The sequence below is a fragment of the Balaenoptera physalus genome (genome assembly GCF_965194825.1).
Source record: "Balaenoptera physalus genome assembly, chromosome: 20".
NCBI classification, from domain to species: Eukaryota; Metazoa; Chordata; class Mammalia; order Artiodactyla; family Balaenopteridae; genus Balaenoptera; species Balaenoptera physalus.
In genome coordinates, this window is record NC_138901.1 from 50,162,256 (window position 1) to 50,373,604 (window position 211,349).

The 211,349-nt window shown below is 40.7% G+C and overlaps 4 protein-coding genes across 9 annotated transcripts; 2 read left to right on the forward strand and 2 right to left on the reverse strand.

Moving 5' to 3' along the window:
• Window positions 1–28,503: 28,503 nt before the first annotated feature.
• On the forward strand, window positions 28,504–100,245 carry CPD (carboxypeptidase D). 2 transcript variants are annotated; one of them, XM_082443396.1, is made up of 21 exons: window positions 28,505–29,317; window positions 34,911–35,158; window positions 59,620–59,762; window positions 60,441–60,610; window positions 61,765–62,114; window positions 62,616–62,807; window positions 64,871–65,038; window positions 69,884–69,993; window positions 78,420–78,522; window positions 79,012–79,154; window positions 80,278–80,447; window positions 81,799–82,122; window positions 84,094–84,289; window positions 86,560–86,695; window positions 87,608–87,739; window positions 88,555–88,650; window positions 88,755–88,819; window positions 92,479–92,610; window positions 93,153–93,338; window positions 93,640–93,739; window positions 96,113–100,245. In XM_082443396.1, the coding sequence occupies exons 1-21, from the start codon at window positions 28,578–28,580 to the stop codon at window positions 96,337–96,339; spliced, it is 4,131 nt and encodes a 1,376-aa protein (XP_082299522.1). In that variant the 5' UTR covers window positions 28,505–28,577; the 3' UTR covers window positions 96,340–100,245. The 2 variants fall into 2 exon arrangements, with proteins under 2 accessions (XP_082299523.1, XP_082299522.1); XM_082443397.1 differs by lacking the exon at window positions 92,479–92,610 and having other exon boundaries at window positions 28,504–29,317.
• Window positions 100,246–108,051: 7,806 nt separating this feature from the next.
• On the forward strand, window positions 108,052–158,770 carry GOSR1 (golgi SNAP receptor complex member 1). Of its 3 annotated transcripts, none has more exons than XM_082443627.1 (9): window positions 108,052–108,197; window positions 110,535–110,655; window positions 116,342–116,429; window positions 116,800–116,907; window positions 120,591–120,682; window positions 123,895–123,969; window positions 144,322–144,351; window positions 151,753–151,835; window positions 154,699–158,770. In XM_082443627.1, exons 1-9 carry the CDS (start codon window positions 108,167–108,169, stop codon window positions 154,725–154,727), a joined length of 657 nt encoding a protein of 218 aa, XP_082299753.1. In that variant the 5' UTR covers window positions 108,052–108,166; the 3' UTR covers window positions 154,728–158,770. The 3 variants fall into 3 exon arrangements, with proteins under 3 accessions (XP_082299753.1, XP_082299751.1, XP_082299752.1); XM_082443625.1 differs by having other exon boundaries at window positions 154,710–158,770; XM_082443626.1 differs by having other exon boundaries at window positions 110,535–110,649; window positions 154,710–158,770.
• On the reverse strand, window positions 157,355–194,783 carry TRARG1 (trafficking regulator of GLUT4 (SLC2A4) 1). 3 transcript variants are annotated; one of them, XR_014257951.1, is made up of 3 exons: window positions 193,933–194,783; window positions 181,049–185,128; window positions 157,355–177,898 (listed from the first exon to the last, which is right to left on the reverse strand). XR_014257951.1 is itself a non-coding variant. In XM_082443622.1 (3 exons), the coding sequence occupies exons 1-3, from the start codon at window positions 194,317–194,319 to the stop codon at window positions 183,022–183,024; spliced, it is 525 nt and encodes a 174-aa protein (XP_082299748.1). In that variant the 5' UTR covers window positions 194,320–194,783; the 3' UTR covers window positions 180,758–183,021. The 3 variants fall into 3 exon arrangements, 2 of the variants coding, with proteins under 2 accessions (XP_082299748.1, XP_082299747.1); XM_082443622.1 differs by lacking the exon at window positions 157,355–177,898 and having other exon boundaries at window positions 180,758–183,026; window positions 184,996–185,128; XM_082443621.1 differs by lacking the exon at window positions 157,355–177,898 and having other exon boundaries at window positions 180,758–185,128.
• A 1,314-nt stretch (window positions 194,784–196,097) lies between these two features.
• BHLHA9 (basic helix-loop-helix family member a9) lies at window positions 196,098–209,785 on the reverse strand. The gene is made up of 2 exons (XM_082443607.1): window positions 198,584–209,785; window positions 196,098–198,248 (listed from the first exon to the last, which is right to left on the reverse strand). The coding sequence occupies exon 1, from the start codon at window positions 203,243–203,245 to the stop codon at window positions 202,382–202,384; it is 864 nt and encodes a 287-aa protein (XP_082299733.1). The 5' UTR covers window positions 203,246–209,785; the 3' UTR covers window positions 196,098–198,248; window positions 198,584–202,381.
• Window positions 209,786–211,349: the final 1,564 nt, after the last annotated feature.

Below are 211,349 nucleotides of genomic sequence, written 5' to 3' on the forward strand. Positions count from 1 at the left end.
CGCCACTGGAGAAATCCCTCGCACAGAAACAAAGACCCAACACAGCCATAAATAAATAAATAAATAAATCTTAAAAAAAAAAAAAAATTGCTCACACCATCTACTTATATTGCTTATACCAACTATGCTTATATTTCATTGGCCAGAACACAGTCACATGACCATATCTGACTGCAAGAAAACTGACCATTGTTGTCCTTTCTCCTGGCAGCCATGTGCCCAGCTAATAATTGAGATTTTGTTACTAAGGACAAAGAGGAAAATGGAGATTGGAGGATGACCAACAGTCACTCATCCCTGGTAAAGCAGATCAATAAAAGACTCACTGCCCTAATTCAAGCCACTCTTATTTGGGTTGAATGGCCGAAACAAAAAATGCCTAAAGTTTGAAAGCCTACTCCCAATCCATAACGATGGAGAATCCTCTCAGGTCAAACCCACTCTATTGCTGTTTCAGTCAGGTCAGACCAACTCTATCTGAGGAACTCGGATGAATCCATTTCTCAATGTATCCCAGCTGAAATGGCATGCTAACTGAAGACAACCTTTATCCCTGCCATGGGAAGGAAGAACAATAGGTTTAGACCTCTCCCACCAAACAGCCATGCCAGCTGAAGGGGGCGGGGGAATACCCACCAGCTCTATAATACACGTGTACCCACAGACACTGGACTTCTAAATGAGGTTTTGATTTAGACCTGACACCCATCTTCAGCAACTGACATGGCTGGTCAAGTTTTGGCCTCCTGGATCACAGAACACTGAGAATTCAGCCCCTGCCAAATGGAGGAGTAGAGAGCTTCACTGACCAAGACCTGGTGAACTGTGTGACACCTGGTCCAAGTAAAACCACACCCACGAAGTATATGGATACTGTGGCAGGCAGCCTCTGAGAGGGCCCTCATGATCCCTACCTCCTGGTCTCCATACCTGTGTGTAATCTCCTCTCCTTGTGCATGGGCAGGACCTACTGACTCATTTCTAACAAATAGATTAGGGCAGAAGGGATGGATGTCACTTCTGAGATTAGGTTACAAAAAGACTGTGGCTTCCGTCTTGCTGGCCTTCTCTTACTCTCTTACTTACTCTGAGGGAAGCCAGCTGCCATGTTGTGAGATGGCCTCGGGGTGGGTGGAGGGGCACGTGGCAGTGGACGAACTGCCATCTCCAGCCCACAGCCAGGGACGACTGAGTCCTGCCAACAGCCGCCCAAGTGAGCTTGGAAATGGATCCTTCTCCAGTCGAGCCTTGAGACAACTGCAGCTCCAGCCAATAGCTTGACCACTGCCTTGCGAGGAACCCTGAGCCAGAGGCACCCAGCTAACCTGCACCCGGATTCTTGCCCCACAGAAACTGTGAGATCATAAATGTTTGTTGTTTTATACTGCTGAGTCTGGGGATAAGTTGTTATGTAGCAATAAATAATTAATTCAGCTTGTTTATATCTTCTTAAGAAATTCTGCTGGTTTATTTTCAACTTAAAACTTGTTGCTATATCCATCTTGAAGTGACAGGTTCAGGCCATGCAAGACTGTGAACACAGAGCCGAGATAATCCACTTGAAAATAGAGAAATGTCTCTGCAGGCATTATGAGTGTCCCAAAAAAATACCAAAAATCCCTTCCTTTATTTAAAAAAATGTGTGGGAGTGACTTTCTTCAGCAGACAACACGTCTCCACTTAGAAAAGCAGTATCTTGTTTCTTCTCACTAAAAAGACATTCACTCAGTGGTTGTGACCTGAGCATATTTGCGATCTTCACTCTTTCCTTCATCCTTGATTCAAGGTCAGGATGCATGTTGTCTGCTAATCATTCTCTAGGAATGAAGCAGAAGATTGGCATTCAAGTGCAACCTTTCTTTGCTAAACATATGGCCAGGTTTCCATCAGTACCGACTCCAACATATATTTTCTCAGAAAATAATTTTTGTAGATGAAAAATTTCTTCTCCCATAGCATGCATCTGTAGTGATAAATAGAATTAAATGTCATGGAGTATTTTCCCCTCATATATGTAGCACACGTATGTCAAGGGCTGATTTGTACATAGCATATCAGCCGCTTCCTTCCTATGCAATGGGAAATAGCTTCCAGGATGCACACATGATAGTAATTGCTCTTTCACATTGTATGCCATTGAATTTTTGCAATTGCCTAGACTTTATAAAGGACTTTTGTTCACTATCTCTTCAAGCATAAAATGTGTCATTAGCTTCGTAATTGGATTTGTACCTATTTGGCAATAGAATGATTTACAGCCTTATTTTGCTAAAGAAGGGTAGATTTCATTACTATAGCAATGATGTTGCTATAGTTTTGATATTTTCTGTCTGCCTTTAGAAACAAAATTCTTCAATTTGGAAAGTATTGTTTTGTTCTTTTTTTTTTTAAACGAAGATGCTTCACGCTCCTCTTATTTTTTTTTAATTAATTAATTAATTAATTAAGTTTTGGCTGTGTTGGGTCTTCGTTTCTGTACGAGGGCTTTCTCTAGTTGCGGCAAGCGGGGGCCACTCTTCATCGCGGTGCGCGGGCCTCTCACTGTCGCGGCCTCTCTTGTTGCGGAGCACAGGCTCCAGAACACGCAGGCTCAGTAATTGTGGCTCACGGGCTTAGTTGCTCCGCGGCATGGGGGATCTTCCCAGACCAAGGCTCGAACCCGTGTCCCCTGCATTGGCAGGCCAACTCTCAACCACTGCGCCACCAGGGAAGCCCTATTGTTGTGTTCTTATTCTAGAAAAATATTATTTCTTTACTAGGCAGGTCACTTTTGTTTGAAAATTACAATAAAAAATCAAGGGTAGCTTTATGCTCATATATGAACAAGTTCATAATAAATAATACACTGAGGAATAGAGATGAATAACTTGCTAGCCCAGTAATATCCAATTTTCAGATACTCATCATCCCTTTTACTATTTGCACTGTTATCTTTTGCTTACTTGTGCAATTTAATCGTATTTTCAGATGCTTATTCTATAACACACAGAATCATACTCTATATTTTCACTAGAGTCCTGTTCACTATTTGACTTTATAATGCTATTCTGATTTATGGTATCACATTACCATATTAATGATTTGTTAAAAAAAAACTTTAATAATAGGTTTATTGATATATAGTTCACATAAAATTTGCCCTTTTAAAGTGTGCAATTCAGTGGTTTTCAGAATATTCATAGTGTTGTGCAACCACCACTATCTAATTTTAGGATATTTTCATCACTCCAAAAAAAACCCTGTGCCTCTTAGTAGTCACTGCCTATTTCCCCCTTCCCTCCAGTCCCTGAAAACCACTAATCTACATTCTGTCTCTATGGATTTGCTTATTCTGGACATTTCTTATAAATGTAATCACACAATATGTGGTCTTTTATGTCTGACCTCTTTTACTTAGCATGATGGTTTCAAATTTCATCTGTGGTGTAGCATGTATCAGGACTTCATTTCTTTTGATGGTCAAATATTATTCCATTGTATGGATATACCACATTTTGCTTATTCATTCATCAGTTCATGCACAATTAGATTGTTTCCACTTTTTAGCTATTGTGAATAATGCTTCTATGAATATTCACGCACAGGTTTTTGTGTGGACTATGTTTCCATTTCTCTTGGGTATATACCGAGGAGGGGAATTGCTGGGTCATATGGTAACTCTATGTTTAACACTTTGAGGAACTTTCAAAGTGACTGCATCATTTTATGAACCCACCAGCCACGTATGAGTGTTGCAATGTTTTGACATACTTGTCATCGTTTGTTATTGTCTGTCTTTTCTATTTTAGTCATCCTAGTAGGTGTAAAGTGGCATCTCATTGTGGGTTTTCGGTGATGGCTTTATTAAGATATAATTCACCTGCATACAATTCACCCATTTAAAGTGTACAATTCCATGGGTTTTAGTACATTCAGGGTTGTGCAACCATCACTACAATCAGTTTTGGAACATTTTCATCATCTCCAAAAGAAACTCGGTACCTTTTAGCAATTTCATTGTGGTTTTCATTTGCATTGCCCTAATGAGTAATAATACTGAGCATATTTTCATGTTCTTATTGGCCATTTGCACTTGTTCTTTGAAAAAATGTCTGTTCAAGTCTTTTGCCAAATTTTCACTGAGTTATTTTTCTTCTTATTTTTGAGTTGTTAGATTCTTTATATATCTTAAATACAAATCCCTTATCAGATATATGATTTGCAAATACTTTGTGGGTTGTCTTTTCACTTTCTTATTTATTCATTTATTTTTATTTATTTATTTATATTTTTTCTGTTTCTTTTTTCCCCTGTGTCCTGGCTCTTGAGGACAGAACCGGCAGACTAGAAGCCGCCGGTACCGAAGACATGATGCCAAGGGGGCCAGAGCCTTACCTCTTTCCCTCTACTCCCTGCATTACGGGGACCAGGACCGCAAGCCCCATCCCTGCCAAGAAATGAAGGGTGCCTTTTCACTTTCTTGATACCGTCCTTTGAAGCACAAATTTTAAAAATTTTGAATAAGTCTAATTTACCTATTTTTTTCTTGTGTCATAGGAATGCAAGAGATTTCTGTGCATTAATTTTGTATCCTGCTACTTTACCAAATTCATTGATTAGCTCTAGTAGTTTTCTGGTGACATCTTTAGGATTCTCTATGTATAGTATCATGTCATCTGCAAACAGTGACAGTTTTACTTCTTCTTTTCCAATTTGTATTCCTTTTATTTCTTTTTCTTCTCTGACTGCCGTGGCTAGGACTTCCAAAACTATGTTGAATAATAATGGTGAGAGGGGACATCCTTGTCTTTTTCCTGATCTTAGGGGAAATGCTTTCAGTTTTTCACCATTGAGAATGATGTTTGCTATGGGTTTGTCATATATGGCCTTTATTATGTTGAGGTAGGTTCCCTCTATGCCCACTTTCTGGAGAGTTTTTATCATAAATGGGTGTTGAATTTTGTCAAAAGCTTTTTCTGCATCTATTGAGATGATCATATGGTTTTTATTCTTCAGTTTGTTAATATGGTGTGTCACACTGATTGATTTGTGTATATTGAAGAATCCTTGCATCCCTGGGATAAATCCCACTTGATCATGGTGTATGATCCTTTTAATGTGTTGTTGGATTCTGTTTGCTAGTATTTTGTGGAGGATTTTTGCATCTATATTCATCAGTGATATTGGTCTGTAATTTTCTTTTTTTGTAGTATCTTTGTCTGGTTTTGATATCAGGGTGATGGTGGCCTCATAGAATGAGTTTGGGAGTGTTCCTTCCTCTGCAATTGTTTGGAAGAGTTTGAGAAGGATGGGTGTTAGCTCTTCTCTAAATGTTTGATAGAATTCACCTGTGAAGCCAGCTGGTCCTGGACTTTTGTTTGTTGGAAGATTTTTAATCACAGTTTCATTTTCATTACTTGTGATTGGTTTGTTCACATTTTCTATTTCTTCCTGGTTCAGTCTTGGAAGGTTATACCTCTCTAAGAATTTGTCCGTTTCTTCCAGGTTGTCCATTTCATTGGCATAGAGTTGCTTGTAGTAGTCTCTTAGGATGTTTTGTATTTCTGCGGTGTCTGTTGTAACTTCTTTTTCATTTCTAATTTTATTGAATTGAGTCCTCTCCCTCTTTTTCTTGATGAGTCTGGCTAATGGTTTATCAATTTTGTTTATCTTCTCAAAGAACCAGCTTTTAGTTTTATTGATCTTTGCTATTGTTTTCTTTGTTTCTATTTCATTTATTTCTGCTCTGATCTTTATGATTTCTTTCCTTCTGCTAACTTTGGGTTTTGTTTGTTCTTTCTCTAGTTCCTTTAGGTGTAAGGTTAGATTGTTTATTTGAGATTTTTCTTGTTTCTTGAGTTAGGCTTGTATAGCTATAAACTTCCCTCTTAGAACTGCTTTTGCTGCATCCCATAGGTTTTGGATCGTCGTGTTTTCATTGTCATTTGTCTCTAGGTATTTTTTAATTTCCTCTTGGATTTCTTCAGTGATCTCTTGGTTATTTAGTAACGTATTGTTTAGCCTCCATGTGTTTGTGTTTTTTATGTTTTTTCCCCTGTAATTGATTTCTAATCTCATAACGTAGTGGTCAGAAAAGATGCTTGATATGATTTCAATTTTCTTAAATTTACTGAGGCTTGATTTGTGACCCAAGATGTGATCTATCTTGGAGAATTTTCTGTGCGCACTTGAGAAGAAAGTGTAATCTGTGGTTTTTGGATGGAATGTCTTATAAATATCAATTAAATCTATCTGGTCTATTGTGTCATTTAAAGCTTGTGTTTCCTTATTAATATACTGTTTGGATGATCTGTCCATTGGTGTAAGTGAGATATTAAAATCCCCCACTATTATTGTGTTCCTGTCGATTTCCTCTTTTATAGCTGTTAGCAGTTGCCTTATGTATTGAGGTGCTCCTATGTTGGGTGCATATATATTTATAATTGTTATATCTTCTTCTTGGATTGATCCTTTGATCATTATGTAGTGTCCTTCCTTGTCTCTTGTAACATTCTTTATTTTAAAGTCTATTTTTTTCTGATATGAGTATTGCTACTCCAGCTTCCTTTGATTTCCATTTGCATGGAATATCTTTTTCCATCCCCTCACTTTCAGCCTGTATGTGTCCCTAGGTCTGAAGTGGGTCTCTTGTAGACAGCATATATATGGGTCTTGTTTTTGTATCCATTCAGTGAGCCTGTGTCTTTTGGTTGGAGCCTTTAATCCTTCACGTTTAAGGTAATTGTCGATATGTATGTTCCTATGACCATTTTCTTAATTGTTTTGGGTTTGGTTTTGTAGGTCCTTTTCTTCTCTTGTGTCTCCCACTTAGAGAAGTTCCTTTAGCATTTGTTGTAGAGCTGGTTTGGTGGTGCTGAATTCTCTTAGCTTTTGCTTGTCTGTAAAGCTTTTGATTTCTCCATCGAATCTGAATGAGATCCTTGCCAGGTAGAGTAATCTTGGTTGTAGATTCTTCCCTTTCATCACTTTAAGTATATCATGCCACTCCCTCTGGCTTGTAGAGTTTCTGCTGAGAAATCAGCTGTTAACCTTATGGGAGTTCCCTTGTATGTTATCTGTCATTTTCCCCTTGCTGCTTTCAATAATTTTTCTTTGTCTTTAATTTTTGCCAATTTGATTACTATGTGTCTTGGCATGTTTCTCCTTAGGTTTATCCTGTATGGGACTCTCTGTGCTTCCTGGACTTGGGTGGCTATTTCCTTTCCCATGTTAGGGAAGTTTTTTACTATAATCTCTCCAAATATTTTCTCGGGTCCTTTCTCTCCCTCTTCTCCTCCTGGGACCCCTATAATGTGAATGTTGTTACATTTCATGTTGTCCCAGAGGTCTCTTAGGCTGTCTTCATTTCTTTTTATTCTTTTTTCTTTATTCTGTTCCGCAGCAGTGAATTCCCCCATTCTGTCTTCCAGGTCACTAATCTGTTCTTCTGCCTCAGTTATTCTGCTATTGATTCCTTCTAGTGTATTTTTCATTTCAGTTATTGTATTGTTCATCTCTGTTTGTTTGTTCTTTAATTCTTCTAGATCTTTATTGAACATTTCTTGCATCTTCTCGATCTTTGCCTCCATTCTTCTTCTGAGGTCCTGGATCATCTTCACTATCATTATTCTGAATTCTTTTTCTGGAAGGTTGCCTATCTCCACTTCATTTAGTTGTTTTTCTGGGTTTTATCTTGTTCCTTCATCTGGTACATAGCCCTCTGCCTTTTCATCGTGTCTATCTTTCTGTGAATGTGGTTTTTGTTCCACAGGCTGCAGGATTGTAGTTCTTGCTTCTGCTGTCTGCCCTTTGGTGGATGAGACTATCTAAGAAGCTTGTGCAAGTTTCCTGATGGGTGGGACTGGTGGTGGGTAGAGCTGGCTGTTGCTCTGGTGGGCAGAGCTCAGTAAAACTTTAACCTGCTTGTCTGCTGATGGGTGGGGCTGGGTTCCCTCCCTGTTGGTTGTTTGGCCTGAGGTGACCCAACACTGGAGCCTACCCGGGCTCTTTGGTGGGGCTAATGGTGGACTCTGGGAGGGCTCACGCCAAGGAGTACTTCCCAGTTCTTCTGCTGCCAGTGTCCTTTCCTCACCATGAGACAGAGCCACGCCCTGCCTCTGCAGGAGACCCTCCAACATTAGCAGGTAGGTCTGGTTCAGTCTCCTGTGGGGTCACTGCTCCTTCCCCTGGGTCCCGATGTGCACAGTACTTTGTGTGTGCCCTCCAAGAGTGGAGTCTCTGTTTCCCCCAGTCCCTTTGAAGTTCTGCAATCACATCCCGCTAGCCTTCAAAGTCTGATTCTCTAGGAATTCCTCCTCCGGTGGCCGGACCCCCAGGTTGGGAAGCCTGATGTGGGGCTCAGAACTTTCACTCCAGTGGGTGGACTTCTGTGGTATAAGTGTTCTCCAGTTTGTGAGTCACCCACCCAGCAGTTATGGGATGTGATTTTATTGTGATTGTGCCCCTCCTACCATCTCATTGTGGCTTCTCCTTTGTCTTTGGATGTGGGGTATCTTTTTTGGTGAGTTCCAGTGTCTTCCTGTTGATGATTGTTCAGCAGTTAGTTGTGATTCTGGTGTTCTCGCAAGAGGGACTGAGAGCGCGTCCTTCTACTCCGCCATCTTGAACCAATCTACTACTAATCCTTTTTTAAATTTTGGAAATATGGTGCACTGTGATTTGAGGTATTTGAGGTAGCTTTGGGCAAACTAATAGAAATTATGGAGAGACAGTGGTTGGAGCACTCCTCCACACCAAACCATCCTTTAGCATACGTAATTCAGACATACCTAGGTTCAAATCCTGGCTGAGCCACTTAGTTTAGCCATGGGGCTTAGGAAAATGGCTTCATTTTTCTAAGCCTCAGTTTCTTTGTCTAGAAATTGAAGGCATAACAGTACCTTCTTTACAGGGCCACTGTAAGAGTTAAAGGGACAATGAACATAAGGAGAATAAGACAGTGTTTGGGACATAGTAAGCATGAACAACTGGTGGCTATTGTTCGTATTTCTGTCACCCTATTCCTTGGCAACCAGATCCTTTTCCTTGGACTCAACCACAGTCTCTGTTTTTCACTCTATCTTTTGAACCATTCCTGGCTCCCAGTCTTTTTTCATATTTCAACCCCCAACCAGTGCCAGTGTTTCTGAACTTGAGTATCTGATCCACTCAGAAGCAATACCACCTCATATTGAATTTGGGATTGGCCATGTTATTGGCTGAAAGCTGTCTGACTTAGCAATGCCTCTCCACCCCTGTTACAATTAGCCATGACAAGTTGGCATGAGACAGGGCAGAACAATGAAGTGCTATAAGCACAGGCTCTGGAGTTAAACTGCCTAGACTCCAACCCACCCACCTCTACCATTTACTAGTCAGTGACTTTGGGGAAGTTGTATAATCTCTGCATCTCAGTTTTATCTTCTGTAAAATGGGGATAATAATATTATTTTAGAGATTACGAGGATTAAATAAATGTATGTAAAGCACGCAGAACAATACTAGGCAAGGAGTAAGCTCTGTAGTATTTGCTATTATTGTTGTTGTTATTACTTTATCTATTTACCTATCTGTCTATCTATCATCTATTTATTTTAAATCTGGGACTCAAACCCAAGCATTGACGAATAAGGACACAAGGCGAGAAAACCATAACTGGCAACTAAGTTGCTAAGGTCAGACTGTGCCCAGTAGAAAGACTGGCTCAGGCCAAACAGTGCGTTGCTGACGTTGACCTCCTGGCAGGAGAGGGACAGGGTCAGAGCAATGTTTTACTACAGTGGCCTCCAAAGGGGGTACCTGTGCTCTTTCCTGAATGTACAGTAGATGCTGCCTTAGGATACAGAAAAAATATTACAATTTCTATTTATTTTTCTTTAAAAAAATTAAACTTTACTGATATCTAATGTATCGATTCATGCTGGTAGCCACACTTGTCTGTACACAAGTTGTGTCATAATGGTAAGAGAAATCTCCTGTGAGGAATTTGTGTGCTCTAGGGTGTCATTGTTAAGAGCATTTTCATAAAAACAAAAACAAACCCCTGAAATTTTTAAGTGGTAGAACCTTTATAATATTGTAATGAGATGGGGAGCAACAGTAAATATCAATTGTATCAAACAGGTTCACGGGTCACTTGAGGGTAAAGGAGTTAAAAGAATTGTCAATTTAAAGATGAATTACTTATTCTCTTACAAAAAGACTGGTGTTCCAAAATTCCTGACCTTTTCTGTTATGACAAGTGACTTTCAATACTGTGCTACCTAGCAGATATTCAAATAATAAATACATTTATTTAACCAGTACCTTTAAGGAAAAGATGGTGTTAACAATGAATGAAAAAGTAACTGCTTTTGCAAATAAACACTTTTTATTGAGAGAGCATTTTATTTGAAATGCTTGGAAATGTTTCCATTATTATTTTATTCCTGAAATTAATACAACTGTATCATTGCCTATGAAAAATTTATATTTGCATACTTAAAAAAATTTGGAAACAATCTTCTAACCTATTAATATTCCAGATATAGACTTAAAATATCTTTCAATGAGCTTGCAAGAATAACTCTTTGATGGGACTTCCCTGGTGGCACAGTGGTTAAGAATCCGCCTGCCAATGCAGGGGACACCGGTTGGAGTCCTGGTCCGGGAAGACCCCACATGCCGCGGAGCAACAAAGCCCGCGCGCCACAACTACTGAGCCTGCACTCTAGAACCGCGAGCCACAACTACTGAAGCCCACGCACCTAGAGCCCATGCTCCGTAACAAGGGAAGCCACCACGAGAAGCCCATGCACCGCAACAAAGAGTAGCCCCTGCTCGCTGCAACTAGAGAAAGCCCGCACGCAGCAACGAAGACCCAGTGCAGCCATAAATAATTAAATAAAAGATTAATTGTAAAAAAAAAAACTTTGCATAATTGGTGGATGAAAATGAATAATAGGATTCAGTAATGCATTTTTGGTGCATTTGGTACTATGTAACTTTGTGAATATCTTCTTCGGCTATGATGACAAGTAAAACCTATTTTCAAAAGACAGTGAAGTTAGAAACATACTTGTGAATCTCTGCATCACAAATTATTAACCAATAATTTAAAAACACAGTGACATTTATTCAATTATAGGGAGAACAAAAATGATTTTGTACCTTTAAGAAAGCAAATAAAACTTTAAAGTAGTCATTTCCTCTCTATTTCCTTTTACTTTCTATTTTTCTGTACATTTTACAAACTACATGTATGTTTAGTCATATGTGTACATTAGTTAGAAATAAATAAATATAGTAGGAATTCATGCTCAAGCATTTTTATTGGTAGAGTGTGCTTTCAGAAGGTTTTGAAGACCACTGCTTAGAAAGACAGGTCTGAACCTGTGTATGAGATAAAAGTAGAGACAGGGCAGAAGGATGACAGGACAGGAGATTAATCAAGCCCTTGAACAATGCAACATTCCAGGTCAGGGCAGAGGCTAAATTAGAGTGGTGACATTTTGAATGGAAAGGAACAGATTCAAGAAAATGAGGGAATGAGGGGAGTTTCCTGGTGGTCCAGTGGGTTAGACTCTGCGCTCCCAATACAGGGGGCCTGGGTTTGATCCCTGGTTGGGGAATTAGATCCCACGTGCATGCCGCAACTAAAAGGGTTCTCATGCCACAACTAAAGATCCCTCATGCCTCAACTAAATATGCTGCAACAAAGATCCCATGTGCCTCAGCTGAGACCCAGCACAGCCAAAATAAATAAGTAAGTATTTTTAAAAAAGAAAAAGAAAATGAGGGAATGAAAAGACAGGAGCAATAAGTTTTGACGACTAGTGGTACATAGAAAGCAAGGGAGAGTGAGGTGTCAGTGAATAAACTGGGAGGAAGAAAAAGTTCTTGGGGGTAAAACAATGGATTTCCCTTTAAATATGTTGAACTTGAGTGCCTTTTGGAACATTAACTGAAAGGATCTAAGGAACAGTTGAAAAAAGACCGGGTGACAGTGACTAAAAATGACTTTTTAGAGAGGTTTTACAGTCCATATGTTTTACAATTCTGACATATATTGCTGTAAAGATAATATGCATTCGTGGGAACCAACAGATTTGACTTCTTAAAATATGAATACCCTTTAGAGGCACACACATCTCTTTTTTTCCTTCAGGACTTCCCACTATAGCAGAAGATGGGAGAGAGAGAGGATTAATGTGGAAACACTGCTTTGGGAAACTCTGGTTCCAAACCCACTCTACCATTTAACAGTGAGGCAACTCTGGAGATTCATTTAACTCTTCTGAGGCTTGATCTCTTTATTGAATGATGGTCTAATAATATTTGTTCTGTATAGTTATTTTGAGCATTGAATGAGTTAACACGTGTAAAGTGCTTATGTCTTTGCCTTGTACAGTTTTGAAGCATTATCTAATGTTAACTAAAAATTAGTTCTAAGTATTGCTTGGTCACTGTAGTTCTTGGAAAACAAACTGACTACTATGAACCAGGAAGTGAGCCCTCACCAAACACTAAATCTGCTGGTGCTTTGATCTTGGACATCCCAGCCTCCAGAACTGTGAGAAACAATTTTCTGTGGTTTATGAGCTACCCAGTCTATGTTATTTTGTTGTAGAAACCTGAGCTAAGACACCTTACAACTACATAGTATTTTACAGTTATAGAAATGATATACATTGATAAGTGACAAGAGAAATCCACTATATAAATATATTTGGTGTCCCTGAGGTAGAGAGCACAGCAAATGGAGAATAAAAGTATTCAAAGAGAAAAGTATACTTTCCTGAAATGAAGAACAGAATCCACAAATTTAAAGGATACACTGTGTTGTAGGAAAAATTAACACAGAAGCATAGAAATATGACATGGCCACATGAAATGACTAAACTCATGAATTAAATGAATAATCCTATGTATATCTAGGCAAAAAAACACAAGCCACTTGTAATAGGAAGAGGTAAATCTGGGTTCAAACTTGCAGCAATGATCCTCACTAGAAGATGATAGAGCAATGTTTACAAAATTCTAAGGAGAAATGAGGTGACCCAAGAATTTTATACCCAGCCAAATTTCTGTGTATGAAGGAAACCAACAAATAGTCTCAAATATGCCACAGCTTGGGTCAAGTAAGGCACATACAAATACTTTTTGAAAAAGTTGGGGACTTCCCTGGTGGTGCAGTGGTTAAGAATCTGCCTGTCCATGCAGGGGACACAGGTTCGAACCCTGGTCCGGGAAGATCCCACATGCCGCGGAGCAACTAAGCCCTTGCGCCACAACTACTGAGCCTGCGCTCTAGAGCCCGCGAGCCACAACTACTAAGCCCGCGTGCCACAACTACCGAAGCCCACGGGCCTAGAGCCTGTGCTCCGCAACAAGAGAAGCCACCGCAATGAGAAGCCCACGCACCGCAACGAAGAGTAGCCCCTGCTCGCCGCAACTAGAGAAAGTCCGCGTGCAGCAACGAAAACCCAATGCAGCCAAAAACAAATTAAAAAAAAAAAACAAAAACTACCTGATGATAAAATCCAGCCATTAAGACATTTCAGAATTGAAAACTAGGGAATGGGGAAAATAGGATATAACAAGACTTGTTGTGAAGTCGAATCTATGTAAATCTAGAAATAAGGCAAAACAATTACAGATCTTGCAAAATATGACCACATGTTTGAACAAGGAAGCTAAGCTGGCAAGCAAAGTGAGGAGGACATCCATGCAATGGTGCAACCCAGTATGGGGTGTCAGAGCCTGAGTGGAGCAAGGAGAGCATCCCCTCAGGGGGGCAACTCAGCACAGGGTGGGTGTCCGAATCTGAGTAGGGTGCCTGTGGTGGAATGCAAGGAGCTGGAGCCTGTGCAAGGTGAGAATGGTGTCCTCATGGAGCACTGGTAATGGTGGTGACTCAGAGCAGGGTTTAGAGTCTGAGCCAGTTGAGGAAAATGTCCGTGCATAGGGGTGACCTGGTGAGGGTATCAGAGCCCAAGGAGGGTGGAGGAGAGCAGTCCTATGGGTGCACAAACTGGCATAGGATTTGAGAGCTTGAGCAGGATGAAAGGGAATCCCCACTGGAGGGACATAAAAAAGTTTTTGTTCTTATTTATGATTTTTCTGAAAGTATGTTATTTTTTAAAATGTGTCTTAACACATCAGATTTTTTTTCTGATAGTGAAGCTACTTACCTGGGAGGAAACAACATACAAAATATATTTAAAGTCTTATTTGATGTACTATATGTCTACAAATGCTGGGATTATCATATTAAATCACACGACACCAATTCCTTTCAACTGTATCTTGCTTTCATAATACATAAATCATTCTGGATGTATCACTAAGAATTTTGTTGTGCTAATTTAATAGAATATTTTAATGCTACTTAAAGAATGTAAAGTCAGTAGAATGCATATAGACCCTGAAAATTCCTGGACCACCTCACTTTGCAATGTCTGTTCACCTCTTTCCTAAACGGGCACATGACACTTAGTCAGCGTTCAGGCACCCAGAATTTTCTGGGACGCCACTCACTGCAAAGGTTGAACCTTGGAACCAGCTCTGAATTTCCTTGTGGTTTCACACTTACTGCATTTTCTTCTCACCTTGCCACTACCCACGCAGACTCAGCCTTCCTGGCTGTGTCAACTTTGGGTTGCTTCACTTCCTGGCTTCTGTGAAGCTGCAGCTGCAAGAGCTTTTGCACGCTAAGCAGGCGCCCTATATAAGGCACACAAATTAGAACATAGACGCAGGAAAGTCACAAGTGTGCTTTCTCAGGGTGTCAGGGTGAGAAGAACATTGTGTCCCCAGCCCTCACTGTCATCCTCTGGTGAAGAGGTCTCTCTGATCTTCAGTCTTTCAGAAGTTGTCTCTGGGATATTTTTGTGTGATAGTCTCTACACGTGAATGAAAACACGGTTTCAGGACACCAGAAATGTCATATTGGGTCAAATAATGGTTCAGTGGGCTCGGGCTTTTTATCACTGCTTTTGGTGCCATCTGCCCCCACTTTGTAGTAACTAGTGGTAGCAGTTCCAAACTCTGGTCTCCAAACAGCTGCTGATATGGGAATTTTTTTTTTAAAAATTAATCTATAATGAAATAAGAAGAGTAAGAATAACATGGGAGAACATGTCCAAAGTCATTTTGGGGTAAAGAACTGTTCTTTATCGTGAGACTATGTCCTTCTTCCATTTTTTTTACCTTCAAAAATATCCCTCCTTTTGTGAAATGCAGGTAATAGTAGATGGCGGGTTGTTTGTTGTATTTTTTGTGTCTTACCTGGCAAAATAAAAAGGAGACAATCAGAATCCCTGTGCAACTTTTTTCAGTACTCTTTTTTAAAAAAATTGTGCTGACAGGGAGATCAGCTCGGTGCTTTGTGACCACCTAGAGGGGTGGGATAGGGAGGGTGGGAGGGAGATGCAAGAGGGAGGGGATGTGGGGATATATGTATACATATAGCTGATTCACTTTGTTATACAGCAGAAACTAACACCACATTGTAAAGCAATTATACTCCAATAAAGATGTTAAAAAGAATTGTGCTGAGATACACATAACTTAAAATTTACCATAATTTTACTGAATAATTTTTAAGTATACAGTGCAGTGGTATCAAGTACATTCACAATGTTGTGCAACCTTCACCAACATCCATCCCCAGAACTCTTTCCATCTTGCAAAAAGGAAACTCTGTACCCATTAAACAATAACTCCCATTCCCTCCTCCCCTTCCCAGCCCCTGGCTACCATCATTTACTTTCTGCCTCTATGCATCTGACTATTCTAGGTACTATATATAAGTGAAATTATACAGTATTTTCCTTTTTGTGACTGGCTCCTCTCACTTAGCATAATGTCCTCAAGGTTCATCCATGGTGTAGAGTGTGTCAGAATTTCCTTCCTTTTTTTTCTTTTTTTTAATAAATTTATTTATTTATTTTAGGCTGCGTTGGGTCGTCATTGATGCGCACAGGCTTTTTCTACTTGTGGAGAGTGGGGGCTACTCTTCGTTGCGGTGCGCGGGCTTCTCATTGCGGTGTGGCTTCTCTTGTTGCGGAGCATGGGCTCTAGGCACGCAGGCTTCAGTAGTTGTGGCACGCAGGCTCAGTAGTTGTGGCTCGTGGGTTCTAGAGCACAGCCTCAGTAGTTGTGGCGCACGGGCTTAGTTGCTCCGTGGCATGTGGCATCTTCCCAGACCAGGGAAGATGGTGTCCCCTGCATTGGCAGGTGGATTCTTAACCACTGCGCCACCAGGGCAGCCCAGAATTTCCTTCCTTTTGATAGCTGAATAATGTTCCATTGTATGTATATACCACTTTTGTTTATCCATTCTTCTGTCAATGGGCACTTGTATTGCTTCCACCTTTTGGCTATCGTAAATAATGCTGCTATGAACATGGGTGTACAAATATTCTTTTTTACTGAGGTATAATTTACATAAAATGCACAGACTTTAATGAACTGTTTGATGAGCTTTGACAAATATATAGATCAATGTAACTGCCACCCTATAGAACATTTCTACGACCTCAGAAATTTCCCTTGTGCCTATTTCAGTCAATGTCTCCTCCCAAACAAACTCCTCCTCCCACTCTCCTGATTTTTATCACCATAATTGATTAGTTTTGCCTGTTACTAGAACTTAATAAAAATGGAATCATACACTATGTACTCTTGTGTCTGGCATTTTTTGCTCAATATAAGGTTTTTGAGATTCAGCCACATTATTGTAATTCATTACCCTTAATTGCTAAGTGTTATGCCATTTTATAAATATATACAATTTGTTTATCCATTCTCATTTGAGTTGTTTCCAGTTTGGAGCTATCATGAATAAAGCTGCTAAGAACATTCTTGTACATCTTTCTGTGGACATATATTTTCATTTCTCTTGGGTAAAGACCTAGAAGTGGAATCTCTCTCATAGGAAAGGTGTATGTGTAACTTTATTGGAAAATGACAAAAAGTTGTTTTATTTTATGTTTATCATCTTACCCCTTGTCCTCAGCAATGTCTGAGAGTCCCAGCTTTTCCACATTTTCACCATTTGGTATTGTCAATTTAAAAATTTTTAACCATTCTAGTTGATGTATGGTAGTACCTGTGCAACTTTTAATAAATTCCTCAGGCAATTAATTTCCTTCAGGAATATTGCCAGATGGCTTTGCTAGGATAGAATTCTTTGGATAAAAGTTAAAGAAACACAACCTAAACTAGTCTAAGTGGAAACAGAATGAATTGCCTCTTGCCACCAAACCATGGAGGTCAGAGGTGGAACTGCCCTTCAGATCACTCTCCCGTGTGTCCTCTCCTCTCTACCTCTCTTTGCATGTTGGCTTCATTCTCCAAATTCCATTGTCCCCATGAAATTGGAGCTTTGTCTTCAAGCAAGTCTAAGCTTTCATCCACATAGCCTTCCAACTGAACAGAGAAGAAATCACCTTTCCCTCTGTTGCAGTTAGAGAACTCTGATTATCCTGGCTTGGGATTCATGCCATCCCTGAAACCAATCATTCTTCGAATCACTGACAACCACAAGTCAGAGATACAGCCTAGACACTTCTTCATTTTTTTCTTGGCCATGCTGCACGGCTTGTGGGATCTTATTTCTCCCACCAGGGATTGATCTTATTTTCCCAACCCAGGCCCTGGACAGTGTGAGCACAGAGTCCCAACCACAGGACTGCCAGGGAATTCCCCCCAGACACTTCTTTTCAAAAAAAATTTTTTTTATTGAGTATAGGTGATTTACAATGTTGTATTGGTTTCTGGAGTACAGCAAAGTGATTCAGTTATATATATATATATATATATATATATATATACACACACACACACACACACACACACATACACATATATACATACTCTTTTTCATATTCTTTTCCGTTATGGTTTCTTACAGGATATTGAGTATAGTTCCCTGTGCTATACAGTAGGACCTTGTTGTTTATGTATTTTATATACAGTAGTTTGTGTCTGGTAATCCCAAACTCCCAGTTTATCCCTCCCCCACCCCTTTTCCCCTTTGGTAACCATAAATTTGTTTTCTATGTCTGTGAGTCTGTTTCTGTTTTGTAAATAAGTTCATTTGCATCATATTTTAGATTCCACATATAAGTGATGTTATATGATGCTTCTCTTTCTCTTTCTAACTTTCTTCACTTAGTATGATAATCTCTAGGTCCATCATGTTGCTGCAAATGGCATTAGTTCATTCTTTTTTATGGCTGAGTAGTATTCCATTGTATATATGTACCACATCTTCTTTATCCATTTGTCTGTCGATGGACATTTATGTTGCTTCCATGTTTTGGCTGTTGTAAGTAATGCTGCTATGAACAGTGCGGTGCATGTACCTTTTTTTTTTTTTGCATGTATATTTTTTGAATTAGAGTTTTCTCTGGATATATGCACAAGAGTGTAGTCTAGACACTTCTAATCTCACTTAATTTGTTGCACATCTCTCAGCTATGGGCATACTAACCATCCGTGAACCAATTCCATTTAGGTTCTGGCTTGTATGGCCTCTCAGGTGAACTTAGGAACTGGAAGAGAAGTGCCACGTAAGCAACATTCTGTTGGGCCCAGTAGCCAAAATCCCATCTAGGCTTTCTAGCAGGCCTGCCATACCTTGCTAACATGTTGACATTCTCTCTTTCATATTCTCCTTTGATTATTTAATCTTGCCTTTAGAACCCAACTCTACACAGTAAATCATTGGCTTTTAACTCCTCTTCCACTGTCCAGCTTTTTTAAAAAATAAATTTATTTATTTATTTATTTATTTATTTATTTATTTATTTATGGCTGCATTGGGTCTTTGTTGCTGTACACGGGCTTTCTCTAGTTGCGGCGAGCGGGAGCTACTCTTCATTGTGGTGCGTGGGCTTCTCATTGTGGTGGCTTTTGTTGTTGTGGAGCACGGGCTCCAGGCGCGTGGGCTTCAGTAGTTGTGGCACTTGGGTTCAGTAGTTGTGGCTCGCGGGCTCTAGAGCGCAGTCTCAGTAATAGTGGTGCGTGGGCTTAGTTGCTCCGCGGCATGTGGGACCTTTCCGGACCAGGGATTGAACTCGTGTCCCCTGCATTGGCAGGCAGATTCCACTGCACCACCAGGGGAGTCCCCAGCTTATAACTTTGGAAACTTTCTTTCTTTACAGTTCTCAGGTTCCAAGCCTCATTATTTTAGCTATTGGAAGCCATCTCAGGAACTCTCTTTTCCTCCCTGGTCTTGACCCATACCTATACTGCTTTTCTGTGGACCTGCCATTCTTCAAGTCCTGCCTGGTTTAACATTATTCCCAGACTTTAGCCACTGGATTCCAATGGTCCCTGAGGTCGGTTATAAGAAGTGAGCTCTAATTCTAGTGTTCAAGGATATGATGGACAAGGCCACTTTTGCTGAAGACATAGCTTTATGATTTGGGTCATATAACCTCCCAATTTTTATATGTTTAGATAGTGTTAAAAGTATGAAATGATTTAGTTTATCATTAAGATGGAAGTCATTTCATCCCTCTGATATCTTGGTGTTCCTCCTCTCAAAACCTTCGGCACATCTTGAAGCACAACTACTAAAAGTTCATTCAGTGTCCTGATGTGAGAACCCAAATGATTTTGTGGGATTTTTGTCATCAAGAAAGCTGGCCCTTTTTCCAGCATATTAATTCCTCCCCTTGTTGCCATCCTATTCTCCTTCCACTCATTAACAACCATGGTGGTTACCAGAAATTGGGAAAGAGAAGAGCAGCCATCGTAGCCAGAAAGGCAAGCACCATCCTCCCTCTTGAGAGCTTTTTAAGGGCTGGGAAAAGGCCCAGAGCTAGGTTACCCCTTAAGGCACCGGCAAAGCAGGAACATCAAAATGAGAGAAACATTCATCTTTAATGTAATCTGAACTTTCTAATCCTCAAATCTAGAAGGAAGCTATTTTGATTCTAGAATATATATAAGGTTTGTGTCATTTTGAAAAATAAAATTTTAATTTGAGTTTTATTTTGGGAATGGGATACCATAATTCTTCAGTTCTTAAGGCGCTGAGGCTCTTCTTAATCTGCCCTTAATTGTGTTTTCCTTACTTCTATGTCCAGAGCCTTGTACTGGATCTGGCACAGAGACTGTGCTTAGTCAAGTTCTATTGCATGAATTAATAAATGGATGGAAGACTTGTAGAGTAGAATGAAGTGCTGGGTAAGGAGCAAAGATGGGAGTTGGGGGTAGGGTGGCACTGGGAAGCAGCATTAGAGAACCTGACAGGAACATCTGCTCTGGTGTCCCTAGAGATTTGCTGTAATTGCCATCTATGCTGTCTTGTCTTTGGTTGCATCAGTTCCGCCTGTTTTATCTGGTTTCATTGTCATTCTTTCCTTTCTGCATAAAGTGTTTCCCTTCTCTATTGAGCATATGAGCTAGTAATTCCTTCTTATAAGGCTCATTTTGCAAACCCACTGCTTTGTTCTGTGTCCCTGGCACTCAGGGTCTCCTGGGGAGCCTTGGCTTTTCTGTGGGCTTGCAGCATTTCAGTAACTGCTTTCTCCTTGTAACTGCTATCATTCCCTTACACCGTTTTCACCCAGACCTGTAACAGAGAGATGACTGCAGATTGTTCCCGTAAATAGTATCAATCTCTTCACCTTCTGGAACTTCTTCATCTTGTACTGTTGAGATAGAGTCCAGCTGGCTGGGTGTGAATGTGCTTTGTTTGTGCCAATCCAGTCTCGGCAAGTATTTTCATCAAAATTAGAGGCTGCAATTGCTGACTGCCAGAGCATCCCTGGTAACAATATTTTTCTAGTTGGGAGGTGTGAGTTGTGCTCTGGGGCCTTTATGCAAGAGCGCACAGTCCTAGTTTATTGCTGTTTTTATTGGAAGATGTCTTTGGATCGGGGCATACCTGACTATGTCTGGGCAAGAGAGCACTTGGTCCCATTTGAATTTGTTGCTAGACTCTAGGACCAGCCTTGGGCAGACTTATACAATAGGTATAAGTTATAACCCAAGTAAGACTAAGCTCTACTCAGCCCTGTCTCAGCACAAGGAAATCCAAATCCGATTCCTGAAAAGTGTGGTAAGTCTTCACTGAAGTTATCTTAAAGGTGTGTCTCTCCTAACGTCTCACACTTCTCAGGAACTTCCTCCAGTCTTCCTTTTCTCTCTGAAACTCCTCCACCCTCATACATGTTCTTTATTACCTCCCCACTCTCAGGGAATTCAGGGTGCTAGTTTTTGGTTTCTTTTTTTTAATTTTAGCTCACATAACATAAAATTAACCATTTTAAAGTGTACATTTCAATGGCATTTAGTACATTCACAGTATTGTACAACCATCAGCTTTATCTAGTTCCACAATTTTTTCATTGCCCAAAAGGAAACCCTGTATACATAAAGCAGCCACTCCCATTCCCCCCTACACTTGTATTTTCAAAAAGCTCCCAAGGTGATTCTGAGCAGGGTAGAGAACCATCAGTATGAAGCAATCTAGTCTCCCCTGGTGCTTCCCCTACTGACATCTCCACTCTTTACCCCGGTGGGCTAAGTAGAGAAGCCAAAGATCCTCCTTAGAAATGTGAGGGCAAGTTCTGTTTTTAGTCCCAGTCACATGGAAACCCTATTCCTTCTCTTTTAGTGTTTTTCTCCCTCTCCTGCCGCACCCACCTGTATCCCACTCTCATGGGCCCTTACTCTTAAGCAGCTGTTAAACAAGTCCATCCTGGTGTCAGCTGTCAAGACCTCAAGATCCCTGGAGTGTTTGCCTTTTAATTGAGGGAAAAGCCTTTCAGACTCAGAGGAACCTCTCTCTAGTGATACCTCGGGTACTAGACAGATGGGGAGAGAAAGGGACTATTTTGGGAATGAAGGAGTCTTTCTGTTTCTCCTTTACCTGTGAGTGACGCATATGGTGAAAAAAGTATGCGTTTGAAGTTGGAAGATAGTGTGGTCCTAGGTACAAGTTACTTAATCTCTCAGAGCCTGTATTCTCACCTGAAAAATGAGGATGATAATGATAATACTGACCTCAAAGGGTTGTATTTCAATAAATTGCAGCCTCAGAAACTGATTCTGATTAAAAACAGGTTTATTGAAAGGATATTGGTTGGCTCGCAGAATTGCTGGAAGCGTTGGAAAATCAGAGGTTATACACAGATAGAACAATGCTCCAAAACGAGCAGCAGAATTTGCTGCTACTGTCACCAGGTACCAACTGCTGCAGCTTGTCCCCCTACCACCACTGGCACTGGGAGCTGGATGTTCTTTCTGTTTCGTCTGTCACCCCAGAAATTGTACGTTGCTGCCACCCTCACCCACCACAGCCAAAAAGAGTTATCCACAGTCTCTGCTTCTTTGTGTCACTGGCTCCCAGTTCAAAGTCCGTCACAGGTTCGTCTGCTTGACCAAACCGAGGCTATGAGCCCACGTTCCAGGAGGCATTTTCAGCCTGCATAGTAGGAGACCCTGCCCTCCACAGAGAGCCCTAAGATGGAGGGTCCCCCAAATGAGGGGAAGGGGTTCAGATACTGGACAGCCAAAAATAAGGACAAATATTCCTTTTCCAAATTGTGAGGATTAGTGAGACAAACTGCAGATTGTAAACTCTAAAGCCCTGTGCGGGGCTCAGTTATCAGCACTTTGTACATACTGTTACTTATTTCACTGTGTTACAGCACTTCCTCTTCCTTCTCCCTTTTTTCTTCTTTCACATGCCCCCACCCCCATCCCCGGCCAGGGCACACAGATACGCCTCATAAATGTTGAGTGAATAAAACATTCTGCTGCTTTCACTTGGTTGGTGAAGCAGGTTGGTATTGACCGGCTGTCTCCCCAGCTTCCATCCCCCCTTCTGCCTAGCCATAGGCCCTAATTTCCATTTGGGGAACCATGTAATTCTTGGGAATCAGATTCCACCCCTGGCCCCAGCAATGGCGTTCACATCCTAAGCCAAGCCAATCAGCATACTCCATCTCCCTGGCCATAGTGATTGGTTCAGGGTTAGGCATATGACCTAAGCTGATCCAATATGAGTGTAACTCAGCAAAATCGATAGTACAAGGGCATCCTCTGTTTGTTGCTGAGTATGAAAAGAAAGCATGTGGCTTTAGGACCTTCTGGCATGTGGCTTTAGGACCTTCTGGCAGCCCTCTTGGGACCACAAAGGGAGTCAGACTTAGAATAAAGTGAACATTGTAGAAGGCAACGTCAAGGGAAAAGAAGAAAGCAGGTGCCTGGTAACCATTTAGCCACAGGATAAAGCTATGCCTGAATCCAGACTTCTCCTTTGGACTTCTCAGTGATATGAGCCAATACATTCCATTTATTATTCAAACTAGTTTGAGTCAGGTTTTCTGATATGTACAACCGAAAGTAACTGATACCTGCTTCCCTCCTTCTTTGCCTCGTGAGAATAGAACTGCTGTCCATTTGGTGCTGGCAAATAGTGAGTTTTTTCGAAATACTGATCAAAATCATTGTCATGGCCTCAGGTTTGGGCAGAAGCATGTCTATGCCCTAGAATCAGGCCTGACTAAAATTAAAATAGAATGGGCCTACCTAACCATGGGCAATTTTTGAAAGTGATTTCAATAAACATCTTTCATTTCTCTTTGGCCTGGAAAGATAAGGACTCTGAGGAAGTAAGACCAAACTCTGTAAAAACCAAAACAAACCAACAAACCCTTCTGTTCCATGTCCCATTAGCAGGTCCAGATGACATGTTAAAAAACTGCTGGTCCCTATTAAGTGTCAACGGCTGAAAACTATTACTCTCCATTTCTCTCCCCCACTCTTTGAGATAATTATTTCACATCTTTCTCTCTTTCCTCAAACCTCCAATACCACTACAACATCCTTACTCTCAGCTGATGGCTACAACATCCCATTTCATTAAGAAAACAAAAGCAATCAGCAGAGAATAACCACCAGCTCCCAACATGTCACATACCCACTTAATTGTACTTATGCCCATACATTCTGCCTTTCCACTTGTGACTACAGGTGAAGTGTCTGTGCTCCTACTTAAGACCAAGCCTCCAGTGGTGTATTAGATCCTATGCCCTCTCAAAGTCTTGGCTCCAGCAATTCTCCCTCCTCTCTAATGCATCATTAAAGTTTCCCTCTTTACTAGATCATTCCCATCAGTATATAAACAATCTGTAGTTTCTCCCATCTTAAGAAAAAAACCCAAAGCCCCCAAAACTCTCTTGGCCTTCCATCCCCATTCAGGATTGTCCCATTTTTCTACTCTCCTTTATAGACTCCTCAAAAGAATTATTTCACCAACTCCACTTCATTACCTTCTAGTCTCTCTTGAACCCACTCCATTCAGGTTTTCCCTGCACCATTCCACGGTAACTACTCTCATAAAGGTCATCAGTAAAGGGACTTCCCTGGCGGTCCAGTGGTCAAGACTCCGTGCTTCCACTGCAGGGGTGCAGTTTCCATCCAAAAAGTAAAAAAAAAAAAAGTCATCAGTAACCTCTGCATTGCTAAATCCAATGCTCAATTCAATGTAGTCCTCATCTCAAAGAGATTTTTCTCCTGCCTTCCTTGTCTTGGATACTGGCAAGGCCATCTAATCTGGTCATCCTCACTAGTTGTGAAGTCATCTTTTACTTCTTCTTCCCTCTCATCCAAGCAGTTGCTAAATCTTGTCAATCCAATAACCCAAATATCATTCTAATTTATCTTCTCTTTTCTGTCCTCACTAACCTTGCCAGAATCAGCTCTTGTCTGGATGGCAACTGCGTTTTTTTTTTGTTTTTGTTTTTTTTGCCATGCCACGCGGCTGGCAGAATCTTAGTTCCCCGACCAGGGATCGAACCTGCGCCCTGAGCAGTGAAAGTGTGGAGTCCTAACCACTGGACCACTAGGGAATTCCTGGCAACTGCTTTTAAGTCTGCCCCACACAGCTCCTGGAATTCTGTTGCTAAAGCACGGATATGATCCACACCGCTCTCTTCATAAACAGCTCTGTAAGTTTTTCATTTGCTGTGGAATAAAGCAAAACCCCCTTAGCATAATATTTAAGGCTTTTCATCATCTGGCACCATCCTACCTTCACAGCTATGGATCCAGCTGCTCCTCCCAACACATCTTATATTCCAGCCACCATTACTGCATGCTTCTGTCCCTCTATCCTCACTGGTCCCACTGCCTGGAGTGTTCTTTTCTCCATTTTTTTTTTTTTTTCCTGTTTGAGAATTCTTCTTATTAAGCAAATAAAAATAATGATGATTTCTGAAAATCTCTTATATGCCATGTATCAAGTATTACATTAAATATTATACATGTATCATCTCATTTAATTCTCAGAAAAATGAAATAACTTCCCCAAGTTAAAACAGCTAGAAAATGGCTGATCTAGGATTTGAACTCAGTTCATGATCTAACAGTATTGATGAAGTTTTCTCTGACTCCTCATCACAATTAGTTGCTTTTTCCTGTGTTCCCATAGAAGGTTTTTTTTGTTTTGTGGTTTTGTTTCATTTTGTTTTGTTTTAGTTCACTACAAAGAAGCAGTTTTATTATAAACACACAGACTCTGAAGCCAGACTCCCTGAGTTTGAGTCCTGGATCTGTGGCTTGCCAGCTGTGAGATCTGGTGCCTCAGTATATTTATTTATCTTTGAAACGGGAAAGATAATAGTACCTATCTCAGGATTGTTGTGAAGATTAAATGCATCAACCAACGTAAAGGGTTTAGCACAGTGCCTGTTACATAGCACTGGCCTCATGGGAATATTCTGTCCTGTCTATGTTATATCTCCCTCACTAGACTCTGGCCTCCTAGGAGAGGACAATCCTTCATTCATCTTCCAATCCTCCTGCACCCAGCACAGCAGATCTTTCACTAGATTGGTGCTCCATAAACATTTGCCAATTTGTATGTGTCAGTCTGTGGGTGTTTCTGCCAAACAGTGTGACATTTACAGGTTCATGATCTATGGTGTGCTTCAATTACCTACGAGTCTTTTTAGAAAAAGTGGTTGCTGAAGTCAGGCAAGCCATTCAAAACCTCTGCCCTGTTTTCAAAAATCCAGGTCATTACCACTCTGCTTCTGTGAACCGGAAGCCTTTCCCCAAGTTCCCTCACTTGTGAGGCCAAGACTTTCCTTGTGGGAAGGAGAAAAGGGACACCTGTCACAAGGTTAAGATTTCTCAGGGGCAGCTGGAGTTATTTAGTTGGGAGTTTTCCCCTCCAGTGAGCAGTGACGGGGTTGGGAGCTTTGGGTTTCACTTCTAACCACCAGCATGGGGTACCTGCTTAGGATGGAGACTCCAGACCCAAAAGAGGCTACAAGCACAAGGCAGGAGGCCCAGGGATTCCTGGGAGGGCGGTGGCTCAAGTTACATCACATTATTTCACTGCCTTCACACGTTTATTTATCGCCTCACTAGGTGAGGCTGCAGGAGTGAGTTGGCAGGAAGAGGCTTCAAAGGAGAGTGAAGATGGTAGAAAAGGAAATATTTGATTAGAGGTTAACATGTCCCCTGGGGCTTCTTTGATTTGGATTATTCTAAAAGTGCACAGTGTAATGATTAAGTACTCCAGGGTGGGTGGGGGGAAGGGGGGGAGTGGTCTCTGTACAGAGTTGGAGCTTTGTTTCTGATGAGTTGCAGCTGCTGTGTAAAAGGCACACTAAACCAAACAGGCAGGGAGGAGAAGAGGAGCTCACAGGACCAGAGTGACTGTGCTAAAGTCATCATCTTCACCTAAGCCCGTGCTTTCTCCTGTCCTACACCTCAGTGAACACCTGCAAGTTGCTTTGGCTATAACTTGAAGTCAGCCTACAACCCTCTGTCTCTCTCTGTCACCAGATCCTGTCCACTTTCTCTCCTAAAGGTCTTTCAAATCCATTTCCTTCTTTCTACCTCCACTGGCACTGTCCTTGAGGGTTCAGAGCCTCATGTCTTCTCGGATTATATCTTCCTTACAGGGTTCTCGGTCTTGAGTCTAAGGCCTTCCACTCCATTCTCCACGTTACTGTCAGAGGGATTTTTCTAAACTAGCTTAAAATCCATCAGTGGCTCTCCGTGGTCTTACAGATCAAGTGCTCCCCAGAGCCTGGCTTGTGAGGCTCTTTGGGCTCTGGTCCTGCTTCTCTGGCTTGTGTCCTCCATACCTGTGAGCTCCTTCACAATCCTGCTCTGCATGCAGTTCCCAGAACGTGCAGTATTTGCTCTCAAGCCTTCGGTGCTTGCTCTTCCTTCTGTCCAGAATACCTCCATTCCTCCCCTAGCTTCTCTCTTTCTCTCTTACTCCTCCTTGGGTTGAATGAGGTTTCCCTCACCTGGGCCCCCATATCCATATTGTACCACTTATCACAAACTGTATCCAACCTCTAACTAAGCAGAGTGAATTGCTTACCAGCACATAGCTCTAGCACACAATAGTTGCTCAGTAAAAATCTGATAAATGAATGAACTCTTTACTATTCATATTAGGGTTCAATCATAGTTCAAGGAAGGAGACTTGAATCGCCTGGCTCTGAAAGAAGGAACCAGAACAGTTATTGCAATTATGCTCTTTGTTGTGTAGAATTTCACACTTGATAAAAGGATTGTGAGGTTTTGTGTTTCTTCAAGCTAAAGTGATTTAAGCCTACTTTAAAGACCAGTTTAAAGGCCTCTTCTCCAGATGATAAAACAGGGTATTTGTCAGCTTTGAGGCGTTCCGGAATTATACTCGCCAAGCAAGTGTCTCCAGAAATGTCATACCTGCTGCTTTTCAAATGTTATTCTAAGGCCACAGTTAAACAAGTATCTCGCTCAGGAGAGGTGTGAGAGGTGGGCAAGTGAATCATGAAATGAAATCTGCCTACAGGGCTGAGACCAGCACACACAGGAACCAATGGCAGTGAAATAAACTGGGGTAACACCAAGGAAATATATCCATCAACACAAAGGGAGCCTACTACATAGCAGATTTCCACTGTACATAAAGGAGACACCTTCTTTCAACATAGACACTAAAAACTGAAATGAGGTAGTGAGCCCTCTGCCACTCCAAGCGTCCTAGTCTCTTCAACCGCTGCCGGGGCGCTGGGAGACCAACTCCGATGGAAGGGGTGCAAGGTGCAAAGGGCTGAGGCGTCTTTTGGCTCTTCCAAGGTAGATTCTTTAGAACCTTTGGATTTTTTCGAGTCCTTTGATTCCTTCGAACCTTTTGATTCTTTCAATTCTCGGTTCCAAGCGTTAAAGCGACGCTAGGAAAAGCTGCAACAAAGATGGGAAGGAAGCTAGTGAGAGTACTCAGAGAAAAAGGGGTGAGAATTTAAGGGGTAAGCCAGAAAGAAGAGACTGAGGGAGTAGAGGAGAAGCGGAGCAAACGCAGAAGGGAAACAGGGAGGAGGGAAAGGGAGCGACAGGAACCTAGACCGATGAAGAGAGTGACCAAACTCTTCCCCGAGAGGAGGAAGGCACGCCTAGAGGGAATCGGCTGCTTTAAGGACAGCCCCGCCCCTCGGCGTGACGCCACAGAAGGGCCGCCCGCGATTGGCTGCGGCCCGGAGGGCGGGATGGGGTTGCTAGGAGCTGAGGGGATCCGGCTGGCCAAGGCCTCCCGGAGCGCGGAGCCGCGGGAACGGAGTCCGGGTTTGCAGCGCTGCTGGAAGATGGCGAGAGGCTGGGACGCGCGGCCGCCCTGGCGGCCAGGGCGCGTCCCGCTGCTGCTGTGTCTGCTGTTGCTGCTGCTGCTGCGGAGCCCAGCCCGGGCAGCGCACATCAAGAAGGCGGAGGCGACGACGACGACGACGAGCGCGGGCGCCGAGGCGGTCAAGGGCCAGTTCGACCGCTACTACCACGAAGAGGAGCTGGGCTTGGCGCTGAAGGCGGCGGCAGCCGCGGGGCCCCCAGGCCTGGCCCGCCTCTTCAGCATCGGCAGCTCGGTGGAGGGCCGGCCGCTGTGGGTGCTGCGCCTCACGGCCGGCCTGGGGCCGCCGCCTTCTGACGGCGACACGGGGCTCGACGCGGCGGGGCCGCTCCTGCCCGGCCGGCCGCAGGTGAAGCTGGTGGGCAACATGCACGGCGACGAGACCGTCTCGCGCCAGGTGCTCATCTACCTGGCCCGCGAGCTGGCGGCTGGCTACCGCCGCGGGGACCTGCGCCTGGTACGCCTGCTCAACACCACGGACGTGTACGTGCTGCCCAGCCTCAACCCCGACGGCTTCGAACGCGCCCGTGAGGGCGACTGCGGCTTCAGCGACAGCGGCCCTCCCGGGGCCAGCGGCCGCGACAACAGCCGTGGCCGCGACCTCAACCGCAGCTTCCCGGACCAGTTCAGCACCGGTGAGCCCCCGTCCCTGGACGACGTGCCCGAGGTGCGCGCCCTGATCGAGTGGATCCGCAGGAACAAGTGAGTGTCGTCCTCCCTCCACCGCCGCCTCCTCCCCCCCGCCACCCTCCCCATCCAAGTGAGCCTCCAGAGCAGAGGCTGGGTCCGGCACTCAGTAAGCGCTCCAACGGTGCTCTCAGGCCTAAGGGACGGGGATAGTGAGGGCGGAGAGCGACACCCCGTAACGGGGACAGGGCCCAGGCCGCTTAGCCTCCTGTCCCGCTAATTGTCCGAGAAGCGCTGCCTAGAGGCTGTCATTTGTTCAAAGGATGCAGAGAGCGCTGTTTGGCTGGAGGGGAGACTCTTTTCTAGCATTCTGGCCCCGTGTTCTCACAGGATCGTAGAATATGAGCGACGGAACAGACATTAAGGATGACCTAGGTCAGCTCACTTATTTTATACATAAACTGACAAGATTGCGATTATCTTATTACTACAGGCACTGTGCTAAGCCCTTTCCGTGGACTGCATGATCTCAGTTTATGTTGGCCACAACCTGATGAGACAGACAGCATTAACATCCCTGTTCTGTAGCTGGGACTTCAACTCACGCATTTAGTCAGTGCTCTTAAGAGGCATGGAGGGAGACTGTAGCCTAGAAATGGCAGATGACACTCCCGGGGTCTTCTTCTTGGTTATTTAACAGAAACTGGTTCTCTTCCAGTCTTTACTTCTGACTCAGCTATGGAACATATAGATATGGCTGGTTAGAGAACTTGTACAGATCTGGAACCTTCATCTATAAGCAGCTTCATTTTAGACTCTGAAGGGTTTCTGCTGCCACTTGTGCACATTATTAGTGGGCCAGGGCCAAATGACTAATTGTCACACTTAATAGACACCTTAAGTGTTAGTAACCGCTCTGTGAGATGTAAAAACTTAAAAGAAGCACGAGGACCTGAAGAAATTGGTGTATAACAAGAAAATATTATAAGTATATATATGGTGTGTTTATGTACCCAGTTAAACCTTACAGGAATTGCTCCTACTGGCAGAATGTGCGTGGGCTGCGATAACATGGGTCATCTCTGTGGAGAAGGTAGAACTTGAACTGAGTCTTGAGAGATGGGTAGGATTTTCAGCAAAAAAGTGGAGGAGAGGAATAAAGGAAGAAGGAACTTATTCCAGATGGAATAATATCTGAGGTGACCGTGCACCTCTTCCTTTTGTCAAGCATTGGCTTTGCCAGCATATCCCCATTTTTGTGTCTTCAGAAGGCTTGTGAAGCAATTAATCTTTCCATCCTGATTTGAAGAAGATATCTGAGTGACAGATAAGATACAAGCAATAACGAACAAAGAAGTTTCCCTGTAGGACTTGGAATCATCTCTTCTACAAGGTTCAGCATATATAGGAGACCTTGAAAAATTCATGGCCATTATGACAATTCTAGATTCTTTTTATCTCCTACCTTTCACTTTACTCCTTCTGAGATCCCCTGTAGGTATTAATTTCACATACTCTTTCTGGGAAGATTTTTCCTTTAAAGATAGTGGTGTTGGGACTTCCCTGGTGGCGCAGTGGTTAAGAATCTGCCTGCAAATGCAGGGGACGCGGGTTGGAGCCCTGGTCCGGGAAGATTCCACATGTCGCAGAGCAACTAAGCCCGCAAGCCACGACTGCTGAGCCCGCGTGCCACAACTTCTGAAGCACGCGCGCCTAGAGCCCGGGCTCCACAACAAGAGAAGCCACTGCAATGAGAAGCCTGTGCACTGCAACGAAGAGTAGCCCCGGCTCGCCGCAACTAGAGAAAGCCCAAGTGTAACAATGAAGACCCAACGCAGCCAAAAATAAATAAATAAATTTAAATAAAATAAAAAATAAAAAAATAAAGATAATGGTGTCAGGGCCTCTGAACATTTACATAAGAAGTGTGACTTTAACGTACAGCCTATTGTCAGAAGCTGTGCCGGCCAGGGCCTTTCTGAGATGATATATCAAATTCACTGTTTGCATTGCTTAAAGGACACGTTTAAAAAGCCCCATCATGACCTTTGCAGGGATGTAAATTCTGTGAGTAGATTTTTCTATTCAGTATTACTTCTGCTGTGACCAAAAATAAAAATGATCTTTGTCTTGGTGCAAGTCACCTTGAGACTATACTGAAAGCTTTAAACTTTAAATCTAGGACCAAAAATGTGCTCTTTGGATAACTCTTTCATATCACCAGTATTTAATGATTAAAGTTATGGTCTGGGCTGGCTAGTTCAATGATAGGAGCTTGTGAAGATTTTAAAAGCTCATCTGTGTCAGTTGGTATTACAAAGAAAGTGGCTCTATTTTGCGGCTATGGACTACCCTAATCATATCCGCCCTCTTTTCAAATGTAACTCTAATCAGAAGGGAAAGTAGGTGAGTGTATAGGGTGAAAAGTACATCCTTCCATCCTCAATCATAAATAACTCAAGATGCATATTATTTAATGATTAATCAGTAACAAGGGACGTTGATATGTGAATAAAGTAAAAAAAACAAGCACATACATGATTTGAGATTGATTCCTAAATATATAGAGTCAGCTTTATGGATAGGAAATTCTAAAACCACAGACATCCGTCTGTACAGGGAAATTACCTTTTTCAATGTATTTTGTGAAATAAATCATTTGAATAATTTCTTGATATCCTATTCACCCAGCTGTATTAGAAATAGATTTTTGTTGTTGTTTTGGATAGGTAACAATTTAAGACTCATTTCCTCCTGCTTGGGAAAGTGGAGTTTATTTTCTTTGTTTCACTTTACACTTCATCCAATCCCTGATTTTGTACTACTGATAATTGACTCATCTGCTTAAGAAAATATACAAGATTTTAACTCCATCATTAAAATAAAGATTTTATCGTTTACTTCGCCCTCATATTTTTGGCACAGTTCTTTAATTAAATATACCTGCTTAGACTTTAATAGGAGATTAGCATATAAATGATTTTTTGGGTATGTTTGTGATAAGCATTATCATGTTGTTGGGGTAGGTGTATAGCTACAATTTCCTGAAACCTTTAGAATTTAGTTTATCAGACATCAAGTTTTCTTAATTTTTTAAAGTTATTTACAGGGTTCTCTGGGGACCATAATAAAGTTAACTTGGAGATTGACTTTTTAATATCTACAGACTCTTGTTTATAATTTTTATGATATATTTACCAGCTACTTTAAATCTTATGCAAGGAATGATATATGATATTGAAGTCAAGTGTGAGAAACACTTAAGAGAATTGATTTGATTGGAAACCATAAAATACCCTTCAAATAAAATTGGATCGATATACAAAGTTGGTTTGACAAAGACTAAAAGAAAATAATCTTACAACCACTATAATAGATATCACTTTCTTTTGAAATCACCCTTACCGGAGTGGCATTGGTGCTTTTAAAACTATGTGAGTAGAGTAAGGAAAATCTAATAATTTAATTTTATCACTCAAGTAGATTGCAAATATTTCATTGTTCTAAAAGTGTTTGGTTAGGCCATTTTAACAGTATTTCTGAGAAGTGTTAGAAGAAATGTCAAACAAAGTGAAAAACAGTATTTATTAGAGAATCTTGGAATTTAAAATTTTAATTGAACATGTATAAAGTAACATGCTTCACTTATTTAGAATATTCAGTTATCCTTTTTTTTTTCCCCACTAGACTATGAATGCCATGAGGGCATTTTTTTGTATTTGTTTCTTCACTGATACATTCCTTAGTGCCTAGAACATTTGGCTTACAGTTGACACTCAAGAAAATATGTTGCTCAGTTGATTGTCTAAACTGGGCCAGACTTCTTGTAACTTTCCCAAAGTCAGAGTGGGGTGGTGGTGGGGAAGTACTTAAATTATTTTAGGCATAGAAACCAAAAAGTAAATTGTTAATAACTTGCTATGGAGGAGGGATGGGTAAATTGGAGTTAGAATAGATGCTTAGTTTTTGTTTCTGTAACATTGTAGCATTGGAAGTGGTGAGTAGAATGATAGTCTGTAAGGCAGTGATTCCCTAAGCAGGATGCTAGATGTCTCCAAAGGAATGAACATTCGTTGAGCAGGTGCTATAAAGCAGTCATTGTGCTGGAAGATAATTGTACATGTATTATCTTATTTAATTCTTGTAACAATCCTGGGAGGCAGGTAGCATTAATCCCCATTTTACAGATGAGAGAGAAACTGGGGTTCAATGGATTTAGAGGCAGCAACTTCTCCTGATCATGTTACTAGTGAGTGACATGTCTGCGAAACCAAATGTTCTTACCCATATTTGCCTGGTTTTAAAGCCTGTGCTATTGCCACTATACCAAATGGCATTCCCCTCTGGTATCTAGAACTGTGCTAATTTTAATTATATAAAACTAGTCTTCTTTCATAGTCTATTCTGGTGTTTAATCACTGTCTTTATCAGCTAAATTCTGTCTTCTGATGAATAGATTCTGTGTTACAAGTAATTTTCATTGTTTGACCTCCTCTGGGAGGTACTGATCATACTTAACATTTCAAATTAAACATATCATAGACTTAATTTTCTTTCAGACATGTAGAAAGAAATGTTATAAATCAACCCCCTTTAGAATTACTGTAGGTCAGTTTATTTCAGCCACAAAAAGGCAGAAGCAAAAAATCATAATTTTGAGTGCAAAGAGAAAAGTGTTTAATCTCCACTCATAGTAATGGTTTGAACTGTTACCTGAGTGAAAAATGTATAAATAGGACTTCGGCATGTTTTTGCCTTTACCTTTTACCGTAAAAGGCATTCTTCAGTATTTCTATCTCTATAAATTTGACCAAATTGTAAATGGGTTCGCTTAGAAGTATCAATAAAAATGCAAAAAGTTTAAAATGTTTCTTTTATAGAAACAGCCTTGTCTCCATGTCAGTTTATTTTTTAATGGTCCAACCAGGAACCTTGCACCTAGAAAGAGAGCTGCTTTTACAGTGATGCAATGTGCTGTATTGTTTTTATCTGAAAGCAGCTCAGGTCTTTCCCCCCACCCCGAATTTTCTCAACTATGGCTTCTCTCCTGAAAATGTGAATTTAGTGTACTGTGAAAATGGAATGAGGCAAAGCACATCCCGTTTTAAATTAGACTCCCTATCTTAAAAATTCTCTCTGGACAGTAATATAAAAAGCATGAAACTTATTAACCTAACTCGGATATTCAACAAATATTTATTTATGCCAGCCACGCTTTCTATGAAATTAACACAATATGAAGTACAAGAATTAGATTGAACTCTATGAAATTGTCATTTTTGTAGGTCAAAACATGGTTGAATAGTGGCAAGTTCATATTGTTCAACTTAATACATGATTTTACAGTTCCCTGAATAAGACGTCTCCTGAAACATTAATTTACACTGTGTTATTCAGCTATTTTTTTCAGTGATGGGGAAATTATTTAAAGTTATTTGAAGTTAACGTGGACTGTAAAAACTGTTTGAAATTTATTGAGTTAATAATACTTTCTTTCCATTTTCTTTTTTTTTTTTTATTGTTGTTGGTCTGTTTTAACAGCTGATAGAGTTGTCTTCTACGTGTCAAGAGGAATATCTAAGTTCATTTATGAAAGATGTAGAATTTTAAAATACATGTTTTCTGTGCCCTTTAAAAAGTGATATGTGATTTGGTTGTGTTTTCAAAGGTTTGTACTTTCTGGAAATCTGCATGGTGGCTCGGTGGTAGCAAGCTATCCTTTTGATGATTCTCCAGAACATAAGGCTACTGGAATCTATAGCAAAACCTCAGATGATGAAGTATTTAAATACTTGGCAAAAGCCTATGCTTCAAACCACCCCATAATGAAAACTGGTGCCCCTCATTGTCCTGGAGATGAAGATGAGACTTTCAAAGATGGGATCACAAATGGTGCACATTGGTATGATGTGGAAGGTATGTAAAGCCTTGAATTTGCTATATTTTCCCCCATGTTCATTTAGCATTCCTAAGTATACTCTGGTGGAAAGAGGAAATTTCGAGAAATTCTGTTTTTTTTTTTTTTTGGCCGCACTGCACAGCATGTGGGATCTTAGTTCCCTGACCAGGGATCAAACCTGCGCCCCCTGCATTGGAAACGCAGAGTCTTAACCACTGGACCACTGGGGAAGTCTGAATTCTGATTTTTTAATCTTTTTTTTTTTAATTTTGAAAATTTCAAACCCACAGTAAAATTGAAAGAAAACTACACGAACACTACGTGAACACCTGTATATCCTTCATTTAAATTCACCAGCTGTTATCTTACCCCAAATGTTCCCCCTCCTAACCCTTCTCATGTGCATGTGCACGCACACGCACACGCGCACACACACACACACACACACACTCTTTCGCCAAATGATCCAAAAGTAGGTTGCAGATTTCATGACACTTCACCTGTAAATACCTCCCAAGTATGTATTTCCTAAGTACAAGGACATTCTCTTGTATAACCCATGTACCATTATTGTAACTGAGAAATCAACAGTAATTCAGTACTATCATCGCACATGCTGTTCATAACTCAAAATTCCTCTGTTATCCCCCAAATAGCTCTTATAGCTCCTTTTCTTCCAGATCAGATGCAGTCAAGGCTCCAGCATTGCATTTGGCTCTTGTGTTTTTTCAGTTTCCCCCATCTAGAAGAGTCATGTCAACAGTCTCTTTTCTTAATGATGGTGAAACTTCTGAAGTGTCCAGGCCAGTTGTCCTACAGAACATCCCATATTCTAGATTTGCTGCTTTCTTCCTGATAAGATTATCAGGTCAAAATTTCCAGCAAGATCATTATATCAATCACATCAGGAGACACATAAAGTCAGGCTGCAAGTGGCCAAGTTGGACAGCTTGGTTAATGTGATGACCACCACTTCTCTCCATTTTACATAAAGGCACATTTTCCCTTTGTATTTTAATATGTGGGATGATTGTGGAATGCTGTTTTATAAAAATTGTGGTTGAAAAATATATATATATCGTAAAATTTGACATTTTAACCATTTTTAAATGTAGAATTAAGTGGTATTAATTACCATCTACTTACAAAACTTTAAAAAGACCAGACAGAAACTCTGTAACCATTAAGCAAAAACTCCCTATTCCCCACTCGTTTCCCACCCGCCCCCCCAGCCACTGGTAACTTCTAATCTCCTTTTTATCTCTGTGATTTTGCCTATTCTAGATATTTCATATAACTGAAGTTAACATATTTGTCCTTCTACATCTGGCTCATTTCACTTAGCATTAACGTTTTCAGGGTTCGTCCGTTTTGCAGCATGTATCAGAACTTCGTTTCTTTTTATGGCTGAGAAGTATTCCATTGTATGTATATATTACATTTCATTTATCCAGTCATCCATTGTTTCCACCTTTTGGCTACTGTGAATAATGCTGCTATGAATGTTGGTGTACAAGTATCTACTTGAGCCCTTGTTTTCAAATCTTTTCAAATACTCAGGAGTGGAATTGCTGGGTCATATGGTAATTCTGTATTTAGCTTTTTACACAGTGGCTGTGCTACTTTACATATCCACCGGCAATTTCTCATGGAATGCTATATTTATGTTAAAGTAAGCTTGAATTGTTTACCTTTTCTTTTAAATGTTATAAAAACAGCTATTGTTCTTTTTAAACTTTTGGTATCCTTTGAATAATGACTTTTTCATATTTATGAACAGGCTTAGACAATTTAATTAAGAGTAATCAGAAGGAACAAGTCAATCTATGGAAAGGTCATCAGTATAAACTTTTTTCTCTTCTTAGAATCTGCTCACGGTGAATGCCTTAGGTTTCCCCTTACCTTTTTATTGGCAGTTAGTCACATTATAAAGTATGTTACGACGTTTCTCTTGATGTGCCTTCATATAAATATTTGAATAACTCTTTGACTTTTTATGTCAAGCCAAGTGTACCCAAATTGGGTGCTAAGTTTGAGGACTTGATACTTTCTAGAGTCTTCTTATTCCCGTATAGTTTCTACCAATGTTTCTTATATATAACTAGTGATTTGAACTATTTAGAAAGGGCTTTGAAATATTTAGAAGCCAAACTTTCTGCCCAGAACAATTAGAGGTGGTTTGAAAACCATTAAAAAATTTTCAAGATAAGGGACGTACTTTAATGTTTAATCTAATTTCAATCTTTAGCAAATATATTTCTTTTTTCTTCTTTCTTTCTTTTTTTTTTTTTTTTTTTGTGGGATCTTAGTTCCCCGACCAGGGATTGACCTTACACCGTCCGCAGTGAAAGCACAGAGTTTTAGCCACTGGATCACCAGGGAATTCCCTTTAGCAAGTATATTTAATAAAACCTGCTTTCATGAACTAGTGGTTTTGTGATGTAGTCAAGTTGCTTCATTATTTGAGATACTATCTAAAATAATGGACTAAAAAATAATTAAATTTTCATTTTTGGAGAAAGTTGTAAAAGGTTAGAAAGTAGTTTCTAATTGACAGATGATTAAGGAAGGTAAATATATGTTATACTATTTAAAAAGTAAGTGTGCTTCCTTCACAGTAAGATTATTTGGTTACGCCAGGCAACGGGTTTTTCTGAGTCTTCAGACATCTAAAGGAGCTAAATTTTGCTCTTGCCATTATTATTGTTTTTATGAGCATCTACTTCTCTCCTGTTTTAGCTGGATGGTCAGGCACATTTTATTTCTACAATAGGTAGCTTATATCTCTTACTGCCTTAGCAATATTGAGCAGTTTCGGTAGTTTCTTTTGTGTGTGTGTTTTAATAGCTTTATCAAGGTATAATTGACATACAATAAACTGGACACATTTAAAGTGTACAATTTCATAAGTTTCAACATATATGTGCACCCATGAAACATAAGTATTAAGTTTCAGTAGTTTCAACAGGGTAAATTCATCGTTTGTCTTATACTGGACTGCGATAAGATGTTGTGAAACCTTGTGACTAGGCATATATTCAGACCCGGATGTCCTGGAGTAACTTGACCGACACTTATGTGATGCATTTAGAAATTCTAACTCAAAGAAGTATAGACTTTTAGAGCTGAAAATGAATATGTTGATCTAGTCCAACCCTTTTGCTTTATAGGCAATCAAGGCCTTAGAGAAGAAATAACTGGTGCGGAGTCATTTATTAACCTAGCAAATATTTACTGAGCACCTGCCACATCCCATACACTATTAAGTGATGGGGTACAGTGTGAGCAAAACAGAAACAATTCCTGCTCTCGGGGATCAGATAGTGTATTAGTAGTGGGGGCTGTGAGGTAATTTGACCCCCACCACCTTCACCTTCATTGCCAGGGTTGATTCAGCATATCTAGCTGCCTACGTGGGTGGCCTTGCTTCTCTCAACATGTCTCTCAAACCTCAGGATCCATCTAGGGAATGACTGTCCTAACAAGGCCTGCGAACAGTAGAACAGTCGTGCTCCTCTGCTAAAGCCTGTTATTGTGAGAGCCTAAGCTGAACTTATTCACGGGGCAGGCCTTCTTCTATTTTTTTTTTTTTAACCGCAGTGTGCTGATTTGTATGCCTTTTGTTTACCATTCTTTATTATTTTCTTTCTTCATGGTTTTGAAGACATTATAAAAATCATCTGATAGTTTAATACGTTTATTCCAAAGCAAACCTAATGAAACTGGATTATAGTTTCAGTCAACTTTTAAGAATTGCCCTCTTTCAACTTGCAGAAATTTTTAAAAGGGCAAGTAACCACCTAGAAAGAGAAGAGAGCTATGAAATGTGACCAGATAACATATCTGTAACTAATTCAAGTTTTTTTGTGCGACTTTAAACTCCTTTGATCATGTGGGCAGCCATTCTCTGCATAAAGTGGAGGTCAGACTGAGCAGCACTAATGTGCTCTGAATACTGAGGTATGTTTGGCTTTAAGCAGATTGCTGACAGAAAGGAAAGAGCCCGGGGAAAATAATTACCAAACTGTTTTGAACAGCATGAAAGGTTAGATTTGGTCCAAAAAATGGACTGAAAAGCTTATTCTTGTGCAGCATTTTCTGTGTCATTAAATAGGGCATTATGTCCTAATTCTTATGACACCAGGAAATTGGAATCTATATAAAATAAAAAAGAATCAAATGGATGGTACAGAACTGAAGAAATATAATATCTGATAATAAGAAATAGACAAATCCATAAATACAGTAGGAGATTTTAAACATGCCTTTCTCAGTAATTGTTAGATCATGAAGACAAAAATATCAGTAAGGACACAGAGGATTTAAATAACATAAACCAATCTGACCTAATGAACATGTACAAAATACTGTCCTCATATCTAATTTTCCTGCAGAGTCTGTTTACTAATCCAAAGTGTATATGATAAGTGATTTACCATTGGTCACACTTAAGGTAGATGTGTCTAGTTCTATTAGTGCTTGTGTTAATTTTTGTTTTAAAAATTACATTTTAAAAGCAAACTAGCAAACACACTGAAACTTAAAGCGTTCTTATATCTTTGCTTGTTTCACATTTTAATTGGAGCAAGTCTAAACTTTTCACAGTCTGACTCAAGCCTACATTTCTAGTCTTCTCTCCTACTTTTCACTTACCACTAAATGACTTGTCCTTCCTGCAAAATGTGAACCTTCACATACTGGGCTATTCTCTGTCTGGAATGCTTTTCTCCAGTTCAGCTGTAACCTTCTCTGAAACCTCCCCTGTAGTAACTGTCACTCTTACCTTCCTAGAACATTTTGTTTAACATCAGTGTAATGCTTATCTACTTATGTTGTTAGTTTTTTGTGTCTCCTGCTAGAGTGTGAATTCTTTGATAAGGACAGTGTGGTGCTATGCATTATGTAGTTATCTTTTTACAAAATGTATTGGGAGGGAAAGGGTCCTACAGGAAGTGAGACTAGGGAGGTTTTTACGGTTATTTGGAGTAAGGTCTTTTTTTGGAGATATGGGCTTTATCTAGAGGGATGCCATGGGAATGAAAAGGGAGTATGAGATATATAAGAAATTGTGCAAGAAGAGTTGCAGAATTGACCATCAGTTAGATAGTAGAACAGAGTGTCAAGGCAAAGAAAGACTTAAAGATATAACTTGGAGATTTTGAGCCTGGATAAGTAAGAATGATAATGGAAATGGGAAAAAACTAATTGGAAGGGGTGTGTGTGTGTGTGTTTGTGTGCGTGTGTTTTCTCTTTAGATGTGAGAAGAGTGAAAATTGGAGGTGAGGTGGTACTGGATGTACTAGTTATAAATACTTGATGTACAGTTGGGAGATAGGCTCTGGAGCTTGGGAAAGAGGTCAAGATTATAAAGAGATTTAGGCATTATGAGATATGTGGAAAGCATATGGCAGTGTGCCTGATTTTGAAAGTTGAATTGATATTGTTTCCTAGCATCATTTAATTGCTTGGAGCCAGAAATTCAACTAGGGGGAAAAAAAATATATATATATATATATGAACAGATGGGTGCTTTTTCATCTGCACTTTCATCTCCAAAGTGAATGTACTTCTGGCATTTTGTACTGGGATGTTTTCTTTAAGGAATGCCAACAGTTTAGATATTCTCAGCCTGTTCATATTTTAAGAATACTATTGATAATCAAATGTGCATTAATAAAGGGCTTTTGGTTTTATCTGATCTTGCACATTAAGGAGCTAGTTGGATCTTTCTTCCTTTCTCTCTCTCTCTCTTTTACCTGAGTGCCACCTCATTTAAAAGGAAAGCAAAAACTTAAAATGATACTCAAACAGAATTTTTTTCTTCTGCTTGAGTCATAAGTTTGTTTGTTTTAGTAAACTGAAGTATAGCCTCATATAAAAATCTAACCTTTAGGAGCAGTGTGCTTGTGTATTTTGTACTGTAATAGTAGACTTTCATCAAGGTTGAGAACCAAACACTGTTTTAGGATATGGCCCCTAAATCTTCAGATCCAAAGTCTAAAAATTAGATGTGCTTTTTTTTTTTTTTTTTAAATACAGGTGGTAGAAAATAGGAAAGTACTTAAAAACAACAACAACAAAAAAAAAACCAAAGGAAAATACAGTTCAAAGACCTGCGTGAGAGGGAGTGTTGACCAAGTTAGACAAAACTGAAAACAGATGCAGGACTGTGTAATGTAGTTTAACTTTGTAGAATCATATCATTAACAAATATATATTCAGTGGGAGTGGTGAAGGAAATAGATTTTCATAAGATAAGTTGTTCAGAATATGAAGACCAAGTTCAGTTAATATTTGGTGAAAGCAAACTTGAATTTAAAGACCAGGAATATGGGAAAAATTCTTTCAAGGGCAGTCTCTGTTTTTTCCGTTCATTTAATGCAGATCTTCCACTTAAAAATTTTTATGACCATCATGCTCATTAGCTTTTAAAAATATCTCAAGGAGTGCAAAATTATCATTTAATAACCCACTTATCTATAAATAAATTGTTCACAAAAGTCAAAGTTGTGAGAACTTTTCACTATCCCTTGAAGTTTTTTTTTTTTTTTAATTTTATTCCACCACATTCTTTTTTTTTTTAACATCTTTATTGGAATATAATTGCTTTACAGTGGTGTGGTAGTTTCTGCTATAACAAAGTGAATCAGCTATACGTATACATATATCCCCATATCTCCTCCCTCTTGCGTCTCCTTCCCACCCTCCCTATCCCACCCCTCTAGGTGGTCACAGAGCACCGAGCTGATCTCCCTGTGCTATGCAGCTGCTTCCCACTAGCTATCTATTTTACATTTGGTAGTGTATATATGTCCATGCCACTCTCTCACTTCATCCCAGCTTGAAGTAGTTTTATTAAAGAAATAACAGTAAGCTCCAAATTTAAATATAGAATAGAAATTGCCTATCTATATTCCTGCATTCTAAAATGCTTTTCCTAATGAAAATAATACATTGCATTTTTTTTTCTGTAAAAGGTTTATGGGGTTCTTGTGTCATACAGTTTGATACTTTATAGTTGGCATACTGAGGCAAGTTAAAAAAAACAACTTGCTATGTTCAAGTCTTAACATTGCAGCATTGGTTATATTTTTTTTCCACTGGCTTTCTGCATGAGGCATAAGAGTGAGTTGTTAGTGCACCATCTTTGAATGACTGGTTGAATTTATTTAAATACCCTTTACCTCCTTAAAGCTAGATCTCTCTAGTGAAAACAGTAATAGGGATTGATTCCATGATAAAGATGAATTGAGTATCTTCAAGCATATGAAGATTAGTTGTGAGACACATGGATTGAAGGAGTTGAATGGGTATGAATAGATCCTTTGATCAGAAGATTTAGCCACCCATAACAATTAGTATTGATCACAATTTGTTGTAGTGCTGGACAGATTCCTAGTGATTACACTTTTAGTCTTATTCTTTAATATTGGTAAAGGAATGAAAACATCATAGCTTTCACAATACATTGCATTCAATATTTTCTGAGTATAGAAAAATTAGATTGGTAGGTAGGCTTAAAAACAAAATATATACCTTTTGTCTTTCTTTGCCAGTTTCCCTTGGGAGTAGAGGAAATAGTCTAAATCAGTGGTTTTCAAGCTGAGTATGTATGGGGAGGAGGAAGAGACCAGTTAGTTTGGATAACTTTAAGGAAATAAATTTCCAGATCTTCCATGCCTGAATCACACTATGATACGTTAACTCAGAGTTTTACAAAGTGCGCCAAAAACAAAAGGGACAATTTGGTGATTAATGGTATCATAAAAGCATCACTGAAACGTCTCATGAAAAGATATATTTTCAGTAATTATTACCTGTTAGGTTTATTATTTATTGAAATTGATAATAAAACTATGCCTTTATTGATAAATTGTATACCAGTAGTTATTGTAATACTTCAATCTATAAAGATTTTTTTGATGTGAACCATTTTTAAAGTCTGTATTGAATTTGTTACAGTACTGATTCTGTTTTATGTTTTGGTTTTTTGGCCTCGGGGCACGTGAGATCTTAGTTAGCTCCCCGACCAGGTATCAAACCCATACCCCCTGCATTGGAAGGCGAAGTCTTAACCACTGGACTGCCAGGGAAGTCCCAATAATTCAATCTAGAAAACAAAAATTTAATAGGGCATTAATGTCATTAGAAATTAAGAGAAATTTAAATATGCATACATACATATTATTATAGATTGAAGTATTATAGGATGATCAATGAAGGACTTTCAAGCATAAAAGTATATCCCATTTGAAGCAGCAGCATAGCACAGGGAGATGGGCTTGGTGCTTTGCAATGACCTAGAGGGGTGGGATAGGGAGGATGGGAGGGAGGCTCAAGAGGGAGGGGATGTGGGGACACGTGTATTCATATGGCTGATTCGCATTGTTGTGCTACAGAAACTAACACAGTATTGCGAAGCAATTATACTCCAATAAAGATCTATTAAAAAAAAAAGTATGTCCCAGTTGAATAACAATCTGTGGAGCAAGTGGAATGGAAACAAAAGTTCAAGTTTCTTTTACAAAAGAAAGCTATAAAATTCCTCCTGTTGAAGAAGAGTGTTCATGCAAGTTTTAAAAGATGATTCTAGGAATCAAATCTCTGTAGTATTTTTATTTATTTGAATCCACCTAAAATAACAATGTAAAGGCTTTATTTAAAAAATAAAAATTTACATTATGCAATAAATGACATTGTTACTATTTAAATTTAAAATCAAAACTTTTAGGTACCAACTTTAAAATGTGTGAAGTGTTGCATAATTTTTCAAGATTACTTTCCTATGAATAAAAAAGTTTGAAGGTCATTGGTTTAGATAGCCCGGTAAGAGACTAATGGATTTTAGAGGCTTGATTATTTATGATTGTTAATGAGTAGGATAAATAGCAGATCCTTTATACTGTTAATAAAGTGCTTTATTGCTTTGAGGTATGCCTATGGTGAATGTTTCATTCCCAAAATTAAAATTTTCTTTGACTGGATAATGTTCTGAAATCAGACATTTTATCTTTTAGTCTATGTTGAGCCACATAACACATCAGCTTAAAAAGATAAACAAATGTATTAACTGAATCTGGTAGTAGCTGCAGCTGTCAGAAATGTCAGGCCTATCTGCAGATCAGTGTTCTCTGTGACAGTGAACTCTAGCTCTAGCTTTGCATAAGTAGGTTTTCTGTTAAGGAAAAAATCAAGACAACGGATCTGGACCAGCTACTTAGCTAAGATTACTTATTATACAGTCTTTGACATTTAGTATTGGAAAAATAATGTGAAGTTTAACACAGATGGCAAATAATGCCTATTTGTGGCATCTTGAAAAAAATTCTTAAATTATTCATAACTCAGTTAATATCCCCATTTGTTTCCAGTTTTTTAGATGATTTTTAAAAGTAGTTTTTAAACTAAAACTTGAAGTTGGTGAATAAAGACTTTTTGATATTCTGAAGTTAGGATAGCTTTATCATTTTTGTCTTGCAAACTAAAAGTTAGTTTGCTACTCTTTTTTTTTTTTTTTTAAAGAATTGTTTCTTTTTTTTTTTTTTTAATATTATTTATTTATTTATTTTTGGCTGTGTTGGGTTTTCATTTCTGTGTGTGGGCTTTCTCTAGTTGCGGAGAGCGGGGCCACTCTTCATCGCAGTGCGCGGCCTCTCACTGTCACGGCCTCTCTTGTTGCGGAGCACAAGCTCCGGACGCACAGGCTCAGTAGTTGTGGCTCACGGGCCTAGTTGCTCCGAGGCATGTGGGATCTTCCCAGACCAGGGCTCGAACCCGTGTTCCCTGCATTGGCAGGCAGATTCTCAACCACTGTGCCACCAGGGAAGCCCAGTTTGCTACTCTTCTGACATTGATTGACTCCTGTGAGTTTCGAAAGAGGTAGATTAAGGTGTATATCATGGCTCACTAATTGCCTTCTGGGACTGGCTCATTATTATAGACTCAGAGGAAATGTGCTTTATTTTTATGAGATTTCATTGAGAGAAGGATATTTTGTGTGCATCTTTCTGTTATTGATTTCTATGTAATTCCATCATGTCAAAGAACATACTTTGTATAATTTCAGTTCTTTTAAATCTTTTATCTTTGTTTTATGGCCCAGGATATGGTCTGTCTTGGTAAATATTCCACATGTACTTGAAAAGAATGTGTATTCTGCTGTGGTTGGGTAGGATCTACTATAAATGTCATTTAGATCTAGTTAAGTGATGCTGTTTTTCGATTCTTATCTAGCCTTTGCTGACTTTCTGTCTACTTTTTCTGTTGATTACTGAGAGAGGACTACTGAAGTCTGAAACTATAATTGTGGATTTATTCATTTCTTCTTTTAGTACTATCAGTTTTTGTTTCATGTGTTTTGAAATTCTTTTGTTAGGTGCCACATTTAGGATTGTTATATTGTCTTGGTGAATTGACTCTTTTAACATTATGTACTATCCTTCTTTATACCTGGCACTTTTCCTTGCTCTGAATTCTACTTTATATGATATTAATATTTGATTTGTGTTTGCATGGTATATTTTTTCCATTCTTTTAACTTACTATACCATTATATTTAAAGTGAGCATATATTGTGGTTGGGACTTGTTTTTTAATTCAATTTGACAATTTCTTTTAGTTGGTGCATTTGCACCATTTGTATTGAATATAATTGTTGATGTGTTTGGTTTAAGGTCTACCTTTTTATTATTTTTCTGTTTGTCCCTCTGTTTTTTATTCTATTGTTTCCTCTTTCCTGCCTTCTGTTGTATTGTTTGGATGTTTATCATATCATTTTAACTGTAGTATTTTAACTATATCTCTTCGTAAAGTTTGTTTTGGTAGTTGCTCTGGGAATTACAATATACATACTTAACTTTTGACAGTTCTACCTAGAAGTAGTATTTTACCACCTCAAGAAGAACGTACACATCTTACTACCACACCCTTTACCCTCCCCCACTTTATGTGGCAGTTTTATTATATGTTTGTTTTTTATATATGTACCTTAAAACCCCCACCAGTGTTATGATTTTTGCTTTCAACTGATATACATATTTTTGAAATATGTATACTGATATACATATTTTTGAAATATTTTGATATACATACTTTTTTCATTCCTGAAGTTCCAAGTTTTTCTCTGCTATCATTTCTCTTCTACCTGAAGAACTTTCTTTAACATTTCTTTTAAAGCATGTCTGCTTGTGGTGGATCATTTTTGCTTTCCTTCACCGAGAATATCTATTTCTGCCTTTGTTCCTGAAGGATATTTTCCCTGAATATAAAACTCTAGGTTCTGGGTTGACTATTCTTTTTCTTTTTTTTTTTAAATTGTTTTGTGCCATTGCCTTCTGGCCTTCATGGCTTCTGATGAGAAATTCACAGTCATTTAAATTGTTTCCCTATATAAATGTATCATTTTTCTCTGACTACTTTCAAGATTTTTTCCTTTGTCTTTGTATTTCAGTAGTTTGACTATGAAGGATCTAGGCATGAATTTCTTTGAGTTTATCCTATTTGAGATTTGCTGAGCTTTTTGAAATACAAGTTTATGTCTTTTGCCAAATTTGGGAAGTTTTCAGCCATTATTTCTTCAACACTTTTTTTTTTTCAGCATAGCACTCTTTTCCCTCTCCTTTTGAGTCTCCAGTGGCAAGAATATTAGACTTTTTGGTATGTCCCTAAAACTCGGTTCTTTTTTTTTTCCTCTGTATTCAGATTAGGTAATTTCTATTTATCTTCAAGTTAACCCTCTTTATCTTTGTCACTTCCATTCTTCTGTTGAACTCATCCAGTAAACTTAAAATTTTTGGTTATATTTTTTACTTCTGAACTTTCTATTTTGTTCTTTTTTACATCTTCTGTTTGTTTCTTTTATTTCATTTCAAGAATGTTTAATCTTACTTCCTTAAAGCATGGCTATAATAATTACTTTAAGATTAGTCTGATAATCCCAACATCTGGGTAATCTTGGGGTTGGTGTGTATTGATTATTTTTTCCTTGCAAGTTGTTGACATTTGACTAGTTCTTTAAATGTCAAATAATTTCGGATTATATTCTGAACATTTTGAATCTTAGGTTATAAAATCTGAGCCTTGTTTAAACCTTATAAAAATGGTAACTTTATGTTTATTTGTTCTGACAGTGAATGACCCACTGTCAGACTTGTTCAGTTGTGAGTTTTGACTCGCCTTTTGTAGGCTGTGATTCCAATGTCAGTTCAGTTTTCAAAGCCTTTACACTGCCTGTTCGGATCTGTCCTATGTGAGCACCACCCAGGGAGCAGTCTGAGACCTGGTCAGTGGTCTGTTCTGTAGATCAATTCCCAATGCTTTTGGTATGTTGTTTAGGGTCAGACCCTTACATGTGCAGTTCAGAGTTGAGCCCAGGAGTTCATAAAAAACTTCATAGAATCCCTTTTTTGAGCTCTCTCCTGTCTGCAATCTCATAATCTCTGGCTTCCAAGGTCTCCCAAAATAGATCATGAATAAAGATATCATAGGGTGTCAACTGTCATTAGTTGTCAGGGAAATACAGATTGAAACCACAATGAGATACCACTATACACCCACCAGGATGCTTAAAATTAAAAAAGGCTGACCAGTTGCTTGAGCAGCTTGTTAGTTAAGGTTGCAGAGCAATTGGAACATTCATACCTTGATGGGGGGAGCGTGAAATGGTACAGCCACTTTGGAAAACAGTTTGACAGTTTCTTATGAGGTTAAATTTACACTTACCACATGATGCAACCATGTTTCTCCTAGGTATTTACCCAAAAGACATGAAAAAATATGTTGACACTAAGACTTTGGCACAGTTTTATTCATAATCGCCAAAAGCCGAAACCAAGTCAAATACCTGCCACATAGTGAATGGATAAACAAATTGTACTATATCCATACAATGGACTATATAATAATAAAAAGGAGAATTTGTATATATAACAATATGAATGACTATCAAAAGTGTTAGGCTAAGTGCAAGAAGCCTGATACAAAAGACTATACATTGTATGACTTCATTTATATGAAATTCTGGAGAAGGCAAAAATATAGGGAAAGAAATTAAATTAGTGGTTGCCCAGGGCCTGGGAGCAGAGGAGAGGGAACTTTCTGGGGTGATGCAAATGTTCTGTATCTTGATTGTGGAAGTGGTTATATGACTGTACACATTGCACTGTACATTTAAAAGGGATTACAGTGTATAAATTATACCACAATAAACCTAAGTTTTAAAAAAAGCTGTAAAGCAGCATGTAGATCAGAGAGATTGTCAAAGTTGTTTTGGATCGGTTACTTCATACTTGGGTAAAGGGGAACTGAGAAACTCTGTAGGCTTCAAAGAAGAATAAAATTTAAAGTATCCTACAAAAAGATGTATCTTGTATATGCTGTTTTATAACCTTTTTTATTATTACATGGTCAATATCATGACCATAAGTGTGTGTCTGTAACATTTTAAATTATTGCATAGTAGCCCATTTTATATCATATTTACTAAACTGGTCCACCATTTTTGGACCTTCAAGTTGTTCCCTGTTTTATTCTCCTTCAAGTTAAACACTATAGTCCTTATCGCTGTAGCTGTTATCTTAGAATAAATTCCTGGAAAATGAATTTCTGTGTTAAGGTCATGCCTATTTTAAAGATTTTATATACATATTGCTAAATTGTTACCCAGCAATATTCTATATGCCTTTATTTTTATCTGGGGTTTTTTTTCAGTCTTTTTTTTTACCTTTTTAAGGCGGTTTTTGTTTTTGTTTTTGTTTTTTTTAATTTATTTTTGACTGTGTTGGGTCTTCGTTTCTGTGCGAGGTCTTTCTCCAGTTGCGGCGAGTGGGAGCCACTCTTCATTGCGGTGCGTGGGCCTCTTACTGTCGCGGCCTCTCTTGTTGCGCAGCACAGGCTCCAGACGCGCAGGCTCAGTAGTTGTGGCTCACGGGCTTAGTTGCTCCGTGGCATGTGGGATCTTCCCAGACCAGGGCTCGAACCCATGTCCCCTGCATTGGCAGGCAGATTCTTAACCACTGCGCCACCAGGGAAGCCCTAAGGCAGTTTTTTGATCAACAGATAGTTTACAGTTTTTAGGTAGTTAAATCTATCATTTATGGCTTTATACTACTTTGCTGTCATACTTAGAAAGGCTTTCCTCATCCTGAGAGTATAAAAATACTAGTTGGCTTCTGATTTTGTTTATGGCTACATTTTTACATCATGTTCCATGTGGACTTAAGCCTTTATTTGGTGTGATCTGAGATAAATCTCACCTATACTTTTGTCACACAGTTAACCAGTTATCCATGTAACAGTTACTAATTCTTTCCCCGTTGGTTTTTTTTTTTTTTTTAATTTTATTTATTTTTGGCTGCATTGGGTCTTCCTTGCTGCGTGCAGGCCTTCTCTCTTTGGGGCGAGCGCAGGCTACTCTTTGTTGCGGTACACAGGATTCTCATTGCGGTGGCCTCTCTTGTTGCAGAGCACAGGCTCCAGGCGTGCGGGCTTCAGTAGTTGTGGAACATGGGCTTAGTTGCTCCATGGCATGTGGGATCCTCCTGGACCAGGGCTTGAACCCGTGTCCCCTGCATTGACAGGCAGATTCTTAACCACTGCACCACCAGGGAAGCCCTCCCCGTTGGTTTTAAATGTCTTTAATTATATCCCAAATGCTTTTGTTTCTGTTATTGTGCTTTCTATTTTGTTCTGCTGGTTTATTTATTTTGACATCTTAATTGCACTGCTTTAGTAAATATGGTTTTATAATACATTGTAATATTTGGCAATGCAAGTCTCTATTATCATTTTAATTTTTTAATGTTTTCTTGGATATTCTCACCCATTTATTTTTCCAAATTCCAGATCATTTTGTCCAGTTCCAATAAATATCTATTTTTCTGCATGATGCTTGTAAATTAATTTCAGGGAAATTTGATATTGTTATAAGCCTCCTATCTGGAAGCATGAAATTTACATCCCTTAGTAAAATTTTATAACGTTGATTTATATTATGCATTTTATTACATTGAATCCTATACATGTTGTGGGTTTTGTTGCTGGCATCTTTCTTCTGTTACATTTTCTGATTATTGCTGAAGTATAGGAAAGACATTTTGTATTGTTTTTACACAGTCATCCTTTTATTTCCAACATCATTTTACATGACTTTCTGTTGGGTAGTGTCTTATCAAAGGAAAATTTGGGAAACATATGTCAAGATTTCATTAATATTCTATTATATATCTCCACTAGGTTCCACATGGTAAAGTTAATATTAATTCTATGAAGATGTGTTACAGTTAGGTACACTAGTCACTGTAATATTTCCCCAAATCTATAGAATCTACAAAAAGAGATTTGTCATCATGAATCAGACCTTTAGTTTTAGATTGTTCGTAGAGTTATATGTTACAAAATCACTATTTATATAAAATGTGATCTGTAGGACCAGAGGCCACTGAATGTAGTTTCTTCTCTGAGAACTAGGTCTTATTTTTAAAAGATTTCTGTCCTTCCTCCCCACCCTTACCCTGGGCATATGTTTGTACGTGTTATTGATTGGAGCTGGCTAGTTACAGTCCTATTAAAGTTACATCTAAAAAGATGATTAGATAACACTCTAAAATATGACTGTAAGCTTTGTCTTCTTGTTGCTGTTAGCTAGTATTTCTTAAATTACTGCTGAAGTAACACAATCAAGGGGTAGACAAAAGAATGCTAGGACTCAAGCCTGGTGATTATAGTATTATAAGTAGTCTACTTCACTGCATTCTGGCATAATTAAAGCGTGAGTTGACTGTGTTTGCAATTTAATTCAGCTATTAAGTTTTTTTTTCCTTAGACGGGAAGATTTTTTTTCTATTAAGTTTTACATAAGCAGAAAAATAGATTAGTTCACATTTGTATTGCTCTGAAATTATTTGTATGTGTTCTGTGTTTCTTTTCCTCACCAAGACTCTAAACTCTGAATGGAAATATGTCTCCTATTTATAAATCCCTATAATCTTAGTTTAATGACTTACAATGACCATTGTACTGTGACCAATACAGTAGTAAATATTGGAGATTAATAAATAAGATATACAATGAATAACATATGTATGTGTACATGTGAGTCAGAGTTACCAAAGATGATCAGAGGTCAACAATGACTGAAGGTGACTTATGTCACTTAATGACTAAATATGACTGGTAGGGATGTGAAAATCAGCATCTCACCGTTTTTCTTCCAGACCCAAAGTAAGTGCCAAGATGCTGGAAGATAAGAGAAAACCAAAAGATGGATAGCTTGCCTTCTAAGAAAAAAGGTTAAGACAAAGTTACTGGGCTTGTGGTAGTGGTAAACCTGCACATATATTTTACGAAGACAAAGTCTATTTGACATCTCCACATGGATGGTCAATGGGAATCTCAAATTTAATGCATTCAAAACAGAAGTCTTAATTTCCCACTGACCCAGCCTACTTACTTTCATTCCTTCAACAAATATTTACTGAAGGAATACGATGTGCCTGGTACTGTTCTTGTGCTTGGAATATCCATCAATGAGCATAACAAATATTCTGCCCTTGTGTTGCTTATAATCTAGCAAGGAGGAACAGGCACTAAATAAGGAACATAATAGGTAAATTGTTAGGTACTGTAGAAAAAAAAGAAAAAAGTAGAAAAGGGTGAGAGTGCTGGTGAGATGGGCTTGGGGACAGCGATGGGGAGAAGTAAGGAGCAACTTTAAGTGGGGAGATCAAGGTGAGCCTAATTGTCAAGTTGAAATTGGAGCAAATAGCTGAAGGTGAGGGGAGGGAGTTAGTCAAGTAGAGATATCTGGGGGAAGAGCATACCAGGCAAAGGAAACAGCTAGAACAAAGACCCAAAGTCAGGAGGTACCTAGTGTATCCAGTGAACAGCGGGGAAGCCAGTGTGGCTGGTGCACAGCCAGTGATGGGGAGAGTATAAAAGGAGGTTAGAGAGGGAAGGGGAGTGGTGGTGGACAAATCATGCAGAGGCTTAGGCTTTGGCTCTTAGTCTGAGTGAAATAGAGAGTCATTGTATAGGGGAATAACATCCGACTTACATTTTAGCGGAATTCCTCTGGCACCTCTGTTGAGAAAAGAACATAGAACGGCTAGGGCAGGAACAGGGAGACCTATTAAGAGTGATTGCAGAAATCCAGGTGGAGAAACGATTGTGGCTTGTATTAGGGCAGCAGCAGTAGAGGTGAGGAGAAATCTTGGGATTCTGGATATATTTTGAAGTTAGAACTAGCACGATTTCCTGATGCTTTAGATGTGGGATGTGACTCCAGGGCTTTGGGCCTGAGCAACTAAATTCTTCTAGTGCCATTGACCATCATGGGAGAGACTGGTTTAGGGAAGATGAGAATATGTTAGGTTTGTAATATCCAAGTAGAGATATTGAGTAGGCAATTGGATGGACAAGTCTGGATTCTGGGAAAGAGGTGTAGGCTGGACATAGAAATTTGAGAGTTGTCAGCCGGTAGATAATATTTAAACCCCATGGGGCTGCATGAGACACCAAGGGCATAAGTGAAGAAAGAGAAGAGGATCAAAGACAGAGCCTTAGGCATGCCATATCTGTTTCCTTTGTTCTCCTTCATCCTCTCAGTTAATGACACTAATAACACTGTCTCCCTAGTTTCTCAAGCCAAAAATCTAAACACCATCCTTGATTCCTTTTAAACAAGTCCTTTCTACATCCAAATCTCTCTGCTTTATCACCATTACCAGCAACCTAGTCAAATCCATCATTCTCTTCTAATTCATCTTCCTGCTTTCCTTTTTGTTTCCCTATAGTCATTTTTCACTCAGCAGTCAGAATGATCTTTTAAAAAGGCTGTTCAGATTATATCACACCTCTGCTCAAAACCCTCCAATGTTCTGTGCAGCAAGGGAGACAATCAACAGAGTGAAAAGGCAGCCTACTGAAAATATTTGCTTACCATATATCAAACCAAATATTAACCCCATAAGGGGTTAATATTCAGAATATATAAAGAACTCCTACAACTCAACAAAAAACAAGTAATCTGATTAATAAACGGACAAAGGACTTGAATAGACATTTCTTCAAAAAACATATAAACGGCCAACAGACACATGAAAAGATGCTTAATATCATTAATGATCAGGGAAAAGCAAATCAAAACCACAATGAGATATCACCTTATACCTCTTAGGATGACCACTATCAAAAATACCAAAATAGGGCTTCCCTGGTGGCGCAATGGTTGAGAATCTGCCTGCCAATGCAGGGGACACGGGTTTGATCCCTGGTCTGGGAAGATCCCACATGCCGCGGAGCAATTGGGCCCGTGAGCCACAACTACTGAGCCTGCGCGTCTGGAGCCCGTGCTCCGCAACAAGAGAGGCCACGATAGTGAGAGGCCCGCGCAGCGCGATGAAGAGTGGCCCCTGCTCGCCGCAACTAGAGAAAGCCCTCGCACAGAAACGAAGACCCAACACAGCCAAAAATAAAATAAATTAATTAAAAAAAAAAAAAAAAAAAAACCAAAATAGCAGGTGTTGATGGGGATGTGGAGTTTGCACAGTTGGTAGGAATATAAAATAGTGCAGTTGCACAACTTGGCACAGTTGGTAGGAATATAAAATAGTGCAGTTGCTATGGAAAACAGTATGGAGCTTCCTCAAAAAGTTAAAAATAGAATTACCATATGATTCAACAATCCCACTTCTGGGTGTAAGTACAACAGAATTGAAAACAGGATCTTGAAAAGATATTTGTACACCCATGTTCATCGCAGTGTTAATCACAATTGCCAAGAAGCAACCTAAATATTCATTGACAGATGAATGGATAAAGAAAATTTGGTATATACATACAAAGGAATATTATTCAGCCTAAAAAAGAAGGCAATCACATCTGATAAAGGACTGTTATCCAAAATATATAAAAAACTCTTAAGACTCAATACTAAGAAAACAACAACTGCATTAAAAAATGGGCCAAAGACCTTAACAGACATCTCACCAACAAAGATAGACAGATGGCAAATAAACATGAAAATATGCTCCACGTCATATGTCATCAGGGAAATGCAAATTAAAACAAGTTACCACTACACACCTATCAGAAAGGCCAAAATCCAGAACCCTGACAACAGCAAATGCTTGTGAAGATGTAGAACAACAGGAACTCTCATTCATTATTGGTGGGAATGCAAAATGGTACAGCCATTTTGGAAAATAGTCTGGTGGTTTCTTACAAAACTAAACATACTCTAATCATACAACCCAGCAATTTTTCTCCTTGGTATTTAACCAAAGGAGTTGAAAACTTATGTTCTCACAAAAACCTGCACATAGATGTTTATAGTAAACTTTATTCATAATTGTCAAAACTTGGAAGCAGCCAAGATATTCTTCAGTAGGTGAATGGGTAAAATAAACTGTGGTACATCCAGACAAAGGCATATTATTCAGCACTAAAAGGAAATGAGCTATCAAGCCATGAAAAGACATGGAGGAGGGAATTCCCTGGCAGTCCAGTGGTTAGGACTCCACACTTCCACTGCAGGGGGCCCAGTTTCGATCACTGGTCAGGGAGCTAAGATCCTGCAAGCTGCGCAGCCAAAAAAAAAAAAAAGACGCAGAGCAACCTTGAATACCTATTACTAAATGAAAGAAACCAATCTGGAAAGGCTACATACTATATGATTCCAACTATATGACACTCTGAAAGAGGCAAAGCGATATGGAGATAGTAAAAAGATCAGTGGTTGCCAGGGGTTAGGGAGGAGGACGGGATGAATAGGTGGAGCATAGAGGATCTTTAGGGCAGTGAAACCACTGTGTATGATACTATAATGGGGAAACATGTCATTATACATTTGTCAAAACTCATAGCATATACAACACCGAGAATGAACCCTAATGTAAACTATGGACTTTGGGTAGTAATGATGTGTTGATGTAGGTTCATCTGTTGTAAGAAATGAAGATTTTTGCATCTGTGTACATCAGGAATATATTCTTTTTCTGTAGTGTCTTTGTCTGGTTTTGGTACCAGGGTAATGCTGGCCTTGTAGAACAAATTTGGTAGTGATTCTTCCTCTTCAACTTTTTGGAATAGTGTGAGGAGGATAAGTATTAACTCTTTTTTAAATGTTTGGTAGAATTCAGCTGTGAAGCTGTCTGGCCCTGGACTTTTGTTTCTTGGGAGTTTTTTGATTACTGATTCAATTTTATTATTGGTAATCAGTCTGTTCATATTTTCTATTTCTTCCTGATTCAGTCTTGGAAGATTGTATGTTTCTAGGAATTTATCCATTTCTGCTAGGTTGTCCAGTTTGTTGGCATAGAATTTTTCATGGTAATCTCTTATGATCCTTTGTATTTCTGTGGTGTCTGTTGTAACTTCTCTTTCATTTCTGATTTTATTTATTTGGGCCATCTCTTTTTTATTTGTGTCAAGGTATTTATTTATTTCCTCTTTGATTTCTTCATTGACCCATTGGTTGTTTAGTTGCATGTTGTTTAACCTCCACATGGTTGTGTTTTTCCCATTTTTCTTATTGTAACTGATTTCTAATTATTGTGATCAGAAAAGAATGCTTAATATGATTTCAGTTTTCTTAAATTTATTGAGACTTGTTTTGTGGCCTAGCATGTCATCTATTTCGGAGAATGTTCTATGTACACTTGAAAAGAATGTATATTCTGCTGTTTTTGGATGGACTATTCTGTATATATTTATTCAGTCAAACTGGTCTGATGTGTTGTTTAAGGCCAGTATTTCCTTATTGATTTTTCTGTTTGGATGATCAATCTATTTATGAAAATATGTTAAAGTTCCCTACTACTATTGTGTTCTGTCTTTCTCTTTGTATGTCTGTTAATATTTGCTATCTATATGTATTTAAGTTCTCCTGTGTCGGACATACAGATATATACAAGTGTTATGTGCTCTTGTTGGCTTGATCCCTTTATCATTATGACATTCCCTTTTTTGTCTCTTGTTACAGTCTTTGTTGTAAAGTTTATTTTGTCTGATATAAGTATTCCTACCTCAGCTTTCTTTTCATTTCCATTTGAGTGGAATATCTTTTTCCATCTCTTTACTTTCAGTCTGTGTGTGTCTTTAGATTTGAAGTGAGTCTCTTATATGGGTCTTATGTTTTTATCCATTCAGCCGTCCTGTGTCTTTTGATTGGAGCATTTAGTCCATTTACATTTAAAGTAATAATTGATAGGTATATACTTATTGCCATTTTGTTAATTGTTTTTCTGGGTTTTTTTGTAGTTGTTCTTTGTTCCTTCCTTCTCTTGTCTCTCTTCCCTTGTGATTTGATGACTATTTTTAGTGTTATGTTTGGATTCCTTTCTCTTTATTTTTTGTGTATCTCTTAACAGTTTTTGGTTTGTGGTTACCTTGAGGTTCATGTATAATGACCTTTGTATATAGCTGTCTATTTTATGATGATCTCTTAAGTTTGAAGGGATTCTAAAAGCCCTACATTTTTACTCCCCCCACCCCTACACCACATTTTATGTTTTGATGCATATTTTATATCTTTTTATTTTGTGTATCCCTTAACTATTTATTGTAGATATAGATGATTTTACTACTTTTGTCTTTTAACCTTTCTACTAGAGTTATAAGTGGTTGATACACTACCTTTTACTATATGTTTGTCTTTGCCATTGAGATTTTTTCTTTATTCATTTTCTTACTTCTAGTTGTGGCCTTTTCTGCTTGGAGAAGTCCCTTTAACATTTCTTGAAGGGCTGGTTTATTGGTGATGGACTCCTTTAGCTTTTGTTTGTCTGTCAAACTCTTTATCTCTCCTTCAATTCTGAATGATAATCTTGCTGCGTAGAGTATTCTTGGTTGTATTTTTTTTTTCAGCACTTTGAGTATATCATGCCATTCCCTTGTGGCCTGCTAAGCTTCTGCTGAAAAGTTAGCTGATAGTCTTATGGGAGTTTCCTTAAATGTAACTAGTTGTTTTTCTCTTGATACTTTTATGAGTCTCTTTATATTTAATTTTCGACATTTTAAATATGTGTCTTGGTGTGTACCTCTTTGTGTTCATCTTGTTTGGGACTCTCTGTGCTTCCTGGAACTGGATGTCTGTTTCGTTCCACGGGTTAGGGAAGTTTTCAGCTACTAATTCTTCAAATAAGTTCTCTTCTCTTTTTTATCTTTCTTCTCTTTCTGGGACCCTATAACGCAAATGTTAATATGGTTGATGTTGTCCCAGAAGTCACTTAAACTATCCTCATTTTTTTTTTCCTGTTCAGCTTGGGTAACTTTTACTACTCTGTCTTCCAGATCACTGGTACATTATTCTGTATCATCAAATCTACTGTTGATTCCCTCTAGTGTATCTTTCATTTTATTTTTATTTTTTAAAAAAAATTCATGTGTCCCTTTCTATTTACTTATTTATTTATTTATTTTAAATTTTATTTATTTTTGGCTGCATTGGGTCTTCGTTGCTGCACGCGGGCTTCCTCTAGTTGTGGCGAGTGGGGACTACTCTTCGTTGCGGTGCACAGGCTTCTCATTGCGGTGGCTTCTTTTGTTGCAGAGCACAGGCTCTAGGTGCACGGGCTTCAGTAGTTGCAGCACGCAGCTCAGTAGTTGCAGCATGCAAGCTCTAGAGCGCAGGCTCAGTAGTTGTGGAGCACAGGCTTAGTTGCTTCTCGGTATGTGAGATCTTCCCGGACCAGGGATCGAACCCATGTCCCCTGCATTGGCAGGCAGATTCTTAACCACTGCGCCACCAGGGAAGTCCTATTTTTCATTTTAGTTACTGTATTCTTTAGCCCTAATTGGTCTGTTTTATATTTTCCAACTCTTTGTTGAAGTTTTCACTGTGTTCAGCCATTCTTCTCCTGTGTTCAGTGAGCATCTTTATGATCATTACCTTTAACTCTTTATCAGGTAGGTTGCTTATCTCCATTTCATTTAGGTCTTTTTCTGAGGTTTTGTCTTATTGTTTCATTTGGAGCACATTCCTCTGTCTCTTCATTTTGCCTAATTTCCTGTGTTGATTTTCTTTGTATTAAATAGGTCTGTTATGTCTTCCGATCTTGGAGAAGTGACTTTATGTTGGAGATGTCCTATGGGCTGAGCAGCTTGCTCCCCTCTGGGCAGACACTTCAGGGGTGTTCCCTATGAGGGCTGCTTGTGCCTTTCTGTTGTGGCAGGGCCAACTGCTTGGGCACATTGATGGTCGGGGCAGGCCCCAGCATGACTGACTGTGATGCTCAGCATTGTTTGACCACTGTGGGCATGCTAGTGGGTGAGGCAGGCCCCTGGCTCTAATAGGCTCGAAAGAGGATTCCAGAATGATGCCTGTCAGTGCTGGTGTCAGCATGATAGAATGAGATCACAAAAATGGCTGCTGCCAGCATCTCAGTCCCCAGGGGGAGTCCCAGCTGCCTCCTGCCTCTCCTGGAGGCTATCCAATATCAGCAAGTGTGTCTGATTCAGGTGCCTTTCAAACTGTTGCCTCTGTGCTGGGACTTGGAGCGAGTGTATTTTTGCATGCACCCTTATGAGCAGAGTCTTGGTTTCCTACAGCTCTCTGGTACTCCTGAACATAAGCCCCACTGGCTTTTAAGCCAGACATTTTGGAGGCTTGTCTTCCTAATTCAGGACCCTGGGCTAGGGAGCTCAATGTTGGTCTTGGACTCCATACTCCTCAGGGATGACTGTCACAGTTGTGATATTCCTCCTGCTTGTGCGTCGTTGCACCAGGGGTGTGGGCCCTGACTAGACTGCATCTCCACCCACCCACCCCATTTTATTGTGGCTCCTTCCTTATATCTTTAGCTGTGGAAAATCTTTTCTGTTATTCTTCAGGCTGTTTCAGAGGTGGTTGTTCTGTAAGTAGTTGTAATTTTAGTGTGCCTATATGAGGAGTTGAGCTCAGGATCTTTCTACTCTACCACTTTGATCCAGACCCTTCTTGTCACCTTTGTGATACAGGGAGTACAGTTAGAATAGTAAGCCCTTAATAATGCTTTGCTGTGAATACCCTTTATAACTTTAAGATCATGAGTATTCTTCATGTTCATTTTGTCAAAAATCTTCACCTCTCTGTGCCTTACTTCTCACATCTGTAAAATGGGTGAAATAGCAATACCTACCTCAAAAAGTTTTTGTAAAGATTAAATGTTAATACACATAAAGGTCATAGAACAGAGCTGGCATATAGTAAACACTCAAATGTAGAGTGGTTATCATTATTGCCATTGTTATTAACTATCATATTCATGCTCTTTATATCTGTTTATCCTATCAGTCAAATGTATTTCCTTTATGTATATTCCTTTCCAAGGTGTATTCCTTTCGCCTTCCTTGTTAGTGTCCTCTATAATTCAAGAGCCTTCTCCAATTTCAAACAATTTAATGAAAAGAGAATTTATACATGCAGAGATGACTGATTTAATTTCTATGCTCTTTTTGAGAGTAGAATTCTGAGAATAAACTTATTTTTTCCTTCATGTTTCAGGTGGCATGCAAGATTACAATTATCTATGGGCCAACTGTTTTGAAATCACATTAGAACTGTCTTGTTGCAAGTACCCACCAGCCTCGCAGCTTCAGCAAGAATGGGAGAACAATCGTGAGTCTTTGATCACATTGATTGAAAAGGTAAAAGCTGAATGGAAGGTTGGCGTATGGTAATAATTGATTAAATAAGGGAGAAATTTGTGTATATGAACAACAGTTTATTCTAGATACCATTTATTTTTGTTTTTATTATTTAAGATTGTAGATTATATTTAGAAATGATTATATTAGAATCTATTAGAACATATTCTAGCCATGCCTCTGTTATCCTTCCCCCCAGCTCTTTTCCTCTGGAGGGCTTCTTTTGACTGTCTTACAACACTTTTACAACCTGAAATAATTAGCAAAATTTGTAGTACCAGATTCTTACAATGCCATTCGATCATATTTGCTAGAGAACCTTTACCATTATATGAACCATGGACATAAGTTTAATTTAAATATCAGGCAGACTAATATACTATTGGATATATCAGAAATGATTACTTATATCTTGTTGATAAAAGCAGAAGTCTGGCTTTGAGGAGAAGGAATTTCAAAAGCATTTTACCAGTCTAGATTTCAGATGACTTAAGTTTAAGGATTTAATTTTTTTGGTTTGTATTTTATTTTAACTTGGAGGGACTGAAAAATATTTCAGGGAGCTAGAGGAGTAACCTTATTTTTTAAAAATTCTAGCATCAATGCAGAGAGGTTATTTTCTCTTGCCTTCCAAACTGACTGTCTCTGAGCAGTCTACTTTGATTCCTGTTTTTTTAGGTCCACATTGGAGTTAAAGGATTTGTTAAAGATTCAGTAACAGGAGCTGGCTTAGAGAATGCAACCATCTCAGTAGCTGGTATAAATCATAATATCACAACAGGAAGATTTGGTGATTTCCACCGATTACTTGTTCCTGGAACTTATAACATTACAGCAGTTTTAACTGGGTAAGAATTTAAACTAGACTCTTAAAATGTCAAGTTTCCGTTTATATCTAAGAAGAGAAGTATACTCTTGGAGATCTTATTTACTGCATCTGGCTTTTATTTTTCCTTGTTTTCTGATTTTTTTCCCCCTTTATAATGAGAAAATACTATGGTGGATCTTTTGTCACATTAACAATACAACTGGATATGAAGCATCGTTGTAAAATTGGGAGGAAGGACAGTTTTAAAAGCTTGATGGGGCTTCCCTGGTGGCACAGAGGTTGAGAATCTGCCTGCCAATGCAGGGGTCACGGGTTCGAGCCCTGGTCTGGGAAGATCCCACATGCCGCGGAGCAACTAGGCCCATGAGCCACAATTGCTGAGCCTGCGTGTCTGGAGCCTGTGCTCCGCAACAAGAGAGGCCGCGGTAGTGAGAGGCCCGCGCACCGCGATGAAGAGTGGCCCCCACTTGCCGCAACTACAGAAAGCCCTCACACAGAAATGAAGACCCAACACAGCCATAAATAAATAAATAAAATTAAAAAAAAAAAAAAAAAAAAGCTTGATGGTCAGCTGTGTAAAGCATTGCCGCAAGGCTAATTGAATACCAAGGTAGAAGAAACTCAGGGCTCTATGAAAGACATTTTGAAGAGCTGTCTCACCATCAGCTTTCTAATACATGACATGAGTGGTTCCCCACCTCCTCTGGAAACATTTCTGGAAGCTCATTTTGCTAAGGATTTACCTTTAGCAAATAAATTACCTTTAATTTTGAACTTTCCCATTTGGTAAAGTAGTTGGAATGTCAGTCTGATAAGGCACTGCAAAGAATTGGATCATTTATCCCTACTTTGAGTATTGTAGCAATGGTTACAATGGATTAACGACCTTCATTTTTCATCGTATTCTCTCCTTTGAATGTAATTTTTTATAAGCATTGTAATGTGTGGAATGAAAGGATGGTAAGATAAATAATTCTTTAAAGACTTAATCTGGAATTCTTTGTGAGATAATACGCTAAAAGTCTTGAATTTACACATTTATCTTTATTTGATATGACTTTCGATAGCCTAAGCGCAAGAGTATGAAAAGGCTATTGTACTTTTATAATGTTAAAGCATTGTCTGTTTCAATTTAACTCCAAGCCATCTACTTTTTCAAACTTTTCTTTTCAGGTATATGCCACTGACGGTTAATAACATAATAGTGAAAGAAGGACCAGCCACAAAGGTGAATTTTCCCCTTCGGCCAACTGTGGCTTCAGTAGTCCCTGACACAACTGAGGTTGTAGTAACTGCTAGCACAGTTGCTATATCTAATAGTCCTCTTGGAACACAGTCCTCCCACCAGCCAGTTCAGCCACAGGACTTTCACCACCACCACTTCCCTGATATGGAAATCTTCTTGAGAAGGTTTGCCAATGAATATCCTAACATCACCCGGCTTTATTCATTGGGAAAATCGGTAGAGTCAAGAGAACTTTATGTAATGGAGATATCTGATAATCCAGGTGTCCATGAACCAGGTAATTGGTGTAGTTTCACGCATAATTTCAGATTGCTTCTCAGAGCTATGTGCTATATTGCTTTGCTTCATCTAGAAAGGTCACCTATTGTATGTATAACTGGATCAAAGAAAACGTAACCAATTTTTTCCTAGAAAAGAAGAAAATCCATTTGATAATCCATATTATGCACAAAGTTTAACATACTGCATAATTAGATTCTTTCTGCTAATAGTACTTTTATTTTCATATAATATGGCATATATATGTATGTATGTGTATATATATATATATATATATATATATATATACACACACACACATATGTATATATGCTTTGAGCTTGCTCAGACGTATATATTAGTAAGGACTGCTTTATACGATGCTTTTTCCTGTTTCTTTTGCCAAAATATATCTTAAATCTTTGGTTCAGGGTCTTTGTATGTGTTGGGGAAAAAGTAGAGAGAGTCTAGGATTAATGAAGAGGAAAAAACGTCTTCCATGTAATTACTTTATTTTCAGGTGAACCAGAATTTAAGTACATTGGAAATATGCATGGCAATGAAGTGGTTGGAAGAGAACTGTTACTGAACCTCATCGAATACCTTTGTAAGAACTTTGGAACAGATCCCGATGTAACAGATTTGGTTCTTAACACTAGAATTCACCTTATGCCATCCATGAATCCTGATGGGTATGAAAAGGCCCAGGAAGGTAAAGAATAGCTGTCTATTAGTGCTTAACCTTTTTGATTATTATATGGCATAATTATTTGGGGATAGAAAAGAATTTGAACTGGTTGTTTCCCTGAAATTTCTTCCTATTTTTATTCTTATAATTTATCATTGGTTCTAGCTTTTGTATTCTTGTAAGATAGGCTAGTTCATTCAACAATTATGTCATCAAGTTTATATTTAATGAAGTTCTCTACTTTGGTAATGGCTCTTATTTACTAAAATAATGTAAGATTTTTACAAATTGTTCCATTTTAACAGTAATTTTTGTTAAATTATTGTATTGGGAACTTTATCTCATAAGTGAAAACTCAAACCAAATATTTTTTAAGCCAGTGACTCTGTTTTGACTGCCATTTCTACTCCCCATGCATGTATAATCTAAACCTGCTAAGTTATTGACTTCCCATTCCTCTGCCTCCTCTGGGCTAGCCCATCTTTCCTAGGGCATTATAGTAAGGGCAGGGAGAGCAACTTTCTTACATGGGCCACATTATGCAGAACACTAGGAGAGTGAGAATCCATCTTTTCCCAACCTGTGATTCCTTCCAGGCAGTGATACCAGTGAGTAGAAAAGATACCACAATATGAATATGCAGCCACGTGGTTTATTACTCTCACTGACTGAACACTGAGAGAATCGATTAGTGAATGACCAGGTTAATCCTTATATATATTATTTAGATTCTTTCCCTAAGGACCTTATTCTCTGTCAGCCTCACAAATCCCTTCCACATTCCTCCCTTGAGACCTTTCTGAAAGATGGAACTACTTACTACTAGTGAGCCCTCTAGTAGGTTTTCTTCATTCACTTGCATTCATTTTCTCATTATAATGACAATAATAGGGCTCTCATCCCATAGTAAAATGGAATAAGCTTTAGTTGAACCCTTTCTCCTCCTCCCTTCCAACTATATTCTTGACTAACTTTACCTTTTTGTTATCACTTTAATGTAAGCATACTGCAACTTTTTTCTTTTCATCTGGTCTGTTTATTTACATTGTTTTAGTGACCTGTATACCAGTACAATAGAGTCCCCCTCATGCCAGTCATGCCCACTCAACATTGTGATCATGTCACTGTATGTGGGTTATTGACAGATGAGCAATATTTTAATATAATTCATATGGTTGGAGTTTTTCCCCTCAAAGTATGACCAGAGGCAGAAATGAAAGGATAATGGTTTTACCTTTCTATTCAAAAGATCTAGAAGAGATACATTTTTTTTAATGTACAATGTAAAAACGATGTGTGTTTTAATCACGTTACCCAACTGAACTTGGATCCTCTCACCTGCTGCAGAGCAAAGCCAATTTACTGATATGAGGTTGTGGTGAAGGAAAGTACAGGATTTATCTGCAGGCACTAAACAAGGAGAATGGGCAGCTCATGCTCAAAAGACCCGAACTTCTCAATGGCTTTCAGGGAAGGATTTTTAAAGGCAACATTTGGGGTGAGGGTACAGGGTGCATGACTTTCTTCTGATTGATTGGTGGTGTGGAGGTAACAGGGTGATGTTTCGGGAATCTTAATCATCAGGCTTCTGGTTCCAACCAGTCTGGGGTCTACATGCTTGTGCTCAGCACATAGTCACCTTCCCCTACTGGGTCAGGGTCTTACATCCTGCAGAACAACTCAAGGATACATGTTAGATTGTTATGTATATCCCTTGAGTAAGAACTAGGACTCTTGTTTTTAATCCTGAATTGTTGTCATTACTTTTCTTGCTTAACTGCTTTTCATTTACTTCTGAATTTCCTCACTTCCCTAATTAGTAACTGCTTATGCCTGCTCTTTGGAACTCAGGGAAGGCCTAGGAGACTAAAGCCTTTTTTCTACAAACAAGAAATACAGGATACAGAGGGGCTTTTTTAACCTGGGAAGGCCCCACAGGGTCCTACGCGGTTTCAATCATAGTGTGTTTGATCATAGTGAAGCCTGATGTGTGCACATTTACCTTTGAGTTAAGATAGCTGAAGTAGTATGTATTGGATTAAAATATAAATGAAACATGGCTTAAATTTGAATCTTTTATCATACAGGAGATTCAATAAGTGTAGTCGGCAGAAACAACAGCAACAACTTTGACCTGAACCGAAATTTCCCAGATCAGTTCATTCAGATCACAGATCCTACCCAACCAGAAACTATTGCTGTAATGAGCTGGATGAAGGCCTATCCATTTGTGCTGTCAGCAAACCTGCATGGAGGTAATAGCAACTTGATATTCCACTAATTAATTCTTGTTGAGAGCATTTGAAAATCCTGGTGAAAGTTTATCTGTTTATAGTCTTAGGCTATCTTAAGCCTGTTATTGCTTTTATGGCAGACAACAATAAATGTCTTTTCTCATTACTTTTTAAGCCAGTTTCCTGGCTGTTTTCCCCGTTCCTCCCCCACCCCCCCCCCCAGTACTCCTCCATTCTCCCTCCTGCCATCTACCCTGCCTCCCTCTCTTTCTCTGTCTCTCACCCTCCACCTCTCCTTCCCTTTTCCTCCTTCTCCCTCCCTCCATTTCTTTCTCACTTAGTTCTTCAAGTGTTTTATATTTATCCCTCACAAATGTTTTATATTTATCCCTCTCACTGGGAATTTGGTAACATGTTCTTTGTCATTTATAAAAATTAAACACTAACAGATCCAAATGTTTAGTCCTATTTCTCCCTAAAGTTTAATATGCCCTTTTATGTAGGTTTAGATTTTGACATTCTCTTATCTTTTATCTGCTGTGTATTTAACTGTAGCACAATGACCTCATTCTCATGTAGTATCTGAGTTTATACACCTCCATATAATTCAGCAGTAACTTAGTTGAATAGGATGAGAGGTCAAGATTAAAAATGATCACAATGAGGCTTCCCTGGTGGCTCAGTGGTTAAGAATCCACCTGCCAACACAGAGGACACGGGCTCGAGCCCTGGCCCGGGAAGGGCCCGCCTGCCACGGAGCAGCTAAGTGCTCTAGAGCCTGTGAGCCACAACTACTGAGCCCAGATGCCACAACAACTGAAGCCCACGTGCCAAGAGCCCATGCTCTGCAACAAGAGAAGCCACCACAACAAGAAGCCTGGGCACCGCAATGAAGAGTAGGCCCCGCCGCATGCCACATCTAGAGAAAGCCCGTATGCTGCGACAAGGACCCAACGCAGCCAAAAATAAATAAATAAACAACAACAACAACAAAAAATCATCACAGTGTCCAACTAGGGTTGTGGGAATAAGTGTCAGTACCGTAGAGACCTGAAAACACATGTCTACATGTAAACTGGTATGTGGACGTTCATAGTAGCACTATTCATAATAACCAGGAAGAATAAATAACCCAAATGTCCACTGACTAACAATCAGATAAATAAAATGTGGTATACAATTGAATGTTATTTGGCTGTGAAAAGGAATGAAGGACTGATGTATGCTACAGCATAGATGAGTCTTGAAAGCATGGTAGGTGATAGAAGCCAGTCATAAGAAACCATATACTGTATGATTACATTTTTTATGAAATGTGCAGAAATAGGCAAATCCATAGAGATAGAAAATAGATTAGCAGTTGCCTCAAGCTGTAGAGGATAGTGGTGGGAGAGAATGGGGCGTGACTGCTAATGGGTATGGGTTTTTTTTTTTTTCAGTAATGAAATGTTCTGTAATTAGGAAGTAGTGATGGTTGTACAACCCTGTGAATATACTAAGCAACAGTGAATTATATACTTTAAGTGGATGGATTATATGGTATGTGAATTATATCTCAATAAATTAAAAAAAAAAAAGAGTGAAGGTATTAACACCAGGGGCAATAGGTAAGAAATTTAGTGTCCACATTTGTTGGATTATCCAAGGAAGTATCACAGTCAAGATTTGATGGCATATAGATTAACCTGCCATTTTAGAAATGACAGTACACACTTATGGATATTTGTATTTAAGAAGTAAATTGAGATTCTCCAAAAATGACTTTGAAAGCTTGCTAATAGTAGGAGAAAATACTTCTATAATTGGTAATCATGGACGATTCTCAAAGACCCAAACAGGAATTATGAAGTTGCAGCCTCGTTAGCAAAATAATTTTTTTGGCTTTTTTCTTACTTTATTAATCGTATACCATGTTTGACAGAAAATATTTTTTATTTTGAGCTTTTAAAAATATTCTGCAAAAAATACATCACATCATGTTGGCTAAATCTGAAAACTTAATATTAGTTACATTCCAGTGAAAATAATTGACAGATGTTTACATGTGGTATCAAGACCTTGGCATGGTGGGGGATACATCTTCAATCACGTAGATATGTTTCTTTCCATGACGTATTTTGCTTTCTCATCTTAAAATCTTTAAATGAGTTTTGAAATCTTGGCAAAGAAATTTAACAGAGGAATTCTTTGCTGCCAACTTAACAATTTAGAAGGATTTTGAAAGAATATAGAGAAAAGTAATATTTCTTTTTGTAATTTTTGATATTAATATTTTATTTAGGTGAAATTCATACAACACTAACCATGTTAAGGTAAATAATTCAGTGACATTTAGTGCATTCACAATGCTGTGCAACCACCATCTCTATCTTGTTCCAAAACATTTTCACCTCCCCAAAAGGAAACCCCTTACCCATTAAGCAGTTGCTTTCTATTCCCCATGCCCCTCAAGCCCTGGTAACCACCAATCTGTGTTCTGTCTCTATGGATTTGCCTGTTTTGGATATTTCATAGAAATGAAATCATATAATATATGACCTTTTGTGTCTGTCTTCTTTCACTTAGCATAGTGTTTTCAAGGTTCATTCATATTGTAGCATATGTTAGTACTTTATTTCTTTTTATGACTGAATAATTTTCCATTGTATGTATATACCACAATTTGTTTATCTGTTTATCTGTTGATGGACATTTGGGTTATTTTTACTTTTTACTATTATGAATAATACCACTATGAACATTGGCAGACAATATCTGAGTCCCTGTTTTCAATTCTTTTGGGTTATCTTGGCTTTTTGATGGAAATACCATCATATGGTAATTCCATGTTTAGCTTTTTGATGAACTGCCAAACTGTTCCACAGTAGCAGAACCATTTTATATTCCCACCAGCAATGTATGAGGGTTCCAGTTTTTCCACATCCTTACCTTGTTAATTTTTTTTTTTTTGATTATAGCTATTTTAGTGGGTGAAAGGTGATATCCCCCTGAAATTTAGATTTGCATCTCCCTGATGGCTAATGATGCTGAGCATCTTTTTGTGTGCTTGTTGGCCGTTTGTATATCTTATTTGGAGAAATATCTGTTCAAGTCTTTTGCCCATTGTTAATTGGGTTTTTCATCTTTTTGTTGAGTTGCAGGACTTCTTTATATAGTCTGGATTCTAGACCCTTATCAAATTGCTGATTTGCAAATATTTTCTCCCATTCTATAGGTTTATTTTAATTTTCTTAATAATGTCCTTTGATGCACAAAAGTTTTTAATATTGATGAAGTCAGATTTATCTTTTTTAAAATAGCTCATGCTCTTTGTGTTGATACTAATTTTTTTTTAATTTATTATTTATTTATTTATTTATTCATTCTTGGCTGCGTTGGGTCTTCATTGCTGTGCGCGGGCCCTCTCTAGTTGCGGCGAGCGGGGGCCACCCCTTGTTGTGGTGCGTGGGGCTCTCATTGTGGTGGCCTCTCCTGTTGCTGAGCCAGGCTCTAGGAGCATGGGCTCCAGAGCGCAGGCTCAGCAGTTGTGGCGCATGGGCCCAGTTGCTCCGCAGCATGTGGGATCCTCCCAGACCAGGGCTTGAACCCTTGTCCCCTGCATTGGCAGGTGGATTCCCAACCACTGCGCCACCAGGGAAGTCCCGATACTAATTATTTTTTAAATAAACTTTTGTAGGAGTATTGTAAGTCTTTTATGACTTTTTTTTGGCCTTAGAAAATTAGCCATTTGAAAGACAATATTAAGTAGAAGTTGACTTTTTTCTGTTGTAATTTTTAGGCATGAGTCATAGATCCAGGGTGAAATTAAATTTTTTTGGACTGATTTGTCTAAGAACAGGTGTTGAAGTACACTTATCTTGTTAGAACTATTTTGGGGAATAAAATGAGCATAGTTCTTCATACTTGTTTCTTAAAGAAAAATTTTTTAAAATATATGAATGTTTGCTGGTATTTGTTACCACAGGATTACTTCATCTGGATTCAAGCTGAATTTTGTTCCTTCACTTCCATGCCCAGGAAGTGGCATGACAAAAAAGGCAAAGATGAGTGGCCTAATCAAGGCAGAATAAATGGGCACGTGGACAAATGAAAATGATGTGACTGATAGGAAAATAAGGGATTTGATCCTATGGTGGGGGGGTGGGCTCAGGGCTCCTGCCTGAGAAGCACCCTAATTGCTTTATGTCCTATGGGGAGCATGAAGGGAGTTGATATCCTTTATATATGTTATAAAACATCACTCTGTATTTTAGGTCATGAAAAACCATATGATATAACTCCAATTGACTAATTTATAATATGAGCATAAGAGAAATTTTTAGCATTTTTTTCTGGATGAAGGTCAGGACTGGCTCTACTATCCATACATTTGTTGTTTAGCCTCTCCATTTTAGATTCCACATCTGCAAAATGAAGAGGGTGGGTCAATCGGACTTCAAGGGTCCTTTCTTAGTTTAAAATTCCATGACATGACCTTATAAATGTCTGAATTTTAGTGAAAAAGTACCAAATTTTGCTCAATTTTTCTGATCCTAAATATTACAAAAGTAAAATTGTTTAAATTAAGCCTGTATACTTCTGGTTTCAGTTCTAACATGTAAAGTATGCCTGTAAGTTCAGGCAAACTCCCAAGACCTTTCCAGTTAAGGCAACCTTTAAGTGTCATGCATAGCTATTTAATAGTTTATTTATCCACTTTGATTTTCTATTGAGGAAATTAGCAACTTCTTCATTTCTATTGAGGAAATTAACCTTGGAAAATTGTACTGGTTTCCTGTCTCTGGCAGTATTGTGAAAAGCTTACTTTGTGTTAATGCTCCGTCTTGAAAGAAATAACACAATACATTTTGTTCATTTCCCTCATAGGTTCTTTGGTGGTTAACTACCCTTTTGATGATGATGAACAAGGGCTTGCCACATATAGTAAATCACCAGATGATGCTGTATTTCAACAAATAGCACTTTCTTATTCCAAGGTAGGCTTGTGCTTAAACATAAAATGCTATAAAAATTCATTTTTCATTTAAAAAATGCGTTAAAACAAAGTCCTACAAGACTCAGGTCAAGTGCTTTCTTCTCTGTTAAGCCTTCCATGATTCCTTTCAGACAACCTTACCTCTTTTTCTCCTCTGTTTCCCACCTCACTTTTAAACATACTGCATGTGTTTCCCCATTAACCATGAAGTTCAGGTAATGTCTTTTCATCCACAGCTTTTAGCACAGTCCCTGGAACATAATAAATTAAACAAACTGCTAGTTTATTTCATTTGAGAAGTACTAAATATAAACCTCGTAAAGTAGTCTAAGGTGGGGTTGACAAGTTATAACTCTGGGACTAAATCCAGCCTACCACCTGTTCTTGTAAATAAAGTTTTATTGACATACAGCACATCCGTTCTTTAAAATATTGTCCATTGCTGCTTTCTTGTTTAACATTTGAAAATAAGTCAGTGTAATTCACCATATTAACAGACTAAAGAAGAAAAACGCTGCAATCATCTCAATAGATGCGGAGGGCAGGGTTGAGTCATTGCAACAGACACTTTAGAGCCTGTAAAGCCAAAAGTTTTTACTATCTGACCCTTTACAGAAAAAAATTGCCAACCTATAGTCTAAGGAAGCAGTCTCCAACCTTTGTGGCACCAGGGACCAGTTTCGGGGAAGACAGTTTTTCCATGGACAGGGGTGGGGAGTCGGGGGTGGTTTAGGCAGTAACGCGAGTGATGGGGAGCGGCAGATGAAGCTTTGCTCGCTTGGTGGCCGCTCACCTCCTGCTGTGTGGCCCGGTTCCTAACAGGCCAGGGACTGGTACCAGTCCGCAGCCTGGGGGTTGGGGACCCCTGGTCTAAGGTATTTAAGAGCCTAGTAGTAACATATTGCAAAGGAGCAAGTAGAAATTTCTGTATTTTCTAAACTTCCTATAATGAACACACATTACTTTCATAATCAGAAATGTTATATCTGTGTGTGTGTGTATGTGTGAAATTTTAGTTTAAAAGTTGTTCTTAGAAAGCGTGTTAAAAGTTGAGGCTTGAGAACTAGGCTTGTTAGTTTCAGTTTTTGGTCTTACTACTGACTCAGTCTGTGACTTTATTGGTCATAGATAAACGAAGATTATTACTGCAGCTCTGTGCTCTCTAATCACACCTTTCTGTCATTCTATTTTTCCCACTCCCTCATTCTCTACAAGTGGATCTTGTGAGATTGTTCAGAGTTTCTAATAGGGGAGTACATCTATTATTTCACCTTAAAGTGTAGTTGTCTTCTGTTTGGGCATGCCATTTTAGAGGGATGTACATGAAATAATAAAACGAAAATGAGATATCCTCCAATCATCAAAATAAAAACTAAGTGATCAGATTATACACATATCCCCATCACATTCTATCCATTATTACAGTTCCACTTTTCATCCTCTTTGTAACTTCTCATTCCTTAGCCTCTTTTTATATTTCTTTGACCTTTAACCCTTTTGATTTGATTTCCTTTCTACCCAGCCTATACCTATGGACATACCTTTCAGTGATGCACTCACCTACACCTTAGGATCTTTTATACCCTTTTGACATACCTGCCTTGCCAATGTCCAACGCTTACTAATTACAATCATCTCTCTTCTACATCCCAGAAAAGTCACACAGTCATGGCAATTGACTATACTATGTATATGCAGTGCTCTCTAACCTCAGCTGAGCCCTCAGTTCTACCTGGCAATATTTCACATTTTGCTACTTGACTCCCTGGCTCATTTCCCACTATGGTGATTCTGAGCCTTCATCCTCTACCTGAGCCTTCTAATCCCAGCTTTGTTTGTCTTATTCTCAGTGGATCACTTTGCCTTGAACTAAAGTGGAACTGTGAATAATCTGATGTGCGTTCATTCTGATTCTGTCTTCTCAATTATTGTTTATTTGTGTTTTACCCATATTCTGCATTTCTTTTTTTCCTCCTAATTTTTTTAAATTGAAGTATATTTGATGTATAATATTATATAAGTTACAGGTATATAATATGGTGATTCACAATTTTAAGTGAAGTTTAAATTTTAAGTGAAGTTTCTGTTTCCCCCAGTCCTGTGGGACTCTTGAAATTAAGCCTCACTGGCCTTTAGAGCCAGATGCTCTAGAGGCTCATCTTCCCTATGCAGGACCCCGGGCTGGGGAGCGAGATGGGGATTCAGAACTCTCACTCCTGTGGGAAAACCTCTGCAATATAATTATTCTCCAGTCTGTGGGCCGCCCACCCACGGATATGGGACTTGACTATATCACGAGTCCAAGATGGTCCACAACCCATCTCGTTGCGGTTCCTTCTTTACGTCTTTAGTTGTAGAAGATCTTTTCTGATAGGTTTCGGTCTTTTTCACTGATGGTTGTTCTGCAAATAGTTGTGAGTTTGGTGTGCTCGTGAGAGGAGGTGAGCTCAGGGTCTTTCTACTCCACCATCTTGGCTGATCTCTCTTCTTCATTTCTTGATCCCACAGCACCCTGCCTCCTCTTTGTCTTTGTTTCTTCTGTTGTAAATGGGAAGGTGACAATTAAATTCCTCAATCTTTACTCCAGCCTCCTTTCTCTTGACTGTGATCTATCATGATCGATTGTGCACCCAGCCACCTTTCCCCTGCCACAAGGCTTCATGGTAAGGAAAAGCAGACCAAGAAAATCTGTGAAGACAAAAGAGGGGGGTTTAAGGAACGGCAGGCATAAAAGTGATTTGGAAGGACCACCAAACATTGAAAACACGCTACGTCTGAAACCTAAATCTGAAAATACTAAGATAGTAACTGGGCAGATGAAAGCACTGGAATATAGGGAAGGGGTTTCAAAGTACATGCAAATTAAAGGATCTGGTGTACTTAAAGGGATAGGCACAATTTAAAAGGACAGCTGGATTTAAAGGAAAATCTTCCAAACTCATAGCTTCTGGGGGAGAAGAAAAGCAAAAAGAAATGAAGAAGTGCCCTTTGACAATTAGATAGTGAAGGGGAAAGAGAAAAGGGGGGAAATGTAGGGTTGTCCAAGACAGAAGAGAACCATAAAATCAGAGGACTCAGAGCTCCACCCTTATACCAAGGCAAATAAGCAAACAAAAAAAAAACCCACATTAAAATACCTTGACTGCTAGACTGACAGAAAAAGGGCACCATTAACTAGGAATCATGTGAAACAGCTCAGTATAATAAAAATGAACAAGAGGTAAAAAAAAAACATGAAGAACCATTGCAGAAAAAATCAGGAAATGAAATTTCACACATATCACCTGAGGAAACCTTACCACTACCAAAAAACAATCAAGAAGCAGAAGAAAACTATAAGTTTACACTCCAGGCAGATTGACTATACCCAAACACACACTGAGAATATGAAAAACCACATAGGCTCAGATATTTAAAAAATTAAAACAGGAATGAAAAAAGAAACAGGAAGAAATGAAGGAGAGTTGATAGAACTCAGGAAAGTAATGGAAGAAAAAGAAAATTATCTCTAAAAATGAAGAATAAATTGTAAGGGCTAAAGACCTCACATCTCCCAATTTCAAACTTACTACAAGACTGTGGTAATTAAGACACTGTGATACGGGAATAAAGATGGACATATACATGGCACATATATACAATGGAATGTTACTCAACCATAAAAAGAAACGAAATTGAGTTATTTGTAGTGAGGTGGATGGACCTAGAGTCTGTCATACAGAGTGAAGTAAGTCAGAAAGAGAAAAGCAAATACCACATGCTAACACAAATATATGGAATCTTAAAAAAAAAAAATGGTTCTGAAGAACCTAGGGGCAGGACAGGAATAAAGATGCAGACGTAGAGAATGGACTTGAGGACACGGGAAGGGGGAAAGGTAAGCTGGAACGAAGTGAGAGAGTGGCATGGACATATATACACTACCAAATGTAAAATCGATAGCTAGTGGGAAGCAGCTGCATAGCACAGGGAGATCAGCTCGGTGCTTTGTGACCACCTAGAGGGATGGGATAGGGAGGGTGGGAGGGAGGAGATATGGGGATATATGTATATGTATGGTGATTCATTTTGTTATAAAGCAGAAACTAACACACCATTGTAGAGCAATCAATTATACTCCAATAAAAATGTTAAAAAAAAAAGATGGACATATACACATCAAAGAAATAAAATTGATAGTCCAGACATAAACTCTTACATTTATGGTCAATTGATTTTTCAACAAGGGCACCAAGACAATTCAATGGGGATAGAAAAATCTTTTCACTAAATGGTTATGGAAAACTGGATATTCACATGCAAAAGAATAAATTCGGACCTCTTCCTGATATCATACCCCAAAATTATCTCAAAATGGATCATAGACCTAAATGTAAACTGTAAGACTTTTAGGAAAAAATATAGAAGTAAATTTTTGTGACCTTGGGTTAGACAATGTTTTCCTAGATGTGACATCAAAAGCACAAGTGACAGAAAAAAGACATACTGGACATCAACAAACTTTAATACTTTTTTGCTGCAAAGGATACTGTGTTAGTTTCCTAGAACTACTGTAACCATTTTTCGTCTCACAGTTCTAGAGTCTAGAAGTCCAAAATCGAGATGTTGGCAGGGCCATGCTCCCTTGAAACCTGGAAGGGGATCCTTCCTTGCCTATTCCTAGCTTCTGGTGTTTTTCTGGCAGTCTTTGCCATTCACTGGTTTCTAGATGGATTATCCCAGTCCTCTGTCTTCACATGGCATTCTCCCTGTTGTCTGTGTCCAAATTTTCCCTTTTTATAAAGATACCAGTCATATTGGATTAGGGCCCACCGTAATTACCTCATTTTAACTTGATTACCTCTGTAATTAAATACAGTCACATTATGAGGTTTTGGGGGTGAGGACTTCAACATATCTTTTGGAGGAGACATCACTCAAAATATAACAGATAATAATCAAGGAAGTAAAAAGACAACCCACAGCACAGGAGAATACTATATATCTGATAAGGATCCATGTCTAAAATATATAATGAACTCTTACAACTAAATAATAAAAAGACAATCCAATTGAAAATGGGCAAAGAATCTGAATACACATTCCTCCAAAGAAATATACAAATGACCGACAAGCTCACAAAAAGGTGCTCAGTATCATTAGCCATCAGGGAAATGCAAATCAAAACAACAATGAGATACTACTTTTTACCCACTAGGATGGCTATAGTTTAAAAAAAAAAGAAAGAAAATAACAAGGGTTGGTAAGGATGTGGAGAAATTGGAACCCTTGTGCATTGCTGGTGCGAATGTAAAATGGTACAACTGCTTTGGAAAACAATCTTGCGGTTCCTCAAAATGTTAAATATAGAATTATCATAGGGCCTGACAATCCCACTCCTAAGTATATGCCCAAGAGAAATGAAAACATAGTCCACACAAAACTTGTACACAAATGTTCGTAGCAGCATTATCCATAATAGCCAAAATGGACACAACCCACATGTCCATCAAGTGATAAGTGGATAAACAAAGTGTGATATGTCCATGCAATGCAATACTATTCAGTCATAAAAAAAAAAAATAAAGTACTGATACAAACTACAACTTAGATGACCCTTGAAAACATGCTAGGTGAAAGCAGCCAGTCACAAGAGACTACATATTGTGTGATTCCATTTACATGAAATGTCCAGAATAGGCAAATCCAGAGACAGAAAATAGACTGGTAATTGCCTTGGGCTTGGGATGTAGGGAGGGGCAGGGAAGAGGTTGGGAGGAAATGGGGAGTGCTGATGGGTACAGGTTTATTTGGGGGTCATGAAAATGTCCTAAAATTTACTGTGGTGATGGTCACACAACTGAGTGAATATACCAAGGACCGTTGAGTTGTATACTTCAAATGCGTGAGTTGTGTGGTGTGTGAATTATATTTCAATATAGCAGATTTTGAGAACCTAGAGAAGACTCAGGGGTGGGGTATCCATGCTCAATTCATATGTAGGCTAAAAAAACGTCAAAAGTTATATGCCAAAATATTAAATGATTGGTGATCTCTAGGTTTATATTTTTTTCTTTTGGCTTGCCTCAATTTTCTAATCTTTCTACAATAACTTTTATTATATTTTAAGTATAATGAAATTCAATGAATTCAATTAAGTGAAAGTGAAAAAATGGAGCTATACAGTGTGACATAGTAAGTGAAGAGAAAATTTCAAGGAGGCATTAGTGGAAGACTGGTGATATTTGAATAAAATATAGGTTATTTAGTTAATAGTAACATGCCAGTGTTAATTTCCTTGTTTTGATAATTGTGCTATGGTTATATAAGATGCTAACATCAGGGAAAGCTGGATCAAAGGTATATAAAACTCTCTGTACTATTTTTGCAACTTTTCTGCAACTCTAAAATTAGTTCAAAAGAAGTCAAAAGAAAAGAATAAGAAAAATGAATAGTCTCTACTTATCTCCACTTCCTTATTGTTCTCTCATGCCTCAGTTTCTTGTCATCTGTCTTCTGCCTACATTGTTTTACCTGGAAGTGACCCCTCAAAGGTTACCAGAAGTCTATTTTTTTTTAATGTTCTTGACCTCTGAAGTCTAACGCTCTTGTCTTCTCCCCTTGATCTCTGTTACATTATATAGCAGAGAGCTTTGCTTCCTTCTTTCTCTTTCAGTGGCTCAACCTCTCTCTTTTACTTTTTTTCCTCCCCTCCATATTCTGTCCTTAGCCATTTTTACTGTCTTGGCAATTGCACCCAGTTGCTTTAGCTGTCACCACTATGTAAATGCCTCTTCAAAAAGTTGTTTCATATAATGAAAGTTATTATAAAAAGATTAGAGACGATAGCCAAGCAAAAAGAAGAGAATCATTTACTATCTTGGTATATATTTTAGACTCTTTATATATGGACTGAGACTGGACACCTACATCCTCACCCCCTGTCTTCTTTAAGTTGTCAAACTGTTTGCTTTAAAATTTTTAATTAGTTTTTTTAAAAAAAATTATCAAAGTAGAGTAGTGAGAATTAAAGAAGATGGTAAAATACACATGGTAAAACCAATCTGTCACAACTTTTCAGATGCTCATTATCTCTCAGTTGGATTATTTCAGTAGTACTCTGATGAATCTCCCTGGCTTTGGTCCATTTTTTCACATTATTATCAGAATAAACTTCCTAGAGCCATGAATATATCATATATCACCCTTCCATCAGAAATCTTCACAAGTTCCTTATTGCTCTGAGAAAAAAGTCAAAATGTTAACAGCAATTGCCTAGAACTGTGGTGTCTAGAGTGGGATTTATACTAGATGATCTGTTAAGATGTAGGAAGAATATATTAGAAGTTCTGTTTTTAAAATGTTTTTTTTAATGCAGGTTTGTAATATACATACTATATTAATTAGTACAGTAGTACATCTATATAATTTATAATCAAATGGATAGATATTGATGGAAATGGAGATAGGGATATAGAGACATAGAAGATGTGTGCAAGTGTTTAGTGGAAAAACCAGAGAGTAAAAGAGCATGTACACAAATATTCCAGTAACCTAAAACAATAGCTTTCATTTGATAACAGAGTGGTGGGATCATAAGCCTGTAATTGGTATGTTAAGTTTACGAAAGGGGGTTGTTTTGTATATTTTAAAGTTAAATGGTTAATTCTCAGTGATGGGAAAGTGAGAAATTACTTTTCTCTTTACACTTTTCTGTACTTTTTTTCTTTTTCTATTTACAAAAGAGAGAAATGAAGTTTTGACCATCTTTCAAAGCTTAATTTCTTCAGGAAAATTCCCCTGCCACTCTAGTCAGAAATAATCTTTCTCTCCTCTAGCTTCCAATAGTGTTTATTTGTGCTTCTATGGCAGTTTTTCTTACTCTCCATGGAACAAGCAATTGCACATGTGCTATGTAGACACTGCTGGATGCCGAGGACACAAAGACACAAACTGTTTCAAGGAGTAGTGTATTGTCTTTAGGGGGAAAAGAGGTGCAACCAGTTTTGACAGGATAAAATAATTGTACAGAGTGCAGTCAAAGCACAGAGGGGCTACCTTAGTCCCCAAGAAGTCAGAGAAAGATGCTTACTTTCCATTATGTGTGAATTACCTCTTTTGGACTTTAAGCTTCTTGAGATCATGAAATGAAAGTACGAATATGAACAGTGTTGTTTTTGTTTTTGAGAGGGGTTGGGTTGGATTTTTATATTACTTGTAATTACAAGTAATAAATGAAGTCTTCACTTTTTTTTTTTTTTACAGAGCATAAACTGTTTAGTTTTGATATTAAAAAGTAGGTAGTAAGTCACTGCTTCCCATGACTCCATCCACCCCCACATATACCCTATTGGTAACCACTCTTCCTATCTTTCTTTATCCTTCCCATGTTTTTTGATGCAGATACAAACAAATACAAGTAAAGATTCTTTTTTTTCTTTTTTCCAGGAAAATTCCCAGATGTTTCAAGGTAGACCTTGCAAGAATATGTACCCTAATGAATATTTTCCTCATGGAATAACAAATGGAGCCAGTTGGTACAATGTCCCAGGTAAAACATTCTTTTATATTAAGACCGTATAACTTGATGGATTTTCTGTCCCCCTGGATGGTACTGCCTGTTACTGATTTTTTAATTTTGAGAAAGAATCATTCTTTTAAAAATATTGTATAAATAGTTTAAAACATTCAAATTACCGTTTCAACTATTTTTAATATTTGGTGCACTTTGACTTTTGAGTAAAATAATGTACTGAAACTTCATGAAAGTGTTATATTTTACCGCTGGCTATTACAAAGAACTTTAGATGTGCTAAGAAGAAGAGTGTGAACTACACTTGAATTCTTCCTGAACATGAAAGTACAGATGTTTTACCTGTACCACAGGCATCAGAGAGCTCTCAAATGAACGCATTATTGGTTTTCAGCCATGCTGATAAAAGATGAATTTGGCTTTTTACTAGGAATGTTGCTTACAATTTGGGATCTGAGCTAGTTAGAACTTCTTCAGAGTAACTGATTTAAAATTTTTATCCTTCAGGTGGTATGCAGGACTGGAACTATTTACAAACAAACTGCTTTGAAGTGACTATTGAACTTGGTTGTGTGAAATACCCATTTGAGAAAGATCTGCCAAAATTTTGGGAACAGAATCGAAGATCTCTAATCCAGTTTCTGAAACAGGTGACGATTCTGGAGTGACGTATGAAATTTCTCCCAAGAGCAAGAAGATTTTTGTGTGTACATGTGGTTTTCATGCATTGATTTTAGAATACACCTCATTTGAATTCCAGTTTGACCTATTCATGTTTTCGTATATTTATCTAGAAAATTCATGGATGTAAATGAGTTTATTTATATGCGTGGAGAAGAGTTAAAAATGATTAAACAATATAGTGATGATGTTTTGCACTTAATGGTTAGTGGTCACTTTTTACCCTTGTCTTTATAAAAGGCTACTATAGATTGGGTACATGCCTAAGAATTTGTCAAGTGATAAAGATGGGCTATGGGGTAAATTTTTTTTTTTTTTTTTTGCCATTGGTTTACTGTGAAACGATTAATTTCCTTTTGTTTGGATGTGCATTGTGGCTGATAGGTAAAGACTATAAGAAATATGCTGATAGTGGTTAAAATTATTAGGATAATCTGACTAATACTTTGTGCCAGTACTTTGCTGAGTAGAGTGGCATAATGGCTGTGAGTTTGCATACTAATTTTTTAGAACATTTTATTCTGAAAATTTGTAAACATCAGGAAAAATTATAAGACTAACAATAAATACTACTATTCCTTTACCTAGGTTTAACAATTTTTATACTTTGCTGCATTTGTATTTTATATATATATAAACACACACACACTTTTGTTGAACTATTTCAGTATAAATTGCAGGTGTTATGATATTTATCCCAAAGTATTTCGGAATACATCTTCTAAAAATAAGGTTAATTCTCCTACCTGACTTCTCCAATTGCTATTATCTCACCTAAGAAAATTAACAGTAACTCCCTATACTACCTAATACCTAATCCATGTTCAAATTTCCTCCACTTGTCCTCAAAATGTCTTTCTGTAGCTGATAGGAAGATAAAGACAAGTCTAACTTATGAAAAACTAGCCTTTCAGAAACTGAAATATTTTGTTTAATGGGCGGTTACATTTAGCTTTACTCTGAGCCCCTGAATTCCTATTTGTTCTACATGTTTACATTATTTAACAATCTGTTATTTTGGATGTGAACTCCCAAAATAATTAGATGATGATCTTTATCAGTAAAATCTGGGTGTTCTTGTGCTTTATCCAGGTTCATCAGGGTGTCAAAGGATTCGTCCTAGATGCCACAGATGGCAGAGGTATATTAAATGCCACCATTAGTGTTGCTGAAATTAATCACCCAGTAACTACTTACAAAACTGGAGATTACTGGCGTCTGTTGGTTCCAGGAACTTATAAAATCACAGCATCTGCTCGAGGGTGAGTTACTGAATGCTTTGTAATTGAGTGCTTGGAGATGAAACAAGCATAGTTCCATTCTAAAAGATTATTGCCAGAAAGCCCTGTAGAGGCTAAGCAACCTTGAGTTTAACGCTGAGAGGTTTAGAGCTGGTTACACATTTGACTCTTCTCTGGTGGCACAGTGAGTACATGAACCATCAGATGTAAGAAATCTGTGAAATTACTCACTTTGAACAGTACCCTCTTTTACCTTCATCCTCTCAGGTCACCTTCCCCTGTCCAGATGTAAAGCAATAGTGACTGATGTCCTTCACTATGGGTAACAGTTCTGGGAAGTACTTGTTAGTAGGGAAAAAAAGACTTCTGCATACTTCTAGTCATGTTGTCCCCAAAATACCACCACTTTACATTTGTACCCTTTTAAAACTCTTTCACAGACACTTATTTTTTATTATTGTACCTTTGCCTTCTCGCATGAGTGAGATTTTCTTACTTACTGCTAATTCTCTGAGAAAAGCCATTTTCATATTTTTTACAGTTTTTCTCACCACAAAGATATATTTACTTGAAAAGAAAAAATTAACTTATGACCTTTTCCCTTGGAAAAAACTTAACATTCCTTATGTTCCTCCTCCTTTACAAATACCTTAGAACTGGAGCCACCTTACTTTTTAGTCGAAACTTATCATTTTTATCCTCTTGTAGTTTTCTTTTTTATATTTGATACATGTAGGTGTTCCCACAGAATATTTTCCCCTCCCCCTACTAGCTCTCTTATTTCTGAAGAGTTAGTTTGAACACTCATTGAAGTAAGGGTAAATACATGGAAACATTTAAAGTTATTGTTACCTTTTTTTAAAAAATGTTTTTCAAATATCAAGTGGTCTGTAAATGAATGGGTTAGAACTTTAAGGAGTAAAGAAGTCTATTCTGGTTTTTTTCAGTTTTGGCATAGTATTGGAAAAAACAAAGCATCAAGGTATCTGAAAAATGGGGCAAGAATGATGCGTTTGGCAGAGAATGTCCTAAGTTAGTACTTCTCAAACTTTTTCCACCATACTCCCTGATGACAGACAAGTGAACTCAGATTCCAGGAAATATGGGAGTATACACTGCAAGCATGAGCTTTCTTTTGAAGTCATATATTTAATCTTAAAAACTCATTTATGTTTTATAGTCTACCCTTGTATGGTCTTCGTTAATGTTTAAAACAAATCTTAAATTATCACAAAGTTAACAATTTGACCCTTTAGGGAGATGCACCACATTTATCTCAAGGATTCACATATCATCTGCACACCTCTGTTTTCCCAGGGTTTGGGTACTCCAGCTGCAGAAGCGTGGCTCTGATCTGTCTCCTTTATTGCAGGTATAATCCAGTTACCAAGAATGTGACCGTAAACAGTGAAGGTGCTGTTCAGGTCAACTTCACACTTGTTCGATCTTCAACAGATTCAAACAATGAATCAAAGAAAGGCAAGGGGGACAGCACCAACAATGAGGGTGCCAGCGATCCGACTACTAAAGAGTTTGAAACTTTAATTAAAGACCTTTCAGCTGAGAATGGTTTGGAAGCCTTCATGTTACGCTCCTCCTCAAATCTGGCTCTTTATCGATACCATTCATACAAGGACTTATCAGAGTTTCTGAGAGGACTTGTGATGAACTATCCACATATTACAAATCTTACCAAGTAAGTGTCACCTTCTTGCTGCCTTGTTTTCCTCTTTCTTTCTCCCTTTCTCCTTCCCTCGCTCTTTCTTCCTTCCTTCCTTCCTCTCTCCCTCCCTCCCTTCCTTCCTTCCTTCCTTCCTTCCTTCTTTCTTCATTTTAAAGAGGTTACATTTAGCATAAGCCACATTAAATGGTTCTTGTAATCTATTTAGAGATATTTGGGAGCTGAATGTGTAGAGAGTTGGATTTCACTTATTTTGAAACAGATGTTTGCTTGGAGATCTTTCTAACAATGAATCTTGGAAACTTTTATGAGAAACATTGGAGCAGAATTACTTGCTAGTTTAGCAATGTGTGGCCTGTGCCTCCAGAAAATGTAAAATCATTCTTTCTAATGATTACTTTGATTTCAAAACCCTTTCTACTTCTCAGCTGCAGATTCACATTCTGACTAAATATTATTTAGTTTGTTTCATTTTGCTGGGGGCAGGGACAAATTTGGAACTATGAGCTCACTTGTCAGGGATCATGTTTAACCTTTTCTTCAAATTAGAAAATGAAGCCTGGTTGGCTGTCATTTTCTGTGCTTTAGTCTCTACTCAGAGTCATGGTTCCCTGAAGCCTTAGGGACATATGTGATTGAGGGTTCTGGGAAAACATGCAGTACTGGCTTATGTAAAACTGATGGCTGAGACAACTTTTACCTTCACTTCTTAGGCTTCTCTGCTTCACTTTCACTGTCTCAAAACTATTTCCTTGATTTGTTGATTCCTATTATTTGCCTATTTTAGGGCCTTTACTTTACATTTTGCCCTGAACTTACAGTTCTCTACTACAAACCTAATGAACATTAACTAGCCTTTCACTTTTTCACTTTTTTTCCTTCATTGGTTCTTTTAATTTTACCAGTAAATTTACTTTCTCAAATACTGGTTTATAATGTCTGTAATTGCAAAGACTGATATTTACTTTGGCAATACCAATTACCTCTCTTCTGCAACTGACTCTTGAACATTTCTGCCCAGGTCAGGTTTTAATACTGTCCATGTTAGTGCCATATAGACGTTACAGACTTTCTTATTTTAAAACAAAAAATTGGACATTGTTTTGCTATCCATTTACTTAGTTCATTTAAGTTTTTTTTTTTTAACCTTTCAATTAAACATGCACTTCTTAGTTAAATATTTCCCCAGCAAATATGCAACACCTGCCAGTGGTGGGACACAAGGCAGTTTTAGGTGGTCCTCCAACGGTCGCTAAGTATCATTAAATACCATTGTGAGAAAGCGGTACTTTGTCTATTCTATTAATCCTCAATTTAATGCCAATATTTTTTTTCTATCTAACTCTTGTAAATCTCCCTTTATATCAAAGAAAACAGGCCTTTTAAATTAGTTTTGCTGTAATCTTGGTACTTCATTTAAAGTATAAAATGTCTTATTTGTGTAAATTAATTTAGATTTTAAAAGTAAGGTGCTCTGCATTTCTGTATATTTAAATATTTCCATAATAAAAATTTAAGTGAGTTAACTTAAAAGACATATGTTAACTAGGGACTTCCGTGGAGGTCCAGTGGTTAAGACTCCATGCTTCCAGTGCAGGGGCCGCGGGTTCGATCCCTTGTCGGGGAACTAGGATCCCACATGCTAGGCGGCACAGCCAAAAAAAAAAAAGACATGTATTAACTAAAGAGTAGTACAGATTATAGAAGATTGGGTAAATATTATGAAGATGATAGGAGAATGACAATTTGGAGGAATGTTGAACTAAATCATAATCTTTCCTAAATCTGATAGTATCTCCCATCTATTTGACTTTCTTTGATTAAGGGAACCTAATTTTCTTAAAGTATTCTGACATAAAGATTTACTCTTTAAAGACTTTTTAAGACTTTTCAAATTTTGTTCTCATTTGTTTTTTTAAAATCTGTAAGGCAGCATTAACATAATACTTGATTACTTGCTGACTTTTTGTTTCTGGTTTTTGAAAGTTTGGGACAGAGTGCTGAATATCGTCACATTTGGTCCCTTGAAATCTCCAATAAGCCCAATGTATCTGAGCCTGAAGAACCAAAGATTCGTTTTGTTGCTGGTATCCATGGAAATGCTCCAGTTGGAACTGAACTTCTTTTGGCTCTGGCAGAATTTCTCTGCCTAAACTACAAAAAGAACCCAGCTGTTACCCAAGTAAGAAAATAGCCTGTTTTGACATGCTTTAAAAGGAAAAAGCTCAGTGATACACTGATATCAAGGCACCTTTTTTTTTTAAATTTAATTTCCTGTTAGATTTTATACAAAGGTACTTTTAAGGTCATTATAAACTTTACTCTTTAAAAATGGACCTTGGTATATAGTCATTGTTAATAGTGTCTTTCTATTATATTTCTTTGTATATATTAAGAGCCATAGAGGAAAAAAATAATAAAGATTTGCATTCAGTCCTCTATTCCTTTATGTTACCCTTCCAATCTTTACTCAAAGTGATGTATATTCTAATTAGAGGGACTTCCATTGCCAGTTATTTATAACTAGGATACTATATTGAAAAATGAGGTAGAAGAGAAATCGGGTATTTTTTCATGTAATAAAGATGAAATTATTGGACACCTTGGATGCTAAGAGATTTTAGAAAAAGTGATATGGCAGTGCCTACTTTAGTCGCCCATGACTATAGAATAGAATGTTGATCCAGAAGCTGGTTATGTATGATTAAGCAACCTAGTTTCTGTGTTGTCTTAGGGAAAGGAAGGAAAGAGTGCGCATCTGTCTACAACACTCACTAATTGGCACTGTCTATATAGAACTTAGGAAAGGGGAAACGAACTAGTATTTGTTTAATACCTACTATGTGCTAGGTACTTTACATACATCATAATTTAATCCTCAACCCTGCAATTATGTTAGCTTCATTTTATAGATGTGAAAACTGAGGCAGAGATATTTGGTAACTTACAGGTGGTCACACAGCTACTAAGTGGTAAAGCAGGGATTTAAACCCAAGCATGTCTCACTCTAAAGCCTGTGCTGTTCTGTTTTACCCTATTGCCTCCCCTGAAAGAAATTTGGAAAGAATTGATGTCATGATTAGGATCCCATGATGTGGGATTAGGTGAGATGAACTTAAATCAGACTTGATCAAAAATTATTTTACCATTTTCAGCAGAGCAGATCCCATTGACTTCTTCATGTGAGTTGCAGGAGCATTTCAAAGATTTTTGTTGTTGTTCTTTTTTAAAAGGGAGATTACCTAGGACAGTGGTTCTCTACCCTGGCTATACATTGAAAACATCTGGGAAGCTTTTACAAACACCAATGCCTGGGCTCCATCCCCAGAAGCATCAATATTTCTTTAAAAGCTCCTTAGGTTATTCTTACATTTGGCCAGAGTTACTACCTACTGATCTTAAGGTTATAAGAGACTATATACCCCGGGTAAAATATCTGCCAGGAATTTCTGAACTCCTAGTTTATGAGAATTTGCCTCACTGGTCTAATTAGGCTTAGATCACTTTAGATTGCCATTTGTTTTGAGCTAAGTGCCAGAATTGTCTGGAGAGTTCAAGAAAATATACATATACCCAGAGACATACGGTTAAGCCCAAGCATATAGGAAAAAAATCTCCCTCAGAGATTCCAGAATAAATGAATTAAAGGATTGCAAATATATTTTCAAGCTATTGACAATTTTACTAGAATAAATAAACCAGGGATCACTTATTCTGATTTACTATTAGAAATATGTAGGATGAATTATATCAGAAATTCATGCCATAAATGTAGGTATTAACACCTCTGGATATGGCTCAACTGAGGGAGAAATTATGGGTAAGACAAATATCCTACCTCATTTTTTTTTTTGATATGCTGATTTCAACTCTTCTGTCTCAATGTTTCCAGACATACATTGATATTTGTCACATTATATGTTCCAGTTTTTAATCTGGAAGTACAATATTATGAATACAATATTATTGTGTTTATTGTATTTGTATTATTTTTATTTATTGGTCAGTTATTATTGACCTAAGCCAGTGGTCAGCAAACTTTTTCTATAAAGGGCCATATAGTATATATTTTGGACTTTGTGGGTCAGATGTTGTGTGTTGCAGCTACTCAACTCTGCCACTGCAGAACAAAAACAGTCATGTGAATGGGCAAGGCTGTGTGTCAATAAAACTTTATTTACAATAGCAAGCAGCAGGCTGGGTTTAGCCTACAGACAGTGGTTTCTGACCCTGTTGTAAGTTATTGGGAGGTCTCTGGGAACAGTAGTTGTGCAGTTTTTTGTTTCTTTTTTAATTTTTTTGGAGCAAGAGAGAATTTTATTTATTTTTCAGTTCTGCCTTTTAAATCTGTGTTTAAAACAAGCAATAAAGACTTTCTGTTTGAAGCATGGGAGGGTACCTTTTGATTCCACATAGAGCTAATAAACTCATTGATTTCTGTTTCTGTTTTAGTTGGTCGACAGGACTAGAATTGTGATTGTACCTTCTCTAAATCCAGATGGGCGAGAGAGAGCACAAGAGAAAGACTGTACTTCAAAGATAGGACAGACAAATGCTCGTGGCAAAGACCTGGATACAGACTTCACAAGTAAGACCAATATTTAGGTCATTAAAGTACTTTGTAGATAAATTTATTTCTCTTTGCTAGGAGATTGGTTGATCCTATTTTATAGATGAGTAAGGGGTGCTTTCTTGTCTAGGATGTACAATATAAATGGAGACATCTAGAAAACTTTTCAAATTTTTCTTGTTTTTCATTTGCAAAAGTAATTCAAGTTTTTTCTTAGAAATTCAATCAATAATATTGGGGGGGAGGTTTTCATCATAGTCATACAGAGATGTATATTCTTTCTCTCTACTCTCTTATATATGAGTGTACACACGCGTACACACACACACGATGTATGTGTGTATTGATTTGAAGGGGCCTGTTTCTTATTTACTTAAATAGGATCATCAGCTATACATATTGTTCTGCAACTTTTTTATTGGATATATCATTGACATCTATTTCAATACTCATAGATCTCTAACATTCTTATTAATGGCATCTTATGCTGTGAATATATGGTAGTACTCTAGTTTATTCAACAGTTTCCCTTCTGATGGACATTTAGTTTCTTTTTAATTTTTTGCTCTTGCAAACAATGCTTCAGAAAATACCCTGATTTCTGAAAATCTTATTTTCTTTCAAGGACGGGTTATTATTTTTTAAAAGAGGATATGTCCATCCCTTTTTGTTTCCAGTAAGAATTTTCTTAAACTTGGTTAGAGTCATTAACCTTTCAACGTTATCCTAAAGTGTGTAAAACTCAAAATAACCTACCTCCTAGGATGTATCTTTCTTGCTTGAGGGAGTGGCTTATGGAGTAATAAAGTATTTATCTACAGATTTTGTAAGTTAGCCTTTTGACTGTGCTCAGGTAGGGAATATTTTCTTAGCTGCTCATACTAAAATTTTAAAACTTGATATTTTATGTTTGACATTTCTATTTTTTAGATAATGCCTCCCAACCTGAAACTAAAGCCATCATTGAAAATTTGATTCAGAAACAGGACTTCAGTCTTTCTGTTGCTTTAGATGGTGGTTCAGTGCTGGTCACATACCCATATGACAAGCCAGTACAAACAGGTATGTAGAATGTCACTTTACATATATACTATTTAAGCTTAAATAGGAAATTTCAATTAGGTAATATCCCTTCTAAAAATTTTTTAAATGGTGAGCATTTGAGCACACTGCATGAATAAACAACCTAAGAAGACTGTACATACATCAACAGTTCAGTTACTTGGAGGAGGAGGGAGCCTAGCTTTATTCAGTGTAGCCATGATGGCCTAGCTTTATTCAGTGTAGCCATCTTGTCACATCTGCTCAATCTTTACTCCGTAAACATTTATGGAACAATTATTATGTCTCTAGACATTGGAAATACAAAAGTGAATAAGGCACAGTGCCCACCCCAAGAAATCCATATGATGTAACCAAACATTAACAATACAGAATTGCCCTCTCCTGCTTTAAACCTTGACTGACTGGTTGCACCTTGTGGTGAGTTAAACAGTTGCCTGTTGAATCTCTCTGAGGCCATTGTATATGGAGATAATTTGTGTTGCTTTCAATGCAGCTTACAAGGAATATTGTAATTAGGCCACAGTCGCCCCCAAATGTAGTAAAACATACCAAAATAGGTTTGTATTTTAGTGTGATAACTTGTTAAACTCGCCGTTAGTGCCTTTTAATATAAGGAAGATGCTTATCTTCTTGGTCAGATTATCTTGGGATGAACAGAACTGTGTGCTTAATTATAATAACTCCTCAATAAACTTCAGTGAGGTACAAGATTTACTAGAAGGAAAGGAATATGACTTTTGTGTCCATGAAGTTGAACTTGGAGAAAAATCTTTTCAATTTCTCCGCTAACTTCTGTATTTTTCTTTTTGTAGTGGAAAACAAAGAGACTCTAAAGCATTTGGCATCTCTTTATGCAAATAATCATCCATCGATGCATATGGGTCAGCCCAGTTGCCCAAATAAATCAGGTAGGTATTTTCCCTACCCTTTGTTATTGTTGTTGCTGTTTTGGGAGAGGATGAGGACTTGCCTTATGATCTTGCTGATCCTACATCTCTCAATGCTTTTATAGATGAGAATATTCCAGGAGGAGTAATGCGTGGAGCAGAATGGCACAGTCACCTGGGCAGCATGAAGGTATGCTTTATAGAATACGGTGAGAATGGAATTATAAATACGTATTGGACATTGAGTGAAAGAATAGGTGACTTTTCTGATATAGTAAAGTGAATGGCATCTGCTTTGTGGCTTCCTTGACATGATAGCCCTTAAATTAACTAACCTCTGACAGCAGTTTTTTTTGCCATTTTAACCATTTTTAATTATAATTTCAGTGATATTTCAATTACATTAACCATGTCGTGCAGCTATCACCATATCTATTTTCAAAACTTTCATTACCCCAAACAGAAACTCTGTGCCCCAAAGCAGTAACTCCCCATTCTCCTCTTCTCCCAGCCCCTGGTAACTTCTAATCTACTCTCTGTCTCTATGTATTTGCCTATTCTGGATATTTCATATAAGTGGAATTGTACAATATTTTTTTTGTGTCCAGCTTTTTTCACTTAGCATAATGCCTTCTGGGTTCATCCATTCTGAAGCATACATCACCTACTCCATTCCTTTTTATGGCTAAATAATATTCTATTGTATGTGTAGATCACATTTTGTTTATCAGTTCATCTTTTGATGGACAGATGTTTCCACCTTTTGGCTCTTGAAAATAATGCTGCAGTGAACATTTGTGTACAAGTATCTGTTTAAGCCGCTGTTTTCAATTCTTTTGAGTATATACCTAGAAGTGGATTTGCTTGTCATATTGTAATTCTCTGTTTAACTTTTGAGGAACCACCAAACTTCCACAGCAGCTGAACCATTTTACATTCTTATCAGCAATGTATAAAGGTTCCAGTTTCTCCACATCCTCACCAACATTTATTTTCCATTTTTTAAATTATAGCCATCATAGTAGGTGTGAAGTGGTATCTCACTTTAGTTTTGATTTGCATTTCCCTGATGACTAATGATGTTGAGCATCTTTTCATTTGCCCATTGGCCATTTGTATGTTTTCTTTGGAAAAATGTCTATTCAAATCCATTGCCCATTTTAAAGTTGGGGTTTTTGTCTTTTTGTTGTTGAGTTATAAGAATTCTTTATATATTTTGGATACTAAACCCTTACCAGATATTTGATTTGCCAATAGTTTCTCCTCTTCTGTAAGTTGTCTTTTTACTTTCTTGATAATGTCAAGAAAACTTCTGATGCACAAAAGTTTTAATTTAGATGAAGCCAAATTTGTTTTTTTCTTTTGTTGCTCATGCTTTATTGTCATATCTAAGAATTCATTGCCAAATGCTAGGTCATAAAGATTTACCCCTATGTTTTCTTCTAAGAATTTTATGGACTTAGCTCTCATATTTAGGTCATTGATATATTCAGAGTTGATTTTTGTATATGATATGAAGTAGGAGTTCAACTTCATCTCTTTGCATATGGAAGTCCAGTTGTCCCAGCACCATTTGTTGAAAAGACTATTCTTTCCTCCATTGAATAGTCTTGCCATCCTTGTCAAAAGTCAATTGACCATAGATGTATGGGTTTATTTCTGGATTCTCAATTCTATACTATTGGTCTATATGTCTATTCTTTTTTTTTTTTTCTTTTTTTTCTTTTTGGCTGCGTTGGGTCTTCCTTGCTGCCCGCGGGCTTTCTCATAAGCGGGTAGGCTTCTCACTGCGGTGGCTTCTCTTGTTGCAGAGCAGGGGCTCTGGGCACGCGGGCTTCAGTAGTTGTGGCGCACGGGCTTAGTTGCTCTGCGGCACGTGGGATCCTCCTGGACCAGGGCTTGAACCCGTGTCCCCTGCGTTGGCAGGCGGATGCTCAACCACTGTGCCACCAGGGAAACCCCTATATGTCTATTCTTATTCTAGGACCACTGTTTTGAACACTGTAGCTTTGTACTAAGTTTTGAATTGGGAACTGTGAGTTCTTCAACTTTGTTATTTTCCAAGATTGTTTTGGCTATTCAAGGGTCCTTCCAGTCTCACTTGAATTTTGGGATTGGCCTCTCTTTTTCTGCAAAAAGGCTGTTGGAATTTTGTTAGGGGTTGTGTTGAATCTATAAATCACTTTGGGTTGTTTTGACATCTCAACAGTATTGTTTTGCTATCCAAGAATACAACACGTCTTTCCATTTAATGTCTTCTTTAATTTCTTTCTGAGAGCATTTTCATTTGTTGTCCATCCATTTCAAATTAGTCAGGAGTTGTGAGCAGGTGGGTGGTTAGCTCATCATTCCGTTCACACGTGCAACCAGAAAACTGACTTCATTCCCTTCTCTGCCTGCCTTCCCTCCTTTATTTATTAAGAACTGCTATGCGTGAGGCGCTTTTCTATATGAAAGATAGAGAATATTCTGTGGCCCATTATACAAATAACTATGTTACAGAATTAATCACTTTGATCTAGAAGAGATCTCAATGTGCCATGAGAAATTAAAGACAGAAAAGGTTACACCTAGTTAGTGATGTAGCCTTCTTTTCATAGATGAGATGGCATTAGGGATGCAGAGATGGTGAACCAAGACATCCGTAAAGAGGAAGCAGTATGGGCAGAGGTCAAGAAGCAGTCTAATATGTACACACTGCTATACCAACAAGGACCTACTGTATAGCATAGGGAACTCTGCTCAATACTCTGTAATAACCTAAATGGGAAAAGAATTTGAAAAAGAATAGATACGTGTCTACATATAACTGAATCACTCTGCTGTACACCTGAAACTAACACAATGTTGTTAATTGGCTATACTCCAATATAAAATAAAAATTTTTTTTTTAAAGAATCAGTCTACATTAGTTAGAATATGGGGTGTAATGGAGAGCAGCAGAAGACAAGAATGGAAAGAGAGTTTGAGGCTTTGAATGCTTTGTTTTAGTAAGGAATGGGAAGCCATGAAAGGTTTTGAGCAGGGATATGGTGACATGATCTGAGCTATTCTATGGAAATCTTTTAACATTGGGTTAAGATGGTTTGGAGGAAGGAGAGACTGTGTTTAGAATAGCCTAGACGAGAACTACTGAGAGCCTAGATTAGAGTAGCGGCAATGGGGATGGAATCAAGGGATGAAGTTCCAGAGATATTGTAGAAGTGGAATTCACAGGATTTGCCAAATTCTGGATGATGGCAAGAAATTGAAGTCAAAGACAAAATATTTCATACCTGTGTGAGAAAATGAGTTACTGTCATTAACTGAATTAGGAAGAACGGGTTTGGGGGGAAAAAGTAGTAAGTTAGATTTTGGAACCTGTCCACGCAAGTAGTTCCTACCTAAATAATTGCTATATTGCTGTATGGTAGGCTCGAGCCTGCAGGTTGAGGGTATCAGAGAGCAAATACTTGTGCTTTTACCTCTAAGAACTCCAAAACAGCAGTAACAGCTGTGAAGTTCCAGGGTTAGAGGGAAGCTGGCCCTCTGCATGTACTTATTCATTTATTCAACAAACCCTAATAAGAACCCCTCTACTGCCAGTCACTGTAGGAAGCACTGGAGATATAAAAATGAATTAGACATAGTCCCTGGTCTTAAGAACTCTCTTAGGAGTGGCCATGTTTGTGACTGGCTATAATACCAAGTGGTTTATTTATATTTGCTGTAAAATGCTTTACAGATTCTTTGTTTACATCACCCAGCTTTTCTTTTTATTCCATTCATTCCATTTGTCATGTTACACAGCCTCATTCTTACTTTTACTTATTAATTTTCCTACATTTGTTTTTGAATCTTATATTCCAGGATTATAGTGTTACCTATGGCCACTGTCCGGAAATCACAGTATACACAAGCTGCTGCTACTTTCCTAGTGCAGCACAACTCCCTTCGTTGTGGGCAGAAAATAAAAAATCTCTTCTTAGCATGTTGGTGGAGGTGAGTCTTTCCCTTTTAACTAGAAGCAAACTCCCAGGAATATGGTCAATGAAAACCTTTATCAAAATATTTTCTTAATCTTTTACCAAAATTTTGTATTATTTTAAATGTATGTAGAAAGGAGAGTTTTGTTCATTTTTTATTGCCTAAATAGGTGCCATGAGTTCACCTATCTGATGTATATTGAGGTAATTTAACCCTGTGAGATGCTGCAGGCTCTTCCATTTGAATATCACACGGAGTTACTCGATACAGTGTCCTGTGGTGGGAAGTAAAGCATTCGAGACGTCGGAAGATTTGGGTTCGAACATTTTAGGCTTTGACTCTATCAGAGGCCTCTCTCCCCTTATTTCCATCTCTGTGCCTCTGAAGCAGTGAATGAGTAGCAAACAAGGTCAGAGTCAGTGGGGAGGGACGAATAAGCTAGACTTATGGAGGGTTTTGTTGTTTTGTTTGTTTTTGTCAGGCCTCAAGTTATGGCCTCTAGAATATCTGGCATTATGAAAACATAAATTTATATCTTAAACATTTATTTTTTTAAGGTTCACAAGGGAGTTCATGGATTTGTTAAAGATAAGACTGGAAAACCAATCTCTAAAGCAGTCATTGTGCTCAATGAAGGAATAAAGGTACACACAAAAGAGGGAGGTTATTTCCATGTACTGTTAGCCCCAGGTGTCCATAACATCAATGCCATTGCCGATGGGTATCAGCAACAACATTCCCAGGTAAGAAACTCAACTTGAGTGGTCTCATGTAAATTTTTATTATTAATAATACTTATATTTAATTTGAAACTCTTGTTAGAAAGCTTATGGGGAATAAAGAAAAATGTGACCACCTCTTGATTATGATATCTTGTTATCTTTCTATCCTTTAGCAACAAAAGGGAAATTTTTATAGCATTTTGTGTACTTTAGATGACAACGAACCGTCTCCTTGGTTTGCTATAAAGGCCCTAGGAATATAGCGGGGATACAATATCCCTTAGGTAAACTTTTTCCTAATTCTGGCACTTTATCTTCCTAGGTCTTTGTGCATCATGATGCAGCCAGTTCTGTGGTAATAGTCTTTGACACAGATAACCGGATATTTGGTTTGCCAAGGGAGCTTGTGGTAACTGTATCAGGTAAAAAAATTTAAATTTTCAGTAGTTGAAGTTAAAACCAATCCTGACATTTCAATTTGAGAGTGGATCACCTCCATAATCATCTGAAACTAATCACTTTTCTTCTAACGTCTCCTATCTAAACATGATTTTCCTGGAACACTATTTTCTCATATGTTCTCATGGATTGCCCCATCACATTTTCAGGTCTGTACTCAAATGTCACCTCCACAGAGAGGCCTTCCCTGATCACCCTAGCTAAAATAGTACCCCTGTCACTATCTCACTGCCACTTGTTTCCGTTAAAGCACTTATCACTCCCTGCCGTTACATTTTGTATTAGTCATCTATTGGTCTGTATTCGATCTCTCCCACTAAAACATAAACTCTGAGAGGGCAGGGATTTCATCTGCCCCCCAGTGCCTAGAACCATGGGTTGGCATATAGTGGGTCTTAATGAAGAGTTGTTGATTGAATGAATGATTTGCTTTATACTAAGATCATAAGTCCCTTGGACTTTGACTTATATTAGTTCTATTTTTTCCATGATCCTGGAAGGAGGGAATATTTGTTTTCTCCAGGCTTAATGTGTGCCATTACTTGAATCACTGAAAGTTTAGAAAGAAAAAATGTCGTAAAATAATAAATACTCTGCTGTACTGTATCTTTTGACACAGAGAACCTTGGTTCATTTCTAAGTACAACTTGGACCTGATGCAAAATAACCAAGTTTTATTACAGGGTGTGTTGGGGAGAGATCCTTAGTTGAGAGAGAGTGGTATATTGGAAACATGGTCAAATCATAGAGCCTGTTGTGGGGTGTTTACGGTAGAGTTCTTTTTTTTTTTTTTTTTAGCGACATGAAAATTTTTTACTCTGAAGTTTAAAAGTGCTGAAGATAGGATATTAGAAAAAACAGAATATTTATCTAAGAGAATAATTTCACTTAAAGTAAAAATATATTCCACCACAAACTCTCTAATAAGTTTCAATAAGATAAAGCAATTCAATAAACCTATAAAGAACTTAGTCCAATAACTAAAATTATTTTTATTTTCTTATGCTCCTTTTTAGTATTTTTTGTCATTATCGTCATCAACCTGCATTTTTTTTTTCACACACACACACACTGTATTTTATTTTTACAAGAGATAAATAGACTGACACCAAGCATTGTAAATGGATGACCACAACAAAAGCAACAGTGATTGCAATTACCAAACACAAAACACACTCATACTATGTCATAATATAGACATTCAGTCCAGTAATCCTCCACTGTAACAGCTCCTTTACTTTGTAGTGAAAATTGATTTGTATATTCTTTGCCTCTGAGTCCTTGTGGGATTTTTTTTTTTTTAATTCAAACAGAAAGTCACAAAAATTATACTCATCCTCATCAGTTCACTCAGTCCCATGTAATTAATTTTTTTTTATCTTGATCTTTTGTTAGCACTTTTATGAGTTCATCAGTTTTTCATTAGAGTTCTGAAAATGCTTATTCATTCAGTTCAGCAGTACAATCAGTTGCCAGAAACCTGTACTTGTCAGAGTCTTTTCCATGAATTCCTTGAAGATGAAACTACGGTAGAGTTCTTAACTTGAATCGGATAAAGCGTAAATCACTAAGTGCTTAGAAACATAGGAGCTGGGATTCAGTTTCAATCTGGCTCTGCCACCCATTTGCTGTTGTGAACTTAATTTTTTTTTTAATATTTGGCTGCGCCGGGTCTTAGTTGCGGCACTCAGAATCTTCGTTGTCGCATGTGGGATCTTTAGTTGTGGCATGCATGCAGGATCTAGTTCCCTGACCAGGGGCCCCTGCACTGGGAGCCTGGAGTCTTAACTACTGGACCACCAGGGAAGTCCCATGAACTTAATTTTTATTATGATTTTATTTGTATTATTTTCTGTTACTTAGACTGTTATTCTGATAACCTTATGTAAAAATATTTTAAATAAATGAGGGATTTGGGATGAGATGAAAATTTACCAGAAGGGAAAAGTGGAAGTCATTGATTGATGAAAAGCAGGTTACACAACAGTAGACACAGTTTGATTTCATTATGGTAAGAGAAAAAATATAGGTGTACATACACACACGTGAAGGAAAATCCAGAAAAAATATGCCCTAGGGTTGTTAAAAATGACCTCGGGGTAATGGAGATGTGAAGTGGAGTTTGGGGTTTGGGTTTTTAGTATTTTGCTTATCTGTATTTTTCTAATTTTGCACATGATACATGTGCTACTTCTGTAATAAAAAAGGTTGTTTTTAAGTGAATGAAATAAAAATAAAATAAATGAAGGGCATAATATAAAAAGTGCTATTGTAAGCAACTGCTTATTTATATTCTTCAACTAGAACACCACTCACGTGATGGTTTTGGTTGACAGGTGCCACCATGTCAGCATTGATCCTAACAGCTTGCATTATTTGGTGCATCTGCTCAATCAAGTCTAACAGACACAAGGATGGCTTTCATCGGCTCAGGCAGCATCATGATGAATATGAAGATGAAATTCGCATGATGTCAACTGGCTCCAAGAAGTCTCTCTTAAGCCATGAGTTCCAGGATGAAACAGACACTGAAGAGGAAACATTATATTCCAGCAAACATTGAAACACACACCTTGCATCTCTCCCAGCATAAGTACCAAGCAAAGTTACAGTTCCTTTTGGGAGACACTGCATTAAGAAGAGAGACTATCTTGCTTCTTCAAAGAGCTTTGGGAAGTTAACTTGCTAAATTTGTATTCTCTGTGAATTTGGCTGGCAGTTTTGAACTTCCCCTCCTTAAAGTACTCTTACCTTAAAAAAAAAAATCTGCTTTCTATTTATGCAGAGATGGGACAGCCACTTTGTTTTTCTTCTTAATTTAAGCTGAGCTGTTTGGAGCTTATGCTATAACTGAAGAAAGCCAACTAGTGGATGTTGTATTTTGCACACCAGGTGTTTACTAGTGGCTTTAGCTTTTTCTCTTTATTTTAAATGGCCAAAAGAATCCAGAAACATTAAGGCAGGGACAGCAGTCAGAATCTGACATAAAGCTTTAAAAACTCGAGGTTTTTTCAACCTATTGAGGAGTACTTTTCTCTAGTTATTAAATAGCTGGAGTTTCTCTTATTATTCAGGTTTAATGGAGGCTGAATTGATTTTGAAACTTATGTAACATTAGGAAATGATTAAACGGGCTTCTGTATTTGGCTTTCTACCTGTTCCAAGGCTAGATCAGAACTGGTGGGCTGTGCCCTAAGCAGGATTTCACTACCTCTTGTGTAAGGTTTAGCAAAGTTGTAAACATCCCCATTTTAAGGGAGAACTTGTTGACTGTTGTAAAAGATCTCAGTGTCCATTTGCGTAGAGCCGAGAGGGAGATCTAGCAAAAGCTAAAACTCGTGCTGCCTATCTTTTAACTTGGTAAAAACCCACAGGTGCTGTTGCTTTTATCTGTGAAGCACTAGTTTATTCTAGGAATGCCTAATTCTTTACTATTTCCTAAATTTGAACCTTTTTCTATGTTGTACACTTAGGGTTTTCAGATGACCTGGCAGTCGACAAGATCTGAATTCTACTGAAAATACCTGGAAGCGTGGAAGAGACCTACTTGCACATTCTTAACCTACATTTGAACGCAGAATATCTATACTTCCTGTTAGCCCAAGCCAGCGCCCTATCATAGCATCCTGTTATTGAAATAGCTTGGCCAACCTTATTCGTAAAGGCCTCTGCGTGTGATTGGGTTCTTTGTTCAGTGTTTCATTTGACAGTCTCTTCTTGATCAACCAATTTTGTTAAAAGTTCAGTTGAAAGCACTTAAATATGGCTCCCTCCATTAAAAAAAAAAAAAAAAAAAGTAACACTGTAGTGAGAAAGTGTTATCTTCAGTGCCAGTGGGGTTACTGCAAAGGCCTAAAAGATTTGCGTTTTATTGTGTCTGTCATATCATACTATTCAATGGAAATGATGCTTTTTGTAAGTATGAGTCTTACCAATGATCTAATGGTTTAATACCTTTGAATGTTTTAATGGCCAAGTTGCTGCTGAACTTGTACTAAATCAGGGGATCAAAAAACTTGCTCTCATCTTTTCAAGTCGTATTCTATATCCATTAATGTATCTATCATCCCAAAGCCTTCATGTGGAGTGCTTTACCACCCATCTAGGTCATTCAACCAAGTATTGTGAGAAATGTACCCAAAGTGGCTTCATAAACAGAGATTTGGTTTAGCAGGAATAATGAAGTCATGACATTTATTAATGAGTATCTGTGATCTAATTTGGGTGGGTCCAGGTTAAGCCATTCTGGTATTAATCCTGTTATTAACAACTCGAAATTTTGAGCCCTTGCCACCCCACTCTTAGCCCACCACGTACACAGAACAGAGTTTGTGGGGTGCTAATACTTAATGAAATATACATGATTTAATTTCTTCTAATAATGCTCTGCATTTTCCTTAAGGGGATGATGTGGTGGTATTGCTCTTTGCAGCTTTATTTTTGAGTGCAAAGTCAGAAAACCAACAAAGGGCCTATGAGTGGCTGGCTCTGCTTGGGACATTGCAGGTAGAAATGAAACAAAGTTGGCATGACAGCCTTTACTTTATTAGCATTGGTCTTCACTAGAGGATGCCTTTTAAATTCATCTCTGTCTTAAACATGTCTTTCACTGTACATCACAGTGGCTGGAGTCCATGCCTTTTAAGCACGTGTAAACTATTTTTAGAGATGAACGTACAAATAGTTCTTTTAATAATTTTTCCTGAAAGGGAAACCAAATTCTGCGATGAATCTTGAATCTCTAATGAATTTCCAAATAATGCATTGCTCTGGAAAACAAGGCCTTCTCAGCCTGTGTTACCTGTTAACATGAATGTACAGGATAATGACTACTAAGACTGTGTTCTCTGCCCTGCTTTGTCTTTTATTTGTGGATCTAATCTAATATTAGACCACATCAACGGCTTAAGGCGTTGAAGCCATATGGCATGGGGAATGCATTTCTTCAGTATTTCTCCTAGAGACTTTCCATTTCCTTGGAGTCATGGAGGCAAGTAAGTATCACAGTATTAAGAAATTTGCCCAAGCCTGAGTTGTGCCTTTCTTTACTCACAAGGCTTTTTTTTTTTTCTGTCCTGGTGATCAGTCTGTAAGCCTTCTTCCCTCCCAGCTCCTTAATAAAAGCAAAGTGATTGAGTAGGTAATGTTCAAAGTGTCTGCCTATGTAAATGCACTTGTACTGATTATGCAGTTCAGTAAGATGAACTCAAGTTCATCTCAAGTTAACTCAAGTTAATTTGATGTACTTTGCTGAACATTTGAGTAGTAGTTGGGATCCCATCCAGTTGAGGAATGCTTGCAATTCTCTTTGGAGGGGATGTGCTTTGGGACTTTGTCATCCTCCAGAAAGGAAACGTAATGTATATTTGGCCCAGTGTGATTGATTGGTTAATCTTTGGTAACTTTCACCTGAATGGGATATGCTGAATTAATGAATATTGAACTTAAAACGAATTATGAGTTGACAAATAAATAAAAGGTAGTGCTTATGCCTGAGCTTATTGTGTTTCTGAGCTAACACCAGGTTACTCAGTAACCAGGACCTGTTCTTCTATTTCCATTTATTCTCGGCAGTAAATCATTTTATTTTCTTGTGGCCTGAAGTGCATTTGTGCCAGGTTTTGTCCCTGCTGTATTAAAAGCTTCTTGGCTATGAATGCTGTAATAGTGCCCTATGTTATGGTTCTCTGGTGGAATTGTTCTTAACAGTAGCAACTTTAATGTTACTACAAAAAAGTCCACTATGGTTGATGTTCAATGATCTTCTATATAGCAAATTTTTGATAAGTATTTGGTTTCTGATTTGCTTTAATTAAAGCAGATTTTGGGGGGGGGGGTGATTAGAGCCCTTGATTAATGTCAGCTGAACTTGGATTTCCAGTTCATGAAGAAATGTTTCCCAACATCCGATCCTCCTATTTTTAGCAATAATTCATTAATATTCCACTTGACTTTCAGAATATTATCCTAGTTGATTTCCATTTGGCAGAATCTATTGTGAAATTTGAAAATAGGCTACCATTTTGAGGCATTTGGATATAAATTATATAAATATGTATGATTATGGCTTTTACAACTGGCATAACATGAGTATACTAGCTACCTTCTATGCTGGCCATGCTGCAGACTTTCTGGAGGTATGCCATAATGGTATTTTTTTACACACAGATTAAAAATCAACTTTTCACCTCCCCATTTTTTCAGAGTGACATTCCCCAGCTCCACAACAATCTATAGCTATTTATATGAGGTGCCCAAAACTCAGTCATCTCAAGTGCTTCAGTCTTTGGTTCATTTTCATGCACTGTGCCTTCAAAATGAAATTTTTAAAAGGGACTTTAAACAAAGTTGAATAGTAGTTTTAAAAAGTCAATCTGTGTAATTTATGTGAAATCTAACTGTAATGAGGGCCTTTCTGTTTTTTATATGTAAACAGATCTACTAATCCTGTATAAAAGTTATTTTATGATGTTTGTCTTTCTTTGTGTTTTGTCTCATAATCTTTTTTCAAAAGCAATAGACCAGAAAAAGTTACTGTTCCAATTCGAAAGTTATGGATTTAGTTTTTCTACCTATATGAGGGGAAAAATAGTCCCAGGCAAGGAATACAGGTTGTTAGCTGCAGAGTGTTTCTGTCTTCATGAATTGACTTAAAATAAAACTATGTTTCTGGAATAATTACATAGTAGCCACAGCTCAGCTAGATAGATATGTGTCCAGTCATTCCACAATGAACATAATAAAAGTGGCCATTGAAAGGTTTATGTACCCATTTCAAGGTTGTTTGTTTAAAATTTGGTTCTTTTTACAGATGAGCGGAGTTAGAGTAATGTGTCCTGGCACTTTTAGGCACAGTGGCAATGAATTTAATATCCCCTTTTCATTTAGCGATAACTTGTTGATACTGCTGCTCTAGTAGGAATTGGGAAAACAAAGTTATATAAAAAACATGGGCTCTGCTGACAAGGAATTCATACTCCACACCAGAAAAATAGAAATGGAAATAAGCTGTACTTCTATAGTGACTGGTTCCTCTGAAAAGAAAGTCTGCTATAGAGGAAGTACAGCATAGAGATCTGAGCATGGACTTTGGAGTTGAACCAATCTCAGACTGACTCTTGGCTCTTCTCTTGCTTCCTATGTGACTTAGTTTTGTATAAGCTTCTTAACATTCTCTGAGTCTTAGTTTCTCTACTGGTTAAGGAATAATACCTGAAAGGATTGTAGCGGGAATTAAGCGAAATAATGTTAGCAAAGGGCCCAACATAATATTTGACTCAGAATTGAATTACCATGGTAACCAGCATCATATGCTGTTTTCTGATCCCTGTGAAAGAAAGTTATTTTATCAAATATATGAACAAAGATCTGTTTACAGGTGGCCTTTTAAATTTAGAAGAAATCCCTAGACATGAATACTAAAAATAAAAGTTTCCATTATGTGGTTCCATAAATTGTCTATAGCACGGCAGTAAAGTTTCAACTTGTGCCAAATGCTTCATATTTGTTTTTAAATAAAATTAGATTATATTTATGCTTATTCAGTGACAACAGCCTTACTTAACTGCTGCGAGAAATATGAACCATAATGATGGCTCTTTTTCCCCCAACGTTTGAAATATTTTCCTGAATTTTTGTCTGGAGTTTTCTCATAACTCAATCAAGAAACTTTTGTTTTGTGTTATAAATAGTAACCTACCGATTATGTTCGGTTTTTCCAATTTCTAGAAGCTGATGGTTCTCAGCAAAGTAAACTTGAATGCTCAATGCTAATGCACTACTCAGTTATGAATAAATGCTATCATGTAGGTCTTCATCTTTTACTCTCACTTGCAGTTAGAATGCCAACTGATGCTATGCTGTTTACAAACCTCAGATAAATACACCATTACTCCCAATCCAAAAGCAATGAAATCAGCCTATAAAGCCAAATTTTAACTTTAGTATCACAATTTCCACCTACATTAATCAGTAGAATGTTAAAAGCAAGCATGTTATTTGGCATTGTGCCTGGAATCCTATTCCCTATTACTGTGTAAACAAATGTGAACGAGGCAAGCAAGAATTAGAGGAGAAAGTCGTTCAAGTTTAGAGGCCAGCCTGGAAAAAGCTTGAAAGCAGAAGGGTGAGAAGCTTGATTAGATTGAAAAATGTGATAATTGGAAGTGGGAGTATATAGAGATGGATGCCTCAAGTTCAGCTAAGACAGTTTATTGATTCAATTAGAAGCTATATGAAGAGATTTTGATACAGTCAGAGCTGTAGGTGGAAAATAAAAGTAGTAGGAGGAGAAATTTAAGATACAACATGTAGAAAGAGATTATGGATTAAATAGAAATTGTTTTAACATGGATTATATTCTGTGATTGTCACTGAGGTTGAGCCAAAGGGGAAGAATCACAGGGAAGGTCTAGATTGCTAGATCTGAACCACTACTAATTTCGAGTATTTGCAGTTATGGCAATATTTATAAGTATTATCATCACTTATTTTTGTATGATTCCTGTTAGAGTTTTTCAAGATCAACCGACTTCTGATTTGGTGTTTGAAAGATGGCAGGTGCCCAGAAAAATTGATCCTAAAGATAGTTAGGGAATGGGATAGATGGGGAATGGGCATATTATGGTAATAGCCGAATTGGATGACTGCTAGATTTTTAAAATAATTTAGAAGATTTAGATTTCCAGAAAAGTTGTGAAGATAATATAGAATTGGCTGCTGGACTTTTATTTGGAGGATGTGGGTGTTGGGAGGGCAGAAGAGAAAGGATTGTACAGTTTGCTATTCAGCAGGACTTGAATGGAACACATTTGAAAAGGAGTGGGCATAGGAGGGAACACGATGTCTAGAACCTAGTCAGGTATGTAGAGCCTGGGTAGTCCAGGTGTCAAGCCACATGGGACTACTTCTAGTTCAACTCAGATCTTCTCTAGTGGAAGGTATCTCCATCCTAGATTTGGAGATCTCACTATTTTTCAAGAGCGATGACCAAACATGGACAAAGATAACTAAGCATGTAGAGGAATCAGACACCACCAGTAAAAAAAGCAGAAAAAGTTCACCAGCTTCAGATGATGACATTATCAAACACTGTAAAGCAAATAAACTTACTGTTTTCAAAGAAATAAAAGATAAACCTGAGACTATCACAGGTAAAATAATAGAACTTCTAGAAATGAAAGTACAGAAACTAAAATGGATAGTTGCAATGGCAGTTTGGACACAGAGAAACAGAAACTAGAAGGCAGATCTATAGATTGTCTCCTCTGCAGCCGAGATAAAATGGTAGAAAATAGGAAGGAGAGGGGTAAAAATATGACTAATGCATGTTTGATAATTTGTTCTAGAGGGAAAGAGGAGAAAGAATGAAGCATAGGAAACTTAAGAGACAACGAAGGAGAATTTTCCAAAATTGATAAATGGTATCTGTAGATGAAACTCCATCCAAGACAGACAAAGTAAACATCCACACTTAGACACATTGGTGAGACTGCTGAGCATCAAAGACAAAGAGAAAAAAAATGTAAAGCAGTCAGAAGGAAAAGAAATTAACTTCAAAGAATTAGCAATTAGACTGAGGTTAGAATCACTCCCCACAAAGGAAACCAGTACAGTGAAATTAAACTTTGGAAGTGCCAGGGAAGACATTAACTTCCAACATAGAATTCTTTATTGAACACATCTTTCAAGAATGAAGGTGAGGGCCTTCCCTAGCAGTCCAGTGGTTAGGGCTCCAGGCTTCCACTGCCGGGGGCACGGTTTCGATCCCTGGTCAGGGAATTAAGATCCCACGTGCTGCATGGTGCGGCCAAAAAATTTAAAAAAAAAAAAAGAATGAAGGTAAACGTCCAGGTAGCTAAAAACATTGGTGGCAACCTAAGCTCCCCATCTCCCAATATTTCATTGTAAAATAAGGCAATAAAACAAGAAGGAAAAAGTAAATCTATACAAAAATCTCAGTGTAACTTGAAGCCAGACAATTTCGAAACTTCAAACTAACAATAAAATGAGAAAAATCACCAAATCTCTGCATATACTTTCACATGCCTGCCCCAATCCCACCTCAGAGCAAGGCTTTGTGGAGAGAAGGCAGAGGGAGATGAACTTCAAGAAAGAGAGAAGGATGCCAGCAAATGGGCCTAAAGTTAGTGTAAAACTACTGCCAAAAAGACTAAGTGCACCATAAGTCTGAATGCTCTAAAAAATATGTGCAAGCAGATCAGAGCACAAACCATAGAGAAGGGGCTTCAAAGTGAGCACAATTTAAAGGGGCTGGTGTAATCTAAGCGGGCAATCTCCGAAATACAGAAAAAAAGTGAAAAAGGAGATGTACCTTTTGACAATTAGGTGATGAGAGAGGAAAGAAAAAGGAAAATTTACAGTCCTGCAAGATAAATGAAAATTGCAAAATTGGAACACTTATGACCCCTCCCTATCACCAAAACAAACCAACAAAAACCCCACTAAAGCATGTGAACTTTACTATATGGACAGAAGAGATCTCAGCCATGAAGCATGGAAATATCAGTAACAGATATGAATATTGATAAGGAAGAAACAAATTTGTCATTATTTGTAGATATGATTGTGCATGTGAAAAATACAAAATAATCTACAGGTAAGTTAGAAATAATAACATAACTTAGCTTTACTTCCAGTTATGGGTGGATTAAAACAGAAAGACCTTCCCATCAAGAATAATTAGAAAAGCTTGGATTTTAAAACAACAACCAAAAAACCTGTTGAAGGATTGGAGAGTTACTAAAGTAACAAGGACTTTGGGGTCTAGATCCTAGCAAAGGGAATTCAGGGATGAAAATAATGAAGTTTTCACCTTACGTTATTGGTTGATTCATAAGTGGTGACTAAGAGTTTAGAGATGCCTAGTAGCAGAGAGGCCAGGCAAGAGGCAGAGAACAATGCAGAAGCTTTAGGTAGTACCACTGTGTGGCAGGAAATATGAATTCAGCACCTATCAAGGCAGTGGGCACCGGTCAACTTTAAGTTAGGACACTTGAATGGCTACACATTAGAAGTAAGGGCTAGTCAGAAACAGACCAATTTTTACGTAGAATCCCACTTGGTATTAGTCCCATCCCATACTGGAGTAAGCTGATTTGCCCCTACTTGAACTGCCTGCAAGAAGCAGCAAACTGTGTCTGGAGCAAGATACCATCCAGAGCCTCAAATGATTACTACAAATTTTAATCTATAACATATAGCATCCAGTTAAAAGTTACTTTTATTGTCACAGCTCAAATGATGAAAGATCAAGAAAAAAATAGAAACAGTCCCACGGGAGTTACAGATTTTTCAGTTATCAATCAGAAACTTTAAAACAATGGCAAGGAATAAATTCAAGAAAGTATAAGGCAAGATGAAGAATTTTAGCAGATAATTGAAATCTATTAAAAATTAAACGGAGGCTTTCACTTCTCGACAAAATGGACTAGATGTATTTCTCTTCTATTCCTCCCACTAAGCACAGCAAAAAACGTCATGCATTATATATAAAACAAAGAAAACTCAGAAAGGTGGAGAGAAGAAGGCAGACCAGCTAGGAACCTCCAAGGAACCTCCAAGGGACCTCCAGCATCCAAGGAACGACACTGTGGTGAGTTCCCTGGTTTTCTTTTTGCCTCATATATCCCATAATAGATGTTGCCTCATATAACCCATAATGGATGCTGGAGAAGCTGGCAACCCAGAAATGCCAAAGGGTGCAGACAAAAAAGCCCAAAGAAAAGACTTCTCTAGCCAAAGGACCAGGAAAGGGGCAACCTACCAGGACAGAATAGTTTTACATAACAATTGTACTACTCCAGCCAATTGCTACAGAAATAAACCAAGGCCCATCTCTACCCTCTGCCAGCAAAGGCTGAATGGGGAGCCTAGACTCCACTTTCACCTGTCTGTAATGAAGCACTCTTCCCCATTGCCTGGGTGGTATCAAAAAGGGCCACGTGGGGAACCAGGACTTTCACTATCACTCAGTGGTAATGAGGACCCCTTCCGTGGTGTCAGTGGGGGGCACATGAGAAGCAGTAACAAGTCGCCCTCCTCACCTGGGGTCAAGGAAGAGCCTGAATTTTCACTCCCACCTGATAGTAACAAGGCAGTTCCCCACCTTTCCCACCAGCACAGTGTCAGAGGAGTTCTGCTTAAACAGAGGTTCTAAATAAGATCCAGAGTCTTATAATACCTAAAATATCCAGGATACAATTTTTAAAATCACTCAGCATACCAAGACCCCAGAAATTTTCAACTTGAATGAAAAAAGACAAAAGATGCCAACATCAAAATGACACAGACATTGAAATTATCTGACAAGGATATAATAAAAATATTTCAATGAGCAGTTACAAATAATCTTAGAACAAATGATAAAAAGAGTCTCAGCAAAGAAATACAAAGTCCCAGCAAATAAATTTAAGATATAATGAGGAACCAAATGGAAATTTTAGATCTGAAAAATACAATAATTAAAAAAAAAAAAAAACTCAGTGAATGGGCTCAACAGCAAAATGGAGGGGACAGAGGAAAGACATGCCTGTCAGTGAACTTGAAGACAGAATAGTAGAAATTACCCAATCTGAAAAACAGAAAATAGACTGACAAAAATGAGTAGTGCCTTGGGGATATGCAGGACTATAATAAAATATTTAGCATTCACATCATCGGAGTCCCAGAAGAAGAATAAGAGGATGGGGCAGAAAAAGTATTAGAAGAACTTATGGCTGAAAATTTCCCAAATGTGTCAAAAGACATAAACCTAAGGTTCAAAAAGTTGAACACATCTCAAACAGGATAAAACCAAAGAAATCTACACTAAGACACAGCATAATCAATCTTCTGAAAATTAAAGAAAGTGAAAAAGTCTTTAAAGCAGAGAGAGAGAACTACCTTAGCTATAGTGGAAAAACGATTCAAATAACAGCCAATTTCTCATCAGAAATTGTGGAAGCAGGAAGGAATTGGCACATTTTTCAAGTGCTGAAAAAAAGAAATTGTCAACCCCAGATTCCTAATATGGCAACAATATTTTTCAGGAACGAAGGGGAAATTCAAGACATTTCAGATGAAGAAACACAAATAGAATTTGTCTCCAGCTGCCCTACTCTTCTAACAAATGGCTAAAGGAAGTTCTTGAAACAGAAAGAAAATGATAAACGAAGGAATCTTGGAACATCAGGAAGGAAGAAAAATGGGAAGAGTAAAAAATGGGTAAACACAGGTTTTCCTTCTCCTTTTAAACTCTGTAAGTTATGTTTGACAGTTGAAGCAAAGATTGTAACACATCAGATAATGATGTGGTTCTCAATGAATGTACAGGAAATATTAAAGACAATTATATATGGTAGCGAGTAAAGGGACAGGTGTGATTTTTTTTTTCTCGCTGCGTTGGGTCTTCGTTGCTGTGCGCGGGCTTTCTCTAGTTGCGGTGAGCAGGGGCTACTCTTCGTTGCGGTGCGCAGGCTTCTCACTGCAGTGGCTTCTCTTGCTGTGGCGCACGGGCTCTAGAGCGCAGGCTCAGTACCTGTGTTGCACGGGCTTAGTTGCTCCGCGGCACGTGGGATCTTCCCAGGCCAGGGATTGAACCTGTTTCCCCTGCATTGGCAGGCTGATTCTTAACCACTGCGCCACCAGGGAAGCCCCAGGTGTGATTTTAAAACCTTTACAAGAGGTAAGATTTCTGCATTTCACAAGACCTGGTAAAATGTGGACACGAGCAAACTGTGATAATTTATGTATCTATAAAGAGTGAGTTTTGACAGCTGATTTTAACAGGTTGAGGGGTCAGGATGAGACACATGGAAGCAGTTAGCACACACTTTTTAGATTTGGCGGCTGGGGAGGAAAGAGGGCTGGGATTCTACCGCAGACAGAGGGAAAGGCGGCCAGTGGAGAAGAGCACATGTATCAGAGATGTGGGATAATTGAGCACAGGCGGAGGTAGCATGAAGGGGTTGGTCTTGGGAAGAAAACAGCCTCTGGCTTGGAGAAGAGAAAGAGGCTGGCTGAAGATACACATTTGAGAGAAGGTGAAGGAAACAGGTAGTTGCGTCTAAGGTTAACTTTCTTCTCAGCCTGGGAGGTCCCTGTTGGAGAGGGGATAAGCCCAGCTGAGGGCGATGATGTAGGTTTAGGGCGCGGAGAGCGGATACCAACACCAGAAAGGCAGATGTTCAGGGAGTGTCAGGTGCTAAACCTGAAGTTGTCAGTCTCGCTGCTCAAAAGGTGTAAAATGATGAATTGACCGCCAGGTGGCGGTGTCTGTGGAAGCTCACGTATCCCATCGGTCCTGGCGCCAAGCGGAAGAAGGCATGGAAATGACTCTCTGGCTCGCATCGCCTCTACTCTCCTATCCCGACTGACGTTGGACAACAAAGATGGCGGCAGGAACCAGCAATTACTGGGAAGGTGAGGGGAGACTTCCGTGTGCGTCTCGCCGAGGGGCAGAAGGGCTGAGCGAGGACGGGTCTTGGCGGAGGCAGCAGGGGGAAGAGCCTGGCTTCCGGAGCGGCCGAGTTGACGGGCAGGGCTGGTCTAGTGCGAGCCGCCGGGCCTGGGGGCTGTAGAGACCGTGCGGTCTGGGGAGGGGACTGACCTGAGCGGCAGCGGGACCTGGGGCAGGGGTTGGGCAGAGAGGGCTGAGCCGGGACCGAGAGGAAGAGGGTTTGAGTCGCCGGAGGAGAGCTGGGTTGAGGTGGTAGCGGAACTCGGACGAAGGGGGTTGGGTGTGAACTCTGGGAGGAAACGAGTGTTGAGCGAGAATATGCCGAGTCCAGGAGACTGGAGGTGTCAGCGCCTTAGAGTTGAGGTCACTGTTGGGGAATTGAGTAGGAAAAGAGAAAGGAGAAACTTGTCAGTCCGGTCCATCGAGGGAAGTTGTGTGAGCGGAATGTCTCCCTCCTGTTGGGTCCCCTTGGCACGTTCAGGCTGGGACTTCGAGGATTGGGTGTGGAGTCGCGTTTGAAGGCAGAGGAAATAACTTTACCCTCTGCTCTGGAAATCGGTTTTGTTAAAACGAGAAAGTTGAGAGAACCAGTGTGAATTGTAATTATTGCATTTGCTTTACCTCTTCTACCAAAAAACCATGTTGTAACTTGACAAGCAAGTTTATTTAATTTCTGAAAATATGGTTTGATAAAATGGGCTCATGTAAAACTCATTCCTGGACCATGATGATAAGCAGAGATCAGAGAAGGCTGACCTTTTTCTTTCAGTTGTCTCTTTGCTTTACTGCAAAATAGAAACTACTCTCCGAATCCCTTTTCCCTTTTAACCTGTTTCCTCTTGCTACCCACCAAAGCCTCTGGAACCCACCACAAATAGCAGTATTGTCACTATCAGCCACTTGGTATAAAGTACTTAATTCTAAGGTCATCTATACTTGCTTGTCATACTTTCAAAATGCTTTTACTTGATGTTTTCTACTATAGAAGACAGTTACTAATTACAGAGAAGCATGCTTATAGTTTAAAACATGTATTAAAACGGTTATTTGAAATGTGTGTGCTTGCTAGAAAATATTTTTAAATTATGTAGAAGTGGCTATTGGTATCTTGAACATTAGTCATTAGGCTATACTTTTTTGAAGCGTCATGCTATAATAATTATAGCAACTTATTATTGACAGCCTACTCTGTGCCAGGTGCCTTAAACACATGATTAGTAATGCATAGGAAAACCCTGAAGGTAGGGGTTTAAAAAACGAAAAGCAGAGATTCATAGGTTAAGTAGATTGTGAATAAATCAGAGCCAGTTCTCAGAACTTCAGAACTTTAGGCTGAGCTGAGATTCTAATTGAGGTTTGGTCTCTGGGAAAATGTGCTCCCCTGTATTACCTGCATGCTGCTTCCTACTTCTGGTTGCTGATAAGTATATTGAAATAATGTTTCATATTCTTATTCCTGAAAGATGAGATCTTTATACTATGCCTTCTGTATTTCAGCCCTTTTATTTTGACCTCTACTTCACCATGAATGAGAGTATTCACATCTAGATATGGGTTTCCTCTCACTCAGCCACGTTAGATGCCAAACCATTATACCAATTTCTCTGCATGCTTGTTTGCTTCTGTTCTTTAAAAACTTACACTCTTATTTCTGTTTTACTTATATTTGATCTTGTCGGTAGCACATCGTTTACTGTCAAACTCATCCTCTCCAAATATCTTTCAGTAAGCTTATTGAAAGACAGTTTTTTAAATCTATGTCAGTGATTTTTTTCTTTACAGTCAAGCACTTACTCACTGTACTGTTAAGAATTTCATAAACTTAATAAAGCTTTGGAACATAAAGAGATGGGAAAATCCTTGTCAAAAACAATGATGGTTTCTTTCTTATAAAGTTAGCTGGTAAATTTATATAATGCTTGTCATAAACCATACTCAGTTCCTTTGTGATTTGTATTCTCTTCTGTTTTCCCCTGAATTAAAATTAAAAATTTTAATTATTGCTATAGAAATAATTTCAGGGATGTTAGAACAGCATTTGTTGTCTAGCTGTCTTTGGGATAAAGCTGAAAATTTGCATTTCCCACTGTTTCTCCCCTTTTTGCCTCATCTGAAGTTTAAATAAGTGACAATTTGCTTTCCTGGGAGTTTGGTTTGCTTCTTTTAATACTTTTCTTTAAGGGAGGCTCTAGATATATGATCATTTGCATAGTTTGTTTTCTTCAGAAAAGTTTTGTGATTTTTATATCTACTGATGGATTTTTTGTGTCTAATTATTTGCTTTTGTAATTTTGTTAAAGATCTCAGGAAACAGGCTCGACAGCTGGAAAATGAACTTGACCTGAAACTAGTTTCCTTCAGTAAACTATGTACAAGTTACAGTCACAGCAGTGCCCGAGATGGAAGACGCGACAGGTATAGGTACTACCAGATTCTCTCTATTATGTCTTAAACTATATCATGTTTTTAAAGCATTAAAAAAATAAAGTAAAATATATAACTGTAACTTGGTCTGTTGGTGAATTTTTGGTATTTTATTTTTTGTTTTTGCCTTTTTTTTTTTAGTTATTTATAAAAATTCTTCTTAATTCTTGAGGTGAACATTTATTTGGGATCCTTAGGCAAGGACTGTGTTGTTATCAGGAGGAAAATGCTAAGGCTTAAGAGTGAGTTTGCATCAGAAATAAGCCGGTATAAGGAAATGTTGCTTTGCCCACATTGTATTTCTTATATTTTCTGATTGCTAAATGGATCTGAGAGACTACTCAAATGCAAAGTATACCTACTGCTATTCTGGTGTTTTAGAGTTAATCTAATGCAGTGTGTATCCTCACTGTTAATGGTCGAAGCTCTTTTAAATTTTGGTTCTTTTTTGAGAAACTGGTATACTACTATTTTGAATATATTTAAATGTATTCTTATCTTTGAAACTCACTTTAGGCCATCCACTTTGTTTCAAAAAATATTAGGAAATATTTAAGACACTTAGGAAGATATAAAGAATAATATAATGGGTCCCCATGTGCCTATCTCCCACTTTAAGAAATAATCATTACCAATTCAGTTGAAGCCCCTGATGGCATCCCATTTTCTCCCTCCGGGTAATCTCCATATATTTTTACTACGTATATATTTGTGTTCCTGAACAATTCATAATAGTTATTTTGCAACTTGCTTTTTTGTGTAACATTATTTTTGAGATTAAGCTATGGATACGTTTAACTCTAGTATATTCATTTGCTGCATATAGTATTACATTGTATGCTTGTATCAGTTTATTCTGTAGATGAATGTTGTTTCTAATTTTTGCTTATTTTAATAATTTTAAACACAAGAGTGTTCATCATGCCTCAGGTACTGTTTTTAAGAGCTTTATATAAAGGCTGCTGGGAACATTTTTACTTATTTTACATACCTTCTTGAGGATTGGTGGTGGGTGGGATATTTTTTTCAGCTAGTAATAATAAAAACAATAAAAACTGAGCTTTGATTTGAAACCAGATCTTTCTGTATCCTGAGCCCATGCTCCAAACCTTTCTATGTACCTACCAACAAAAGACTTATTTCAGTACTATAGCCAGTGTTGCTTCTTTTTACAAGGTCACATGATTAAAGAATTAAAGATAGCAGGGCCAACATATTGACTTTAGGAGCTAAAAGTAAGCTATTGGCATGTCACATAGCTTTGATTGCAATGCATTGCTTTCGGCTTGCCTTTATTTAGCAGGTAAAGAGAATGAGGAATGTTCTTTTCTATGAGTAAACTTATTTTATCACTAGAAAGCATTTTTCCTGAATTTAAGTCTCCCATTTGACTATGCCAGTGAGTATACAATTTTAAAACTCCAAACTGTTAAGAGATACGATTACATGATGCTTTTCCTGTGTTCTCTGTGTATCATGATCTTAATTCAGACATACCTTGTTTTATTGCACTTTGCTCTGTGTGCTTCACAGATACTGCATTTTTTTTACAAATTGAAGGTTTCAGCCCTGTGTTTAGAAGTCTGTTGGTGCCATCTTTCCAACAGCATTTGCTCACTTCGTGTATCTGTGTCACATTTGGTAATTCTCGCAACATTTCAGACTTTTTCATTATTAGGATATATTTCTTATGGTAATCTGTGATCAGTGATCTTTGATGTTACTTTGTAATTGTTTTGGGGCGCCACAAACTACACCCGTATAAGATGGCAAAGTTAATTGATAAACGTGTGTGTTCTGATTCCTCCGTGGACAGGTCCTTCCCCCATCTCTTTCCCTCTCCTCAGGCCTCCCTATTCCCTGAGACACAACAATATTGAAATTAGACCAATTAATAACTACAGTGACCTCTAAGTGTTCAAGTGAAAGGAAGAGTTGCACGTCTCTCACTTTAAATCAAAAGCTGGAAATGATTAAGCTTGGTAAGAAAGGCATATTGAAAGTCGAGATAAGTTGAAAGCTAGGCCTGTTGTGCTAAACAACCGAGTTCTGAATGCAAAGGAAAAGTTCTTGAAAGAAATTAAAAAGTGCTACTCCAGTGAACACACGAATGATAAGAGAGTGAAAAGCCTTATTGCGGATATGGAGAAAGTTTGAGTGGTCTGAATAAAAGGTCAAACCAGCCACAACGTTCCCTTAAGCCAGGGCCTAATCCAGAGCAAGGCCCTAACTCTTCAATTCTGTGAAGGCTGAGAGAGGTGAGGAAGGTGCAGAAGAAAAGTTTGAAACTAGTTGAGGTTGATCCAAGAGATTCACGGAAGGAGGCCACCTCCATAACATAAAAGAGCAAGGTGAAGCAGCAAGTGCTGATATAGAAGCTGTAGCAAGTAATCCAGGAGATCCAGCTAAGGTAATTAATGAAGGTGGCTACACCAAATAGCACATTTTCAGTGTAGACAGAACAGCCTTCTATTGGAAGAAGATGCCATGTAGGACTTTCATAGTTAGAAGTTGATGCCTCAAAGCTTCAAAAGACAGGCTGACTCTCTTGTTAGGGGCTAATGCAGCTGGTGACTTTAAGTTGAAGCCAGTGCTCATTTACCATTCCAAAAATCCTAGGGCCCTTAAGAATTATGCTAAATCTACTCTGCCTGTGCTCTATAAATGGAAAAACAAAGCCTGGATGTCAGCACATCTGTTTACAACATAGTTTACTGAATATTTTCAGCCCATTGATGAGACCTACTCTCAGGAAAAAAGATTGCTTTCGAAGTATGACTGCACATTGACATTGCACCCAAGAGCTCTGATGGAGATGTACAATGAGATTAATGTTATTTTCATGCCTGCTAACACAATGCCCATTCTGTAGCCCATGGATCAAGGAGTAATTTCAACTTTCAAGTCTTATTATTTAAGAAATACATTTCTATGGCTTCCATAGATAGTGATTCTTCTGATGGATCTGGGCAAAATCAGTTGAAAACCTTCTGGAAAGGATTCACCATTCTAGATGCCATTAAGAACATTCATGATTCATGGGACGAGGTCAAAATAACAACATTAACAGGAATTTGGAAGAAGTTGATTCCAAACCTCATGGGTGACTTTGAGAGGTTCAAGACTTAAGTGGAGGAAATAACTACAAATGTGGTGGAAATAGCAAGAGAACTAGAATTAGAAGTGAAGCCTGAAGATGTGACTGAATTGCTGCAGTCTCATGATAAAACTTGCACAGATGAGGAGTTGTTTCCTGTAGATATATAAATTTCTTAAAAGTGAATGGTTTCTTGAGATGGAATCTACTTCCGGTGAAGATGCTATGAAGATTGTTGAAATGACAACAAAGGATTTAGAACATTACATTAACTTAGTTGATAAAGCAGCAGCAGGGTTTGAGAGGATTGACTCCAATTTTGAAAGAAGTTCTACTGTGGGTAAAATGCTATCAAACAGCATTGCCTGCCGCAGAGAAATCGTTCACGAAAGGAAGAGTCCATCAATTCAGCAACTTCAGTGTTATCTTGTTTTTTAAAATTGCCCCAGCTGCCCCAGCCTTAGGACCCTGATCAGTCAGCAGCCATCAACATCAGGGCAGGACCCTCCACCAGCAAAAAGATTACTCACTGAAGGCTCAGATGATGGTTAGCATTTTTTAGCTATAAAGTATTTTTAAATTAAGATATGTACATTGGTTTTTTAGAATAATACTATTGCAGACTTAATAGATTACAGTAAATTGTAAACATAACTTTTATATGCACTGGGAAACCAAAAAATTAGTGTGACTCACTTTATCGAGATACTTGCTTTATTGTGGTGGTCTGGAACTAAACCCACAATATCTCTAAGGTATGCCTGTACTTTTTTGACTCCTTTAAAGGGGAAACTATTCAGAAACATTCCCTCAGAAATTCTACAACAAATTGGAAATGAGTTTGTGGAATTACTTCAGCCTCACTGTCCCTTTTAATGAGAAACCTAGAGCCATGAGGACCAAGATCCAATGTGCATTCTAAAGTGTTTTGTTTGTTGCCCAGGTTGAAAGCACATCATAATGAATAAACTCAGTGATGACCAGAAGTTTCTTTCAGGAGTAATTTTTTTACTTTTTGTATTTTGAGAACTTTATGGTCTATGAATCACCATGTACTTATAAAATGAATTAAATTTAACTGAATCTTAGTATTGTGGAGAGTATGTTTTTGACCTTTTCCCTGGACTCATACCTCCCTGAGAATGGTGAATGTAGAGATTGCCTCCTCGTTCATTCAACAAGTATCTAAAGAGCATCTACCGTGTGCCAAGCACTATTCTCAGTGATAGGCATATATCTGTGAGCAAGACATAGGCAGTTTTCCTCCTGATGGAGCTTATGTTATTGGCCCATTGTTCTTTTTCGTATTTCTCGTAGGGGAGGATCTGTATTAGTAGTATATAGAGCATTTCACATGGGCATGTTCTAAGAGATAAGCGCAGAACCTTGGGTTGGCTCTGACACATGATCAAGAATGAGTTATTTTAAGGCAAATAAATTGAAAATTTTAAAGAAATAAAAATTTGGACCTAGTTAAACATCCTAAAATAAAAATCCTCCTTATTGGCTATTTCACTGCTTGTTACTATTGCTGTAGATGTGTATGTGGAAAAGGGAAAGAGCCAAGGTAAATTTACCATTAAACTGGTTATTTAATCTTTTCATTTACTGCACCCAAGCAACTCTCACAGGGCAAGAAAAAGTGTTCAGTAAGGTTGGAGAGCATAGTCATTTCCTGGTATTTATCTGTGTTTGGTATAACTAAGATCAGTATTGAGCTGCAGCTGCTCATATGATAGTATATACCACTTGGGACCTAATGAAGGTTAATGGTTTTTCAGAAGAGACAAATGAAACTTTCAAGACATGTGGTTTTAGAATTTGAATTTGTCAAACATAGTTTCACTTGTAAAAAGTTAGGATTGACTATTCAGATTTCAGAAGACAGTTAAATACATTTTTGCAAAGCAAAACAGAAACAACTACGTAATATAAGTGGAAATGTAAAGGATTGGTATTAAAACTTCCCTGCTGGACGTGGCTATCTGTATTAGACTTAAAGCCAGTTCCTGATTATTTGATAAACTATTTATCCCATCTGTGGATTGTTTAAATCTCAATTTTATTTCTTCTTGGAAAGAGTCATAGAAGGAAGAGAGAACTTAAATTAAGGTCTCAGGAACCATAATTGAGGTAAAAATTTTAAAGGTTATTCCTCACAGAGCTAACATAATCTGCAATACATTTTATGGCTCCTCTTAGATGCTGTACTACATAGGTCTGCAGTTTTATTTCACATAATTTGTTCCTTTAGATTCAGCATTTAATTGGACACTGCCATAGCTTAAGTTACTTTCATTTGGGAAACAGTAAACAAGAATTTAGAATTTCTTTGCATTATTAAGATTGGATGTATTAAAGCTTGGGACAGTCTTACATTCAATTATATTTTATACTGAATTTAATATTTAGGATATGTGATCTTTATAGAAAAACTTCTATAAAAATTATAACTTCTTATGAAACAAAAAGAATGTCTCAGGGGTTCCACTTGGCTTCTTTAAGAATAATTACCTTATTATTTTAAGTATATTTTAAAGGATTAGGTTTAAGTAATAGATACTCTTTATTTGAACTTCTCTTTAGCTCTGACACAACACCCCTTTTAAATGGATCAAGCCAAGACAGAATGTTTGAAACTATGGCGATTGAGATTGAACAGCTTTTGGCAAGGGTAAGTACCTTCTGTTAAATGGCTGTTTTGCTAATAACTGTGTACCTGTTAGATATGGTACTAGATTATATTAATGCAGACATATTTATTGAAATCACCCTTTCATTCAAGATGTGTGCCTCCCCAGGCCACCTGAATTTTGATGACAGCCATTCCCAGGTCCTGTGGATGTTAGTTTAGCCTTTATGGATTCTTTTGGGGAAATACTGAATCCTTGCCTGCTGTCTTCTTGTTTTTGTTTTTGTTTTTTGCTGTTAGCCAGAAAGGAATATAGGCATATAATTTACTTTTATCTCTTTACAGTGCTTTCTAAAATATTTTCATTGGTTTTCTTTTTCTTTCTTTCTTTTTTTTTTTTTTTCTGTTTTAGCTTACAGGAGTAAATGATAAAATGGCAGAATATACCAACAGTGCCGGTGTCCCCTCCTTGAATGCGGCATTGATGCATACATTGCAGCGACATAGAGACATATTGCAGGTAGTACATTGGGCTTGAGATTTTTATGTTATTACAGGAAGTTTTAGGGGTTTTTTTACTCTATGAATAGAATGTGTTCACGTGTATGTAGGGGAACAAAGGGAAAAATCTTCGAAGAGGATAAATGCCGTGCTATAGAAGTTTGTCCTGTTTTACTTTTTTTTTTCCTTGATATCATAAAATTCTGAAAATGGTTAGCAGCTCTTGCTTTTGCCTGGTAAAATTGAATAATATTCATCAGTAGGTAAGAATACTTCTACTGTGGGAGATCTTGCTAGCTAGCTGAAACAGTGAAATAGCCAGTGGTCATGCATAAGCAGTCATATGGTGGTTTAGAGTATACTTTCATCAGGCTTTGAAGATAACATGGAAGAGAAGTAATTTGCTATATTTAGTGTATTGTTTGAGAAAAATATTAAAAGTATACCAATAAAATGAAAAAACTTTTAAAGATTTACATGGGAGGTGTTAAAAATATAGTGGTACAAATAGGAAGGCAAATTTTTTTTTTTTTTTGGCTGCGTTGGGTCTTCGTTGCTGCACGCGGGCTTTCTCTACTTGCGGCGAACAGGGGCTACTCTTCGTTGCAGTGTGCAGGCTTCTCATTGCAGTGGCTTCTCTTGTTGCGGAGCATGGGCTCTAGGCACACGGGCTTCAGTAGTTGTGGCATGTAGGCTCAGTAGTTGTGGCTCACGGGCTCTAGAGTGCAGCCTCAGTAGCTGTGGCACACGGGCTTAGTTGCTCCGCGGCATGTGGGATTTTCCTGGACCAGGGCTCGAACCTGTGTCCCCTGCATTGGCAGGTGGATTCTTAACCACTGCGCCACCAGGGAAGTCCCCAAATTTTTTAATATTGAAAAAATTCAACCATTTCTAATTTTTAAAACTTGTTAAAAATAGGACTAGAAGGATACTTTATTTACCTAATGCAAAAATGTGTACATCAGATTAAAATCTGTCATAATGCTTAATAATAAAGCACTAAAAGCTTTCCCACTGAAAAAAACAAGACAAGGAGGGACTTCCCTGGTGGCTCAGTGGTTAAGGATCCTTGTGCCAATGCAGGGGACATGGGTTCAATCCCTGGTCCAGGAAGATCCTGCATGCTGTGGAGCAACTAAGCCCATGTGCCACAACTACTGAGCCTGCATGCCACAACTACTGAAGCCCGTGCACCTAGAGCCCGTGCTCTGCAACAAGAGAAGCCACCTCAATGAGAAGCCTGCACACTGCAACAAAGAGTAGCCCCCGCTCGCGGCAACTGGAGGAAGCCCATGCGCAGCAACGAAGACCCAACACAACCAAAAGTAGATAAATAAATTTATTTTTTAAAAAAAAAGCAAGACGAGGATACCCACAGTCCCCACAGATGTTTAACATTGTTTAGAAGTTCTTGGTTGTTCAATTACACAGTAAAAAGAACAAGATATAAATACTGAAAAGGGAGATAAAATCTGTATTCTGTGGTAATGATAAGATTATATAGCTAATACAAACCAAGAAAACTAAAAAAAAAAAATTGGAAACATTCAGTAAGTTGATGACTTATAAACTTAATATATAAAAGCAAGTAGTTTTCCTACACACAAACAATAATCTGTTAGAAAGTACAATGGAAGAAACTATAAAAAATTTTATGTATAATTTAATAAGAATGTATAGGATTTATATGTATAAAACTCTACTGAGGAACATAAAAGAAGATTTACTCTGCTTTTGGATGGGAAGATTTCTCTCTAAAACAGCCTATATATTGAATGTTATCCCAGTGGAAATAACAGGGGTTTTTGTTTGTTTCATTTTTTTAAAAACAGCAAAATGACACCAAAGTTTATTTGGAATTATAGTCATATGAGAATAACCAAGAAAAAAACCCATGTGAAAATGAAGATAAGTAGTAAAGGATGCCTAATTCTGCCGCCTGTTAAAACCTGTTAAGAAGCTAGAATAATTAAAACAGTTTGATTCTGGATAAAAAGTAGACCAATAGAGTAGAGTTCATATATAGACTCAAATATGCATGAAAATTTACTTTCTGATAAAGGTGCTAGTTTGAATCAATGGAGAAAAGAGGGATTATAAAATAGAGCTGTAACAATTCGCTAATTATTTGAGGGGAAAAAACCCTCAATTTCTATCTCATTCCTCCTATCCAGAGTAAATTCCAAATGGATCAAAGATTTATATGTAGAAAAAGAAACAATAAAATTTCAGAATAAAGCGTGGGTGAAATTGTACATTGTGGGGTAGTAAAGGACTTTCCTAAGCAAGACCTGATACCAGAAACTATAATAAATGACTAATTTGCTTAATATACAGAGGTAATAGAAATGAGAAAAAAGCAACCCAGTAGAAAAATGGGCAAAGGATATGAACTTGTTTACAGAAAATGAGTGGCCAAAATCATAAAAAGATGGTCAGCCACATTCCCAAATGAAAATATACAAATCAAAATGAGATATGGAAAAAAAAAATGAGATATGATTTTTCACCTGTCAGGTTAGCAAATATTGAAGCATTTGTAACCCATTGTTGGCAAGAGTGTAGAAAAATGGGCACTCATCCATTTGCTGGGCATGTAAGTTGGTGTAGTCTTTCTAGAAGGCATTTTAACACTATCAAAATTTTCATGTAAGATTCTTTGACCCAGTTATTCTGCTAGGCATTTACCCTTTAAATACATTTAGTTCAATAAAATATATACACAAGAATGTTTATTGAAGCATTTTTTTAACAGCAAAAAAAAAGGCAGCTAAAATGTTTATCAGTAGAGAATTTATTAAAGTACTATAGTCAATTTAAAAATTAAATATTAAATATTAAAAAGAATGTAGATTTCAGTTTGCTGATATGGAAGGATTACTTGATACTTTATGAACTACAAAAAACAAGGTTGCAGCAGAATATAGTATGATTTCTTTAGCATAAATGAAAGAAATAATAAACTTGTATATACAAAAACATATTTCCTGAAAGAAACTGAAAGAAAGTAATCATAATATTAAGAACTGTGGAGCAAGATGGTTTTTACTTCTGTTCTTTTTGGTGCTCTTTCAGTTCATGGTACCCCATGTTCATGTATTATTTTTGTTTTTAAAGGGCTCTCTGGGAGGTGGCATATGTTTTTTATCTTTTTTATATACTGATCTGAATTTTTAAAAGTAATGAATACTCCTTAAGAACTTAAAAATATGGTAGAAAAAGAAAGGAAAATATTTTTAAATTATTTTATTCTTTACAGCTCTCTTACTGCTGTTCTTCCTTTGATTAGTTTAGGAATTAAATTTCTGCAGGAGTTCCAAAAAGGTGAAATTTGAAAATAAGCCCCATTGGGTGCACTGATGGTAGAAGGAGCCTCTTAAGTTTTATCCTAGGCTATTTGAAGTCATGTTATCTGAAAATTATTTTTTCTTTGCAATTGTGCCCCATAAGACAAGGTACTAGGGGATACAAAGGATAGTGATTTAGTGGCACTATTACCCTAGCTCCAAATTGTTTTCATTTGAAAGAAGTTGGTCACTCTTTAGGAAAGTGATTATAATGTTATTTTTACCTCTTGGCAATTTGATTTCTTAAATAGCAGTTTTCTGGGCAGAAATTTGTAATATAACAATATATAACTGGCTCAATAAGATGAAAATTTATAATTAGCTAGTGTTGATTCTAGATGTTGATTGATTGCAGGATTATACACATGAATTCCATAAAACCAAAGCAAACTTTGTGGCAATACGGGAAAGGGAGAATCTCATGGGATCAGTACGAAAGGATATTGAGTAAGTTACCTTTTATATTTTTTTGTAGGATGTTTATTCAGAATCAGATTTAGAGTATATCCATGATTAACACCAAATTGAGTAGCAGAAACCATGGTTTAGATTTCAAGGTTTCTGATTCCCATTTCACTGTTCTTTAAACATTGCTGCTCCAGTATAGTCCTAATCTACTTTGCTGGTCTTATCTCTGGTTTCCCCTAGTTTTATCATTGGCTCCTGCCAACCTTGACTTTCCTGTCTTAATTCAAAGTCCAGTTTAGATGATGTCTTCGTGAGTTTTTCTCTGATCTCCTACCACCCACCTTAAGCATTATAACGTTACCAATAACTGAAGCTGTCCATGTTTCCCTTCCTGATTACCGTCTATCCCCCTACCCTCTCCCTTGCCCCAACAATTACATATCAATACTTAGGTAGCTATCAAAGTAGCCTTTACTTCCCTGGAATCTGAAATCTGTTTTTTCCAGCTTTTATACAGACTCATAACTTTAGTCAAATTATTTAAAGACTCCCAACATTTTTATGCTGCTCTTAACCCATAATTTAAAAAATGTATTCTTTTCTTCCATTCCTTTACCTCACCTTTAATAATATATTCTAGCATTTTATACACATTTTCAAAATGTTTTTCGCAGCTGTACATGACTGACAGCGTTAAATCCATTGGGCATCTAATTAAAGCTGCAGACTTTCCACTTTTGGACCATCTGTTGATGCCTATCATTGTCTCACTTGCGATAAGCTTATGGTACAAGGTTTCATAAGTATGATACTTATGTTTCATGAACTATGATATGTACTACCATATCATGAACTGATATATATCATGTGTACTCTGGTAAACATTTGCTTAGAGTTCCTTTATTTTGTTGTAACAGTAAGACAGTTTTGCAGGAGAGATCATTTAATATTCATCCCATGCAAAATTTTTGTCCAAAACTCTAAACCAGGATTATCCAGTCACCAGTTGTGTTTCTACCTCCAGAAATTATCTTGGAAAATTAATTTTTATTGTTTGTCTCTGTTTTATCTATGTTTCTTATATTTAGTCATAGGTACTTTGTACAACATATAGGAGTGAAAAAAATGAAACATTTTTGCCATATTAGGAATTTTGGAATATTTTTAGTTCTCTGGCACATATAAGTCTTGTGTCTAATTTCTGTATAGTCTATTTACATAGGTATTTTAAAGAATGCGTTGAGAATCAGTGTAGCGGACAGCCTTTAATGTGTAGGCTTTTAACTACCATGCAATTTGTGGGAATTGCTAGACTACATTCCAATGTAATAACTTGTTTTCTAAAAGATGATCATAAAAGAAACATGTTCATCCATTTACTAAACTATTTCCTGATTACCAACCATGAGTAAGATAATATGTCAGTCACAGTAGAAGGCAGAAATGAAAAGATCAACATGGCCCTCTAGATGCTAGAGGGGAGTAAGGCACATACTCAAATTAATATAATACATGGCAGAACATGATTAGTGAAATGAGATATAGTAGTAATAACTGACATTTAAGAATTTTTTCTACAATTATACACTGCTATTTCATATATTCTCTCTTTTTTGGCTTCATATAATCTTTTGGTATAGATATAAATTATTAGTCCCATTTTATAAAACTAGGTATTAAGAGTTATCTAAGGTTAACTGGCTAGTCATCAGTCTTTCAAGTCCAGTGTGTTCTTGGTTATATCATGCTGCTTTTCCTGGTGTTTTCTTCCCCACTGCACTTTGCACATCAGCCCTACTCTCAGCCAGTGGTTCACTTTTAGCAGCATGACCCTCTTTTGTCTTCCTGCAGTGTATGTGCAGTTACTTCTAGTAAATTGTAATGAACTTAAGACCAGGATAGAAATCCTTAAGTATGCCACAGCTGGCAGATCTTTAGCTTCCTTTTTGTGTTCCTTAGGCTTCAGTTGATGGACTGCGTGTATCGTTGTGAAGGGAAACATTCCATTTCAATACCTTCCCCACCCCATATGCTGTGTAGTAATCAATCCAAAGTATTATTCGCGGACTTACCTGGTGGCGCAGTGGTTAAGAATCTGCCTGCCGATTCAGGGGACACGGGTTCGAGCCCTGGTCCGGGAAGATCCCACATGCAGCGGAGCAACCAAGCCCGAGAGCCACAACTACTGAGCCTGCGTGCCGTAACTACTGAAGCCCATGCATCTAGAGCCCGAGCACCGCAACAAAGAGTAGCCCCCGCTCACTGCAGTTAGAGAAAGCCCGTGCGCAGCAACAAAGACCCAATGCGGCCAAAAATCAAAAAAACAAAAAACAAAAAAAACCCCAACAAAGTATTATTCCCACTTGGGGAAAATAAAGATATAGGAGATAATAGACAAAGAAAGGAAAAGTAATGGCTTTAAAGGCCTCTGCTTTCCTCATCTTTTACAGTATCCTCCCAAACCTTACTCTTCAAGATGGACAATGCAAAGTTTTCTGAAGACACTCTGTTCTTCCACACCTCATGATGCTGCACACGCTCTGCTTCCTTCCTGGAATAATCTTCCACTTTTTATAACTAAATTATCACTCGTTCTACAGGGTACCCTTTAAGGATTTTCTCTCTTTAAGAATGTTTCTGTATTTCTCACAGTCTCTCTAATCTACCTCCTGCCCTATAGAAATGACTACTCTCTTTTGTATGTAACTATTATAATAGTTCCTATTACACTGAATTACAATTATATAATTTATGTACCTCTCTAAACTGTCTATGACCAACTTGTGGCTAGGTAGCATGTTTTACTATTGTAATGTCTGGTACCTCACAAATGTTGAATAAATATTTGCTGAGTTAATGAATAAACGAATGAATGTATATTCTCTTTTCATGTACTTTAGTGAGTTGGAATTTTTGGCAAATGATACAAAATAAACACTTTTAGAAGAGTTATTAATAAATGTATATAAAATCAAAAAAAGGAAAAAGTAAGATTTTTGTTTAAGAATGTTGGATTATTTTGGTGAAAAATAATAAACTTAGGCCTAAGTTAGAGAGCCATTCATATTTATCCATTTATGATAGATGCTATTTTTAGAAGGAAATGAAAAGGATTATACATTTTAATTGTTTATTCAAAACTATGGAGAGGCTCTATTTGTCCACTTTGGATATTACTTGAGTCAATCATTTAATCCTTTTTTATAACATGTACCAAAAATGTTCTTAAGTATTCTTTATTTTTGTTCTAGGTCATATAAAAGTGGGTCTGGAGTAAACAACAGAAGAACTGAACTATTTTTGAAAGAACATGACCACCTTCGAAAGTAGGTATTATTGAAAAAATGCATACTATATAGTACCTACTTATTTATTTACATGTATAGCAAACATTTTATGGTGTTTATTATAGTAAGTGCTTTATCAATGCTAATTCATTTAATTCTTCTAATGATCCTATTGGGTAGAAATAGAATTGCACCTGTTCTGACCATAATTAGGAACGATATGATGCTATCAGATATACAAAATATGCATTCATTACTTATTTGTTACCCGTAATACGTCTTTTATTGCCTTAATGTTTGTTTTCTTTAGCAAGTCTATTGCTCTAATACTTTGTCCACTACTATAGATTACTAGTAATAATAATAGTAATAATATTGATACTGACTTACGTTTGAATGGCCTGATACCACTTATATATGTCAAGAAGCTTTACAAAGGGTAATTGGCCATACATCAAATTCGAAGAAAATATCTTATCTTCCAAGAACTCAGAAGAAAATACCTAAAATCTTGGATGAACGAGATATATATATATATATATATACACACACACACACATATATATATATATACACACACATATATATATATAAAAGCAAGCCACCATACTCTATCCCTGCTTTATCTATTTTTCTTCTGAAATACACTGGTTTCTTTAATTATTTTCTTTGTATTTTGTTATAGAACTTAAGGATCAGAAAATTACTTCTCTCTCTGAGCTCAGCCTCTAAGCACTTGAGCAGCTAATATCCATGATAGTTAAATGATATGAATTACGTTGATATTTGCTGCTGAATGTCGTAAATTAGTCATGTCCATATGAGCTTAAAGTACTGTTCAATTTGTTTTTCTTTAAAGATTACCACTTTAAATATGAGCTGTTGAAATCAGAACATGGAAAGATCAAGACCTTTTTAGTAGAAGTCTGAGTGCTTCTAGTGTCAGAAAGTTGTTATTTCTTAATATGTTAAATATTATTGATTGGCACAAGGGGGCAGCCTTTCCTAGAGTATGTTTAGTTTATAGTTATTTATAGCTTTGGTAGTTCTTTTTGTATTTGATAGAGACCACCATAAAAAGAATTTTGCGTTATATCCAAAACTATATTAATATATTCTTGGGGTACAGAGTAATTTAAGGAATAAGATACTCAAGTAGCATAAAAATAAATATTAGCTTGCATTAACATTTTTATATTTATCAACCCCAAAAGAAGTTAAACAGAAATGCAATAGTTTAATTACTTTAAGGATGATTTGATGCTGAAAAGAGTATACCAGAGTTATTATATAAATTGATATTCTTTATTTCATTATTTCAGAACACATTGTTTATTATAAATTTTATATGAAAAATTTTAGTTTTGCATTCATTTTAGTAATTCAAAGAAAACCCTTCAGGAGTTTAATATTGTCCATTTTACAGGAAAATAAATATAATAGTTCAGGGGCACACAGCTTAAATAATTTGTTTAGGGTTATAAGAACGATAAGAATATTGGCAATCAAAAGGGTTTTTTTTAAAGAACTCAACTTCAATTTACTTTTTTTGCTTTTTTTTTAATTTTATTTATTTATTTATTTATTTATTTTTGGCTGTGTTGGGTCTTCGTTTCTGTGCAAGGGCTTTCTCTAGTTGTGGCAAGCGGGGGCCACTCTTCATCGCGGTGCGCGGGCCTCTCACTAACGCGGCCTCTCTTGTTGCGGAGCACAGGCTCCAGACGCGCAGGCTCAGTAGTTGTGGCTCACGGGCCTAGTTGCTCTGTGGCATGTGGGATCTTCCCAGACCAGGGCTCGAACCCGTGTCGCCTGCATTGGCAGGCAGATTCTCAATCACTGCGCCACCAGGGAAGCCAATCAAAAGATTTTTACCATTTTGTTTCTCAGGTGATTTTATGTATGATATACTTTACATATATTCCTTTCAGCATTCTTGTGAGAAGTTAGTATGTGCTCACTCCATACAGAGAGAAACTGAGGCAGGATGAAGTTGAGTGGAACGTGAGCTGATAAATGAGGGGAATTGTTAACACTAAAGCTTAATCTCAATAAGAAGAGTTTAGTCATTGCTCTCAGTATTAAAACAGAGCTTCCAAATATGTTTTAGAAAAATCAATATTTTGTGTAAATTACAAATACTTGTTAAGTAATAAAATAATATAAAATTATGGACTAACATATATACAAAGTAATAATGATATGAAAAAGTTTCTCTCTTTTTTTCAATGTTGTCTCTTTCATTTGCTAAGTGCTTTGAGGAAGAATTTTTTTAGAATAACTTTTTAACAAAAGAGCTATATGTACTTTTTATAGTACTCATTTTAGAAAGTATGAATAATAATTCAGCAACACAGAAAAGACAAGTTGAAACACTTATCAATATAGATGCTATACCATTTTTTACTCATCAGTAGATTTTGAGCCTTTTCCCATGTTATTTGACAATTTTTTTTGTTTGTTTTTGAATAGTTCTTTTAACTTTTAATAGTGTACATATCCTATAATACAGATAAACCATAATTCATGTAACCTAATGAGTGTTGGCCTTTTGGATTATTTCTAGTTTTTATTATTGTACATACTGAAGTCTTTGCATGTATCCATAATTATTTCCTTATGATAAATTCCTAGAATTGGCATTGCAGGACTAAAAAATATATTCATTTTTAAAGCTTTTGATATAGTATTGTCAAAATTCCCTCTAAAGTTTTGCTACTTTAGAGTCCCATTAGTAGCATATTCTACCAGTGCTCTCAGGAACAGTTACTTGATTTTTTTCTAACTCATGCCATGAAGATAGGCAAAAATTCTCAGGCAATAGATTTTTTTTTTAAATAAGAAATATATTTTCATTAGAGAAAACATAGGTTAAACAGCCAAGCAGAAGAAGCATAGGTGGTCCACTGGTTAAGACGTGAGCTTTCACTGCCATGGGCCCAGGTTTGATCCCTGGTCCGGGAACTAAGATCCCACAAGCCCATGGAGTGGCCAAAAAAATTAAAAAAAAAAAAGAAGAAGAAGAAGTAATAGTTAAATTAACCTAAAAGTGAAATGGACAGCAAGAGATTATGTATTGCAGCAAGACCATTTGTAATGAAGAGGCCAGATTTGCTGTTAGGGTACTTTTTAGTTTGATCTTTCATGAATAAAGGTGTTTTTTTTTAAACTACTCAGTAACTCAACTCATTTGATTTTGTGCAGTAGGGTCATACTTTTCATGGCAAAAAGCATATTTACATTTTTATTTGGTTCTTCATAAAATATTTTTTCATGTTAATGTAAATTTCTACAACTTGCTTCAAAAGTCCATATTTTTGCCTTGAAAAAGAGTAAAGCAATTTTTATAAATGAATGGTAAACTTTATTTAAAAAAACTGACTTTGTAATGAATTGTTTTTAAAGCTCTTCTTAATACTCTTTTTGTCTAAAAATAAATGTTGTTAGCTTGTAGCAGTTTATCTTACAGAAGATAGTAATTTCTCTTCCTATTTGGTGGATAATCTAGCTTTCATTGTTGTTGTTGTTTTTTTTTAAGATTTAATTTTATGTATTTTTGGCTGCGTTGGGTCTTCGTTGCTGCGCGTGGGCTTTCTCTAGTTGGCGGCGAGTGGGGGCTACTCTTCATTGCGGTGTGCCGGCTTCTCATTGCAGTGGCTTCTTTTGTTGGAGAGCACGGGCTCTACGTGCTCAGGCTTCAGTAGTTGTGGTGTGCGGGCTCAGTAGTTGTGGCTCATGGGCTCTAGAGCGCAGGCTTAGTAGTTGTGGCGCACGGGTTTAGTTGCTCCGCGGCATGTGGGATCTTCCCTGACCGGGGATCGAATCCTTGTCCCCTGCATTGGCAGGTGGATTCTTATCCACTGCACCACCAGGGAAGTCCCTAGCTTTTTTTTTAACTTGTCTTTCCCTGATTCTCAGTATGTCAGAAGAGAATGCTGGCTTTGAATGAGTGTCAAGCTTGTAGCTGTTTGGTTTTTGCTGGACTATGGATGCATTCCTGTGAGCTCTTTGGTTGCTGTTTAGATTAATTTCCTTTATATGTTTGTTCTCTTTCATTGCTCCTTTTTGAAAGGAGTATCTGAGTTAGTTTTGTATTTCAAAGTTCTTTTTTTTTTCCCCTCTAAAGAACTTTTGCCTGTATGATCTTATCTCTCCATATTTATTTTTAAAGGGTGTGGGGCTGATTGTATTATTGCTGTTTTTACAGCTTTTTCTTTAGAAGAGTTTTGTCATTTTGAATAAAACATGTCTTCCATATTTACCTTAATGAAGTTGACAAATTTCAGAGTAGTGGTGAGAAACTTGGATTAGGAGATAAGTGTACACAAATAGAAAGAGCCTAGCCTCTTGCTGGACTTCTTTACTGCCAGCGATCATCACCTCCACGTGAAAATTAGCCACCTTTTACCAAGGCTGCTGCCTCCATCTTCTCATCTGTGATTGTACCACTTCAAAAATCTTCAACTCTAACATTTCACTCTGACCAACACATTTTATTCTTCCAAGCCTATCTGCAGCGTCACTAGCTTCTCTTTTATATTTTTCTTCTTACCTTTAACCTCTCCTACCCTCGCTAGCTTGGATCTCATAGTTGATCAACTGAAATATTCCCAACATTTGGCCTTTTCTGTGCTCCTCTCTTTTTCTGTACCCTAGCAAAATGCCAACCCGATCCACAGTCTACTGTTCTACTCCTCTATCTAAGGGTTAAAGAGAAAGCACCCAATATACAATTAACTTTGTTTTAGATTCATTATTTCCAACCTCGTCTGAGTATTCAGCATTGCCCAGTACCTTTTGCTTGCTTGACTCAGTTTAGTTGTCTCTCTCATTCTTTTCAAGAAATTTACCAGGACTTCCCTGGCGGTCCAGTGGTTAGGACTCTGCACTTCCAATGCAGGGGGCGCGGGTTCAATCCCTGGTCGGAGAACTAAGATCCCACATGCCCCAGCACGGCCAAAAAAAAAAAGAACTTTACCAAAATGTCTCATTCCCCTTCTTGACTTTCTGGTCCCTCCACCTAAAAGAGAGGTCCTTAACTCCTACTTCATTGAAATTTTAAGGTTCTTTCTCCTTAGTACAAATTCACATACAGGAATACCCTTCTTTTCCTGTAGTTTTTAGAGGACGAGTTTTTTTACTGGGAAGGCTGAATACATCCATCTGGCTTTTATCTCTGTCCTTACCTGCTACCTCAGCTATTTTACTCTTCAGTCATCTTCTATACTGGCTCTCTCTAGTTTATAAATACACTTGCTGTCTCTGTGTCAGTACTCATTTCCTCCTTAGCCTATTGACTTCTTCCCTCACAGTCTACTGAGCATGTTGTCACTGTGGACATCAATGAGCTCCTGAAGGCCAAATCTAATATTGTTTGACTGCTCTGCCTCACTTGATACTCTTAATCTCTTCCCTCCTTGGAAACCTAGGCCACTGTAACACTGAAATTTACTGGTTCTCCACTTGCCTTTCTTACTACTCTGTTCCTTCCTGGCTGCCTTCTGATGTAGCCTCAGAATCCTTTACAGAGTGTTCTCCAGGCAGAAATTAATTAGAGCTAATCCACCAGGTGAAACTTATTTGTCATCTCCCCTCTCACGTTAGCCCAGTTATTTGTCCTTGACATGCATCATAACAATTCCTCCTCCCCAGAGATGGCAGCTATAAAGAAGACCTAGCAAAGAGAAATTGAAATTTTCATTCAGAAATTTATAGGAAAAGCAACTGGTGAGATTTTTATACTGCCAAGAATAATAAAATTAATGAGAGAGTTGAAGAAAGAGGAGCAAATTCTGAAATTATATAGACCCAGCTAAGAAGGTAAGCTGAGGAATTTCATCCATACTTAGAGGCTCTGTTCGTTTTCATGGAAGTACTCTGATTTGTGGGAATGGCGTGATTACAACTGGAATTGCAAACTGGTTATATTAAGCACATCACCTTAAAAATTCTTGACATTTTAAACAGACCTTTGGCAGTATTTCAAAGTAGTCAAAATATTTAAAATATTACATAATATGTCAGTTCCTAAACTATCATTTTATTTGGTTGGATCACATCATGAGAACATATAAATAGACATTTTAGTTTTTCCTCTTACTAACTTGCCACTTTTATCTTGACTAAGATGCCTTAATGGATTTATTCCTTAAATTGGTATAATAGATAGGGAATGGGTTTTGAAGCCAAACAGATGAGAGTTTAAATCCTGGTGTGAACTGTATATTTGGGGGCAAGGGCCTTAAACCCTCTGACTCTCTACTGTCTTAAATGGGGAAAATTGAATTCTTACTTTGCACAGTGTTAAAACACTTAAAATTAGAGATAATGTGTAAAGTTTTTACCTAGTACAGTGCCTGACATGTAGTAGACCAGTTCTCAAATTACATTGAGCCTTTCTTGCCCATAGCAGCATTAGAACAGAAAAGTAGACTAGTAACTAGAATTGTGTACCTAGAGCTAGGTGACAGAGATTCCAGCCCTCTGGGGCCCTTCAATGCCAAAATGGTATGTAGGAATAAATAACTATCAGCTAACCCTGATTATCTATTAAAGCTCAGAGTGTGTTTTTAAATCATTCTCTTCATTTATTGCTCATTGGATATTCATTAGTATAATAAGTGGTTTATTTATTCCTAAGCTTCATTTTTAGATGGGAGTTTTCAAATTCCAGTTGCATTCCATCTGTTTCTTTGCATTTATCTGAATGCACATATAATTTTTTTGTATCAGTTTTTGTTGTTATTGTTGTTTATTGAGATAACATTGGTCTATAACATTATATAATGAAATTTTGTGTGTACAACATTATATTTCTACTTCTGTATATGCTACAGCTTACTTACCACCAAAAATTTAGTTCACATTTGCCACCACACAGTTGATCCCCTTTACGCATTTTACCTTCCCCTTCCCTTCCCCTATGGTAACCTCTACTCTGTTCTCTGTATCTGTGTGTTTGGTTTTGTTTGGTTTGTTCATTTATTTTGGTTTTTTGTTGTTGTTTGTGTTTTTTATATTCCACATATGAGTGAAATCATATGGTATTTGTCTTTCTCCATCTGACTTATTTCACTTAGCATAATACCCTCAAAGTCCACCCATGTTGTCACAAATGGCAATATTTCATCTTTTTTATGGCTGAATAGTATTATTCCATTGTATATATATATATACCACATCTTCTTTATCCATTGAGATATTACCTCATACCTATTAGAATCGCTATTATAAAAAAGGCAAGAAATAACAAGTGTTGGTAAGGGTATGTAGAAGAGGGAGCCCTCATACACTGTTGGTGGGAATGTAAATTGGTACAGCCACTATGGAAAACAGAATGGAAATTCCTCAAAAAATTAAGAGTAGAACTACCATGTGATCCTGCAATTCCATTTCTGGGTATTTATCCAAAGAATATGAAAACACTAATTCAAAAAGATAGATGCACCCCTCTGTTTATTGCAGCATTATTTACAATAGCTCACATATGGAAACAACCTAAGTGCCCATCAATAGATGAATGGTTAAAGAAGATGTGGTATATATATATTCAATTTTCATTATTTTACCAAGCATTTGTTGAGCATCTGCAATGTGGAAAGCATTGTACTGGGTGTTGGAGATAGAGAAGAGATAAAGCGTAGTGACATTCTGCCCTGTTTTTAATGAGCTCCACTAGGATGGGAGTGGGGGGGCAGAAGAGAAATGTTAACAGGTAATTACAGTGCATCGTAATTAAGTTTAATGTATGGAGACGTTTGTGCATACCACTATAGTATCACATTAAAGGGAATGATTAACTCTAAAGCTTCTGAAAGGGCTTTATAGAAATAAAGCATTTGATTTGAGTCTTGAAGGATGAGTAGGTATTCACTAAAGTAGACATAAGAAAAGGTTTTGGGAAAAGATGAAACTTGAACCTTATGATCATATCTTTTTTTTAAAAAAATCTGTATCATTCCTGATAAATGATCAATGTGGATATATTAGAAATATCATTCATTTATTGCCTGTCTACAAACCCTCTCCCAGATTACAGGCCTTACTCATGCCCCTGAAAGGGCAGCCTCATAGGGAGCAAGAGAAAACAGTGGAGGGATGAACTGAGAGGTCGTAGTGTTTCTAAGATTCATCTATATGTTTTTTATATCAGTCGTCAGTTCCTTTCTATAACTGAGTACTTTCCATTTTATGATGCTATACCACAATTTGTTTATCCATTAACCCATTGATGGATATTTGGGTTGTTTTCAATTTGGGGCTGTTACAAATAAAGCTGCTATGAATATGAATATTAAAGCTCCTAATATTCTTTCTTATAGAATTCCAATTAATAAATGTACAAGGACTGATAGAAATAGAAAATCAGTAGGTAAACAGCACAGTAATAATTGGGAAAGAAAGAGTCACTAAATGGATGCTAAAATTTAGTGGGAATTTTGAGGAGAAACAGGGTACCTGCATACTCTCAAAACATCTTCCCCAATGTTAATTAATTACAATGGGAAATATAGTAATTTTACAGTGGAGAAACCTGACAGACACCACCTTAACTAAGCAATCTAGGTTAACATCAGTAATAAGACATACTGACATGATATACAGCCTGATATGATGCTTCAAGGGCCTGACATCACTGTATGGTATTCTTGCTAAAACTGCATAAGGTCATGACCATAACACTTTAAAATACTAGTCAGTTATTTTTGTAGAATGTCCCTCAACTTGGGTTTGTCTGATATTTCTCATGACAAATTAAGGTTAGGCCATTTTGTCACAGACTGAAGGAGACTTAGGAGACATGACAACTAAATGTAATACAGGATCTTGAATTGCATCATAAAAAGGGACGTTATGCTGACACATATATATATGGAATCTAAAAAGAAAAAAAAGAAAGAAAAAGGTCAGAAGAACCTAGGGGTGAGACGGGAATAAAGATGCAGACCTACTAGAGAATAGACTTGAGGATACGGGGAGGGGGAAGGGTAAGCTGGGATAAAGTGAGAGAGTGGCATGGACATATATACACTACCAAACATAAAATAGATAGCTAGTGGGAAGCAGCCGCATAGCACAGGGAGATCAGCTCGGTGCTTTGTGACCACCTAGAGGGGTGGGACAGGGAGGGAGGGCGAGAGGGAGGGAGACACAAGAGGGAAGAGATATGGGGATATATGTATATGTATAGCTGATTCACTTTGTTATAAAGCAGAAACTAACACACCATTGTAAAGCAATTATACTCCAATAAAGATGTTAAAAAAAAAAAGGACGTTAGTAGAAAAATTGGTGAATAAAGTCTGTAGTTTAGTTAATATTATTGTACTAATGTTAAATTCACTGATTTTGATAATTGTACTAGGGTTATGTAAGACATTAACATAGGAAAGCAGAGTGAAGGGTACACGAGAATCCTCTGTACTATTTTTTGCAATTTTTCTGTAAGTCTAAAATTATTTCAAACTAAAAAGCTGAAAAACCCAACCAACAGAAAAACAACTATAAGCAAAATAGGAAGGAAAAGGTTCTTCCTCAACGTGATTAAAGGCATGTACAAAAACTGTTAATATCAAACTTAAGGATGAATGCTTTCTCTCTAAAATATAAAACAAGGCAAGAATGTTTGCACTAACCACATTTTACAGCATTGTATTGGAGGTCGTAGCAAGTGCAATAAGGGAGGAAAGGGATAAAAGGAATACAGATTGGAAAGGAAGAAATAAAACTATTTTTGTCAGATAACAAGATTACATAAATAGAAAATCCCAAAGGATTTATCTAGAAGCTATTAAATTAGTAAGTAAATTTAGCAAGGTCACAGGATGAAAGGTTATATATAATTATAAATTCTATTGCTATACTAGCAAAAACAATTAGAAAATTAAAAAATTTTAATTCCATTTATAACACATCCCCAAATAGGAAATATTTTAAAGTAAACTGAATATAATTTGTGCAAGACCTTTATGCTGAAAACCATAAAATACTGAGAGAAATTAAAGGAGACCTAAATAAATGGAAAACATACCATGTTTCTGGATTGGAAGATTTGCTACTGTTAAGAAGCAGTTCTCCCCAAATTGTTCTATAGATTCAATGTAATCTTATTTAAATTCCCAGCATATTTTTTTTTACAATCTGACTGTAAAATTTATATGGAAATGCAAAGGACCTGGAAGAGCCCAAAAATTCGGGAAATACAAACAAAGTTAGAGTACTTGCACTATCTCAATTCAAGACTTACTATAAAGCTATAATAATCAAAACAGTAAGCTACTGGCATAAGATGGACCTATATAGGTTAATGGAACAGAACAGGGTTCAGAAATAAACCAACTAACATATGGTCAATTAATTCCCAACAAAAGGTGCCAACATAATTCAGTGGGGGAAAGGAGAATATTTCCAACAAATGGTGCTGAAACAATAAGTAAGTCCCCTACATACGAACCTTCAAGTTGTGAACTTTCAAAGACGCGAACCTGCGTTCGCATGTCCAATCACGTAAGTTAGTTCACGTGTCTCATGTACATTGTCACGTGCGTGCATCCTCTACAAGTGGTGTGTTTTTGTGTACTTTACTGTATGGTACTGTTTATTACCAGTGTAGACTCATAGTCTTATTTTATACTCTGGGTTATAATCCAGCACTATCATTATTTTGTTCTTCAAACTGTTTCACCTTTGGCCATTGGGAGCTCCTGCAGATTAGCTTCTGTCATTTGACATGCCCCATCCTTTTTTTGAGCACTTCCTGTACTATCTGGCACGACAGTGTTTGTGGCTCATCTTGTATTTTCCCTGCCTTGGCTCTAGAACGAACCACTTCTCCAAACAGCCTTGGTTCCTCTTATTGGAGAGTGGTTCAGAAACTAAGATCTGGGTGCTAGATATGCTTATTGCTATCGAAGTGTCATTCCTTCTAGGCTCTCTTTTTTTTTTATTAATTAATTAATTTATTTATGGCTGCGTTGGGTCTTGTTGCTGTGCACGGGCTTTCTCTAGTTGCGGTGAGCGGGGGCTACTCTTCATTGAGGTGCACAGGCTTCTCATTACAGTGGCTTCTCTTGTTGCAGAGCACGGGCTCTAGGCACACAGGCGTCCGTAGTTGTGGCTCACGAGCTCTAGAGCGCAGGCTCAGTAGTTGCGGCACGTGGGCTTAGTTGCTCCATGGCATGTGGGATCTTCCCGGACCCGGGCTCAAACCCGTGTCCCCTGCGTTAGCAGGCAGATTCTCAACCACTGCACCACCAGGGAAGCCCTTGCTAAAAGTTTTTATCTTGAATGGGGTTGAATTTTTTCATATCTTTTAATCTGTTGAACTGATCAGATTTTTTTCCTTTTTTGTAGTATAGTGAATTACATTGGTTATTTTCAAACATTAAACCAATCTTGATTCCTAGAATAACCCCCCTTTATTATGATATATTTATTATCCCTTTTATGTATTGCTGGATTTATTTTAAGGATCTTTACATTATGCTTGTGAAGAATATCTTTAGTTTTCTTTTCTTTGAAGTGTTTTTACCTGGTTTTAGTGGAAGGGTAAGACTGGCACCATTAAAATGAGTTCTTTCTGTTTGCTGAAAGAGTTTGTGCAGGCTTGGTGTTGTTTCTTCCTTAAATATTTGATAGAATTTACTATTGAATCCATCTTAGCCTAGAGTTTTCTTTGTGGCAAGATATTTAAATTACAAATTCAGTTTCTTTTGTAGATGTAAGACTATGGCTCTGTTTCATTTATTCCTGGGCCAGAGAGTGATAGGTGATTGTGATTGGCCCGGCCTGTCACACATCCATCCTTGTGGCCAATGGACTGGAAAGTTTGTTATCAGAAGAAAGAGAATGTGGCATATACAGGGCTCCAGGGAAGTTATCAGCCAACTTAGTCACTTCAGTTTGGGTTTACTACACTCTCTTCTGTACTCTAAGCCATAGACGTAGAAATAGTGTAGTTAAGCAAAATCCTTTTTTCTAGTGATAGTTATTGAAGTGGACTTTTACTTTAATATTTCATTCCTCCCTCCATCCCCTACCAATGAATTATGAACTATTTATGGGTCTATAAGGCCCTACATGACCAACATACTACCTATTTTATCTCTTTCCATCCCTTCATCTGTATCACTCTCTCCCTCTACTTATTAGGTACCAGCCTGACTGGTTTTTATTCATTTCCTTTCCCAAAGATATCAAGGCTTTTCCTTTCTTGCTCCTTTGTTCTTATATTTTGTTTTATCTGCCTAAAATACTCTTCTCTTAGCTTTTCATATACCTTATTCCTTGACATCTTTATGGTCTAAGCTCACTTGTCACCTCTTCAAAGAGGCCTTTTCTAACTATCTTGTCTGAAATAGACTCTCCCTTATTATTATTTAACAAAGTACTTTTTTTGTTTCCTTCATAGCATTTATGAGAATCTGTAATAATTTGTTATTTTTGTTTATTTTTTTAATTATCTGACTCTTCTTAGGCTTCATGAGGGTAGGGCCTAGTTCGTCTAGTTCTTGGCAGTGTGTTGGGTCCCCAGTTCCTGTTATATCATAAACACTTAATATTTACTTGTTTGAATAAATGGATGTAAGTGGAAGATGTATTAATTTTGGTTTCATATACATATGTGTATATACATGTGTGCCCCAATGTAGAAAATCTGTTTCATTCATATACTTATTCCTCAAATATTTATTGAATACATACTATGTATAAGGTATTCGTTCCAGTGCTATGTATATATGAAATCTGATTTTGAGAACTGAAGGGGATATTATTGATTTGATTTTTTTTGCTTTGCAAGATGAATTCTCCATGAAATACCTTTTAAAAATCAAATTTTTATATGGTATATAATAAAAGTCTGGCAAGCATCTCTCTTATTTACAGATGAGGAAACTAGATTCAGAGAGGACAAGATCTCATAACTATTTAATAGTATAGCTCTTACTAAACCCACATTTCCTAACCTATTTCCATATTTGTCCCACATCACACTGCCTTCTCTGTGATTTACTTCTTTAAATCTTTATTTTTTCTTGTATTAGGGAGCCAGCATGGTGTAATGCTAATGAGAATTGAAAGACCAGTGACTTTTCACTTCTCTGAAAAGCAAGTGACTTGGCCTTTCTCTGTTTTTTCCATCTTTAAAATGGGATAGTAGCGGTTCCCTTATGTTAGATGATTTTGAGGAAGAATGACTTAAGATTTAAGGCATTTTACAAAATTAAAAGCACTCTAAAAATCTAAAGAATTTGTGTCATAACTTTTCAAATATGGGACTGTTGTACAAAGCAAATTACAGGATCAGTTACATTATTTAGTTGAGAATTTGTTTTGTTTTCAATCCATTAACTGTTTAGCAGATATGATTGAGTTATCTGAGATGGCACACATATTTGTATTATAATTGTACACTTCAGTATAAATATGTCCGTGAATGAGTAAAGAATATTCTCAGGTGGAGACTTACGTTTTATCTGCTGACAACTTTTCTTATGTCTTAGGCTATGTTTAGACTTGATTTTTTTGAATTTTTAAATTCACCAGCCTTGTCATTTGGGTGCTCCAATGTTGTGGTTGCAGAAGTATTTTAGGTAGGCATTTTTAAAACATTAAAAATCGTTTCACTTTTTGTTTGTTTCATGATTTTAGTTAAATTTCCCTGAGGTCACATGGCTAGTAAAAGCTGAGATTTAAACCTACGTCCTCTGTTTGTGTTGTTTCTGCTATACTGCACTGCCTCTCCAAGATGATTTTTACGGTATCTACTTCACAGAGTTGCTGAGCTAATGCATGTAAAAAGGCTTTGTAAACTGTGAGGCATTTCTGTATAAGGCAGAACGTAACAGGGGTTATAAGAGTAAGAAAAGAAAATACTGAAGGAGGAAACCTTTTGTATGCACTGTCAGTTTACCTTTCTTGAATAAAATTTGAAATACTTTTGATGCCAGAATAGTCTTGATGAAAAGCATTTCTAATGTATTAACAGACCATGACCATATTTGAAAAATATGAGATATATGATCACCGTAATTTAGTGACCTTTTGATGGAGTGGTTTTCTCCCAAAAGTTTTTGGTATACATAGTTTTTGTATATTATTTAATAAATACCATACAAGTCAATTAAATAATGGTCAGATTATAACATCTGTGAATGGAACAATATAGTAGACTCTTGGCATTCAAGATTAACGTTAGCTTTCTTAACTATTTATGAACCCTAAAGTTCACGATATATGATTTTGTTGAAATACAGACTTGAATGTTATGGAGCTGGTGTTGAGGAAGTCACTTAATGAGTACATCTGACCTTTCTGGGCAACATTTACACTTCAGGCTAACTTCCAACTTCACATTTGCTGCTTATTGTTATTTACTTGGTGGCTACTATGAAATGATTTATATACACACATATACTTTGTTTCTTTGTGAAACATTACTCCAAGGAGAAAACACAATTATAAAGGTAAAGGTAAAGTGATCCTAAGAAAGAAGTGATCTTACATAAGTTTTTGGAAGAAACTATATGTAGTAGTAGTAGCCATAAACTTGGGAATCTGCAAAGATCTTTGAGATATATCCCTTATATGAGGAGTCATTTGTGTAATGGAGTGTTGAGTTTTTAGCCTGTGAGAACCGGTAGCATTTATTTCATTATGTATCTGTCATTCCACTCATGGGGTATTTTAAAATTACATATCAAAGCTCCATTGTTTCAGGTGGTACAGTTGTCTGCCATATTGAAATAGATGACAAAGCAAATTAACATTACCCTGAGCAGCATTTTTTTAATTTTTATATTCATGTGGTAAATGTCTAGTTTAACAAAGCAGAATGTTCTTGTTAGGAGCTTTTATACAGAACTCTTTTTCACTTGGAGCTATAGTGAAATCAAATTCACCTTCAGTTGGTCTGTGGCTTTGTTAAACAGTACAACTTGAGTTGGAGGTGCTCTGCAATAGTGAGGAATTTTCTCTGCCCAGATGTGTTTGTATAATATAACATTTATATCCTCCTTGTCCTCTGTGGAAATTTATAAGGATTATTTCAGTGTTAACTCTGATTGATATTTTATTGATCCAACAGGTGTCTCATTTACTTACTTATTCATTCATTTATCAAGCATTTAATGAATGTCTTCTGTGTGCTAGATACTGTACTAGACTCTAGGGAATTTAAGATAAATTAGACTCAGTCTCTACCCTTTGGGAACTCATTCTAGTTAGAGAAATAATAAACATATAATTAGGATATCCTGTGAAATATTATATTTTTAAAAGTATCTCATATACTTTAAAAAATATTACTTTTCTTTAAAGATTTTTTTTGATGTGGACTATTTTTAAAGTCTTTATTGAATTTGTTAAAATACTGCTTCTGTCTTATGTTTTGGTTTTTTGGCCACGAGGCCTGTGGGATCTTAGCTCCCTGACCAGGGATCAAACCCACACCCCCTGCATTGGAAGGTGAAGTCTTAACCACTGGACCGCCAGGGAAGTCCCCCAAGTATTATATTTTTTAAAATATATGAGATAATGTATGTGAAAAACTTCGTAAGCTTTACAAATTTAAAATATTTTTCCTCCAGTGCATAGTATGATGTCTGATATATCTTAAATGCTTGTTATAATCTTGAAGGAATTGATGAAGAGCAAGGAGCTATGAAAACACATTATAGTATAAAGAAGTATTAGTTCTGCCCGATGTATAGATAGAATGGGAAAGGCTTCCCAAAGGATATGACTTCTGAACTGGACTTTGAAATGAAAGCAATTTATGTTGAAAATCAGGAAAGGGGATGCAGAAAAAGAGAGACTATGAGGCATGAAAGTGCCTTGATCTACATCAGCCATGTATCTGTAGGCTTATACAGTTTACACAATACTTTTGTTTACACTATCGCTTTTGAGCCTTATGACAACTCCATGAGCTGAGTTCATATATTCAAGTGCTTGAGCCTTGACTAATAAAACTCAGGTTGTAGGGTGTAAGAGAAAGCAACTAGCCATTTTATTCTTTATAGTTTCATGAATGTCATGATTGCTGATACTATTGAATTTCTGTGATTATATTTATGAGAGAATTGTTTTCTGAGTTATAAGTATGTGAGAGAGAAAAACATATACATACAATGAAAAGTATATTTCCATTTTTATTTACATAAGCAGATTAGTTTATATTAATATACAAGTTAATTTTTTAGAAGTTTCAGAAACAAATTAGAAAATGCTTCCTTAATATTTCATATTTATAATCACGTAGGTTTTTAGGATTTCAATCCTTATATACCATTTATCTGAAGAACAACAAATGGAAACTGTGATTCCTCACATTTTCTCTTAGGCTTTTTGTTTCTGCTGTAGTTAAACAAGTTTGTTGACATTAAAAAAATATATTTTTTTTGCACAAAAATGTTTATTAAAATACTTTCAGGGGGAAAAAGAGAAACAAAAACTGTCTCCCCATTTAAACTTGACTTCCTATTGTATATTGTTTGTAATCAAGACAGTGTGGTATTGGTGAAAGAACAGACAGATAGATCAGTGAAACAGAATAGAGAGCCCAGAAATAGACACAAATATAGTCAAATGATCTTTGACAGAAGAGCAAAGGCAAGTCTGTGGAGGAAGGATAGTCTTTTGAACAAGTGGTGTTAGAACAACTGGGCATCCACATGCAAAAAAATGAATATAGACACTGACCTTATATCTTTCCCCAGAATAACTCAAAACAGATCATAGACCTAAATATAAAATACAAAACTTATAGAAGTTTTATAACATAGGAGAAAATCTAGGTAACATTGGGCTTGGCAGTGAGTTTTTAGATACAATGCCAAAAACACCATCCATGAAAGAAAAAATTGATAAGATCGACTTCATTAAAATGAAAAACCTCTGCTCTTCCAAAGACACTATCAAGAGAATGAAAAAACACCTACAGACTGGAAAAAAATATTTGCAAAACACGTATCTGAGAAAGGACTATTATCCAAAATATACAAAGAACTCTTAAAACTCAACAGTTAAAAAGTGGGCAGAAGGTCTGACAGACACTTCATCTGAGAAGGTATGCAGCTGGCAAAGAACCATATTAAAAGTGCTCAACATCATATGTCATTAGGGAATTGCAAATTAAAACAACTGGATACCACCATGTACCTATTAGAATGGCTAAAATCCAAAACATTGACACCACCAAATGCTAGCAAGGATGTGGAGCAACAGGAATTCTCATTGCTGGTGGGAATATAAAGTGATACAGCCACTTTGGAAACCAGTTTGGCAGTTTTTCTTAAAAAGCTAAATAGTCTTACCACATGATCTAGCAGTCACAGTCCTAGGTATTTACCTAAACGAATTGAAAATATGTCTAAATAAAAACCTGCACATGAATGTTTATAGCAGCTTTACTCATAATTGGCAGAAGTTGGAAGCAACCAAGATGTCCTTCAATAAGTGAATGGATAAGCAACCTGTAGGTACATCCATTCAATGGAATATTATTCAGTGATACAAGAAACAAGCTATCAAGCCCCCAAAAGATATGGAGGAACCTTAAATGTATAAAAGAAGCCAGTCTGGAAAGACTTCATACTGTATAATTCCAACTACATGACATTCAGGAAAGGTCAGAACTGTAGACAGTAGAAAGATCAGCTGTTGTCAGGGGTTCAGGGGGGGAAGAGGAGGAAGAATGAATAAGTGGAGAATAGGGGATATTTAGGGCTGTGAAACTATTTTGTATGATACTGTAATGGTGGATATATGACATTATGCATTTGTAAAACCCATAGACCTGTACAGCTGCAAAGAGTAAACCCTAATATAAACTATGAACTTTAGTTAATAATGTATCAATATTGGTTCATCAGTTGTAACCCATGTACCACACTAAAGATGTTAATAATAGGTGGGGGAAAATGGGTATATGCGCTCCCTGTACTTCTTGCTGAATATTTCTGCAAACCTAAAACTGTTCTAAAAAGTCTACTGATGTTTTTAAAATAGAAAATGTGACTTTCTGATTTACTGTTAATAATTTAGCTTTTATCTTTCTCTTTTTTCTCTCCCTGACTGAACTGGGCAGAGTCTGTCAGGTGCTTAACTTTTTTGTCTCTAGGTAACTTCATGGGATTATAAAACAAAATTTGTCTGCTAAATAAACCATGAAAAAAGCAAGTAGAGATACTCCTTAGTCTACCCAGACAAGAAACAAATATGCCACAATATCAGTGTTAATGGAAGAGTGGTTACAAATGATTTCTACATTCATCTTTGTTTTTCGGTATTTTCCAAATGTTATCTGTAAAATAATACTTTGTTAGCGCTTAAACAGCTTTTTGTATCCTACTGCAGCTTAACTGTATTGTTAACATGTCTTAGAAGATATTATATAGAAATAAATAAGACACGGGTCTCTCTGGTTAACTGTAAGTGAAAGACTGCATCACCACAGTGCTTGATGTAAATTATCTCATTGGTTGGTGACAACCTCATCAGATTTTTTTGCAGTTTGCAAAGGGATCAGTTTTAAAATTTTATTTGTTATGCACTTGCTTGTTTGTTTTCTTACTTACTTGTTTATTATTTACTTATTCACCTACTCTTTTAAAATAATATTCTAATTAGTTGTTACCTAAGTGGTTTTCCCAAGTTCTTACATTTTGTTGGTTAAAACTACTTTAAAATATGTGATTGAAATTTGCGTCATTTGCTGTTTGTGTATTTAGGGAAATGAGTTATTTTTTAAACAGAGAATTATTATCTAAATGTGGCTTTAGTGATTCCTTGGTACAATAATTGGTGATGAAATTTAGCTCATTGTTTTCAGCTAGTTTAAATTGGTCTTGAAAGAAACAGAAACTTGTTGCTTAATATAGACTCTAGATGACTCTTTGGAATGCCTCTGGGCTATTATGAAGTACTTGTTTAAGAAGGATAATTCCACTTGATTATATATTATATACCCCAAAGGAAAGTAATTTTAAATTCAATTTTTACTGGATTATGCTGTCTTTATGGAGCCACTTTGTTGCTGAATTGTATCCACACTATCCAGGATGCTTTTAATGAATGGAGTTTATTCAGCTAATAGGTGATACAGTCAACATTCAGAAAGCCACATAGTCTGGCTCTTAATCCCTCCACCGTCTTTGTAATTTTTGAAATTCTTAATCATAGCATTTATATAAGATATTTATGACATTTTTAAAGTTCATCTTTGTTCCCTAATTCATGAAGTAACTTAGATTTCCTGGTCTACTACTTTATAATAAAACCTCAATTTATTAATTTATAGAATGAACTTAGAAATCCTTTTGGAAAGAGGTAGTTGGAAAAAATATACAACTATTTGAGTCCCTACTGTGTTCCATGCACTGTACGAAATGGATACAGATGTCTGGGAGTTTGTTTTCCTACTTTCTGCTATAAAGCTGCCCCTTTACCAAATTTAGCTACCTGTAAATTCCTCCCTAAAATGGATTTTTGGTGGGTTTCCTTTTTTCCAGTGTGTGATGCATAAAGGCAAATATTTTACAAATCAAAGGTGCATTGGTGTCTCTATTCAGGTTCCTTTTTTTTTTTTAAACAAGTGAGGGGTCATTTATTTATTTTTGGCCTCATTGGGTCATTGTTGCTGTGCACGGGCTTTCTCTAGTTACGGCAAGCGGGGGCTACTCTTCATTGCGGTGCGCAGGCTTCTCATTGTGGTGGCTTCTCTTGTTGCAGAGCACGGGCTCTAGGTGCGCGGGCTTCAGTAGTTGTGGCACACGGGCTCAGTAGTTGTGGCGCACGGGCTTAGTTGCTCCGCGGCATGTGAGATCTTCCTGGACCAGGGATCGAACCCATGTCCCCTGCATTGGCAGGCGGATTCTTAACCACTGCGCCACAGGGAAGTCCCTATTCAGATTCTTGAATTCTAAAGTGTGGCAAGCTGAGATTTGATTTTGTTTTTCAAAAAAGGAAGGAACTTTAAGATATAAATAATTACTACTTATAGGCATTAGAACTATATTTGCCTATCCTGTCTCAACAAGTTGGTTGTAATTCTTAAGTTTTGAATAGACAATGGTGACAACTTGGAGCTATCTAAACTAAAGAAGAAGTTCTGTTTATTTGTGCTGTCATTAAAACTGTTCTGACTTTAATAATCAAGTATCTCTGTGGAAGAAATAGATTTAAGCCAACAAATAAAAGTAAGATGAAAACTGTATGTGTGGATTAATTAATTTCAGAGTCCAGAATTTTCTCCAGACGCTTTCAGAAGTCTGGGTGCTCTTTTTACATAAATGGTTGGAAAAGTAATCTATCTGTAAAATGTAGAAAAATTAAGTGCAAGTTTTAAATGTGCGTTTAATAATTCCAGAATTCGAATTTTCTTTTTATTTGCAGCTCAGATCGTCTAATAGAAGAGACAATAAGGTAGGAAAAATGTTTTGTTTTTGTTTGTTTGCATATAAATGAACAGATAAAGTTAATTCTATAACTAGAGTTAAAGTCAGTTCATCCTCCTTAAAGATGAGAATTTCATTACATGGTAATGTATTTTTACTGTGACTTTCCCTTGTAAGATACATTTGAAGCCTAAAACATTTGTTTCCAGAATTAGTAGAATTGAGCTGTTTTACCTAGGTTAATTTTTCTGATTAATTCATACTCAGTATTTTCAGCCTCTGTCTTTTTATTCTTACTTTTTAATGAAAACGGTCTTGAACATGTGATTTGTTAAATGTCTTATGTATACCATTTTTGTAGACTTGGTTTCTGTTACAGCAGTTATAGAACATCTGTAGTAATTAGTATTATCTGTAATAACATTAAAGTAGTTTCTTGCTTAAGGTATGGGAAATATGTTGGTTTGAACTGCTTAATTCTCTAGGTTTGGTGAATTTTTAAGTACCTATTTTAAGACAGTAAAAAAGTAAGTTAACTAGGAACGGTCTCCGTTCTTTAAAATTCAGCAATGTCTACAGCACTGTTTTTCAGGAAAGGTAGAACGAAGTACATGGGAAAAACAACAAACATTTGTATTCTTACCATAGGCTTTGGTATTGTGTTCAAGTGTTTTACATGCTGTATGTTATTTAATCTCCTCAATAACTCATGAGATAGGCACTGATCACTAGATACTATCTCCAAAACAAAAAAGAAGTTAAGGTAAGTAATTTGCCCATGGTCACATGACTAACAAATAGTATTGAGGATTCAAATCCTCAAATCTGAGTCTCTAACTGTAGAATAAGAGCTCTATCTAAACCACTACTATATTTACTACCTTATAGAAAGAGGACAAACTTTGGAGTGTTATTTGGTTTGAAACCTGGCTGTGCTACTTAATTAGATCTCTGTCTTGGATAAGTTTCTTGGAATCTTCATTTTCTTATGTGTTTAAAAACATGGGATTGATGATAATACCTACTCTAGAAGATTGTTTTGAAAATTAAAGATAATATGAGTAAAATGCCTAATACAATGCCTGGCTGATACTAGGTAATTTGAAAATGGCATCTGTATTATTTATACTTTTTTTTTAAACTTTTTATTTTGATTTCATTTCGGATTTCAGAAAAGTTCCAATGGTACAAAGAATTTCCTTATACCTTTTACCTAGATTCCCCAAATGTATCATTTTGCCACATTTGCTTTTTTGCAATTTTTTTTCTGAACTACTTGAAAATAAGTTGCAGACATGTTGCCTCTTTACCTCTAAATATTTCAGTGTTCATATCCTAAATATTTATGTTGAAATGGACTCATGGATTCTCATTTTATTAAATGGATCCTATCATTATTTAATAATCTTAATAAATTATCTTTTATAATAATACACAGTTATCACATCTTGGAATTTTGTTTGAATTGCATGCACTGGGTCTTCCATCTGACCAACGTTTTCACAAAATTGCCTAATTATCAACTGAAATATCTCCCTTGTGACTCCTTTCCTTTCATCAGCACATAAAGTTGGGTCACATTTTGCAAAGGATTCTTTACTTAAGGTTTCCTTATAACCCTTTTTCTTTTTTTTCTTCCTTTTATTTCTTCCTTTATACCTTATCTTCTAGCACCAGGCTGCCTTAAGCTTTTCGATTCCAAGCTGGCCTTTTTAAGGGCAGGTGATATGAGTAAAAAAATTTGGAGTACCTCATAGGATAGGAACATTTGAGAACTATCAAGTCACTGATATAATTATTTTGCTAGTTAAAAAGCAAAAAACCATGTGATTAAAAGACCTTTTATTTCACTATTTCACTTTGTTTCAAAATATGATAGGTGTCACAAGTGAAATTTTATTGTATATAAAACTAGTTATGATTACTTATGGATAATATAAAATTTGTGTCAAATAATTATTTTTACATATTCTACATGTAAAATTTTACCTTTTCCTTTTAGAGCTGTATTTTTAGAATATGTACACAACTGAATATAAGCTGACACCAGTTTATTGAAAAGAACGAATATTTTTAATATTTGTAAATGTATTCTTAAGCTTTAAATGTATAGCTAGTATTGGCTGTTGTTGAAAAAATAAGTGTCTGAGTTTAGTTCACAGAACAGGTGAGAATGTTGAAGTTCCAGTAAACACATCAATAATTTATCATTTTAAAAGCATTATACATTATTTGGAGCTTATGTTTTGCCTCTGCATATTTGACCCTTGAAATAACAACAGCCTAGATTCACTCAGCTTGACTCCAGATGATGGAATAAGATGGGAAAGTAAGTCTCGATATACTTTGTGTGGTACTGGAAATCATGCATATTCAACAAGATAATAACATAATGTATGATGATAATATCCGTTCTCCAAGGAACACAAAGTGCTTTGCAGAAATTATTTTTTAATTTTCCCTATCTACTTCTGAGTCAGAGTGCATAGGAGATGGTGATAGTCCCAGTTTAAGAAAACAGAGGCATATATGATTCAGAGATTGGCCTCAGATATCTCAGCCCAGGTTTGAATTGTAACTTTTTACAAGGCCATAATACCTATTTAAAAATACCTGGTAAAGTAAATCTATTATAAAACAACCACATTTTAAATGTATCATGTTCTATCATAGATATACACTTAGCCTGAAAAATTATGAACAAGAACTAATGGTGCAAAGGATGTTGTTAGTTTGACTCTTATTCTTGTGATCTTTTTACTTTGTGGATCTAAAATTCAATGTGTTATAAAGTTGACATTGCCCACCTCTTTCTGCTCTAATCTTGACTGGTTTTGCTCTAGACCTGGTGCATTCACTGTACTGGTCCTGGGATGTCCTTTCACCATTATCCTAAAATGACCTCCTTTATTGGATCACTTATTTCTAAAAAAAAAGTCTTCGACTTTCTTAGTTTATTCCCTCATTACGTTGGACCATGTTCTTTAGTAGCTTCCTCAGAAAGAATAGGAGGTAAAATTTTTGGACTTTACACGTCGAAAAAAGTCTTTATTCTACCTGTATTCTTGATTCATTGTTTAGCTAAGATATAGAATTCTAGGTTGAAAATAATTTTGAAATTTTTGAAAGCATTGTTTCCAGTGCTGCTTTTTAAGTCCAATGCCAATTAAAATTTCTGGTCCTTTGTATTTGATAAGCATTTTTTTCCCTCTGGAAGCTTTTAAGATCATCCCTTTTCCCTTATGTTTTTGTTTGTTTTTAATCTCACCATATGAGCTTGATATGCATCTTTTTTAGTCCATTGAACTAGGCATTTAGTGGGCTCTTACAGTCTGGAAACTTATCTTCAGATCTGAGAAATTTTCTTACGTTTATCGTTTTCTTCCCTCCTTCTTGATCCTTTTTTTTTTTTAATATACACTTTATATTTGTCAAATATACCTAAATAAAACGGGAAAAAAAAGAATTCACCTAAAACACAGCCACTAGATTGGTTAATAATTTGGTATGTATTCTTCCATATTTTTCTCTATGTCTCTTCATATCTATTTAAAAATAATAAAAAATATGAACATATTCATAGATACAGGCAGACACATGTGTAGTTGGGCATTTAGAAAAAGTGGAATGATATTAACCATAGCAGGTTAGTATGTGCAGTCACCTAACTTGTCCATGACTTAAATCAGTAAGTTGTGAGAGGGCCATATGGGTAAGTGTTAATCCCTGTAAAGGGAAGGGTGGTTGCTTGTAGAACACTGGTTATGGACACTGGAAATGGGGTTCCTATTCTTGACCAAGGATAACCTTGGGCAGTAGAAGTCCATAATGGTCTAGGGAGCTGCCCTACTGTAACCAACTCCTGAATGGTAGAACCACAACATGCATTTTTCCTAGTTCCTTTTTATTTTTGTAAGGCCGCGCCATGTGGCATGTGGGATCTTAGCTCCCTAACAAGGGACCGAACCTGCGCCTCCTGCAGTGGCAGTGCGGAGTCTTAACCACTGGACCGCCAGGGAAGTGTCCCCCCTTTTTTTTTAACTTATTTTTTTATTGAAGTGTAGTTGCTATATAATATATAAGATATGCGTGTACAATATAGTGATTCACAATTTTTAAAGGTTTTACTCCATTTATTAGTTATTATAAGATATTGGCTATATTCCCTGTGTTGGGCAATATATCCTTGTAGCTTATTTTATACCTGATAGTTTGTACCTCTTACTTCCCTGCCTTTTCTTGATCCTTTCTTACCTTTTCTCTGTCTTGCATTTTTTTTTTTTTTCCTACTTTCTGGAAAGTTTACTCAATTTTTCCTTCTAACGCTTCTGTTACGTTTTTATTTCCATTCTCCTTTTTGTAATTTACACGAGCTCTCTAAAGGGATAGAGCCACACACACACACACACACACACACACACACGTTTATGTTTGTATGTTTCATGAATGTGATATTTTATCTCTCGGAGGGCATTAAATATAATTTGATTTTAGAGTTTCATGAGCCTCCTTTATTGCCTCTGTTTCCTCAGAATCACTCTTCTGTTTGCTGGTTGGTTTGTTTGGATCTCTGCCTTTTATGTTAGAGGCTCTCCTCAAATGTCTGGTGAACCTTGGCTCTTTGTTCGTATTTAAGGGTGAGGCTCCAAATCTAGTGATTGGATGCTCATTCTGTGTGCGTGGGTGGTAGGATTTGTTGAGTGGGAGCCTTCACCATGGGTGATCGGGAAGGGGCCTGTTTTATTGGGGGCTTTAAAATGTCAGTATCTGTAGGTCTCTTCTTGGTTGGATTTTCTGCTGAACTGAGGTCAGTCACCTGCCTGCATGGTTTGGAGCAGGTAATTTAGGGGTCTGACAACTCCTTTTACAAATTACCACAAATTTTCATTCCGTCTTCCGATATACCTGATCCCTTCAATTCTTTAGATTTTCTAGGATCTGGGAAAACCTTTATAAATCATTACTTGACTCATAGTGGTACTGAGGTGAATAACAGTAGGGGATTTGGTGCTAGTAATGTTATTAACATTTCTTAATCACTCAGGTGGAGTTCCTCTAATTTTCTTTTTGATTTTCTTTATTAGATGTTTATGTATTATAAAAGTACAGTGTTCTTACTATAACAATTTAAATAATTCTAAAATGTATAAAGAAAAAGTTTGTCTCCTGGTGGTGCCCCTCCATTCCTACCCCCTGAAGTAACTTGTGTTAACTGACAGTTATGTATCTTTCTAATACCTTTCTCACTGTCATACAAACATACACAAAGATGTTTTGAGTGTTCCTTAAAATAAAAAAGGACTAATACTATACACATTCTGTGGCTCACTTAAATCATTCAGTATATCATAAACATCCCTCCAGGTTAATGGAAATAATTCTGACTCATTCTTTTAATAAGCAAATATTATTTTCATAGTACAGGTATACCATAATCTACTAAACCATTCCAATGTTGTTACCAGGTTTTGAGGGGAGGGGGTGGTGGTGGGGAGTATTTTTTCATTTGTCTTTCACTATTCCAAACAATGCTTATCCTTGTATATATCTCCCTACACACTTTTGTTTCTTCTTTGCCTTCTCAGATCTTGAAATTCCAGTTTTGATTCATTTGTCATTTGCTCCAAGTACTCCCTCTAGCATTTTCCTCCAGTAGCATACCTGGTCTTGGCCTGTCCAAAAATGTGTTCAGTTAGCCCTCTGGTAGGTCAGGCTATTAGAGACCCTAAAGCAGGTACATACAGGTGGCAGTAGATGGCCCGGCAGTTTTCCCTCTTAGGGGCTCGTTGTCACACCAGCTTGTAGATGTCAGCTGTCTGCTTATAGGTCTCTCTGGCTGTGTGTAGCAGTCCTTTCGCAGCTGTAGGGACTGAGAGCAGTTCAGTTCATCACTGCAGCCCCTGCACATGCAGACCCTTACCTTCCACTGCCTGGGCTTCTCAGAATGCAGTGAAACCTAGGTCTTTGCCCCAGGCTTGAAGAAAAATACAGTCTTCCCTGCCATTTGGTTCTTCCCTTGCTTGAGAGAGTGTAGCCCTCCCTGGCTTTCTTCCCTCGAGATCTCAAGAGAACTTGGGACCTCAGATGGACCCTCCCCGGTATGTCTGCCTTTGTCTTGTATTCTTCCATAGAGGAAATTGGGCCAGAGATAAGGTCAAGAATTTGTGCTCTACCATCTTCCCAGGATATCTTAATTTCTGTTGCTTTTCGGTTTTTTTAATGTCTCACGTATTTTCAGAATTACTGAAGCACTTCCTATTTCCTACTGCTTTTTATAATGTCAGTATCTAAAACGCTCCCCTGTGTGTTACATATCAAAATGTATACTGACCCTGCCCTCTAGGATACTAATGTCCAAGAAGATAAGACTATTGAAAGTTAATAATCCTGGCAGTGATAGCAAAAAGATATTAACTGAGATTTCTTCAAAAAGCACATCAAAGTAGTTACATGAAAGAAACTGTACTCTACAAAGTGAAAAAGTGACTTCCCTTCTTTGTCATTTGCTTAATGAATCTGTGACCTTTGTCACCTGGCTTGGAAACCAGCTTAATGTTGCATGTGTGTCCTAAAATCTACTTGGTTGGTTCTCAAATAGAGTTTTGGAACATAATTTTTTTTTAATAAATTTATTTATTTTATTTATTTATTTTTTGGCTGAGTTGGGTCTTCGTTGCTGCGCGTGGGCTTTCTCTAGTTGCGGTGAGCGGGGGCTACTCTTCGTTGCGGTGCGTGGGCTTCTCATTGCGGTGGCTTCTCTTGTTGCGGATCACGGGCTCTAGGCGTGCGGGCTTCAGTAGTTGCGGCACGCAAGCTAAGTAGTTGTGGCGCACGGGCTTAGTTGCTCCGCGGCATGTGGGATCTTCCCGGACCAGGGATCGAACCTGTGTCCTCTGCATTGGCAGGCAGATTCTCAACCACTGCACCACCAGGGAAGCCCTGGAACATAATCTTTCCATAAGTTAAGGGCTGGTTGTATATAAATATTTTGTGATATGTTGCACCTTTGGTTCTATTTTTATAATTGTAATTCCCTACTTCCCTCTCAAGGGTTTTTCCTGATTAAGGATATTTTAGTACCTGGACCCTTTTAAAACCATTTTAAGAAGCTTTTGTAATGTGTGATTTGTCAGTTGTCTTATTTCATATGTTACTTTGAAGAAAAAAAAAACAACCCACAGGAAACAGTCCACTGCCTTGTCCAAAAAAATATCAGAGGATAGCATTGGGGATGAAGTGGTCATTCAGAAAAAGGACAATGGGAAGATGACTTGGGAGGTGATTTTTTTTTTTTTCCATGTTCCTGCCCAGTGCTTTTCAAAGGTGACGTGCTCACCTTAGTTTTCTGTTCACTTTTAAGGGTATGATGGATGCATGCAGGATCATCTGAAACATCAGTTTAATGAGCTTCTCTCTTCCTCCCTTGCAGCATTGCTATGGCAACAAAAGAAAATATGACTTCACAGAGAGGAATGTTGAAGTCAATTCAGAGCAAAATGAACACTTTGGCTAGTATCCTTTTTGAAAGCTTGAAATCTGGGGGTTTTTTTGGGGAAAAGAATCTGTGTATGTGCTTCACCACTCTCCCCCTCTTCTGGACAGGTTGCCATCATCAGTAACAGGAGAGGCCATCAGTAATTCTGTATTATGATATGCCCTGCATTCCTGAAAGATCATACAGTTTAATGCCATATCTGAAAGATTGCACACCAGAGGGTTAATACTAGTAGATCTAGAAAAAAATTATGTGAATTTTCAAATTCACAGAATTATTTTATATTTTAAAAGCTCTTGAATCCATGTTAGAACTCCACGGTGTACACAGTTTTTACCTAAACGTCGTAAATTATGTGCTTTTTCTTCTTTCTTTTTTCAGTTTGGAGAATAAGTCAGTGGCACATGCTTAGAAAGGGAGGGAAGTAGACAGCATACATGTAAATGAGTTGTCACTGCTGATGGCACAGTTTCATTTTGCACAAGCTAAGCTCTAGGATAGATTTGCTGCTTGTTTACTGTGACCTCTGCCTTTTTAATTCTTCCGTTTCCCAATTTAAAGTAGTATTACTGATACTTCTGAGAAACCCAGCAGGGAAACTGATACGCCTGCTAAGCTAAAACATTTTGTTTACTCTGAGAAGTCAAGCCTTTTAGAGAAAAAAGTTTCCTCCCCCAATTACTAAGGGGGAAAGGACCTTTAACTTTCAAAAGTTGAGTATCTTCTGGTCCTAGATAATTTAAGGTCACTTTTAGTTTGATACCTTATTTGCCTAAGGAAAGGAATATCCTGAAGACTGTTGGTATTTTCCAGTTTTTGGTGAATTTTGTTCTTGCTTTGTCACCCTAAGTATAAAACCACACCTCCGAAATCATTTATATTTTATATAGGGCTCTACAGTTAACAGAGTACTGTTATATACATTATCTCATTTTATCAGTACCATAAATTAGAATCATTCCCAAAATTATGTTTAAAAAAATCAAATAAAATGGGTGTGAGTTAGTCAGGACTCCATAGAGAGATAGTAATAGAAACCCAATTCATACTGACTTAAGGAGGAAAAGGAGGGAATTAATTTGTTCATATATCTGTAAAATTCAGGGGTAGAATTTGGCTTAAGGTATGGCTGGATGCAGGGGCTCAGACTTTATTGTCAAGAATCTGCCTTTCCTCTCTGTTCCCCTACTCCATCTCTTATTTCTGTTTTCTTGTGTGTTGGCCTCATTCTCAGGCAGATTTCTCCTCGTGCTGATAGAGAGGGCTACAAGAGTCACCTCCTACCAGTTCAAAAATTCTCATGGAAAAAGGGCGTATTTTCTGACAGCTCTGGCACATGTCCCAAGAGGACTGTGGTTGCCCTAGCTTGAGTTACCTCAAGCTATTCCTAACCCAGCCATTTGCCCAAGGGGAGGGAATATTCTCTCTGGCCAGTCATGAGTGTGTATGTTCACCTGATGGCAGAGGACAAGGTCAGCCCCACCCTGTTACATGAACTGAATTAGATTATTATAGAAGGAAGGCGGTGGTTCCCCTAAAGGTAATAAACTAGATAGAAATATGTCCACTATAGACAGGGTTTCCTAATGTCAAAAGTTTTCTTACTTTCTCTCACGGGATTGTTGACCCTTCTTTTACCAAGCAAGAAAAGATGAAGCATTTGCTTTAAATGAGATTTGTACCTTACACTGTATAAGTTTTTGCACATTACTTCATGCTTTCTGTTCTGCATTTTAAAAATTGTTTCTGCAAACTGTCCCCTTTTTTTCATTAATTAGTTTGAAAAACACATTAATGCCTACAGTGTGTAAAGTTCTCTTCAGTAGGCACAGGAAAATTCAAGATTAGAAAAAAACATAACCTCTGCATACAGTATGTAGAGTATATAAATACACAATACAGTCCCTGCTGAGAGTCATTTATTTACAGGAAAATGCAGTGAGGATTCACCGGGAGTAGGGATCATTCCAGCTCTCTAGTAACCTAGGCGATTTTGTTGTCGCTTTTCTTGACCTTGATACAATACCTCTATTAACAAAGAGGATGCACCTGCAGGTGTGTAGTCAGCAACCAGCGCTAGAAATGCAAAACAATGTAGGATGCAGAAGCTTGTGCTTTGATTACAACATACCAACAAGTAAGATATGAAGATACTTTACAATACTAAGTAAAATACAGTTGTGACTGCTATAAAACTCCTAAAATTGAAAATTTCCTATATTTCCTTTTTTTATGTTCCCCAAATAGGACAGCCAGAGCAGTTTAACCCACTTTCTTACGGTATCCTGCCCACTGCTGCAAAGTAAATTTAAAATTTTAAATAATTAACCAGTGCTTGACCATAGAGACACTTAAAGTTTGTTCCCACCAGTTACCTGAATCCAAGGGGGCTTATACCGTGGGGAGAAGATCACATACTCCTCAAAACCTTTCTGGCAAAACTTCCCAGTCTCCTGAGAAAAGGGGTTTAAGAAAGAGAGAGAAAGAGAAGGAAAAAAAAGAAAGACAGGAACCTCAGGATAGTGGTGGTGGTAGCTGGCTGCACCTGTACCTCCGTGCCCTGCAGGGTTCCTCTCTCCCGACCACACGGGCTCCCACCCTGATGGTAATCCCTCAGTACATGGTAGCAGTCATCATTGTTTCTTCTCTCGCTATTAATTTTTTTCTTTTCATGGTTCTTGTGTACTGCAGTGTACTGGGAGACTTGAATTTGCCCTTGAGCAGTAGGGCATTTGTGTTTGCTGCAGCTCCCTCAGTGTGACTTTCTTCCCCTCTATTTCTTCTCATCATTTATGTTTTCTGGACTCCACTGATCTCTGTTTTTGTGATTCCTGTGAGTTTTCACTAAAGAGGCTTCTTCCAAATATGACCTTAATAAAGATTTCCCAAAGATCGTTTTCCTGCTGTGAACAGCCTTATCCAGAGGGTCAACCTTAGGAAGCGGCGAGACTCACTCATCCTGGGTGGTGTTATTGGTGTCTGTACCATCCTATTGCTGCTGTATGCTTTCCATTGATGAGACATCTCCAGGGACTCTTGACAACCACCACTTTCACACCCTGATCCGGAATAAGAAAAAGTAGGAAGGAGAAGTTGACTGGCCTGATAATTAGCCTGACCGGCAGGATTAATTCAAGACTGATAGTGATGGACTCTGTGACATGGTCAGGTTGAGCTGAAGTCACAGGTTTTCTGTGCTATCTTTTCTAACACACATTTCCTTCTGTTTTTAGTTTAAAAAAAATAATAAATGTTTTCAGTTGCTTTTGTCTCCCGAAGAGGTAAGTAAACCCATCAGAAACACAGTTTCCGTGCCTCGGTGAAAGTGTTGAAGGCTGATGACAAGCCCGGTCTTACAGCTGGATTCTTCAGAAAACCAGGTTTCTCTATATCCAAAGACTGCTTTCCTTTCAGCCACCAGATGGGGGTTGTGAATAAAAATAGTTTTTGTCCTTTTATTTTACACTCATGATGAGAAATCACAAGTCATTTCTTGATAATCTGTGCTATAAATTTCTACTCTTTGTCCCCATCTCTTTTGGTATTCAAGAAAAATTACATTTTTCAAAGAATCTTTGAGATGCTCACAGACCACCTTCAACACAGTTGAGATTGTCTGAAATAGAAGACAAGTACTGCAAAAAAGCTTTTTTCTTTATTTTATTTTTTAATCGTGCACACACTGGGGTTAACTGTATTCCTGGAAAAACATCAAGAATGACAGGCTTTTTTTTTGGTCAGTCACTGTTTTTTGTTTTTTGTTAATCTCTTCCATTGGGTTAATATTTACTACTGTAAGAAAACGAAATCTCAGTTCTACCATGACAAAAAGCCAATGTCTGTCATTGCAGCTGTTCTTCATCATGTCAGGATTAACACCGGCAACTGAGTGAGGGGAATGCTTGGTTTTCAGTGAGATCTCTTTAACAGGCCACATGTAAAAAGACACTGAGTGAGGGGTCATCATCAGATAATTCCATTTGTAAGCGTTCCACATTTATGAGCAAAAGTTTAAGAACCACTGTCTGATGTACCAGGAATTCTGTGTTCTGTGAAAACCTATTCATTCCAAATCTCTTAAGCTTTTTCAAACATCCAGAGAATGGCTTTATTATTGAAGGTGCATATAACAGAATCTCTATCTGCGCCTGTCTTCTGTTACCACCCTGGACAGTGAAAAAATTTTAAACCACCCACCAGAATTCTTTTCAAGTTTAACCATTTCTCAGTTTCTGTAAGTCTTTTACTTCTCTAACTGAACTACTACAAATAGGCCGAAGACTTCCAACAGCTGTATTCCTCACCAAGAAAGAAGGCTACTCTTCATCTTTGGAATTTACTATGGTATTTATAGTATTGGCTTACGACCGTGCTGTGGGGAATAAAAGGATATTAGCATGTAGTTCTTAACTACGTCACAGAGTGTTGATGGTGATATTCAGATGAATTTGATTACAGGCTGATGGGTAGACTAACCTCTGGTCTGGTGCAGAAACCGAGAGGTTTTTCATTCTGGTGTCAAAGTTTTATTATGTTCTGGGTATGAAGAGTGTTTGATACATTTTTTTTAACTACGGGGTTTATTTTTCTAAATATGGGTTGATTGATTAGTCAGTTGATTGGGGATGCCCTTAAAAGAAAGTTTAAGTTTTCCCAGTGTGAACCTTAAAAGATCAGAGAAATAAGTTCATTTATTAAATTCTCTGTTGGGAGAACAAAACTTCTCTCCCCTGACACTTTATTATCTTTGATTTTTCAAAGGGTCTTGATCAGTGGTTGTGCCTCAGCTAGAATTTATGGGACTTTGGTTGCTGTATAGTCGGCATTTAGAAAATCTGAAGTATCATAAATAAAGTTATTTATTTAATTATACTACCAGTCTTTTTTACTGGTCTGACTGTTTGGTGTGTTCATTAACGGGTGATGGTGTGAGACTAAAACTAGGACCCAAGCTAATCTAGCTTTTGCTGCAGCTGAGCAAACAAACACTTTTGATGGCTGGTAAGCCTTTCCATTAGGGTTGCGCTTAAATGAAGTAATAGAATTATGTTGATTATTTTCTTTATGAAAATAAAGAAACTAGTTCTTCTGAGGAAGTTGAAAAAGCGTGGTGTAGATGTAGGTGTCAGGTAGGTCTGACTAACCTCCCAGTGCTGTAGCCCATAGTGAGGTAACCCAGGGCCAAACAGAGAGCGCTAGGGCTGTGCTCCTCTATCCTTTATGGTTCCTTCTTTTGCAGGAGGCCCTAGAGCAAGGATAGAAATGTGCCATTTACAAGTAGAGGCTTATTTTGGATCCCATGATAGCTGATTTGAACTCTTTCAGTTTCATGCCATTTAGCCTTTTTTTTTAAGCATCTTGGTTTTCTTAACTTTTTTGCTGTCCTTACAAACCAGTTACTAGGCTCAGGGGCCAACAGTAAATTGCTTATTAGAGCCAGTCAGAGCCGGGTCCAAGGAGTTTTCTATTCCTTGTCCCAAATGTTACCTCTTAGAGGAAGTTATTCTCTCTCAGCCATTGTCTTATATGATGGATCTTTCCTTTTGGGATCTTTTTAATAACCACTCAAAACTTTCCATTTCACTTTAAAAGTATGAAAAAGCATGGCAACAAAAAGGGCAGAAAATTCCAAAAGGTATACTTCTGAGAGTTTGTTTTACTGTGCGCTGATAACTTTAGTTTGAAATGCTTAATGAATCTATTACTCAAGTTCAAGCCCAGATATTCAAGTGCTTCAGTTGATCTCTCCTGGCTATTTCTATATTCTTCTTACTGTTGTTATTAACGATGCTGAAGGAGTCCCTGTAATTTGCAGCATTGCTCACCCATATTTTTCTAATGTTAGAAAAATACGGGCTTTTCTTCTCCATTATTCCTTTCTCCTGCTTACCAAAATTCACTTTTATAGAGAATGCCTTTGTCCATCCTGCCCAGTGCTCAGATCGGACATGGGAGTACAATCCTGAGAGTGGAGATGAGCAATGAGAGGAGTCGTCATGAGGGCACTTTCTGCATCTGGAACCAATTAATATTGATTTCAGTTCTTTCCTGTTGGACGCTGAATACATCTGAATAGAAAAATGTACTTATGGAGCTTTCTGATGCAATGACTTTAGGCCTCTATGGAATTGAGGCACCTTGGACTTGCATTCCCACCATTAATTTTCTATTTCATTGTTAATGATCTCAACCTGAGGAAAAGGACTTTAAAGAACTGGACTAGCCTTTTTAGTTTTCTAATACCTCATGTTTGATCACTAGCCAGATATGATTTCTTGGAAATTGACTGCATTTTCTAACTTGCAATATTAAGCTATTGAGGATAAATGGCCATGTCTAGTGTTACACTGAATTTTGTGGCAAATGTAAAGAGTAAATGGATTCTACTGGGAATTGAAATGATTGTGTTCTATTCTCCTTTTGGGGTAGGGGTTGTTTAGCCTGGTCTCCAAAAAGATATAGAGCTTTTCATCATGATCTTTATAAACTAATCTTGTTATTCCTTTATAAATCTGCATACCCGTGAGTTTTATAGGGCAAAAGAAAATGAGGAACAAGTCACTCTTGAGGATGTTTATTGGATAAGAAGCTGAGACAGCTGAGCCATGTCCTAAGGGATCTTTCTCATTTTCTTTGTGCCTAGTACAAAGTATCAAAAGTATTACTTTAGTATCAAAGTATTTGCATCTATTCCTATCCTATTAGCTCTTAGGGAGGGAAATCAATTCCAATCACACTTTACCATGATGGAAGATGTTTCCTCATGAAAAATGCCAATACAGGTTTTAAAAAATCTATTCCAAATGCACTTTCTAATTTTTTGCTTTTAAAATGGCTTCTTGGAACCAGGTTTATTGTATTTGTACTTAATTTTTTGTTCTCATCTAAATGTGCATTTTCTGACTGTATAGAAGCTTTGTTATGTAATTTAATAATAAATTAGAAATATGAATGGTGTGTCTGTTGTTTGTATTGGAATAGTGCCATCAAGGCAGTTTGGGGTAGTATTATGAAATCTTTGGTATTAATAAGTATTTCTCATGATGTCCTAAAACCCAGGGTGAAACAGTACAGGCACGGAAAAGCTATCACCTATCATTCAAAAACATCATAGGAATATTCCACTAATAATTTAGCCCAAGAAGTGAAGGAGAATCTCTTATCAAAATGAAACTTCAGGAAGTATGATGGAAATGTAAAATTGTAGAATTTAGCAATAAAAACAAGTGCTTGCCCTCCCTAAATAATGATATTTAATTGTATAGATCTGAGGACCCCCACCCCCCAAAAGAGTTTGAAAATCCCTCACTTCCCATTACCTCTCCAAGTGTTCTCATTCATGTATTCTGCATCCTTTTAAAAAAATAACAGCATAGGGACTTGCCCTGGTTGTCAAGTAGGTAAGACTCTGCGCTCCCGATGCAGGGGTCCCGGGTTTGATCCCTGGTCGGGGAACTAGATCCCACATGCATGCCACAACTAAGAGTCCGCATGCCGCAATTAAACATGCCGCAACGAAGGTTCCACGTGCCGCAACTAAGACCCGGTGCAACCAAAATAATTAATAATAAATATTTTTTAAAATAACAGTATAATTGAGATATAATTCAATTCACAAAATTCAGCCTTTAAAAGTGTACCAATGGATTTTAGTATGTTAGTTGTGCAACCAGCACCACTGTCTAACTTTAGAACATATTCGTCATCCCAAAAGGAAACCCTGTCCCCATTGGTAATGATTCCCCACTGCCCGTTCATCCTTTTTATCTGACCACGCTGTTCTTCCTTTGTGGGCCACCCCCAGCTTTTCCCTCCCATCCACTCACATGGCCCCTAAAGCCACCTCTTCCTTGGGATCGTGACCTTTTTACAGATCAACAAACTAGTGCAGAGGACTAATTTGCTCAAAATCAGAGTGAACGGTTAAATGAGAATTTGAATCTTGAGGGCTCTTTGGTGCCAAACCTTATCCTAGTTCCACAAAATATATTTTAACTCATGCTGCATGATTAGGAAAGAAGCTATAGAAGAACCACCAATTTTGCCTGATTTTAGAGGCAATACATTTAGAATATTTAAAGCCCTGTGGCTTGATTATTTTCAAGGAATGGTAGCTACTAGCCAAGTGCTTAATAAAGAGTTCTCATTTGTAAATCACTATTTCTTTAAGAGAAATAATGCATTGACGTAGGAAATTTTTTTTTTTAATGGGTTTAATTTGGACCAAACTTCCTGCCCATTTCTTCTAGTTTAGAACCTTGGAGGTCTTCCTAGAGATGGCTGAGGCCAAGCCTGACAAAGCATCTCAGCACAGATCCTCAGTCAGTGCCACCCAGACCATGTCGTGGTACATTTCCCTTCAGGTGGCATGGCTTTGACGGGCTGCCAGCTCCTACCTAACCTGGCCTTTCCTTAGGATCCGAGGCTCTGCCCCAACGTGCCTTGTCTGCTACCAGAGACGCCTAGAATTAAAAAAAAAAAAAAAAAAAAACCCAAAAACAAAGGCGGCCAGGGAATCTCACTGAAGGTGTTTGCTATCAGGACATTTTCTCTTGTTTCTATAAAGCCAGAGCCATGAGAAAAACAAGTGTATTTCTCCTTCCGAAGATAGAGATTTGCTGGCTGAGTTGGACCAAAGAGGAATGCACTTCAGCCTGATGCCTTCCGCTCCACTCAACTAAGATTTCTCACCTTGGCAGAGCTGATCAGCTTGCAAAGCTCTTTATTTCTAACTCTCCGAAGACACTTAAAAGCTAAGAAGACAGGGAGCTGAAAGTCTGTTGTAACTTTTTGCTTAGAGGAATCCCAGAGATCATTGACAATGTTCTCCTCACCCTTGTAAAATTGGCTTCTAATTTGTTATCCCGATCTGTGGTATTCATTTTCTCTCCTTTGAGATATAAAGCTCTTAGGAAACAGTCACTTTGTCTTAATTAGTACATTTCTTTTAGATACTCTCAAACATTCAATTAGTCTTTTACTGATGAAATTGCTTACAGCTTGAGAGAGAGCAGGCAAATATGGTTGGTAGCTACTTTTAACTCAGTGCCGAAAAAGTATGGTTTAACCATAATTATTTCCCCCAAAGTGCGAAGTTATCCCTAAACGAATGTGGCACTTGCTTTTTTTTACAGTTCTCCCTCTCATTAAGGATAACATGCTGAGAATATGGCATTTGGGGGGTTTTCGCCCTGGAATCAGTTCTCAATTAGTTCTCCCTGTGGCAAACTGCACACAGCAGCTGCCCTCTGGGCTGGGTGCACTGTCTCCCATCTAACCCCTCTACCCGCTCTGCACTTAGCTGCCTAGTTTATCTTCCTAAACAACTTCTAATCTCTCATCACGCTGTTCAAGAATATTTGGCACGGCCTTCCCTGGTGGTCCAGTGGTAAAGAATCCACCTTCCAACGCAGGGGACGCAGGTTCGATCCCTGGTTGGGAACTAAGATCCCACATGCGGTGGGGCAACTAAGCCCACACGCCGCAACTAGTGAGCCTGCGCACTCTGGAGCCCGTGCGCCCTGGAGCCCGTGCACCACAACCAGAGAGAAGCCCGCGCGCCGCAACGAACAGGCATACACTGCAACAAAAAGATCCCGCATGCCACCACAAAGATCCCTCATGCTGCAACTACAACGCAACGCAGCCTAATTAATTACTTAATTAAAAGGAAAAAGAATATTCGGCAGCTTCCTTCTATCTCTGCCAGTGTGTTATAGCACATTCACACGTGGAATGTACACCCAGCACTTCGCTTCGTACGTACATACCTGCGTGCATACATACATCACACATAAAAAATCCTGTTCACTTAGTGAGGCAGTATTCTCCTTTCACAGATACAGAAACAAGCCCAAGAGATCAGAGTACTCCTGATAGCCATCTGCTGCCCTTTGCCTAACCAGAGTTTCCTCATCTCTCGTGAATGAGCAGAGCCGCCTGGTGCAATGGAAAGAACGAGGCTTGGAGTTTCTGGCTGTATCCTGGCACTGGATCTGATCCTTTTAGGCCAAGGGCAAGTCACTAAACCACTCTTAAGTTCAGTTTTCTTATCTGCAAAATGGACTCTAGTAACTTTATGCAGTTGTAGAGATCAAGGATAACAATGGGACAAAATTCCTCAGAATGTTCTCAAGAACTAATGTGGAGGCAGAGAGTTTTCCATGAGGCTGCAAGTCCCTGGAGAGCCAGGGCAGTGGTCTGTTCATCTTAATATCATGTTTATGAACCTTATGCAGAAACTGTCACAGGACTGAGTTCAATTAAATCTGACTCAGAGCCCCCGTCCTACTGGGCTTAGCAAAAAAATAATAATAATCCTGCTCATAATTGAATCTCCTTCCCTTTGCCTCTCGGGCTGTGCAAAGCTCCCAAGAGTCTTTCACAGTCCGGAACACTTGGGGCAGGTACTCTAATCTGCACCGGACCCCACTGATACGCTTGCCACCTGAGTGCATGTAGTCGTCCTTGAAGCCACCAGCTGCTCTGCTTCTGTGTCACCCTTGGACACAGGGATCTTTGCCAAGGAGCTCCTGGGCCAGGGGGTTCAGCCTCCCTGGCACGTAGTAGGCATTAAGTGGTTGTTGAATAAATGGAGGAAGGAATTTTTAAAACGCCACAAAGTTTTAATGCTAATTTGCTTGTGTTTGACCAGTTCCCAGAGATGGTGCTGCTCTGTGTTGTGTCGTGTCCTGCTCTCCGTACAGCCGGGAGGGGTGCCTCTCACAGCACCGTGTGGTTTGCCCACTCCTTTGAATGGTGGAGTATGGGGTCAGAGTTCTTCCAGTGGTCTCAACTTGGAGAGATTTACACACAAAGAAAAAACATTTTTTCTGTATATATAAATACATATATATATTTGGGAGATGTATATATAAAGATGTTCATGGCAGCATTGACTGTAAAAGAAAGATGGTAAGTAACCTAAATGTCCATCAGAAGAAGGATGGCTAAATAAATTGTGTAAATCTATACCCTGGAATACTATTCAGCTGTTAAAAAGAAAGGTAACTTGCTATGTACTGACATGGAATGATATCCAGGATATGTTAAGGAAATGATAATGCCGCTCCCCCAGGGGGCATTTAGCAATGTCTGGAGACATCTTTGGTTGTCTTAACTGGGCTGGGGTGGAGTAGGGCAGATGCTGCCGGTAGTGGGTAGAGGCCAGAGGTGCTGCTAAAAAAATTTACAGTGCAAAGGACAGCAAAGAATTATCAGGCCCCAAAATGTCAGTGGTGCCAAGGTTGAGAAACCCTGGCTCAAACTGAATTCGTATTAAAGTTGAGAGTGTCCCCCCAGGCATGAAGATTACTCAAATGGGTTCCGGAACCACCGATTCCTCCTTACTTGACTAACGTGAGCTGCTTCCGGGACAAAGGTGGCACATGTGATCTTCCCTGTCCCCCTAGCCTTTCCTTCCTGCCTCATCTCATCACTTCTTCACCCCCCTCAACACACACATTTGCACCATCCCAAGTGACTTGATGTCCCAAGGCCTTTGTAAAGTTCCTCTTTTGGAATGAGCTCCTTTCCAAGCCTGCCTGTGCAATGCTTCCTCCTTGTTTCTAAACCCTGTTTATGGGAAGTAACTGCTTAATGGGTATGGTGTTTCCTTTTGGGGTGACAAAATGGGAACTACATAGAGGTGATGTTTGCACAATGACGTGAATGTTCTAAATGCCACTGAACTGTACAATTTAAAATGATTAATTTTGTGTTGTGTGAATTTCACCTCGATTTTCCACTTAAATGGTCTTTCCTCTGGGAAGACTTTCTGACCTTCCCCTCCTCTGTGCCTCCTGTTTTCCTCTGTGATCCCACAATCCCTATCGATCAACATAGTAGGTGCTCAGTAATTATTGAGAAAGAGAAGGAGAGAAAGAAAGATAAATGGAAGGATCTGGTTGCCCTGCATCAAAGTGCAGTGGCTGTAACGCTGGAAATGAATGTCGTCAGATGCTATGGCTTCCCCACTAACTGCCGCCTCACTGCTTTACAGCAGCCCAGCCCTTCAGGTTCCTTTCCCTGGGTTCAATCAGATAAATTAGGCACCTTGGCACGGGGTACCTGATTTCCCACAACTGTTGCAAGACAATCCTGTTGCCAAAGAAAGCTTGGAACCAAAGAGTGATTGCAAATCAGGACTGCGCTATCAGCTCATAGGAGCGTAATTGCCAAGGAAATCCCACTTTGTGGATCTCAGAAAGCTGCGTGGCACTTTCCTTAATCCGTGTGAGGACCATCCCTTCCATTTCAGAACAAGGCAGGACTTGAGCCTGTGAGAGAAGTGGGGCCATTTCATACTGTCTTTCAAAATCGTACATTAAACCTTTGACTAATAAGCAAGTCCACTTCTAAGAATTTATCCTACAGGTGCAAAAGGGTGTATATATAAAGATGTTCATGGCAGCATTGACTGTAAAAGAAACATAGTAAGTAACCTAAATGTCCATCAGAAGAAGGATGGCTAAATAAATTCTGTAAATCTGTACCATGGAATACTATTCAGCTGTTAAAAAGAAAAGGTAACTTGCTATGTACTGACATGGAATGATCTCCAGGATATGTTAAGTGGGGAAATGATATGCGTGTGTCACAGACACATACATATGGGTTTTCTTAAAACAGCTTTATTGGGTATAACTGGCGTATAATAAACTCCATATGTTTAAACAATTTGATCACCCTAATCAAGACAATGAACGTATCCATCATCCCCAATAGTTTCCTGTGCCCCTTTGTAAATCCCTTCCTCCAACCCCTTCCCTGGGTGGTTCCCCAAGCAACCACTGCTCTGCTTTCTGTCACTATCAATTAGTTTGCACTTTCTAAAGTTTTACGTTAAGTGGCATCATACAATATGTACTCTTTTGGTATGGGTCTGGCGTCTTTCACTTAGCATAATTATTTTGAGATTTATCCATGTTGGTGAGTGTACCAATAGATCATTCTTTTTATAAGTAACTGTCAAATGGTTTTCCAAAGTGTACCATTTTACAGTTCAGTCTGAGAGCTCCAGTTCATCCACATCCTCACCAACACTTGGTACAAGGCCTTTATGTTTTAGCCGTTCTCATAGGTGTGTAGTGATGTCTCATTGTGGTTTTAACTTGCATTTCCCTAATAACTAATGATGTTGAGCATCTTTCAGGTGTTTATCTGTCACCTGTGTATCTTTTTTGGTGAAATGTCTGTTCAAATTTTTCCCTATTTTTATGGGTTGTTTATTTTATGTGCAGAATTTGAGGGAAGATAGTCAAGAAGATGGTATGAGCAGTTGCCTCTGGGAAACAGAATGAGCAGACTGGCGGGCACAGATGAGAAGGACTCAATGTCTCACCCTCCATATACCGCATTTTTTGTTTAAATTATATTTTATTTATTTATTTGTTTGTTTGTTTGGCTGTGTTGGGTCTTCGTTGCTGTGCACAGGCTTTCTCTAGTTGTGGCGAGCAGGGGCTACTCTTCATTGCGGCGCACGGGCTTCTCATTGCGGTGGCTTCTCCTGTTGCAGAGCACGGGCTCTAGGCGTGTGGGCTTCAGTAGTTGTGGCTCAGGCTCAGTAGTTGTGGCTCGCGGGCTCTAGAGTGCAGGCTCAGTAGTTGTGGCGCACGGGCTTAGTTGCTCCGCAGCCTGTGGGATCTTCCCGGACCAGGGATCGAATCTGTGTCCCCTGCATTGGCACGTGGATTCTTAACCACTGCGCCACCAGAGAAGTCCCTAAATTATATTTTAAAAAGAGAAGTAGGTTGCTCTGAAAAAGGGCAGCATTGAAAGCATGTTTTTTAATGGATGGATGGAGACTGTTCTATTCAGCCAAGAGCACTTCAGAAACTCCGCACTGGTAGGAAGCTAGAGCTCTGAACTATTAATGAGACATTGAGCATTTTACAGTGTTTCGTATTTAATCATTTACGGTGGTGATGTCTGGGCTACGGCTCCTCTAAGACCCCATCAAGCCGACTTGGTATTTATATTTAAGTGAATACTGTTCCAGCTTTTTAATTTCCTCCCTCTTCCCTGCAGAAGGTGACCTATGGAAAGAGAAGCCAAGTGTGGCTTTCCCAGCCTGTCTGTGGTAAATGATTTGGTAAAATTTTCCTTTTCACAGCCTGCTTTCTGCTTCCAGCCCTGCTTCCCACCTTGGGACGTGACTTAGGCTTGTAGGTGTTGTTTCGCAGACCCTGGGTAAGTAAGTGCCTCATCCAAGTTCACATCCTTTTAAGAAAGCAGTAGTGAATTGACAAGAAACGCTTTGTTTTCTGAGACCTCTTTGTGACTATTCTGGTCCTGCCCTTTGATCCAACCCACTAATTAGTTCATAAAAATTTCACATAAATTAAATTCTATCTCCTAGTCGGGGCTGCATTCTATCAGATTAACATTTGACTCCAAGGAAATGTGGACATTTGCCTTAAAGAAGTTCTTTATTCCAGGGAAGGATCTATATTGTTGTCATTATTTGAATGTCATTGATTATGCTGTGAAACTCTGTTTCAGCCTAAAACTCTGTGCATCCCTCTGTTGAAAACGGCAAAATTTTATAGATCAATTCACTGGCTCAGCATCTAAGCTTTTTTATTACTTTTTTTCTGACAAAATTGATGTGTGTTTATTATAGAAATAAGGATCCAATAGAAAAATAGAAATAAAAACTACCTATTTCCCCAACATTCTGTGATAATGGCTGTTAACCCTTGGAATGTTTTTCATTTTTTAAATATCTAAACACTTAAACATGCATATATTTTTATTTTTATTTTTTTTACAGATTTATTTATAAGGTTTATTTATTTATTTATTTATTTTGGCTGTGTTGGGTCTTCGTTTCTGTGCGAGGGCTTTCTCTGGTTGTGGCAAGCGGGGGCCACTCTTCATCGCAGTGCGCGGGCCTCTCACTATCGCGGCCTCTCTTGTTGCGGAGCACAGGCTCCAGACGTGCAGGCTCAGTAGTTGTGGCTCACGGGCCTAGTTGCTCCGTGGCATGTGGGATCTTCCCAGACCAGGGCTCGAACCCGTGTCCTCTGCATTAGCAGGCAGATTCTCAACTGCTGCGCCACCAGGGAAGCCCGCATATATTTTTAAATTGGGATCCTCTGGTACATATTATCTTGTGAACAGGTTTTTTTCATGTAATACAGCATACACAGCCTCCCGTGTCATTAAATTTTCATATGCAGCATTCTTTGCAATGGCTGCACTGAATTTCATTATGCAGATGCCCAACTTCTGATTGTTTAATTGTATGGCTATAACACTATTTTTTTAACTATAAAGTGGTTTCCCATTTTTATCCCATTATAAATAACTGAGCAACACTTGGTTTTCCTTTTTAAAAATCTTAAAAGCAGGATACATTCTGCCAACTCCCAGACTACTGTTATGTCTGCAGCCTCATCGTTTCTTTCTGGGTGTGTGTGTGTATGTATTTGTTTGCTTTTTTTTTTTTTTTAATTGGACCCAGTTGAGCTCTCCAGTTTGCCATGAAGAAAGGTCTAGGCTATTTGTTGTCGATATAAGAAGAAGGGAGCCCAAGGAGGACGGTGCCAGAGTGGAGAGAGTAGCACTCACCCACTTAGAGCAGACCAGGAATGGTTTTATGGAAGCAGGGTTGGTGACCTCCCCTGAAAGTTTCCTTTTTTTTTTTTAGATTTTTTTTTTTTTGATGTGGACTGTTTTTAAAGTCTTTATTGAATTTGTTACAATATTGCTTCTGTTTTATGTTTTGTTCTTTTGGCCACGAGGCATGTGGGATCTTATCTCCCCAACCAGGGATCGAACCTGCACCCTCTGCATTGGAAGGTGAAGTCTTAACCGCTGGACAGCCAGGGAAATCCCTGAAAGGTTCCTTTTAAAACCCTGTCTCATGGTCCATGCTTTGGAACACTCCACCTCCTATTTGTTGATTCATTACTATGATCATTCTCAATCCTTGTTGCATATTAGAATCACCTGGGAAAGAGCGGTTTAAATATATATATATTCCAGTTCTACCCCCAAGAAGTTTCAATCCAATTGCACTGGGTGGAGCCCAGACATGGGAAATTTTTATAAGCTCTCTAGGTGATTTCAGCTTGCAGCCAGGGCCGAGAACCTCTGCTTTATGGCTTCTTGTCTTCCAGTGGGGCTGGAATCACTGGCCTGGGTGCTGAATCTCTTCAGGTCACAGGCTGCTCTTGAGGAGTCCCTGCTTCCCATTGGGCTCTGCCAAAGTCATAGCAGCTGTTTGAAAAATGCTGATGCATGGAGGAAATGGTCTCCCAGCTCACTCCAAGTGATTAGGCTGGAAGATCAGCATTTCGCTGCAGCTGCATCCACCTCCCCAGACAGCCAATTAGCCACAGACTCAGCAGACACTGCCTAAACGAGCTCTTTCGGGGCTGAACTTTTAATGCCCAAAAGCACATTATGTAGCTAAACAATACTATATTCATATCAGGCAGAAGCATCTTGCTTTGAGTCACAGTACTTGTTTCCTGGAGAAAGAGGGCCTCGCCTTAGACCTGGAACTTGATGGTACCCAGATGGATGGAGAAGAGGGAGGAACGTGCCTGGGATTCTGGGGATGCAGCCAGCTATGGAGGAGGGAGCATTAATCCAGAGTCAGAGGATATGGGTTTGAATCTCATCTCTACTTTTGCCTAGCAGAATGACCTTGCAGTTAATCCAGCTAATGATCAATTCCTTCTCTATAAAATGGAGATAAAGATGGCTGCCATAATCATGTCAAAATTATGCTCTAAGTATGTTGTCAGGATTATGTGAGGAAATGCTCACAAGTATATCGACAAAGGCAGGGGTTCAGAGCTGACCTGACAGAAGAGAGATTTTTGTGTATGCACTAATGGTCAGAAACCAGGCCTCTTACGCCTCCCGAGTCCCCTCTTTTGCTGATACAGGGAAGGAGAGAACATTCAAGGTGGGGCTGGGAGCCATCTTCAACTCTGATAAGGACAGCTAAGGGGAAGAAGAAATGTGAGCTGTGTTCTCTGTGGTGCCAGAGGACAGGCAGGTGGAGCCCAGCAACCAGTAGTTTAACAAGCCCTCCAGGTGATTCTGATGCACACAAATGTCTACCACTGCTCTAGAGTATTCCATTGTATGAATATCTACATTCTATTTAGCTGTTCTATTGTAGGTGGATAATTTTTATTTTAAGTTTGGAACTATCACAAATTGTGCTGCTCTGAACATTCTTGAACGTGGGTTTGGGGACACATATGTGCACTTTTCTGTTGTTTCTATATCCCTAGGAGTAGTATTTGTTGGATTCTAGGTTGTGCATACACTCAGTTTTACCATACACCATCAAACAGTGTTCCAAGGTGAATGTGCCAGTTTCCATTCCCACCAGCAACGTATGAATATTCCAGTTCCTCCACATTCTCACCTTGGTGTTGCCAGTCTGAACTTGCATTCCCTGATGCCTGATGAGGTTGAACATTTTTATATGCTCAGTCACTATTGAGGAGATACCCTTTGTATAGTGTCCGTCAAGTTTTTGCACATGTATTCATTGAATCTTTTTCCAATTAAATTTGCCATTATTGGATAAATATATTGCAAACATACCCTCCCATTCTGTGGCTTGTCTTTTCACTTTTTTTTTTTTATAAATTTATTTTATTTATTTTTGGCTGCATTGGGTCTTCATTGCTGCGCGCGGGCTTTTCTCTAGTTGCAACGAGTGGGGGCTACTCTTTGTTGTGGTGTGCGGGCTTCTCATTGCGGTGGCTTCTCTTGTTGCGGAGCACGAGCTCTAGGCGCATGGGCTTCAGTACTTGCAGCACACGGTCTCAGCAGTTGCAGCAGGCAGGCCCTAGAGTGCATGGGCTTCAGTAATTGTGGCGTGCCAGCTCAGTAATTGTGGCTCACGGGCTTAGTTGCTCCGTGGCATGTGGGATCTTCCCGGAGCAGGGATCAAACCCATGTCCCCTGCATTGGCAGGCGGATTCTTAACCACTGCGCCACCAGGGAAGTCCCCCCTGATTTATTTTTAATTAGCAAGTGCAATTGATGTATTTCATTTGAAGTGATGAATATATACAGTTGGTATATATTCACCTGTAAATATATATGAATATATAACAGTTGAACTATTACCATCTCCTGCCTGAACCACAATTTTTTCACAATTATCTAAAATATATTTTACAAACATAGAGCTTTATATTTCAGATGGATAAAGGCAAACTCATACATTAAACCAATCTGGCAGCAAGAGAATCTATCTTCCTGTGTTGAACAAGACCGGGGTCACCCAATTTAAATTCCTGTGAGAACTTTGTCTCGGTTAATTAATCAGCTAACCAAACCTCTTTGTCGAATTCAATCTTGTGAAACACATTTTCTTATCAGCAGAGACTAAGGTTTTTGATATAACAGTGTCCAGATGAAAAGGACATCTGGGTCCCTGAGCTGGGCTTCAGAGCTTCTTTTTAATTAAAAGCCTCTTTTATATGTAAACCATATTTCTGATTTGATTTTTTTTCTAAAAGATGAAGCTTTTATTATTGTATCTGGAGTTCCAAGTCTAACTCCACTGCTGACCAGCTCTGAAGCCTTGAGCAAGTTCAGTTCTCAGATTTCTGTACAAACAACCCCAAAGAGTTATGAGATATAGTCCCCACACGGGGCAGACATGGGACTCTGACATCAACATCATAAGACCACCTTCTCTGTGCCTTTCCCTGTCCTGCCTGGGCCTAAGCCTGGGCCCAGAGCCACCAGCCCTCCCTCCCCAATGCCACCCCGACTGGCATGAAGAACATGAAGAGATCAAAATAGCATGAACTGGGTCATCACAACTAACTGAAAGCATACACATCACTCTGAATTCATTCATTCATCTAACATGCAATAAAGCACCTACTATGTGCCCGGCCCTTTCCTGGGCATTAACTGTGTACAAGGCAGACTTAAGACAGACTCTTTCTTGGGCTTCTGTATAACTCAACTTGAATACACTGTGTACACACAACCAAGCAAGCGAAAACCCAATAGCAGACACTTTAAAAAAGGGGGGGGGGGCTTCCCTGGTGGTGCAGTGGTTGAGAATCCACCTGCCAATGCAGGGGACAGGGGTTTGAGCCCTGGTCCGGGAAGATCCCACATGCCGCGGAGCAACTAAGCCCATGCGCCACAACTACTGAGCCTGCGCTCTAGAGCCCGCGAGCCACAACTACTGAGCACGCATGCTGCACCTAGAGCTCATGCTCCGCAACAAGAGAAGCCACTGCAATGAGAACCCCGCGCCCCGCAACAAAGAGTAGCTCCTGCTCGCCGCAACTAGAGAAAGCCCACGCGCAGCAATGAAGACCCAACACAGCCAAAAATAAAAATAAATTAATTAATTTATTTAAAAAAAAAAAAAAGACATTGGGTATTCCCTGGTGGTCCAGTGGTTAGGACTCGGTGCTTTCACTGCCAAGGGCCTGGGTTCAATCCCTGGTCAGGGAGCTAAGATCCCGCAAGCTGGATGGCGTGGCCAAAAAAAAAAAAAAAAAAAAAAGGATAAAATTAAGGTTGTGGTGGGAGAGAAATAGTAAACAAGCAAACAAGTCAATAAAATGAATTCAGGTGATGGTGAAGTGAGATGCTAAAAATAAGGCTGCTTAGTGTGAAAGAGAGGAGCTGACGGACGCAATCAGGAGACATTTTTGTTTTGTTTGTTACACTTTTTGCATTTTCCAAGTTTGCCACAATGAAGTTGTATTAATTTTGTAATCAGAATGAAATTAAGGAAGGAAAAAACCACTCCACACTCTAGGGGAAGTCACCCAGGAGGGAGAGTGTACACACCGGACAGTGGAAAAGTGGGGGGCGGTGGCTGGTGAGAGATTTTCCCTCTGTGTCCCCCACTTTCCACCCTGTCGTCATTATGTTGCGTTTGCAATGCGACCCGCTGCACAGGGAGCAGGAGCGGGTCTCCTCGGTGCCTGTTTACCTCCTGCCTGTTCAACCAGCGCAAGAGCAGCTCCCACGGGCCGGGATCAAAACATGAGTTCATCGCGCTTGGTTCCTCTGGGAGGGCAGCCTGGCCTGCCTGGAACTGTGGGTCCCCCTCTCTGGGGAATGTCCTGAGGCTCTAGAGTGTCTCTCCCGGCCAAGAGCCAGAGGACGCCTGACCTGGGACCTCCCTCAGCTTCCCAACAGGTGGATGGGTTTGGGGAGGCCTGTGAGGTCTGGTTTGAGGGGTAAAAGAGAAAAATCACACAGGCCCATTTTTCCATCCAGGTTTAATCCCACTACAGTAGACTTCCCAGCATCCGAGTTGTCCCTTAAATGGACGGAGTGCTACAACTACAGCCCCTCAGAAAGGTGAGCAAAGAGAAAGGAGCTCCGACTTCAGGAGCGGAAGGAGGTACCAGGGGCATCTGTCTCCAGCTGGGGTCATGGGAGGGCAGGGTTCCAGCCAGGAGGCCTGGGGCTGGGGCTGAGAGGAAACTCCAGACAAAAGCCAGACAGAAGCATCCAGTTCTAGGGCAAGGACCAAGGGCAAGCACTGACTCCAAAGCAAAGGTCAGAAGTGAGCCCTGGGGGGGTCCTGGAGGCCATGCTGATGGATGATGGACAGAGCTTTTCTGGAGACCCCTCTGGCCAGTCGGTCAGTCCAAGGAGGGGAAGAGCTTCTGGGGGCTTCCAGCCTCTCTGACAGCACCCACTCCATCCTGCCCCCGTGGTGCCCGTTTTGTAGTGCTGAGACTGGCACGTGTAAGGAGGTGGGCTTGAGGGAATGGAAGGGGCCTGTTAATTAAAAGTGCTGCAAAGTCCAGCTACAATGCTAAGAGCACTTAGATGAGCCCTTTTATTATAAAGCGACTCGCTGTATATTAAAAACAAATTCCTTTTTAAAAGCCTGGAAGAAATATACTCAGATATTCACATTGATCGCTTCAGCTAATGGATTATGGGGAAGATTTTTTAAATTAAATTATAAATTGTCCAAGTAATACAGATATAAACGCTTGCTGTAAGATTCCATGGATACGAGGTATATGGAATAAAAACTTGATCACTGCCCCAGTGCCGCCCCCCACCCCATGTGTGACTGCTGATATCCGTGTGGTGTCTATTACTTGTATAGTTTTTATGTTTAAAAAAAAGTTTAAAGAATGCATATTGCATGGGCCGGGGAGCACAGAAAGTTCTCATGGAGGAGGGTTGTTGACCACATCTGAGGGGCCTGAGAGTCAGGCAAGCATTGCAGCAGCAGACAAAGGCCTCTGGGACACTGGTGCTTGCACCACTGCCCTCCTGCCCACTGCATTCCTGGGACAGTCCCAAGGAGACCAAGTCTCCTCTCACCCAGAAACCTCTTCCCCTGACAGGCAACTGTGCACAAGGGGATCCTTGTTAAAACTTCCTTGAGGATCCTAGAATTCAAACCCGGTTAAGAAATGTGTACAGGAAAATTCTCCATCCAGTGAGAAGGCAGGAATGTGGGGTAATGTACTCCCAGCCACCCACTTTCCCAGCTCCTGACCTCTGCCTCCCACTTTGCCCCAGCAGGCAAATTCACGTAGAGAAGGAGGCTTCTGGCTGGTAACCTGGCGCTGCCAGGAGCCATGAAGAAAGTAAAAGCAGTTTAGAGACCCATCCATCATTCCCGGGGGGGTGGGTCCCCCAACAGTCAGATCTGGTCAGCCTCAGGGCTCCAGGGTCCCAGCCACCAGACCCTGGGAGCTTCCTTGTGTAGTCCCACCTGCCAGCATCTTCCCTCTTCCTGACCCTGTGGTTGCCATGGCGACGAGTCAGCCCCAGGCATTGCTCTTCTCCCTGGTTCCTGAGAGCAACAGAACCCAGTGAGGCCTGAGTAGCAAGAGCTGCTCCTGGAGCACCTTCAGAATTTCCTCCCCTAGTGCTTAAGCCCTGTTTTTAAATTATAGGCAGGAAAAAAAAATGGAGAGAGAAAAACTGAATACCTACATGCCCTGCAATGGGAGAAAAGATAGGTAAATACATGAGTGATGGTTTATACCTATTATACAGCCACTAAAAAAGATGTTTACAAAGAGTCTTTAATAACATAGGGAAATGCTTGGCTTAGCAAATCTACAGTAGGTTTGCGAGAAAATGCACCTCAAAGAAAGGGCTTGGTGGTGCATTAAATTTAGGAAATACCATGTCCCTAGCCTCTCTCACAGATTCATGTTGCACGTCGATGTGTTAAAGGCTCTGAGGAGTGTCACAGTCAAGCGACTGTATTTGGCTTTATTTAACTCAGTGTTTTCCGGATCTATTTGTCGACAGAGCCCTTTTCTGTGGAGACCCCTTCTCGACCACAGGGCCGAGGCATGTTGCCTTCAGCCTCCCTGTCTCCCTGTTGTGTGGTCACTGTGTCTCCAGCATCTGGCGCGCTTCCCACACCTCCCTGGAGGCCCCCAGAGCTCCTGGACATGGGGACTGCATTTCCTGTCTCCTCTCCCTGCCCCTGATTCCCACCCTTGGCCTGGCACTTGGGATTTTGCAGTAAGAGCTTTTGGATTGGACTGAATTACAGTCCATGTTTGCTTCCAGTTTAGATACTGATGATCTGACTTTTCATTCGTTCTTCTTTAAATGGTGTTTATCGTGGGAAATGAACAATCAGTCAGCCCCAGCACTGTCATTAATCTACCTACAATAAGGGATTAATCACCGATGGGCTAGGAGCCAGGTGCACTAACTGGCCTTCCTAATATTGCCATGTGATAAGCCCAGCACTTTCCCACCTGGACCTTGGCCCACGCCAGCCATTGGCCTGGCTCTGCCTCAATACCCTCCCCACTTCCACACCTGGGCAAATCCTTCGGGACTCGGTGTAAATGTCATTTCATTAGGGAGCGCTTCCCCGATTCCATCATGTGTTAGTTCCCTCCATCACGTACTTTCATAGACACTTTCTACCACCCATCACAGATTGTGATTATGTATTCATTTGTTTAATCTCTCCAGACACTAGGCTATAAAATCCTTGAGGGTAGGCACCCAGTTGGTTTTGTTCAGCATAGTATATCCAACACTCAGCACAGTGTCTGGCACATAGTAGGCCAACAAATATTTGTTCAGTGAATGAACTATAACTTGATATTACTTTACTTAAATTACTTAGCCAATACCTTGATATTTCACATCTTAAATTAGCTCACCTTATTTTCCCATCTGTAAAATGGGTAGAAAAAAGGAAGGAAATTGAATTAGTTACAGATAAACCCTGAAATCTTAGGTGGCATAACACATATAAGTCCAATCTATAGCTTGGGATTGGGGAGGGGGCTCTGCTCCACGTAGTCATCCAGGGGCCCAGGGTGACAGCATCTCTGCTGTCTTCAATGAGCGGTTTCCAAGGCTGCCCTGGGAGTTGATATCAGCTGGCAGATGGGAGAGATGGAGGATTCTGGGGGAGGTTTTTAAGGGCCAGGCCTGGAAATGAAACACATCACATCCGTTCACATTCACTTGGCCAAAACCTAGTCCCATGGCCACATCTAACAGCAAGGGAAGCTGGGAAATGTAGCTAGGTGCCCAAGATTCAAAGGAAAATGGGTTTAGTGAAAAGCTAGCCTGTTCTTGCCACAGAAACTAATATATTGAGTGGGTTTAGAGCAGGGTTAGCAAACTACAACCGATGGGCCAATTCCTGAGCTCCCCATGTTTTTGTAAACAAAGGTTTATTGGAGCACAGCCATATTCCTTTGTGTATTGTCTATGGCTCCTTTGTGCTGCAACAGCAGAGTTAAGGAGTTACAACAGAGACCACGTGGCCTGCAAAGAGCTGACATGACCAACATGGAAACCAGCATTATTATTATCATGCTTATTTACTGTTTGCGGTTCGTTTTTAGTAGCAGTTGCTGAAGAGTATGAAATTGCTTTTTTCTTGCTTTGAAAGAGTATTTGCCATCTACTGTCAGACTTGACACTTTTCCTTATAGCCCAGGGTGGAGAAATCATAAATAGAACATTTGGACAAATCCTTCTGAATCAGAGATAGGCAAACTTTTTCTGTAAGAGGCCAGATAGTAAATATTTTCGGCACATTGAAGGTTGACTCAGCAGCCATCTGCAGGGACTGAGGGTGACATAATGGGGATGCCTCTAGGCGACACCGAGGACCAGATTGTTGCCACCTGTGTCCTGGACACCCCGGCCTGCTGTCATCCCCAGGGAAAGGGGAAGGAACTCTGAAATGACTGGGCTTATGTTTTCTGCCACTAGGCAGAATGGAGACAAAAGAGAGATTAAACTGAATTATAAAGAAAAAAAGCAAACATTTCTTGCACACCTGAGTTTGGCCTGAGACTGTACACTGACATCACCCTTACTAAATACGTGTTAAGTGGAACTGTCAAACAGAACTCGGCGCGAAAGCCCCAGCATCAGGGGACGGGCCGACTCCAACACGTGCAGTACCCCCCGGCTCTCCCTGGGGGATTTGAAGCTCCCGACGCTGTGGTCTGGAAAAGTTCAGTCAGAGGGAAAATCACTGGAGGGATTCTGAGTCATTCTTTCGATACCGCCCACTACCACCACCCCCTGCCCCGCACGGCCAGCCCCGCTCCCGGGCACCCACGTCCGGGGGTCCCACACCCCTGTGCACTGAGCGCCCCCCACCCCAAGCGTGCTCATCCATCATCCAGCGCTCACCTCCTTCCCAGCTGGGCCCTCAGCCTTCCACCAAGACCTCGGCAGCAAAGAATCCACCTTTTATGACAGATGGCCTCAACAGCAATAATGACTCGTGTTTACTAAGCAGGTGCTGCGGGTCGGGGTGGTGTTAGGCCTTCTCACACAGGACTCATCCTCCTAATCAGAGGGGCTAAAGGGCTCAGGCCGTGTGCCTCGAGTCCCCGGTGACCAGAGCATGGTGGGGATGGACGCTCTGCTCCTGGAACTGTGGGCAGCTGGGTTCGTTGCCACCCCAAACCTTTGAGGTCTTTCTAAGCCTGCCCTGTTGGCAGGAGGAGAAACTGGAGAATCAGCAGGGGCCTTCCTAGAAGCGCATTCAGCAGAGCGGAGTAAACCCAGAGCTCGAGGAGGGGAGGAGCCCAGACGCCTAGCGTTCGCGATCCTCAGGCTTCCTGCTCGGATGAATTATTCACGTGCATGGCCAGGCAGCAGATCAATAATGCAGGAGGCAGAAACCCTGGCAGGGCCCAGCTCCTAGCTGACCAGCTCTGTCCCCCGGCTCCAGGGAGGGACCCGCGGCAGCCCTGTCGCAGTGGGGCGGTGTGGGCAGGCCAGTGGGGAAAGGCAGCTGTGCCCGGGCCTCGGAAACCCAGCTGTCCTCAGGGCTCCAGGCTGGGAGTGGGCTACAGACACAGCCAGGAAGGGGAGGCCTTTTACAATTTCCGTACCTCCTCTGCCTGCAGTGGGCCCCGTTGGGCCATCAGTACAGGGGAACCATGTGTAGCTGGGCCAACCCTGGGAATAGGAATTTCTGCCAGAGGACAGGGGTGCCAGAGGCATCACAGCTTCTCAAGGTCCCTTTCTCACGCTTCCTCCAGGGCCTAGAGGCTGGGGAATGGAGACCCAAGAGAACCAGGGTGTTAATTTTGACTGCGAGTAGAACTTTCCATCCAAGCAGCTTTAAAACACCTGCTTGCCTCCGCCAGCCCCATGCAGGTTCTAGCCGGCGCAGGGGGTGGGGGTGAGGGGTGACAGGCTGGGAGAGGGGAGAAGGTCCTGGCTTCCTAGGGATTTGTGCTTTGGGGGCACACTCACCACCCACACACATACCCACAGCCACACAGGCCAGCTTCCGCGCGCTGCAGCCTCACAGGCAAATGTAACGGGGCAAAGGGCTGGTGTGCCCACAGCACAGAAAGCCAGACTCTGACAGCGGGAGTTTGCAGCAAAGTAAAGGTTTATTACAGAGCACCCAGCAAGGGAGTGGGAGACAGGCCTCAGATCCACTCCGACTTGGTCTTCGAGTTAGCAGTTCGTTTGTTTCTTTTAAAGGGAATAACAAACTGGCTGGGATTAATCATTGTCTTGTGACATTTCTTAATCATAGTTTCAGGAGTCAGGATGTCTCTGGTTTACGATTCCCAGGAGAGGTGGTCTGTGGCTCGGGGGTCTGTTAGCTCATCTTGCCCTAGAGAAATGAGCTGAATTTGCAGGTTAATGACGAGATCTATAACAGCAATTCTAGTACATTGGTGTTGATATCCACAACAGCAGTCTGAGTCATCTGATTCTGGTTGATTAATGTTCAGTTCGCTCAGGGTTGGGGTCAGAGGGAACAAGAAAGGGAAGAAAGTTTTGGAGAGAGAGATCAATCATAAACTCGTTAAGGGAACTCCGTTAAAGGGGGACTCAGTTTCACAAACACTCTGGGAAACAGGGTGAAGAATTTTTCTGCTATGAGAGCCCCCCAACTTATTTGGGGTTTCTCTTAATGACCTTCTCTTTGCTTCTCAGTATTGCCTAGATTTTCTCCATTTGTTTCAATAGACCCTTGTTGTAAGAAAGAAAGGAGAATGGGACTTCCCTGGCGGTCCAGTAGTTAGGACTCCGTGCTCTCACTGCCGAGGGCCCGGTCCAATCCCTGGTCGGGGAACTAAGATCCCACAAGCCGCGCAGAGTAGCCGAAAAAGAAAGGAAAACAATTACTATTTTTAGAGGGGAGATAAAAGACCCGCCCCCGCAGAAGGTACGGCCTAAGGGGAGACTGCCGCAAGTTGGCCCACTTGACTCGGCTTCAGGCGTCTGGCCCAGAGCGTCCCCAACTTCAGTGCGCAGGAACCACTGGGGATCTTGTGAAAGGGCAGAGATTCTGGGTCGGGGTGTGGCCTGAGCTTCTGCATTTCTGACCGCTCCTGGCGATGCCCATTAATGCTGAGTAGTAAGTCTCAAGGGCCCAGCCCCATAGCTCCCAACTTCAAATGACCATTGGGATCACCTGGAAATCTTTAAAAACTCTGGAAGCTTAGGCCACACCCCAGACCACTTAAACCTGATTCACTAGGAGTGGCAGCCAGGCGCCAGCGTGGCCCAAGCTCCCAGGTGATTCCAACGTGCCGCCAGGAAGGATTGACAAGCCGCTCTTGACCCGCACAGCTCACTCCTTTACCTGGAGACTGAGGCCCAGACAGAGGTCAGGGCTGCTCAAGTTGACACAGCCAAGGAGAGAAGGTTTGAGGCCTGGGCCAGAGACCTCTCCTGGGCACACGGGGTGGTCTCCTGTCCTGGGTCAGGGAGAGGCAGGTAGGGCTGGCGATGGAGGGGAGCAGAGTCTCAAGGGCCAGCCTGGGGTGCCCAGCACCTCCCAGATTCTGGCGTGCTCTCCTGGCTGTGCCTTGGGAAATTGTTATTGGCATTCCCGACGTGTATCCAGCCCTCACGGTTCACCAGGATGCGCCACTGGGTCTCCGCCAGCCCTGTGGGTGTGCAGAGAGGGTCACCACACCATTCACAGGTGGGGAGTCCAGGTAGAGAGAGGGCGCAGCCACCTGTGATTTGAGGCTTTCTTCATTGTGGAAGCTGCAGCTTCTCCCTTGCTGAATCTCAGACACATGTCCCCCCTACGCCCCGTTTTAAAGTTTCTAAAACTGGGTTGTGTCTGAAAAATGATGCCAAAAAACTTCCAGATCACCAAACCAGGCAGTAAAGTGGTGTGATTGTTTCTGGCAGTGCCCATGTGTAGAGAAGGCATCCGGATACCTGAGTGTTATTAAATTGGTAACATTTCACTGGTGGCATTTCATCTTAACTGGGACTCCCCAGGTGGTGCTCAAAATACCTTTGAAAAGGTCACATGCAGCACTGAAACAAAAAGCTGCAGAGAAATGTGACCATCACATGCCGGGCAGTGCAGGAAAAGGGCGTCAAAATGGCCAACTCCCTTGGAATAGCTCACAAACTTTTTAAGGTGAGGGAGGAGACTCCTGTCACCAAAGCTTCTGGGACTGTCCTGCTTCACGGGTTCCTGACTCTGTGACCTTGGGCAAGTCACTGGGCCTCTCTCAGCTTCGTTTTCTTCTTAGGAAAATGGGATGACACACCTCATGGGGGTGATGTGAGGATTAAATGAGATAATTTGCACAAAACATGGAGCCCAGCACATGGCACATGAGAAGCACTCCCCTGACCCCTAGTCTGGCTGGAAGGAATTTCCCCAAGGAGATGCAGCTAATAAGTGGCTGGCCCGAACTCCCACCCCCTGATCTACTCTGCTGGGCTGCCTCTTGGGTCCTGGGACTCTCCCTGCTTTCCTGCCCCACCCCAGTCCTATGCCCTTCCCCCAGCCTCTTGCCCTTGGTGTGGGCAGCTCATTGTGGCCACATGACAATTCCTTCCCTTCCTTCTGGCTGCCCAGCCCAGTGGCTCTGCCCACACCCCCCTCCTAAAGCCCTTGCCACCTTCCACCGTCAAGCAATCAAGCCATCCCTGCCTGCTTCATCCTACAGCCTTGGAAATAGATTCCCTCCTCCCACCCTTCCCCTGCCCAACATACACACAACTAACTCTCACCTTCCTTACATAGGGCTTTGCTCTCCAGGCAGCAAAGCACGGCGGCAAGAAGCCAACTTTGGGGCCAGACCTAGGGATACGGTCAGTTCACCAACATTTCTTCAGTACCTTCTGCATGCCAAGCACGGTGTGACCCAGGCCCAGTGTCTGAACCTCTCTGAGCCTCGGTTTACTAATCTGAACCCCGGGATAACACTAGCGGCCCCCTCAGATGGCCGTGTGGATTTACCAAGGTTTGTAAGATGCCCAGCACAGCCTCCTGCCCTCCTCTTCAATGCCTGAGGTCTTTGTTCAGAGGCAGAAGGAACGACCAAGGGAAGACCAGCATCGCTCACCAGAGAAACTGAGGCTGGGTGAGAACAAATGGCTCGCCCAGGGGAATGCTTCATGGTGGCCATGGAGCCCCTGGATGGCCAGGCTCCCCAGTGCCCCCCAAGTTGTTTGGAACCCTTTGAACCCAGTGGCACAAACAGACCCTCGGTGGGCGTGGACGGTCAGCTTTATTTCTTTCCATGCCGAGAAATACAGAGGAGAGAACTGGTGAGTGGGGGCCGGTGGTGGTCCGGGGGTGGTGCTTGCTGTTCCCTAGGGGGCCCGGGGAGGGGCTGGGTCAGTGCCCCAAGCCAGGGGACCACTGTGTTCATGCAGCCAGTACTGGACCCACGAAGGCGCTGGGATGGCAGGGCCACTGTCCCTTCATGTTCAACGAGGCCTGGGGGTGTCAGGAGGCCTGTGGGTGGGAGGCAGCAGGGACCCTCCCTCCCAGCCTTACCTCTGAAGGGTTCCCCATCCTCTGGCCCTGGGCTCCTCTCTGCTGGAAAGGCCAGTCTCTTGAGGCCTCTGAGCTACATCCTTAGTATGACTAGAAAACTCTCAAGTCGTTCTCGCCTGCATGGAAGGCTGCTCCTGCCGTACCTGCTTTTGCAGCGGTCTGCTGCGGCTTCTCTCTTTCTCCACTATCCTGGGTTTGGAGTAGGAGTCAGTGTGTGCGTCTGTGGGAGTGAGTGTGTGGCAGGGCCTGTTTTTGTGGGTGCGACTGTAGATGGGGGGGCAGGTCTGGGTGTGCGTGACGGTCCCAGGGCGCACAGAAGCCGCAGTCCCACCTCTGCCATCATTTTCCCACAAGACCACGCCTAAACAGTCTGGTTCACTGCTCTCTTCTCCCTGGGATGCTGAAGCTGGGGACCCCTGGGGCCTGCCGGAAGACAGCTGACTCATGACCCCTCCTTCCAGGGTGGGGGCCGGTGAATGTCAGATTCATAGACCTCATCATGACTCCCCTGGCCTGACCTGACCTTGAAAGTGACACAGATACTCTGGGCTTATCCCCTTCCTCCCCCCGACAAACACGGGCATTTCTATTTTGGCCTCAAAGGTCCCATAAAGCAAATCCAGCTGGTCCCTCCTTTAGGGTCGGGAGAGGTTGGAGTTTATTCCCTGGGTGGGTGACTGACACAGGAACGCCAGCCCTAGAGGGATCTGCCCATGCCCCTGGGCCCTGAACCCTCCCCTCGTTCATACAGGCCCTCCTAGAAGGCTTGGGGCTGCACCCAGGACCCAGAGCCCCTCCCGGCAGACAGCGCCTCTGTGCTGACATGCTCCCTCCTCAGGAGCCTCTGAGGAGGGCGGGAGAGACGGGCAGGGACCCTGAAAGGAGGCATGAGGGTCCTGAGCAGGCACAGAGGACACATTCTTGGCCAACTTGGGGCCCTGAGAACCTGCCCTCCCAACCTCCTGGAACCCTAGCTGCTAGGCAGGGCCTCCCAGGGTGGGAAGGTCTGGAGCATACTTCTCCAAGGGTTTGGGGGCTGAAGCCAACAGGGGACGTGGGAGCAAGAAAGACCAGGGAGAAATCTGAGGGGCCCTGCTTAACTCCTTCCAGGTGTCCCATTAGGTTCTGAGACAAAGGCCATGGTGTCCGGGCCCCTGATTCTGGGCATGTGGATGTGTTCCTAAGCCCAGGTCCCCAAAGATGGGACCCTTCAGCCAAGCTCTTCCCTCTATCTTGAAACTCTCTAGACCCCATGAACAACAAACCTTCATAAAAACTCTGGCCCACGCCCCTGCAGAAGGCACAAACACCCCTGATGACCTGGGAGCCCATGGGAATTTCCCCCAGGGGTGGTCCCTAAGCCTGCTCCAGGGAAAGCCTTTGCTGTTTGTGGTTGGCCAGGGGCACAGGGTGAGGCACAGAGCATCAGAGGCAGCTGGGCTGGGAGCTGGGAGCCCAGGCCCCACCTGAGCCCCTCTGCGTGGGGACCCTGAGCCCCTCTGCATGAAACTCCGAGTTTGTGCCCCAGACAGCCAGGGAGGGCCTGTCAGGATGAGAGCTCAGGCCTGGGTTCCTTTTCGCCGGCTGTCCTGGAGGCAAGGTCAGGCCCCGGGAGTTCTTGGTTGGTGCCCCAGGCTACAGGCCAGGTAGGGACTAGAGGCGGACTGCGTCAGCCTGGCAGGTGCTCTGACACCAGGCTTCTCAGCCGAGACGCTCCTGAGGCTGAAATGTTTGGGAAGAGGTCCGTGGGTCATGCTGTCCCCGTTTGTGTCTCCACCAACATTCCTCTCGGTGCCTCCACCCTGCGATGGATGTAGGATTGAAGTCTGGCTGTTGCCTCTTTCCAGAGCAGCTGCACCTCCTGTGTGTCCGAGGGGTTCCAGGGCATGTGCTGAGCAGAAGCTTGGCCTCCGAGCTCAGGGTGCTGGCTGGGGTCGCAGCAGGCATGTGGCACAAGGCATGCAAAGTCTTTTTTATCCTGCCTCAAGAAAAATACAAAAGATAATAAAGGCCCGCGTCTTTTCTCCTGGTCATCAGACACGGAGGGACTGTGCTACCTCTCTCCCCGCTGTAGTCTTGTTTATGGGGCTGGTTTCTTCTCCCTCTGGCAGTATGTGCTGCTTGGCAGGTCCCAGGAAATCATGGGGATGAGAAACCAGCCAGAACCCTGGGGCTAAAATGCCGGGACGTGCCCCTGAGATTAAACCACAGTATTCACTGGTTTCACAGTCAATTTCATTTCCTTCCTTCCTTTCTTCCTCTTGCTTTCCCATTTGATGTGGGCTGGCAATGGGGTGACTTGGGGGTTTCCCTCCAAGTTTGTGCTTTTGGAGCTGGGGAGCAGGTGGGCACCTGGCAGTCACCATCCTGTCTCCCGAGGTACATGGGGCATGTGGGTGCGGAGCTTTCCAGCGGGCGGGGGCCTGCTTCTGCTAGCACAGCCCCCTAGTTAGTTCTATTTCTTCTGAACTGTAAAGAAAAGAACAGGTATGGCCGAACAGAGCTCAGAGCATGGGGTCTTCCGGTCCCTTTTTTGAGGATTTGAGTTTTTGTTTCCTAGTGGGAAATGGTAACAGGCGTGAGTTGGTTTGGGGCTCCTGGTGGAAGTGAACTCCTGCCAAGGAGAGGACCGGGCCTCAGTGATTGGTTCGGAGGTGGGCACGTGGACCCCTGAGGCTAGAACCATCGCTGCTTGAATATTTTAGTGAAAACTAAACAGTCCCCTTTGCCAATTTGAGCTCAGTGGTTGTCACTTGCCATTGAAAGAGTCACGGCTAAGGTGACAAGCAGCAGCAGGACAGAGACTGAGACGTCAGAAGGTGACACTGAGGCTCATAACCTGGGCTAGCGGGGTCCTGCTTCTCAGGCACCTGCACATCTGTCAGCTCAGAGATTATGGAACATGTTTCCGCTCAGACAGATGAAGTGGAGGACCTGCATTTTGAACCCAGGCAGACTGATTACAAACCTGAACTCTTCCCTCTCCTACGAGGCCAAGGTTCCCCATGACCCCACGGCTGAATCCCAGGCTTTCTGCCCCAAGTTGAAAACTCTATATTCCAGAACAGTGCCTCCCAAACTATAACGATTGGGCTGGGAATCTTGTTAAAATGCAGATTCTGATTCAGTGGGTCTGGGTGGGGCCTGAGATTCTGTATTTCTAACCCCTTCCTGGTGTCAGCAGCCACGGCTGCTGTCCATGGAGCACACATTGAGGGGCAAGGTCTTTAGCGGAACAGCTTATGTTGATCACCAAAGCGGCAGAGATGCTTGGAGGCTCCCAATGGGAGTGTGTGACAGGAGGGAAATGGACAACACTGGCCTGCATAGCCCAGAAATTCTCAAAGCTGCCTGGGCTTTGTGAGCAGCTGCGTGGCACCTTTGAAAAGGGTCTCCCTGCTTGGATAACTTCCCTGGGCCACCTTTGGGCGCTCACAAAAGTGTTGCTTCCTGACTTCCAGCACGTGCATGGTTTACTTCCAGTAGGTCCTGGCTGTCTCATCAGGGGTGCTGTCTGGCTGGCCCCCAGTTTGCCAAGCAGAGTCACATGCGTCATCTCAGGTGATGCTCGCAAAAGCCTCTGTATTGGAGGCTTCTTCCAACCACTTTCGACGTGAAAATGCCGAGACTCAACCCAGGCAGACCCTGGTGCAGGACGCAGGACCATCAGGGCTGAGACTAGAGCTTGTGGCCTCTGACTCCCGGGCACGTGCTCTTCCCACGCCCTTTGCTAGTGATCTGTCCTCCAGGCATTAGAAAGTCAGAAAGCCAAGCCCACTCAGCCAGTCCCTGCAGGGGACTGGGTTGCTGTCCTTGAGTGAGAGGAAGAGGCTGCGGCCCACACGTGCTCTCACCCTTCTCCCCACCACCTCCCCTGTCCCAGGGGGCTGGGCCACGGCCTTCCACAGTCCTCACACCGAGTAAGCTGGAGTGCGGCTGGGCCTCACCTGCAAAGTTGACAGTCACGGCCACGATGATGATGACGACCCCCATGATGATGAAGGTGACGCTGAGCATCCCGGCGAGGCGGCCCAGCCTCCGGGCCCCGTCCAGGTCTCCCTGCTGCACGCTACTTCGAGACTGCAGAGAGAAGGTGGCAGAGACCTCAGGAAGGCTGTCCTTGGCAACCTGGGAGGGGGCCCCTTGCTGAGCCTCCGGAACACACCCGGTCCCCACTGCAGCCCACACTCCAGCAGCCCCCATAGGGGAGAGGCAGGGGGCTCCTTCAGGAGAAGTGGCCAGACCTCTTGAGGAGACCCGTAACTAAGCCTGCCCCTCGCTGGCTGGGGACAGCTGGAAGCACGACCAAGCACTGCAGGGCGTTATCTCAGGACAGTGACGGGCAGGGTGGTATAGTGGGGACCGAGGGCCTGGGAGCGTGGACCAGGCCCAGGCCATGCTGAGCTAGCAGGAGAGATAAGCCAGGCCCCTGCGGACCCCAGCCCAAGGCTCATTCCTGTAGCTGCACTAAGGCAGCCCCTGTGGCTTTTTCTGTGGCCTGACATACCTGCCTCTTTTCCTCTGTGAGCCCCCTCTTGCCATAAAAGGAAGCAAATCACTGGTCCTCTCTCTCCCTATATCCCACCCAGGAACCACATCCTTGTTCAACCAAGTCCGCTTCCCAGATCACACCAGAAAGGCGAGGCATTTTAGGTTTGAACCAGGAAGGCTGGGGCTGGGGTGGAGCCATGTATGGCTTCACGGGGGCCCTATCTGATATTTCACTCCTTCTCAGTGAGCTCGGCTTCTCTTGGCCCTATTTAATTGGGTGAAACCAGGTGGGTGAGGATGAGGATGGACAGAGGACAGAGACAGAGAGGATCATGAGGGGTCCGGGGGGGATCAGTAGGAGGTGTGTCCCAAGCTTCTCCATGGAGGCCCCCTCACCACTGCCCGGGACTGGCCTGTGACCTCCAGATTCCTCCAGCTCTAGAACTTGGACTTGTATTGATAGAACAGGCACAGGCAGGAGTCTACTAGAGGTGTGACTACTTACAAGACCTCAGGCCATTTATTTGGTTATCTTATGTTCTGATTATTGGAGGCTCCTGAGTTCATCATGGAACCATCAAGTACCTTGATGATGATGGTAACGATGATGACAAAGATTTATTGAGCCCTGACTTTGTGCCAGGCAGCTCACTGACGACTATGCCTAAATGATCTCATTTAGCCTCAGAATCATTCTATGAGGTTGGCAGTGTTGCCCACTTTTAAAGAAGCTGAAGTTCACAGAAGCGACATTTCCCCCTCTATTCTCTTCATTGGGGCACCCCCCGTCCCCGGGTCCTGTCTTCATCTCTCAGAATTCTGATTCCCCACCTCCACCCCGTGGTTCCCTGTGCCAAGCTCCTTCCAGGCCAGGGCCAGCTGCCCGCCCCAGTGTGACCTCACTCACTTTGCCCCAAACCACAGCTTCCTACTTCCCAGATCTGCTCCTTGCCTCGCGCTCCTCCTTCCACGTGCTCCAGCCCCAATTATCGGCAACAGCCTGGAGTCCTCCCACTCAGTCCTAACTCCCCTCCCATCCCACTCCACTAATGAGTTTCCTCTCCTAGTCAATTCCATTGCAGCTCTCCTCTCTAGCTTCGCTGCACTTGCCCTAGTTCCAGGTGCCACTTCTCACTCAAGCCATGACAAGAGCCTCCTGAAGTTCCCCCTGGCTCCAAGCTCTTTTCCTCTCCATTCTACTCCCCACACCACCATTTCACCCTACAGATATTCATGCCAGGCGTGGTGCGAAGACCCTGGGACACAGCAGCGTGCAAGAGCAACCCAGTTCTTATGCTCGTGGAGCTTACAGCCTTGGGGGGAGGCTGGCCTCCATGGTGACCACACAAATAAAAGCAAAATTGCAAGTGTGGGTAGTGTTCCAAAGGCGAGGTACCTGGTACTATGAGAGTTTATGAAAGGGGAGAGTCAGGGAACACATCCCGAAGGGAGGACATCTGGATTGAGATATGAGAGATGAGTACAAATTAAATAGATTATTTTTCAAATGGAAGAAGAGTGTTCTGCGCAGAGAGAACAGCATGTGCAAAGGCCCAGAGGGAGTCCCTACGTGGCAAATATGTAGATGTTCAATAAATCATTATTGACTGAAGGAAGCAGGCGGGAACTTGACAAAGGCCAGTGCAGCCGGGGCTGAGGCATTGAGGAAGAGGAGGCTGCAGAGGTGGGCAGGACCAGGCCAGGTAGGGCTCTGCCCATACAGGAAGGAGGTCGGCCCTTATCCCAGAACAGTGAGAGCCAGTGAAGATGGAAGGCTGGGGGCAGAGGATGGTATGATTGGATGCAGGTTTCCAAAAGACGCCCCTGACCGTAGTGGGGGATCAGAGGAGAGCCAGGAGCTGAGGCAAAAGCTCAGAGAGATGATGATGGCTGAGGCAATCACTCTTGTCCAGCATCTTCCACGGCCCCCCACTGTCTGCAGAATAGAGTCCAAACTCAGGTTTGCTTTGCATTTCCTGGTTTTACCCTCTGCCATTCTCTTCCACAACCTCTGGGTCTAGCCGATCTGAACTGCTCAGGGTATGAGCACCGACTTCCACTTGCCTTTGCTCGTGCTATTTCTCCCGCCCACATTCCTGCTCCCCCATAACACCCCAAGTCCAAATCCTCTCTATCCTTCAACAGCTGGCTCCAATGCCACCTCCTCTGTGAAGCCCACTGAGATTCCTCCACCCCCACTGGAATGGTCATAATCCCTAGCATTATTTGAACATTTACCTTGTGCCAGGAACTATGCAAGCTCAAGTGTAGACCTCAGCCTCTCTCTGCTGCCCAGGGACATTGGGGCACCAATCACTCCTTGGTCTTTTCACCCTCTCCTTCTTGACTGGATCTTTTTCTCTCCTGTCTTGAAGAAATCCTCTATTTGTCTTACCCAGTTGTAGGCTCCCCAGTGCCTACAGGACAAAATCCAGATTCCGTTTTGTGACAGTTGGGGCCCTTCTTGATCTGGCTTTTCTCCATTTCTCCAGTTGCTTCCCTCACCACGCCTGCCTGGTGTTCTATATTCCAGCTCCGTCTCCTCATCTGTAAAATGGCCTAATAACAATCCCTGCCTCATAGGAGTGGTAGAGGATAAAATGCTCTAATGCCAAGCTCAGGTCACCAAACTCAGGACATCAACACTAAGGCAACATTGGGAGGAAGAGGAAGCAACATACAGAAAGACTTCTGGGATTTCCAGGAATTTCAGCTTCAGAAATCCTGGGGTTACCTTGAATCATTATCCAGGACTCATTCTCAGCTGTAAATATAGCATCAGGGGGAGGGGCAGAGGGTTTAAGATGAGTCCTGCCCCCGACTTTCCAGAAAAAGTCTGTGCAGTAATGATTCAGGGCCATGGAGAGAGGCACACAGGTAGTTTCTTGGGTATGAGAGGTGAGGAAGAAAGGCGAGAGGGAGGGAGAGAGAATTTTTTTCAGTTCTACTGAGCCCAATCTCGCTTATTTATCCGCAGAGCCATCAATCCATGCACCCCGGTCATGCATGTTCCTTCAAGCCCGAGGGACACCATTCAAGGAGACACAGTGGGAATGGCTGCACGGAACAGGGCAGACCTGATTGTGGCTGCTTTGTTGTGTCAGACACTTTATACACGCTATGCAATGTAAACCTCACAACTGTTCTGTAAATTTTAGTTTTCCAATCTGTAGAAAGGAGGGATAGTAACTGCCTCTAAGAAGAGAGCCCTAATTTTACACGAGAAGTTGTCCACTGCTAGCTGGCACTCATTTCTGAAGTACCCCCCCCCCTCCATTAGTTACCAAATGAAAGATCCATCCCTTGTTTCCAGGGATAAGAAAACCCTTCATTTCTTTTTATGAGTAAATTACCAGCTGCTCTCCATCCCCATTAGTGACATCATCTTCCTCTTATACCAAATGGCTCAAGTTGAAGGCACACTAATAATAACTGCAGTAGTGGTTGTAATGACTGAATTAATAGATCATTTGTGATTGCAATGGCTGTGGGAATGGTGAGTGAGAAAATGAATTCAGGTTAATAGATCGGTGAGGGAAGACATTGAAAAACGTTTGAGTGTGGGGAAAGGATAAGGCGGGGTTGGGGAGAGGATAGGGTGAGGAGGATGCTGATGAGAGCGGCTAGAGGCTGACACCAGCCAGGGGAGGGTGGCAACAGAACTTCTCCGGAACGAGCTTTCTCCACCCATGAGGCTCAGGCCAAGGCCCAGCAGATCTCAGGAGAACTGACAAGATGTGCCAGGGCTGATCAGTTATTAGCCCTTCCACAGAGATCAAGCATCTCCCAGCAGGTCAAGGCAAAAGGATGTGCTTCTCCATGCGCTTCACAGCACTCTCTCTGCATAGATACAATTGTTTCTGAAATGCCCTGACTACAGTTTAACCCCCCTGTTGCTGGAGAGAGGGGAGGGATGGTGGAGGATCCTGGGGAAGGAGTCAGGGCAGCTGCAGTGGTGGATGGGAGGGATTGGGAAGACTTAGGGGCTTGAGACCGTAGCTGTTTACCAACTTATTCAGAAGTATGTCAGGAGGCTTCCCTGGTGGTCTAGTGGTTAGGACTCCGTGCTCTCACTGCAAGGGCCCAGGTTCAATCGCTGATTGGGGAACTAAGATCCCACAAGCCACAAGGTATGGCCAAAAAAAAAAGAAAAAAAGATGTCAATATCTTAAGCCATATGCCTACATGCCAGCTGACCGTCAGCCCTGGTCAGGGCTTAGCACTCTTGTTGAGTGAATGGATAAATCATAAATGAATGAAAATGAGCCTGCAACACATCAGTTAAATAATTAAGTTGTTGAAAATGCCTAAGTAAGGAAGCGTTGAAGCCACTCTGGATCTCTGCGTCGTTCCCACATGCTGTAGGAACAACCTACAGAGAAGGGACTGCTCAGAGGCCGCAACCAAAACCACAGACAGGGCTGCCTACCTTTCCCAAGGCTGTAATGAGGGGTGAGACTCCATTATATCCAAATTGCTAAAAGCCAGAAATGCCTGTTCACTGGGGGTTTGCCCTGTCCTCTGACATTGCACTTTCATTTAGTATTAATAATAATAGCAGCCACTTCCATTTATTAAGCATTTACTATGTTCCAGGCTTTGGCACACACATTAGTTCATTTAATCCTCCCAACAGCCCTATGAGGTAGGTGGTTTTATTACACATTTTATAGATGAGGAAACTGGAGCTAAGGAAGGAGGTTGAATGATTTGGACATGGTCATGTGACTTAAAAGGGATAGAGATGGGATGCACACCCAAGTCTATCTGATGCTTCTTTTATCAACAACTGAAGGCCCACTGCCTGGGGCCCAGCATCCCTCATTGACAGGAGATCTTGCTGGATCGGGGAGCATGGCCATTTCTCATCCTGACCCAGAGGTAAAATGGATGAAGCCAACCTTGCCCTGGCCACCCCAGGAAGCTCACAGGAAGCTGCGGTGCTGAGCAGGCCTGGGCCTGGACACCTGTGATCACAGCTCCTGAGGCAGAGCCCCTGATCCCAGCCCTGGTCCCAGCAGGCCCCTGTCAGAGCCCCAGTGGGAAGGACACTGCTGGTCCATTAATCTTCCACTGATGGAGGGAGTGGGTGGTGGAGATGAGGCTACTGGGAGGTGGGGGAGAAAAAGAGGGAAGGAAGTAGAATTATTCCCTTCCTGCATAAATGCCTAAAAGGTTTGCCTTTCCTGGGAGGGACACACCATCCTTGCCCCAGAGGTAGATACAGGGTGGGGCCATGAAGAGAACACTGGATTCAGTATCCAGCTGATGTGCCTCTTGCCAGTTGTGTGACCATGGGCAAGGCACTGTTTTACATGCCTCGGTTGCCTCATCTGGTAAATGGGAACAATTAGCTAGACTCTGTCAGCCTCATACTAGGACATGCTCTGCAGACAGTGAGCCCTAGCCAGGCTGTCAGGGATGTGGGTCTCCTTCTCCCCTGGGGTCAAGGGCTTGATCCTTCACTTGGTAACAAGTGGGGAGACTTCAGATGAGGAGCTCTGAAGTCTGTTGCCAGGACCTGGAGACACCAGCATGGAGACTTAACTCTCTTTCCACACTCTCTGTCTCTCCTTCACCCCTGCTGCTGTTTGAGTGGCACCAAGTATTTCAGCTCTAGATAAATAACTGACCCCTCCCTCCCCAGGGCATGGGAGTGTCCTATGAACTAGAAAAGTGAATATCACAAAAAAGCGACTCACACAAATGTTTTGGATTCCCAGTGTATATAAAAGTTACGATTATACCTTACTGTAGTCTAATAAGTGTGCAATAACACTGTATCTTAAAAAGCAATGTACATACCTTAATTTTTAAATACTTTATTGCTAAAAAATGCTAATCATCATTGCTCAGCAAGTTGTGATCTTTTTGCATTAGTAACATCAAAGATCACTGATCACAGGTCACCATGACAAATATAATAATAATGAAAACGTTTGACATATTTCGAGAATTAACAAAATGTGACCCAGACACAAAGTGAGCAAATGCTGTTGGAAAAAAAAAAGGCGCCGATAGACTTGCTCGATGCAGGGTTGCCACAAACCTTCAATTTGCAAAAAATGCAATAGCGGCAAAGCACAATAAAACGGAGTATGTCTGCTTATAAAATGTCCAGAAGAGGCAAAACCATGGAGACAGAAAGAAGATGAGTGATTGCTCAGGTTTGGGAGGAATGGGGAAGAAAAAAGGCACTGGGTTTCTTTTGGAGGTGAGGAAAATGTTCTAAAATTGACTGTGGTTATAGTTGCGCTTGTCTGTGAATATACTAAAAATCATTGAATTGTACACTTTAGATGGGTGAACTGTATGATATGTGAATTATATTTCAAAGCTCTAAGTAAAACAAGAACCAGGACTTCCCTGGTGGTCCAGTGGTTAAGACTCGTGCTTCCAGTGCAGGGGGCACAAGTTCGATCCCTGGTCAGGGAACTAGGGTCCCATATGTTGTGTGGCGCGGCCAAAAAAAAAACAAAAAAACCCAACAAACTGGTGATGGCTTCCCATCCCCCCCAGGGAGACACTCGCCTAATTACTACCATCACGTAATAGCACTTCCTATGTGCTGGGTGCTTTAGCACTTTGTATGGCTCATCTCATTTCACCCTCACACAACTCTATAATTTAGGTGTTACGCTGACACCCATTTTGCAGATGGGAATACTGAGGAGAAGAGATGTTTGAGTGACTTGCCCGAGGCCACAGAATATCTTGTGGTTTTGTCTAGCGTGGGTGCTTCTTGCAATGTGTTGTAAGGATCTGTTTACAAGTTTCTCCCCACTGGACAGGAGGCTTGTGGGAATTGGTGATGGCATCTGGTTTAGCACTGTATTCCCTGCCCCAGGCCCGGTGACCATCAGACCTGACTCAAGAACCTGAGAAGGATGTAGAAATTCACTGGGGGTGGGTTCGGTGGTCTCACAGCCTTGGGCCCGGGTTTCCCTTGACAAAGGCAGCTCCTACCCAGCTCACACCCTGCCAACCCCAGCAGGAGATGGATTCTAGCGAACGTTTTCTCCTGGGTCCTTGTGTGGATTCCCTCCGCAAAGCCTGTCTCTCCTCCTGGGGCTTCTCCCTGTAACCAAGAGGTTGGCCCTGCCCACAGCCACTGGCTGCACCCCTGTGGCCCGGCTCTGCCCCCAGCTGCCTCCAACAGTAGCAGGCAGCACAGGAAGTTCCTCAAAGGCCTGGCCCAGCCCTGGCTCTTCTGCCCATGCCAGGTCCCTGCCAGCGTCCCCTAAAGCCCTGGCAGGTGGTGCTGGATTTGATGGGGGTTGGGGAAGGCCCCCCTGGCTGGAGACTGGGCCTCGGTGAAGTGGATAGAGACGTATGAGGAAATAAGGGTTTTCTCAGAGGACAGCGGGGCAGCGGGAATGACCACAGCTCCTGGGGGCCCGACGATGGATGACTTAGCAGGGGAGTCACTCCAGAGGGAAGCAGACAGTGTCTCCCCTCTCAGTGTACTGTCCCCTGCTCCTAACCTCATTCTGAAAGTCATTCCCTGCCAGCCCCTCTCTGCGTCTCTCTCTCACAATCTCCTGGACCACAAAAGCACTTGCCAACATCTACCAACATTTTCTGTGCCTCCTCTGTAAGTAGCTCTATCCAGATGACTTGGATTGGAGATGATCTAAGGTAATTTACTCAAAACCCTAGAGCACGAGTGTGTGGGAAGCAAGGACTAGCCCCCATGCCCCTCCCTGGCCAGGCCAGCCATGCCCTCTGACACACGTGTGTTCCCACCCTTGGCCCAGACCCCCCACCCTGAAGACAGATGCTGAAATCGGTGCAAAGGTGAGGCCCAGAGGGCCCCAGCAAGAAGTTCCCCCCAGAGGAGCAGCCCTGGGGGAGCCGGGCCCCAGGGCCCTCAGTCCATGGCAGGGAAGCCACCGCCTGCTCTTGGAAACCAGAGCTGCCAGAGGCTGACAGAACACCAGGGGGGGTGCCTGGCTCCCCTCCTGAGAACATGGGGACCTGGGACCCCATGCCGGCTGCAAGCTCTGCTGATTCACAGCCCCACTCAGGAATGACTCCTTGGGACAACGCCCCCGACCCCTGCAAAGGCAAGACCCCCAACTTAGCTGTATTTCTGTGCAGAATTTAGCTCCAGGTGGCTCTCTGGAATCCCCTTTGCAGCAGGGATGTGTGCAAAGTCAAGCTGTGATGCCCAGGAGCAGAGATGAAGGAGGACAGCGAACAGAAGCTCTCCAGGCCCCTGGGCCCCTCTCCAAGGGGGAGTAATAGACCCGCTGAGAAGGGGAGCCTTCCCCCCAGCCCCCGGCACCCAGCTCTTTTCTCTGCCTCCCAGGCAGGGAGACTGGTGCCCGCAGGGAAGCATGGCTGCTGACCCCAGGCCCAGCCCCTGCCCTGGAACGAAGAGCAGCACTTACCATAATGGAAAAGATGAGGGGGATGAGGTTGAGGGGCCAGATGGGGCAGAAGCAGGAGGTGATGGCAAGGACGAGGTAATCTTTGGGAACTTCTCTGTCCTGGGTATAGGAGGTGGTGGCAATGGAGGATGCCCGCCTCGAGCTGGCCCGGGAGGATGCCTGGGGGAGCGAGGCCTCCCGGTGCCCCTCGGATACCACCTTGAAGGGCAGACTGTGGCAGCCCTGCTCCAGGTCCAGAGCCCCCGAGGGGGACTTGGACAGCTTCAGGGGCTTGTCATCCTGGCCCCCGACCTTGGTGAGGAGTTTCTCCTTCTCCGGCAGGTCCAGGGGTGAGACGGTGCCTGGCTCCTGCGCCGGGGAAAACTGAGGCTGCCCGGGGTGGGCCATGCTGGCCTGGGCCTTGGGCTGCTCCAGCTCCAGGCCGGGACGAGGGGCTCCAGAGGGACCTCAGCGCACCATTCCTCAGCCCAGACTCAGGGCCTACAGGTCAGGGGCAGACGTGTCACCCAGGAGAGTAAGGGCCAGCTGGGGGCTGGGAGGGTCAGCTTCTCCGGGCCAGCTGAGTTCAGAGGCTCAGGCCGGCCTACTGCCCCACGGAGCTCCGGGAAGCTGGAGCCTTCAGTTCCATTCAAGTTTGAGGCCAACTTTGCTGATGCCGCTGACAGCACAGACGGGCGGGGAAGCGACAGAAAGCAGCTCCAAGAGCAGAGAGAAGACTGCTCTTCTCCCGAGTGAGGCTTTGGCTAAGGCAGGGAGGGGGTGTGTGCGTGTGTGTACATCACCCAGCCTCCCTCCCTCCCTGCCCTCCTCAGAGATGCTTTTCAATTCCCCTCTCCCCAGAGAACCGCCCAGCAGCATTCTGCCTCTGCCCCAGCCCAGCCCAGCTCAGCCCAGGCCAGCTCAGCCCTGCCCAGCCCAGCCCAGCCCAGCCCAGCCCAGGGGGACTTGGGCCAGCCTCTGGCTTCCACTACTGACCCAGGACCTGCTCTTCTGGGTTGGGGGCTCTGGATGGGGAAGAAAGACAGAGTGGGTCAAAATGGGTGTGTCTTCAACTGTCACGGGAGACTGAGCCCTCTGCAGCTCCTCTGCTGGAGCAGCCTCCCGCTTCTCCTATCTGTTGGGAAATGCTGGCCCCTGGACCTACTGCATCCCACCTCGACCCTGACCTCCAGCGCCCAGAGGCGTCCAGGCCAGAGCCTGGCTCCTAGCTCCGGGAGGGTCTAGTACTAGTGTGGCCCCTGGATTCTGCCTGGACCCTCTGAATGGGTGTATGAGCAGCTCACCAAGGGGTGGGGCAGAGGGGCTATTAGGGAGGAGTGTTGGCCCCATCTCATGGCCATTAGAGCTTTTCTAAGGTGCTTTTAAAAAGCCAGCAAAGATCCTGTTTCAGGAGCTCCTTAGGGCAGATGCCGGCTCTGAAGGGCCTCGGTTCTGGCTGCCTGTCCTCTGTCTCTTTGTTCTCTCATGTCTCCTCCCTCCGTTTCTGCCACCTTCTCTATTCTCTGCATCTCTTTCTATGTCCCCGATCTCTCTCCTTACATTGTTTTATAAGGTGACCTAGAACCACCAGGGTGTGTGTGTGTGTGTGTGTGTCTGTGTGTGGTTTGGAGGAGGGCATAGGTCATGGGGGTTGGGGGTGGGAAGTTAGAGGTGAGAAGGGGTCTCAGAGGTTGTGGAGTTCAAATCCTTTGATATCACAGATTAGAAAAGCGAGGCCCAGAGTCATCTCAAAGTGTATCCCAATCAGATATCAATCCCTGGTCCAAGTCCCGGGGCTGGTTTGGAGCAAGATGAGCCATTTTAGTGGAAAGAAATATCTTTGGGTTGTGTATCAAGCTGGCTTCAGAAATGCTGCTTCCAACAAGGGCCGTGACAAGGCAAAGGAGGCAGAGTGTGACGGGCAGGGAGTGGAGAGCTGGCCACAAAGGGATGGGAGGAGGGCTCCCCCAGGCCAGGGATGGGGCAGAGGGAGTGAGCTGGGCTCTTGTGCCCAGGAACTTCCAGAAACGTGCTAATGCCATTTTATTTATTTATTTTTTAACATCTTTATTGGAGTATAATTGCTTTACAATGGTGTTTTAGTTTCTGCTTTAAAACAAAGTGAATCAGTTATACATATACATATGTTCCCATATCTCTTCCCTCTTGCATCTCCCTCCCACCCTCCCTATCCCGCCCCTCTAGGTGGTCACAAAGCACCGAGCTCATCTCCCTGTGCTATGCGGCTGCTTCCCACTAGCTATCTATTTTACATTTGGTAGTGTATATATGTCCATGCCACTCTCTCACTTCGAGAGAGTGGCTAATGCCATTTTAAATAAGAGACCTCCTGCAGAGGGTGGCAGGTTGGGTGCCTGAGACCCCTAGACTCTTAAGTCCGTGTCCAGCTTGGACAGAATTCCATGTTACAACCTGGGAGCTGATTCTTGGGGGGAAGAACTCAGGCCCTGTGGACCTACCGCTGCCCAGCCCAATTCCATAGCCTCCAGCCAAATGTGACTACTAATCGCCTGAGATGTGGCTCATCCACACTGAGATGTGCTGTAAGTATGAAACATACACTAGATTTCAAACACTTAGTACGAGAAAAAAGAATGTAAAATATCTCGTTAATACACTGTATATAGATCGCATACTGAAATGATAATATTTTGGATATACTGGGCTACATAAAACATTATTAAAATTAATGTCACCTGTGTCTTTTCTTTTTTTAATATGGCTACTAGAAAATTTAAAACGTGGCTTGCATTATATTTCTATTGGGCAGCACTGGCCTGGAGGACAGAAGGAAACTGACATAAAGGGATTTTTTGACTTAATAAAAACTCGAAGAGAAGAGAAAAAGCCAAGAAGTCCCCAGGGTGGCCCACGGCAGCGAGGTTACCAGGTATGCTGGGGTTCAGGGACTTGGGAGCCGGGTTTGCGCTGTCTGCTGTGAGATCCTCGGCTTGTGGTGCCATCTAGTGGCCGAGTGGTGGTGAGGGAAAGGACCAGAAGTGGGAGCGGGAACCAGGGGGAGGCGCAGAGGCGAGGACCAGAGCACCGGGATTGGGCTCCGGGGCTGGTGAGCCCAACCCAGCCAGCTGCTCCTCCTCTGGCCCGGTCCTGCCCCCGCCTGCAGGTGCGGCCTCCCCACTCCCCCCCAGCTGAGGTCTTCAATAGAGGCCCACGGGCCACGTTCATCATGCAAAGTGGGTTTGGCCTGCACAGTGTCGGCTCAACAGTGTTTTTTTAAAATCCATTTCACATAAACATGGGGGTTTCAGACTTTTAACATGAAGATCTGGGAACCCTGGGCCCATTTTCTGCAGAGCAGCAAGCAGCTGGGCCCGCTGCAGCCTTTAGAAGGGAGGGCGCTGAGCCCCTCCTCCGACTCCGCCCTCACGCCGCCCGCGGGCCTCACGTGGCGGCCTGCGCTGTGAGCGCCTGCAGCTACACAGGTGTATTGGCCTTTGTGTTCCGCTGCGGGCTGGCCTCGCTGCTCTCTAGTGTGGATGTTGGGAACTGAAGAAAGTCACTCCCCTCTCTGTGCCCCCTCCCTGATGGGCTGTGAGGTCTTGGAGTGGGCAGGTGTGACCCCAGCTCACTTGCCCAGGGCCTGACTTGCAGTGATGGCTGGCTGGATGACCCAGAGGAAGATGAAGACGCCAATAAAGTGCCCAGGGTGTGTCCACGCCGGCGCTAAGTCCACCTCTGCTTGTCCCACCCTTGGGACACCCCGGGTGTGAAGGATGCTGAGATGTAAACAGTGGAGTGGAAAGTGGACAGGGAAGCAAACCTCAGAAGGGTAGGTAAGTTCGAGCTTAATCCAAGGGGAAGAGGTAAAAAGTCCCCCTATATCTGTACCCATGGCCTTTTTTTTTCAGCCGTGTGGAGCTTAATTCCCCGACCAGGGATCGAACCCGTGCCCCCTGCAGTGGAAGTGTGGAGTCCTAACCACTGGACCTCCAGGGAATTCGCCCCAAGGCTCTTTTTATCCCCAGCATCGCCTTGGGTGTCAGGAAACCATATGGGGCTGACGAGGCAGGAGTAATTAAGAAAACTTCACTTCTCACTGAGGCCTGCCTGGGCCCAGCTCCACTGCTCCAGGCAGCCTTCTGGTGTCTGCACACACATACACACATACGTGCAAAGTGTGAGCAAAACTTGATGTGGTCACGCACCCATCAGCAAGCACCCCAGTTTCACATCCAGTGAGGTGGGGTCCCTCCAAAGGAATCCTGCTGTCTGTGCTCAAAACATTTCCCTACTCCTCTTTGGAAGGTGCCCTAAGGAAACAAAACTTTCACCTTTTAAAAACAATTATCAAGAACCTAATGGAGGGGCTTCCCTGGTGGCGCAGTGGTTGAGAATACACCTGCCAATGCAGGGGACATGGGTTCGAGCCCTGGTCTGCGAAGATCCCACATGCCGCGGAGCAACTGGGCCCGTGAGTCACAATTACTGAGCCTGCGCGTCTGGAGCCTGTGCTCCGCAACAAGAGAGGCCGCGATAGTGAGAGGCCCGCGCACTGCGATGAAGAGTGGCCCCCACTCGCCGCAACTGGAGAAAGCCCTCACACAGAAACGAAGACCCAACACAGCCAAAAATAAACATAATAAATAAATAATAAATAAAAATTAAAAAAAAAAAAAAAAAAAAAAAGAACCTAATGGAGGGACTTCCCAGGCAGTCCAGTGGTTAAGACTTCGCCTTCCCAGAAATAGAGACACAGATGTAGAGAACAAACGTATGGACGCCAAGAGGGGGAAAGTGTGTGTGGTGGTGGTGGGATGAATTGGGAGATTGGGATTGAAATATATACACTAATATGTATAAAATGGATAACTAATAAGAACCTGTTGTATAAAAAAATTAAATTACAAACAAAATAAAGATTAAAAAAAAAAAAAAAAAGACCTTGCCTTCCAATGCAGGGGGTGAGGGTTCGATCCCTGGACGGGGAGGGAGCTAAGATCCCACATGCCTGGCGGCCAAAAAACCAAAACCTAAAACAGAAGCAATATTGTAACAAATTCAATAAACACTTTAAAAATGGTTCACATCAAAAAAAAATCTTTACGAAAAAAAAAAACCCTAATGGATACTAACCCTGTTACATCCTCCCAAATTCTCTCCAGGTCTGTTCCTGCACCTACCTGTTTGTCCACACTTATAATCAGCGGGCACAGACCAGTTTGTGATCCTCTCCCCGAACTCACCATAACTGGCATCCTGTTACAATACTAGAGAATGCTTTGCCCGTGCCTCTGTGGCTGGGCATCTGTGTTGTTTCAAAATCTTTCATCGATAGGTACAGTGCCGCTGGGACTGCCTTTTTGCAAATTTGTTTTTCCTTTTGGATTACTCCCTTGGGGTATTTTTACTGCGACTTTGCCAAATTGTTCTCTACCAAAAAGGGAACAGACACACAGTACAAGTAGAAATCTGTAAATGTGCCCTTTTCTCCATATCCCTGACAACACTGGGTCTTACAGTTGTCATTTACTTCGCTGGCATGTCTCATTCATTATGCTGTAAAGCTGCTAAAAGTGCTGTAAATTGTTATTATTTTCTGCCCTTTCAAAGTGAACCCTCTCTCTCCTTTGAACACTATTTGAGGGATCTGTTGGGATTAACCTTATAGACACATAATTTCTGTCTTTAGGTATCAGTCGTTCATGTCTTTTGGTCATAACTTTTAGCAGCTCTCTCTTATATGTGTGTTTTCTCTTTCCAGAACTTTCCTTTTTATATTCATTCAGTGCCTCTCGTATTATTTTTCTCTATATTTGGATAAACCTATGTGGTCTTGGTTGATAACTTCCATTTCTTTATCACAGATTTATCTTCTTTCCACAGCAAATCAGTTATCTTGGAGAACGGATATGGTCTTAGGAAGCAGATTAAAAAACTCAAGCAAGAGTTCCAGAAAACCTGGAAGGCACATAATTAAAGGTATTCTGGCCTAGTATCCCCTAAAGAATCAGGGAGAGGAGGGGGTACCTGTTAGGTCAATACATACACATATGCACACACACACATTCACAGATCTACACATCTCTGTAAGCATGCACAAAATGTGCACATGTTAAAAAACCTCAGAATGCCAGGCAAATACTTATCATCTTGTAAATATGCAGATGTGTGCAAACAAATAGCCCTGATGAAACAATGTGTTAATGTGTTGGAGGCTTTAGTTTATAAAACACCTTCCCATGCATTCTCTCCTCATAACAACCCTGTGAATAGAATTTGTCTTAATAGCTTCCATGCAGTGAGTGCTTTGTGGGCCAGGCACTATGCTAAGTGCCTTAAATGCATTCTCTCCTTTAGTCTGCACAACAGTCTATGATGTAAGTACTTATTTCAGCCCATTGTACGGATGGAAGTACCTAGGCTCAAAGCCCTTAGGCGATTTGCCAAGGTCCTTCAGCTGGTAAGTGAGGAGACAAATCCTCGCATCCTCGGGCTGACTTCACAGTCTGCGGCGCACTCCCGCTTCCACCTGCAGGGGGCGCCCTCGCCCTTCCAGGGCTGAGAGTGCAACCGGGGAAGAACGTCACTTCTTTCCATCCTGGAACTTTGGAAAGCAGGACTTGATGGTCATTTTATTATGTTTCCAGAGAATAAAAACCTGAGGCTGAAGCAAGGTGGAAGCATTGTCCAGGCTGGTCTGTCATAAAATTATAATATGCAAACAGTACTAAGCTGTGGAACACCTTCTAATTGCCAGAAACTGTACCCTAGAACGAATGTTAATGCTCACAGCCACCCTGAGGTGAAATCACCTGTGTCAGAGGTGAGGCACTGGAGGCTTAGAGAGGTTAAGTGATCACACATGTAGTAAGTGGCAGAACAGAGATTGGATCCCAGGCCAGTCTGGCTCTTTCCTTTCCGCTCTTAGACTGTGATACTGTCTCTCCCTTATAGGGCAGGCTCAGCAGGCAGGCCTGGGGCCGAGTCCCACATTTTGCTCCTAGCTAGGCCCCAAGACCCCTCTGCCCCAGAGTCAAAGCCTTCCCGTGATCTGTGACACGTCTACCTGCCCTGTGAAATTTGGAGCCCTGAGGCCTGTGGACCAGATGCCAGTGTGCCAGCCAGTGTCTCACTTGCAGAAAGCAAAGACACCTGTAATCGGGACGGTGAGCCTCATCTCAGCTGTTCTGGGGACCCTTCACTCCTCCCTGGGTGACTATAGGCATCTCTCCAGCTTCTGTGGGGTCCCCCATTCTGAGCTGTATAACTCCCCCCACCCCAAGCTGGCAAGAGCCCAGCTCTCCAAGGAGACCAGAAAGCCCTCAGGCCTCCCCTGGCACACCTGGGTCCTCACCCCAGCAGGCAGCACCTGCAACATCAGCCGGGCCAGCCCAAGTGAGACCGGACACGAGCTCAGAGTGCTCGTCTTAGCTGCAGAGCAGCTCTCTCCAGACTTCTCTGGGGGGCTGGCTGTCCCTCCCACTTCCTCAGCAGCCTTGGCCTGAGGCCCACTTTCCTGGATTCCAAGTCTGCCCCTCATCACAGACGCCCTGGCTGCACTGGCCCACTCTTCCCTGGGAGCTCCATCCGCCCATAGCTTGGGGTACAGGCAGGACTTACCCCCAGTCCTTGGCCCTGGCCTCAGCTTCCTTCCCTGAGACTGGCCCAGACTCCGCTCTCATTGCCACCATCTCTGTGGCTCACTGCAGACAGCAGCTCTGCGAGGGGGGTGGGGGCCAGAGAGGAGGCTGACCACATCCTTAGCCTCCCGGTCCCGCTTGCTGTCTCCAGATAATGTCTTCTCCCACAGAGCCCCTCACAGTGCTTCGTCACACCTGGGGTCTCACCAGGAACCAACGTCTCCAAGTACCTACCGTGGGCCTCACTCAGGCCAGGGCCCAACATTCCAGGGTGAGCCTCCAGGCCTCAAGCCCCTCAGGCCTTCTTGCCACCCTGGGCTCCTGGCCCCAATAGAGTCCTGGTAGCAGACAGAGACGATAGCTTCTCCTTTTTATTTAGCTGCTCCTGATGGCCTCTCCCAGATCACAGACTTGGGGCATCAGCACAGGCAGGGGGAGGGGACCCCACACTGTGCCCTCAGACCACACCAGCTGCCACCCACGCTCCCACATACCATCACCCCCCTGTCCAAAAGTCCCCATTCTCCTAAAAAACAGCAGGACTTAGAGGCACAGGGATGCAAAAGTCACTTTCCAAGAAGAGTTCGTCAAGTCCAAAGGTAAGAACCCAGCAGGATCCTGCTCCTTGTGGAGCTGCCAACCCTGGCTGGGATCGGGGGTGGTTAAGGGGTGCAGCCCCAGGCTCCAGAGTTCCTTCCCACTGGCAAAGCGCCTCCTTTCCCCCTCTGGCCTCAGCCCGTTCAGTTTTGCCCTGGATGATTTTATAATCTTCCCTTCTGTAGTCATCGGGTCATTGGCTCCTCCCAGGCCGGCCCTCCTCCAGGGCCGCGGGTGCTCTCGGTGCCGGGTCAGGAGTGCTGGTAGCCCAGCCCGGGGCCCGCTCGCAGGTGGCCCCGCGGCCAAGCAGAGGGAGCCCCGAGACTTCGGCGCCAGCTTCCCGCGGAGGCCTGGGCCACGCCCCGCGCCTCGGCCGCCGCCCTGGCCTGTCCCATGGGCGTGTGCAGGAAGCACGAGGCGCAGCGCTGCGCGAAGGGCCCGGCGGGCGGCGGCGCAGGCTGCGGCGGGCTGGAGCTCGCGTCCCCCGCGTCCCCCGCGTCCCCAGCGCCCGCGGTCTGGCCGTAGCACTCCAGGTGCCCGCAGGGCCAGCGGGGCCCGGGGCTGGCGCGCAGCACGAGGGAGAGCGCCGTGATGCGGTGGATGGCCCTCCGCAGCGTGGCGATCTTGGAGAGCCTCTTGCCGCCCAGGTCGTGCCGCAGCGCGCGGCGCAGCGCGTTGAAGGCCTCGTTGTAGTCCAGGATGCGCTTGCGCTCCCGCACGTTGGCCGCCATGCGCCGCGCTTTCGACCGCACCGGGCGGCTGCGCTTTCTGCTGCCCACCACCTCCTCTGCCTCGCCCAGGCCGCGGGGACTGCCGTTCTCTCTCAGCACCCCAAAATCCCTCCCGGCCTCCAGGCAAGAGCTCCCCAAGTCCTGGGCAGAGCCTTCGTCCCCCTTCAGGCCCCTGAGGCCTGGTCCCGGCGCGCCTCGGTGCATGGCCTTCTCCCGGGCCTTGCCGCCCCGGCTCCGGCTCCGGCTCCGGCTCCGGCTCCGGCTCACAAGCCTGACAGTCACCTTCCGAGCGTTGACTCCTGCAGTCTGGACACTCCCGGGACAGGCCCTCTCTAGCTGGGCTTTATGGCACCACGTGGCTCTCCGCCCTCCCCATCCATCCATCTCCCTCCTCCTGCTTTATTACCTGCCTCCAGGTAGGTTGGTGAGGGAGGAACCCAGAGGAAGGAAGCAAGGAAGGGAGGACGCATGCAGATTCTTGTAGGAAGGGACCAGATGGGCAGCCGGGCCACGCCCAGGGCAGTACTCCAGCCGCGGGGAGAGCTTGCCCTGCTTCACTCCAGGGCCTGTCTGGGGTGGCTGGGTTCCACATTCTTACTCCCGACCCCAAAAAGGGTGCCACATTTGGCCTCCGGTCAGGACTGCTGATAGGTGCACAGAAGGGCCCCAGTTGTAGTTGAGTGTGTTTAAAGAACCTTGAAAGTTTTGTCAAGTCCTGTGGGCAACCACAGGGCTATCACAGAGGAAAGCATGACTGTTCCAGCGGGACCCATAAGGGAGGGGCAGCTCAGATACAGCAGGGCCCTGCAGATAAGATGGACCTGGAACTTCTGGCTTTCTCAGCTACCAGAGTGAGGCTGGCTGGGATTCTGGTTTTGGATTTTGCTTGGACCTTAACTCATCTCCTACCTCTCTTTAGCTCCCTCTTCTGCAGGCAGAGCTGGGCTGAGTGCTGACTTAGAGGGTGATGGCAATTGTCTGGTGGCCCCCTGGCTCCCTTTGTGGTACCCATCAGGGCATCTTTTGGAGTCCAGGGTCCTTGAGCAGCTCAAGACACAGCACTGCCATGTTATGAACTCAGTGAACCCACTCACCACCCCCACCCCAGGGATTTTTAATTTTACACAGGGTATCAGAAAAAGAATAACGCTTAGTCCTAGAGAAAGACTCCCCCCGCAATGGAATTTCAGGCATCCACATGTAAGTTGTATGGTGCACCAAGGTCAATATCATTCCCAGCCACAATCCAAATGCCTCCAAAATGCCAAGACTGTGTTAACAGCTGGGATGGATATGGAGTTCACATCCATTTCGCCAAAGAGCAGACTAACAACCACATTATTTCAAACTATGAATTGCTCTATGGAGAAAAAGAATAGGGCTGTTCTTTTGTTTTATTTTCTGCCTTGCCTACTAGACTGTAAACACCCTAAGGACATTGTATTTCTAGGGCTCTATTCCCCAAATCTGCAATGTCTGTGAAATTTAAAAGTGAATGAAAGCAGCTACAACTGGATGTTTTCACCTCTCAAGCTGTTTCCCACTGTCCCTACAACACACAGACACACAGTCACACAAAAATGCAGGCCTCAAGCAGGATCCTACCCTGAGCCTGAGCCACACAGATGTCTGAGCTCTCATGGGTGCATCCACAATGTTAGTCTCAGTGGGTCTCAGAGTGGGAAGCAGGGAATCAGGTCAAAGCCCAGACACTGTGGTTCCTGAGTGTCACATTCCACAGCCACCTCTGCTCCCACACCCATCCCTTGTCCCTTAGCCCCTCAAGGCCACCCTAGAGACAGCTGAATCACTTTCCTGCTCGTCGGCCTTGCCCAGCCCCTCAGAAAGGCCTGGCCCTGGGCTCAAAGTCAGGCAGACCAGGAGGCAGCAGGTGGACCTTCCAGCCCCAGGAAAACCAGGGAGAGGTGGTTTGGTGGGTGGGAGCCCTTTCCCTCTCCAAGCACTCCCAGCCGATGGCCTCTTCCAAAACTTCCCCCGTCAAGGGCACAGTTGGACATATATATGAATGCTTCCAGAGAATTCCACCAGATGGGGTCAGGAGACCTGATTCTGGTTCTGCCACGAACTTGCTATGGGACCCTGTGCCAGTCATGCTCTCCTCTCTGTACCCCAGTTTTCTTTCCTTTGCAAGGAAGACATCCCCTCTACAAAAGAGGGTAGGCAAGACCAGCTATATAATTTGCAGAGCCCAGTGCAAAATGAAAATGGGGGCCCTTTGTTCAAAATTATTAAGAATTTGAAGATGGTGACAGCAGAGCATGAAACCAAGCTTGGGGCTCTCTAAGCCTGGAGTCTGTGGCGCTGCACAGCTCCCATACCCGTGAAGCTGGCCCTGAGTGTAGGATAGAGTAGTATAGTGGTCATGAGCATAAGCTTTGGGTCTAAACTCATCTGACATTTGCCACTTTCATAAAGACCTTGGGAAAAGCTCTGAATTTCAGTTCTCTACTTGCAAAATGAGAGTGATACCAGCCTCAGAGGACTCAATGAAAGGAACCTGGTAAAGATTGGGCCTTTAGAAATACTGGATCTGGTTATCGCAAGATAACCTTGACCTGAATGTGCCCATTAACACATTTCTCTCCCCTGTGGTGTTCCCGGGAGCCCATGACCCACAATCAGGAGGAAATAGATGTGCAAGCCCAGAGCAGCTCCCATCTTCATGGAAGGATGGAGATGACCTCTCCAAGGAAGCCCGCCCTTCCCACTGACCCCCAGGGCAGCCTCACAGAGGGGAGAATCTGCCTAGGGCAGTGCAGGAGCTGCCCCTTTCGGGTGATAAACAAGCTTAAACTGCTTCCCGGGCCTTTCCTTCCTTCAGTGAAAACTAACAGTCCACCACAGGCAGGATGCTGCTTAGTAAAAACTAGTAATAATAACAATAGTCATCTTAATATTATTGGTACTGACTTCTATTGACTATTATAGACGAGGCATGGTACTAAGTAATCTAAGTGCTTTTTAACATACATTATCTTAGCCTCACAGCAATCCTATAGGGAAGGCTCTATTATTATAATACCCATTTTACAGACTGGAAACTTGAGACTGAGAGAGTTAAGTAATCTGCCCCAAGCCAGAGGGCTGAGCTGTTGCTGAGCCAGGATTTCAAATCAGGTAGCGTGGCTCCTATTTGAAGACCAGGCTCCTAACCCCTCTGTGCTGGGCCTGCGTTCTGGGCTCAGTGAGCACTTCTCCACCCCCTAGGCCGACAGCCTCCACCGACCACCTGTAGGTAATAGAGGCCTTGCATCTGCCCTTTGAAACAACAGTCATTGAGATAGTCAAATAGTTTCAACCGCGTGTGAAAATAAAAAGAGCTTGGCTGCTGTAGAGAAGACAGGGAAGGGGGTGGGGGTGGGGGAAGGAGGGTCCTCCAAATGAAGACAGACAAGCAGGAAAAATATAGAGAATCTGGGCTGGAAGCTAGGAGCAGTCCGAAGCAGCCCAACTGCCTGCCTCCTGGGACTGAGATTTGCTACCTGGGATTTCCTTGGCTAATTCTAACTCTGTCCCCAGCTGAACTGACGGCTGCTGGACCCCAGCGGGAGCACCAGAGAGCGGAAGTGACAGGCCAGTGCCCACTTGCCAACCTGACCCTCCACTGCAGGTAAGCCAGGGCCCTGTAAGCCAGGAGTAGCCTGAGGGGACTCGGGATCAGCCCGCAGCAACCCTCATGCACGTGTTGGAAAGGTCTTAGGCCTCTGCCTGCTGGAGTTCTGGATTGAGTTCAGTGGCCTGCAGTGGGTCACCAGCCTCGGCTGCTTGCCAACATTTCCTCTGTGAAGCCAGCCCTGAACCCTCCCCTTCTGTGCTTTACCCCACCTTAGCATGTAGCAGATCATATGGTTCTTCTTTTTCCATGTATTTATATGTCTTTTTCTTTAAATTGAAGTGTAGTTGATTTACAATGTTGTGTTAGGTGTACAGCACAGTGATTCAGATATATATATATATGTATGTACATGTATGACTATATATATATAAGAATATATATATATTCTTTTCAGATTCTTTTCTCTTATAGGTTATTACAAAATACTGAGTATGATTCCCTGTGCTATACAGTAGGTCCTTGTTGGTTATCTGCATATCGTATTCAATACTTTTATGTTCATGCTGGATCCACATCCAGGTCGCGTCTATATTCCCAGTACCTAGCACAGTGCCTGGTACATAGGAGATGCAAGGAAATATTTGCTGAATATTGAATAAATGGTGCCATCCCTGATATTAAGATATTCACGAGGACTTCCCTGGTGGCACAGTGGTTAAGAATCTGCCTGCCAATGCAGGGGACACGGGTTCGAGCCCTGGTCCGGGAAGATCCCACATGCCACGGAGCAACTAAGCCCGTGCGCCACAACTACTGAGCCTGCACTCTAGAGCCCGCGAGCCACAACTACTGAGCCCACATGCCACAGCTACTGAAGCCCACCCTCCTAGAGTCTGTGCTCTGCAACAAGAGAAGCCACCACAATGAGAAGCCTGCGCACCACAACGAAGAGTAGCCCCTGTTCGCCACTACTAGAGAAAACCCGCGTGCAGCAACGAAGACCCAACGCAGCCAAAAAAAAAAGAAAAAAAGATATTCACGAAACTCTGGAAGCTCCACACTGGTCTGATCAAACAAGCTCTATATTCAAATCTGGTAAACAGTTACAGAACATGTACTAAATGCCAGGCCCAGTGCTATAGGCTGTCGCGTGTGTTGACAGCCATGAACACGTATATTAAGTATATAGAAGCTCCATGGGACTTCCCTGGCAGTCCAGTGGTTAGGACTCCGTGCTTCCATTGCAGGGGGCATGGGTTCAATCCCTGGTCGGGGAACTAAGATCCCGCATGCCATGCGGTGTGGCCAAAAAAAAAAGTATATAGCTCCATATTAAAATAGAAGGAAGTAAACCTTGCAGCCAAAAAGAAATGCCATAGAATTCCCCACCCCCCCAGTCACCTGGGGGGAATTTGATAATTGCCAAAGCTGTATTCTCCAATGTGGTTGTAGTGGCAGCAGCAGTACATTATAACTTCTCAGACCCCACCCCAGATCTATTGAATTCAAACTTCTGAGTTAAGAGCAAAGTGGTTCAAATGTTCAGAAATATATATATATTTGTTCTTCCAGAATCTAGCCCAATCTAAATTTTACCTTGCTTAAGAATGACTGTTCAGGATTGTACACATAATGACTTATTTAAGGTTAATTTAAGTCTTATTCAAAGATAATTTTGAGTACACACAATTTTCTTCTTGCACATTAACTTGAGAACATCCCCACCTATACTTGGATGGAGGAAAAAGAACTCATGGCAATAGACAACTCTGGGGCTCCAACGTAACAATATAGTCGTAGAATATCAGCAAGGAAAAAAAATGAGATTGAACCACAGATTTCTCTGCTGGCCCCCTACCATGAACTCTCAAATTGATATGAAAAGGAGGTCAGTGAAAGTAAAGAAAAGGTCCCAAGGGCACAAGTTTTCCGATGCTGCGAGCGGGCCTGCCCTCCCATCCCTTCCCTAAAACAATTCTGGCTTTTCCTTCCCGTGTGTCCTACTTCTCCAGGCCGGCTCCTCCGCCCTTCCCCGCACACGTCAGGAAATGACCCTCGGCTCCAAGTTAATAATTCTGAGGCCACACTCTCCTGACAAATGGCCGGGGCTCCCAGATAGAAGCGCCCCCGCCCCACTTGGCCCCCTTCCCACGAATCCCTGGAATCCGAGGGGACCCGTGTGATCCCCGGCTGCGACCCCCGGGGCGTGCAGCTCGCGGGGGCCTCGAGCGGGGTTGGGCCGACTTCAAAGGCCGGCGGCGGGGCAGGCATTTCCGCGGCATCTGCAGCGGCGGCCCGTCCCTCCCGCCGCGCGGCTGGAATCCGCCCCCGCGGGGAGCGCCGCTTCTCCCGGCCGGGCCGCCAGGAGGCGGGCGCAGGGAGGAGGGGCCGCGCTCGTGATTTAGGGCCGAGCGATTCCGCTGACGGCCGCGAAGGTGCCTATTACCTCTCGCCGGGGCCTGGATTTCAGAAATTCCTGCTCTTCCCCAGGAAGTTCCGGCGTCGCTCCCCCGAGGGAAGACAGAACTCCCACCTTGGAGAGAAAGCCGGGATCCAGGGACGGGCTTTCCGGAGAAACCGAGTCCAGGGGGTCCCTAGAACCCCGTCATCTCCGGAGAGCTGGCCTCCAGAAAGGCCCGCAGCCTCCCTTCTCTCCCAGACCGGGATCCTCAGCGTTCAACTTAGAGAGAAACTTGGCGTGGGGGAAATTTGTAATCTGGCAGATCTGGGCTCAGTTTCAGGCTCTGTGCCTTCATTCAACGAAAATGTGATGACTGCTTCCTGTTCTAGTTACTGGTGCAGAGTAGTGAATTAAACAGGCAAAAAGCTGGCCTCACGGAAGTCACATTCAAGTGCAGAGAGCAAATAATAAGGAAAATAAGTAATTTATGTAGTAGATAAGTACTATTAGAAGTATATTAGAAAGTGATAAATGGTACAGAAAAGATAAAATCAGAAAAGATAGAAAGTGGAGAATGTGGGGGTGGGAGGGGTCAGGGAAAGCCCACCTGAGAAGGTGACATCTGAGTAAGAACTTGAATGAGACAAGGTATTTTTGTGGCTATCTTTAGGAAGAGCTTCCAGGCAGCAGGAACAGCATGTGCAAAGGCCCTGAGGCCGGAGCGTGTCTAACAGTTCCAGGGGCAACAAGGTGGCCAGTGGGGCTGGGGCAGAGCAAGAGGTGAGCTCCAGCTGGTGACATGGTTGCACAGTCTACTGCAATATCTTGCACTTTTACTTGGCAAGAGATGGGAAGCCATTAAATATTTATTCCATCCCCTCACTTCATGAGTCTTAAATACAAAAGAAAACCCATTAGCTTTCTCTTTCTCTGACTGCTGGATGAGTACTCCCGCCACCCCACCCCTCTCCAGACAGCACCCATCTTTATGTCTTAGTGTCCTTCCTCCCTCCCCAGGTATCCCTGCTGTGCTCTGGGGTGTGTCCTCTTCTCTCCTCTCCTGCTTCCACCCCATCTCTTCTGGGGACCTTGTCTCATCAGTTGTCCCTCTCTTCGTTTTACAGCTTTCTCTCTCAGGCTGCTTTCTGAGTTAGTCTTCCCCTACATCCTGGACTTAATACCTTTTCTCCTTCCTTTCATCTCCCTGCTTCACTTCTCAGCCCTCACAAACCAAGTCTGGCTCTTGCCACCCCACAACCCTGGTCTACTGAAACCCTCTTCTCTCACATTTATCCCCCATGATCTCAGGAAGCCTTTCCTGGCCAATTAAGTTACACATTTATTGAGGACTGCTGTTTGCCAAGTCTTGGCTTAGGGACTGAAGGTACGATGATGAACAAATCGGACATGGTTCCTGCCCTCATGGAGTTTGCCATCTAGTGCAGAATACCATCTTGTAAACCAGTTATTTCAATAGCATGAAACAAAAGAACGTGCGAGGTTTGGAAGTGGTACAGAGGATGGAGTATGAACTTCTCTGAGGGGTCAGGAAAGTTTTACAGGGGAGATGATACCCGAACTGGATTTCAAAGGATGAATAGGAGTTTGCTAAGCAGACAAGGGGTGGAAGGGCATAGAAGGTTGAGGGAGCAGGGTGTGCCAAGGCCTGGAAGTATAAACCATCATAGTATGATGAGGAAAATACAGTAAATTGGCCAAACCATGATATGAGAGAGCAGGGGGTGATGGGAGATGAAGCTGGGGGGTTACTAGGCATCATGCCCAAAAGCTTGGATTTCATCCTGTAGATAACTGGGTACCACAAAAGGATATTAAGTTGAGGAATGACACAGTCATGTTTGGATGGCAGCTAGAGCTCCTTCGAACAGTGTGGAGAAGGGATCTAAGGCAGACTCCAGTTAAGATACTGTAAAGATCCAGGTGAGAGAGGAGGGGCCTGAGTTATGCAGGTGGTTGTGAGAGGTGGGCTGGAGTCCACACCTGTTTGGTAAGTAGAATTGGCACATGGGGGTGGCCAGCTGGAGGTAGCAGATGATGAAAAGGAAAGTGTTACCATCTCCATATCCTCCTTCAAGAATCTGAGGCCTGAGATTTCTGGGCAGCCCCTAGTGATGGGCTCTCTGAAATGTAGAGTCCAACTATGGATGTGGGAGGAGGCTCAGGAAGGACAGAGAGTTGATGGCATTCTGGTCACTTCTTCCCAGGGGCTGGGAGACCTGGGGCACGTGGGGCTTGCAGTGAATGTTTTTTTGTTGTCATTGTTGTTTGCTCTGCAGCATTTTAATAGTCTGTCTCTCTAGGGGAGGGACGCCTCCATGGTAGTGCTCTGGGTGGGAAAGACTCCTGGCAGCTAGGACAGACAGGAGTCTAGGTACTTGACTCCTTGACTTGAATATGGAGCAGGTGTCCCAGAGAAACAGGCTCCTGGGGAGAAATTGCCTGTACTGGGCCAGTAGCCTCCAGTGTCCTGTGGGGGCATCCTCAGGAGG

What these genes read in the sequence shown, in the direction of transcription:
- GOSR1 (XM_082443625.1), top strand. Translation starts at nt 108,167, where the DNA reads ATGGCGGCAGGAACCAGCAATTACTGGGAAG. An exon ending in GGAAGACGCGACAGGTATAG is followed by an intron (nt 110,656 to 116,341) that starts GTACTACCAGAT and finishes ACTTCTCTTTAG; the next exon opens with CTCTGACACAACACCCCTTT. An exon ending in TTGAACAGCTTTTGGCAAGG is followed by an intron (nt 116,430 to 116,799) that starts GTAAGTACCTTC and finishes TTTCTGTTTTAG; the next exon opens with CTTACAGGAGTAAATGATAA.
- TRARG1 (XM_082443621.1), bottom strand. Translation starts at nt 194,319, where the DNA reads ATGGCCCACCCCGGGCAGCCTCAGTTTTCCCCGGCGCAGGAGCCAGGC. An exon ending in CCCTCATCTTTTCCATTATG is followed by an intron (nt 185,129 to 193,932) that starts GTAAGTGCTGCT and finishes TTCTCTCTGCAG; the next exon opens with TCTCGAAGTAGCGTGCAGCA.
- BHLHA9 (XM_082443607.1), bottom strand. Translation starts at nt 203,245, where the DNA reads ATGGATGGATGGGGAGGGCGGAGAGCCACGTGGTGCCATAAAGCCCAG.
- CPD (XM_082443396.1), top strand. Translation starts at nt 28,578, where the DNA reads ATGGCGAGAGGCTGGGACGCGCGGCCGCCCTGGCGGCCAGGGCGCGTC. An exon ending in CAGTTGGTACAATGTCCCAG is followed by an intron (nt 78,523 to 79,011) that starts GTAAAACATTCT and finishes TTTATCCTTCAG; the next exon opens with GTGGTATGCAGGACTGGAAC. An exon ending in CAGTTGCCCAAATAAATCAG is followed by an intron (nt 88,651 to 88,754) that starts GTAGGTATTTTC and finishes ATGCTTTTATAG; the next exon opens with ATGAGAATATTCCAGGAGGA.